This window comes from Ceratotherium simum, chromosome 26 (assembly GCF_057802395.1).
Source record: "Ceratotherium simum simum isolate JZ-2026a chromosome 26, ASM5780239v1, whole genome shotgun sequence".
NCBI lineage: Eukaryota > Metazoa > Chordata > Mammalia > Perissodactyla > Rhinocerotidae > Ceratotherium > Ceratotherium simum.
The window spans coordinates 43,742,809-43,986,601 of NC_141925.1; the positions used below are offsets into that span (position 1 = coordinate 43,742,809).

Sequence of the window (243,793 nt, forward strand, 5' to 3'; positions counted from 1 at the left end):
CAATGTCATCTTTGGGCTGCCCCTCTGCCTGCCACACGCTTATCCTTCAAGACACATCTGGGCTGTCACCTCCTCCAGGAAGCTGCCCTTGGCCCCAAACATTAAGTATTAGATGTGGGCCGGCCCGGTGGTGTAGCGGTTGGGTTCATGCACTCCGCTTGGGGGGCCCAGGGTTCACAGGTTTGGATCCCGGGTGCGCACCGACGCACTGCTTGTCAAGCCATGCTGAGGCAGCGTCCCATATAAAGTGGAGGAAGATGGGCACGGATGTTGGCCCAGGGCCAGTCTTCCTCAGCAAAAAGAGGAGGATTGGCATGGATGTTAGCTCAGGGCTGATCTTCCTCAAAAAAAATAAATAAATAAAAAAGAATTAGATGTGGCTGGCCCAAAGCACCCTGCCCATAACTTCATCAGAGCTCTTAACTGCTTTATACTGTGTATATCTGTGTATGTGTCTTTTCAAAGAAATTTTGTAGCCACACACTGGACAGAAAAGAGACTAAAGGACTTAAAAGAGGTAAAAGGGGGCCGGCCCCGTGGCTTGGCGGTTGAGCGTGCGCGCTCCGCTACTGGCGGCCCGGGTTCGGATCCTGGGCGCGCACCGATGCACCGCTTGTCCGGCCATGCTGAGGCCACGTCCCACATACAGCAACTAGCAAGATGTGCAACTATGACATACAACTATCTACTGGGGCTTTGGGGGAAAAAAAAAGGAGGAGGATTGGCAATAGATGTTAGCTCAGAGCTGGTCTTCCTCAGCAAAAGAAGAGGAGGATTAGCATGGATGTTAGCTCAGGGCTGATCTGCATCACAAAGAAAAAAAAAAGTGGTAAAGGGGTTTTGTTGCTGGGACACCAGTAGTTTGAATATGAGCTCCAACTTTTGTATATTAAACACACATGGACCACATCTGTGGGATGAAGGGGCAGTTTATGAACCATGAAGCCACAGGGGTAAGCCACAGAGAAAGGAGGCTACTGTTTTTAAGAGAGCTGGTAGCTTTCCTAATGGCACTTTGTCTGGGTACATACTTTGTACAAAGTATGTACCATAAATGGTACATACTTTTTATGATACTTTACCTCTCCCGCTGAAGAGCAATGGGCATTGGACAAATGACCTCCTAGCTTCTCCCCAAACTTCTGGCTCACAGATGCTGGGGGCATAATGACATCCGAGGCTTAGGAGCCCCAGAAGGCAGGGGGTGGAGGATGGAATGGTTGGCCCGGTCCAAGACCGGGCAGTGTGATTCTGTCAGGAAACCAAGGTGGCTGAGAGCACCAGGAGGGGGTGGACCAGGAAAGTCACTGCCCTGGGCCTCGAGGCCGGAGTGAGTGTCCCTAGGACACTGGTTCCGAAACCCTCCAGGAACAGCTACCAACTTTGAGCAAGTGTTCCTCCAAAGTGGTGAACAAAACAAGAATTTTCCAGAAAGCCAGATTTACTTAATTTAAAGGGCTATCCTTTATTCCAAAATGACGTTCTTATCTTTATCGAGCGCTAAAATGTCCTTTCTTGTAGGAAATGATGGCAGTAACAGTTACTATTTCCAGTGTCTTTTCCTGGTAAAATCACAACCTGATAACATTTTGTCAGTCTCTAGTTTCGTGGTGGGGGTGACTGGTGATTGGTGGGACTTCTCAGAAGGACCCAAAAGACCCCAAAGAGATGTCCCCTGAGACCAGGGCTGTAGAGACAGTGCAGCTTGCAAGGGGCAGGCAGCCCTGGAGGGAGCAGGGCCAGGGCAGTGTCCTGGAGAGAAAGGCGCTGGCGACTCCCCAGGCCAAAGGCTCTCAGAGACACAGAGTGAGCACACGTCCGGGGTGTGTCACCACCTCAGCCAAGTGACACAGATGTGCAAACTTGGGGACATGGAGAGAGGAGGGATAAATGAGGAACAGCAGCTGTGAAGGAAGGCTGGAGGTTGGAAACCAAGGGACTGCAAAGGAGCCCTGCGGCCAGCACCTTCTAGAGACTTCCCTTGGCAAGAGGAGGCCAGGCACCTGCGGCCCAGCTTGGGACCCAAGGAGGAAGTTCCCCCGGGGTAGTGGAGGCCAGAGGCACCTAAGGCCTCTTCCCTGAGGGACAGATTTCCACCCCAGCAGGAAAATCCTGTAACACACGTCCACCTGACTCTCAGTGAGTGTGGGTGTGGTCCACTCATAGAGGGGTGGCCTCTTCCCTCTGCACCCCCCATTTCCAGGGCCCATTCAGGAGATGTCCAATGAGAAGCAACTGCCTTATCCTCAGCTGAGGATTTATGTCACCTGTGAAGCTGGGCACCTGAGGGTTACTGTAAATATTCAATAAGAACACAATTACCCTTCGAGCTTGTTCCCAACACAGACACAGATGAAAAGAAGTTAATCTTGTTAATTTTCTGTTTTCTTGTTTAACCTGAGGGGTGACTCAAAGGGTCACAAGGATTTATGAGCTTGTTTTGCAGAAGACAAGAATGCCCTTAAAGAAGTTACAACCACCAGATAACCACCCCCCAGCTGCTGCTGACGCCCAGAAGTCGGGTTCCCCAAGGGCTTATCTGGAGTGAAAGAAACACGGATTTCCCCTTTGTTTCTTCAAAACTCCTCCTCCCAAGCCACTTAGCTCTATAGAGGCCCCCTGCTTTCTTCTTTCCTTAAGGGGGCTTTGAGAGAACCTGTCCTCCCGCCTTCTCATCTTGGCCAATTTGAATAAACCTTTCTCCATCTCCAAGCACCCATGTCTCAGTGTTTGGCTTACTGCGCATCAGGCACACGAACTTGAGATTAAGAGGTTCAATATCACCTGGACTGTCACAGGTGCCCCTGCTGCCCGTTCATCAGAGAGGCAGGACGTGTAGGGATTAAAACACCAGCTCTGTCCCTGGGAGGCCTGGATTCCACGTGGCGCTGCTCCCTACCCTCTGAGTGAACCTGGATGAGTTTCAGACCCTCATCTGTGGATGTGGCAGGTAGCAGACACTGTTCACGGGGGTCCTGAGGATGACATGAGTTTATAGAACCTCAGGTGCTTAGAAAGGTGCCTGGCAATCAATGTAGCACACAGGAGGCATTCAACACGTGTGTGTGGAACTGGCACTTCACACAAAGGGTCGCCTCTTGGTGGCTCTCAGTCGCCTATGGAGGAGTGGATCTCCCTTGTTACCTGCCCAGGGTTATAAAGCGGCGAGTGGCAGAGCTCGGATTGGAGTTCAAGATGGCATCTCCCTGCTCTCTCCTTGCAGGCAGGAGAGAACCCAGCTCTGAAGCCTGGAGGCCTGGCTAACCTTGCCCTCACGAGCTGTGCAACTTTGGGCATGTCCCTTAACCTCTCTGTGACTCGATTTCCTCCCCTCTAAAATGACACAAGAATCACACCAGCTTTTGTTGTTGTTTTGTTTTTTTTTTTTTAAAGATTTTATTTATTCAGTTTTTCCCCCCAAAGCCCCAGTAGATAGTTGTACGTCATAGGTTCACATCCTTCTAGTTGCTGTACGTGGGACTCGGCCTCGCGTTGGACGGAGAAGTGGTGCCTCGGGGCACTCCCGGGATCCGAACCCGGGCCGCCAGCATCAGAGCACGCACTTAACCGCTAAGCCACAGGGAGCTAAGCCGGCTCTCACACCAGCTTTTGTGATAAGTGGTTGATGAGGATCACATGAGTTAATCCTGAGAGATTAGATATACAAACAGACTATGGCCAGACCATAGATAGGAAAGAACTGACCCACAATCTGCAGCCTCCAGTCCAGGAAGGCAAACGCTAACCCGGGAGCAACAGGCCTGGATGGCCAGGACTCCGTCAGTAACTGCCAGCTTCCCGAACTTGTTCCTCCACTTCCAACTTAGGGCCAACTGGAACAGGGCGAATGTGCTCCCCTTAGATCACAGAGACCATATCCATCCCGCCTCCAGCTGCCTGTGGCAACACCTCATCTGTCCTTGTGTCCACTCAGGAGCTCTCTCCTCCCAGCCTGCCTGGGAGTCTGCCAAATGCAGAGCCGGTGGCTGCCTCTCGGGCTACGGCAGGGTCTGAATAAACGGCCTTTGATTGTTCTCAGCTGGGTGGTCTCCGTGTATTTCCACGATCCATACAAAGTTCTTAGCCTGAAACCTCCCCTGTAATAACGTCACTGCACAAAACTGGGGGTCTCCTACCTGATGCGTATAAAAAAAGTCAATTAATTACGGCATCAGCTTTTTGGCAAACAAACCCAGCTTTATTTTGCGAGATCTATCTGCAAGGAGACAGGGGCATATGCTCTCAGATCTGTGTCCCAGATCCAGGGCAGAACCCCAGTTTTGTGCAGTAACAATAAATACTCAGAAATGCCAGCTTTTGTTCATTCTGCAAGCCCTTGGGACATCAGGGAGGCCGCATGGAAAAAGCCCCAGGACCTTGGAAACCACCAATAGGGAGAAGCACCCCGGTCACCCAGGAGCAGAGACCCTCCCTCACGGGGCTCACTCACCGTGGGCTCCATCAGCCCCAGGGAGGTGCCACCACTGGGCTCTGGCAAAGTCCACGTGTTCCAAAGTCAGGGTGTGGTCTCTAGAGTGATGGCCTGGGCTGATATCTCCATGGCGACATCACACCCAGCTCAAGGCCACGACAACACCAAACAATCCTATTTTGTGTTTTTAACAGAAAAACAACATCCCAATAATCCACGCATTTGGGTTTAAGTTTCTTTTGTTCTAAAAGTCACACAGGTTGCTTGCAGGAGAATGCAGAAAAGGGGAGAGAAAAATCCCATGGCTGCCCCTCCCAAGCCCACCACGGTTACCAGTTTCTCCCTCTACAGTTACAAGGTTGAGATTCTGTGTGTACAATTTTATGATGTGCATTTTTCAATTGATATAAATACAGGAGTGTTTCCCATGTTATTACAAATTCCTTGTAACCAGCAATTTAGAGGCTATCAAATAGTCCATCATGTGGATGTCCTGTTGGTCCCCCCAAAATAAAATAAAACAATTGGGGCCGGCCCGGTGGCATAGCAGATCTGCTGGGTTCAGATCCCGAGCATGCACCAACGCACTCCTTGTCAAGCCACGCTGTGGCGGCGTCCCAGATAAAGTAGAGGAAGATGGGCACGGATGTTAGCCCAGGGCCAGTCTTCCTCAGCAAAAAGAGGAGGATTGGCATTGGATGTTAGCTCAGGGCTAATCTTCCCCCCACACACAAAAATAAATAAATAAAACAATAAAAAGCATATCAGAAAGGGATCAACCTGCAGGGCAGCCAGGCCTCCCCTGTGGGTGCCCCACCCCTGGTGGGCCTCCGGGAGCTCTGCCCTGGCCCACAGTTATTCACACTCTTTCTATGAAAAACCCCCTCCTCAGGGCTGCCCTCATGGCCAGTGTCAGCAAGGAGATGGCCGAGTGAGCACTCTCTGTGGAGACAAAAGGCCCGGGTGAGAGGTCGGCTGGGAGAGCCCCCATCCCGCCCCGACCCCCTCCTTCCCTGTCCTGATGCCCCAGGCACGGTGTCCAGCTCCACTCTCCTCATCTACAGTATTCATTTGGATGCAGGAAGCAGAAAACCCAAATCCAAGGCTCAACAAGACAGAAGCGCATCTTCCCTCACCTGGAACAAGCCTGGCAGCTGCAAGGGCAGAGGGGCTCCTCTCAGGTGAGTCATCCCTTTGTGGCTCCACCCACTGAGTGCAGGTGAGGGGGAGCTGGCACCCTGCATGCACTGCTGCTCCGAATAATGCTGGGGGCTGTCAGGGAGGGAGGGGGCCGGTGGGGGGTCAGGGGTGGGCCGAGGGCAGGAGGGGCTGGCACAGGTGAGCTCAGGTGCATGACCTGTGGGACCTGGGTAAATCCCTGCCTCTCGTTAGACCTCAGTTTCCCGATCTGTGCAAGGAGGGGCCGGGACTAAATGATGGCTTAGTTTCCAACAAGGAACTTTCTTAGTCCACCCCCGATGGGCTGATGTCCTGGGAACTTTGGCCATTTTCCTAGTTCCAGAAGCCTCGGGTGTCAAAGACAGGAGAGGCGCCCCCCAAGGCCCAGGTGCCATTTAGTTTGGGCCAGAAACTCCCTCCTTTGGGCAAATCACATCCTCTGCTACACCCTACCTATGCCCACCTTTTCTGAGCTCTCTCCCCTGCCCTAGAATCTGGGTGTACAGACCAGGAGGAGCTTCAAGGGGTCTGTGAACTGCGTGAAACTGTCTGCAAAATTCTCTGTCCGTGCACACGTGTGTGTGGGTAGGCATCATGCATGTTTCTGGGGAGAGGCTCCATGGATTTCAGAGTCTCAAACAGGTGTGCACCCCTAAAAGCTTAAGAACCTCTGGTCTGGACTGGCCCCTCCATTTGTTTCCCCCGCTGCTCCCCCTCCCCCACAGTGTCCCAGCACCCCCAGCTCCAGCCTGGGCCCCTGCAGCAGGCTGCCCCCATGATGCCAGGAGAACGCTGAATTGCTTCTGATTGCGTCCCACCTGCTCTCCATCATCAGGACCCCCGTGGCCTTCGAGGCCATCCCAGGCTCCCTTCCTACCACACGCTAATTCCTAGGGAGAGAGGAGTGTGGCAGAGTCTGAGGAGGAGAGCAACCTGAAAAAGCCGTGCCCTTCGCTCCTTGTGCTTCCTGCTGTCCACTGTGAGAGAAGGCCCTGTTAGAAATCCCCCCTCATAGGAGAAAACCCAACTCCTCATATCACTCGAGTCCTTCTATGACTTTGTTCTTTGAAAAAAAGTTCATATTTCTTGAATGCTAACTGCATCCTAGGCACTGTTTGTTCTAAGCACTTCACAGATTAACATATCTGACCTTGACAACCTTAGGAGGTAGTTTATCACTAGCTCCATTTTATAGATGGGAAACTGAGGCCCAGAGGGTATTGCCCATTAGCTGGTAGGTGATGGAGCTGGATTCTTACCACTGCACTATGCCTTGGGTCTTATCACTTAACAACCAGACAGTCCATCCCAGCCAAGTGGAACAATTGTCTCCCTATTTCCTGAACACAGCTCTCTCCACCTCGAATTCCCTCCCTTCCCATCAGGTTGACACGTCCTCCAGAAGCCTGCTCTCCTCTGGGCTCACTCTGCACCCTCCACTCCCCTTGGTCTCCAGGTCTGGCAGTCCCCACCAGCTGGGGACCTCCTCAGGGCTGGCCAGTGCCCAGCCTCCATCATTATACCATTTCAGGTTTGCTGAACTGAAGTGAACACTATCCACAATTTACAGGTGGGGAACTGAGTTCCAGAGGTTATCTCATTTCTCAAAGATGATGGATACCAGGGTAGTGGAGGGATGATCGATGGCAACTCAGCAAATTCATTCATTCAACAAATGTGATTCACTGTCCACCTTGGCCCGGCACAAGATGGCCTGGTGCCTGCTCTCTGAGGGAGTCTCACTGGGCAGACCACACCTCCCCCAACACACCCACATTCCCATCCACACTCAAGGGAAATGGAGGTGACTTTGAGCTGGGCTTTGAAAGGGAAGGATGATTTGTCAAACAGAGCAAGGGGGAAGGCACTAGTGGAAGAAGAACCAGCAAGGGCAAAGGCTCTGAGACCAGTTTATCAAGAGGAGAAAGGCAGAAACAAAGGCACAGAGGTCAACCACAGCCCCGGCATCCACGGGGGTTGGGATTCGGTTACTTCTCCTCCCTGGGCCGCCACTTAGCCTTGCCTCCCCATCCATGGGAGCCCGGGCAGCTGTGTGATATCGCAGGAGACAGATCCTGCCCTGGGGAGGAGGGTGCAGGGTTCATTGTATCTTGGGTACCACTTTTTCCAAAGACGTGCTGGGAGCAAATCACCAAGAGGCTCGTTTCGTTTATCCGTACCTGCTTTGGTCTCAGGACAGCTCAGTAAGACCTGGAGTTCGCCCCTGTCCTACACTGTCCTGTCCACTCCAACGTCACCTCCTCCGTGAAGCCTTCCCGGAAACTCCAGGAACCTCCCCACCCCTGCTCGCAGCTTCCTGAGCTTCCATCCCTCCCAGTGGTCTGCGACATCCTTGTGAGCAGGCAAGGCTGAAGGATGCTCTTTCACCAAACACGACTGAAGCGCCAATAGGTGCCCAGCGCTGAAGTGGGTGTGGGCGCACCCCGGACGCCCCACAACTGACGGCTGACGGTGGGGGGGCGGGGGACGAGGTTCCGCCGCGTTTTCCGCCCGCCCGCCCACTTGCGGGGCGCCGCGGCCCGAGAAACGCGAGGCCGCCCGAGCGCGCGCCCGCCCGCCCCCGGCGCCAGGCCCGCCCCCGCGCCCGCCCGAGCGCCGGCCCCTTTTGTTCCCTCCCGGAGCCGGGCCGCTCGCTCCGTCCCCTCGCTCCCGCCCGGCCGCGGCCCGCCCCGGTCAGCGCCTCCCGCCCTGCCGCCGGCCCGCCGCTGCCGGCCCAGAGGCGGCGCAGGCCCCGGCCCGGAGCGCGAGCGCGGAGCCCCTGGCGCCAGGAGGGGCTGCCTGGTGGGCAGCGGCGCGGCAGCATCCTCTGCCGCGCGCCCGGGCGGGGAGGAGGAGGCCGGGCCGGGCCGCCCGCCGCCCGCCGGATGCCGGACGGGCGAAGGTAGGAACGGCCAGAGGGACCCCGAGGGAGGGGGCTCCCTGGGCAACAAAGGACGAGGGATGCGGGAGGCGGGCAGGAGCGGGCGGCCGGCCCCGAGGCATTGTCGGGGCGCGGGAGAGGCCGGAGGGTCGGAGGCCGGCGGGTGGGCGTGAGCGGGAGCTGGCCCTGGGGTGCGCCCCCGACTGCCCCGCCGCCCGCAGGCGAGGAGGGGCGCTGCGCGCGTGGAGGACGCATCCTGGGCTGCGAGTCCCCTTGGTGAAGGCGTTGGCAGCCCCGTCGGTGCCCTCACCCAGAGGCGGGGTTCAGCACATCTGCTGGGGGCCGCCGGTCCCACCTCCCAAGGGCGGGCAGCGCGGCGCGGCTGGACGCGCCGCCGGGCTCTGGGCGCCCAGGCCCGGGGTCACAGCCTGGTGAGCGCGGCCACACATCCCCCTTTTCCAGACCCGGGGTCTGGGAGAACGCGGAGCCCCCGCCGCCTGGCCAGTGCCCTTTGCAAAACTTGGTTGAAGTGCATGGTAGAGGGGGCTAGAGGGAGACTGGGGCGGGGCGTTTTCCCGCAGGGGTGCCCCCCAAGCTGGCGCCGGTGGCTGGTGAGGCAGCAGATTTTTTGCCCTCCCCACAGGGAGGGGCCGCGGCCTCCGAAGATGCTTCGCCGGGCCTCCGGGGCCCGCCCTTTGGGTCCTTTGGGCGGGGCTCGGGCGGGGCGGGTGCCCACTGGGCACCCGCCACGCAGGCCCCAGCGCCACCCTGGGAAGGGTGGACAGAGGGAGCACCTTGCTGGGGTGTCGCACAGCCAGCGGTGCATTGCATCCCCCGGTCTCTGAGACCCCGCGTCTCCCTTGTGGGGGAGAAGTGGGAGTCCAGTGGCGGGGGGGGGGGGGGGGGCGCTCATGTTATAAGATGCCTAAAGGAGGCTGGTGGGGGTGGGGCTGGCCTAGGGCTGCGGAGGAGGAGGAGGGTGCAGGGAGCACCACGTGGGCCGCCTCACCTCGTGTGTGCGCCTGACTCCCCACCGGTGTAATGTAAACAATGCACCCTTCCAAACAATGCACCCTTCCTTCATCCAGCTGCCGTTACCTGGCCCAGCGCTGCCAGGGCCTGGCAGGTACACGGAGCAGGGACCTCACTACCCCAAGGAGCACAGCCCAACAGCGTTTGGTGAATGCAGTGGTGGGGGAGCTGAGAGGACGGAGAAGGGACATTTGGAGGATGGGGTGCAGAAGTTTGCTATCAGGATACCAAAGGGGGCTTAAGGTGGGGAAATCATGTGGGCGGGGCTCGGAGTCAGAAGGGGAGGCTGTTGGGTTAGAGGAGCAGCAGAGAATGTGGGTGACTGGGGCCTGGGTGAGGAGGGGCAGTTCTGTTGAAAGAAGGGATTGTTCTATTCCTCCTCCTTCCCCAGGGGGGCCCTCTGGTGTCCTCCTACGTGAGCCCAGGGTGCATCAGCATCTGCAGCGCCAGGCCCAGGAGCGATGCTGGGGTGCAGGCTCTGGGACAGCTGGAGGGGTAGAGATGGAGAGGGGTTTCAAAGGCAGAAGAGCCTGGCAGAGGGGACCTGAGGGAAGCCTCAGTGCACAAGAGAGTGCACCTGCAAGCCCCCACGGGCACCCAGCAGGGTGGGAAGGTGGTGCCTGGAATTCTGCACCCAGAGCTGGAAATCCCAAGTAGGGGCACCAGTCTTTCCAGCATCTGCAGTCCACTTTGGTGGTTAAGAGTTTGGGTGCTGGAGGGTCGGCCCCGTGGCGTAGCGGTTAAGTGCGTGCGCTCTGCTACTGGCGGCCCAGGTTTGGACCCGGGTGCTCACTGGCGCACCGCTTGTCCGGCCAGTCTGAGGTGGTGTCCCACATACAGCAACTAGAAGGATGTGCAACTATGACATACAACTATCTACTGGGGCTTTGGGGAGAAAAAGGGAAAAAAAGGAGGAGGATTGGCAATAGATGTTAGCTCAGGGCCGGTCTTCCTCAGCAAAAAGAGGAGGATTGGCATGGATGTTAGCGCAGGGCTGATCTTCCTCACCAAAAAAAAAAAAAAAAAAAGAGTTTGGGTGCTGGAGCCTTAGAGCCTGGGTTGAAATCCCAGCTCTGCCACGTACTAGTTGTGGTCTCAGCTAAGTCACTACACCTCTCTCTGCCTCAGTTTCCCCATCTATAAAATGAGGATACTTATGGTATCTACCTGTTACGGTTGCTCAGAGAATGGAAGGGGGTGTGTGTGTGAAGTGTGTGCGCTGTGACCAGGTGGAAACCCAGCGTTCACTGTTGCCGCTGCACCTGTGCCCCTCAGCCTCCGTCCGCGCACACCAGTGGCTCAGCCCCTGCTCAGCTGTTTGTCCACCGTCAGACAGTCCTGCCTGTGAGCCCCGCCCAGGCCTGCTGTTCTCTGCCTCACTGCAGCCTCCTTCCTGGGCTGCTCCGTCCGCTCTGGACTGTGATGTGCGAGATAGTTCCCTCCTGGGCTCCCTTCCCTGGCCCTGCCACCCTCATGATTGATCCTGCCCTCTTGATGCCATCTACCCTCCCTGTGCTTCCGTGTGCAGAGGAGGGGAGCTGCATTCTCGACCCTCCTGGTTTCCTGTAGTCTTAGTCTGGGCTGCCGTAACAAAATACTACAGACCGGGGGACTTACAAACAACGGACATGTGTTTTTCATGGCTCTGGAGGCTGGAAGTCCAAGATCAGGATGCCAGTGTGTTTGGATGAGGGCCCTCTTCTGGGTGGCAGACTTCTTGTGTCCTCACGTGGCGGAAGGGGCGAGGGAGCTCTCTGGGGTCTCTTTCACAAGGACACTAATCCCATTCAGGTGGCCTCCACCCTCATGACCTAATCACCTCCCAAAGGCCCCACCTCCTAACACCGTCACATTGGGGGTTCAGTTTCAACATAGGGATTTGGGGCGAAACAGACATTCAGACCATAGCTCTTGCCCGGTGGTTCTTGGGGAGAACATCAGCCTTTGTGTAGGTTTCAAAAAACAACGCACATTGAGTGCTTACTCTATGCCAGGGACTGTTTTGAGTTTTTTCAGTGCGTAGACTGTGGATATGTTAAGAACATTGCCTCCATTTTGCAGATGAAATCAAGGCATGGAGAGGCTTCCCTGTTGCCATTCGTGCATTTATTAAGCACCTGCTCTGTGCCTGGGACACAGGCCCCCTCCACCGCTCCCTTTGGCCTGCCTCAAGTACAAGGTCCACACACTCTCTGGTTCTCCAGGGCCCCCTGCCCCACGACTGGCCTTGCCGTGACCTTCCGGACCTGCCTGACCTTTTATAAACAGGAGTGGGCATGGCTTGTCAAGCAGGCCTGCCCTTGAGCGGAAGCGGGGGAGGGCTCTGAACCATGTCTTGGGGATTATTTTGCTGCAGGGAACAGGAACCTCCTCCAATTAGGTTAAGTGAAAAGGGAGTTAAGAGGCGGGAAGGGAGCTTCTGCAGCAAACAGTTGCTGGCGGCTCCCCCAGGACCCGGGAAGCTGGCAGGCAGCCCCTCCTCCACTTTCCCCTCTGGACTGGCTTTCATTTTCTTCGCCTCTCTCGGTGCATCTGACCCTTTGCCTCCCTGTAGCCTGGCTTTCTCTGGGTTGTTGGCGTGGCTGCCCTGAATGGTGGCTTCAGCTTGAGGCTAAGGGACCTCCTGTGGGTGCTCCCCTCGGTCTCGGGGTGCCATAGAGACCACTTGGCCTGGCCTGGGTGAGGGTGCCCACCCTGTCCGCTCAGCTGGTTGGGGGCTGGCCACATGGTCACTGCGATGGGAGACGGTGCTGGGCACAGCTGGCACAGTGTGGGCTGCGTTTATGGTGTGTGCTGAGGGCAGGTGGGTGAATGGGGCATTGCCATCCTTGGGAGCTCATGGTCTGATGGGAGAGGCAGACCCAGGGCCAGTTAACTGTGGTGCCCAGGGTACGGGCGTGGGTCTCTGCCTCTCGGCAGTGTGATTTGTTGGGAGAACCTGGAGGGCCCTGATCTGGCCTGTGTGGGGAGGATAGGGGATGGCGGGGACGGCGCACCCTGGAGCTCCGCCAGCCCTGGCCCCCCAGCTCTGGCTCTGGGAGCAGAGGAGCCTCTCTCCCTTCAGCACCTGGACACAGGGGGTCCAGTTGCCCGTATGGGACCTGAGCATCCCTGCCACCGCCCCACCACTCCCTTGTTTGGGCAGTGTTGCCGGGGTTGGTGCACAGAAACAGTAACACGAAACTCATGTTTTTAGAGGAAATGCTTAAAAACAGTAATGAAATGTTTCCCTTCTGAGTGGAAAGCAGAGCGTGTCAGGTGGTTTTTATTAACAAGGCATAAATACGGGGCCTTGTCCACTTAGCAGCTTCTGTTGGTCTTCACTAAGCAGCTCTTGCCCGGGCCCTGGAGTCACCTCTGTCTCCAGCTTTGGCCTGGAAAGACAGCCACTCGTTGGTCGCGGCCTGCTCTGCCCTTGTGGCCTCTTTGTCATGAGAGGGTGGCATTTCAGGCTCCCAAGGAGTCCCGGGTTTTCCAGCCTCCTCTGCCTGAGAGGCAGTCCTGTGGGGGTCCAGGGCCGATCTGCCCCTGCTTGCCCCCAGCCTGGTCCAGCTCCTCCCTGGGGGGCCCCTGCCCTGCCAGCGTGCAGCCTTGAGGGTGGCAGTGGGTGATGGCTGGGTGGGGGGAGCACGGTGCACTTCAGGCTCAGAGCCTGCCTTCGAGAAGCTTGTACTGCATTAGAGAGACGTCAGCTGCCTTCCTGAAAGTGTAAACAACATGGGCGCTTTTCAGAAACATTTTAAGGCCAGAGTAGAAGAGATGCCTTGATGCCTAGTGGGGTCATTGCCTGGACAAGGGGGAACGCCCTTCCAAGGGTTACTCAGGGAGGCAGAACACAGGGTGGGTGGGGTGGCCTGGGGGCTTCTGAGGGAATGGGACCGGGCTGCGTCTTGAAGGATGGGTGGCCTTAGGGCAGTTAAGGAGCGCCTTCCTGAGGGACACAAAGGGAGACAAGTGAAGAAGTTTGGGCACTGGGAGAAGAGTGCCATGCTGGGAGCTCAGCATGGAGCCCAGCATTCTTCCAAGTCAGATGTGAAGTCCAGCATCTGGTTGTCAGACCCTCAACTGACATGATGAGGATGATGAGGGAGGGAGTGACATTTGGTGTCTTGGGATTTTTTGCTACCTTATACCCTGATTCTGCTCAGCCTGTTCCCTTTTCTCATGTAGACTGTTCCCTGCATAAATTCCTTTGTTCGTTCCCTCAGCTCACTCAGTTCATTCTTTCGGACCAGGGGCTGTGCTGGGCAGAGGGGACATGAAACAGGAGGGAAGACACCCGAAAGGGTCTTGTGTGCTCTTTGGTTCCAGAAAGGACTTGAGGTGGTGCGCAAAGGTAAACGCAATATTACGAGATGAAAAAGAAATGGGAAAGTTGGGGCCAGAGGAAACCCGGGGCGGCAAGAATCAGATGAAGCTGGAGGGGGCGACTCCTGCACCTTCTGTCCGAAGTAGTTTGACTCTGAGCTTTCTAGCGGCCAGATCCAAGGGGAGGCAGACGTTTGGAGTGGCTTGGTATTGTCACGTGGTCTCGTGTAAGCCCATGCTCTATATACCACTAAAGCCTGAGGGATCCTGGGTATGGCACCTGGCGGGTGGGCATCCAGAATGCAGACGGAGGGGCGGAAGATGGCAGCCGCCTTCTGATCCTTCTCATCCGCCTCGGGGAGGGTCGTTGCCGGTGGCTGCGGGGAGCGAGAGCTGGGCTGCTGCTCAGGGCCAGCCCTCTCCAAGAGGGTCTAACTCGCTCCTGAGGGCTAGGGGTGTGAGGCCCCGTGGGCCAGGAGCCAGACTGGTCCCTGCCCTGAGAATCCCCATCTCACAAGGTATGGGGCGCTGTGATACAGGGATGTGCAGAAAGCTCTGGGCACACCCACTTGGCCCCAGGGGTTGGCTATGGGATGGAAGAGGGTGAAGGCATTCCCAACAGGGTGGGGTGTCTTCAGGAGCAATGACAAGTTCAGGGAGGCTGGAATGCAGGCTGCTGGGGGCGGGGCCAGGAAACAGGCCGGAGGCAGATGAGGGCCGGTCAGCTGGCGGAGGGGCTGCAGACTGTGGCCTCAGCCCCCCAGCCTGTGGGGTGCCTTCCTGACTTCTTGCCTGAATCTCTGCCCTTGTCCGCCCAGCCTAGGCGCCTGGAGGAGAGTTGGTCTTGGTTCTGAGGAAGTAGAGAAGTGGTTAAGAGCACAGACTCCAAGGCCAGAGGGCCTGAGTTTGAATCCTGCCTCTGCCGTTGATCAGTTGTGTCACCCTGGACAAGCAACTTGACCACTGTGGGCCTCACTTTCCCCATCAGTAAAGTGGAGCTCATAGTAGTATCTTCTTCATAGGGCTGTTGGGAAGATTAAATGAGTTAATATTTATAAAGCACTTAAACTGGTGCCTGGAGCAGAATATATGTTACAGGTCTGTGGTTCCTTAGGCTGGAGCAGCTCAAGGAGGATGGGGTCTTGTCCCACCCTGAACCCCTGACACCAGGTACACCTCCAGGTTCAGAGTGAAGCACAGTGAAGAAGCAAACTGTCTCCTATGACAGAGTGGGCGTGGGCTCCCGCTTTGCCGTGTGTTGGGCTAGCCCTGGAGGCTGGGGGTGCTCGGCAGGTCTCGTCAGTGGTGTTGTTGACAGTGATGGTAGCCGCATGCTGGAGAGCCTCGAGGGCGGCTGTGCCAGCTGGAGCAGGGCCTCGCTCTGAGAGCAGGTCTCAGCCTCTGCTGGGTCCCCTCCAGTGATGCGGGGCTCACTGCCTGATTCTTTGCCCATTGGACCCACACCTGGTGAGCACCCTCTGTGGTGGGTGTGTCCCGTGCTGGGTTTCCAGCAGGATGCTGTTCAGTAGGAATGTTGAGTTGCTCCTTTGTCCTTCCTGGAGGTGGCTCCAAGCTGGCCGGTGAGTGCGGTGGTGTGAATGAGGCGCTCTGGGCCTCCCGCTCAACACGGGGAGGACGAGGGTAGCAGAGGAGGGCATTTAAATTAATTCACGTGTTCATTAAACGGATGTTTTGAGCTGCTGGGTGTGCTAAGCGCTGTCCTAGGTACCGAGTGCCCAGCCATGAACAAGGAATGCAAAGAATCTGCCTCTTTAAGCTGCTCAGTGAGAGGAGAGGGAGTGTGCCAGCAGGTGAGAGGAAGGGCATTTAGGCAGAGGGAACAGCATCTGCAAAGGCCTGGAGATGTGACAGAGTGTGGGTGGGTGTCTGTGGCATTCAGCCAGAATTTGGTGGCTGGGGTCGGAGGGAGGTTGCCTTTCTGGAAGCAATAAAAGAAAACACTGACTTTGAGGGCTTGTTAGTGACAGACCTCACTAACTAACCCTGGGGCCACCATGTTCTGCCCCTCTTCCACTCTTCCTCCCCCTGCCCCCTGCAGCCCTGGGTTGCCCTTGGGAGGTGTAGACGGTGCCCGTGGCCCCCTAGCTGGTTCGCCCCTTCTCCAGGCTGCCACCCTGGCCCTTCCTCGTGGGTTCTGGTTTGCATCCCCTCGCCCCTGGCTGGGCCTGTCGTGCGGCTCGGGCCAGGCCTGGACCTGGGTAGGCTCCGCCCTGCAGGGGAGGGCTTGGGGCTGAGAGGGTGCTGGGGTGCCGTCTCGCGCGCCTTCTTTAGGAAGGAAGGCTGGTGCCCTGGAAGGTCGTTCAGTGCGCACAGCCCTGCTGCGCATCAGCCCTGGGGGCGTGGGCTCCCTGGGGCGTGAGCCTGCCGGCGGGGAGCCCACAGAACTCTGGGGCACTGGCAGTCTGCTGGGTCCACTTGGTTAGGCGCCACTGGCTGGGGCAGCCTGATGGGTGGGAAGGCCCCAGAACAGCAGGGACCACCCTGCTTCCTCCACTCGTGCTGCTGCCCACCCCCAGCCCAGGTAATTTGAAAAAGCTTCTTACTGAAGTACACCATCCATCCAGAAAAGTGCGCATGCCCTCAGTGTGCTGCTGGTTGACTTTTCTCAAACTGAAATGCCTGAGTCACGGCACCCAAATCCAGAATTAGAACCTGGCGGGGCCGGCCCCATGGCTTAGCGGTTAAGTGCGCGCGCTCTGCTGCTGGTGGCCCGGGTTCAGATCCAGGTGTGCACCGACGCACCGCTTCTCTGGCCATGCTGAGGCCGCGTCCCACATACAGCAACTAGAAGGATGTGCAACTATGACATACAACTGTCTGCTGGGGCTTTGGGGGAAAAAATAAATAAAAATTATTAAAAAAGATAAATAAATAGAAGAACCTGGCGGCTCCCTAGAGCCCCTCTTGTTTCTCCTTCCAGTCCACCCCTGACCCAGGGTGACCCCTCCCACATGTCTAACTCATCAACAGATGTTGCCTGCCTCGCACTTCCTTTTGTTTCTTTTAATTTTTATTTATTTATTTCCTTTTTTGTGAGGAAGATCGGCCCTGAGCTAACATCTATTGCCAATCCTCCTCTTTTTGCTGAGGAAGACTGGCCCTGGGCTAACATCCGTGCCCATCTCCCTCCACTTTATATGGAACGCCACCACAGTGTGGCTTGATGAGTGGTGTGTAGGTCCGCGCCTGAGATCCGAACCTGTGAACCCCGGCTGCTGAAGGGGGGCATGTGCTCTTAACCACTGCGCCGCCAGGCCGGCCCGTCCCCACTTCCTTTTAAATGGAAGTGTTCAGTCCTACTCCGGGCATTCTTGTGTCTGGACAGCTGCTTCTTTCACTCGGGATTATAGTGGCAAGGTTCGTACACGTTGTTGCAGGCGGTCGTTGTCTGTTTATTTTCATTGCTGTGTCTAATTCCAACGTGTGAATAAACCATAGCTGATTTACCCCACACTAATGGTGTGGGGATTTGGTTATGTTCAGTCTGGGAGTGAGAGGAGAAGGGCTTGTCTTTGGTGCCTGATGTGCACATTTCTGTTGGGGGCACACCCAGCAGTGGAATTGTGGGGTCACATTCAGCTTTACGTGTAATGCCAGACTGTTTTCCAAATTGGTTCTACCCGTCTCCCTCCTAGGAGCAGCGCGTGAGCCTTCTGGAAAGTCCACATCCTCCCAACGAGTGGCATGGTCAGCGTTCGTCTTAGGTGCTCTGGTGGCTGCACCGTGTTATCATGCTATCATGATGACTAATAAAGGGCAATATCTTTTCATATGTTTATTGGTCTTTTCAATACCTTCTTTTTGTGATGTGCTTGTTCAAGTCTTTGCTGATTTTTCTAACTCCATTTGAGTTCTTTTTATATTTTGCATATGAATCCTCTGTAGAATACAGAAATTGCAAATGTCTTCTCCCCCTCTGTGGCTGGCGCTTCTCTCTCTCTCTCTTTTTCTCTTTCTCTCTCTCAGTGGTGTCATTTGATGCACAGAAGCTCTTAATCTTAATATTGTTCAATTTACCCATCTTTCCCCTTATTTTTAGCATTTCCTGTGTTTAAGAAATCTTTGCCGGCTCATGTTATGAAGATCTTCCATGCCTTCTTCTGAAACCTGTGTTGTTGTAACTTTCACGTTACAGCTGCTGTCCGTCTGGAATTGAAGTTTGTGCGTGATGTGAAGTACACGCATTAGGGTCCTGTGGCTGCTGTAACCAAGGACCACAAACGGAGTGGCTTGAAACAACACAAATGTGTTATCTTGCAGTTCTGGAGGTTAGAAGTCTGAGAGGGCTCTCCCCAGGCTACAGTCAGGATATCAGCAGGGCCACCTTCCTTCTAAAGGCTCTAGGAATAATGTGTCTTGGCCTTTTCCAGCTTCTAGAAACCGCCCACATTCTTCGGCTGGTGGCCCCTTCCTTCATGCCAGGAATGTCAGCCTGAGTCCTTTGCCTGCTGCCGTCTCTGATTTTCTCACTGCTGCCTCCCTCTTCTGCCTATAAGGACCCTTGCGATTACGTTGGGCTCGCCTGGATAATGCAGAATAATCTTCCCATCTCAAGGTCAAGGGATTAGCAACCTTAATTCCCCTTGGCCACGTAAACTAACACGTTCACACATCCCAGGGGTGGGGACATGGACATTGTTGGGGGCCGTCATTCCGCCAACCACAGGAGGGATCATGACTTTTCCCCACATGGCTGTCCAGTTGAGTCAGCACCGCTTATTGTGAAGACGATCCTTTGCTCAGGGGTAATTCTTGGTTGCTTGTGCAAATTCTGACCTTAGGGAGGAGGCCCGGCGGGCTGGGTCAGCGAGCAGAACCCAGGAGATGGGGCGGCTTTCCTGTAGCTGCCCCAACCTAGGTGTGTTGGGTGGGGCTGCCACGGAAATGAGAAGAGAATGAGGCAATAGTGACACACGATTGGGTCAGGGTCCTGGTCTGGGAGGCAGGACACCGGAGCCCATTCCTTCCTGTCTGGGTGACCTCAGCAGGCCACTGCCCTCCCTGGGCCCCTGACTCTGTCTGGTTTCAGGGACCTTCTTGCCCAGCACAAGTTTTCTTCATTTGGACAGTTGACTTTCACTGTCCTCTTCACTTGCTCTTGACCTTGGGTGAATCACTTCTCTGCCCTGGGCCTCAGTTTCCCATTCTGTGAAACGGGAGTAAAAGTGGGTCACAGAGCAACTTGAGCCTTGTGGTTCCCAAGCCTTCCTCCCTGGGCCTAGTGGGGGCCCCATCCAGCAGAGCCAGGCTGATACCTGCCCAGTTTCCTGGGCCAGCGGCAGGAGGGCCCCAGCTGTCCAGTCACTGCAGCTGTGGGTAGTCACGCGGCCGGGAGCGGGCCCTGGCGCCACGACTGTGCCCTGGTTCTGAGCACGCTAACTCTGTGTGTGCGCGCACGCATGTGTGTGCGCGCGCGTGCATGTGTGTGCGTAAGGTGAGGAAGTATATTGGCCTTCCTTTCCCTCCCTAGACCCGACACAGCCCTGACCCCCTTTGCTCTTTGCTGGGAGACAGGCTCTGAACCACCTCCAAGCCTGAGGGAAGACCGCCAAGCCTCAGCCCAGGCTGGCCGCTCCCAGGGCTGTGCAGTCACCCCAGGTTGTGGGCAGGACAGGGAAGGTCCCAACTTCACAGCTCGGAAACTGCAGCCCGGCACTCGGAGGCTGTGAGGATGGGGAGCATGTGGGACGGGAACCCAGACGTCTGGGCTCAGCCGCTGCTCGTCTGCCGGCCACAGGAGGCAGAGGAGTGGGGTGTCGACGGGGGCTCTAGGGTGGTCTGTCCTTGCCTGCCCAGTCCTGTGGGTGCCCCTGCGCTCTGTGCCCACACTCCTGGCACGGCCCGCCCTGCCCTCGCACCTCCCCAGCTTCATCCTCCCTCTAACCTGCTGGAAGCCACTTGGGCGGGTCTCCTGGAGCCTGGGTTCCGGCCCCAGCTCTGCTGGGGGGCTTGGGTGGGCCCCTTCACCTCACTGGTTCTGGACGGCTGCCAGTGCGACGCGGGACCCTGAGCAGGGCCCATCAGCACCCCATTCTTCGTGGCCCCCCACCGCCACTTCTGGCCGCAGCTGTGCCGACAGCTGTGTGAATGGTGGGCATGCACAGCCTGGGTAGCTCCAGCTTCCCGCAGGGCCTCGCTGACTGAGTGAGAGAGAGGGTGGGTGTGGGGACAGGGGCACGGACACACAGGCACCATCTCCCCCACTCTCCCAGGCCTGAGGGACGTCTGGCATGAGGGTCTGAGCTCTGGTTTCCGCCTCCAGCTGGCCGGACTCGCAGGGAGGGGCCCGTTCCAGCCCTGCCCTGCCCTCTGTTTGTGCTTGGGGGTTCCAGCTCACCGCTGGTGAGGTTCCCTGAACCTCGTCAGATGCAGACGGAGGACGCGGTGGGTGCTGGCTGGGGCACGCTTCTGGGGATGCTGGCCACCCCCTGCTGGATGTGGGGGCTGGGGTAGCCCGGGGTCTCTAGTACAGGTGTGAGTGTTGGGGTGTCCGGTGGGGCAGGGCTGGAGGAGCCCATGCTGCGCCCACATAAGGGCTCACCTTCGGGGAGCTTTCGCCTGGCGGTCAGCACCTGTGGGGTCTATTCTTCCTGTGCCCCCACTCCGTGCCTCTTGGTGGGTGTGCGCAGGCAACGAAGGCGTCTCCTCTCCCCTTCCCTTGTGTCTATCTTTAATTTTTTTAGTTTAAAAAATGATTTTTTTAGGGCCGGCCCCGTGGCTTAGCGGTTAAGTGCGCGAGCTCCGCTGCTGGCGGCCCGGGTTCAGGATCCCGGGCGCGCACCGACACACCGCTTCTCCGGCCATGCTGAGGCCGCGTCCCACATGCAGCAACTAGAAGGATGTGCAACTATGACATGCAACTATCTGCTGGGGCTTTGGGGGAAATAAATAAATAAATAAAATTATTAAAAAATGATTTTTTTAGACAAAATATTTTGGACGCTCAAAAAAAGGAATAGACTGGATACAGTATACACCCATGTACATCCTGTAGGACTTAAGAAACACGTCTTACACATAGAAATGCAGCTCCTGGTTCCCGCCCCAGCCCTGTTCCCACATGTGTTCCTGAACCACATCTCCGGCCGTTGCCCGGACTGCTGCGGGGAGCGCCTGGAGGGCCTCCTGGAGGAGGGCGAGGCTCCGGTGCCCACCTGCCCACCAGCCCGTCCTCTGCTGCCTCCAGCACTTGCTGTTGCTGGCTTTTTGACTTTTCGCCCATCCGATCTGGTGGGAGACGGGATTGGCCGTGGCTCAGGTTTGCGTTTCCCTGCTGGCTGGGAGGCATCCTCTCCTCCTCCTCGAAAGCCTCCCAGACGTGCCCTTGGGGTGCTCTCCAATCGGTGCCCTGTGGTCCTATCTTCTGCCCTGCAGCCCCTCACGTTACATGCCGAGTGGGTGCCCCAGGTGTCCCCTCACACCTGGCGTGTGTGGCATGCTGAGCCCTCAGCTGGTCAGTGGAGGTGCCCACTCGGCGTGTAACGTGAGGAGGGGCTGCAGGGCAGCCACGTGCCTCGTGGTTTCCCCCCTGCCTGGACCCCAGCTCCCTGCCCTGTGCTTGCCGTTGCAGGACACCCCCCCCAGGACACCCCGCCCCCGTCACAGTGCTGTTGTGGTCCTGAGCCTTGGGGCGGAGGCCAGCGGGCAGGGGCTGTACTGAGCTCATCTCTGGCTGCCACGTGGCCTGGCACTCGGGTCGAAGGCTCAGGAGAGGAGGGGTGCGTGGGCCCCCTGGGTCCTAGGACCCGTGAGTCGGGGAGGAGAGAAGCAGCCCCCAGGAGAGCTGCTGCTGTTGGTTGGGGGTGGGGGGTTGTGTGAGTGTGAGCCTCTGTGAAGGCTGGGCCACGCCGGCCTCAGCCAGCAGCAGTGTCCTGCTGTCCCAGCAGGAGGGCCCAGGGTGTGAGTGATGGCCGAGGTCTCCGGGCTGAGGGCTGGCCCTGGGAGCCTGCCCCTTGGTGCCCGCCTCCCTCTCCTTTCAGGCGATGCTGGCACGCCCGAGCTGGGCTTTCCACTGCCCGCCTTCTGTTGGGGCTGCAGCCTGGGCTGCCGATTGGCAGAAAGTTCTTGGGCCTCATCCCCGCTGAAACCACGGCCCGCCACCCCCGGGGCAGCTGGAATGGAAACCCTGAAATGCAGCCCGGGTTTGTGTTTGGTGGATAGCATTTGAGGGTGGCACAAAGGGGGCCTGTTGGGCCGAATGCCACCCGCCCTTGCCCGCTGCTCCCGCGCCGCCGCGTCCAGGCCCACATCCCTGGGGGAGGTGGCACGGCCACCCTGGGTCCCAGAGGTCTTAACAGAGACTGGATAGTGGCGACAGCTGCCGTTTCCCAGCAGCTCCTGCGTGCCGGCTCCGAGGATGCTCGTCCACCCTCCCCGCGGGCAGCGATGCTCTCACCCCATTTTACAGGTGACAAAACAGACGCTCGCACCGGGCCGCTCGTGGGGAGTCTGGGGTTCGGGCCTGTACAAGGCGTAAATGCCGTCCCTCCCAGGCCTCCCCGAGTGGCCGCAGTGTGGCCAAGGGCCAATTTATCACCGTGTCCCGGCTTTTTCCAGGAAAGCCCTTCTCTTGCTCTGCCCCTCGGGCAGGGCTGAGTTGTAAGGGGCGGTTGGACCCCCCCCTCTTCCCGTTCACCATGCTTCTCCCCTTCCACCCCCCTTTCCTGTGTGCCCTAGCTTTGAAGGCCCTCCAGAGCTGGGGGTGACGGCTCGCCTCTCCTCCTCTGGCCCTCCCCATGCCCCCAGCAGTGGTGGCCGGGGCTGAGTGGCTGCCACGTGGTCCTCTCCCGCCAGCTCCCCTGGTCTCCTTTGTCAGCGGGGCACATGGACACTCTCCCCGGAGGCCAGGGGTCTCACAGGCCTTGTTCCAGGCCTGGGCCGGGCAGTACTGGTGGGCAGCCAAGGGCCAGACCTGGGTCTGGTTCCAGCCGCAGAGCCGTGTGTGACTTTGGGTGAGTCCTCGGACTTTGCTGAGTTTCAGATGCTGCACCGGAGGCTGGCTACTGCCTCACCAGGGGTTGTGAGGACTAACGAGGGTGGAACACAATAGTTTCTTCATCCTGGAGGCTGCTGGGGTCACTGGGGTCCAGGAGGGCCACTGTGGGAGCCTCCAGGAGCCTCCCCTGGGTGGAGTGTCCCTGAGGCCTTTGTCCTCTGAGCAACAGCAGGCGTGCTTTCCTCGAGGTTTCTGGATCCCGGGCTCTGTGCCCGGCACCAGGCTGCCTCTGGGTTCTCAGAGGAGAAACTGTGGCCCCACCTGCGGTTGCCTGTGGGCTCCCAGGAGGCAAGATGAGGATGAACGAGAACACTGTCCTTTCTCTCTGCTCAGCTTGTGATCCTGAGCTCTCTGTGGGCCCAAAGTCCTGGGAGACTTCCTGGAGGAGGAGGTGTCGGGCCAGGTGTTCCATAGGTGGTTGGAGGAGGTGAAGTGAAGCAGGTGGGATGAAAGGCACAAGCAGAGTCTGGGAGGTGGGCAGGTGTCGGGCGAGTGGTGAGGAAGTGCAGGGTCATCAGTGGCAGGGCTGGTTGGGGAGCCTGCAGTGCAGGGACACAGTTACAACACCTGGTCCCTGCCTCAGAGGGGCACGCTGGCTGGTGGGGAGGTCAGGCCGTCCGTGCGAGGAGCCGTGGCATCAGACGGCCAGCTAGGCTGATGGCCACAAGTCACCAGTCCTGAGTGCTGGGCCCTGAGGAGGGGAGGGGGGCCTCCTGGGCCTTTCAGCTCCACGGGCCGGCATCGTTCATTCATTCATTCATTCAGCAGTGATTTATTGAGCACCTGTAGGCTCCAGGCCCCTTGTCAGGACTAAGGATACCACAGTAAACAAAACAGACCTGGGCCCCTGCACACATGCTGAAGAGAAACAGCAAAGCAGCAGGGGCGCTGGGGAGGGGCTGTGGTCTCAGAGGGGAGGCTGCAGCAGGTCCTTGAAGATGAGCAACCAACCAACCCGGCCGGCCCCGCATTTTATTTTTTATATAATTTTTTTAAGTTGAAGTTTAATTTATGTAACATAAAATTCACCCATTTTAAATGTACGTTTGATTACTTTTAGTATAAACAGTTTTAGAACATTTCTACCACCCAGAAAGTTCTCTTGTGCCTGTTTGCGGTCAAGCCCTGCTCCCACCCCCAGGGAACCACTGATCTGCTTTCTGTGTTGATAGTTTTGAAATCTCATGTAGGGGCCGGCCTGGTGGTGCAAGTGGTTAAGTGCGTGCACTCCGCTGCAGTGGCCTGGGGTTAGCAGGTTCGGATCCCGGGCGTGCACCGACACACCGTTTGTCAAGCCATGCTGTGGCGGCGTCCCACATAAAGTGGAGGAAGATGGGCACGGATGTTGGCCCAGGGCCACTTTTCCTCAGCAAAAAAAAAGAGGAGGATTGGCAGATGTTAGCTCAGGCCTGATCTCCTCACAAAAAAAAGAAATCTCCTGTAAATGAAATCACACGTACGTGGTCTTTTGCCTCTGGTCTCTTTCAGTTCGCACAGTGTTGTTGAGGTGCAGCCATGTGCGTTGTCAGCAGTCCCTCGTGAAGCTGAGTTGTACACTGCTGTGTAAATACACTGTTTCAGGGGCCGGCCCCGTGGCTTAGCGGTTAAGTGCGCGCGCTCTGCTACTGGCAGCCCGTGTTCGGATCCTGGGCGCGCACCAACGCCACTTCTCCGGCCGTGCTGAGGCCGCGTCCCACATACAGCAACTAGAAGGATGTGCAACTACGACATACAACTATCTACTGGGGCTTTGGGGGGGTGGGGGCAGGAGGAGGATTGGCAACAGATGTTAGCTCAGAGCTGGTCTTCCTCAGCAAACAGAGGAGGATCGGCATGGATGTTAGCTCAGGGCTGATCTTCCTCACAAAATAAATAAATAAATAGATACACTGTTTCAGCTGGATCCAGGCCCTGCAAATCCAGGGACTCAGCTCTGCTTCTCTGTCTCGGCGTCGTTCCCTGGCAGGCTGTCCCTGCGGTAACTGGGATGGCCCTGCAGCTCCTGGCTTCCACACCACACCCAGGCAGCCCCAGAGCAACGAGAGTGTCTCTTCCTACAGGTTCCAGCCGGGGCCCAGGTGCTGCTGCTCCTTGGGTCACGTGATCATCCTCAGCTGCCCACGGGGGCTCTGGCCAGGCCTGGGTCACGTGTCCACTCCAGGTGTGGGAGCTGGGGGTCAAGCTGCAGAAAGCATAGGGATCAAGAATGGAGAACAGGGTTTTCTAAGAGGGACTCACGTTCCGTGACCGAGGGTGTGGCATCCCTTCCTACCTCAAGTTGAGCTCCTGGAGTGCATTAACGTCCTCTGTTCCCAGGGTGCTGCAGGGGATGCTTTTCTCCAGAATCCTCTGTCCATCCCGTGGTGCTCTGCAGTCCCTCTCCCCACGGGACGGTGTGCTGCCCTGCAGCTCTGGGGCAGGACAGGGCCTGGCCCGTGGTGCGCCTTCCATAGACATTTGGGGCAAGAGAGGGTGTGCGTACAGGATAGGGGTGGGGGAGGCCAGTGGATGGTGGGCCTGTCCTTTCTGCCTTTCCCCCAGTCCCCCTGCAGCCGGTCCCATCTTGCTGTCACCGGTGTCCTGAACTGATCACCATGGGGACTGGGGGCTCCCCTCTCAGGGGTCCCCTTTGTCAAATGCCAGCGCCCCTGGGTGCCGTACGCGGCGCACCCTTCCCCAGTTGGTCACAGAGGCAGGGAGCTGTAATGGGTGAAGGGAAGCAGAGGGCACAGCGGTCCATCCCGGCGCGGGATCGGGGCAGGTGTGAGCCTCTCGATCTGTCTCTCCCCACGCCTGCGGGGGAGTGGGCAGGGGCTGGGCGGTGAGCCCGGAGATGGAGTGCGGCCCGTGTGACCAGACGGAACAGTGAGCTGGTGGGGTGAACTAGGTGTTGCTTTGTCTGGCCCTCATCAGGTGGGCTGTGCGCTGTTGGCTGGTCCCAGAGGGTCTGGGGGCCATTGGAAAGTGGCCCCCCAGGCTCCGTGCCTCTGCTCTGTGGTGAGCCGCACCCCGCGCTTGGTGGCTGTGCTGACCTGTGTGGCCCTGTTACGGGGCTGCTGGGACTCACACTACTGCCGTCGCTGCAGACCCCGGGTCGTGTGCTCCTGATTCTCGCCTCCTGGCCCAGGGGGTGGGCAGAGAGAGCGTGCCCAACGTCGGAGTCCAGCAGACCAGGACACATGTCTTGGCAGCACCACCACCACCCTGGACCCACACTTGCTGCCATGGCTCTGTGCCTCAGTTTCCCAATCTAGAAAAAGGGGGTGATGGTGGTCCCTGCCTCACAGGGTCAGGAGCTGGAATCCCGCTGAGTCAGCATCGGCGTGCTCTGACATCAGGTGAGGTGGTGATGTGGTCGCTCTTGTTCTCTGCCCGCAGGTGAGTGACGATGGCAGGGAGGACGTGACCCGCACGGACCCTCGTCCATCCAGGGAGTGGCACCACCATGCAGAAGCCCAGTGGCCTGAAGCCCCCTGGCCGTGGGGGGAAACACTCGAGCCCTGTGGGCCGGACGTCCACTGGGTCCACCTCGGCCTCTGCCACAGCGGTGGCCACCGGCTCCAAGGAAGGTGCGCGGGGCCGAGGGCGGTGGGGTGAGGGGCCGGTGGGGGAGTGGTTCTTCTGGAAAAGCCCCGGGAATACGGGCTGCTTTGTGACCAGCTGGAGGCCAGTGGTACCCAGAAATTCTCCTTTACACCTGACCGTGATCCCTCTAAGCGGTAACTGGCGACAGGCACTGGCGCACGCTCAGTGTGCATCCTTCCTCCCTGTGCTCCCCTGGCTCTGGGAGGCGGGTGCCACTGTGGGCTCCATTTGGGATGAGGAGATGGAGGGCCACAGAGGCACGGCACCCTGCCCAAGGCCACTCAGCCAGTAAAACATAGCCAGGATGCAAACGCCATCCTCGGCCCCTCCCTGTCCCCTTTCATTCCCCTCTGGGCTCCGAAGTGGCCCTGGTGGAGCAGCCCCATCTCCCCACCAGCCTTCTGGTCTGCCACCCAGAGCCGTGCCCCTTAGCCTTTCCTTACGTGACCTCTGGTCTTCCTGCTGGTGGGCGGAGGGTGCCTGCAGGGCAGGGGTCAGGCCAGATGCCCTGGTGGAGGCACCAGCCCTGAAGGCCAGGGGGTCGAGAACAGCTGTTAGTTATTTGCTTTTTCTGATGATAAAGTCAGATAGCCCACTGTGGAATCTTTGGAAATTGTGCTGCAGGGGTAAAGTGGCCTCTAATCCCACCCTCGAGGCAACTGCTATTATTTTGATTTATATCCTTCCACGTTTTTCCTTCCCTGTTTGTGGTCACACTGCACATACAACTTGAAAATCTGTTTTTTTCCTTTTAATAAGATCACGTGGATTTTTCACGTCATTAAAAACGTCACGTGTCCCTCATTTGTAATGGCTGTAAAATATTATGTTCATTCAGCGAATGTAAATCAGAGCCCTAACCGCTGGAGCTCTCATTCTGAGCAAAACCGGGTGTGAAACTGGCCCTCAGGGGGCTGCCAGTCTGGTGGGGGGCCTGGGTGTCATGAGATCCTGTAACTGGGGCCTGACCAGGTCCTGGAGGTCTGCAAAGCCTTCCCTGAGGAAGGGGTGGTGAGCTGAGGTCGGGAGGGTGGTGGTTCACTAGATGAAGAGGGAGGGTATTCCAGGCAGCGGGCACAGCATGTGCAAAGGCCCAGTGGCAGGAGGGAGCATGGTGGGTATGAGGGAGGGAGAGAAGGTGTGTGGCTGAAACACGACCAGTGAGAAGCATGCTCGTGAGATGGGGTGCACGAGGTGGGGCAGGGGCAGCTTGGGGTTGAGCAGGGAGTTTCGCTTCCATCTTAAGAACAGTGGGAAGGGGGCCGGCCCCATGGCTTAGCGGTTAAGTGCTCGTGCTCTGCTACTGGTGGCCCGGGTTCAGATCCCGGACGCGCACCTACACACCGCTTGTCTGGCCACGCTGAGGCGGCGTCCCACATACAGCAACTTAGAAGGATGTGCAACTATGACATACAACTATCTACTGGGGCTTTGGGGGAAAAAGGGGAAAAAAAAAAAGAATAGTGGGAAGCCACTGGGGGTTTTCAATCAAAAGGAATATGATAGAAGGAACTGGAAAAATTTTCTGAACCTATTCTCTGCAGTTGAAAGATGTGATTGTTTCTTATTTTCCTCTTTGATAAACAACGCTGTGATGAACCTCTTTGGGCAGAAATCCCTGCTTTGATGACAGTCCAGCCAGCAGGGTACGACGCTGTCTGTCTCATCTGGTGGGCACAGGACTCGGAGAGACGGAAAACAGCCGGAGGCCAGGCTAAGCCATCTGGGCCCTGGGTGGGGTCCAGGAAAGTCTAAGGCCGGGGCAGTTGGCAGAACCGGGCCCCTGGCAAAGCCAAACAACCATCGTGGAAAGGTGAGGAAGCTGTGCAGTGCACCCGTGGGCAGACCTACACGACCCTGCCCAGTACAGCTTCCTTTGAGGGCCCAGACTCCTCCTCCAAGGAGGCAAACCCGCCTTTATTCATGGGAGGTATTCCTGAGCAATGAGAAGAAGCCAGACAGAGAAAACAGTGGGAAAGGATGTTCCAGCTGGAGGGAACAGTGATGCAAAGGCCCTGAGGCAGGAATGAATTTGGTTTGTTAGGAAAAAGAAGGAAGACAAGTCTGGGTAGAGAGGAGTGTGAAATGAGGTTGGGGAGGTGGCAGTGGCGGATAATGAAGGACAGGGGGGTTTGGGTTTGTTTTAAGTGTGATGGGAGCTGTCAGAGGATGTTAGCAGAAGAGTGGCTGGGTGTTCACACCCTTCAGGCCACCATGTGGAGGGTGGGTTGTAGGGGTAAGAGAGGGGGTGGGGAGACCAGTGAGGAGGCATGTGGTCACCCAGGCGAGGTTGTCTGCACTCACTGCCAGGGCTGTGGGAGGTCAAGGGGCTGACCACCATGAGTGGGCCATCAGGGAATACTTCCTGGAGGAGGCGTGAATGAGCGCAGCCTTGAGGATGGGGGGAGTGTAAGTGTGGAGAAGAGGAGGACCTGTGGGTGGTAGAGGAAGGGCATGGACAAGGGCACCAAGTGGGCTGAGCTTGGTTCGGTGGGGGTGGAGGGTGGGGGTTGTGTAGCCCACTGGCTGGCGAAGGGCACCTGCCAGGCCTGACCTTGCACCTCTTCTCCCCTGGAGAGAGCCCTGTAGCACCTTCTGGGCTCTTCCCTGCTCAGGAGGGGCCTGGCTTCTGGCTCTGACCCAGCTCCGCTGCCCCTGCGGGCTCTGCCCGCGCTGTGTGACCTGGAAGAGTTACACAATCTCTCTGAGCCGCAAGTGGGATAGCAACATTTTCCTGCTGGGATCCAGGGAGTTAGTGAGTGTGAAGTGCCTGCAGGTACAAAACTCATTGAAGGGTAATTTCTTTTCCTTTTACCCATCCGTAATCTCATTACGGGAAAATCGGAAAGAAACACCCATCACACTTCCACTTCACCTAATCACAGGCACCCCTCAGTGTGCTTCCTTCCAGCCTTTTTCCTTTTGCACATATTGTTTTGAGCGGCTGGGCCGTGGTAGGCCCCGGATTTGCCGTCTCGGGAAGGCCTCCCCGGGCCGCCGCAGCGTCTCCTCTGCTGTCCTTGTGAACAGCGGCGCATTAGCCCCCGAAGGGGGTGGGAATGGACCCCAGCGGGGCTGCTGGTGGCTCCCAGTTGCCCTGCAGGGTGGTCCGACCCTTCCTGGGCCCCCACCCCGTAGGGCTGTTCCAGAGAGAGGGAAGAGGACGTGATGCCCATGAACGCCCCATTGATCAGAGCGCCACACCCGTGCCTGACGCTGGGCGTGCTGGCAGACAGGCTGCAGCTGGCCTTGGTGGGCCCCGCACCGCTGCTGCCTTTGGGGGTCAGAGCAGAACCCAGGCTGGGGAGGAGCAGAGAGCCAGCAGCAGTAAGCCCTGCGAGAGGGCAAGGAGAGTTCTGGACCCAGAGCTGCTTTTGTCCTGCTCCGGCTCTCGCAGCAAGGGTCTCGAGAGGAGGGCCGTGTGAACAGGAAGATGTGGCCCCCACGCCTGCTGGCCCCCCGGCTCCCTCCCCTACCTGTTGCTGGAGGTGCCACCCCCATCAGAGGCTGGCACCCTGCGTGAGGGGCACTGGGACACCAAGAGATGGGTCTGGCGGAGGCCGGAGCCTGGCAGGGGCTTGGGGAGGCAGTAATAAGCTGGAGCCTGCTCTGGGAGTCGGGGCAGTGGCTGCCTCCCAAAACATGAGCTCAGCCTCCGGACGGAGGGTCTGGCCAAGGGCTGGGCCTGGACTGATGCCCTGCCCCCAGCCCCGTGGAGAGGGGCGGGCCTGTGTTGGTCCCCAGAGCTGTGACACGCGGGGAGCAGCAGCGCCAAGCGGGCTGTTGAAGCAGGTCTTATACCAGGTCTATGGCCCGGAGGCGGTCAGAGCGGGTGCGCAAGAGGGCGATCTGGGATCTGCCAGTGGGCAAAGGTCAGGGGCAGCCCAGCCAGAGAGGGTGGAGCACCCCTGGAACTGCTTCAGGTCAGGCGGTCAGGGAGGGGCTTGCTCAGGAGGTGACACGGGTACAAAGATCTGAGTGATGAGCAGGAACCAACCCAGCCGAGGTTAGGGGAACAGCATCCAGCCAGAGGGAGCAGGGGCTGTGGACCCTGAGGCTCGAGGTGTCTGAGGACCGGAGGGCAGCCTGAGTGGGCAAAGGGTGCATTGCGGATGGGCCAGGCCAGGAGCCAGGGCCCCTGGGGGGTGCTGGGGGTTTGGAATCTATCCTGGGCCTGAGGGAGGAGCAGGGGGTTCAGGCCTCTAGGCTGGTGGCCCAAGATTGCTCCTGGGGTCCGGCCCTGCTTTGGGTCAAGGGCAGCCTGCAGTGGTCGGGCAGGGTCCACCCTGCCCTGCAGTCTTGAGAGAGAAGGGCCCCGCAGCAGGCTGTGAGCAGGAGCCCGTAGCCCTTCTCTGGGGTCTGCTTCTGAGCCTCAGGTGGGGGCCGGCCAGGCCAGCTGTGGGTGTCCCTCTTGGCCCCAACCAGAAGGGCTGGCTGCAGTGCCCTGGGGAGGACTCGGGACTGCAGAGTGAAGGGACAGACCACAGGCTGCTGTCCGGCTCCCTCCGCCCTGGCCCCTCTGCCGGGCCAGGCCGATCCTTGAAGAGCCTCTCCCATCCCTTGCACTGCGGTCCAGCCCCAGAGATGTCCCATCCAGGAGGGGTGGCATTGACACTTGCCCTCTCACCAGCAGGCTCCGCAGCAGGCGTCTTGTCACATTTCTTCCTCATAAACAACCTGGTCGGATAACTGCTCCTCTCTCCATTGTAAAGATGAGAAGACTGAGGCTTGGAGCTCTCCACTGAGCTGCCTGGAGTTCCTGGGCCAGAGCGCGGCAGGGCCGGTGCTGCAACTCCTGCTGGGTTGGGTCTAAAGCTGGCTCAGGCCGCTGGCACCTGCTGCCCCACTTCGGGGCTGGGACCCCAAGTCCTGTCTCAGCTCCACACTGGGCTCACGCCCTGGGCAGGCGGGCAGGCGGGCGGGCTAGGAGGAGTGATGTCTTCCCATTAGGTTGGTCACAGCTGTCCCCCAGTGTGCCTGTGGCCTCTCCTCATGCTGGGGACCCAGGACACAGGAGGTCAAGGATGAGCATGCTCCCCTTAGCCGGGGAGCGGGCCACTTAGGCAGGTCCACCTGCTGTATCTCGATCTCCCCAAAGGGCCCACAGTGCGCCGGTCCCAGAGCTTTTCAGTTCTGGCTTACTGAGCTAGGGCCCTGATGCGCCCACACCCTGGGGGTGCTCCAGACGCAGGAGCCAGCGTGACAGCCTGAGGGGGGGCCCCAGAGCTTGGCAGCTGGCCTCTTAGTCTACGACACTGACCCCACCGCACTCCACCCCCGGAGGATTATGTCTTCCGCCTCGGTACCTGGGAGGGCAGGTGGCATCATCCACACATCAAGTGGCTTGTCCCAGATGCTGCACAAACCTGGGCAGAGCGGGAGCCCACTTCCAGCCCTCGCTCCCGCAGAGCCAGCGCTGGCCCCGGGCGGTACACGCTCACTCCCTCAAGGTCAGCTCCTCTGCTCTCCTCTCCTAACCACATCCTAAACTTTTAATGGCGTCAGGATGGGGAAAGCCAAGCTGAGCTTTTCTGGGGCTGGGCTGCAGGGTGGACAGGGGCAGGGCGGCCTCCCAATGCTCCTGACGTCGCCCAGTATCAACCCGGGGGCGGGGGCCAGGCTGCCAGCGCCTGCCGGCCGTGGGTGGCCAAAGCAGGGCTTCTCCATGGGGAGCTGGCTCTGTTCTTTCCAGGGTAAGCGTCCCATGTCCCTCTCCCCCTGGGTCCCCTGCTGAGTCTGCTGGGTCAGGGCTCTGTCCCTCCTGGTTTGGAAGTAGGAGGAACGGAAAGGGACTTCTGAGTTCCGTTTGGCTCGGGAAGGACGCTGGGCAATCCTTGGGACTGGGGCCCGCCCCAGACTGGGCTGGAAGAGGGTCCCTTCTCCAGGCATGGGTGGCTGGAGGCAGTGTAGTGGGGGGGATGCTGGGCCTGTGGCGGTCAGGGAGGGCTGGAAGGGGTGGACTCCGCCCTCCTGGGAGGCTGTATCTGTGGGCACTGTCAGAGGGACTGACCAGAGGTTGGACCTGGCTGGGGGCTGATGGTAGGAAAGCTGGCCCCTGAGGAATGTGGTGGAGAGTCTCCCATCTCTGCCTTCCTCACACCTCTGCCTTGAGCACCTGCTGGGGAGAGGGGGCTTAGAGCAGCAAATGCTCCTGGGTGTGTGGGGCGTTTATGTATGTTGCTTTGGGGCCACCAGGGGAGGGGAGGCCAGGTCATGGGCAGTCTGCCTTGCAGTCTGGTCCTGGGGCTCTGAGGATGAGAGGGGAGTCAGCGTGGGCCCCACCTCCCAGGGCTTGTGTTCTGGGTGGGGTGTAGACGTGTCCCCTGGCGGTGTGGGAGGCAGGCTGTGCAAACCAAGGAGGCCTGGACCCCGTGGGGTGGCTGTGCCAGTGGGAGTGTTGGAGCTGGTCTGACGGACAGGCAGGGTTTCCTTAGGTGACTCAGAGAGGAAAATGCTGTATTTGAAGGCCTGGGTGACCGTGTTCTGCCTGGGACAGCCGAGTTTGTGCCTGTGGTCTTGGCATGATGCTGTATTAATCGCATATTCTTTCTCTCCACGGTGTCTGGTTTTGGACGATGAATCATGTGGTCACCTTATTTATAGCCCCTCCTAAGTGGTCACAGAGCTCATTAGCACATTAAAGGTTCTGAAGAGTCCTGCAGCAAAGTAACCTTAACTGTATTTAAGCCGATGTTTCTCAAGCTTGTTTGAATTTGGGGATTATTTTTTTTCCCATAATACCTACTAACACCTTGTGGAACTGTGTTCTCTGGAACATTTGGAGCACTGACTGCCTCCTCGGAGGACCAGGTCCTGGCCCAGGTACACTTTTCTCCTCTGGCCTTCAGGGGCGGAGCGTGGACCTCATCCCGTTCCTCAGTTCAGGGCACATTGTCACTGTGGGTCCCTACAAGGCCCCTCTTGTGCTGTTTTCAAATTTTTACCCTGTTCCCCCACCCCGGGCATTCATGCCCCTGTGCCGTGTTGGGACACTCTTGAACTCTGCTTCCCATCAAGGGTCACATCTGAAACACTTTCCCATGTAACTTGGAAGAATTATTATTATTATTATTTTGGAACTTTTTTATCGTGGCAAAATACATATAACATGAAATTTGCCCTCTTAACCATTTCTGAGTGTAGAATTCAGTGGCGTAAATTACATTCACAATGTTGTGCACCACCATCTAGTTGCAAAATTTGTCATCGCCCCAGACAGAAGCTGCACCATTGAAGCGGTAGGTCTCCGCTGGTCGCTTCTTGTCTACTCTCTGTCTGCGGGAACCTGCCTCTCCCAGGTATTTCATGTCAGAGGAGTCACGCAGCATTTGTCCGTTTGTGTCTGACTTCTGGAAGAGTTATTTTTAAAGGTTGCTTGGTAATCTGAAAGACTTGACCATAATTTTTATATAACTGCTCCTATTTTTGGTCGCTTAGATTCAGGTTTTTTTGTTAGTATGTTTATTTTGTAAATGACAAGACAGTGAGTCAGTGTTTTCTTTCTAAATTATGTCCTAGGGAAATGGGCCAAAGATTATGTTTCCTATTTTATTTTTTCTTTTAAAAAAATATTATTTCTGTTAAATTTTTCTTTTTCTTTGCCGAGGAAGATTGGCCCTGGGCTAACATCCGTGCCCATCTTCCTCTACCTTGTATGGGACGCTGCCACAGCATGGCTTGATGAGGGATGTGTCAGTGCACGTCGGGTATCCGAATGCGTGAACCCCCGGGCCCCGGAAGTGGAGGGAGCGAACTTAACTGCTACACCACCAAGCCAGCTTGTATTTCTGTGACATTTTATTAGAAGAGTAATGCGGGCTCATTGTAAAAGTCAAAGATTAATGTAAAAAGGGGTCCTACCTAAAGAGTTCAGATGAATCAGGGAGAGGCAGAGTGGGGTGGCGTCTCAGAGGGCTCGCCGCTCTGAGCCTCTGGAGGAGGGCCTGAGGCAGGGCTGGTGATGGGAGGCTGGGAGACACTTCTGGAGGCTGCTGTCCCGGCCAGATGTGAAATCTCAAGGGCCTCATCTTGGGAGGGGCCTCTGAGACCTGAGAGGCAGGTACGGATTTGGGAGTTATTTCTTCTGTGGCATTGCTGGATCTTGATGAATAACTGGATTAGGGCAGGGGTGAGGGGAAAGGAGCAATGAGGGTTTATGCCTAAGTAGATATGGGGGACACTCCGGAGATGGGGAGGACAGGGGAGGAGCTCTTGGGGGGGTCACTTTGGTTCGGGATGTCGTGTGTAAGATCCTGGGGGACATCCCGGAGGAGGCAGCTGCTGGAGGGGCAGGTCTGGTGGCCAGGGAAGGGATCTGGACTGGAGAGAACAATTGGAGTCCAATTTCATTCTGTCTTCCTGTGTCGTTTGGATCTTTTACGAGGAGAATTTATTAGTGTCTTTTAAAAAGCAGAAATGTGGCAGCACATAAGCAGTAGCTAAAGCTTCGGGAGAGGGTTAGATTACAGGGGACACAGTGAAGGTCGGGGTTCCCCAGGCACTGACCAGAGAAGAAGGACATTTTTCCTGCCTCCTGCTCCCTCCCCGCCCGCTCCCTGTGTTGGAGACAGGTCGAGACTTGGTGCTTCTCTGTCTCCGCTTCCTGTCTCCTCCGCGGCGTCTGTAGGGAACTTAAGTGGGTGTCAGTGGGCCACAGTCCAGGGTGTGGGCTGGGATAGGACCCGTGGTGTGCTGGCACCGGCCCACACAGGCTCACAAGAACCAAGTGTGAACTTGTCAGGAATTTTGCAAGCCAGATGTTAAACAGCCATTATTTAAAAAATCAGATTGTATGAACTTAAAATTAAATAAATTCTATTAAAGACATAGGTGATAAATATTCAAAACTCATGACTTCTAGAAATCCTTCTAGTGTTTATACCACTAATACTTCTACTATTTTACTACTGATAAAATCCCACTATTGACTGCTAGTAAGATTTTATAGTAACTGCGTTTTGAGGTTATTTACTCTATGGTGGAAATACTACAGGTAGTCTTCCCAGCTCCCTGTTCAGCGGATCATGGTGGTAGCTTGAAATTGATGGCCGGAGAAATTACACCATGGAAATTGGCAAATGCTACAAATCAGGGCCATTTTTTTCTCCTAGAGAGCTAGTTGTTAAGCCTTTACCAGCTCACCACCGGCCAGAACGCGCGGGTGGAGAGTGGAGTGGACGGAGACGGCCCCCCTGGGGAGGACAAGCAGGGTGGAGGAGGCAGAGAGGCCCCGTCCTGTCACCGGAGCCTCGAGAGGAGGGTGGACAGCATGGCCAGGCCCCACAAGGCCGGGAGGGGCCACTGCAGTGCCTCGAGGAGGCCAGGGCACAGCAGCAGAGGTCAGGAGCCGAGGGCCAGAGAGGGCCCGGAAGTCAGCACGTGGAGCCACTTCCTTCTAGACGCTGCTGGGTGGAGAGGTGTCCACCGTGAGAGGTGCAGAGGACCAAGTAACATCTGAATACGGCCCCGCTTGTGTTTTTGATTCTTAAGTACATGGTTTATATATGCATGTATGTGCGCAGGGTAGAGCCTGCAGAAACATACACTGAGATGTTAACTGTGAGTATGTTTATATGATGGAACTGTAGGTGCTTCAATTTTTTAAAAAATCAGTAACTCTGCTTTCTAATTTTTCTGCAGTGGACATGAATGATCTGTGTAATAAACATTTAAATGGAGGGAGGAAAACTGGCTTGCTGGGAAGGACAGGGTGACAGTGGGAGGGGTGCGGGGCAGTGGGGAAGCTGCTGTTTTGTGGGCGGCGGTGTTCCCGCCACACGTGGGCTCTGTCCAACAGCCAGTGCCAGTGCGGGGAGAGGGGAGAGGTGGTGGGGAGGCGGGTCCCAGAGGAGAAGAAAGGGGACTGGAGGTTTGTTCTAAAAGAAGAGGGTTCCTAGCTTTCCTCTAAGATGTGGGACTAACCGGAGGGCTCTGGAGGTGCGAAGGTGGAAGGGAGACCAGGGGAACCAAGAGCAGCCTGGAGGGAGCTGCAGTTTCCTTGACTGAAGGCGTGGGAACCAGTCCCTGTGGTGAGGATGCCCTGCACCAGCACAGAGGCTCCAACTTCTGGGAGTGGGACCCGGCTCTGAGTGAGCCGCGCAGCTCAGCTTGCGCTGACGGCCTGCTGCCTGGCGCCGGACTTGGCACTAGAGAGGAAGCCAAATCCCTCCTGAGCCTCTGTTCAAGTCCGGGAGACAGACATACGGAGGTGAAGATAGGACCTGAATCTCTGGAAGAATAGAGGAGGTGGGGGCCGTGTGGTGGGCTGGCTTTTAGATGAAGCAGTCAGGGAGGGCTTCTCTGAGGAGGCGAGGGATCGAGCAGGTGACTGCCTGGGGCAGAGGTTCTGGGAGGTGCTCCTACCCCCGTCCACAGGGAGCCTTCAGTCCCCAAGCCAGGCCCCCACAGTCCTTCTTCAGTCAGGCAGGTGGCCAGCCGAGTTGTGGTTGTAGTCCTGTTGTCCTCCCTTTGCTGGACCCTCATTTGGCCACGCCCATTGTCCCCAGCATCTGACACTGGGTGCTCCGTGATGGGGTCCCTGGTGGCTGAGATTCGGCAGGTGTGATAAAGGCTGTCCCCGCTTCCCCAGGCGGGGCGGACGAGACCGAAGTCCTGGCAGAAAGAGGAGAGCATGCGTTCTCATCGGGGCACCCCGTGGAGTCCCCCACTGTGGGACCAGGCTGCCGGGTCTGCCGCTCCACACCGCGTCCTCTAGCCCTGTCGTCACAGTTCTGCTTGGAACTTGAAACTGGCAGTCACTTCCCTCGTGCCTGGTGTCTGGGGAAAGGACCAGCTGCTTGCGTGGGGTTTGAGTCTGTTGCTGCCCGTTGCTTTCTTAGGGCTTTACTAAGCCACTGCTGCCCATGTGGGAACTGGTGGGCGGGGAGGCCAGGCCCTGCCTTCAGGGAGCTTCCAGAGTGCGAGGCGTGGTGCAGCCCTGGCTGCAGTGCCAGCACCTCTGGGAGAAGAGGGGGCTCCGGGAACATCAGTGTGACCTCGCCCTTTGTTGTCTTATGGGGAAACTGATGCCCAGATACGGGAAGGGGCTTGGCCAGGCCTAGCCGTGTGTTGCTAAGGCTCCGTGGAGGGAAGGGGGCTCTGTTGGGGTTTTCCCTGCCTTTCCAGGCTCTGGCGGGAAAGCTTCCAGGGTGCATGGGGAATTTGATGAGGGTTTGTGCCTGTGGGGCAGCCGGGGGCCAAAGGGGAGAATGAAGCGAAACACCCGCGTGTGGTTGCCACAGGCTTATGACCTGGATTTTAGCAGCTGTTGAAACAACTGGTCCCTGGGCCTGTGATCCCTGGAAGGGGCGGGGTGGGGAGAAGGGAGATCACCTGAGGGTCTGCCTGGGCCGGGACAGCTGGGGATGGGGACAGCTGAGTGGGCAGCTTCTTGCCAAGAATAGCCACCCTGGGTCCCCTCGACCTGGGACCCTGCTCTGCGCTCTGAGCAGAGAGGACAGGTAAGCGCAGGAGCGTGTTCTAGAAACACGCTTGGGAAGGGGTCCCCTACGTGAGTGCCTTGTGGGGGTGCTGGCAAGAGGGAGGGTGGCGCCCGACTCCTGTCTGGGTGACTTCGGGCAAGTTTCGTCACCTCTGTTTCCTAATCTCAAAATGAGAATATGACGTATAGGAAGTTCCCAGTCCACTGGGGACGCGCAGTCGGCGCTTCAGAAATGGTAGCTGCTGTTTTCTTTTTTTGTGTGTGAGGAGATCAGCCCTGAGCTGACATCTGCCAATCCTCCTCTTTTTGCTGAGGAAGACTGGCCCTGGGCTAACGTCCGTGCCCATCTTCCTCCCCTTTATGTGGGATGCCGCCACAGCATGGCCTGACAAGCAATGCATCGGTGCGCGCCCGGGATCCGAACTGGCGAATCCTGGGCCGCCGCAGCAGAGCGCGCGCACTTAACCGCTTGCGCCACCGGGCCGGCCCCGGTAGCTGCTATTTTCATAGTGGTAACCTCGACACCTGTTGTTGGCTGGACCCGCAGCCTCCTTGGGCGGGGTGACGTGCTTCAAGGGGGCGGAGGCTGGGGCACCGTCTCATTTGTGGCTTCCTCCCCCTATAGCTGCTTCTCCGAGCAGCTTTCTCTAAGGAAGGGGCCCGCCTGGCCCAATGAGCGGGAGAGCGCAGTGGGGGAGTCTGTGGGGTCCCCAGATCCCAGCAGAAGCTCCTTGTAATGCGGGATTGTCCTGGGTCAGGCCTGAGGGTCCCAGGAGCTCACCCGGGTGCAGGGAACTAGCAGGATGGGGTCTTTGTGAGCCAGCCGACACTCGGTGATTTATATCAACCGTAGCCCCCCCAGCCCTCCCCTGGTTCACTCGGGTAAAGCCACTTGCCCAGGGGCCGGCCCGATGGTGCAGTGGTTAACTGCGTGCTCCGCTTCAGTGGCCCGGGGTTCACAGGTTAGGATCCCAGGCGCGCACCAGTGCACCGCTTGTCAGGCCATGCTGTGGCAGCGTCCCATATAAAGTAGAGGAAGATGGGCACGGATGTTAGCCCAGGGCCAGTCTTCCTCAGCTAAAAAAACACAGGAGGACTGGGATCGCATGTTAGCTCACGGCTGATCTTCCTCACACAAAAAAAAAAAAGCCACTTGCCCAAGGTCACCAGCATCTGCCTGGAAGCCCTTCTTCGGCCTCCTGGGCCTTTTGTTTTTTAATTATTTCTAATCCCTTAGTGTGAGTATAGATCGTTCTCATCAAAGTAGCCATAGTCCCCACTCACCTTGCTCTTGTGTGGGCAGGCACTGGCCTGTCGTCACACACAGCCCCGGGACAGAGCTGCCCATGAGGAGACCCAGGCGGGGCTGGGAGTGCTTGTCTGGGGGGCTTCAGGGCCTCCTCTCAGCCACTATGGCCTCCGCCTCATGGGACCTCGGTGGTGGAAGAGAACTTTGGGGGCCGCCCAGCCGGGATCCCACACAGGGTTCTTCTCTAAACAGGAAAAGGAAGGGGACGTCCCTATGCAGGAAGGAGTAAAAGATGAGATTGTTCCCTGCTTCTAGGGGGCTATAGGGTTTGGCCAGATTCTGGGTAACAGGTCTATTCACGGGAGTCTAAGATTTGGGGTGTTGTAGTTTGGGGTTTGGCCTGGCAGGGACTTGATACACATTTGTTGGGTGAGTGCGAGTGTCGGCATCAAGGGCTGGAGGCCTTTGGCTGGAGCTCGGCCCTGCTACCTGGGAGCTAGATAAAGCCCCTGATGTCTCCGAGCCCCGGTTTCCTCCTCTGTGAAGTGGGGAGAACAAAACCCACGCCACAGGATGAACTGCGGGTGGGCCGAGACGCGCTGCAGAGCACCGGTGAATGGGGCTGATGGCTATGGTGGTAATCAGGTCCAGCAGCTGAGTTCCGTGATCGCCCGGGGAGCCTGGCTCTCAGGGCAGAGGAGCTCCTTCCCCCTGCTCAGGAGCCCGTCGCTGCCCAGGGCCTGGGTGGCCACGTGCTCTCCCACCACAGCTGCCGCGCGCCTGGTCCTGTGTGGTGGGCCTTTGGCTCGTGTTTCTTCCCTGTCCCTAAGAGCCGGCTTCCAGCCCTGAGACAGCACCCAGCCAAGCCTGGGGCCCAGGGTTTCTCGGCCTGGGGTGAAAGGAGGGTGCTGGTGGGAGTTGCTGCCGTGTGGCCCCTCCACTGGCTGCCCGTGGAAAGGCCCAGAAACAGGCACCTCTGACGGGGGTGTGGCGGCGTCTGCTTGCTTCCTGGCCCATCCGGGTTTCACAGGCCGGCAGCCTCTGGAGGAGAGGGGCCGGACCCGACTTTCGCTGCGCCGTGCCTGCTCTGGCAGGAAGCAGGGGCAGCCTTCAGACCTTGAGGTGCAAACGGTGGGCTTCCTGAGCACCCACCTGCACAGGAGGTCCCGTGTGGGCCCAGGAGCTGGACGCACACAGAGCGTGGTGGGTCCGAGCCCTGCTTTGTCACGCTGTGAGTGGCTGGAGCAGGTTGCTTCCCTTCCCTTCCTTTTCTGGGACTGGAGTGTATCGGAGCCCAGGCCGGGGAGGCAGGCCCCTCCCAGAGTCTGAGTGTCATTTCTGCCGTGTGGCCTTGAGCAAGTCCCTTGCCTCTATGAGCCTCGGGGTCATTCTTCCTATAAGGAGGGGCTGAGTCAGGGGACCCAGTTGAGGCCAGAGCTACAGGAGTTCAGTCCCGGGAATGAGGCTCCATGCTTTCTTCCTCTTCCCTCCCACTTTTCCTGGTCTGTGTAGCCTTGAGGCTTCTGCTGCAACTGGGAGAGGGGAAGGGGGGAAGGGGAGGCTCAGGAGTGGAGTAAGAGGGTTTTTCCTGTCTCCTTCCTTGCCCCACGACGTTGGGCTGTGGCCAGCTGTCAAGGAATAGGTTAGGAGCCTTCTGTGGGGCCCAGAGCTGTCTGGGGAAGAGGGTCGGGGCACAGAGACCCCTCTGACAAGATCTGAGTCCCACAGAGGGGCTGTGGGTGGTCTCAGGTTAACAGCTGGGGGCTGAGACCGCTGGGGTGAGAAGGTGGCAGCTCATAACCCTGTTGCTGTCTCTTGATTTGAGTGACCCTGAGCAGTGGAAAGCTGTTGCATCTGAGGAAGCACTTTCCTGAGCTTTTAATCCTTAGAATCTTCCAGAGAGGTTGGAAGAGTATCGAGAGACCTAGGGATGCCCAAGGCCCAAGAGGCATGAGAGTTGCCCAGGCTGCACGCCTGCCTCAGTTTCCCTGTCAGTTAGCCGGCATGGGCCTCCGAGGGTCCAACTCCTGCTCGAACCCTAATTGCTGCCTCTCTCCTCACCCCACAGGCTCCCCCCTGCACAAGCAGGCCTCGGGCCCCTCCTCTGCAGCCGCCACCCCCGAGAAGCCCGGCACGAAGGCGGCTGAGGTGGGCGACGACTTCCTGGGGGACTTCGTGGTGGGCGAGCGGGTGTGGGTGAACGGCGTGAAGCCGGGCGTGGTGCGCTTCCTGGGTGAGACGCAGTTCGCGCCGGGCCAGTGGGCGGGCGTGGTGCTGGACGAGCCGGTGGGCAAGAACGACGGCGCCGTGGGCGGCCTGCGCTACTTCGAGTGCCCGGCCCTGCAGGGCATCTTCACGCGGCCCTCCAAGCTGACCCGGCAGCCCACGGCCGAGGGCTCGGGCAGCGACGCCCACTCGGCAGAGTCGCTGACCGCCCAGAACCTGTCGCTGCACTCAGGCACAGCCACGCCGCCGCTCGGCAGCCGCGTGGTTCCCCTGCGGGAGAGCATCCTCAACAGCTCCGTCAAGACAGGCAACGAGTCGGGCTCCAACCTCTCCGACAGTGGCTCTGTGAAGCGGGGTGACAAGGACCTGCGCCTGGGAGACCGCGTGCTGGTGAGTTCTTCCCCTGACCGCTCCACCCCTTGTGGGCAAGCTGGACCGGGGGCTGGGCAGGGAGGGGACTCAAGGGGCTTGGGCTGGGTCCAGGCTGGAGCACCACTTCTCAGCAGCACCACACAGAGTGGCCAGGGAGTCAAGTAAAGGACTCTGGAGACTGAGGCTGTGTGATCCTAGGCGAGTGTCTTAACCTTTCTGGGCCTCAGTGTTCCCATCTATGAAATGGGAATTTTGGGTGCTGGCCCAGTGGCGTAGTGGATGCTCCGCTGCGGTGGCCTGGGGTTCGCAGGTTCGGATCCTGGGCGTGGACCGACGCACCGCTTGTCAGGCCATGCTGTGGCGGCGTCCCATATAAAGTAGAGGAAGATGGGCATGGATGTTAGCCCAGGGGCAATCTTCCTTGGCAAAAAGAGGAGGATTGGCATCAGATGTTAGCTCAGGGCTGATCTCTCTCACCAAAAAAAGGAGGAATTTTAATAGTACATACATCGTAGGTTGAAATGCGTGAATGCATGTAATGCTGTTGGACAGAGCCTGAGACTTAGTAAGCGTCCCATAAATGTTAGCTGTTATTGATGTTATCCATTGATCAGCCACCAGTGTGAATGCACCAGGCCTATACTGGAAAAGACCAGGGACCAGAGTGCTCAAGGCCCCTGGCCCAGGGTTGGGTGATTCAGACATCCTATCAGCTGTAGCGCAGAGTGATCGCTGTTGCTGTGGAGGAGAGAATTGTGTCACTGGAGTCACAGGGACCTTCAGCTGAATCTTCCTGCCAGGGACCCTCTTCTCTAGTGGTCCCAGCTCTTGGGGCCAAGTTGGAAGTGGGCAGTGGCCCCCAAGTCCTTCAGCGTCTGCATTCCTCCTTCTGTGGTCTGAACGCAGTAGCCTTTTCCCGGCACCGACTGTGGGCCAGACCTGGGCTGGGGGTGGCAGGTTAGGGTGGGGTCATATCCTGCTGTGCAGCCCGGGTGGCCCGGTTGGGACACCACAGTGTTGGGAAGGGGAAACACAACACAGGGGCAATGCCTGCGACTGGTGGGCCTGGGGTGCAGGAGCCACAGGAGGTGGTCAGTTGGTGGGGTGGTCCTTGTGTTCAGGTCAGGAGGCTTCCCTGGGAGAGGGGGAATTCCCACTGCAAGGTGGGGAGCACATGCCTGGAGCTTCGAGGCTGAGTGGGGAAGGGTTAGGGGGCTCTGGGGGTCCCAGCATGGGGCCAGGAGGGTATCGCTGCCTGGGGTCCTCTGTCCCTGCTTGCAGGGCCAGCGTTTCTCCTGGAGGCTTCTGGGAAGAGTATTTCAGGTGGGGAGAGAGGAGATGTTGACAGCCATTGCCCCACTGAATCCCCAAAACCACACTGTGAGGTAATTTTATCATCTCCACTTTATGGATGGGGAAACTGAGGCTCAGAGAAGCTTAATAACTTGTCTGAGGTGACAGAAGAGGACCAAGATTCAAACCAGCCCTGAAGCCTCCCTGTCACGAAACCACGTGCCTCTCCTGCCCTGGTGGTCTCTCTAGGGCTCTGCCCACCCAGGGGCCAGTTTCCCAGCCTGGTTGCCCATGGACGGAACTTCCTCAGGGTGGTCTGGTGGTGGGCGTGGCCAGACTTGGTCCCTGCCCCCCATCAGCTACAGTCTAGAGGGGAGAGACTGTGATCCATGCAGTGGCGGACGTCGGTGTTTCCTTATAAACTCTGGTAAGTGCTGTGGAGAAACAACACATGGTGCTTCGAGAGCCTGTAGCAGAGGCTTGACCCGGTGGGAGGGTGTCCCTAGGGAACAGTGTTGGGGCTGAGACTGGGAGTTGGCCTGACCAGGTGACGTGGGGCGGGAGAGTCGCACAGACAGAGGCCGTGGCTGGAGAGACTAGAGAGAGAAGAGCAGGTAGCAGGGAGCCGGGGCAGGACTGCAGCTGAGAGGCTGGCGGGGGCCGACCCCACGGGTGGGCCCGGGGTGGAGGGGGCTTTGCTCTCACTGCAGAGGGAGCTGCGGATATCTTGCTTGCTGCTTGGTGGGGCAGAATGGGAGGGGGCAGGAGTGGAGCAGGGGGTGTGGGGGCTGCTGTGGCAGCACCGGGGAGGGAGGCTGGACTGGTGGGACCCCTGCGTCTTCCTGTGCAGGAAGCCGTTGCTCTGCTCTTCCTGCCGTGGTCCCCTGGGAAGTCCCCCCTGCTCGCAGGACCCGGCGAGCTGGCTTGCAGTCTTGCTCAGCTGTCCTGGGGGTTGCCCGGGGTCCGAGGGCACCCGCTGGCCATGGCCACTGCAAGAAAATCAGGCCCAGGCTTGTGCCATTTCTGCTACTTCCTAGCTCTGTGATGCTGGGCGAGTCGTTTAACTGGGCCTCATCCTCATCCCCATTCATTCATTCATTTGTCATCTGTCCGTTCAGCAAAACGGGCACAGGTGGCACCCTGGTGATGCTTTGCTGGGAGCACTGAGGAAGCTGGGGGACGTGAAAATGCTTCATAGTTACGAAGGGCTTTGCTGGGCGAGGCCTGGGTAGCGTGAGGTGAGTGTCCTGGGTGGGGACTGCGCCCACTTAGGGACGGGAAGTGGAGGCTCTCAGGGTTACTGACCAGCCGCGGCTGGGGGAACAGGGGGTGTAAGACAGTTGCTCCTGCCTGGAGCTCCCCTCGCACCTCTCCCCCTTCGGGCGTGGGAGTAAAACGTGCAGAGCAGGGGCTCTCACGCGGGCATGGGTGAGCACTGCTCTGGAGGTCTCCGCCAGGCCCCAGCCCTGCAGCAGGGCTGGCAGCGGCCAGAGCAGATGGCCCCCTGATTTCCCAGCCCACGAGGGTTCCACCCTTCACTCTGAAACACCGTTCTCTTGGGGGTGTACCCCGCCCTGGACACTGTGCCCAGCACCTTCTGCGTCTTATCTCCTTGGGTCCTCCCACTTACAAGGTGGGGGTTATTCCCGCATTTTACAGATGAGGAAACTGGGCTCAGCCCTGGAGAACAGCCTGCCCAGGGTCACACAGCCAGTAGGTGGTGGGCCATTCATGCCTTTACTTATCAACGGAGACCGCCCTGGAAACGGGACATCCTCTGATCATGGGTGGGGGAGAGGAGTTTGAACGAGAAGTTTGCTTCTACCATGAGGATCGAGCCCCACATGCCCCCCCACCCCCTAGTCGGCAGCTCCCTTGGGTTAGTCCTCCAGCCTGGTCCGCTGCACCCTACCAGGATCCGCTGGCTCGGCCGAGCCCGGTGCTTGCTGCTTCCCCCGTGCCTGCTGCAAACAGCTGCCACATCACATCCTCTCCCACCCCGCTATAAAATATTATATCCTGGATGTGGGTGACTGTCGAGGCCTGAACTTCTGCAGTTTGAGGATGGGGAACTCGAGGAAAAACAATACGAGAAAATATCGTTTTTGCAAATTTTACAAATCATGTGATCGATCTCATGAATGCATTGTCAGGGCCTCGGAAGAGGCTGGTGCCACTGAAGGACCCTGAGGCCTGAGCTTCACCAGCCACAAGCGCAATTCTGACCTGGGCCAGAGGCGCCAGCAGTGTTTCTGTTCATTACGTTACACTGCTCTTCAAAGTTACCTCTGGATCTGGGTTCATCTGGGCTTCGACACCACCCCATGAGGTCCGTGTACTAGCTGAATGATCATGGGCAAGTTATTGATCCTCTCTGTGCCTCAGTTTCTCCACCTGTAAAATGGGGATAACAGGTCACCTGCCTCGTGTGTAGAGCGTATAGAAAGGGCATGGCTCCAAGAAAGCTCTGTGAAGTGTGGGCATTAAAGTCCGTGAGGGGTGGGCCTTCTCCTTCACCATGGAGGTCCCAGGCAGGTGAGGGCTCAGGGCGCCTCCCTGAGATTGCACAGCGGCTCTCGAGGGCCTGCATGTCCTTGGCTTCCAGTAGTCGAGCACTTGCTGTGAACAGAGCCCTGTGCCAAGAGCTCTACACACAGAATCCGTTCCGCTTCAGCCCCTAGGGTCCCTGGGGGGGGTGAGAGGGAGACCTGGCAACCGCAGGAAAAAGCCTGCCTCACCTTCTGGAATAGTGTTATTTAAATCAGGGGAGTTTGTCACGCGCCTGCCGGAGCCAGGCTGGCAGGATTCTCAGGGGTGGGCGGCCCTCCTCACTCTCACAGCCGCCCTCAAAGCAGAGGGGCGTTATTGCACTCTACAGAGTGAGGCCTGAGACTTGGAGACCGGATCCTCCCGCAGCCCCCAGCCTGGAAGCGACTGAACTGGGCCCACAGTCGCCACACCTTTGTCCTTTCCCGCCTCCGCCCCTCTCCGCCCCAGTACACACTCGTAACCTTTCTGGCTCGTGCCTGAGATGCAGCAGTGAAGAGCGGCAAGAGCCGCTCTTTTCCGCCTTGATTTCCTTTTCTAAACTCTCCCCCCGCACCCAGCTCTCAAAGCCAGGTGGGTTTGGGGGATGAGCATTCAAGGATCCTGGGTGTCTGGGGTGGGGGCGGGAGCAGAGAGGTGAAGTGACTTGTCCAAGGTCACACAGCCGTTTTAGAACATTCCTCACAGGGCTGAGACAGACCCAGGCCTGGTGGCCCAGGTTGGTGGGACCCTGGCACCCCAGGCCACTTCTCCATTTTCTTTTGCCTGGGGAAGCCCACCGCCCCCTTTGGTCCTGGGTGCCTCCCAGGCCTGGGGAGCAGGTGGAGGGCACTTGGCTGCCACACTGGCCTGAGATGTGGAGAGCTGCTGTGTGTGTCCCCCTGGGGCCTGCAGGAGCCCCGAGGTGGGGTCCTGAAAGTCCGTCCCAGGAGGCGGGTCTGTCTGCATGGGTTTTAGGGAAGTTGGCTTCAGAGGCAGTGGGGCCTGGTGTAGCAGACTCAGGAGCCAGCCAGGAAGCCACCGGTTTAGGATTTGGGTCATGAAAGAGGAAAGACCTGCCAGGTTGGAATTACAGAGCAGCAGGAACCGAGACTGACCATGTAGAGAGGGCAGGTAGAGACCTAGTGACAGAGGGGAGGGGCCGGGAAGGCAACCCTACCTGAGGGCCATCGACCAGTGAGAGCTGATCCAGACTCCCAGACAGGCCTGCTATGTCAGAGACCACCCACCGGGCCCTAACTGTTCATTGTGCAGGTGAGACCAGTGAGGCTCAGAGAGGGTGAGCACTTGCCCAGGGTCACACAGCAGGTCACGGGCAAGACTGGGGCTCTGGGCTTCTACCTACCAGCCCTGGAGTGTCCCCTGAATCCCCCACCCCAGTGTGCCCAGCAGTCCACGTAGGGGACTGGAAACGTCTTGGTCCGCTACAGTTGACAGGATAGGGTATGATTATTGAGGAATAGCGAAGGCTGTCTCAGAAAGGAAGAGGCCGGGCTGGTTGCTTATGGCTCCTGGAGGCGCCTCAGGCCCAAAGCCCTAAGGAGATGGATGTCAACGCAGGGTGATAAGAGAGCTCTCTGACCCCCAAAGACGTCAGATGGTGAATAGGTTGCCGTGGCATGTTCTCCAGAAGTAGTTGCCGAGGTGGGGTTTGGGGTGCAGGTGTTTATTAGAGATTTTATCATCTGTGAATGATTGGGCAGAGGGAGAAGTCAGACTGCAACTAGGGCTAGACAGAGCCTCAGTCAGCCTGCGGGAGCTCTGAAGGAAGATTGCCCAGCACTGGGTCCCGTGTTGAGCCCTAGTGTCCGGGCCTTTCTGCCCCTGCCTCGCTCAGTCACCGGGTGTGGCTGCCTCAGGAACCAGGAAGGGCGTCATCTCAGGCCGGGGGCTCTCTGCAGCAGAGACAGACCTGAGGGGGCTCCCGAAGCACCCAGCAGGCCTTCCTTGAAGCAGGCTCTGCGTGGAGCACCTCTGCCTGGGTGATGTCTCTGTCCTTCATGTCTGCACGTACTGGCCACAGAAGCATTCCGAGGAGGGTGGACCAAGAGACCCTTCCAGAGAATTGCCTGTACTGCTGGCACCCTCTCCCGGTGCATCTGGAAGCTCGCGGCGGAGGCCAGTCTAGCCTTGCAGATAACCCAGGGCAACCAGCCCACAAGGCAGTCGGACCAGCCGGCCCTTCCCCGCTGGGCTGGCAGGTTCTCTGCAGGGCTGTGTCCTGCCGGCTGCCCCCTTGGCAGCTGGCCTGGTCAGGTGTGGGAACAACCTCCTGATCTGAGAGACAGATGGCTTCTGAGAGCCAAGGATGGAGTTCTCTTTCTGCTGGTCTCTCCCCATCTGCACCGTCCCCAGGTCAGCCTACCCCACTCGGCTGAGCACAGACGCGCAGGGCCATGCGCGGTGCAGAGGCAGCAGGGTGGTGGGCGGCGGGCTCAGCTTCACCCCTGACAGCCCTGTGACCCCGGGCAGGGCGCTGAGCCTCAGATTCCTCACCTCTCAAACGCCCTGATATTCCCACTCGGCAGGACTTGTAAAAATCTCTTGAGGGGCCAGCCTGGTGGCATAGCAGGTAAGTGCGCGTGCTGTGCTTTGGCGGCCCGGGTTCGGATCCCGGATGCACACCAACGCACCGCTTGTCAGGCCATGCTGTGGCGGCGTCCCACATAAAGTGGAGGAGGATGGGCACCGATGTTAGCCCAGGGCCGGTCTTCCTCGCCAGAAACAAAAACAACAACAAAGCCTCCCCGGCCCACGTCTTCCTCCAGCCGTAGCCCCTGTCTCTGTCCTCCCTTCAGCTGCACCCAGTGAGAGGCCTGCCTGTGGTCGTGGTCTCCCATCACCCTCTGCCCCGGGAAAACACTCTCCACAAGGCTGCCGGGGACGTTTCTATTGCAAACGCAGTGGTCAGTCCTCAGTCCTTGTCTTGTTTCTCTTCTCAGCAGAGTTGGCCGCCATCAGTCTCCCTGCCTCCTTCCAGAAGCACTTTCTGCTCTCCACTCCTAGGATTCCACGCACTCCCCTAGCCGCCTCCTCCCTCCCCAGCCTCACTGCCTCCCCTTCCTCTTCCACATCAGGTCAGAACTCCGGCCTCGTCTTGTCCCTCCCCGTGCTCTCTCCCTTGACAGAACCATCCAGGCACATGACTTAGAGCATTCCGGGCACCTGTGAGTATCACATTGCCCACTGTTGGGTCTCCAGTCCTTGCCTCTCTCCTGAGCTCCTGTCTCCCTTGTCAGGCTCTTATCCAACATCTCCACGTAACGCGTGTTAGTGTCCTGAGGCTGCTGTAACAGGAACCACAAACCAGTGGCTTAAAACAACAGAAATTTGTTCTGTCGCGGTTCTGGAGGTTAGAAGTCTGAACTCAGCGGTGTCGGCAGGCCGTGCTCTCGGAAGGTTCAAGGGAAGAATCTGTTCCATGCCTTCCTCTTGGGGCTTGGTGTTTGCTAGCAATCCCTGGCCCTCCAGGGCTCGTGGCTGCACCACACAGTCCCTGCCGCCTCTTCACGTGGCCTCCTTCCCTCTGTGCGCGTCTCTTCTCACGAGGACGGCAGTCACCTTGGATTAGGCCCACCCTAACGACCTCATCTTAACTGGATCACATCTAAAAGACCCTCTTTTTAAATAAGATCACATTTACGAGTACTAGGGGGGTCAAGACTTTAGAATATCTTTTTGGGGGACACAATTCAACCCATACTCATGTCCAAAACAGAAATCAATTGATGTCACCCGCTCCATCCCCGCCCTGCACCCCCGTCATGCTGTCTTAGTAAACGGCACTCCTGTGTCTCCAGCTGACCAGGCCAGGGCCATGGGAGTTGGCCTTGAGCGCTGCTGTTCTCTCCGCGACCGCGGCTCATCAGCAGATCTCTGGCCTTCTCCAAACTGCACCCAAATCTGGCCCTCCCACCACCTCCACTGGCGGCTCCTCTCCCGGACCGCTGCCTCCTCGGTCTCCCTGCCCCCACTCAGGTCCCAGCACTCCAGAGGCTCCCGCCTCCTCACGGCCCCCAGACCCTTGCGATCTGCTGGCCCACCCCAGATGATCCGAGTTCCCTCCTTCCACCCTGGCTGCACCCCGGCCTCATGGCCTTCTTTCCCTTCCTCCCGCCCACCAGGCCTCTGCTGTGCCACATCCTGCCGATTCCTCTGCCTGGGACACTGTCCCTCAGGGCTTCCCACAGCTCACTGTCCCACTTCCGTTAGGCCTCTGTGCCATTGTTTCTCCTCCGAGAGGGAGGCCTCCGATATTGTCCCCGTAGCCCTTGTCCTCTACCCGGAGTCACAGCATTTCTTCACGTACTCCTTTACTGCCTGCTTCCTGCCCTGACCGGGAGCTGCCTGAGAAGGGGTCTTGTCCATTTTGTTCACACGGCTGTGCCCACAGAGCCTGGGGAAAGGGGGTGCTCAAACCCGCCTGCTGAGTGAGTGCCTCACGGCCCTGCCAGGTGGTCCTGAGCGCGAGGTGCCATGTGCGCGTCGGTGCCCCCAGGCTGCTAGAGCCCAGGCCCTCGCTGGCTGTGCAGCTCAGCAGCTGAGGACATTGTCAAGGAGTGCCAGCGAGGGGCTGCCGGCCTCTGTCCCCGCATCTCCCTGAAGATGGCCCCAGGCCGCTGCCACGTGCCCATCTCCTGGCCGGCCTCCCTCCTGCCAGCCCCCACTCCCCCCAGCGCCCCCGCAGGTGCTGCTCAGGCCTCAGACAGGAGCCCCTCGGTGGACCCTCACAGCAGCCCTACGACGGCTGCACAGCTCCCAGGCCCTGTCCTCTCGCTGTGGGGGCAGGACCCTGAGCTAATAGACACGTGCATTTGTTTTGAGTGAGTCACCAGTGTTGACTTCCTCCCAGGAAAGTCCCTGAGACAGGAACTCAGCCTGTCCCCCACCATTGCTCTGTGGGGCCTGGCGTCTGGCTGGTGTTTGCCAGGCCAAGAGGGACTCCAGGCCCACAGGTCACCCCCATGTGGTGGAAAGGGAGTGAGGGCTCAACCCTGGGGAGACTGGGGCCTGGCACACAGCGGGGGGACATGAGGGGACAAACCCCTAGTGGAGCAACAGGAACTCTCAGGCGTTGCTGGTGGGGACACAAAATGGTGCAGCCACCAGGGAAGACAGTCTGGCAGTTTCTTACAAAACTAAGCATACCCTTACCGTACAATTGGGCAATGGCGCTACTTGGTTTTTACCCGAAGGAGGTGAAAAACTTATGTCCAGACAAACACCTGCACGTGATGTTTGGAGCAACTTTATTCATAACTGCCAAAACTTGGCGCGACCAAGATGTCCTTCAGTAGGTGAATGGATAGATAAACTGTGGTCCACCCAGACAATGGAATATTATTCAGCGTGAGAAGAAATGAGCTATCAAAACATGAAAAGACATGGAGGAACCTTAAATGCACATTACTAAGTGACAGAAACCGATCTGAAGAGGCTGCATACTGTATGATTCCAACTGTTGACATTCTGGAGAAGGCAGAACCTTAGGGACAGTCAACAGATCAGGGGCTGCCAGGGCTTAGGGGGAGGCAGGGATGACCAGGCAGAGCACAGAGGGTTTAGGGCAGTGCAGCGGCTCTGTATGTTACTGTGATGGTGGACACCTGTCCTTGTGCATCTCCCAAAACCCACAGAACGTACACTGCCAAGAGGGAGCCCTGGTGTAAACTGGGCTTTAGTTAATAATGCATCAGTCCTGGCTCGTCATTGTAACTAATGTTCCGTGCTAAGGAGGGGTGTTGATAAGGGGCAGCTGGAGGGGAGGGGAGGGGATATGTGGGAACTCTGTATTTTTCACTCAAATTTTCTGTAAACCTAGAACTGCTCTAAAACATAAAGTCCATGAATTTTTTTTAAGTAAAAAAAGATTAAAATATAATAAAAATAGAGAAGGGGCAGTTTTCCTCACTCTGGGGGGCAGCGCACGTGGGGGTTCCTGGTGGGGGGGGTCACTGGAATCTCTGAAGCCTGGGGGAGGTGAGTGTCCCGAGGTTGTGCGGACCTGGGCAGGGGTCAGGCGCCAGACCCATCCTCTGGAAACCTTCCTGTAGTTTCTGCTTTGCTCCCGTCTCTGAGGGTCCGTGCGTGGCTCTCGAGCTGAAGGAGGGGGAGGGGCGGGAGGCTCCAGAGGCTCTGAGGCCTGGGGTGAGGCGGCACCCCCTGGGCTGGTGAGCGGGGCCTTGGCAGTTGAGCCCAGCGGGGCCTGAGGAGGCAGCAGAGTGAGGCCCGCGGGGCTCTTTCACTTGTTGACCACGCTGAACCCCCGTCTCCTTATCCAGAACAGGCAACGCTGCCCTCCTCCGAGTGGCGAGGTGTAGAATCCGTGTCTTCAGCCTGCCTGGCACATAGGCCGTCCTTGAGAGGCAGTGGGAGTGGAGTGAGTTTTCCTTAGGGAGCTGATCCCTCTCAGGCACACCTGAGGCATACTCTGAGGTGTCAGAGAAGGGCACATTTAGGAAGTCCTGTTGAGGTTCAGATAAACATATTTATCTTCATTCTCTCCTGAACCTGCCCTAGAACAACAGTGAAGGGGTTTTTTTTTAAAAAAAGGTATTAAACCCTCGAGGACAATGAGAGCAGGGAGGAGACGGCAGCACTGACACTGGACCAGCGCAGCCAGGTCCACAGGCAGCAGGGGAGCAGAGGAGCGTTCCACGTTCCCTCAGCAACCCCAGAGGCTCGGGGCTCAGCCGCGTGGTGGCCTCTGGAAACGGGGTCAACGTCCGCGCCAAAGACAGAATTGATTGAAACATCTTCAGAGTCCCCACCCCACCCCTGCTCCCCTCTGCCTGTCCGTCCAACAGACCTCTGGGACGGACGCTTAGTCTCCTGAGGTCAGAGACAGCCTTTGGATGAGGGAATCTCAGGCAGGTTGGGCTGAAAAGGGATTAAATGAACATTTCTCTCCTGAAGGCCGAGCCCCTCTCCCCACTGGCTTCTCCCCCACTCGGCTTCCGGGACACTGGCTGCTGAGCCTGTGCCCTCCATAGTGGAGGGCTCGAGAAGCTTCTCTGGGGAAATGGCCAGTCCCCTGAGAAGTAAGAGAAGGCAATACAGGCATTGAGAAGGAACAGAACACCATGGGATCTGTGAATATGATTTACGGATATAAGAAACGCCACAGAATTATTAGAAGGTAAATTGAAGGAAATACGGGAGAGAAAAGTAAGACTGTCAGAGAAACTGTGTAGTAGGGTCTGACTTCCAAATGACACTGGTTGCAGAAAGAGAACGGAGGACAGGAAGCAGTAAGTCATAAAAATAAGTCGTTCAAGAACATTTCCCAGGATTGACGAGGGCTTCTTGGTTGAAAGAGCCCTTGGAGCCAAGGAGAAGGGTCGGGAAGAGGCCGCACCAGCGTGCCGCATCGTGAACCTGCGCAAGCGTGGGACGAGGAGGACGCCCTCGGGTGTCCAGGGTGGAAGACAGGCTCACGTAAAGGATCGGGACTCAGGATGGCTTTGACCTTTTCAACAGCAACGCTGGACACTTAGGACACACACAGGGAGCCTCCGAAATCCTGAAGGAAGAGACTCAGCCAAAGTCTCCAGAGTGAGAATAGTAAGACTGGAAAGTAGGTGTTCACGCGACTTGTACGTGAATGTTCATAGCAACATCATTCGTAATGACTGAAAAGCGGAAACAACCCAGGTGTCCACCAGGGTATGAGGAGATAAATAAAACGTGGGATGAGCCATACAATGGAGTATTATTCGGCCATGAGAAGGAAGGAAGTCCTCACACTGATAAACATGGATGAACCTTGAAAACATGACACTGAGTGAAAGAAGCCAGACACAAAAGGCCACAGAGTGTATGACTCCATTTATAGCAAGTGTCCAGAACAGGCAAATCTGTAGAGACAGAAAGTAGACCAGTGATTGCCAGGAGCTGGGGAGAGGGGAGAATGTGAGTGACTGCTATTGGGTATGGGGGCTTTTTTAGGGTAGTGAGAATGTTCTGGAATTAGATAGTGGTGATGGTTGTCAGTGTACCAAAAGCCACTGAATTGTACACTTTAAAATGGTGAATTTTATGTTATGTGTGTTTTACCTCAATTTAAAAAAAAGTGAGGATAGAATAAAAAATATTTTCACACCTGCAAAGGCTAAAATATTTTATTTTTTCATGCACTTTTTCTTAGAAAGCTATGGGAGGATGTGCCCTACTGAAATAAATGAGTAAACCAAGAAAAAAGGAAGACGTAGGCTCCTGGAAATAGGACCTAGCCGAGGAGAGAGGTGAAGGGACTCTTCAGGGTGCTGGTGGCGGGGGCCGCAGGGGCCCGGCAGCCAGGCCAGCCTGGGGTGGGTCGTATAGCGCCAGGAGGGTCTTCTCCAGAAAGAACCTGATGGAATTCCCAATGCCTCAGAACATCCTGACAGGAGATGGAGACTATGGAAGTAAGAGTTTGGAGTTGAATTAGCATTGAATAAAAAACTAGGCAAACCAACAATCCTAAAAGACAGTTATTATCTGTAGGGAAAAATTTGTGCCGGAAACGAAAAGTAACTGCCATCTCCCTGCTCATCTCGGAGTGGTGTTGCTTAGTCATAGTCTGTGAACTGGAGTCTGAGCAAGGCGAAGACGTGGCCGCGTGGAGCGGGCGGGAGGCGGGGAGTGTGCACGCGGCAGTGGTGACAGGCAGCTCGCTGCTCCCCATCCTCGCTCGGAGTGTGACGGATGTTACCCAAAACCGAAACAGCAAGAAGTGGCCAAATAAGCATGTCATTTAGAAATATGGGGGTAAAGACCAAAAAACTTAGCTTAAAGAGTTGAAGAGTTTGCTTCTGGGGAGAGGAGGAGAAATTTCTAGGCCTTGCTAAGACTTTGGAATTGTTTGTGTCTTTGATTTATGTGTGTGTATATGTATAACTAATTTTAAACATTCTACACTATTTTCACAGTTAATTAACACTTATTGGCCTGTTCTGCGAGGTTTTCTTTAGTGTAGTAAAATACACGTAACATAAAATTTACCATCTTAACTATTTTTAAGTGTCCAGTTCAGTGGTGTGTTAAGTACTTTCACGTTGTGCAGCAGGTCTACAGATCTTTTTTATCCCCATTAAACAACAGCTCCCCATTTCCCCCTCCCACCGCCAGCCCCTGGCAAGCACCATTCAAACCATATTTAAGGATAACATTTGTTGAGGCTCAAGTATGTGCCAGACACTGCACATACAGTGCTTAATCCTCACAAAAACTCTTCTTAGAGTTGAAGATACTGAAGCTCAGAGAGGTTAGGTCACTTGCCTAAGCTCACACAGCTTGTAAGTGGCAGAGTTTGAGTGAGGGTCTGTCTGTCTCCAAAGCTCTTGCGTGGGACAGCCCTGGATGCACTGGCTATACCCGTATCCCTCCAGCTGTCCCTTGGCCTCTCCTCCTCCTGACCTTTGGCTCCCCTCCCCCCTGCATACTGGAAGGGAGGGATGGGGTGAGCCTGGGCACCTGGGTGCTCGTACCATCTCTGCCTGTGCCCACTGCATCCTTTGGACCTGAGTCTCTCTATGTGCCAACAGGTTGGCGGGACGAAGACTGGCGTGGTGCGGTATGTGGGGGAGACAGATTTTGCCAAGGGCGAGTGGTGTGGCGTGGAGCTGGACGAGCCCCTTGGGAAGAACGATGGGGCAGTGGCAGGCACCAGGTATGGTGGGCTTCCCCTGGGAGTGTGGGAGGGGGCTCCTCTTCGTCTGGGATGGGTGCAGGGGCCGGGGATAGGGCATCTGAGGAAGCTGGTGTTGAGCATCCGGGTGGCTGTGCCAGATGCTGCAGTATAGATGCTGCCTCCTCCATCTGTCACAGCAGGAGTGGGAGTACCATCCCCATTTTACAGACGAGAGAACGGAGGCGAGAGGTCACTGCTCAAGGTCACACAGAGAGTCCCAGGTTCCCTTCCTCACGCCAGCATGGCTACAGGGGCTGGGAGGACTAGGAAAGGAGAGGCCGTGGTCCCTGGCTCCGGGGGTCCCCGAGTGATGCAGGAAATGATCAGATAGTGCCCGGTGTCCTACAGCCAAGGGCGGGGGCACGATTGGGCTCAAGGTTTCACGCCGTCTCTGATGAAAGGGACTTGACTGCCAGCAGTGCTGGTTGAGGGGTCTCAGGCTGTGTCAGGGCTCGTTGGAGCAGGGGGTGGTGTGATGGGTGAGCAGTGTTGGGTGGGGCTGAGGCGAGGTGGCCCGTGTGCCTGTGCCGGCTGGCCCTGGGCTAGTTTTGTGGCCCAGATGAGGCTGTGACAGCTCCAAGAAGGAGTGGTCACTTTGGTGCCAGCCGAGCCACTAGGGAAAGAGCCAGACTTGAACCAGGCCTTGAGGAGTGTAGGGTCTGCTTTTAGAAGCGGCTCGAGGAAGGTCCGCCAGGCAGGGGGACAGTCCGAGCAAAGACCTAAATGCAGGGAAAGCGGGATGGGGCAGCAGTTGAATGTGAGTCAGAGACTGGGCAGGAGACAGGACCAGCTGCCCGGTCCCTTGTGGACCCTTGACCAGAGGGTTTGGAGAGCCGAGATTCAGGGCTGCCATGTCAGCACGTTGCCTTCCTGTTTTCAAGATGGATGTTTCCCTCAACTCACTCTGCCTTCAGAATTCAGGGGTAGGCTGGGCAGCAGCCCCCACCCCACCCCCAAGGTGTCACCTTCAGGCTTTTGCTTGTTATGCGGGGAGCTCCATAGGCAGAGAGCCAACGGGATTCCCTGGGTCTGGGGGTGGTCTGGGGGCATCAATGAGAGTGGGGCTGCAGATATGGCCAGGGGCTTCTGTATGGTGTGTAGGAGCTGAGCACAGAGGGCTTTGGAGCCCAGCAGACTTGGGGGGTCCAGTCCCAGCTTTGCCACTTAACCAGCTGTGTGACTGCGGGCAGGTTACTTAACCTCTCTGAGCCTAAATCTCCTCATCTGTGAAATGTAGATAACAGTAGAGTGGTTAGGGGAATGAAACAAGCCCTTGTGTAAGGGGACTGGCAAAGACGGGGTGCTCCGTAATTGTTAAACCCCCCCAAAATGAGCCCCATGGCTGTTGACGCCTACAGAGACTCTCAGGCCTACTCACTTCTATTTCCTTCCCGGGAGTCCCATCTTTCGGTCTTGGGGTGAGGGTGCTGGGGCCCCGGGGACGAGCCTCTCCTTGTGCTGGCTCTGCAGAAGTGGAGGAGGTGGGGGGCTCTGGGCGGTGGGGCCGTGACGGCAGTGTGGGTCACTCCTGTCTCCCAGGTACTTCCAGTGCCCACCCAAGTTTGGTCTCTTCGCACCCATCCACAAGGTGATCCGCATTGGCTTCCCGTCCACCAGCCCGGCCAAGGCCAAGAAGAGCAAGCGCATGGCCATGGGCGTCTCGGCCCTGACCCATAGCCCCAGCAGTTCCTCCATCAGCTCTGTCAGCTCCGTGGCCTCTTCCGTGGGGGGCCGGCCCAGCCGCAGCGGCCTGGTGAGGGTGGGGCTGGGGAGGGGCACCCTGGTACGTGTGGCGGGTGGGGAGGGGGAATCCAGGTGTCCCAGTCTGCCCTGACTTGCCCTGGCTCCAGGCCGCCCTCAGTCGGGGGGTTTCTGAGCAAAGATGGAGCACATATCTTTTAATAGGGAAAACTGATCCATCTACATTAATTGTTATTTTTATATTACTGATTTGTTAGCAGTCGAAGCCCTTCCCTGGGAATTAAGGAGAGTCATACGGGTGCAGGGCAGGGGTTTTAGGAAGGCTGCCACAGCCACCTGGATGAGGAGAGAAGGGGAGGCTGCCCTTCTGGGCAGGGGGCCCTCCGTGCCGGCTCAGTCTAGAATGGGAGGTTTCCCCTGGTCCAGGAGAAGGTGGCCCAGGTGAGGACGCCCCGCACGGGGCAGAGCCCGGGTGCTGTGACCCTCCTGGGAGAGGGGAGTTCCCTGAGTCTCGAACATCACCATCCCCCGCCGTGTAAGCGGGCGGTGTTGGGCTCTGGCAAGGGAGGGCGGGACTTGGGAGTGGAGGTCCTGCTGGGCGGCTATGGCTTATCAGGATGGCGCTCCAGCTCCCTGAGTCCCGCCTGCCCCCGTGCCTTCCCGCAGCTCACGGAGACCTCTTCGCGCTACGCCCGCAAGATCTCGGGCACCACAGCCTTGCAGGAGGCTCTGAAGGAGAAGCAGCAGCACATTGAGCAGCTGCTGGCTGAGCGGGACCTGGAGCGGGCCGAGGTGGCCAAGGCCACGAGCCACATCTGCGAGGTGGAGAAGGAGCTCGCCCTGCTCAAGGCGCAGCACGAGCAGGTGCGGGGCGGGCCGGGCGGTGGGGCGCCAGGGGCCTCAGGTCACTCACGCGCAGAGCAGAGCGCTTGGGGTGTCAGGGCAATAGGGAGATGTGCATGTTCCAGATGTGCATGTAACCCTCGGCCTGGCGCGTTGCCTTCAGACGGGTAGGTGCACACACCTTCAGGACCTGGATGTACGCTGTGTAGCCCACGTTTCCTCACCTCCTGTTCTGCGAGCCTTTTCTAGGTCCTGGAAAATTCTTCCCCGTTTGAACGGCTACATTGCCGTCCGTCACGGCCATGTCCTTCCTGACGTGGCCAGTCCTGTGCTGCTGTTTAGGTTGTTTCCAGTTTCTCCCTTTTTCTAAATAGTACTCGTGTCAACATTTTTGTAGATAACTGTCCACATTTCCGATGGTGCTTTCGAGCAGTTCCGTGGGTTGGGTTTTGGGGAAGTGGCCCTTGCCCCTCGTCTGGAGGTGGCTGCTGTCACATGTCTGTTCTCCCTGATGCTGGAATTAATACGGCCAAGGTCACGTGTGTGCCGTGACAGGGGCCTTCACAAGACCACGGGCCTCAGGCCCTTAGAGGTTGAGGGAGGTGGCAGATACTGGGGTGCTAGGTACTGGGGGCAGGTGGACCTGAGGTTCCCACTGGGTGAGGCCGGACTCTGCCATTCCTGGCGCTCAGCTGGGCCCTCCCCCTTCACATCGAGGCCCACGGTCCTTGCCCAGCCAGGGCTGGCAGGGCGGTAGGGTGGCTGGAGTTCCAGGCCCAGCTCCTTGCACCACCTCTGCCTCTCCCTGCCAACCCTGGTCCCCAAGAGGAGGCTGACCCTGTCCTGGCCCTTGCTCGGGGCCCAGTATGTTGCAGAAGCAGAGGAGAAGCTGCAGCGGGCCCGGCTGCTCGTGGAGAGCGTGCGGAAGGAGAAGGTGGACCTGGCCAACCAGCTGGAGGAGGAGAGGAGGTACGCAGCGTCCTGCCCTGCTCCGGGGAGGACCTTTTCTTGAGCCTCGTTCAGGGTGACCCGGAATCGCACAGGCTGGCCCAGCAGGCCCGGTCCAAATCCCGCCTCCACCGCGTGCTGGCTGTCACCTAGATGAGTGACGTGAGCTCTGCGGGCCTCAGCCTTCTCTTCTGTAACGTGGAGTGATGGTCCCCATCTCTGCAGGCTGTTGGGAGGAGTAAAGCCCCGCCGCGCGCTGAGCACGTGGGAGATACCACGTTCGTTTGCTGTTTTCGTTCCTGACTGGGTGGGCTTCTCTGCTCTGGCCCCGCCCAGCTCCTACAGCGGATCACGAGGGGAACGCACACCTGGGACGGGAGCCCTTTCACACAGGTGTCCCTGGGGAGCCAGGCACGGTGTCTCCCACTCGTGGACCAGTTCACATGCACAGAGCACCCCCTGTGCCAGGTCCCAGCCTGGAGCTCACAATTCGTATCCTGAAGCTCCATTCCCATTTCACGTGTCAGGAAACCGAGGCTCAGAGAGGCAGCTGGAAACGCCTGGCCTCTGGGTGTCAGCCCCGTGCTGAGTGGTTCACCTGCATTGTCTCTCTGTCTTATACTCGGCCCGAGAGGCAGGGATTGTCCCCATGTCACGAATGAGAGCATTGAGGCTCAGAGCAAGGAAGGGACTTGCCTGAGGCCACCAGCCTGTAGTGGTACCGCTGGTTCTTTCTGCCCTGCCACAGTGGCAGGTGGGGGCTGTGTCCCTCTGTGTGGGGACTTGGGCCTGACATGGTCCTGGGTCTAAGTGAGACACAGCTGACAGCGGATGGGGTTCCCTTGGCCCAGGAGCCCCTGTCTCCCAGCTGATACACAGATTTCTGGCGCTCTCTCCCGCCCCCAGCAGGAGGCAGCCCCCATCCTCAGCCCTCCCAACCCCACCTGTGGTCTGTTTTGGGCTCTCAGCCGAGGCACGTGCTCTGCAGGCTGTTGTCACCATCTGACTGTGGGGAGAAGGCGTATTTATATCTGTCTGAGACAGTCATCGGGACCCACACATCTGGTTCCCTATGCCGACAAACAAAAACGTCACTTTAAGACGTGGTGGGAGTTGTGTTCAGGAAGGGCCTGGGGGCAGGACCCAGCATTGCCCTGGACTTCCTGGGTGACCTTGGGCAGGTCACTTGCCCTTTCTGGGTCTTAGTTTCCTTGTCGCCCTCCTGCAGCCCTTGGGGGCTCTACGTATCAGGGAGAAGCCCAAGCAGTTGACCCTGGGACTCTGACCCAATTTTGAGCCCTGTGGATGAGAGCAGGGTCAGCAGGGGAAGAAGCCCAGTCTGCCCCCTTCCACCCCTCCCCACAGACTGTCCATGTGGCAGTGCCTGTCTCCTGCCGTGATGAACACAGAGCTGTCACTGGCGTCACTGTGCTTCCGTTTACAATCCCTCCTGTCCTTATTCCCATGACCGTCTAGGGAGGACTGATGTTGCATTAAAGAGTCCCATTTTAGAGAATTCAGTGGTCTCTGTGGAGCACAGGTTGGGAAGTTGGGAGGCCTGGAGGTTTCCAGGAGGTTCAGCTAGGGGACTCGGGGACAGTGCCTGTGCTGGCCTGAGCGTGGGCTCGGGGCCGTCTGTGGCCTCACCTCTCTCTGCCATCTTGGACTTGGTGAAGCCCTGGCTCTGGGTAGAGCCGCTCAGCCCGCTCTCCCCCTGCAGGAAGGTGGAGGACCTGCAGTTCCGAGTGGAGGAGGAGTCCATCACCAAGGGAGACCTGGAGGTAACCGTCAAAGGCCCTGTCCCCGGGCTCGCTGGCACCCGGGCTTAGCCCTTGATGTGGCAAATGGCAGTGAGGTCCACGCAGTAACTCTGGGCCCCCTGGGAGGGGGCTGGGGGGATTGTGACGGAGAAACGGGGAAGGGTCAGAGCTCATACCCTGGGAGAGTAGAGAGGGAGGGAGCAGGTCGCGATGACCCCCGTGACAGAGATGGGAATGGCTTGGCTCCAGGAGTGCCAGAGGGGCTGTGCTTCCTGTCAGCACCTGGGTGGGATGGACCCAGCTTGTCCGTAGGGCTGGGCCTGAGGACGCAGTGGCTGGACTCCCCTGGCCCTTCTTTGTTGGGCAGTCGCCCTAAAGGAGTTCCTTGGGCCCTTAGTTCATCTTGGATTCCAGGTCAAATTTTGGCTGGAAGTAGCTTGTTATTGAGTCACAGAACTTGTAGATGGGAAAACAGGCTCAGAAAGGTAAAGAGACTCACCCAGTCATGGAGCAAGGCAGCAGCCATGGGACCAGGACCCAGGACTCCTGGCCCCTGAGCTCAGCCCACAAGGATGGCTGGTTTTAGTACTTCCTCAGTGACAACACCTGGGCAAGCAGTCTGCGCACAGGTGGACCTCTCAGTCTCCCATCCAACCCCGCCCCCGTCTGAGCTGAGGGATAGAGGATGCTAGGATCAATAAGGAAAGACCTAAGGACCCCCCCTCCGCAGCCCTCCTCCCCAAACCATGCAGAGACCACGGTTCCTGAGGCCACAGTTGGCTGGGCAGGAACACCTCCCTGCTACCTGGGAGCTGTCAGATGGGCCAGGGGAGGGTGAGTTCAGACCCTCTCCACACTCTGGTCCTGGCCTCGCCTGGCCGTGGGCAGCCTCTTCCCTTCCTGCTGTAAAATGAGGAGGTTGAACTAGATCAGTGATTCTCACACTTGAGAATTCATTACCTAGAGGGCTTGTTCAGAGACAGGTGCTGGGCCCGGCCACCCCGGAGGCCTGGGCGGGAGCTGAGTGTCTGCATCTCTGACAGTTCCCGGTGGTGCTGGTCCAGGGACCACACTTTGGGACTCACTGCACCGGATCATTTCTGAGCTCAAATGGGAAATTTCCGTTTCCGATTTTGTGAAAGAGCCACGTTAAGAGCCCTGTGACTTCTTTTTTTTTTTTTTTTTTAACATTTTATTTATTTATTTTTTACCCCCAAAGCCCCAGTAGATAGTTGTATGTCATAGCTGCACATCCTTCTAGTTGCTATAGGTGGGACTCGGCCTCAGGATGGCCGGAGAAGTGATGCCTCGGTGCGCGCCCTGGATCTGAACCTGGCCACCAGCAGCGGAGCGCACGCACTTAACCGCCAAGCCATGGGGCCGGCCTCCCTGTGACTTCTAATGCCCAGCAAAAGTGTGTGTATGGTTGTCCTGTGCCCGGACGACCCTGGCTGGGGGAGGGACATGTGTGATCACATGGGGTCACTGCCAGCTGCCACTCTTGGAGCAGGTTTTGCTGCCTGAGTTTAAAGAATGAATGTCAGGGCACAACCAAGTGTAGGAGCCCCAGCCCAGCGTCAGGGTGTTCTGCTGTGTGTTTCCCTCTGAGCCCAGGGACAGGTCATGTGGCTAGTTTGGCTGGCTTTCCTGCTGGGTGGCTGCCCTCTGGCAGGGTTTGGAGTGGGCTTCTGGGAAAGGCATCTGTGGTTGCAGGAACAGATACCCCTCCTGCCAACCCCAGTCAACAAGGGGTTGACTGAAGGTGCAGGGAAATCTCACAGGAGTTCAGGGCACCAGAGCTAAGCCTGTTCTCTCCCCGCTCAGGGGCCTGCCTCTTCTCATGACTCGTGGGCAGGCTGCAAGTCTGTCTGGCTGTCTGTCTCTCTCCCACTGTGTCTCCAGGTCTCTTGGCACATCTGCTCCCACCCACCCTCCTGGCCCAGCCCAGGCTGCAGCACCTACCATCTACCAGCTGTCCTCTCGAGAGAATCCGATTGGTCCCAGCTAGCCAGTGGGCTGGCTGGCATTGGATCAGGTGTCCACCCACATGCAATCAGCCCTGGCTGGGAGAGGCTGCGGGAGGGACAGACAGTGACAGACAGCTAGTTCAGCCGAAGGACAGTAGAGTCCTGTTCCTGTTTGTATTGTGACCATATTCATGACAACCAGAAGGAAAATTGACCTGAAGTCCCACTCATCCCCACCCGTCTAAACAGTCAGAACTAAAACCCAGAGCACCTCCTTGAGTCCCTGGTCCCTCCAGCTGTGTCCCCTGTCTCTCTCCTTGTCCTCCTCACTGCCTCTCCCCACCCCACGAGGGCCCTGTCCCACCCCACAGCCTCCTCTCCTGATCTCTGCATGCTGGCCCGTCCAAGGGCTCAGTCCGGGCCCATTTGCCTCTCGATCTGCACTCTCCCTGAGAGCTTCATAGCCCACGATTCCCGGTCACCCCCCGAGGACCCCACTGGCGTGGCTCCTGGAGTGTCCCCAGGATGAGGAGCTGCCAGGCGCCTGGAACAGTGTCCTGGGGCTACAGTGACAAGTTACCACAACTCGGGGGCTTGAAACAACACAGATTTACTCTCTCCCAGTTCTGGAGGCCAGAAGTCTGGAATCAAGGTTTGGGCAGGGTCAGTTTTGCAGGCTCTGGGTCAGGATCTGTTCAAGGCCTCTCGCCCAGCTCTGGCAAGATCGCTGGCAACCCTGGGCATTCCTTGGCTTGTAGCTGCATCACTGCCTGCGTGGTCGCGTGGCTTCTTCCCTCTGTGTTCCTGTGTCTCTTCACATGGCCTTCTTACAAGGACACCAGTCACTGGATCTCAGGCCCACCTTAATCTAGCACAACGTCATCTTCACCAACAACATGTGAAGATCCTGTTCCACGCAAGGTCACATTCTGAGGTTCCAGGTGGATGTGAAATTTGTTTCCCCCCCGCCCCCAAAGCCCCAGCAGATAGTTGTATGGCATAGTTGCACATCCTTCTAGTTGCTGCATGTGGGACGCGGCCTCAGCGTGGCTGGAGAAGCGGTGCGTCGGTGCGCGCCCGGGATCCAAACCTGGGCCACCAGCAGCCGAGCACATGCACCCAACCGCTAAGCCACGGGGCCAGCCCCAGGATGTGAAATTTGGGGAGACACTATTCAACCCAGTAGAGTCCCACATGGAACATGTCCTAAAGAGATCTCTCCATTTGTTCCTGCCTCCTGCTCACACCCCTCGCCCCTGTATCTTTCCCATCTCTGTAATTGGGCCTGCAGTCCACACAGTTGCTCAGGCCATACAACTAAAATTCATCTTGAGTCTTCTCTTTCCCTCATCCCTCCCTCAGAAACCCTCTTGACCTTGCCTCCCTGACTCTCTTCATCCCACGGCGCCCGCTCTGGGCCGGGCCGTAGCACCCTGCCCTGGACAACTGCATAGCTGCTTCCTGGCCCCTCTGCTTCCTCTCTGGTTCCTCCACGATCCATTCTCCACACTGAAGCCAGATAGCCTTTAAAAACAATCCTGTTAACTTTTAACGTTGGAAAGATCTGAACCTACACATAAGTAGAGAGGATGGTCTGACGAACTCCCATTTACCCGTCTCCCAGCTTCAAGGATTATCAACTCCAGGCCACTCTTGTTTCAGCTGTACCCCACCCACAGCCCCCTCGCACGTTATTTTGAAGTAAACTGCAAACGTATCACCAGATGTCTTAAAAACGTAGATCACATCCTGCTCCTTCCATGCTCACATGTCTTGTGCCACCGCCCTAGAGAAAGCCAGGCTCTGTAGAGCGGCCCCAGGGGTCCATGCCTGCTGCGCACCTCTGCCCGGGCACGTGGGGCTCCTCTCTGTTCCTGGAACGCCCCAGGCTCCATCTGCCTCTGAGCTGCTGCTCTTGCTGGTTCCTCTGCCTGAAACGCTCGCCCCTTCTCCACCTCCTGCCTTGGTCAGCTGGTTGCAGCTTCTGTTTCATGTCTCCCCTTCAGCGGGATTTCTCACAGAGGCCTTCGCTGCCTGCTCAGTTTTGCCTCCTGCCACTTGCCTCTCCCCGGTGCTCTGTCCTTGCCCGAGTCACAATCTGAAATGATCTTGACTTGTCATTTATTGTTTGTGTCCTGCCCCAGAATGTGAGCCCCTTGGGCTGGGGACCCTGTCTGTCTGTCCACCTTTATGTCCCCCATGCCAGAGTGAGGCAGGAGCGTGTGAGGTGCTTCTCCAGGAGTGGGCCCCGGGTCACAGGCTGGGACACACCTGTGGTTCTTGCGTGGGTGTTGCCATGTTGCATCATGAAAACGTGTGCCGTCCTCTGCTGCCACCCAGTTGGGGACATCGGTAGCCACCAACTCAGCATCAGCTGTTTGTTGAGAACTGGCCTGAAGGGAGAGCGAGAGGGGTGACAGGTGCCTCTGACCTTCAGGAGCCCCTAGTGCCGTTGGGGAAACGCCTCCCCCAATTAATTAATGACACCAGCCCTGAGTTACCCAAGCCGTGTCCCAAGGCGGTGGCTCTGTGCCTTGGAGTGGGGTAGACACAGTGTGTGAGAGGAGACTGCGGGTCAGGGGCTCCAACAAGGCTGGACTGAGCCCCAGGACTTGAGTGGAGGCAGGGAAACAGGGACCCCCCCACCCCCCCAGAGCCTCCTTCCCTGCTCCGTGTTGCTACGGGGAATCTGTGCCCTGCCGCTGCGCCGCCCCCCCCCCCCCCCCCCCCCCGCGGAGTCGGGCTGCTTTGGAGGAAAGGCGCAAGTTCTGGAATCCAGAGGTCTGAGCTCTAGCCCTCGTGCTGCCCCATGTTGCTGTGTGACTCCGAGCCTGGGGATTTGTTCTCCCTGCAGTGGCCTCTCTCTCCCTGAGACGAGGAGACAGCCAAGACACCCCTTATGTGGGGGTGGGGGTCTCCAGTTAGTGCATGAGACAGAATTACATCCACCTTTATGCTGCCCCGAGAGCCTTGACCGTGGTTTTATGAACATTAACTCCAGGGGACCCGAGAGTGACAGACAGGGCTGTGGTGGCCCCCATTCCTCCCACGCTGGGCAGTGTCCCTAGAGCAGAACGAAAGGCAAAATCGTCCACCCCACCTAAAATCTAGCCTTAAAGGACCCCCCCCAAACTCCTATGGTGAATTTCTCTTGATTAAGCAAGCACCTGAAGCAACTCCACTGGGTCCCCCTGTGCCCCCCACGGAGACCCCAGCCCACGGGCCGGGAGGTAGAAGTTCTGAAAGTGATGGGGAGGGGTGCTTTCAGGGGGCACCAAATGAAGTTGCCCTTGAAATTGTGAAGCTGGAGGCTTTTTCTTGCCCGTGGGGCCATCCATACAATATTTGTGATCATGCTCCGTCTAGTGTGGGTCCCGGGCAGGGCTACTGTGCCCACCATCAGGGGGTAGATGGGTGGGGACATGGCCCCTGCGAGGCTGGGACTGCGGTGTCGTCATCAGCCTGTAATTTTCTTTTTTTTTTTTTAAAGATTTTATTTATTTTATTTTTTCCCCCCAAAGCCCCAGTAGATAGTTGTATGTCATAGCTGCACATCCTTTTAGTTGCTGTATGTGGGACTCGGCCTCAGGATGGACGGAGAAGTGGTGCCTCGATGCGCACCCGGGATCCGAACCCGGGCCACCAGCATTGCAGCGCGCGCACTTAACCACCAAGCCACAGGGCCGGCCCTCCTGTAATTTTCTGAAGAGACTGAGCGAGGCTGCTTGTTAGCACTGCAGCATGCTCCTCTCTTAGAGAGAGAGAGAAGCTTTTTAGTTCTTCCTTTAGGAAAATTCACAGAAATAAGATATAGGCCGAAGGCCGTAAACATCCCTAGGTCTCCATGAGTGCAAGAGTGCATTTCTGGGCCGGTGGTAACAGTGCGCTGGCACCGTGGCCCTCGCTGGTGCTGGGTGCGCTCCTGCCTTTACACGTGTATGCTGTGTTGCTCGGCCTGGCTGGCCTCTTCAGAACGGCCACACTGGTGTGCTCTAACCTGCTTCTCCTGGGTGGTGATGGGACAAGCAGGAGGATGAGGAGGACCCTCTGGCTTCTCCCTACCGTCTGCCTGGTGTCCAGGCTGCTCCGGGCGCCCTGGGGCCTGAGCCCTCAGCCCCTGCTGCCCGCGCAGATCTGTTCTGGGAGGTCCACACGCCAGCCTGGATGCCCTGAGAATGAGGGGCTTTGTTAGCCTGTGAAGTGGGTGTTGTGAAGCCAGGACAAAAGTGCCCTTGTGCTTCTGGGAGACCAGGCGTTCTCCATGGGGCACGGGGGTGGGCACCTACGGGGCTGGGCTCTGGGCAGGGCGGCGGGAGGCCAGGCTGGGAGAATCGTGAGGCTGTGGGTATGTTTCTAAAAACCTTCCATTTGCTTGGTTCATCCACCTTTAGCACAGGCCTGGGGCCAGGAATCCTGGGGTCGTTCACTCGTTCATCCATCCTGGGGGGGCTCCTGTGTGCAGGATCCTATCCTAACGTGAGAAACAGCCTGCAGGCTCCCCGATGGGGAGCAGGAGTAGGCTGGGGCCCTGCCCTAGGAGCTGCAAGGGGGAGGGCCGCCTGGGGGTGACATAAGTGACCAGGCTGTCCATTTCAAACCGCCCCAGGGGCTGGCCTGGGCAGGGCTGCTGCAGCCCCTCTGCCCTCAAGCAGACCCAGCCAGGACGCAGTGAGGGGCAGGCGGCCCTCGCAGACCTCCTCCCTCTCCCAGCACCTCCTCTCCTTGACCTGCTCTCCTGTCTTGTTCACGAAGATGACGCCGCCTCTCTCTCTCTCTCTCTCTCTCTCTGGCTGCCTCTTCCTGTGCCCCTCTCCCCTGTGCCCCCGCCCGCTCCCTGGGTGGACCAGACCCAGACGCAGCTGGAGCACGCACGCATTGGGGAGCTGGAGCAGAGCCTGCTACTGGAGAAGGCGCAGGCCGAGCGGCTGCTCCGAGAATTAGCCGACAACAGGGTAACATGCCCACCAGCGCCCTGCCTGCTGCCATCCCCCACACCCCAGCCCCAGCGTCTCTGTTTGTAATCTTCCCTGTCTTTGGCTGCTGTCCTCGTCGTGTTCTTCCTCTTGTGCCCCTTCTAGGAGGGAAGTAGAGGTTGTGGGATGTCCTTATGCTCCAGAGCCACGTCATGCTTGTTGGGGAGGAGGGGGTCTTGGCTCTCTGGAACTTTGCTCCCTAGCTCATGGTCCCATTGGCTGGGGGTGTCCTGTGAGACCCTCCCCTTCCTCCCTCCCCATGCATTGCCATGACAAGGCTTTGTCATGTTCAGAAGGCGGGGGCCTCTTGGGAACATTCTGCCCCTTATGTGGGCAGTCACGGAGACAACCTATCCGCACCTCCCTCTCCCAGGCTGGGGAAGGCAGGAGGCGGGGGACTGCAGGTCCAGGTTCCTCTAGACTAGGGGGTCTTAAATGCGGTGGCAGGAGGGGGCAGGCTGAGGGACCTGGGGCTAGGGGAGGGGTGGAACTTTTGGGGAGTGGGGGTGTCCTCAGGGCAGGGGACTGTGTCCGCCTCAGGGTCTGGCCGTTGAGATAGGATGGATCGGGAGCGATTCCTAGGCCAGGGAAGGCTCTGTCTGGGGGTGAGGTGTCCCTGAGTCCCAGGGCATGGTTCTGAGTCCAGGTTCCAGGCCCAGCTGGCCCCTCTACGCCCACCATGCATGCCCCAGGGCCGGCTCCTGTGCAGGCACACACATCCAAACAGCTGGCCAGCACAGCCCAGAGGACAGCCCAGCTGCAGTTCTCTTGGCGACGGAGCTAGACAGCCAGCGAGCAGTGATTGGGGAAACAGCGTGTGGGTGTGGGTGTGGGTGTGGGTGTGGGGTGAGCCGTGGCCGGTTTCTGCAAGTCGGCCTCAGCACGGAGTGAGCGCGTGCGCCTTTGGGTATCGGCAGACACACAGGGGTCCATTTGCACACACTGCCCAGTGACCATGTGTGCTCATGCCGTACACACGCGTGTGCACAAAGGCTGTTTGAAGAAACCGACCCAGTCAACGGTTGACAGGCTGGAGCCCTCCACACCGAGGCATCTTGATTGGGTTTGACCTAATTAAAAAAACAAAAACGGGTTTATTGAACCAAAAGTCACCTTCATAAACAACATTTTTAAGTTTGTAAAAGATTTAAAGCTTTTAAATACATTGTTTCCAAACCTGTGACCGGTGACGTGATTGAGGAGGGTGGAGGATGGAGCCTCTGGTCTCGAGAGTTTTCTATCAGAAGGGGGTCTGGGAACATTAATTTTTTTCTGCTTTAGGCGTTAAACCGGACCCTTCTTTGGCTGCCCCTCCAGACAGCCCCTTTGTGAACCAGCTGGACGCCTTTCTAGAGCAGGATAGTGCAACGTTCCCTCTGTCGTCTCTGACCTTTAAAAATAACATGAACTTGAAGAAAGCCATAACCTCAAATGGTGGTTTCTTTTAACCATCGATTTGTTCCAAGCCGCCTAGGGCTACAGGGACAGTTGACTCCCTGAGTCGCTAGGCACAGGTTAGGAGAGTCCTGGCAGCCGTGGTGGGAAGCTGGCCCTCGGGCAGGGGGCACCCTCCCTTCCCATGACCTTCCCCCGGGCAGGGGGCTCCCTCAAATGGTGAGACGCTCCCTCACCCCCATCGTGTCCCCCTCACGCTCCAGCCGTCTGCTGACCCCTATCTCCGTCTCTGCCCTGTAGCTGACCACGGTGGCCGAGCAGTCGCGTGTGCTGCAGCTGGAGGAGGAGCTGAGCCTGCGGCGGGGCGAGATCGAGGAGCTGCAGCAGCGTCTGCTGCACTCAGGCCCACTGCCCCCCGACCACCCCGAGGCTGCCGAGACCCTGCGGCTGCGCGAGCGGCTGCTGTCGGCCAGCAAGGAGCAGCAGAGGGAGAGCGGCGTGCTGCGGGACAAGTACGAGAAGGCCCTGAGGGCCTACCAGGCCGAGGTGGAGAAGCTCCAGGCGGCCAACGAGAGGTACGCGCAGGAGGTGCTGGACCTCAGGGCCAAGGTCCAGCAGGCCACCAGCGAGAACATGGGGCTCATGGACAACTGGAAGTCCAAACTGGACTCGCTGGCCTCGGACCACCAGAAGTCCCTGGAGGACCTCAAGGCCACCCTGAACTCGGGCCCGGGCGCCCAGCAGAAGGAGATCGGGGAGCTGAAGGCCGTGATGGAGGGCATCAAGATGGAGCACCAGCTGGAGCTGGGCAACCTGCGGGCCAAGCACGACATTGAGACCGCCATGCACGTGAAGGAGAAGGAGGGCCTGCGGCGGGAGCTGCGCGAGGCCCAGGACCAGCGCCGCGATGCCGAGCTGCGGGTGCACGAGCTGGAGAAGCTGGACGTGGAGTACCGGGGCCAGGCGCAGGCCATCGAGTTCCTCAAGGAGCAGATCTCCCTGGCCGAGAAGAAGATGCTGGACTACGAGACGCTGCAGCGGTCGGAAGCCCAGAGCAAGCAGGAGGCCCAGAGGCTGCGGGAGAAGCTTCTGGTTGTTGAAAGCAGACTCCAGGCTGCCGAGTCCCTGTGCTCGGCCCAGCACACCAACGTAGGCGGCCGCCCTCCAGCCGGGCGGTGGCAGGGCGCATAGGCAGCAGCTTCTGGGCGCAAGGGTCCAGCTGGAGAGGGCCCGGGTGTTTACTGACCACGCTCTTCCAGCCCAGGAGGCATTCCTCTTGCCCCCAGGAGCATGCCCGTGCGAGATCAGAGGGCATCTGGCTCAGAGGAGGAGACCCTCGTCCCTGCATCAGAAGGGCAGCTGGCCTGGGTGACCATGGGGACCCAAGGCGGTCTGAGCTGACCTGCCCAGGTCCCCCCAGACCAGGCCTGGAGAGATGTGTACCTCAGCTCAGAAAACAGGCTTCCTCCCAGTCCCCAAGTCCCCGATTCGCCCAGACATGCCTACTGTGCAGACTCCTCGGCCTGGCACTGCTGTGGGGTGGTGCGGATGTAGGGGGCAAGCCCTGCCCATCCCTGGGGCTCCTATCTCCAACTCCGCCCAAGGGCGGCCCCCTTTCTGCCAGTCCTGATGAGACTGAGCAACTGAGACTGAGCCCCCAGTATCAGTTTTGCTCCAAACCTAGAACTCCCAGCTGAGCCTGCTGGGAGGCGACCCCCGGGTAGCGTGGGCTGTGTCGGCTCCTGTGGGGCCAGGAAAGGCCTTTGGAGGGACTCGGGGCCCACATCTTGTCCAGGCCCGTCCCACCTTAACTCCCGTGAGGTGGATGTTGGCTGCGTTTTGCAGATGAGCAAACCAAGACTCCAAGACGGGGTGGCTTTCCCAGAGTTTCTCGCCCTCCAGGGGCAGAGATCATGTCCAATCCCACTGCCTGAGGGCTGACCGAGGGTGCCCAGGATGACAAAAGTCAAATCCTAGATGAAGGGACAGGCGGCAGCACAAGCATTGCCGTTACAGGAGCCCCAGGCACTCTCGAGCCTCCATCCGCTCCTGCGTTTAAATTCGTAGCCGAGTGGTCGGTTTTCAGGAGCTCCCAGTACCGGGGGCCTTTTTGTAAAGGGAGGTCTGCCTGCACTGTGCCTTAAGGTCCTGCTGCAGCGGCCTCCCCGCCCCCTTCTCCCAGGAGGGCCCATTTTTAGCAAGTGCTCTCCCGGGATCCGAGGCAGAGGACCAGGCAGAGCCCCAGGTTAGCTTGTGTGCACGTGGCCTGATTGGCTGGCTGCTCAGGGCACGGGCATCCGGCCTGGGACCCCGGGACCTGGACTCCCTTAGTGGGGGAGGTTCGGGCTGAGGAGTGGGTGGTGACCTCAGGAAGACCCATCTCTTGAGTTCCACACACATGGGGCCTGTTGGTCTGGACCCACATGCCTCCCAGATTCAGATTCAGAGGTTTAAGTCCAGGGACAACTAGATTTTTGGTCTCGTGAATTAAGTATGGAGGTTTAAAAAAGTATTTTTTAGTGTGTGCGGTATTTTCTCTGCAGTATGTGTAAATAAAGACCGAGGGGGCTCAATTAATCACAACTGTCTGAGACCAAAATGGGGCTTGTGATGTATGAGCAGGAGTTTGAGGGGCAGGTTGATGGAGGTGACTCTCTGCTTAGCTCTATGCTGCCCTGATCCGCAGTGTTAGGCTCCAGCAAACTGCAGGCTCAGAGGACAGCCAGCTTGGGCAGGAGGCTGGAAACTTCTGCCAAGAAGCAGTGAGGAGCCCATTGATGTTTGCCATGCAGATTTTTTTTCTTAATTGATCTTGCCTTCTTTGGCTTCTGGGTTTATAATTTTAAAAAAGCGTTGGAGAGAAAGGAAGTAGCCTTTATCGATGTCCCTCTGGGAGCCGGTCCTGGCTGTGCTTTGCACATGCTGCCCCATGGCAGTCGATACTCGTTTGATGGATGGGAAACCAGGTCTTGCCTCTGGGTGATGATGGAAACATTCCCAGGACCAGTCTCTGCAGGTGTCCCAGAGAAGGAGACGTCCGTTCTCAACAGAGGAGGGGTGTCCACAGGGAAGCTGCACAAGCAGCCTCTGGGCCCCTGGGAGCAGAGCGGGCTCTCTGTTGTCAGAGGGCCAGACCAAGGACACCCATGCTCCCTGCCCCCCAGTCCCTGAAGGTCGCGTTGTATGGGGGTGCGGCACGCTTGCTGGGCTGGCGGGGCTGGGGCTGGAGGTGGGAGGCGAGCCTCCCCCTGACAGGCCTCTTCTTGCAGATGACTGCGTCAAACGACCTTTCTGGGGAGAAGATTGGGATGAAGGAGACCGGGGAAGGTGAGTGGCCGCCGGGCAGGGCGGGACATGGGGCTCTGGGGAGAGGCCGGTGGGTCTGCCTTTGAGCTGGGTCCCCTTTGTCTGCATCATCAGCCATCTGGGGAGAGCCCCGTGCCATGTGCGTGAGCCACGGGGCGGCCCAGCTTATGAGTGCCATGCAGAGTGCAAAGTACCTTGTTTGTTTGATTGTAACTGTATTTTATTTTATTTCTTTTTATAATTTTATTTATTTTTTTCCTCCAAAGCCCCAGTAGATAGGTGTATGTCATAGTTGCACATCCTTCTAGTTGCTGTATGTGGGACGCGGCCTCAGCATGGCCGGAGAAGCGGTGCGTCGGTGCGCGCCAGGGATCCAAACCCGGGCTGCCAGCAGCGGAGCGTGCGCACTTAACCGCTAAGCCACTGGCCGGCCCTGATTTTAACTGTATTTTAAAAATAGGTATAAACTTCAAATGGTTTAAAGGCCACACGGCCAAGGGTCCTCCATTGCCTGGTTCCCTCCCCACGGGCACAATGTTGGCCGACTACGTCTCCTTTCTGGAGATGGTTGTGCACACACAAGCACACAGGTACCACTGTGGGGGTACCACGCCCCCCCACTGTGAGGCCTCTTACTTTTCTCCATTTAATAATGTATCTTGGAGACTGTTCCTTATCTCTCACATGGTGCAGAATATTCCACTGTGTGGAGCTACCCTCCTCTGTTTCGCCAGTGTCCTGCGGATGGACGTCGGCCCTTTCAGCAGTACAACTGCTGCAGGAAAGCCCTTGCCCTCCGTTGGGCTCACCCAACTCTAACTCCCACCAGCTGTGGTTGCAAGTGTTTCCCCACGAACCTCACCAACATGCTTCATCAAACTTTGTGGTTTCTGTCAGTCTGCACAGTGAAAGATATGGCTTGATGTGACTTTAGCTCGGCTCTCTTACTGTAGATGAAATGCCATTCCTATTTCTACTTGGATCCAGTGCCCATTTTTTGTGATTAGAAAAATTGGAATTTGTTGATTTCTAGAAACTCTTTATATATGACATTGTGGTTTGTCTTTTGATTTTTCTTGTGATATTTGCCATTCAGATTTTTAAAAATCAATCTTTTGGGCCGGCTCCGTGGCTTAGCGGTTGAGTGCGCACACTCTGCTGCTGGCGGCCTGGGTTCGGATCCTGGGTGTGCACCGATGCACCGCTTCTCCGGCCATGCTGGGGCCGCGTCCCACATGCAGCGGCTGGAGGGATGTGCAGCTGTGACATACGACTATCTACTGGAGCTGTGGGGGAAAAATAAATAAATAAATAAAATTATAATAAAAAAACTCAATCTTTTGTTTTTTGGCATCTGGGTTTATTATTTTCAAAATGCATCCCATGGTTTTTTGTGGTACTTTTTAAGTTTCATTTTCTATGTTTAAATCTTGGATCCATCTAGAAGTCATCCTTCTGTAAGGTGTAAGGTAAAGATCCATGTTTATTTCCTTCCCAAAGAGCACCCACTTGTCCCAACATCATTTTTGAAAAACTCCTTTCCCCCTACCGATTTGAATGACCACCCTCACCATGTTTAAATTCTCTTCTGTAACTGACTCTGTTTCTGCACTTTCGCACCCATTCCAATAACCTGTGTGCTCACAGGCCAGTTCTGTAATGTTTAATTATTCACGCTTTCTTTGTGTTCTGACTCCTGGCAGGGCTAGTCTTTTCTGCTCTGCTTTTTCAAAATTCTCTTGGCTATTTTTTTTTTAATTCAGGCAAAATTAACATAAAATTAACTATTTTAAAGTGAACGATGCAGTGGCATTAAGAACGTTCACAATGTTGTGCGACCACCACCTCTATTTAGTTCCAGAACATTTTCATTCCCGCAGAAGGAAACCCCGGACTCGCTATCAGTCACTCTCCACCCTCCCCTCCCCGGCCACTGACAGCCGCTCCTCTGCTTTCTGTCTCTGTGGATGTGCCTCTTCTGGGTATTTCATATAAACGGCATCACACAATACGTGGCCTCTCACGTCTGGCTTCTTTCACTGAGCATAACACATTCAAGGTTCATACGTGTTGTGGCGTGTGTCGATGCTTCGTTCCTGTTGATGGCTGAGTAATAGTCCATCATGGCACGTGTCGTGTTTTGTTCATCCATCCACCTGAAGGTGGACACCTGGGCTGTTTCCTCCTGGCTGTTATGAGTAGTGCTGCTGTGAACGTGTGTGCTTGGTGAGAGCCTGTTCCCAGTTCTTTTGGGTATATACAGCCAGGAGCAGAATTGCTGGGTCATATGGTAAGTCTGTGTTGAACTCTTTGAAGAAGTTTTTGCCAAACTCTTTTGGCTATTCTTGCTAATTTTTCCAAGTGATTTTAGAATAGGCTTATCTAGTTACACAAAAACCAAAATTTTGTTGGTATATTTATTAGTATTATTTAAATTTATAAATCAACTTACAGAAAGCTATATGTTTCTAGCACTTTCTATGCATTATCTCTTCTATGACTGTTCTGAGACTATCCAATATTGAATCCACATGACCAGGTGATATGGGCCCCCTTATTATTATCCCCATTTTTCAGTCAAGGAAACTGAGACTCTAAGAGTTAAGTTGCTCAAGACCACACAGTGTTGGAGTGTTGTCTTCAGGGTGGGTTACCCAGGGAGATGCCTGGCGTGAGCCGTCTGGACCCTGGAGGCCAAGCAGGGCCCCGTTTTAGGGTTTCTGTGGGAGGGTCACCCCCTCGCCCACTGGACCACAGTGTTGGCCCTGGAGTGTTGATGGCCCCTCGTCTCTCCCTTCTCTCCTAGGACTGCAGGACAAGCTAAACAAGAGGGACAAAGAGGTGACAGCCTTGATGTCCCAGACCGAGATGCTCAGGGCCCAAGTAAGTGGTAAGTCTCCCTCCCGCAGGGCAGATTCGGGGGCTTTCCCGGGGGCCACGTGCCAGTAGAGCGTGGAGTGGATTGGCGCCTGGGTCCGTGTGCTCTCCCCCGCTGCCTTAAAGAGGAGGCAGCCTGGGCCAGGTCACCGCACTGGACTTGTATCTGGCAGCAGTGAGGGAGAATCGTAGCCCAGACACTGTCCATAATGTGACCAGGGGCCCCGTCCTTTCTCTCCCCGGAGCCGGCTCTGTTCTGAAATTCTGTCACAGGTGTGCTCTGGTCTTGAAGACTTTTTGGTTCCTCATAGGTCACTTTGATACCGTGTGTCTGCCCCCAGCCCCTAGAAGAACAGCCAAGATTTCGGAATCGGGGGTCGGGGGGCGGCGGACGCCAGCTGCAGCAGACAGCAAGGCACAGGGGAATGAAAACAGAGGGGAAGCCTGGGGAGGGGCCAGGGGTCTGGAATGTGATTTGGTGACAAACTGTCCCCGCTTCTTGTCTGCCAGAATGCCAGTGGTGGTGGCCATGAGACGGCCCCTCCTGGGAAAGGTTCCCACCCCCACTTCTCTCCCCTTCCCATCATGGTCACCGGGCATAATTGGCCCTGACAAAGGTCAGGTGACCACAAACTCTGAGGCTGAGGGGAAGATTTGGCTGGTCCTCATCCAGGCCACGGTGTGCATGCCCGGTTCCCGTCTCAGGAAGGGACTGCTTCCCCGACACCACACAGCCTGGGCTGCTGTGCTTGAAGGGTTTGGTCAGCTTTGTGTGGCTCCTCTCGGCCCCCTGCTGCCTGGCTTTGCAGGACGAGGGACCCCCACTCCGTGGAGTGTGTCCCTGTGATCCCCCGGGAAAACCGGCTCCCTGCCCGGGCCTGGCCCTCAGGTGGGACAGGTTCCCACCAGGACCCTGACCCTCCCCTCCTCTCCCTGCCACCTGACCCTCAGCACTGGAGAGCAAATGCAGGTCCGGAGAGAAGAAGGTGGACGCCTTGCAGAAGGAGACACAGCGCCTGGAGGCCGAGCTGGGGGCCGTGTCCCGGAAGACCCACGATGCCTCGGGCCAGCTGGTCCTGGTCAGCCAGGAGCTGCTCAGGAAGGAGCGGTGAGTCAGCCCTGGGCCGTGTGCTCAGGCCTGCCTGGTTCTGTCACCCAGCCGTGTCCTCCCTCTGGCCCTGACCCTCATTCCACCCAACATTAGCCAGTCTTCTCCAGGGGCTGTGCAGCAGTGGCACGGGTGGGACAGGTGGCTGGCATCACCAGCGATCACCATACTCTCCTCTGCTAAGCTCACATGAAGCCTCAGAATCCTTCTCAACACAGTTCCCCAAGCAGAGCTCATAGGAAAGATTAGTGGTTCCCAAACTTCTTGGTCTCAGGGACCCCTTTTTGTTTTTGGTGAGGAAGGTCAGCCCTGAGCTAACATCCATGCCAATCCTCCTCTCTTTGCTGAGGAAGACTGGCCCTGAGCTAACATCCGTGCCCATCTTCCTCCACTTTATATGGGACGCCGCCACAGCATGGCCTGACAAGCGGTGCGTTGGTGCGCGCCCGGGATCCGAACCCGGGCCACCAGCAGCAGAGCGCACACTAAGCCACGGGGCCGGCCCCTCAGGGACCCCTTTAAACTTAAAAATTATTGAGGATTCCCACAGAGCCCTCATTTATTTTTTCCATATTTACCATATTAGAAATTAAAGTGGAAAAATTTTTAAATATGTGTTAATCCATTTAAAAATAATAATAAACCAATTGCATGTAACATAAATAACATGCTTTTGATAAAAAGTAACTTTTCCAAAACAAAAAATATTTAGTGAGAAGAGTAGCATTGTTTTGCATTTTTGCAAATTTCTTGAATGTTGGGCTTAATAGAAGACAGCTGGATTCTCATATCTTCTGCAGTCAGTCTTTGCAATTTATTGTTTTGGTTGAAGTATATTATGAAAATCTGGCGTTAGATATCTGGTTGGAAAAGAAAGGAATATTTTAATATCCTTTTCAGATAATTATTAATATGCCACGTGGCCCCAGAAAAATTGTATGCTCATGAGAAATGACAATGAAAATAGTTTTATTATTATTATGAAAATAGTTTTGACCCATAGGCCCCCCTGAAAAGGTCTGGGGGACCCTTGAGGGTTCCCTAGACCACACTTTGAGAATTACTGGATTATTGTGCATAGACGTGGTTTATGTGACCCATATGAGGTTTTAAAAAAAAACCTAGACTAGCATTTAAGAATCAGAAGATTTCACATAAAATCTGGATTTCTCCAGTCCAGATTCTCTTAAAAAAATTAGGTCTGACAACATTAGGCTGACTTGCAGCATTCCTGGGGAGCACCTGCCCCCTTTCAATGGCGTGGGCCCGGTGGGTCTCCTCAGTCCCCACCCCCTTCATTATTTTTCTTACACCCACTTCCTGGACATGATTCGCCAGCCCCTGTAAGCATTTGAGATTCAACTCGAGTTAAAGCCCACCTCTTCCTTGAAGCCTTTCTTGATTGATGTAGGCCACCATGAGCTCCTCCATGCTCCTGGGGTGCTTAGGCTGGGAGTGGGGGATCAGCCAGGAATGCACTGGCAGATTAAGCTAGTAGAGATTTATTTTCCTCACATGACAAGAAATTGGGAGGTAGCTGTGGCTGGCAGTTGGTTCAGTGGCAAAACATATCAGTGCCAACACCTTTGTAGTTCTTTTGGACTCTCCCTTGTGGTTGCAAGGTGGCTGCTAAAGCTCCAGCCATCACATTCACAGCAGGAAAGAGAAGGAAAGGGAAAGGAGCAGTGCCATCTGACTTCCACTTTGTTCTCAACTACCCATGGCCACCTAGTGAGGGAGTTTTCCCCTCCTTTACAGTAAATGCAGGCAAGGGAAAAGGCTGAGAAAGGGGTGTGTCCTTCAATCGGTGCCCATGGCAGACATTGCTAATTGAGGACTGCATTCTTTTTTGCAGAGCCCGCATGTGGCCTCAGAATCATTCTCATCACAGTACTCCAGGCAGCTACTGCCAGTTGATTAAGAGCTGGCATGGGAAGTAAAACCCATGTGACATCAGGCATTTAAAAAGTCTTGCCACATGAGCTCTCTTGGATGAATGTTTTGTTTTAATTAAACAAATATTATATTCTCTTTTTTTAAAACTTTAAGAACATTCTAGGAAAGGCCAAGTCCTGTTGACCACCGCTTGTCTGAATTCTGACCCCTCTTGGTCAAATGGTTTCCTGTTTCCACTCTGGCCCCTCCTGGCACAGATGCCATCTTAATAGACAGTGTCCTCCTCAGGGTTGCCAGTCTCTAGGCACCTGTCAAATCCCCAGAGTATGGGAGTGGAGGGGCCAGGGCTGACCACCACTGCTCTGTGCCCCCGCCCCCCCCCCCCAACACCAGGAGCCTGAACGAACTGCGAGTGTTGCTGCTGGAGGCTGGTCGCCACTCCCCAGGCCCCGAGAGGGACCTGAGCCGTGAGGTCCACAAGGCTGAGTGGCGGATCCAGGAGCAGAAACTCAAGGACGACATCCGGGGCCTGCGTGAGAAGCTGAGCGGGCTGGTGCGTTGGGGACCGGGGGTCAGGCCAGGGCTGTGCTGCCCTGCTGTCAGGCCATGGACATGGTGACCTCCTGGAGCTACCACCAGCTCACAGTGAGGGTTCACGTCCCCTAGAACCACAGCAGGGTCTGGGTTGTAGCTGGTGGGGGGGCCACGGGTGGCCTCTTGGCAGACATTGTGGCTGGCTGTGTGGCTGTCTGGGTGATATAATGCAAAAGAAGAGTTCCTAAGAGTCTGGCCTGCCCAGGGATAGGATGGGCTACTGCAGGGTGCGGAGTGTCCCATCCAGGGAAGTAAGCAGCCAGAAACCAGCTCTTGTTCAGGGGCCTGTGGTGGGGACTCACACATCGGTCTCAGGAAGGAGATGGGAACTGGAAAGCCTCCCATAACCCTGAGATTCTGGGGGCTGAGACTCCTTCAGGAGCACGAACCTGACTGAGCTGAGTCTCCAGAGGTGAGGGCGGGGCCAGGAGGGTGATGCTAGGAGCACAGGACAGAACCATCCTCACCCCATCCCCCGTGGTCAGCCTTCAGGACCAGCCTGTGGCCAGTTCCTGGGCCTGGTCATCTCCAGGGTGTGGACACGACGGGGTCTGGGAGGACAGGCCTGCTGTCATGGGAAGCCAGTCACTCTCTGCCCTCCCACCCGGCCACACGGGCTCAGCTACACTGGAGGAGATGGAAGGGGAAGGGGGCCTCACAGGCAGGAGGGAGAGCCAAGACCCACCTACAGCCGTGGGAGCAGGCCCTGGGCCTGCAGCGTTAAGGGATTGCCCAGCCGCCCTGCGGCCTTGCAGTCCTGGCACACCTGGCCAGCAGGGCCCTCTGTGGTCCTCGTGACTCTGTGAGCCTGGGCCCGGCAGGGACCTGGGGTTTGATTCCCCAGCGCTTTCCAAGAGCCACGGGGAGGGGCCAGTGCCACGCTGACTCGTCTCCATCGGGCACAGGCTGGTCCAGTGTCTGTGGGAACTGGCCGCCCTTTTCTCCGGGGCACCCTCCCCCTGCACTGTCCCCAGAGCTGTGGGAGAACTAGGGAAGGGCTTGGTGGGTGGAAACCTCCTCTAGTGAGGAAGGGTTGAGAGGGAGATTTGCATAGAGAGGCGGAGACACGCAGAGGGACCTGGAAGCACCCGGCCCCCGGGGCGTTGGTGGGCGGTTTGTGTGGGAGCCAGGGGGCACCATGGTGGGTGGGGCTGCTGGGGAGGGCTTGGAAGCGGAAGGTAAACGAATGTCCTGCTGGGGAGGGGGCATGGGATGCTGTGGGAGGGTTCTGAGCGCGGTTCAGGTGGGCTATAGGGTAGGCGATGAGGAAGCTGGGGGTCTGGGGGTGCAGAGCAGGGACTCACATGAGACTGTAGAGGGAGTCGGGGGACACAAGAAGGAAGGAGGGAGGGGTCCTGGACTTGGGGACTTGGAGAGAGTGAAGCGTCTGCGGGCTGGGGATTCCGGCCGGGGACAGGGCAGGTGCTGCAGCGGGACGCTCGGGGGAGGGAGGGAGGCCGGGGCGTCCTGGCGATGCTCAGGCCTGACCCAGAGACGAGGTGGGCCGGCAGAGATTCCTGCCTAGAGCGAGAGGCCCTCGCACCCAGGCGCACACACCCCGATGGCCGTCCCTCTCCTGCCGCCCCAGGACAAGGAGAGGGCCCTGTCGGAGCAGAGGCGCTGTTCGCTCAGCGACCCGTCCTCGGCGCCCGAGCTCCTACGGCTGCAGCGCCAGCTGATGGGCACGGAGGACGCGCTGCGCGCCGCGCTGGACCAGGCTCAGCAGGTGGAGAAGCTCGTGGAGGCCATGAGGAGCTGCCCCGACAAGGCCCAGGTGAGCCACGGGCCAGCGCTGGCTGACCGGGGGCCCGCGTGGGGCGGCGTCCTCAGGGAAGGCGGCCCGGCCCTGGGGACCCTGGTCTGAGGGACAGACGGCCGTGTCCTCTGGGAGGCCCAGCCCAAGGGGTACGCGCTGTACCGCAGGGAGCTCGGGCCAAGGGGGACATGCGGCCTTGGTCTCGGGGGCCTGGGAGCCCCCGTCTGGAGCGCCCTGGCCCGAGGCTGGAGCCTGAGAGGGTCGCGTGGGGAAGGCCTGGCCATCTGCGGGGCGGCCGGGGGGCCCGCTCAGCGACCGCCCTGCCTCTTCCAGGCCCTCGCCAGCTCCGGCTCTGCCAACGGCGTCCACCAGCAAGACCAGGCCCAGGAACAGGAGGTGAGGGGCGCTGGGCCTCCCGTCGGGCCGACGTCTCTGGAGACGGAGCCCCGAAAAGCCACCCAAACGACGAAGCCGCCTTGTGAGGAGGCTTTCAGCAGGGTCCCTCTCGGAGCGGGCGGTGCCGGCAAGCGGCGTCGGGTCCCAGGCTGCTCCTCTCACCTGCTTTCTCTTTAAAAACCGTGTATTGTAAAGTAATCCAGGCCTATTGGGAAACGTGTGGAGAAAACCCAAAAATACATAAAGAAGAAAACACCCAGCGGCAGCTCTCTTCCCCAGAGGGGCCCCTGGCTAGCACATTTCAGTGACGTCCTTCCTGAACGCCGAGGCGCGTGCGCGTGCGCAGCCAGGCCTCCTCGTTCGCTGACTCCGTGTGGGCACACGCGCGCGCTCAGTCAGCTTTGGGCGGCGCCCAGGCCCCGTCGCGGTCCCTCGAGGACGCGCAGGGGGAGGCGCGGTCCCGCCGAGGGGAACAGGCGGCGCTCTGCCTTCTGGGTTAGCTCGCACTTGACTGGAAACAGGTGTCCTCCGCGCGGCCTGCGTAGTGCCCCGGTTTTCACATTTTCATGCTTGTGCTTGTTGAGTTCCGCTGTTGAAAGCGCCCCCAGGCAGGGCGCTGCGGAGTCGCGGGTGTGCGGGGCCGTCCGCGGAGCGCCCGGGGCGGGAGCGCGCTGAGCGGCGCTGACGGGGCGTCGGCAGGCGGGGGCGCGCGCGCACGACTGCGTGCGCTCAGCAGGCGGGAGCGCGTGTCTGCGTGGGAGTGCCCGGCGCGGGTGCCGACGTGGCGGAGCGTGGCCGCCGCACCCAGTGTTGACTGAAAATAATTTCAAACTTTCACAGAAGTTGCAAGAATAAAAATAGCACCTAGAGGGGCCGGCCGGTGGCGCAGCGGTTAAGTGCGCCTGCTCCGCTGCGGCGGTTCGCGCTTCGGGTTCCGGGCGCGCACTGACGCAGCGCTTGTCAGGCCATGCTGTGGCGGCGTCCCACATAAAGTGGAGGAAGATGGGCACAGATGTTAGCTCAAAGCCGGTCTTTCTCAGCAAAAAGAGGAGGATTCGCAGATGTTAGCTCAGGGCTGATCTCACACAAAAAAACAGTACCTAGAACATGGCCATGCTGTCCGCCATGAATATGGGCAACCTCTGCCCCCGTTTGCGGTCGTCGGCACTCTGTGTGGGCGTGTGTGACGTGGCGGGCGGGCTTGGCCGAGCGTTGGCAGGCGAGTGCCCCGTCGCGGGCCTGGATCGTCGGTCCGCGCTCCCTGAGGACAGGGCGGGGTTTTCCGACGCGGCCGCTCTCAGGCCCAGACGCCGCGCCGCTGCCTCCTGCCCGCGGGAGCCGCAGGGCCGCCAGCCGGCCGCCCTCGGTGGTCGGGCCTCCTCGGCCCCCTGGCCCCGGGCGGCTCCTCCGCGTCCCGATTCCTGCGGCGATGACGTGCTGGAAAAGAGCCCCGCCGTGTGGGAAGGCGCAGTCCGGGGCCGAGCCGGCTCGCGCGTTCCCGTTCCGCGCGGAGCTGTGACGAGCAGCCTGTGGAGGGCGGCTCAGGCCCCGAGGGCGGCGGCCCGGGCGCCGTTTCCGCAGGGCGGGCAGCTCGCTCTGCGCTCAGCGCCGCCCCTGTTTTCATGGGCGTCTTCAACATGAGCGTTTTCTCTCCCAAGCAGTTTCCGTAAGCTCCGGGTTCTATAAACCTGGGCGTGAACCGCTTTCGCAGCGCTTCGCGGGCCCCAGGGCCCCCGGGACCGCTGGCCTGGGTCTTCGCGTTCCCGTGTGAGCTCTGGGGTGCCCGCGGCCCCGCCGCACAGCTCACGGGCGCCCCCCTGGCCCCGGGGCCGGCCGGCCGGGGGGCGGGAGCCCAGCGCCAGCTCCGCCCCGGCCCGCCGTGTGGCGTGGGCGGGTGAGGCTGGAGCGCGGCTGGGCCCTCGTCCTGCCCGCTCGGGCGGTGGGGCCCCTGGCTCACCCGACGCAGGAGAGCCTGGGCACGGACCCTGCCGGGGGCCGGCCTGTGGGTGAGGACAGAGAGAGACGGGCGGGGGCCTGCACCGGCCGCAGTAGGAAGTGGCGTGGTCGTGTCGGCAGAGCAGCCGCCTGGGCCCGGCACCCTGGGAGTTGACGTCCGTACCTGTGTGGCTTTGTACCCCCAGCAGCCCTGCGGGGCACGTGGGGTCACCCCGGCTTGCAGATGTGCGAGCTGAGCCTTGGAGTCGCAGCCCGTTTCCGTTTCCTCGGCTTCGCCTCCCTACAGGCGCTTGGTGCTCTCTAGACCGCCTGCTCTCCCCTCTTCCCTCAGCTTCCCCTAAACAGCTCCTCTTCCTCCTGTCTCACCATGCCCCAGACCCACAGCAGAGACATCTGCCCCAGGGCCTTTGTATGTGCTGCTCCCGCTCCCTGGCACAGGTGGGCTCTCCTCTCCCAGCCCACAACCACCCCTTTTCCTACCTGCTCGGCCCCCCCCACCCGCCCCCCGCACTCAAGGCTCTTGGAGACATTTGCTGATCAAGACCTTGCTCTTTCCAGGACAAGCACTGACCCTGAGGGACACCGTGGAGCGACCCAGTCCACACCACACCTCTCCGGCCTGCCCCAGCAGTGCCCCTTCCAGGCAGGGGCCAGGGCTGTCACTTTGGAGACAAGAACAGTGTTTGTAACAATAACGTCCCCACCGCCGAGGACAGTCCCCCGCCCCCGACGCCCCTGCCGGATCAGGAGGCTTCCTCAAACACGGCCTTCCATGGAGAGCAGGATGGCCCCGGCCTGGCCCCCCGGGACCTTCTGCCTGGGCACCCAAGATGCCCCGACAGTTTCTGGAGTTTGTTTGGGGAGGCCAGGGCAATCCGGCCAGGCCCCTCTCCCCAGAAAGAGCTGCCCTGAGGACTCTCTTGGCCCTGAGCACGGCCCTGCCCTCCCCTTCCCTCCTTCTCCCGGGTCCCCCTGAGACCCCAGAGAGCCATTGTCCCGGGAAGGGGTCGGAGGAGGCCAGCTTCTCCTTGCAGGTGCCGAGGAGGGAAGGCCAGGCCTGAGGAGCCGGAGGCGCGCCTGTTCCTGCTGCCGCTTCCAGGCCAAGGCAGTGCGCAGAGTTTCTTGTCCCCACACACCGAGCTTCCTTCAAGGGTGGGACAAGTTCCTCTCAGCCATCTGCCCAGCAAGGCACCAGGTTCAAGGTGTTGGGGGGCGTGGTCTTCCCCCCAACCCCAACACACACACAGCTCCAAGCTGCTGGCCAGAGAGTGGTCCCCAAGGCCCGAGCCACAGTGTTAGGAAAGTTTGGAAGCCCCTCTCCCCGCCACCACCACTGACCTGCTGGGAGCCAGGGCAGGGCAGCCGCAGGGAGCCCCGAGCCAGGGCTGCAGGCGTGTTTTGACTGCTCAGGAATATAGTGTCCCGTGGGTCGACCAAATGTTCCAAAACTGGGCCTCCCACCTGCAGATGCACCCGGGCCGGCTCTGGTGTACGCACCGCCGACCCTTGGTGCACGCACACCCAGAGGTCGCCGTGCACGTGTGGCTGTGTGTGTGGGGCCTCTGCAGTCACCCGTGCTCAGGCTGCAGGCACTCAGTTCCAGGGCTGAGCCCCAGGCCTGGCAGGGCTGTGCCCAGACACACCGAAAACGTTCTTGTGACCCAGCTGTGCACATACACAGCCGGGTGCACGTGGGTGAGCGTTCAGGGATGTGTCTGCCAGGCACATGCACCTGGACGCACACGTACTAACAGCCCCTTCCACTCTCACCAGGGGCCTGCCCAGAGCTTATTACGCCCCATCTCCTGAAGCCAGGAAAACAGCCCACAGGATGTTGGTGGCAAGAAAAATGTAACTGCCTCTCTTCCTTCCTTTCAAGGCTGCTGAGTTGCTGCAGGCCTCGGCGTGGGGGGGAGCCAGCGCCCAACAGCCCCTACCTCCCCCAGCGCAGGGAGTCCTCACATGGGGCCCTCCCCCCGAGCCAGAGGGGGCATCTGATGCCCCATCGTGGCGTTCCCAAGTGTGCCGGGACAGGCGTGCGGCTCCTGTCCTGGAAGCAGCCGGGCAGCCCGCGGCAGTCCCGTACAGGCGGCTGGTGGTCACGTCCTTGCCCAAGTGCAGCCTATTCGGGGACAGCCGCTTAGTGCCCCAGGCCCCTCCTCTCCCCCCTGGCTTTCGGCAGCTCTCGCATGCAGTGTATTAACAACAGTCCAGAAGCAGTGCTGTAGTAGCTTAACCCAGAGGCAAGTACTACTCTTTCCAGCAAAATCAGGCAGCTTGCCCCGCCCACAGGAGGCACCGACTAGTCTACTAACAGCGCAGGCCCACACCAGGAGGGCTTGCAGGTGGCAGGTGGCAGAGACGCGAGTTCCCTGTGAGCCTCTCTGCCTGCCCAGTGTGGGCCCAGCCATGCCCCCCCAAGTCCCCCCCACACCCTTCCCCTTCCCAAAGTGGAATTGTTGAAGTGTGGCGAGTCTGTGCTCGAGACAATAAAGCTTGTGACTGAGGTCCCAGACCTCTGCAGTTGCCTGCTTCTCTCTTTGGGTGCCTTGGGCTCCCCCCGCCTCTTCCAGCTCGTGGGCACCCTGGTGCCAGGAGTTGGTCTCCATCCGTTCCTGGTGGGCTGCCAGGTAATTCTTAGTCAGATGTGAATAGCTGATGAGGGCTTCAGAGGACCTGGCATTGAAATCCTAGGCCGAGCTGCCTTGTCCGAGGAGAGGGAGCTGAGCAGGAATAGGCAGAGAACCAGAGGTGAGGGCAGTGAGGGCAGGCCGGGCAAGACTCACAGAGAGGGGTGGGGGGTTGCATTTGAATCTGCTGAACGTATAAGTGGGCCTGCAAGTAAAAAACGAAAACTCTTCCCAATGTGCAAAGCAGTGACAGATCAGCTAACACAAATTGGATGAGTGCGGTGAGGATGCTTACAGCCTCAGGGGGCTGATGCTGTCTCCGGCGGCAGCGGGCTTTCCTTGGAGCGGACGACCAGTCAGCGTTTTGCAAGCTTTGTGGTCATTTTACAGCCTTGCAGTTGAGGGTCCCCTCACGGAGACTGAATGAGGCTCTCCAAGTGAACAGCTGACTGCACCCGGAAGCTTCGTGCCCTTTCTCAGGCGCTGTATCAGCAGAACCCTGTGGGAAGCAGTGGGATCATCCAAGGGTGAACGAGACTTGAGGAAGCAGCCGTGTGCGCAGGTGTGGACAGGGCTAAGGCCACTCACAAGGGACTCTGGGGAGCCATTGCACCCCAAAAGGATGAAGCAAAGGGAGTTAGCAAAAGCTGCGTCTGTGGAGATGACCCGGTGGTCTGTGTGGCCCAGTAGGGAAGGAGCCGGGGGGTAAACACCCTGACCTCTCTCCTCCCACACCCTCCTCTTACTGACCCTTCCAGTGGCTGACCCCAACCTGACGCCAAGGCCAGGGAGCCTGTGGGAAGGCATCAAGGCCAGCTTCCAGGCACAGCCAGGATGGGGGTGCAGAGTGGGTCTGGGGGGGCAATAGAGAGCAGTCAACACAGTACTCATCCAGAGAGTATCCTGGGTAGACTGAAACAAGCACCCTGTCCTTAGGCTCCTGCTGCCTCAACATGAATGGTCTCTGTCCTTCCAGACCTTATCTCACCAGCCCAGCGTTTTGAAATTCAGAGAGCTTCTGCCAGCGAGGTTCCTTCCTCTCGGGACTTACCACCCACCGCTGTCACTGGTGTCTTTTTCTCTGAGCCATGGCACCGGCAGAGCCCAGTCACCCGCCTGATGGAGCAGGGCCCGAGGGCTCGCAGTGCGTCCCCCTCCCTGGGGAAAGTGCTTCCTCGACCATTTTAGCCTTCAATGAGGACTCCACGCCAGGGGCGCAGTCAGAGGAGAGCAGGACCCCACCCACTCGCAGCTGCTGGCCCGCAGCTGGCCTCACCCCGTGTCAGCCACTTTGAAGAGGATGCTGGGGGGGGGGAGGAAGGAAGTGGGTGCAGGCAGGGACAGTCACAGGGAGAATGGGGGCCTGGGACCAGGCTGGGGTGCAAGGCTGACCCAATGTCACCAGGGCTGAGGCCGCATTCGACTTCAGGCCAGATGGCCACGGGCTTGAATCTCACGAGAGGAGCCTCCTGAGGTGCAGGATGGAAGGACGGCACCTGAGAGGATGAGGGGCCTCCACGGGGGCGCGAGGGGGCAATGATAGGGCACCGCACAGACCCTGCCCTCGGGCTCACAGCCGCCAGGGCAGGAAGCCCCAGGGATGCTGCGGGGGGGTGGGGGGGCTTCCCGGAGGCGTGTGCAAAGCCAAAGGCCTGTGGGCAGCCTTGACCCTTCAGAGGAGCAGCCCTGGTGGGGGGTCTCTGACAGCGCCACCCTGGAGAGAGCTCAGGCCCTGGACACCCTCTGGCTGTGTGGGCCAGGCCCATGGCCCCTCTTCCCTGAGCCTCAGTGTCCTCCTCTGTGAAATGAAAAAATAAACTGATCTGTGCACTGTGGGGTCTAAATGAGCCCACTGAAGCCCACCCAGTTGTTCCCGCCACTCTCCCAGCCCCGCGGGAAGTTGCCCTCTCCGTCTGGGGGAGAGCAGCAGCAGGTCCCCGGCTCGCCCAGCTCGCTGGGCCCTCGACAGGCCGGTGTGGAGCTCAGCGGTGGCCCGCCAGCGCGGGAGGAGCCCGAGAGCTCAGCGCAGCCCCCGGCCCTGCCGCAGGCACCCCCGAGTGGCGCTCCAGGAGCCAGCAGGAGCGAGCAGCTGGCCCCCAGCCGCAGGTCTGGGGTGCAGCGGGAGGGGCTGGGAGCCAGCCACTCTGGACAGAGGGCGTCCCCACACCGTCCCTGCACTGACTTTTCCTTTTTAATCTTAATTTTGAGATAATTTCACACTGACAGAAGAATTGCAAAGAGAGTCCCCATACGCCCTTCAGCAGCCTCCCTCATGCTCACCTCTTGCACAGCCACAGCACAAGGGTCCAAACCAGAAAACGGACGCTGGTGGGATGCTAGTGGCTAAAACGTGGACTTTGCTTGGACTTCCCCAGTTTTCCCTCTAACTCGTCCCTTTTCTGTTCCAGATCCCATGAGGATCCCACGTGGCATTTCTTCATTGTGTCTCCTTAATCTCCTCCACTCTAATGTTTTCTCAGACTGGCCTCATCTTTTGTAGCCTCGACACATTTCAAGGGCACTGAACAGTCTCTTGTCCAGGTCCCTCAGTCTGGGTTTGTCCGGTGTCTTCTCGTGATTAGATGGAGCGCAGAGGGGACCTGCCCTCTCAGTGCACCATGTCGGGAGCCTGATTTCCGTGTGTCTGTTACCAGCGGTGTGACCTTTCTCACTTGATTAAGGCGATGTGTGCCAAGATACTCCACCATCAAATCACTCTTTTTCCCTTTGTAGCTCGTAACTGTTTTGATGGAGATACTTTGAGATTGTGCAAATGTCTGGTTTCTCCTTAAACTTCCACCACTGACTTTTGCATCTGTCCATGGAGCTTGCCTGCTGTAATTACCCCTGTGATCGTATTCCAAGAATGATTTTCCCATTCGCTTGTCCTGTCTCCATTTACTAATTGGGATTCTTCTGTAAGCAAGAGTTGTCTCTTCTCCCCCATTTATTGTTTACCAGTTGTTTGTTTCTATCGCTGTGGACTCGTGGATGTCTATCCGACGTTTGGGTTATTATCCAGTACCATCGCTGGTTACTGTGTTGTTTAAGTTGTTCCAGCCTTGGCCATCAGGAGAGCTGTCAGTGGCTCCCGTGTCTCTGACATGCCCCATCCTTTTGTTGTTTAAGCGTTTCCTTACTTTCTACAATGTGCTCCAAACTCATCTTGTATTTCTCCTGCCACAGCAACAGAGATATGAACCAAAAGCACAGGCAACCAAAGGGAAAAAGTAGGTTAATTGGACTTTATCACAATTTAAAACTTCTTGTGTCCAAGGAGACCCGCCAAATGTGAGAAGATGTTTGCAAATCACACATCTGATAAGGGTCTAGTATCCAGAATATAGAAGGAATTCTTTCAACTCAATAAAAAGACAAATAACCTAATTAAAAAATAGGCAAAGGATGTGAATAGACATTTCTTCAAAGATGTTCAAATGGCCGGTGAGCACGTGAGAAGGTACCCAGCGTCCGTGGTCGGCAGGGAAGTGCAGAGGCAGACCTCTGTGAGGTGCCACTGCCCGCCCACCAGGGCAGCGCAAGCGAAAAGACGCGAACTGGAATTCTCAGACATTGCCAGTGGAGACATAAATGGTCCGGCCACTTTGGAAAACAGTTCAGTAGTTCCTCAAAATGTTAAACGTCAAGTTACCATATGACCCAGCAGTTTTACTCCTAGGTATATAACCAAGATAAATGAAACCGTGTCCACACGAAAACTGGTGCACAGATGTTCTTAGCAGTGTTATTCACGATAGCTGAAGAGTGGAAATAGCATAAATACTGGTCAGCAGATGAATGGGGAAGTAAAGTTCCGTATATCCAGACAACAGGATACTGTTTGGCCATAGAAAGGAGTGAAGTAGTGATCCACGCTACAGGGTGGATGGACCTCCAGAAAGTTACGCTCAGTGAAAGAAGTCAGACACCAAAGGGCACATAACGTATGATTCCATGTATATGGAATGTCCGGGATAGGCAAATCCACAGTGACAGAAGCCAGATAGCTGGCTGCCGGGGACTGAGGGGAAGGGGAAATGGGGAGAAACAGCTTAATGGACAGAGAGTTTTACTCCAGAGTGATGGAAATGTTCTGGAACCAGATAGAGGTGCTGGCGGCACAAGACCGGGAAGATGCGGAATCCCGCTGAGTGCCTCTTTAAAATGGTTAATTTTATGTCATGTGATTTTCCCCTCAGTAAGTTATTTTTAAAAAAAGAAAAGAAATTTTACATTATGATAATGGCCATGTTACCAGTAAGATTGTGGGAGGGGTGTGATTGGTTAGTATTAACACCAAACTGTGTTAGGAATCTTCGTTAAATAATGATGTGTGAATATTTTCATTTGTTTGGATAATTGCAGAAAAAAAAATAAATTGGTGCAATTTATCATGTTAACAGAAAAAAGGAAGGAAGAATACCAAGAACCATTTCAGCAACTGCCCTAGATTTGAGGTGAGGGGAGAGCTGGGCAGGGCATAGATGAATATATTTTTTAAAATTCTTAATTGTGGTAAAAATCACATGACATAAAATCTAATGTCTTAACCATTTTTAAGTGTACAGTTCGGTAGTATTAACTATATTCACATTGTTTTGCAACAGATCTCTAGAACTTTTTCATCTTGCAAAACTGAAACTCTGTCCCCATTGAGCACTAACTTCCCTCCCCCTCCCCCAGCCCCTGGCACCCTCCATCCTACTCTCTGTCTCTATGAATTTGACCACTCTAGGGACCTCATGTTTGTGGAATCATACAGTATTTGTCCTTTTGTGACTGGGCTATTTCACTCAGCATAATGTCCTCAAGGTTCACCCATGTTGTAGCAGGTGTCAGAATGTTCTTTTTGAGGCTGAATAATATTCCATTGTATGTATATATGTATCACGTTTTCTTTTTTTTTTTTCATTTGCCACTACCCGTCATTTTATTTTCTTTCCCAGCCTTATTGAGGTATAATTGACAAAATAATAATTACATATATTGGAGGTGCACAATGTGATGCTTTGATATGCGTATGCTTGTGAAATGATGCCACAATCAAGCTCATTAACATGTCATCCTTACCATTTTCTGGTGTGGTGAGAATAGTTAAGATCTACTCTCAGCAAATTTCAAGCATACAATACAATATTATTAACTATAGTCACCATGTTGTATGTTCGACTCTTCCAAATGAATCTGTTTTGATGTCACTTGATTTAAAAGTTATAAGGGATGGTAATCATTTCACAGTGTATACATATATCACGTTGTATACCCAGACTTATATAATACTATGCGTCAATTATATCTCAATAAATTGGGAAAAAAATAAAGGTACAGTGTTCCTTTTGGGAAATTTTTTTTTTTTCTTGCGGAGGAAGATCGTCCCTGAGCTAATGTCTGTGCCAATCTTCCTCTATTTTGTACTTGGGATACCGCCACACCGTGGCTTGATGAGTTGTGTGTAGGTCCATGCCGGGGATCTGAACCCGAGAACCCCAGGCCACCAAAGTGGAGTGTGAGAACTTAACCGCTAAGCCACGAGGCCGGCCTTTCACTTTTCCCTGGCATCTTTTTTTTTTCTTTTATTGTGAAATTTTTGTTGTACCTTATTGTTTATCAGTCACCATATAAGTGCATCCCTCCAACCGTTGTGCCCACCCCCCACCCCCTAGCCCCTGATAACCGCCAAACAGTTCTCTCTGTCCATGTGTTGGTTTATCTTCCACATATGAGTGAAAACACGCACTGTTTGTCTTTCTCTTTCTAGCTTATTTCACTTATACCCTCCAGGTCCATCCATGTTGTTGCAAATGGGATGATATTGTCTTTTTTTATGGCTGAGTACTGTTCCATGGTATATATATACCACATCTTCTTTATCCAGTCATCAGTGGAGGGACACTTGGGTTGCTTCCATGTCTCGGCTATGGTGAATAAGGCTGCGATGAACATAGGGGTGCACAAGCCTCTTTGGATTGTTGATTTTAGGTTTGTTGGGTAGATACCCAGTAGTGGGATAGCTGGATCATAAGGTATTTCTGTTTTTAATTTTTTGAGGAATCTCCATACTGTTTTCCATAGAGGCTGCACCAGTTTGCATTCCCACCAGCAGTGGATTAGGGTTCCCATTTCTCCACAGCCTCTCCAGCATTTGTTGCTTTTTGTCTTGGTGATTATAGTCATTCTAACGGGTGTAAGGTGATATCTTAGTGTGGTTTTGATTTGCATTTCCCTGATGATTAATGAGGTTGAGCATCTTTTCATGTGCCTATTGGCCATCTGTATATCTTCTTTGGAGGAGTGTCTGTTCATTTCCTCTGCCCATTTTTTGATTGGATTATTTGTTTTTTCATTATTCAGTTGTCTTTCTTTATATATTATGGCAATTAATCCCTTGTCAGATATATGGTTTGCAAATATTTTTTCCCATCTGGTGGGTTCCCTATTCATTTTTTTTTCTTTTTTTTCTTTTTTTGTGAGGATGATCAGCCCTGAGCTAACATCCATGCTAATCCTCCTCTTTTTGCTGAGGAAGACTGGCTCTGAGCTAACATCTATTGCCAATCCTCCTCCTTTTTTTGCCCCAAAGCCCCAGTAGATAGTTGTATGTCATAGTGGCACATCCTCCTAGTTGCTGTGTGTGGGACGCGGCCTCAGCATGGCTGGAGAAGCGGTGCGTCAGTGTGCACCCAGGATCCGAACCCGGGCCGCCAGCAGCAGAGTGCGCACACTTAACCGCTAAGCCACGGGGCTGGCCCTCCCTATTGATTTTGATCCTGGTTTCATTTGCCTTGGAGAAGCTCTTTAATCTGATGAAGTCCCACGTGTTTATTTTTTCTTTTGTTTCCCTTGCCTGAGTAGACATGGAATTCAAGAAGATTCCTTTATGGCTGATGGCAAGTAGTGTACTACCTATACTTTCCTCCAGGAGTTTTATAGTTTCAGGTCTCACCTTCAGGTCTTTGATCCATTTGAGTTAATTTTTGTGAATGGCGATAGCAGATGGTCCACTTTCATTCTTTTGCATGTGGCTGTCCAGTTTTCCCAGCACCATTTGTTGAAGAGACTTTCCTTTCTCCACTGTATGTCCTTAGCTCCTTTAACAAAATTTTTGAAAAAGTTATAAAGGAGTCAAATGCAGAACTTGGGAGCAGGCGGGGGCGGGTGCAGGGCTGGTGCTCAGCAAACTTGGTCTGGCTTTGTGCCCAAGACCATGGTCCCTCTGCGGTGTCCAGGCCATCCACAGGCAGCGGCGAGGGCCACCATGCCAGAATCTGGCAAAAGGCAGCGCAGTGAGCAGAGGTGGTGGGGTCCCCCGCCCCTCCGTCCAGGCCCCCTCTGGTTCTCCCGGAGCACCACCGCCGGCTGGAAGGATGTGAGGGGACAAGTGAAGAGGTCTTGACAGTGTTGTTATCTGGAATTACCAGGACATCCCCCAGCCTCACCGTCACTCTGACATCTGAGGCTGGAGAAAACGACAAAGCTGTCCAGACCAGGCTCACGTTCACATACAGTGAAAAATACCCAGATGAAGCCCCCTTCATGCCATACTCTCCCAGGAAAACATCTAGAAGACAAAATGTCTCCAACATCTTAAAATTGATTGGCACTACAAGCGGAAGAAATCCTTGGCGTAGTGGCGCTCTTGACTTTAGTATCAGCTGTGCAAGAAAAGTTAAATGAAATGGCAGCTCAGATAAAACCAGAAGAGAGGATGGCAGACAAGGCACAAGACAGAAGGACAGCAGGAACCGACGAGCGGCATTTCACGGTGCTCCCGTTACAAGTGAGAACTCTTAAGTTGCAAGGCCAGGTTTGATACCAGACGCCTAGAAATTAAAAGGAAATGAACGGAAGAAGAGCAGGAAGCAGGAAAAAGTTGATTACGTGGGAAACAGTGGTCTGACACAGACCGTGACCTCGAGGCATCTGACGTGCACATGGATGAGGCTCTGTGCTGGGGCTCGGTGACCTGGGGCCAGAGCATGCAGAGGGCCCAGGCTACAATCCTGCTGACCAGAGAGTGACCGATGGCCTTCCCCATTTGTAGTGGGCTTGCCCACCACAGCACCTGAGGCTATGCTGAACAGGTTGTGGTTTTCTGTTCATTTTTCCTAAGAAAAAATAATTTTAGGGGCCAGCCCAGTGGCCTACGGGTGAAGTTCATGCACGGCCTGGGGTTCACAGGTTCAGATCCCGGGTGTGGACCTACACACCGCTCGTCAAGCCATGCTGTGGCAGCGTCCCACATAAAAAATAGAGGAAGACTGGCACAGGTGTAGGCTCAGGGACAATCTTCCTCAGCAATAAATAAATAAAATAATTTTCAGGAGAATATTCTTCTGATCATTTTCATCATTTAACTTAAAAAACTGACCCTAAAGTTTCAAATAGAAGAAGTAATAAGGCCTTCCGGGTTCGGGTGGAGAGCCACGGTGCAGCCTCTGCCAACTGTCCACTGTAAAGACCATGAGAGCGATTTCAGGTTGGAGGGCCCTGGGACGGGAGGAGTGGGAGAAGAACCGTCTACACCTAGGACCTCAATGGGTATTGTTGAATTGGTGTAATTTTGAAAGTGTTCTGTAAAGGGATGATCCTTTATAATTTTTGGATGTTCAGAATATTTCATAATAAGTTTTTGTTTTTCTTTTTTATTGAGGATTAATTTACATGCAGTAAAGCACAAAAATCTTAGGTGTCCAGATTGATGATTTTCACATACATACACCCCAGTGTGACCACCACTCAGGTCAAACTAGAGAACACGTCCCACTCCACGCAGGCCCCTGCACCCCCCCAGCCCACACTCGACCCCGCCTCGCAGGAGATCACCAGCCGTTGTCCCTCCGTCGTCACAGATGAGTCTGCTTGTGTACAAGTAGGCGTCTGATTTCTTTCAGCTCACATGACCTGTGAGATCGTCCCTTTCTTGTGGGTAGCAATAATGCATTCTTTTCTTATTGCTATGTAGTGTTCCATTGTATGAACATATCACAATTTATTCACCCATTCTCCTCTCTTTTTTGTATTATTTACTATTTTTTAATTGAGATGTAACTGACATAGAACATTATATTAGTTTCAGATGTACAACATAATGATTCAATATATGTATATTCTACAAAATGACGACCACAGTCAGTCTGGCTAACATCACCACACATAGTTACAATTTTTTTTCCTGTGATGAGAACTTTTAAGGGCTGCTCTCTTAGCAACTTCCAAAATACAGTACACTATTGTTGATTATAGTCACCATGCTGTACATCACATTCTCAGGACTTATTTATTTTAAAAGTGGAAGTGTGTACCTTTTGACCACCTTCACCCATTTGGCCCACTCTCCACCCCCTGCCTCTGGCAATCATCAGTCTGCTCTCTGTATCTGTGAGTTTGGTTTTGTCCTTTTTTTTAGATTCCACATGAAAGTGAGATTATATGTGTTGGTCTTTATCCGTTCCCCTCGATGCACACCTGCATTGAGAGATATTGTACACTATACCCATGAAGACATAGGAAAAGATAGAGGTTTATAACAACATTATATGATGAGATGGATAGACACCCTGACACCAGGATCTGGGAGCTGTGACAACATTAATCACACCTCTGTGTCCCCTGACCCAACCTCAGGGAACTGCACGTGTGCTGGGGAACCGGCCAAGACAATGGCAGCTGCACAGGTGGTGCTGAGATGAGAGGCCGAGCAGAGGCACACACTGAGTATCAGACTGAGGACTGGGCTGCCGCCCACCCTCCGCCTGGGCATCCAGAAGACTGGACCAAAGGAGGGGGCCAGGAGGAGCCCTGCTTCTGTCTGCGCTCGCTGAGCTCTTCCCAGATCGGAGAGGCGGGAAAGAGAGGGAGGAAAACCTCAGCCATGCAGGATGCACGAAAACTGTGCAAAACCAAGGAGGGAAGAGCATGTGGGGTCTCTGAGCGGAAGAACAAACCTCTGAAAACAATCCACCACGGAATCCAGAAGAATTACAAATGTTTGCCTGAAGACACGGTGAGATTTCTGTTTCTGGTAATATAGCAGGCTAAATTCATTTAAAAAATTCCTCTTACAGAAAGCCTATTCAAGGAAATAATAGCTGAGAATTTCCCAAATCTGGGGAAGGAGTAGGAAATACCAGTAAGCAAAGCCAACAGGTCACCTAAATATATTAACAGATGAAGGCCCTCTCCATGACACCTAGTGGTAAGGCTAGGCAGAATCAATGACAAAGAAACAATATTAAGGGCAGCTAGAGAAAAACAAAAAATAACGTACAAAGGAACTCCCATCAGGCTCTCAGCGGATTTCTCAACAGAAACTTTACAGTCTAGGAGAGACTGGAATGATATATTCAAAATACTGAAAGACAGAAACTTTCAGCCAAGAATACTCTATCCAGCAAAAATATCCTTCAAATATGATGGAGAAATAGTAACTCTCCCAGATAAACAAAAGCTAAGGGAGTTCATGGCCACGAGACCCCCACTACAAGAAATACTCAAGAAGGCCCTCAGGCCTGAAAAAAAGAAGAGAAAGGGAATACAAAGCTTGGAGCAAGGAGAAAAATAGGTAGATAAACTCAGAAAAATAGTAGATCTTTACCGGAACAGGTTAGCAACCACTTAAATTCTAAAATCAAAGATCACGGGCCGGCCCCATGGCTTAGCGGTTGAGTGCGCACGCTCCACTGCTGGCGGCCCAGGTTCGGATCCCGGGCGTGTGCCGATGCACTGCTTGTCCGGCCATGCTGGGGCAGCATCCCACATACAGCAACTGGAAGGATGTGCAACTATGACACAACTATCTACTGGGGTTTTGGGGAGAAAAAGGAGGAGGATTGGCAATAGATGTTAGCTCAGAGCCGATCTTCCTCAGCAAAAAGAGGAGGATTAGCATGGATGTTAGCTCGGGGCTGATCTTCCTCACAAAAAAATAAATAAATGAAAATAAAAATAAAATCAAAGATCAAAGGAAGGAATTCACCAAAAATAAATTTAACCTCATCACTATAAACACACAGCCACAACACAAGATAGAATAAGGTATAACAAGAATGACTTAGAAGGGGAAGAGGAAAGTGATTGAATTGACTTAGTATAAGGAAATAGGAGGCCATCAGATAAATAGGAGGCCATCAGATAATGGACTATCTCATACACAAGATTTCTTACACAAACCTCAAGGTAACCACTAAACAAATAATCAAAACAAAACCACATGTGATAAACAAAGAGAAAACTAGAAGAGTCATAAGACAGAACAACCAAACTGAATTGGCAGTCCGAAACAAATGGGACAAGAAACAAAGGAAACACAAAAGAACCAGAAAATAAGTGACAAAACAGCAACATTAAGCCCTCATATATCAATAATTACCCTAAATGTAAATGGATTGAACTCTCCATTCAAAAGATACAGAGTGGCAGGATGGATTAAAAAGCAAGACCCAACAATATGCTGCCTCCAGGAAACACATCTCAGCACTAAAGACAAGCACAGGCTCAGAGTGAAAGGATGGAAGACAATACTCCAAGCTAATGGCAAACAAAAGAAAGCAGGTGTTGCTGTACTCATATCAGACAAAGTAGACATCAAGATAAAACAGGTTAAGAAAGACAAAGAAGGGAAATATATAATGACAAAAGGGACACTCCACCAAGAAGACATACCACTTATAAATATATATGCACCCAACATAGGAGCACCAATGTACATAAAACAACTATTAACAAACCTAAAAGGAGACATTAACAACAACACAATAGTAATAGGGGATCTTAATACCCCACTTACATCAATGGATAGATCATCCAGACAAAAAGTCAATAAAGAAACAGTGGACTTAAATGAAAAACTGGACGAGATGGACCTAGTAGACATATACAGAGCACTCCATCCAAAAACACCTGACTACACATTCTTCTCAAGCACACATGGAACATTCTCAAGGATAGACCATATGTTGGGAAATAAAGCAAGCCTCAATAAATTTAAGAAGATTGAAATCATAACAAGCATCTTTTCAGACCATAATGCTATGAAACTGGAAATGAACCATGAAAAAAGACTGGGAAAGTGACAAAAATGTGGAGATTAAACAACATGCTGCTGAACAACGAATGGATCATTGATGAAATTAAAGGAGAAATCAAAAACCATCTGGAAACAAACAAAAATGAAAATATGCCATATCAAACCATATGGGATGCAGCAAAAGCGGTCCTGAGAGGGAAACTCACAGTGATACAAGCCCACCTTAACAAACAAGAAAAAGCCCTAATAAACAACCTTAAATTACACCTAACAGAACTCGTAAAAGAAGAACAAACAAAGCCCAAAGTCAGCAGAAGTAGAGAAATAATAAAAATCAGAGCAGAAATAAATGAAATTGAGACCAAAAAAAACAGTAGAAAGGATTAATGAAACAAAGAGTTGGTTCTTTGAGAAGATAAACAAAATTGACAAACCCTTAGCCAGACTTACTAAGAAAAAAAGAGAAAAGGCTCAAGTAAATAAAATTAGAAATGAAAGAGGAGATCTATGGTTGAGACTTGGTGTCTGTGAACCTGGCTATCTTTCTTAGTATTTTTTACTTTCCCAGCATCTGTGCCCTCCTTAGCTTTTCCCCATTGGTTCTTCTTTACCTTCTGCCCCCATTTAACGTCTTCATGTCTCACTCTCTGCCTCCTCTCCCTTTTCTTTTATACTGCCAATTTCCTTTCCTATTTCTTTTCCTCACTTTACTAGACATGCAACAGTGAATATTTTTTATTAAGTGATTTTGATATCTATTGTATTTATAGTTCCGAGGTTACTTTACTATATTTTGTTATTAAAATGAATAAGTAGAATATTTTCTTAAGAGACAATTAAATTTCTTTTTGCCTCTCAAAAAAAAAAAAAAAAAAAAAAAAAAAAAAAAGAAATGAAAGAGGAGAAATTACAACAGGTACCATGGAAATACAGAGGATTATAAGAGAATACTGTGAGAAATTATATGCCAACAAATTGGACAATCTAGAAGAAATGGATAAATTCTTAGACTTATACAACCTCCCAAAACTGAACCAAGAAGAAATGGAGAGTCTGAATAGACCAATCACAAGTAAAGAGATTGAAATAGTAATCAAAAACCTCCCCAAAAATAAAAGTCCAGGACCAGATGGCTTCTCCAGTGAATTTTATCAAACATTCAAAGAAGATTTAATACCCATCCTTCTCAAACTCTTCCAAAAAATAGAGGAAGATGGAACACTTCCTAACTCATTCTATGAGGCCAACATCACCCTGATACCAAAGCCAGACAAAGACAATACAAAGAAAGAAAATTACAGGCCAATATCGCTGATGAACATAGATGCAAAAATCCTCAACAAAATATTGGCAAACCGAATACAATAATACATTAAAAAGATCATACACCATGATCAAGTGGGATTTATACCAGGGACGCAGGGATAGTTCAACATCCGTAAATCATTCAATGTGATATATCACATCAACAAAACAAAGAATAAAAACCACATGGTCATCTCAATAGATGCAGAGAAGGCATTTGACAAGATACAACATCCATTTATGATAAAAACTCTCAACAAAATGGGAATAGAAGGAAAGTACCTCAACATAATAAAAGCTATTTATGACAAACCCATAGCCAACATCATACTCAACGGGGAAAGACTGAAAGCCATTCCTCTGAGAACAGGAACGAGGCAGGGCTGCCCACTCTCACCACTCCTGTTCAACATAGTACTGGAGGTTTTGGCCAGAGCAATTAGGCAAGAAAAAGAAATAAAAGGAATCTAAATAAGTAACGAAGAAGTGAAACTCTCACTATTTGCAGATGACATGATTTTATATATAGAAAATCCTAAAGAATCTGTTGGAAAACTATTAGAAATAATCAACAACTACAGCAAAGTTGCAGGGTACAAAATCAGTCTACAAAAATCAGTTGCATTTCTGTATGCTAATAATGACCTAACAGAAAGAGAGCTCAAAAAGATAATACCGTTTACAATTGCATCAAAAAGAATAAAATACCTAGGAATAAGTCTTACCAAGAAGGTGAAGGACCTATACAATGAGAACTACAAGACATTATTGAAAGAAATCAATGATGACATATAGAAATGGAAAGACATCCCATGCACGTGGATTGGAAGAATAAACATAGTTAAAATGTCTATATTACCTAAAGCAATCCACAGATTCAATGCAATCCCAATCAGAATCCCAATGACATTCTTCACAGAAATAGAAAAAAGAATACTAACATTCATATGGGGGAACAAAAGGCCCCGAATCGCTAAAGCAATCCTAAGAAAAAAGAACAAAGCAGGAGGCATCACAATCCCTGACTTCAAAACATACTACAAAGCAATAGTAATCAAAACAGCATGGTACTGGTACAAAAACAGACACACAGATCAATGGAACAGAATTGAAAGCCCAGATATAAAACCCCACATATACGGACAGCTAATTTTCGACAAAGGTGCTAAGAACATACAATGGAGAAAGGAAAGTCTCTTCAATAAATGGTGTTGGGAAAACTGGACAGCCACATGCAAAAGAATGAAAGTGGACCATCTGCTATCGCCATTCACAAAAATTAACTCAAAATGGATCAAAGACCTGAAGGTGAGACCTGAAACTATAAAACTCATAGAAGAAAATATAGGCAACACACTATTTGACACTGGTCATAAAGGAAACTTTTTGGATGACATGCCTACCCAGACTAGGGAAACTAAAGAAAAAATAAACAAGTGGGACTTTATCAGATTAAAGAGCTTCTATAAGACAAACGAAACCAGAATCAAGATGAACAGACAACCCACCAGCTGGGAGAGAATATTTGCAAAACATACATCTGACAAGGGGTTGATCTCCCTAATAAATAAAGAGCTCACACAACTGAACAACAAAAAAACAAACAACCCGATCAAAAAATGGGCAGAGGAAATGAACAGACACTTCTCCAAAGAAGATATACAGATGGCCAATAGGCACACGAAAAGATGTTCAATATCACTAATCATCAGGGAAATGCAAATCAAAACAACACTAAGATATCACCTCACGCCCGTTAGAAGGGCTATAATCACCAAGACAAAAAACAACAAGTGTTGGAGAGGATGTGGAGAAACAGGAACCCTCATACACAGCTGGTGGGAATGCAAACTGGTGCAGCCTCTATGGAAAACGTTATGGAGATTCCTCAAAGACTTAAAAATAGAGATGCCCTATGACCCAGCCATCCCACTACCGGGAATCTATCCAACGAACCTGAAATCAACAATCCAAAGAGGCTTATGCACCCCTATGTTCACTGCAGCATTATTCACCATAGCCAAGAAGTGGAAGCAACCTAAGTGTCCCTCGACTGACGATTGGATTAAGAAAATGTGGTATATATACACAATGGAATACTACTCAGCCATAAAAAAAGACAAAATCGTCCCATTTGCAACAACATGGATGGGCCTGGGCGTATTATGTTAAGTGAAATAAGCCAGAAAGAGAAAGACTGTATGATCTCACTCATATGTGGAATATAAATCAACACTTGGACAGAGTAAACTGTACTGTGGTTACCAGGAGCAGTGGGGGTGGGGGGTGGGTACAAGGGGTGAAGGGAGTCATATATATGGTGATGGACAAACAAAAATGCACAACCCAAAATTTCACAATGTTAAAAACCATTAAAACATCAATAAAAAAAATTCCTCTTGACGTAATTTCTTCCGATACAATTTGCCAGATAAAACATAACATCCATGTTTTTAAACATATCGCAGAGCTTGCAGGAAAGTAGGGAAATCCCCAAGGGCGGAAAACAAAGAAGAGCTGGAGGCCAGAGTGGTCAGCTGATGTGTAAACTGCAGCTGCCCGGGGCGCTGCCAGCCTCAGGAACCCAGAGGCTTGGGATGTCACGGCCACAAGGCACCCAGAGGACAAGGCTTTGCAAGTTGGAAAATTGGAACCAAGAGACCTGCCAAAAGTCAAAAACGGCGGAGCTACAACTTTCCTAGCAGTCTGGACTAGAAAATCTTTGCCCTGATGGAGGGAGGTGACAAGGAAACTTGAGTGTCTTGGCCTAGACTCTGGGTGGGAAAAATGTCACAGGAGACATCCTAAAAACCAAAGCCTTGAGAGAGATGGGAGTTTGAATTTATGCCGTTGTGGGGGTTCAGGAAGTACTAAGCTAACGGATGACTTTAAAGTGGTCCTGGTACAGAGTACCCGGCCGAAGCAAGAGCAATTCCTCGCCAAGGGAACGTGCTGTCATCCCAGGGCTTGCAGGAATCCCACAGGCTCACAACCCAAAATTTCACAATACACAAAGCAACAGTCAGGAGGGGGACTGGCCCCAGGGCCTAGTGGTTAAGTTGGGTGCGCTCCGCTTCGGCGGCCCAGGTTTGGTTCCTGGGCGCAGACCTACACCACTCGTCTGTCGGCGACCATGCTGTGGCGGCGGCTCACATAAAAAATAGAGGAAGAATGATGCAGACGTTAGCTCAGGGTGAATCTTCCTCAGCAAAAATAAAAAATTAAAATAAATAAAATAATTTTTTGTGTGTGTTTGAGGAAGATTAGCCATGAGCTAACATCTGTTCCCAATTCTCCTCTTTTTGTTGAGGAAGACTGGCCCCGGGCTAACATCTGTCCCCATCTTCCTCTACTTTATATGGGACCCCGCCACAGCATGGCTTGCCAAGCAGTGCGTTGGTGCACGCCCAGGATCCGAACCGGCGAACCCTGGGCCACCACAGCAGAGCATGCGCACTTAACTACTTGTGCCACCAGGCCGGCCCCAAAAATAAATTTTTAAAAGTCAGGAGAAAAAGAACCTCAGATACTGGGATTATTGGACACAAAATATGAAATGCATCTCTTTAAGTTTTAAGGGATGAAGATTGAATTAAAAACAGGAGTGGGGCCGGCCCCGTGGCATAGCGGTTAAGTGCGCGCGCTCCGCTACTGGTGGCCCGGGTTCGGATCCTGGGCGCGCACCGACCCACCTCTTGTCTGGCCATGCTGAGGCCGCGTCCCACATACAGCAACCAGAAGGATGTGCAACTATGACATACAACTATCTACTGGGGCTTTGGGGATAAAAAGGGAAAAAAAGGAGGAGGATTGGCAATAGATGTTAGCTCAGGGCCGGCCTTCCTCAGCAAAAAGAGGAGGATTAGCATGGATGTTAGCGCAGGGATGATCTTCCTCACAAAAAAAAAAAAAAGAGCAAGGAACATGATACTATCAAGAAAAAGACAAGGCTGGTTTGAAAAGATCTAATCAGAACTTCTAGAAATGAAAAATCTCATCACTGAAATGAAAATTCAATAGATATTTAAAACAAAAAAGATTAAACAAAGCTGACAGGGAGTTGGAGAACTAGAAAATAGATCTGAAGAGATTAGCCAGAGACGGAAAATGTGCAAGATTGGTGAAGATCCACCAGGGGCTTTCGTAGGCCAAATGCCTAGGCTCGTGCCTGCATAGAGCTCAGTAAATATTTGCTGAATAATTCAGAGACAAAGAGACTAAAAGGAAAGGTTAATATGTACCTAATTGGGTTCCAAAAGAAAACAGAGAAAACTGAAGAGAGGCATTATCACTAGAGAAAACAGCTGAGAAATTTCCAGAATTGACAAAAGATATAAATGTAAACTACAGAGAATTGCAAGCGTTATGAATTTAAAAAAGCCACACCTAGGCACGGTATATTAAATTTGCCGAATGCCAAAGACCAAGATCAAGCCGGACTCACAGGGTGTGATAATCCTAACAGCCACTTTATTTTCGCCTCCCGATCTGTCATTAAACCTGCTCACGTGTGGGGTGCTCCCACCTTGTCCCTGCCTGAAAGTCTGGCAGCCCCCCACCCCACCCGGCTCTCACAGGTAAGACAGTCCTGAGGTCATCTGGATTGAAATGTACTCTCAATTCAGGACTTAAAATGTTGGGCCTTGTCCGCTGTGTCCCCCGGCTTTGAGGAAGGCATCACAAGCTCTCCACGGGGTCGTCCTAAAGCCCTTCTTCCGAGGCTTCGCTGAGGAGATGGCAGCCCTGCCTGCACCCGGAAGGCAGGGCTCACCACAAGCTCTCCGCAAGCCAGGAGGTCTCAGCCAAGGGGTCTCCCCCTTGGGGACACATGGCAATGTCTTGAGACACTTTTGGTGGTCACAACTGGGGGTAGAGGCCAGGGGTGCTGCACAATACCAGGCCCCAGAACAAAGAATTGCCCAGCCCCCAGCGTCAGTGGTGCGAGGTGAAGAAACGCTGCTCTAAAGCTCCCACTCTGGGTCTTTCTAATCACCCAAAAAGGGGCCCTGCTGTATTCCAGTGGGGTGACCCGCCTGACGGCGCCTGTGGCTCCTGTTCCTCACCCTGAGACAGTGGCTGAGACACAGGGTCCACTCTGACTTGGGCACTGACTGCCTGTGGCCCTGGGCAAGGCCCTTCCCTCCCCAGCCTCAGTTTCCTCATCCGTACGATGGGGAGCATAGTCCCAGGCGTGGGAAGCAAGAGGGAATGCTGGGAATCGCGAGTTGGGCAGGGGTGGGGTAGCACCCTTCTCCAGGCCTCTCCTCCTGGATGGGGTCAGGGCCCTGGGCCCTGCTCTGGGAATATTAAGGAGATCTTGGAGCAGCAGTGTTTGGGGTGCAGGACTGAGCCCCGGTGGACTGCAGTGAGGCTCGGGCTGTCCTCGTGACCCCGCCACCCCGTGCGTACAGCACTGGCCCTGGGAGAATGGCTCCTTGGGGCGTGAACGGAGCCTGAGCCCGCTTAAGAAGGAGACAGTCCGGGGCCGGCCCTGTGGCTTGGTGGTTAAGTGTGCGCGCTGCGATGCTGGTGGCCCGGGTTCGGATCCCGGGTGCGCATCGAGGCACCACTTCTCCGTTCATCCTGAGGCCGAGTCCCACATACAGCAACTAGAAGGATGTGCAGCTACGACACACAACTATCCACTGGGGCTTTGGGGGGAAAAATAAAATAAATAAAATCTTTAAAAAAAAAAGGAGACAGTCTGGGTTTGAATTCCAGCTCAGCCACGTACCTGGTTTATGACCCTCGCCAGACCCCTAACCCTCCCCAAGGCCCGTTTTCCCATCTCCAGTATGATCGGGACAAGGAAATACATTGCACGGGGTTGTCGTGACAATCAAATGTGACACTCCCTCCCCCAGCACAGAGCCTGTCAGACGGGGAGGTGGTCTCGGGAACCGGGACTTTTCTTGTCCCACCTCCCCTCGTCACTCTGCCTGCCCCAGGAGACATCAGTCGGACCCCCTAGGTAAATTGGGAGGCCTCGGCCTTCTCCTCCCGAGGGAACTGGGGGTGACGCTGGAGGGTGGGTGACTGACGCACCCCTGGCTCCTTGGCGACCCCTCAGCCAAGCCTCGCCTGTGATGCTTCCACTCACCAGCAGGTGTCACCCCCGGCCCTCTCGCCTCTGCATATCAAGCTGCCCTGGGTGGATGGGGAGGGGAGACTGAGGCCCAGAGCACAGGAGGCGCATGCACGTTCACAAGCCGGGACCAGATGGGGACACAGACAGCCCAGCTGTGGGCCTAGAGCTCTCTGCCCCGTAGCCTCCCAGACTTGTTCAGTCTCTACATGAGCACCCATCTGGGACAGAGGCCAGCTGGGGGTGGACATTCATTCCACCCCAGGACCCCAGACCAGGACTCGGCCCGTCCTTTCCTCCACACAGTGGCCTCCTCACCCTCCTGACTCCAGGCTCTGCCCCGCTCCACGACACTGCCTCCTGCGCCTGGAATCTCTGTCCTGAACTCCATCAGTTCCCTCTGGCCAACCCCAAGTCTGCGCACTCGCTCTGGTCCCTCTCCTAGACCCCAAGGGTGGCTGAAAAATGTCTTAAGATGGAAATTTGGGGTCTAGTGTAAATTCAGGAGGTAACAGTGTTAGGGCAAATAACCAGGAGACAGTTCTAGACTCTTCTTTGGAACCATAGGCAAAGATTTCTGCCGTTTCTCTCAAGCGTACCAGCAGAGGGAAGGGCCCCAACACCCACCTAGACACCCCTTACAACCTCCCTCCCCCAGCTGCAGCGGCTACCCACCACTCTGACCCACACAGACCTCTTTGCCTCCAATTTCCCAGAAGCCTCGAGCCTGGAATTTACCAGGAGCATCTTCACTTGCCCCCTCGCTAGGTGCCCATCCATGGACTTCATTATGTTCACCATTTCTGTCCTTCGTCCTCCCTCCTGCCCGGGCCTCCCTTGGGTACCCCATCCCCCTTCTCTTGGCTCAGCCTCAGGTCCTGGTTCAACCCCACACCCTTGGAGAAGCCATTCCAAGTGACCACACACACATACACACACAGACACACACACCCGTTCTGGTCCCCGCTGCACTCTCTCCACCCCTCGTGGAGAGCACCACAGTCCGAAGAGACATTCGCAGGGGGAATTTTTATAACACCTGTCTCTCTCCAGGGCCAGACACCACGTTTGGCTTACCCGTATCCCTAACTTCTAGCCCAGTGCTTGCCAGATGCCCCATTAGCAGTGGTCGGAGGGACCAATCGCCCCACAGACCCGAATCCTCCGTCTCGCCCTCCTCTTCACCGTCTGCCCAGAGCTCTGAACATGCCCAGTCTGGCCCTCCTCTCCAGACGTTCCCCCTCCTGGAGCCCCTTACAAGTCGCCCAAATGTCCTCTTTCCTTTTTTTGGTAATCTGAGTTTATTTGACCATCTATATCTGTAATCCTCAAGCTTTTTGCTATTGTTTCCTTTAAAATGGGTTTTCTTAGTCCTCTTCCCTTTAAAGTTGACTTCTTGTTGAGAAGACGAACATTCCTGTCTTCCTTCTCAGTGTCAGCCCTTCAGCCGCGTCCTGTCCTCTCCAGCGTCTCTCCTCGTCTCCGGGTGGTCATCTGCATCTCTTTGAACATTTACATCGTTAACTTTGACGTATTTAATCTTTTAATCTCAGACTTCAGGCTTTGACCTTCCATTTTAAATCACATTCATTTGTCACTTTATTATTTTAAATCTCTTAACTTTTATCTCTTGTTGAGGGTAACTTTTAAGCCCAATTCCCTGGTTTTTCATTTTAATTTTGTATTTGCTGATTTTGACTTTGTATCATAAATACACTTTTATATTTTAAACTTGCCATCTCATTGGTCCTAGTCTTTTATTTCTGTCTTACATTTTTTTCATTATTTAAAAACATTCTTGATTTTAAGTTGTTGCTGGCTTTTAGCTCCTCAGTTTAAAGTCCTTGTTTTTCTCAGGCATTACGTCTTAATCTTCCGGGCATTCAACCCTCACACAGGCAACTGGTGCTGTGTGATTGTCATCAACCCTGTTTTAAAGGCGAGCAGATGAGACCCAAGGAGGACACACGCTTGCTGGAGGTCACACGGCCAGTGCGTGGTGGGCGGGACGGCCACCTCCACCTCCCGGTCTCCTGGCTCCTGCCTCCGCTTCACGCCAGAGCGCACAGGGCCCTCCAGGAAGGTCGGTGCCTCCTTGCCCTGGCTGTCCCTGCAGGTCCCCTCAGGCTGCCCCGGGCATCTCCCTGCATTTTCACAACTTCTTTTCCCAAAAACCTCACTGCAGGAGACTCGAGAGGCTCACTCGCCCCTCTGTGCCCGCGTCACCCTTGATTCACTGAAGCGCGTGGCAGCCTGGAATCTCGCGCCGCCCAGCCTGTCTCCAAGGACCTGCGTGTCCCAGGACCTGTGCTCGCTGACCCCACGGCCGTCACAGTCAGGGCCAGCTACGCCAGCAGGGGAGCTGGGCGGGGGCCCATCCAGGCCGCCGCCCCCTGGTGGGACCTGCTGCTGGAGTCCTGAGAGCTGGCGTGAGGCAGGCCGGGAGGGTCCGCGCCAGCCCCTGGCCCAGCTCTATGCCAGGCTGCCCTGACGCACGGAATTCCTGGATGGTCTGGTCCTGTTCTCCAAAAGGCTGTGTGACAGCTGGGCCGCCATGTTGCACAACTCCAAGGGGTGCCATCCACGTAGCGCCATGCAGAGGTACCATGAGAGAATCCTCCTAATGGGCCGAGGGTCAAGGAGCAGCTGGCCCTTGCAGAGTTTTTCCCAAGCAAGGATCATCTTTGGGGTCACTTATGATCGGTTCACACGTGGGCTCATGACTCAGGCCAGCCAGTTAGATACCAACCTCCAGCATCTTCCTGCAGGACCAACACCGGTCACCAGGATTCCCTAGAATGTCCATGCTTCAGGCTTATTTCATCTCTTGCCTCTACCCCTCACCCCCAGCGATAACAAACAGAAAAGTAGTAGACAGTTTAAAAAAAGGAATAGGTCTGTTAAAACATAAGATGGCAGAGCACACAGTGCACACTGTAGGAGTCCACGTGCACACGGAACAATCAGGCCGCCGTCTTCTCTCTCGGGAGCTGGGAGTTTCCCTCCAGGGTAATGACTAGCACGAGGTCTGGGGCCTGCTGGGGCCTGGCATAGTCTATTTCCTGACCTAGGTGCTGCGTGCAGGGAAGCATTCTGTTCATGAGATCCAGCATGCTGTACACTCGTGATCTGTGTACTTTTCTGTATGTAATGTCACAATAAAAATTTCTTTAAAACAACAAAAAAGGAAGCGTTCTCCTGCAGGCAGAGGATATGGCTCTCCAGGGCCTGGATGAGGTCTGGCCTGCCCGCTAATTATCTCCCCAAGAGGGCTACATCCACCACCCCAAGTCACGACTCTGGGGAAGGCCCCCGGCTTTTCCGGACTTTTAGGTAACAACCCACTCCAGCGTCACCCTGCTGAGTTCCCCAGGCCTGCTGTAGAGCCAGTTTATCCTAGAGGGCTTGCCAGCAAGCCCCAGGCTCACACCCACACATCCACGGTGCCCGCTGTGTGTTCTTTTCTGTTCCTTTTTTATTTTTCACAGCTTCCTTGAGACATAATTCACACACCACACAATTCACCCATTTAAAGTGTGCAATTCGATGGTTTTTTGTGTATTCACAGAGTTGTGCAACCATTATCACAATTGTAGAACATTTTCATCACCCCACACAGAAACCCTGTGCCCCTTAGCCATCACCCCCCAGTCCCTCCACCCATTCCAGAAACAGCTGTGTTTACCTGGTAATGGTGGGCTTTATCTTTTAGATAAAAATGCATCATGTTTTGCGTGTCATTTGCCAAAAAGCTCAAAGAGATGTGTAGCCCACCTCTGACAACTCCATGAGCCTTCACCTCTGGCTTTATCTCATTTTCCCAACTTGTTTTTGTTTTATTTTATCTTTGCATATATAACTTGACAACTCCCACCAGGATTTGATTGGGTGGCATTGAATTTATAGATTAATTCAGGAGAGAATTATCTTCCCATCCGTGAGCATGGTATATCTTTCCATTTGTCTAAGTGTTTTTAAGATTTACGTCCCTACGTTAATTTTGCAATGTTATCTATGAAGGTATCAAGCAACTTTTACTAAATTTATTCCAAAATATCTTATATTTTGTTTTGGACTATTTAATAAATGATGCTAGGACAATTAGCGGTCCATATGGAAAAAGAATAAAATTAGATTCCCACCTCCCACATAAGCAAAAATCAACTCCAGATGAAGTAAAGAACTACGTGTGAAAAGTAAAGTTGTGAAACTTTTAAAAGAAAACATAGGCTAGGGAAATGTATTAGATTAGAAAAACACAAAGCAATAGTGGCTTAAGTAAGCTTTCGTATTTAATATCATTTCTATCTCATATACAATCACTCTAGGGTAGGCAAAAAAACAAAACAAAACTGGAGAAACTGTTATGACTGATTCACAATGAATTAGCCTTCTAACTTTTTGCCCTGCAATACTCAGCATGTTGCTTCCATACTGAGGTCACCTCAAAGTCCAAGATGACTGCTGGAGCTCCAGCCATCACATCTACATTGTAATTGGCAGAATGAGGAAGGCAAGAAAGGGAAATGTCCCGGAAGTCCCACAAAACACTTTCATTCACATTTCATGGTCAGTCTAATGGCCACGCCCAGCTGGAAAGGAGACTGGGAAATATAGCCTTTTAGCTGGGATATATTTAGTGGCAATATACCTAGCTAAAAACTGGAATTCTGTTACTAAGGAAGGAGAGCAGAGTGGGTGTTGGAGGCCACCAGCAGAACTGACCAAGGAAAGTTTTTCTGAAAAAAGAGGCAAAAATCACAAATGCTAAAGGAAAATATTGACAAAGTTGACTAAATTAAAATCTAAAACTTCTAATAAATAAAATATTTAGGGGCTGGCCTGGTGGCGTAGCCGTTAAGTTCGCGCGTTCTGCTGCAGCGGCCCGGAGTTAGCTGGTTGGGATCCTGGGAGCAGACCCACTCACCGCTCATCAAGCCATGCTGAGGCAGCGTCCCATATAGAAGAGGTACAACTCTACAACCATGATACACTATGTACTGGGGCTTTGGGGAGAAAAAAGATAAAAGAGAAAGATTGGCAACAGATGTTAGTGCAGGGCCAGTCTTCCTCAAAAAAAAATTTTTTTAATTATTTTAATAAATAAATATTGAAAACAAAATGAAAGATAAATCTTGGTTTGGGAAAAGGTTTGCAGTGCATATAACCAACAAAGGATTGGGATCTATTATATATAAAGAATTCCTACAAATCAATAAGAAAAAGATAAAACCCAGTACGTGAAACTAACTCTCATGCACCCAGCAGAGACTAGAGAGGATGGCTTCGGTCTGTGCAGGGGTTCCAGACAACCCAGCAATGGTAACACTGAGCCCCAGAGTACACGATGGGAGGCTGAACTGAAGCCGTGACCTTAAGGATCAAGCCCCTACAATGGGACAATGTCACATCACAAGGCACGGGGTGACCCCAACTGACATGAGTGTTATACATGTGTGGTTACAAGTGGCTTTAAATCCTCTCTGAAACGGGGCGCAGTCCAGACGACTGAATGAAAGAAAGGGCAAAGCTGCCGCTGTCTCCCCAGCCTCTTCCCACGGGGGCGTCTCCACCCTCCAGTGGCAGACAGCCTCCTCCCCGCGCCTGCTGCAGCCCCACCCTCTTGGGCTGTTTCTCCCGCCTCCTCCCCTTCCCCATGGAGTCTATCCCAGAGAGAGAGGAACTTCCGTCTGTCTTCACTTGGATTCCCCAAGAATTTGGGTGCAAGTGACTGGGAGGTGACCCCAGGATGCCTGTGGGGTGGGGCGGGAGGACAGCCAGTGAAGAGCGCCTTAGTGAGCAGGTGACCTCTGGGCTTGGTCTCGCTAGGGACCCTCTGAGAGCTGGGGACAACACGCCTCAGGATCGTCCACCCTGGGGAGGCAGCTGGGTGTTTCATCACCAGCTCCCGCCCCTCAATGGTTGAGGGTCCCCTGGGGCATTCAGGCAGTCACGCGGGGGCCAGACATTGCCCTCAGGCAGAGTCACAGGAAGCTGTTGGCAGGTGGCTCCAGGTGGGCCAAGGGCATGGGGGAAGGACAACAAGGGCCTCGGCCACCTGGGGAAAAGTGCCGCAGACAGCACCACGTCCCCTCCAGCGTTATGACTGACAGTCTTCCTAATGGATCGGCTGCTGCCCTCTCCTGCCTTCTCTCCCACATTTGGGTCAAGCTGGACAGCTCGTTCCTGACACTTCCTGCGCCGTCCCCCGTCTCCTGTCCCGTGCTCAGCCTCCTCCCCTTCCGGTCTGCCCTGGCTCCTCTCCCGTCATTGAGGTCCAGCTCAGACACCAGCCTCTCTCTCTGTCTCTCTCTCTCCTCTCCCTGTCTTCCTCTCTCTAATTCCCTGGTGTTTATTCCTAGGTGTGTCTGTCTCCCCAATTAGACTTGGACTCCGAGTGGACGGGACAGTCAGGTCTGCTCCCTCTGTGGGTCCATCACGGAGCCCGGCCTGCAGCAGATGCCCCATCAAACGCTCGTGGATCCCCATTCTGCAGACGAGGAGACATGGACCTGAGAAGCAAAGTGACTTCAGTCCCCATATGCTTTATTGAGTGCCAGTGGAGGACTCAGCCCTGCACCAGGAAACCCTGGGGTAGGAGTTGTCGGTTCAAAAGAGGAGACACTTGGTCCCTGCCCTCCGGGAGCACCCAGTCCGGCGGAGGAAGCGTGACCTGTGTCAGTGCCCAGTGACTGGCACTCACTTGTGTGTCCAGTGCACATGGAGTGTCCTGCCATGTGCTGAAAATGCAGGCGTTCGGGGACGCTAGTCCCCTGTGCTCAGGTCTGTGCCCAGCCACACGTGGGACAGGAGGCAGGAAGGCGGGGAACGAAGGGAGTTCCATTCCTGCCCTTAGGGAAGCCACCAGGGTCCAGTGAGGAGACCAGAGCATCCTGGGAGAAAAGGACCGCCTAAGGGGATCAGGGGTCAGCAAGCAACGTGGACAGCAAGGGTAGACGCAGTTCAGGGAAGTGAAATCTGGGAAGACTTTGTGGACGAGGCAAGTTGGGGCAGAGACCTAGAGAACAAAAAGGAAGGGTCTCCTGGCTGCCCCAGCCCTCAAGGACAGTGGCCCCAGTTGCCTCACCTCCTCTTGTTGTTTCCCCTGAGGGTCTGGTCTCCCCAGACACCCTGGGAGCCCAGAGAGCTCAGGAGACCCTGTGGGGTGAGACGGAAGAACTGGGTCTAATTCCACCTCTGGAGCCCTGAGCGACCTCGGGCAAATGCCCCTTCTTCTCTGGGTCTCAGTTTCCTCATCTGTTAAGTGGGCTCGTCATCCTTACTCCCTCACGAGACTGAGGGAGAAAAGCAGATGTGTGGTTTCTGAGCTGGGAGTGGGCAGGCCCTCCTTTCACAAATGGAGAAACTGAGACCCCGAGAGGCCAAGGGTCCCCCCAGGCACACTCAGTCAGGCTCTACCGGTCCCTGCCTCGTCCTGAGCCTTCAGGACGAGGAGTGTGTGTCTCTCCCACAGAGCAAGGGGCCCCTGCTTGCAGGGGAGGGTACCATCTTCTCTGGCACCTTGGAAATTTTAATTGAGGGAAATTATGCAAAGGAGCCCAGATTGGAGCTGCTCGTTTGAATCTCAATGAGGCAGCTACATTACAAATAGCAGGAGGGAGGAGGTGGTTTGGGACTGGCGGGAGGCTGCCAGGCCCTATCCTGAGAAGGTCCAGGATCCTGGGCCCCTGGGGGGCGATCAGGCCTTAGAGCCTGAGCGTGGACCTGGCTCTAACAGCCCGGGACGCCCACTGCAGTGCTGCTCCCACTGGTCCCTTTCACTCGCGGGACACCCGGGTGATGATTCTAAAAATCAGACCTGACCACGTCACCCCTCTGTATATTACCTGCTGAGGCTCCCCATTGCCCTCGGGATAAAGCCAGCCTCTTAGGCGCGTCCTGCCTGGTCCCTCAGCCTCCTCTCCCACTGTGTCCCCACCGAGACCCCGGCGCTCCCCAGTGCTCCGGCCGAGGGAACAGCCACTCTGATTGCCCTGGCCTTGCCCTGACTCCGGGCCTTTGCACAGCCCGCTCCTGCCCCCTGGCACGGCTGCCTCTCCTCTTTTCCACCAAGAGAGCTGCATCATCTCTCAAGCATCAGCACAAAGGCACCTTCTGGGCGCCTTCAGGGCAAGCTGGTTGTTTCTGGCTCTGCTCTTCCAAAGGCTTCTCCTGTCGCACCTGCTCTTGGAATGGATGTGTCTTGCACCCAGCTGCCCTGGGCCACATGCTCCCTGAGGTCGGGGACATGCCTGGGGCATCCCTGGGCTTGGCCCTGCCCAGAGCCGGCCCTTCCGTCCTGCACAGAGAATGGGGTGTGTGTGGGGGATGACCACAGCGCTGTCTCCCTGGGTCCCACCACGCACCCCGCCCTCCCGAGCGGGCTGGACAGGCTTGGGGGACTCTGGGCCCCCCCACCCCGGCCTGTCCTCAAGGACAGCAGGGGGAGGGGAGTGAGGAGGGAGGCTGGTTATTAATTAAAAAGCCAGTCACGTGCAGGTCCTGCTTCAGTCCAATAAAAGCCATCAGGGTATTAATTACCAGATCTGGCGATACACGCAGGTTAGGTTTCCTTGGTTGGGTAAGGACCCTGGTGTTCAGAATGTCAATGAGCGCCTGGCCTCGGAGGCTCAGGGCGGGGCTGAGGAGGGGCCAGGGAGTGAGGGCACCTTGAGGAGAACCTCTGGTAACGGAAGTGACGTACCACCGCCACCAATTACCTCCTGCCGCCCAGTTACCAAGTACCAGGCAGGGGCCACGTGACTGCTTTACATGCCTTATGTCCTCTCTCTCCCAACAGCCTCATGAGATTGGTCCTATTTTTAATCCCCATTTTGCAAATGAGGACATTCGGGCACAGAGAGGTTCTGTAACTTGACAGGGTCACACAGCTAGCAAGTGGCGGCACCAGGACACCAGCCCGGGCTCTTAACCACAGGGACACAAGGACCCAGATGTGCTGGCTAGCATCACTGAAGCAGCCCATCATCGCACGGGGGTGGGGGGGGGGGAACAGAGGCAGGAGACAATGTCACCTGCCAAAAATCACACGCACACTGTACAATGTAAACCCTGTCCTCAGATGCTCAGCCCAGGACTCTCTCCCTCTCTCACCTGCTGAGTGTGTGCCGGGGGCCCCAGGAGAAGGGAAGGGGCTCCCAATGGGCCAGGGTTTGGGGGCCGAGGCCACCTGCCCCTTCCTGCCCCACTCCTCACCTCTACCCTCCTCCCTCTGCCCTCTCTGTCCTTCTCTGTCCCGGCCAGGAAGGTGGTCTCAGCCCAGCACAGTCCCAGAGGAACTGAAATAGGCCTGCCCTAAAGACTAGCACAATGCAGTGCTGAAAACACGGCTGTGGCAGCGGGAACTCCAACTGCGGAGGAAACGACGACTTTGGGATCAAGCCCACCCCAGGAAGGGGGCCAGGCCGCCCCAGCACAGGGCCCTGAGATCTGCATGACGCAAACACCGGCACTTCCCTCAAGTCTCAAGTGTCCCCACGTGTGGCAGAGAGGTGGCGGAGAGAGAAGGACAACAGTTTCCCAGGCCTGGCTGATGGCGAGCTGTGCCGGCAGCCCACGGCATCGCCGCTGGTTGAGGCACAGAGAGGCGAGGTGCCCACCCAAGGGCACACAGCAGCGCTGGGGAGGCAGGTCCCTGCTCTCTGGGCAGAAGGAGGAGCCCTGCGGGCGGCGGTGGGGGAGGGGACAGGGCGGGGCGGCGCGCCGCAAACGGGCCCCTGGAGCAGAAGCGTGGGCCCCAGGAGAGGCCACGCTGGGGGCAACAGCTCTGAGGCCTTGGGGTGGGGGCCCCCGGGCCCCTAGGGTTCCGGCAGACTCCGTTAGGTCAGCAAAACGGACGAGCCCTGCAGGCGGGCGCCCCCGACGTGCACACAGGCGGCACAGCAGCGGCGCCCCGTGGGGCGGCTGCTCCGCGGGAGGGCTCCGCGCTCTGCGAAGCGCGCTGCTGCCGGGACAGTCTGCATGACTTGGGCTCTGGACGTGTTTCCTGAGTGAAGTCCAGCGGCGCAGGGGCGTGAGCGGGGCGCGGGGCTCGGAACGCGCGGGTCGTGTTCGCGTCCGCACACAGCGTGGCGGCCCGAGCGCCGGGGCCACGAGGGCGAGGCGAGTCCGGGCGAGCAGGCCGCGGACGCGGGAGAGGCCCTTCTGTTCACACCGGGGCTTGCTCCGAGCGCAGGAGGAAGGCAGCCGCGCGCTGAGAGTCGCAGAGGACCACCGTCGTGTCCCTCTCACCAGCCACTTCCCTGTGTTCGCCAGAACGACGACAGAGAAGGCACAGGACAGACGGGGCAGCTGTTTCTCTCCGGCTCAGCCGCTCCCTACACAGCGTGAGCCACGGCGGGAGGGCGCTGGGGGAGCGCGTGAACCCCAAAGTGGCGTGAAGACCCTCGAGGTCGCTTTGTGCAGTGTTCCCACCGCTGGAGTGAACAGGAAATACACGTGTGCGCACGGGCACGACATAAACCGGTAGATTCCGTGATTCCACACGCGAGTTAAATGCTCGTAAAGAGTAAAATGGCAAACAACACTCACACAGAGACAGATTGGATTGGTGGTCACCAGAGGGGAAGGCGGAGGGACGAGGGTGAAAGGGAGGATTAGGCACGTGTGTGTGGTGAAGGACTGTAATTAGTATTTGGGTGGTGAACATGATGTAATCTACACAGAAATTGAAATATAATGGTGTACACCTCAAATTTATACAATGTTATAAACCAATGTTACTGCAATTAAAAAAAGGAATAAAATGGCAAAAGCTAATAATTTGAAATTTTAATTTTTCTTTACTTAGAATGACATTTAACAGCAAACAGCAAATAAGAAAACACAATGATACGTCAAACGAGAGACAGCGGAAGCAAAGAAAAAGTTTTATATTTTTGTACCTTTAAGGACACATTTCTCCTGCTTTTTGAACATGCCCCCATTTTCATTCTACAGTTATATAGCTGGCTCCAGCCCCGTGTCGGAACCATTCAGGGTCCAGGCAGGGAGAGAAGCGTGTCCGTCGTGGTCTTTTCTTCTTTATCCAGTTCTCTGCAAACTAGATTGAGCAGGGGCAGGGTGCCATGGGCCTGCGGGGGCCCAGACAGGCAGCTGACCAGCCTGAAATCAGGGACTCCTTCTTGGAGGCGGTGACATGAGAGCTGGGCCTGGAGAAGTGAACAGAATGTTGGTAGGAGGACAAGGGGGCTTTGAGGACACCCACTGGCCACCCACTGAGGAGCCTCAGGGTTCTCTGAGTGCCTGGCTGGCCCTGGCACATGTGTCCCCTAGAGCAGCAGCTCCAGGAGGCCCCAGAAAACTCATCACTAGGGGAGGGTGGAAGATGGTGCCACCCTGGTGTTCCAGGTCCAGGCCCTAGATAGGCCCACCCACCCCTCACTCAGTGAACACACATCCACTGAGCTGCCTCGGGCAGCGTCCTGGGTGCAGGCCAGAGCAGAGAAGGCAGATCGGAGCCCTGGCCTCATGCAGACAGCAGCTGGAACGGACCAAGAGCTCAGGGAGAGACAGTCCCGGCCGTCAGCAGTGACAGGCAGCTCCAGGTCCAGTGGATGTCTAGAAGTGTTGAGGGGCCCCCAGCAGGCAGGGGGCCAGTGGCTCAAGTGTGATGAGCTGACCGTGGAGATGCCACTGAGCCCTGGCGGCCTGTGTGGCCTGGACTCCAGCCCCAGCTCACTCGCCCACAGCCTGTCCAGCCACTGAAGCCCGGCAGGACAGGCCTAGATGTCCAGTGTGTCTGCACTCTCAGGTGCCTGGCCTGCCTCCCCTGTCAGGCCCCTTGGGCTGCAGGGGGCTGGGGCTGGGTAGTGGGGGCATTCAGCTAATGCCACAGAGCCTGATACATGCCAGGCGCAGTTCTGACCGTTTGGCCTCAGTAGCTCATTTAATTCCCATGCCACCTCTTTGAGGTGGGCAAGCTCTTCATCCCCATTTGATTAGTGAGGTCACTAATGCACAGAGAGGTGAGGTTATTTGCCCAAAGACACACAGCTAGCAAGGGGCAGAGCTGGGATTCGCTCTCTTAACCACTAGACTGACTGACCTTTCTCTTTATCTCTGGGTTCCCTTGGTTCTGGCTTAGGTGGCCCCTTTTAGACCCTTTAGGATGAAGCCTGGGGACTCCATCAGAATGTCAGATAACTCCTCTCATTTTACAGATGAAAAAACTGAGGCTCAGAGAGGGTAAGGGACTTGCCTGCAGTTGCACAGCCACTCCTGACTCCCTGCTCCAGTAGAGCGAACAGTCCTGTTCTGTCACCCAAGGGACACTTCCCTGCTGAGATCTCAAAGGGTCCCAGCCTGCAGCCTAGGGGACCGGGTGGGCAAGGCCTCGGTGATTGGGCGGTTTGTGCCCAGGGGGCTGAAGTCGGCACAGTCCAGCTCACTGGTGCAGGGTGGGGTCCTGGGAGGACCTGGGGTGACTGGGGTGTGGGAAGGCACTCCGAGGCTCCCGCCGTGTAGCCCCTGTTGCCTGTGGAACACATCTGGCCCTGCCCCTGCCCTCCTGGGGCCTCTGCTGACGGGTTAGTCCAGAGCATTCTTCCCAGTTTCCTGCCTGGATCGCCCTCCCCTCTCCTCCTGCGGGCGCACCTCCACACAGCCCGACCACTTGACACACCTCCTGAATGTCCAGTGGGTGTCCTGTTTGCCCTCCTGCTCCTGAAACCAAAGCCGTTTGTTGTGACTTTGGTCGGGAGTACTGACTTCCTTTTTTTTTTTTTTAATTTTATTGAGGTTTATATCGTTATAACATTGTGGAATTTCAGTTGTACGGTATTTGTCAGTCACCATACATATGTGCCCCTTTAACCCTTATGCCCTGCCCCCAACCCCTTCCCCTCTGGTGACCCCTAATCTGTTCTCTTTATCTATGTGTTTATCTTCCACATGTGCAACCTCCTTTTTTTAACCAGCATTGACATCTCTATCTTTTTTTTTTTTTTGGTGAGGAAGATCAGCCCTGTGCTAACATCTGCCAATCCTCCTTTTTTTGTTGAGGAAGACCGGCCCTGGGCTAACACCCGGGCCCATCTTCCTCCACTTTATATGGGACGCCGCCACAGCATGGCTTGATAAGCGGTGCGTCGGTGCGCGCCCGGGATCTGAACCGGCGAACCCTGGGCCGCCGCAGCGGAGCGTGCGCACTTAACCACTTGCCACCTGGCCGGCCCCAGACATCTCCATCTTTGATGCACCCTCTGGGAAGGGCCCCAGGGGGTTCATGACCATGGGAGCGCTCCTGAGACCCCTCCACAGAAAGGCTTTCCTTTACCCTTTCCTGTGAGTCCCGCCCACCCCGGAGTTCTGGGCCAAGGGGTGGTGCGGAACATGCTCCTCCTCGAGGGGATGGTGGAGAAGCCTGGAGGCAGCTCGGGGAGAGGGGAGGCTGCAAGGGCATCTTCCAGGTGATGGAGACAGGAGCGTTGTGCCTCTTTTATTTTTTTAGGCCACAAAACCACCAGTAAAGTGTGTGTCCAGCCTGATCCTGTCGAGGAGCCAAGGGGGTTCCTCTGGGCCCGACCAGCTTCCTAGTCCCCAGAGGGTCCCAGGTTGTGCCGATGGGACCCAACAAGTCGCAAGGGCCAGGGTCCCCTGGGAAGCTGGGGCTGGGCTGTCCCTGGGCCAGGGCAGGAAAAGTGGGCAGAGAGGGGCATTGGCCTCAGGCTCTGCTCTGGGACCGGTCCAGCTTGCTAAGCTCGTGGGTCCTGGGGACCCGGGTGAGGGGACAGAAGTAGGCCATCTGTGAGCTTTCCCAGGGCTGAGGAGAGTGGGCCCACTGCCTCCAAGTGCATGGGCCCTTTCTGCTCATTTCTTTATTTTCAGAGCAGGAAAGTGGATTTGAAACGCTCCTTCTGAATGTTTACCCCTGGGGGAATGTCGGGCCTATGAATAATGCAGCACACCGGGGCAGGGGGCCGCGGGCTCCCTCCCTTCTGGGAGGCCTCCAAGGGGCCCCATCCCGGCCCTGGCAAATCCTGCCTGCCACTTGCTGCTCTGGGAGTGTGGGAGTCTCTCTGAGCCTCAGAGCCCCCAGCTATAAACGGGGGGGGTGCCGGCCTCTCCTCGCCACCCAGGGAGCGGCCCCTGGGGTGAGGGGCCTTTCCCGGCCAACGCCTCGGCCCTCTCCTTGGCCGTGGCTGCTCTGGCTCATGGCCTCACTCTGACTCGCAGAGCGCACCAGCCCTTTCTACACACGTACTTAGCATCAGAGACTGACGGTGACTCCAGGCTGCAGGGGGCGCAGGCTGAGCGAGGACATGGTCCCACTCAGATCCCGCCGGCTCAGCTGGGAGTGGGCCATGGGGTGGCTGCAGGGGGCACATCTCATCCCCGTCCTTGGATTATCTGGGTGGGCTCTCTTAAAGGGGCTGTTTTTATGTCTGAGGTAGGTTGCAGTCCTTGTTCCTACCCTGGGCCTCCAGCCTCACCTGTCCTGGGCAGTAAGGGGGGCCTCTGGATGCCAGAAATGTCCCCTGTCCCCCAGGAACTATGCCTGGGGCAGTGGCTCTGTCCTTCCCCTTGTCCCCTTGCCAAGAGCCCTACCTTGGACCACCTCTGAATTCTTGTGGGATTGAGTCGCCAAACTCAACTTGAATGTGGAAGGACCGTAGTTTCTGGCCCGCCTCACCTCCCACGTGAAAGTCACCCCACAGCTCTGGAGCACCCTCTGTCAGTGGGGCGATATCCCGCAGGCTTCTCAATGGTTACTTCTGAGCCCAAAGCAGGAGTGATTTAAGTTAAACACGAGGAGGACCATTAGGTGTTAAACTCGATGAGCAAACGGCCAAGCAGCGAGTTCCCCAGAGGACGGGTGGGTTTGCCTGGGGCTGGGGAGGGACCATGCAACCCCACGTGGCACTCCCAGTCCCCACCCCCCTCAAGCTCTGGGAGGCATTGACCTCATGCTACTCGCTATCATAATATTTACCAACAGCACCACAACTGAGCCAGACGGCGCAGCAATTATAATCATGTTATCATTATCGCTGATAATGCCAATCATAAGCATAAATTATAAACAGGAGTGGGGCACAGCGGGGGGAGCAGGGAGGCAGGGACACCCCTGGGAGGGCAAGTTGGGGGTGAGACTGGCCTCCCTCCCCACTCACTTGCTCCCACCTCCTCCTGTTTCTAGCCAAGGCAAGTGTCCCCTCCAGAGCCTGGCCCTAGATACTGGTGGTGCTGGGTGGCCTTTTCCTGCCAGGGTCCCGGGGCCGTCCTGGCCCCCTCACATCGATCCCCAATCTGCCTCACAGAAACTATTAAGGTGCAATTATTACAGAGACGGTTGCTCCAAATTGATTTTTCAGTTACTCCACAGCTGCAACCATAGAGACGGCCCCAGCTCAATTACATGCCTCTCTCTGGTCTTGGAAGATTCCAGCGGAGGAGAATCTGAGGAGGAGGCAGACAGCAGAGACGGAGACAGCAAGGGAGATGAAGACCCTCGGAGACAGAGAGAGGCAGAGACACAGAAACATGACAGACCTGGTATAGCTGGGAGAGATAAAGACTCAGAGAGAGAAATGACAGAGAGCATCACGTGAAAGACAGCTGGTTGAGACAGAGAAGCGAAGAGAGGCAGCTGGGATCAGACACGGAGAGGAAACAGGAGGAAAGACAGAGGCCACAGGCCATGGCAGACACAGGACATAGAAACAGACCCATGCACATATTTTCCTGGAGAGAACTCCCTTTAAAAAGACAGCAACAGGGCCGGCCCCGTGGCTTAGCAGTTAAGTGCGCGCGCTCCGCTGCTGGCGGCCCGGGTTCGGATCCCAGGCGCGCACTGACGCACCGCTTCTCCGGCCATGCTGAGGCCATGTCCCACATACAGCAACTAGAAGGATGTGCAGCTGTGACATACAACTATCTACTGGGGCTTTGGGGGGGGGGAAAAAAAAGACAGCAACAAACAGGTGGAGAGAGAGAGAGAGAGAAAATAGAGACCAGCAAGTCACTTGACAGCGGACAGAGAAGGTCCATTTTCATTCATTCATTCAGCAAACATTTGTAGATCCCTACTGTGCGCCAGGCTGGGCACTGGGGACACCCAGGTGCACAAGGAACCCCCCCCCCCATCCTCATGTGAGCCGAGTTTAACGGGTGAGTCAGACAGGGATCACATAATCACTGGCCCATGTAAAATTTCGACCTGGCTGAGTGCTCAGGGCTCCTAAGGGGCTGGTGGGGGTGGCCAGTCAGTGCTTGGTGCTTGGTGGGGCGACCCACAGGACGAGGAGCAGAGCTGGCGGGGGCAGGCAGGCCACTGGGTTTAGAAGGACTCTGTGTGCAAAGACGCTTTCACTCGCTGATGCAAAAGCAAAAACTTGGTTCCAAGGCCTGGACCAGCCCCCCTTGGGGTGTGGGGCGTATGGGAGTCTGGTGGGGGAGGAAGGGAGACCCTGCGTGACGTCTCCTTCTGGGGGTCAGGGGGCTGTAGCAGGGCTCCCAGAAAATCCTGCGGCGGTAGACAACTATTTTAGCTTGTCCTGAGGCCCTGGACTAACGGGCCTTTGGCATGCAGGCTGGAGGGGCTGTCCAGTGGTTCACCATCCCCCATGGCCTCGGCAACCCCTACTCCCTCTTCAGGCTGAGTCGGGTGCCACCTCTGGCTCCAGTGCCCAGGGCCCCTTCACTGCTACACACACCACAGCTGCTGGCCCAGAGCTCCCAGGGAAGGGACTGGGTCTACATGATGCCCGGTACAGAAAGGGCACTTTGGGGTGGAACTGGGGCCTCCCGTCTCAGGGCAGGATGGCCCAGCCAGATGCCAGGCCTGGCTGCTGGACTGGACATTGGCAGCCTATGACAGAGGAGCCAGCGTTGAGTGCCCTGTGGCACAAGGGATGTGGCTGTGGGCTGGTACTGCGTGGCTGAGTGTTGTGAATCCACAGATGCCAGAGCTTGAACGGCTCTCCAAGAACATGAAGGCCCATGCTCCCCAAACTGGAATGTGTATCACAAAGAGCTGGGGGATGTGTTCTCCTGTGCAAAGCTCTAGTCCTCTCCCCCACCCCTCCAGTGTCTGAGCCAGCACATCTCCAGGAAGGGTCTGGGCCCGCGCTTTCAGCAAGCACACGAGGTGAGAGAGCGGGGCCAGGTCCCCGCCAGGAGCTGAGCCGAGGTGGAGGCTGCTCCCACACGACCCCCAGCTCCAGCTCCCGCGCCGGCAACATCTGGTCCCTGCCTCGCGCCAGGCGCGGGCTGGGCGGGCTTGCACAGGCCTCGGGCTCTGCAGAGAAACAGGCTCAGGGAGAGGAGACCCCCCAAACGCCCCAGCTGGGTTTCAGCTTCTGCTGCGCTGGGCTTCTAGCAGGGAGGGGTGCCCGGCTGCTCGCGGCCCCTCTCCCCTGACCCTCCACCGAGACACACGGAGTGGAAGTCCCCCCAAAGCTTTCTGACCGACCTTGGTTTTTCCAGTGGTGTCTGGCGAAGTTGCTTTGAAGTGCTTTCCCCTCATGTTTCCTCTTCTGGCTCTAAAGCTCTATATCTTTGCTAATTTATAACTAAGTTCGATTAGCAGAGCAGCTGCCTGGACTTGCTGCAAAACCAAGCCCTTTGGTTCTCGCTGGGGTTGGGGGCTGCGGGGGCTGCTGGGCTGGGTGAGAGGCTGGAACGCCAGGGTCTGGGAAGCAAGGGCCCCTCGTGGGGGAAGATGTGAGGGGCAATGACTGTGCTCCCCACTTACCCCAGCTCCTCCTAGCTTGGGGTCCCTGACAGCCTCAGCAGCAGCTGGGGTCCATCCACTCCTGGGTAGGATGGTGGACACGTGACGTTGGCTGTGGAACCTCGGGCACCTCTCTGAGACTGTTCCTTCCATAGAATGGGCATGACATAAGATGCTTAGCACCATGCCTGGCTTAGAGTAACCATTCAATAAATGTTAGTTTTTGTTATTATTAGCATTTTCAACGGTTGCTTTGAGGAGCAGTTCTCAGAAGAACTAGCAGACGAAGGGACTCAAGAGGGGGTTGTAGGACCCGCACTCCTGTTCCCATCCAGAGCAGTGCATGCTTCTCTCTCGTGTGGACTGACTTACTTTTTTTTTAGACTGAGTTTCTATGCGAGTTTATTGGAAAAAAGGCTTTGTGACTTAAAAAGGCTTGGAAAATTACCCCCCAGACCTGCACTGTCCAATACGTAGCCACTTGTCACATATTAAAGTCTATCTTGTCCAAATTTAGATGTATTGTAAGTATAACACAGATACTGGATTTCAAAGACAGTACAAGGAAAAGATTGTAAAATATCTCAAGTTTTAAAAATAATATTTCATGTTGAAATGAACACATTTCAGATATGTTGGATTAAATAAAATATATTGTTAAAATTAATTTCACCATTTTTTTTTTTTTTTTACTTAATACAGGTACAAGGAAATCTAAAACTTCCTGTGGTGGGCACTTGTGGCTCACACCCTACTTCTGCTGGCCAGCACCGCCCTAGACCACTCACCAGGGCCAAACCCTGGGGCCTGGGAGGCTGGAGCTGCAGATCTGCCCGTTTTCTAACAGAACACTGCCTGCCTCCAAGATGTCCCCAACCCCGTGTGCCAGGATGCCTGAAATCCCAGCTCTAGGGCTTTATTTTTGGGGGCCTGGAAGGTTTGGAGGACTCTAGGAGGTTGCTCTGCTGGTCAAATGCCCTAATGACAGAAATGATATCTGTCTTTAGCCCCCTGGATGACCCATGGAGACAAAGGTCCAGGAGGATGGGCCCAGGCAGGGATGAAGGAGACGCCCTGGAGGCCTGGGGGACGGCCCTTCCAAGCAGTGGGGGGTGGGGTTGGAGACTTGGGTCCCAGACGCAGGGGGCCCCCTAGCAAGTCCATCACCTACCCTTCACCCCTTCTGCAGCCCGCACACCGTCTGGACACCCTGGCTGGCAGAGATAACACTTAACATCTAGATTCTGTGCCCAGCTTGTCTGGCCTTGTCTCATGGGTCCTGCACGCTGCCTTGAAAGCACCTTTCCACATGTCACATCCTATCTTCCCTGTGGTCTCCATGATGGAACAGGAGGCACATTGCTCAGAAGGGAAACAGGAGCAGCTGGTTCCAGAAGCTAGTCAAGTCTCTTTTTTAAAGGATAAATAGTAATTATCAGACAAAACCATCTCACTGAAAATCAAAGGAAAGCCACGGAGACGGCAGAAAGGAGCAGCAGGTGGAGTCGGGAGCCTGTGGGCCCCGCCACTGACCCCTGGGCTGCTCTGGTCAGCGCTTCTCCTCTTGGTACCACAGGCTGCTGGCCTGGGAGACGACGGCGTTGGGTTCACTGTCCTCACTTCTGGTCCCTGGTGGGCACACCCGGGTCACATCCCTCTGCGCTTGCCCCAGTGTTCAGAGAAGGGTTACCTTGATGGAGACGGCTGGGCTGTCCTAGCATCCCTGCCCCCCGGGGAGTCTTACCTCCAAGAAATAAGGAGCCTGGAGAAGTGGCCCAGCAGTGTGGAACAGGACACTATGCACGCAGGTGAGGGACCCAGGCCTGGGCCCGACCCCAGGGGAGCAGGGGGCAGTTCTGGTGGCCAGTCTGCTGCTCAGGGACCTGGAGCACGTGCACGGGGCCAGGAGGAGGAGACCAGCTCCAGCCCGGGAGCTCCTGGCTGATGGGGAAACAGCGTACACTCACTTCCGCAAGCAACCTGCGTCTCCATCCCTCTGTGACGGGGCTGTCAGGCCCACCGGGAGCAGCGAACGAGGGCACGGAATGGCTCTGTGAGGAGACGTCCAGGGCCTCGAGGGAGTTAAGAGGAGGGCAGCGAGGGAGCCTCCATTTCTGCGTCTGGGTGTAAGGGCCCCAGGCCTGGGGAGGATGCGGCAGGGCTAGCGGCAGTGCGCCTCCTGAAGCGGGGGGCTGCCACTGGCAAGGACTGCTCAACTAAACCCCTCAGGTGAAGGAGCCGCAGCTGCCCTTCTCAGGAGCTGAACTTGACCAGGTGTGAAGGCCCGTGACCTTGTCCTCCTCACGAACAGCAGTTCAAGCAGAGACTCCAAGTCTGACTTTGCCCCTAGAGGAAGCCAACAAATAAAACAATCGAGAACTATCCTTTACTGAGCACCCACTATGCGCCAACACTCTAACATTTTTCCTGTATCATGTGTCATTTAATCCTCACAGCAATGTCATGAGGAAAGGACTGTCTTGGTTCCATTTCACAGATGAGGAAGCTGAGGCCCAGAGAGGCCCGTCCACTTGGCCCAGGACACACAGCCAGTGAATGTGAAGCCAGCTGTCAAACCCCAGTCACATGCGGCTGAGAGGGGCCTGGACATGCCAGGCCAGAACCTTCTGGTGCACCACCCTGCCCCCAGTCTCTGCCCCAGTGAGGCTGGGGTGAGGCTGGCTGTTCCTGGGGGAAGAGCAGCCCAGAGGCAGGAGGGGGGCATCCACTCCCAGCGCTCCGCTTGTCTTACTGCTGCTCAGGATTCTGCCTGCAGAGGGCAGTCCTGAGCACACAGCAGGGCTCAGCTCCTCTAGGCCCTGGTGCCCAGAGGCCTCTGGCACTCTGCCCCAGGACTTGGAATCCCAGAAACCTTCTGCCCAGAAACCAACAGCCCAGCCAGCCAGCCCCTCCTGGGATCAGCTTCCCCCAGCTGGGCCCACTGAGGCCATGCCTAACCCCCAATACCTTATGGGCCAGTACAGATGTAACAGAGGCCAGTGGGCAGAACGAGGGCTATGGGGCCATCCCAGCGGCGTCTCTTACATGCTGTATGTCCCTAAGCAAGTCACTTCACCTCACTGTAGAACGAGGCCAGTAGGATCCCCCCTGCAGGCTCAGTGTAAGGAACGGGGATCTCACATGCATCATGCCCAGTGCCCATCACCACTGTCACCCACCGCAGGGCCAAGCTGCGGTTGACCGAGAGGCTGTGGGAAGGGGGAAATGCAGACTCAGGGAGGCGAAGTGCCTTGCCCAAGGTCACACAGTGGTGAGAGGACGAGCCAAGATGTGAATCCACATATTCAGGCTCCAGACCCTGGCCCTTCCCCTTGGCCATGTTGCCAACGCCAGGGCCAGCGGACAGCAGGTGGGGATGTGCATCTGAGGGGGACCACACAAGAGGGTGCCTCGAGGTGTCCACAGGCCTCCTGGCGACAAGGGGGATGAGGAGGTACCCCCAAGAGGGCACGGGGCAGCACAGGATGGAGGGAGCGTCTGTGGCCTCATTCCAATCCCCACTGCTCTGGCCCAACACCCTCTGTGGGCCAGGCATTCAGTGGCTGGCAGCCCCTCTGGGACACAGGGACGTGGCCTGCCTGGAAGGAGTTCTCAGTCTGATGGGCTCGTGGGCCTGCCAGGGGAAGACCTCGCCAGCCACGGTTAGCCTTTACCAAGTGCTCACTGTGTGCTCAGCAGGGCCCCAGGAGGCTGGGGGAAGACCTTGTGGGCCGTGCTAGGACCTAGCAGATCCTCAGTGGACATTCGGCTCTCTCCATCCAAGCCAGGACTCCCTGGAGTTGGGGCCTGCCTGGTCTGTGTCCCTCCCTGCAGCACCCAGCATAGCGAGGGCCTAGCGCAGGGCTCCGGCCTGGCTTGTGCTGAATTGAGACGCATGGCTTTGGAGAGGATGGGAGGTGCCCTCCTTGATTCCAGCACGGTGGCTAGTATGATGGGGGAAGTGGGTGGCAAAAGCCTGGCTCGGGGTTCAGAAGGAGGGCTGCCCAGGCAAGATGGGACCTGGCGTGTCTAAGTGGGTCTGCTGCGACCCTGGACATGTCACTGCCTTTCTTCACATCCCAGAGGACAAAGGCTGAAAGAGGTACCTGGGCCAAGCCACCGCGAGATAACCTGGGCCAGGCGGGAGTGACCAGCGGCGCCGACTTCAGCTCCCCAGCCGACGCGCCGGGCCTCGGGTCGCTCCGGGCCTCCTGGATCCTCCCCGCGCCCGCTGAGTGACCTTGACCCTCCGGCCCGGTCCCTGCGCCCGGGTCTCCCGGGTCGTGCCGCGGCTTCCTAATCCGCCCCGGCCAGCGCTGGGGAGGCGGAGGGGCGTCGCCGGGCAGCCAGCGGGCGCCGAGGCCGCGGGGCCCCTCCCGCAGGCTCCCCGGGGCGGCGGGCGCGGGCGCGGGGAGGCGCGGGGCGGGGCGGGCGCGCGGGCTCCCCCCGCGGTGCCCAGGCCGGGGCGCGGGGCGGGCCGTGCGGGCTAATCCCGTATGTAAATGGCAGCCAATGGAGGGTGGTGTTGCGCGGGGCTGGGATTAGGGCCGGGGCGAATGGCTGGCAATCTTACTGGGATTACAGAACAAAGAGCCTCCCTGCGCTCCCGCTCTCGCTGCGCGCCCCGCGCCGCGCCCCGCCCTCCGCCGCAGCCCGCCGGGGGTGGGGGCCGCCGAGCGCCACCCCGCCGGCCGAGCCCGCCGCGGCCCCCTCCCCGCGCCCCCCGCCCCGCGGCGCGCTCCCGGCCTCTCCTCCCCGTCCTCCCGGATTAATTAAGGAGGCAGCGGCGGGAGGCTGAGTCCTGGCCGCGGGCCGGGGCCGGGGCGCCGCTGGCAGGAGCGCTTGGGGATCCTCCAAGGTAGGAGAAACTTTTGCGGGAGGCGGGCGCCCCGGCCCCTCTCCCCTCCTCCTCCCACCCCCGGGGCCTCCGCCCCTCCCCCTCAAGGTGTTACCAAAGCTGATCCGGCTTTCGGGTGCATTGGGCGGCACGTGACTGGGATTATAATTCGGGCCCGGGGAGGGGAGGGACGGCCGCCCCCACCTGCCGCGGGGGTGGGAGCCGGGAGCTGTCACCCCCGGCCCCTGCGGAGGTGGGGAGCGCCCCGCGCGGGCAGCGGGCGCCCGCAGGCTGCTGCGGCTGGCGAATGAGGTCAGTTTTGCTGCCCGCGGCGACGGGCGCCAGGGTGGGAGCGGAGGGGGCTGGGAAGGCCGCGGCCCCCGCCCCCCACTTCCCCCTCCCCCTGCCTTCCTCCGGCTGGGCCGTTCCCTGGCCCGTGCCCCCCACTCAGGCTGAGTCCGACGCAGCGAGAACTGCCCTAGCTCGGTGGTTCCTGTTGGGGTCCCGTGGGAGGGGGCTGGCCTGAGCGGTGGCAGCTGGACCCGTGGCGGGGGAGGAGACTCAGAGGATGGCAGTGGGGGGCACAAAGGGTTCAGAGGAGCAAGTTGGGGGTGCCCCGTCTGGGTGGTCTCCGAGTTCGTGCAGATGGGTGGGGAGGCCCGTGGAGGGGCCACGGTGCTGGATGCCCACCCCCATCCGGAGTCCCTGGGAATGACGGACTTGACGACTGTCCTCCTGGGCTCCCCAGCCCCAGCCTGCAGCCAGGGAGAGGGACAGTGCCTTGGCCTGGACCCAGGGCAGAGGGGGACTGTGCGGCTGAGCGTTCTGCCCTTCTGGCGGTGCTGGAGGAGGCTCAAGCTCTGGACATCTGGCCCTGTTACCCACCTCCTAGGACCAGACCTGGGGTGGCAGGCTCTTGTGTCCCCATCGTAGCTCAAGTGAAGGAACTCAGCATGTAGGGGTCTCCTTGCTGAGCACGTGGGGAAAGCTCTACCCTTGAATGGGGTATGGGTCCCGTGATGTGGGGTATGGTGCATGGGGCTGCTCTGGGATTGCCCTGGGCCTGGTAGCAGGGGTAGAGGAGCAGGCCTGGACAGCTTCTGGAGGAGTGGGCATTGCAGGGGCTTCTCTAACTGCTCACAGCAAAAGAGGTGGCCCGAAGCTGCCCTGATCGCCTCTGGCCGTCATCTCTCTCTATGTTGGTTGCCCTGTGGCTAGGACTGTAGGCACCTGGGCACTGGCCTGGGGTCCTCCAGGTTTGGGAGGTGCCTCGGGGCAGCCCATTTATTTCAGCAGCGTCATTCCCAAAGGGGAAGGGCAGCGGCATCGATTATTTGTTTGGAGCAAGAGGCGAGTAGCTGGGAGGCTGGTGGTTGCTGATGGGGAAGGGCTGGGCAGAAGGGCAGCAAGGAGGGGCGGTCAGGGCTGTAGTGAGCCGCCCAGTGCAGGGCCCAGGAGGGTGTGAGGTAGACTCTGCCCTCTTCTGAGCAGGGACTTGCGGACCAAGGGACAGGCCTGGCCCCAAGGTGGCAGGATATTGGAATCCCAACCTGCTTTTGGGATGTGGGAGGCTTAAGACCACACCCCATTCTGTAGCTTGTTCTGAGGGTGACCTAGAAAGTCCAGGTTCTAACTCAGAGGGTCCCAGAGGACCCCAGCGGAGGAAATGAGGAAGGGTTGGCGCTCTGTGGCTCCTCCTTCAAAACGTGGGAGAACTTGGGGCCGAAGGTTGCAAACTGGGTCTTGAAGACAGCATTGTAGGACTTGGTTCACCTACTTAGGAGGACTGTTCTCTAGGTGCAGGAGGAAGCAGTGTCCTGTCACAGACACTTCTCATCTGCTTGTGTAAGGCAGTCCCCAGAGCTGGGCCAGCTTCCTGACACGATGGCGGTTAGTGCAGGATGCCTGGAAATGGTCAGAAAGGCAGGCGGTACGATAGGGGTCTTGGAGCAGCTGTTCTCGCAGCCTGCCTGTCTCCGGCAACCAGGGCATCCACGCCTTGGTAGTGGCCCGGTTGTCAGAGACCTGGTGAGGATCTCAGGGTGACATGCTGTGTGATGGCTTGGGGCATTCATGTCCTAAGTGTGACCTTGGAACCACAGACCATCAGGGGTCTATCCTCATTCTGGGTTCTGGTTTGTCTCCTGCTCTCATCTCCTACCTACTGCTCCTCTTCCCTGGAAGGTGCTTCTCACCCTTCCCCTGAGGGCTTCCTTTAACGGCCCTGCCTGGCTAGGGTGGGGGTAGGGGTTGTAGAATTTGCCTCTTTCCTCTCCTCCGTCAGGACTTAGCTGGCGGTCATGTCCAAGGGCTGGAAGCCTTCCTCGCCCCCTGGGTTGGCCACGGTGCTACCTCTGTGTCCCCATGACATCCTGTCCTTCCTCTGCCCCAACATTGATCTCACTCAAAAGTTAGACGTCTGTCTCCTCATGTGCCTGAGAGATGGAAGCTTGCTTTTGGTTCCTGGTGCCCCAGGGCTGCCCCTCAGATAGTTGTCGAATGGCCCCTTGAGTGAAGCAGTGAATGAAATCCTGCTCCAGAGCCTCGGCCCTCATTGCTGAGCAGACTATCTCCTGTTGTTCCTAAATTCCCATTTCTGGGGCAGGTTCCTACGTGGTAGGAATCCCAGGGTCTTTCTCTGAGCTTCCTGCTCCCCATCCTCCGGGGCTCCCCTCTCCCCATCACCCCAGCCTGTCTCTCCCCAAGCCTGAGCCCAGGGCTTTGCTGCCTGGGTGTCGTCCATCCTGCTTCTCTCAGCCCTCTGACCCTTGGCTGTTTGTGGGCCTCTCTGTCTTTGATGCAGGCAGCCAGGGACACAGCCGGGTTCCTTGGGGCAAGCCAGGAGTGTGTGTGCCCAGCTCCGAGGGGCCTGTGGAGGCCTCAGGGGGCGCCTGGGCACAGGACCTGCAGGGTTAGTTCGTGAACACCGGCAAGCAGAGCAAGGCCAAGGCCTTGGGACCTTCAGGAGGCTGTGGGACCCAAGAGACGGGCCCCTTGGAAGGGAATTTCGGGCAGGAATTCATAAGCGGGGGTGGAATGGTGGGAAGGATTGTTTTATGTGGGAGAAGGAAGCGGCGAATCTGGTCGGAAGACTGAGGTGTCTCCCCTGGGCGAGTGTGTGTAGGTGTCGGGGTGTCTAGGTGGGGCCCAAGGGGAGCCAGCCCCTCACTGGGTGCCCGGGCTCCTCGTTTGCAGGCATGCCTGGCTGGGACTGCATGTGATCCACTGGTGTAGACACTTTGTCATTTCAGACTCGGTGCTGTGGGTTATGGCTGGTGACAGCAAAGGGGCTCAGAGCCATGGGGGAGGGTAGTGCCAGGGGCTGTGCCCTTGTTCTCTTTGGAGTGAGTTAGAGTTGCCAGATGAGCTGGGGACGGCTGTACTTTGTCCATACACGGGCTTGGGTTGATGGTGGTCTGTCTTGGGCCGTGAGCAGAGCTCTTGTCCAAACCGCCTTCCTCTGGGTCCCAGGCTGGGCCTGGCTGACCCAGAGCTAGTTGCGTGCCCACCTGTCTCCTTCCCTCAGGACCACCTGCTTCGGGTTGCCAGATTTAGCGAATAAAAATATGGACTCTCATTTAAATTTGGATTTCAGATAAGCATGGGATGATGCTGTATGGGGCCATAACTTATTCTAAAAACTTACTCGTGTATCTGAAGTTCACACTGGACTGGTGGTCTTGTATTTTACCTGGCAGCCCTACAGCTGCGGCCTCTGGGCAATGAGACTGTGGGAGGCTGGGGAGGGGCTCAGGGCGTGGCTGGGGCCTGGATTCGGGGTCAGGGCTCAACCTGAGGCTCTGGGGATGGTCTGGAGCGAGTTTGAAACAGGCGACACTGGTTCTCATTTTCTGAGTCGGGCTCTCTCCAGTCTGTGGTCCAAGGGTCCAGATCTCCTGTTGGGCCTGGGCGGGGTCGGGGGGCTCAGGGGTCCCCCGTCTGGTGTTCAGAGTCTTCTCTGCCACTGTGGTCCATAGGGCGTCGTATTCAGAGACACTGGGTGGAGGGCAGAAGGTGCCAGGGAGCACCCTGTCAGACACCAGATTAGGATTTGCAGAGCCAGGCTGAGCACTGGGAGGCTGTTTCTGTGATGCCCCCACTTCGATGCTTAAAAATTCTGCCTCTGGGGCCCCTCGTAGGGGAGGGTCCTTGCCAGGCTAGTCACGGGTTTGAGGGGCTGTCCCCTTGGAAGGACGCCAGATGAATACAGCACTGAGGTTGCTGGGAATTACCACCCCCCGTCATGCCGCCATGCAAGGCAGGACCCCCCCAACGCTTCTGCTGCACTGAGGCCCCTGGAATGTGAGGGGGCCCACGGCCATGAAGTAAGGGGCAGAGTCTTGTGGTCCATGTCCCCTCCCCACCAGTCTGGGCCATGTGCTCACAGTTAACGTGACCCCTGGTCCTGCCCGAGCCCCAGGGTGGCACTGTGGTCTGGGGGCTCGGTGCTCCACGGTGGCTCCCCAGCAGGGTGTGCGGGTCATTAGGTGCAGGTGTGCAGTGGAGACGGGGTGGGAAGCTGGAGGGGAGAGGTCTGGGCCTGAGGACTTGGGGTCCTGGGCTGCCTGCAGGCGCTCTGCCAGGCTGTGTTCTTGGGGAGGGAGGGCCAGCTGTGAGCTGGGGTGGCTGGGGCATTGTCCCTCCTGGGACCTGTAGCTGGAGGAGACCCTGCAGGCTGCTCCTCTCCTGGAGGGTTGGATGGGACCAGGCCTGCTTGCTGGTTGGGTCTAGTGGGGTTTCAAGGTACATCTTTTGGGTGCTGGCAGAACCACCACAGAGGGGGTCTATGTCTGTCTGTCCATTCTTCTGTCTGTCGCTCCACCAGCCAGTGAGACGCTTGTAGAGGCACCAGGTCTGCGGGGTCTCAGTTGGGTCCTGGCATCCAGCCCCAGGCTGGCACGGAGGAGAGGCTCACCCCACATGTCCTTGTACGCGTTGTCGAGGTGTGAGGGCTCTCCAGGGACAGCCCAGGTCGTAAATGTGCTGTTTAATGGGCTTGACCAATGCGCACACACACGTAGTCCAACCACTGTCAAGACAGAACATTCCATCGCCCCCAAAGTTTCCTTCAAGCCCATTTGCAACCAGCACCCCCCCCCACCCCACCCCCCGGCCGCCCCAGCCCCTGGCAACCACTGGTCTTCCAGAGTGTCACATAAATGCAGTCACCCGATTTGATGTTGGCATGCCGGGAGTTGGTTCCTTTTGGTTGCTGAGTAGTGTTCCACTATGTGGATATACCACACAGCTCCACCCACTCTCCTGGCACTGGAGATCCAGCGCGCCTAGCAAGCCCTGCGCTGGCTCGGGACCACCCAGAGGAGGGGGTACCTTTTTCTCGTTTTCACAAAGGCACTGCCTGCACCCCATCTGCACCCCTCTGGAGAGCTGACCCTGAGCTAGGAGAGCTGCACCCCTCTGTCCGCAGAGCTGGAATTTCATCCTCTGTTTCTGGTGACTCACGCGTACGGCGAGCCCCCGATGAAATTACAGCTGCCTGTGACTGCCCTCATGGCTGCGGTCCTCCGCGGTGCAGGTGGGCTGCTGGAACAGTTGATCCTCGGGGGCAGGGGTGGGCCTGGAGGGAGGGAGCTGTCTGTGCCCTGTGAGGTCCTGCCCATCTGTCTGTGCCCCACTCTCCCGAGAGCCTGGGGGTCCCTGGCAGTGTGTCCCTGGTCTCCACTCCTGTAGCTTTTCAGCTTGGGGTAGAAATCCTGTGTTTTCCTGGAACAAGGGCAGGCCTTCTTTTAGGGGTAGGGAAGAAGGCCGGTGAGGCCGGCATTGCAGTCAGCAGTGTGATTTAGGGTCACACAGAACGGTATTCATCTGTTGTCCTTCCAAGGGGACAGCCCCTCAGACCCGTGTGTGACCTCGGGCGAGTGGCTTCACGTCTCTGCTTTGGTGTGCTCATTTGTAAACAGGAGAATGGAGCGTCTACTTTGCAGGGCCAGCGTGAGGCTCAGCTGGGGTGACATGAGCCGGTGGGCTGCCACAGAGCCCTGGAGGGCCGGGGGGCCGCAGAAGGGGAGGGGTGGGGACACGTGGGCCTCCAGCTCTCTGTACCCCCTTTGGGCCAGAGTAGGGCCACTTTTATTCGAGTTATCTGTTAGGGCTCTAAATAAAATGTTGGTGGACAAAACGTTTGCGATCCGCCACTGCCCGTGGTTGGCCCTGCGTGAACAGTGGCCGTCGTCCTGCATGTTCGTGTGGCAGTGCCGAGATGTCGGTGGGTCACGGAAGCTTCTAGTCGGCCGATTCCAGCTCTGCCGCCTGCCCGCTGCGTGGCGCTTGCGAGGCTGCCCCGTCGGCTCAATTTGGCCGTCTAGAAAAGAGAGGCAGCGGTTCCCTGCAGGGCTGTGGGTGGGCGTCGTGAGTGGCGTCTCCCGCGTGCAGGGGGCCGACAAGAGCCTGTTGGTCGCCGGGGGTCGTGGCTTTCTGGGGAGAGGAGCTCCCTTGTGATGACGTGGCTGCCTGCGTGTTTTGGGAGATGTGGGGTGCTCACTTTGTTGTTTGTGAGGCAGCCATTGCTTTTTCCTGGTGAGCCGGGCTGCCCCCGCGCCTCCCCGCCCGCTGTTGCCGCCCACCCTCTCCCGTCCCCACAGGCTGGCCCTCCATGCGCCCGTGGGCTGTGCTCGGTGGAAAGTGGGGAGGCGCTGTGGCAGGAAGCCCTGTGCGGAGGGCGCTCGGGTGCTCCTGGGTGGCTCCCAGGAGCAGGGAGGACCCAGACCCGCCCACCCCCCCAGCGCTAGGGTGGTCCTGGCGGCTCCAAGGGGGTCTTGTGACTGGGCCCGTCTGGTGTGTCTCTCGTGTTTATCCGGGAGCTGGTTTTCCAGGTGTGGTGGCTTTCAGCAGAGAGGCCCCGGGGGGAGAGGGGGCCCGTGGGAAGGAGGTGGTTGCCCCCGTTCTGCCTGTGCACCCTGGCTCCCAGCTGGGGCCGCACCCTCTGGGCAAGTGGGCTAGCCACATCTTCCCTCGGATCCTGGTACATCACTCGCCTGCGCGGGCGAGCCGCCCCCTGAGACATTCTGTTCTCAGCCCGTACAAGGGAGAGATGCCCTGGGGTGGAGGCCAGTGCCCTCCTTGGGGGCTCCTTTGGCTGCCTCAGGGCTCCCCCACTTCGTAGCAGGGTGCCCTGGAACCCTGAGAGCCTTTGAAGCCAGACAGATGGCGGTTCAAGTCCAGTTCTACCACTGCCCTGCTGTGTGGCGTCAGGCAAGTGCCTTCACCTCTGTGAGCCTCATCTGAACAAAGGAGGATGGTTATCCCTACGTTGCGGGGTTCTTGGGAGGATCACTGCCTTCAGTCTGGGGAAGCTGGTTGCCATCCCAGTTCAGAGCGTTTCCTCACCTTGTCACATGATGACCCCGGAGGCTGGCCCTTGAGGAGCCCCAGTCCTGCCCCGAGAGGACCTGGACACCCTCATTCCCTGCTCTGCTCTTAGCTCCTGCCTCTCCGGGACACACAGCCTCTGCCCAGGGAGCATGGGGTATGCTGTGCCTTAATTTTTGCTGCTGCCAGCTGGGAAAACCCCATGGGTAGAACTAGTCCGTCCCCTGGGGCCGGGGCTCTCACATGTGCGTGAGGGCAGCCTGTAGGAGGTGACCTACCTCACTGGGCCCTGGAGGATGGGTGGGATTTGGACCCCAGAGTAGGCAGGGGTGGGCATTCTTGGGGGATGACAGTGTAAGTCCAGAGACAGGAAGTGACAGCGTGCGTGTGGCCAAGAGAGCATTTTACTCCAGAAGGGGCAGGGCACCCCGTGGGTCCAGCATGGGCCGTGGTGTTGGGTGCAGGTGAGGACTTTCATCTGATGGCCTCCCGTCCAGGCTGGGCATGGTCAGGCCCTTCCTGCTTCTGTGGTCAGCCAGCCATGTTTTGGTGCCACCCATGTTGAGCGTCCCTTGGTTTCTAGAACATTCCGTGCTCCGTCTTCCCAATATGCTGTTGCTTCTCCCTTGAACATGTTTAATGCTCCCTGTCCATTTCATTGGGCTAATTCTTACTTGCAGGCCTCAGCTTAGGTGTCGCTTCTCTCTGGAAGCCCTCCCTGACGGCCCCTCCCAAGTCTGTGTTAGGTGCCCCTCTGCCCTGCAGCCCCTGAACTTGCCCAGCGTAGCCCTCATCACACCCAGTGTTCCCGCTGCCCTCGTGCTTGTCTGTCCCCCTCTGGTGGGTCAGGGCCATGCTGCCGTGTCCCTCTGCATCCCTGCCCCCAGCACCCTGCCTGGCACAGTGAGTGTTCAGGACAAACTGGTTAGGAAATTAGAAGCAAGTTAGGTGTCAGGGTCTTCAGGGTGGGGGCCATGGAAGGTCGGGGGGCTTTCCCTACCCTTCAATACAGCTCTTGCTGGCACGCCCCTTCCTCCCCAGGAGCTGCCTCTGCTGGCCTGGCTGTGGCTCTCAGGGTCGTCCAGAGAGGGCGGGTGTGTGTAGGGGGTGCTGTGTCTCCCTGGGCCGGGTGCAGCCTGGTTTTGGGGGTTTCCCTGTTTGTGAAGGGCAGCTGGTTTGTGTGGAGAGAGCGCAAGTGTGGAGCCTCAGGACAGTTAATCCCCTGGGCTGTTGAGACACACGTGCTTTTGTGTGTGCACGTGTGTGTGTGCACGTACGTGTGGCATTCCAGAGGCCGCCGCTGGTAACTGTGCCGGATAACCTGACGTGTAGCTGAATCCTGACCGCCAGCTGGGGCCGAGTGCAGAGCCCTCTGGTCTGGGGCAGAGGGGCTGGGCTTGTCAGGTAGGAGTGCGTTTGGCTCCAGGTCGTGGAAGACCTGAGCCCAGTGGCTTATGCTAAGAGGGGCTTGTTCACTCCTCACGAGGAGAAGCCCGCGGGTAGGCAGTCGGAGGCTGGATCGGAACTCAGCGATGCCCTTAGGGACTTGGTTCTTTTCCTCCCTGGCATGTTGGATATTTTTTAGTTTAATTTAAAATTTTCTTTAAAGTGTACACTGCAGTGCGTTTTCACGTATTCACAGAGTTGTGCAGTATTCACTGCAATCTAATTTCAGAGCATTTTCATCACCGCAAGAAGAAATGCTGACCCATCAAGTAGTCACCCCCTGTGCCCTCCTCCCCCCATCCGCTGGCAATCTCTAATCTTTCTGTCCCTGTAGGTTTGCCTATTCTGGACATTTCCTATAAATGGAATCACACAATATGTGGCCTTTTGTGTCTGGCTTCTTTCTCTGGCATATTCTTTTCAAAGTGCATCTATATTGTAGCATACGTCATAATTTCATTCCTTTTTATGGCTGAATAATATTCCATTCAATGGATAGACCATATTTTGCTTGTCTCTTCCTTATTTGGTAGACATTTGGGTTGTTTCCACTTTTTGGCTATTGTGATAATGCTGCTGTGAACACTTGTGTACAAGTGTTTGTGTCAACTATGTTGTCACTTCTCTTGGCTGAATACCTAGGAGTGGAATTGCTGGGTCATAATCGCAATTCTGTGTTTAACATTTTGAGGAACTGCGGGACTACGTTCCACGGTGGCTGCACCATTTACATTCCCACCAGCAGTGTAATGAGGATTTCAGCTTCCACATCCTTGCCAACACTTGGTATCGTCCATCTCTTCGAGTATAGCCATCTGAGGAGGTGTGAAGTGCTATCTCATGTGATTTTGGTTTACCACATTGGATTTTGTCTTCATGCTTACGCCTCATGGTCACAAGATAACTACATCCCTTCCAGCCCTCACACCCATAGTCCAGATGGAGAGAAGGAGTGAGAGAAGAATCCTACTCTCAAAGCTTTGCCTTCTTGCATGCTTTCCTCAGGGACTTGTCCAGTATTGCACAGGTCAGACCTAGATCAGATGGTGCCGCCTCACTGCAAGGGAGCTGGAAGACAGGTGCCAGCTTCCTGGCCTATTGGGGAGGAAGGGGGTTGGGAGTGCTAGTGGTTGAGCATTGCCTCTCTTTGCCCCTCATGGCCCAGACCAGTGTGAACGTCTTCATTTCTCCGGGAGCAAGAATAGGGATGTGGAGCCCCCAACAGGTAGGGTGGACACGTGGATCATGGTCACCTGGCTCTGTTGCAGCCCAGTCACCACTGCCCATCACATGCCCCCTGCCCTGGGCCCCAAGGGACCTCACCTTGTGGAGGGCAGTGTCAGTTACCTCCACGCACCCTGACTTCCCGCCTCCTCCCGTGACCTCCTTTCTGCTCAGCCCCTGAGGCTGTAGCCCAGGGCACGCTCACTCCTGCCTCAGGGCCTTTGTGCCTCCATGCAACTCGGAATGAGCTGCGGGTCGTCTCACCTTTCACACTGGCCTGGGCTGGAACTCCTGTACAGCTGGGGGAGTGGGGAGTGGCACAGCCGTTTTTGGAAAAGTTTAGCATTCATTCATTCATTCATTTATTTTTGTTGACGTATAATCACACCATAAAATTCACCATTTTAAAGTATTGTATTCAGTAGTTTTTAGTATAGTCACAAGGTTGTACAACCATCACTACTATCTAATTCCAGAAAATTTTTATCACCTGAAAAGAAACCTCATACCCATTAGCAGTCAATCCTCGTCCCCCACCCCCTGGTGACCACCAGTGGTATGTGGATTTGGGGCAGCTGTTGATAAAGTCAAACCTGCGCTCACCATGTGACCCAGCACTCCCACTCCTAGGCCTTTACTGTGAGAAAGGAAAGCTTAGATTCCCATACAAACCGGAGGAGGAGAAATATCTGTAATGGCTGTACGCATAACTGCGCAAACTGGGAACAGTCTACATGTCCGGCCGGTGCGCGGTGAACCCTGGCACGTCCATGCCATGGAGTACTAGTCGGCGGTGGAGACGAACAAGCTCTTGACACAGACAACATGGGTGAATTGTGGGAGCACTGATGGCGTGAATGGCGGCGGATGGCGGGGGGACCGTGTCCTCACAGTTGTGTTCATATGATATTTTGGGAAGCAGAAAGGTATAGGGACAGAGAGCAGATCAGGGGCTGCCTGGTGTGGGGTGGGGTGGGTGACTTGGGCATGTTGATGGCACCATTGTGTCTTCTTGTGGGAATCTTGAGGGAATCTTACTGTGTGTATGCTACACCTTGGTTTAAAAAACCCGCCTGAACTTGGAACCAGCCTTTCCAGACTAACCCCGCGTAGGGTTCACTGCTCCCTGTGTTCTGCTGGTGGCACTGTCCCTTTCACAGGTGACTTGGGTTTGGGTCTGGCTTTCAGGATGGCTCGTGTGACTTAGGCCGAGGGCTCCTTGGGGCCGCCTCCTGCCCCGTCCTCAGGCTCCCTTCTCCCGGCCTGTTCCCAAGCCTCCTGCTGGGGATGTGTGTGCTTCTCCAACATGAGCTCTTAGAGCTGGAAGACACCTTGGAATAGTTGACCTCTTTTCCTTTCCAGATGGGGAAACTGAGGCCCAGGGCTGGGAAGACCCTTGACTAGGGTTCCAGAGTTACAAGAATCAAGATCCAAAACCACGTCGTGACTGTGGGCCCAGGGCTCATGTGCTCCTGCAGGTGCCTCTGGGCCTCCCTGTCTGCCTGTTCCAGGAGGCTGGTGGGCGCATCGAGGCAGAACAGCTGGTGGGAGGTTTTGGAGCAGACCGTGGTGGCCGGGGTGGGGGCTGGGAGCGGGTAGGGTATCGAGGTGGTCAGGGCCTCAGAAGCACGCCAGATGAGGAGAGGAGAGCCCACAAGGAGACAGGGTGGCTGCAGATTCTGCCAGAGGCAGGAGGGGCACGTGGCTGAGGGGGTGGAGGGTGAGAATGGCTGACGGGCCCCAGGGACAGGCAGGAGAGAGGGTCACTGGTTTCTGCCCCTGAGAGCAAGCCCGTGGTGTCCCCTCAGATCACCCTCAAGCCTCATTATGTGTCTAGCTAAATCCCAGCAGACGCGGTCCTTGGGGTCTGTGGGGTGGGGCTGATGACCTGGAAGACCCTCCTAAGGAGAGCCCCCAGGAGCCCCCAGGGGTGGGCAGGTGGTGACGCTCCTAGGAGGGCCGGGCCGTCGCACTGATGCAGGCCCTGGGTTTCTGCTGGTGTTGATGTTGAGTCACTGCCCGTGGGGCGGTGTCCACCTTTGGGACACTGCTGAGAGCTCTGGAGAGTTCCAGGAGTGTGGGGGAGAGGCAGGCTTTGCACTGGCTCAGTCTGTGGGCACGGACCTGGAGCTGGCTCACGTCCCAGCGCCCACTGCCACCTCGGGGAGCCAGTTCGGAGCTCTGTCAGCCCCGCGAGGAGGGTTCTCACTCCACAGGCCTTGGAGAGCCAGAACCTCGGAGCACAGTGGCTGAGGGCACGAGGATGCCGGGGGCAGGGCCTGCAACCCCTCCCTGCGACCTGCACCTCTGTGGGGGCAGGACTTTGGAAGAGGGTGACTTTCTCATCCCGGGCTTCAGGTGGGGTTCCTTTGTGGGTGTGAAACCAGCAACTCTTTGTGCCGGTTCCTTGGCGTGGCGTCCGCTGCCGCAGACGAGGGGGCAGAGTGGGCGACCCGGAGCCTGGGGTCTGCGTGGAGGGCTGGCCACTCTGGGATTCTCTGCTGTCTCCGTACCTGCCCAGCATCCTAGAAGGGCCACGTTCTTGGCAGCACAGGACCCCTTCCTGGGCCCTTGGCCCTGTTCTTGGCTCTGAAAATGACATCTCCATACCGGTGGGGTCCTTTATGGTTGTCCAGGCCCACGACACCTCCAGCAAGCCCGCCTTGGGCCTCACTGCAACCCCAGAGAGAAGGCCTGGCCCCTATCCTGTAGCCCCTCGCCCTCCAGCGGGGAGGCAGAAAAGACAAGTTTAGAATAATGAGCCCGTGGGAGAGTCGCCCTTCTGCAGATATCTGCGTGCGAGTCACTGGGCAGCGAGCCGAGCCCAGGAGGGCTGCTCAGTGGTGTTATGGGGGGACTGGTGCGTGTTTGCTCCTTCTGGCAGACTTTGCTTTGAAGCTGACCCCTGCCTCTTTGGGCTGTGTGACCTTGCGCAAGTTACTCAGCCTTTCTGAGCATCCGTGTCCTCATCTGTCAGTTGGGGAGAGGGCCATTGTACTTGTAGGGTTGCCATGGGTAGTGGGGGAAAGAAGGCTGCTAACAGCACAGCTCTCGCGAGTCACATGGCTGTGATGACAACGATGGCTGTAATGTGGCCGAGGCTTCAGGGGAAAGTGGGGTTCAGCTAGGCCTGAGGCCAAGACGGGGTTTAGGTAGACTCCACTGGGGCCTGGTTCTCACCTCCCACCACTGCTCTGTGAGGGAGGAAGGAGCAGGGTGCCAAGGATGTCTTTATCTTTATTGGAGGAGGAGACTGAGGCCCAGAGAGGGGAAGCAAGTGGCCCAGCATCACACAGCCACTGGGGCAGCAGAGCCTCCACTAGACCCTGATTGCCTGAGGGTCCGTACACGCTCCTGAGACCACGGGCTGTGGTGAGGGCTGCCCTGTCATCAGTTGGGTTCTAGGGAGGCGACGATGTGGCCTGAGCTGGGCTCCTCCAGGCTCTCCCCGTCCCTGGGGTTGGGAGAGAAGGGCAGGCAGGGGTCACCTTGGAGAGTCACACCACCTGGTCTGGCTAGAGCTTTGGGCGAGCCCCGGGTCGTCGTGTGGAGCGAGGTGGCCAGGCTCCCCTCGCCCAAGTGCGGGCGGAGGTGGGAGTGAGGAGCGTGGAGAGGCAGGGTGGTGAGTGTGTGCACAAGCTGCAGAGGCTCGAGAGGGAGCAGTCGGTGGAGCAGAGAGTGCACGTGGCATGGGGTCCTGGCTCCCAGGAGGTCCTGCTGGAGTCATGGGCCGGTCCCTTACGCGCCAGGCCTCAGTTGTCCAGCGTGCCTGTGCTGCCTCCCTCCCAGGGTGCTGGGGCGTCAGACATGATAGTGGGGGAGCTGTGACGAAGGGAGGGGGTGACTGTGCATCTGTGAGCATCCAGCCCAAAATAATTCGTGTCATCCCCCGGGCACTGGGTCGTTTATGGGCACCAACTGCCTGATCCAGCAGGGGCAGAGACTTCCCCACAACACCCCAGGGTGGACTGTGTGCCCCTGTCTTCCCCATCTGGTGGCGTTCCTTGCCTAGAGTGCATAGTGAGCCTGCAGCCCATACTTAAGTACAGTGGTCCCCACTTCTCTGTGGGGGATACCTTCCAAAGCCCCCAGTGGATGCCTGAAACTGCAGAGAGTACCGAACCCTATATATATCATGTTTTTTCCTATACATAGATACCAAAATAGGCTTAATTTATAAGTTAGGCACAGGAAGAGATTCACAACAGTAACTTCTCTTTAGCGTATCCAAATTACCAGCATCACTACTCTTGTGCTTTGGGGCTGTTATTAGTAAAATAAGGGTGACTTAACACCAGCACTGTGATACCTTGACCGTGGATCTGACAACTGAGATGGCTACTAAGTGACTGGGGGTGGGGAGCGTCTGCAGCATGGATCTGCTGGACAGAGGGGTGAGTCACGTCCAGGGTGGGATGGGGAAGGAGCGGGACGGCTCGAGATTTCATCACGCTACTCAGAATGGTGAGCAGTTTAAAACTTAGGAATGCCTTTGTTTCTGGAATTTTACATATAATACTTTTGGACCGTGGTTAACCATGGGTAACTGAAACCGTGAAAAGCGAAACCACAGGTAAGAGGGCTAGTGTATTTGTGGGAGAGAGGAATGGGGCTTCAGGCGCTGTCAAGCGTTAGCCGTGATGTGTGCGTGCATGCAGGAGCACCAGAGGAGGGCAAGGCCTTGAGAGGCGGCAGGTGTCGGTGACAAATACCTGATGAACGGATGGCTGAACAGAGATGGCCTTCTCTTTAACGTGTGGGTCCCCATTTATCACCTTCAGCTTCTCTTTCCCCACCTGGGCGCTCCAGGGCAGGGACTGGGCCTGCTTCACATCTCCATCACCTGGAAGATGCCCCTGCAGTCAGTCGGTGTCCCACGGTGTCTGGCAGGTGGGTGCGAGGCCCAGGGAGGTGGCGTGGAGAGTGCAGGAGGAAAGGGTCCTGCAGGGTGTGGCGTTGGGATTTAAAGGAGCAAGAACAGGGGTGAGGGGGCTGGAGGGCGTTCGGGTAGGGGGCAGTGCCTGTGGACAGGCCAGAAATCAGGAAGGGACGTGCAGGGCAGGGTGACTGGTGAGTGCTCTGGAGTGGTCAGGGCGGGGGTGGGGCCTGATAGCGGGGGTGTCGTGGTGGAGGTGAGAAGGCCCTTGGAGAACTTCTAGCCCGAGTTCTGGCTTTACAGGGAGACTGATGCCCAGAGAGGGCAGTGCCCAGGCTCCACTGTGTGGGGTGGCCTCTGGAGTTAGAGGCCAGGTCCCCTGAACCCCAGCCCCCCACAGGGCATGGCCTTCCCTGGGACCCTTGCCCCCCGCCCCGGCTGGGGGTCCGGGCGCTGGGTGAGTAGATGCCAGCAGGACGAGGGAGAGAGTGGGCCGGCTCAGGAGGCGGGCCCGGGGTGCAGGCTGGGTGGGGCCCAAGAACCAGCACCCACCGGGAGGAGCTCTTTGCTGCCCAGCCTCTTCCCGACGCTCCTTGTGCGCGTTGCTCCTCCCTCTGAGAAGGCCTATTTACGTCTGGCGAGGGGGCTCTTGGGAGACGGAATCACCCCGGGGGGGCTGGCAGCACCCCACTGCTGGCTTCTTCCCACTGTCTCCTGACCCCCAGCCCCCAGGCAGATGCTCAGAACCAGTCCTTACTTACACGTGTTTACATAGCGATGAGCTGCCGAGGGTCAGCCAGAACCGGGGGTGGGGTGCCAGGGTCACCCGATGCCCAGCTGAGCGCCGGGCCTGCATGTCCCACCCAGGGCTCCCGAGTGGGGAGCAGAAATGTCATCGTGCTGCCCGTCGGGAGACCTGCTGCGCCAGCCCAGAGGCGAGAGACGCCGCGATGGCGGGGAGGACGGCGGCTCTGTACGTGGTGTCAGCTGAGGCACTCCTCACCAGATCGCTGCCATTCCTTAGCGAGCGCCCGTGAGCTCGGCCCGAGCCAGACGCTCCTCACACCGTGGCCGTGCGGTCCTCACGCTGCTGAGAGCCGCGGAATTGGTGGCGCTGTCTTCTCATGAGAAAGTGAGGCGTGGTGGTGAGTGCCTCGATGGAAGGCACCGGCTGGTCATAGCCGGGCAGGGACGTGAGCCCAGCTTTGGTGGACCCCAGAGCCCGGGCCTTCCCCTCCGAGTGAGGAGGGGCAGCCGGGTGTGGACAGGGCGGCAGACTGGGCGTGGTGGGCTGGAAGTGCTGGGAGGACCTCGGGCGCCAGGATGGTGGAGTTTGGCTAAGCTTCATGTTGCATCTGCCTCCCTCCCAGTATGTCTGGAGAGCCTGCTGTGGTTCTGGGGACAGGTGAACCGAACAAAAGCCGGCCTCTACGTGTGCACATTGTCTAGGGGAGAGTTGGCCTGTGGTCCCCTCTGCTCTCACACACTCATGTCCCCGTCGATGGAATGAACTGGCCGTGGGATGGGGACCCTGCCTTGTCCTGGATTGTCCAGAGAGCAGAGGGCCTGGGCGTAGGGGCTCTTGGGCCTGTGTCCTGAACTCAGAGGCTTTTGGGATCCGTCCGGAGGGACCTGGGTGGCCTGGCCCCGGCTGAGATGCTGTGTGTCTGTCTCCATCCAGCCGCAGTGGTTCTGGTTTCCTCATCCTGAAGAATGAAGCCCTTTGAGCCCTATTCCTCTCTCTTCTCTACCCACTTTCTGGCGCAGACTTCACGGCCTCCACCTCTCTCTCCTTCTCAGCCCTGGCTTCCTCAACCAGCCTCCTGACTCTGACCCCCACCCCGGCCCCATCCTTTCCCCTCCCCTGACTCTCTGATCTCCGTGGTCCTCAGTTTCCCTCTGATTTCTCCCACTACAGGAGTTCTCCCCAGGCAGTCTAATCCTCGCGGGGGCCTTTGCTGCCCCTCTGTCTCTCAGATCTTGTCTGTTCAGCCCAGAGCCCCCCACAAGCCCCCAGCCCCTGATCACCCACAGGCAGCCCTCCTGACCCCAGACTTGGCCTCTCAGCCTCTTCTCTTCTGGCCTCCCCTCTGCTGTTCCCTGCTGATCTCGGGGCACCAGCATCCACTCTCTCGGAGCCAGAAACCTGGGCGTCACTCCAGACGCCGCCTTCTCAGGACTCCCCATCCACTCGGTCATAAAGCTGTGCTCTTCTCTGTGGTCAAGTCCACCCTCTCCTCCATCCTTCTGCTACCATCTACCTCAGACCCGGCTGTCTCTGGCCTGGACTGTTGCAGACGCTTGGTAGCCACCAGTTCCCTGGCTCCAGTGCTGCCCCTATAGTTCACCTGCCGTATCCTGCCAGAATCCCCTAAACTGACCACGTCCTGCCCCCACTCCAAACCGTCTGGTGGTTCTGGTCCCCTAAATGATGGCCTTCTGAGGTCCTTGACCTCTTTGCTCACTGCTTCCTTCCCTGACCTGGATGTTCCAGCCGTGCAGAGCCAGGCCCAGTGCCCCCACATCACCCACCGCCCTGCTCAGGCCCGGCTGGTGGTTGTGTTTCCTGGGCAGCCAGTAGTTCGGCACTCCTTCAGACAGGTCTTACTGCATTTGCTCAGCGGCTATTTCCAGGGAGGTGGGTGTGGCGGAGGCAGGGCGGTCGACCCCCTTGTGGATGAGCCTGCGCACAGCTCCCTTGGCTCTGCTCCTCCCTGCAGACTCCTGCTCCCTGTGACATGATGTTCCTCTCAGCTCAGGTGTCACCTCCTCCGAGGAGCCTGCTGTGACTTCCCCACCCACCATCCTGTGCTGCTTGCACGTCGCTTCTTTTTGTCTTTAACTGAAGTATAATTTACTTACAGTAAAACACATAAATCTTAAGTGTCCAGCATGACGAGTTTTCACCTGGTATACAGCCATGTAACCGCCACTCAAATCAAGGTGGATCATACTGTGTTTTAATTGTTTCTTTAATAGTCTGTTTTATCGCGATTATCCTCTCTTTCCACCCTGGGACTCTCTCAAGGGCAGGAGCGCCTGCTGTCTGTCCAGCGCCATGTAGAACAAAGTGTGATGGTGTTGGTGTGTGTGCCCACGAGTTGGGGGCGTGTGTGGTGGGGCTGTGGCCATGGGAACGTGTGTGGTGAGCCTGGCCAGGGCCACCTCTGCAAGGCCGGGTGCCCCGTCCTCAGTTGGGAGAGGGTGGGTCCACTCCCCAGTCCCGGGCCTCTGCAGGGAGAGCGCCCGCCCGGGGAGCCCCGAGGCCGGCAGCCGGGAGATTAGTCTCCAAGGCCACGACGCCCGTTGCCATAGGCACGCGGCCCCGAGTCAGGATTGCGATTGCTCATCCTGGTCACGCAGGCGGAGGGAGCCAGGAGCCAGGTGCCGGGTTTTAAATATCGGGGTGGAAACTTGACCCTGGAGAGCTGTCTGTCCCCAGAGCCTGGCCTCACCTCCTGGCGGGGCAGACACGGGGCAACCCCGACACCCCGTCCTGCTAACAGCACCCCTCCCATCTCCTCTGGGCGGCGGAGAAATGGCGGATCCTGAGTTTGAGGGTTTCCGTCATTGTGTTAGTTCCCCGGAGCCCGGGCATGGTCCCGGCCTGGTTCTGGGGAGCCGGGTTTGAGAGGGCCTCGGACCAAGAGGAGATAGGGCTTCTCCCGCCAGACCACAGGTCTGCCCCTGCCCCAGCTCCTCCTCCTCCGAGGCACAGGAGGCTCCCTGTTTGCCCCAGGAAGCGGCCTGAGGCGTGTGCTGCTCTGGCTCTGCCCTCTGCCCGGACAGGCCCGTTTTCCTGTCCTGGGGGCGGGCAGCTGTGCCTGTTGGTTGGTTATTTTTAAATTCTTTTTTGTAAGAATGAGGTTTCTGTTGTTTCTTTCCAGATTGCAGAAGTGAAGCCTACTTCTGTAAGATGATTTACAAAATGCAGAGAAGTGGAGGGAAGAAGAGTCACTCGTGGGTCCAGCCCCCGAGAGGGCCGGTGTGGAGTGTGCGTCCCAGGCGTCCCGCGTGTACCGAGGCTGGTGGGCTGTGCGGGGTCGGTGTCAGCCCTGGGGGCACTGGGGCTGTCCACTGGTCCTCTTTGTGTGTGGTGTGTGTGTTCACATATGCCTGACATGCTTTGGTGAAATGCCTTTGCACATAAATCTTTGTGTTTTGGTTAATTTTCTCAGGGTAAATTGATAGAAGTAGAAGTAGCAGATCAAAGGGCTGCCTCGGGCCGGCCCCGTGGCTTACCAGTTAAGTGCGCACACTCCACTACTGGCGGCCCGGGTTTGGATCCCGGGCTCGCACCGACCCACCTCTTGTCTGGCCATGCTGAGGCCGCGTCCCACATACAGCAACTAGAAGGATGTGCAACTATGACATACAACTATCTACTGGGGCTTTGGGGGGAAAAAAAAGGAGGAGAATTGGCAATAGATGTTAGCTCAGGGCCAGTCTTCCTCAGCAAAAACAGGAGGATTAGCATGGATGTTAGCTCAGGGCTGATCTTTCTCTCACACACACACACACACACACACACACAAAACAACAACAAAGGGCTGCCTCACCGGAGATCCCAATACCTGATGCCTTTCTAAAACTTTTTTCTTTTCTTTTTTTTGCTGAGGAAGATTCGCCCTGAGCTAACATCTGTGCCAGTCTTCCGCTATTTTGTATGTGGGATGCTGCCACAGCATGGCTGCCGTCCAGTGGTGTAGGTCCACGCCTGGGAACCAAACCTGCGCTGCCAAAGTGGAGCATGCCGAACTTAACCACTAGGCCACAGGGCCGGCCCCTCTCAAGCTTTTTATTGAGGAAAAAAGACTATTTATTATAAGTCAACAGCTTGACACGTTTTTAGAAACCAAATCACCCAGGTAACCAGTGCCCAGATCATGAAACAAAATACTCCCAGCCCCCCAGAAGCCCCTTTCATGCCCCGTTCCAGCCATAACCCCCCCAGATGCCCGCCATCCTGACTTCTAACCTTAAAGTCCAGCCTGTGTTTGAGCCTTCCGTAAACGGACTACTGCAGCGTGACCTTTCACACATGGGTTCTTTCAGCGTATGTGAGGGTCAGCTGTGGCCTGGTGTGTGTGGTGGTTTGTTCGTGTCTGATGTCTGTCGACAGGCTGGGCGCCAGGGAGAGTGCAGTGGGGACAGACATGCGGGCACTACGCTGAGCAACGTACCGTCTGAGTGATTGTCCGTTTTCAAAGAAATAGAGTTGATTTCCCTGCAGGCCTGCCCTGGTGTCTAGGGAAGATTTGCAAGAGCCAGCACGGCAGTGAAGCGCAGAGGAGCCCTGGCTGTGTTGTGTGAACCTGCACCAGGGTGCAGGGTCGGGGTGCAGCCCGCCCTGTGGGCCCTGGTTTCCACAGATGCACGTGGAGGTGTGGAGGAGGGCCCGTCCTGCTCTGAGCGCCGGAGGCTGTGTATACTTAGAAGCGCTGAGAGTTTGTTTCCTCAAGTGCGTGAGGTCTGCTCCTGCGATCCTGTTGTCCGACCTGCTCTCTTTGTGCGTAACGCAGGTGAGACCTGTCCTTGACCTCTGCCCGCCTAACCCCAGGCCAGGTGACTCGGGGAAGGGTCCTTGCAGGTGGTGCCGTCTCTCCTTGAAACAGGTGCACGCGCCCTCTTTAAAAGGTCTTGGTAAGTGGGTGACTGTGCTTGAGAACCCCAAGGAGGGGACTCCAGGGCCTGCGCGGCAGCCTGCTCTTCATGTGGGGCAGCCCTCCCGGGTGGGAAGTGTTTCTCTGTGTTGAGCCAAAGCCTGTATCCCTTTGACTTCCCCCAGTGTGACGTGAACGGACCTGTGCTTGCTGCGGGCCTGAGGAGCCGGCCGTGGACTCGGCCCGGGGAGACGTGGGCATCCCCAGGGCTGGCGTGGTGGATGCTGCCTGACAGCGCTCCGTAAATTGTGGCAGCCGCTGTGGTTATTGTATTTCTTGATTGTGGTGAAGTACACATCACACAAAATTCACCATCTTTCAGTGTACGGTTTGGTAGTTAGGTACCTTCACATTGTTGTGCAGCTGATCTGCAGAGCTTTCTCATCTTCCCAAACTGAAACTGTCTCCCTTAACCAGTAACTCTCCTTCCTCCTCCCCAGCCCCTGACACCCATCGTTCTACTTTCTGTCTCCATGAATTGGACAGCTCTAGGGAACTCATATAAGTGGAATCATACTGTATTTGTCTTTTTGTGACTGGCTCATTTCACTCAGTGTAACGTCCTCAAGGTTCATCCACGTTGTAGCATGTGTCAGAATGTCCTTCCTTTTTCAGGCTGAATAACATGCCATTTTATGTGTAGACCACATTTTCTTTATCCATCCATCCATCAGTGGACACTTGGGTAGCTTCCACCTTTTGGCTGTTGCAAATAATGCTGCTGTGAACATGGGTGTACAGATATCTCTTTGAGACTATTATTATTTTATTATTATTATTATCAGCATTGCTATAATGTAGGATCTCAAACCTGGAATGGACCTGGGAAGCCACCTCTTTCAGTCCTGTGTCCAGTCTGTCCATCCAGCATCCCACAGAGCTGTCTTGGGTTTGTGCCAGGAGGGGATAGGAGCGCTCTGACTGTGAGGGCCAGGAGCTGGGGTGGCTTAGGGTGGAGGAAGGAAGCTTCCTGAGGGGGATCATGGCAGAGGGAAGGACAACCAGGCATCCCCTGTGTCTCCAGATGCCCCACTAAGACAGAAGCAGGTGGGGGCAGCGGTGGGAGAAACTCGAATTTGAAGCTTGGACAGATGTTCGTTGATGGCAAGGATTGAGGGACAGTGGAATTGATTAGGAGAGTCTTGGAGACTGAGGCCTTTAAGAATAGATTGCAATTCAGCTAGCATGATTTAGTCCTCCTGACAGTGCAGTGAGGTGGGTCTGCTTTGCCCCATTTCACGCGTGAGGTAAGCGCCGTGCGGGGAGGTAGAGAACTTGCTCGTCAGACCAGCTCCCTGAAAGGTGGGGCTTTTCTCTCCTTGAACAGGGCCCAGTGCCAGGGCTTTTAAAAGGTTACTGGATTGTTTTATTTTATTTATTTGTATTCTCCCTTGTTTCAGAAGTGATTTGAAAGACTTAGAAGGAAACATAAACTATAGAAAGATGGTTTAAAGACACGGTATACAAAGGTTGTGGCCTGAAGTGGAGCCAGAGTGGATCCAATGTGAGCGTGCGTGCCGTGGGGTCTGCTTCAGCTGAGAGTCTGCAACCCAAGTGCCCTGACGAGCAGATGTTTTGGAAGTGAGGGGTTTATTTTCTCCTCTAACGAGAAGTCTGGAGATGGGTGGTCCAGCCCTGGGGCAGCAGCTCGGGGACATCGCAGAGGCTAGCACTTCTGTGCTCTGGCCTGCCATCCTCCATGGTGGCTCTCGTCGCCCTGGCCTGAAGGGGCTGCCGGCCGCCAGGCAGTGGGTGGAGGAGACTGGGCAGCCAGCGCTGCCGTGTGGGCAGGGAGAGCAGGGTCCAGTGGGGCTTGAGAGGGCCGGCTGCAGTGTCTGCCGCGGAATCCTTGACTCGTGCTGTGGGTAGACCACCACGCGGAACGGACATTCTCTCGCTGCCAGGTGGAAAGGGAATCGTGGTCTGTTATAAAATAGACCAGGAGACAGAAACAGCTAGGTGACCTTACAACTGGTAACGGCTGACTTAACCAGGGTGCTTTTTTATCTTTCAAAAAGTGTGACGTCAAGCGTGATAAGTTTTTCTCTGTGTACACGGCTGCAAGGAAAAGAAACCTCCACTGAAAGTGGCTCAAGAACTATGGACGTTTATTATCCAAGCCAAAGCCCGGAGGGGGCCGCTCCGGGGTCGTAAAGGGCCAGGTTCCTCCACGAGTCCCCTCTGATGTCCTCCACGGGAAGGCTTCACCTCCTGGGCTAGCCCCTCTCGTGGTCCCCAGATGGCTGTCATGGCTGGGGGAGTCACATGCAGGAGGAGGACACCCCTGGCTTCAGTGCGTTTCCGAGAGCAAGGAGAACTTCCCTAGGAGCCCCTTGTGTCTCTGAGGCCAGAACTGAGTTGCATGCTTCTCCTTAAGCCAGTCCCAGGTAAGGGAATGGGGTTACCTTGATCTAAGCCGTAGAGAATCACCGAGATTTGCTGCCCCAAGCGCCTGTCTTTAGATGCCAGGACACAGTGGGGCTCTGTTAGCAGGGAGCGGGCAAGGGATCTGGGGTCAGAGCCAGGAGTGGGACTCGGTGTCTTGACCACAGTCTGGACTGTCTTCCATTGCACTGTGCCGGCATAAGACCCCCGCCCGCAGCCTGCCTGCTGCAGCAGTGAGTGGACTGTGGGGAGGGGCGAGAACTGAGGGCCCTGGGCAGTTCCGTCCCCACTGGGGAGCCCCTGGGATGGGAGATGGAGTTTCCAGTGGGGGGTGTTGTGGCTGCTGGGGGAGAGGGCTGCCCCTCCCCTAGGAGGAGAGAAACGTCTTTTTGTTTATTCTCTCACGCATCTTTCAAGAAACACGAGCATATGGCCGTGAAGGCACGGGGGTGTGTTTGGGCGATGGATGCCCCTGTCTTTGCCCTTTCCGTGGTGGTTGAGTGAATTTTTTTTTGCCGGCTCCAGTGACCAGCTGGGACACAGGGCAGTGAGACTCGAGTCAGAGGTGCTCCCCTGGCATGCAGAAGAATCCAGCTCTTTCCATTGGTGGTTCCTGGGGCTTCCAATGGGGAAGGGATTGTAGAACTTTCTGGCAAACCCAAGCCTGAGCTTCGCAGAGGTCTGAGCTAAGGACTGTGTGTCCAGGGGGTTGAGGACGTGGACCAGGACTTGGGGGGGGTGTGGGGAGGGAAGGGGTTCTGCGTTCATTCCTGTGGCTGCTGTGACAAATGACCATAGACCTGGTGCCTTAAAACAACCGAAATTTATTCTCTCAGAAGCAAAGTCAGTACTGCTGGGCCCAAATCGAGGTGTCAGCAGGGCCGTGCCCCTCTAGAGGCTCTACAGGGATCCGTTCCCGGCCTTTTGCAGCCCCCGGTGGCTGTGGGCATATCTGGGCTTGTGCCGCAGCACTCGGTCTCCAGGGCCGGTGTCTTCAGGTGTCTGCGCCTGTCTTCGTGAGGCCTTCTCTTCTGTATGTGTCGTAGCTCCCTCTGCCTCCTCATAAGGGCACACGTGATGGCGTTTGGGGCCCGTCCGGATGATCCAGGAGGATCTCTCCATTTCAAGGCCATTGAGGTAATCCTATCTGCAAAAGCGGTTTTTCCGTATGAAGTGACATTTCAGGTTCTAAGGATTAGACGTGAATGTCTTTGGTGCCATTTTTGAGCCTTCCATGAGTCCCAAAGGACCAATTTGAGACCATTCTTGTGGACGGCCTCCTGTGATATGTACCGGCTGGGAAAAGGAGAGCAAGTGGAGCTCCCCACCCCTTCTCTTCCCGCCTCAGCTCTGCCCCACACGGGGGCCTCGCGCACATGCCTTTGGGTGCCCCAAACACATATCCAAGCTCTCACCACTCCCAAACAGTGGCCCCTTGTACCTGCGTGGTCTGCCCTTGGTGTGTTGGTTATCTATCGCTGGGTAACAAGTAGCCCCAGCTTAGCGGGGTCATAGCACGCTGGTTTCTCGTCTGAACTCCTTGAACCTGGGGCTGGACTGGGCTCGGCTAGGGGGTTCTTCCTCAAGGCCTCTCCTCCAGGTGCCGTCCACAGATGGCTGGTGGGGCGTTGAAGACTTCCTCACTGGTGCGGTGCTGGCCTGGGGAGGCGGTCTCCTCGGGCGTCTCTGGACTCACGTGCTCCTCCAGCACGGTGGCTTCAGGATAGCCAGACTTCTTATACGCGACTCAGAGCTCCAGGGGTGAGCATCTCGGGGAGTGAAGCTGGGAAGCAGCCTGGCGCCTCTGGGGCTTGGCCTTCGAGGTCACGTGGTGGCACCCCAGGGCGCTCTTGGGTGGAAGTGAGTTATTAAGGCCTGCACTCAAGAGGGGGATTGAGTGTCTCCACTTAATGGGAGAGTGTCAGAGAATTTGCTGTCGTATTTAAAGCCACCACAGGAAGACAGCAGAGAAGAGGCCCCTGGGGGCCCAGAGTGGGGATTTGCTTACCCCGTGGATTCCGGGGCCCTGAGTACCCAGAAGATGTCTGGGGTGGATGCGGGCTCTGGGTGGGCGTGTCTGTGTAGCTTTGCAGGCTGGTGGCCCCTGGGAGGAGGGCTGGAGCAGGACCCTCTGAAGTGCAGGCCCAGGCTCTGGGGCCACGGGTGGGACAGAGCACGGGGTGTTTCCTACTGGACAGGCCCAAATCTGACCGCGGCCTGTGTTGAAAGTGCTTCATTGATCTGCACCAGCTCCCCTCCCAGCCTCACTGAGGACCCCGCGCCACGTCATGCCCGCGTACGCCTCAGTGCTTTTGCCCAGCTGCCTCCTATCCAGAGCACCCTCCTCCTCCCCACCCACCTGCTTCATGCTTCATGTCTCCTGATTCTTCCAAGCCGGTGTAAACAGCCGCTCCCCTCGGATGCCTTTCCAGGCCCAGTTCTGTGTGCCAGGCTGCTACTGGGCAGGCCCAGGGGCCACACAGGAGCTGGTGGTCTCGTGGGGGCCCCCACCTCTGCATCCTGGCAGAGGGAGAGTTGCAGGGGAGGAGGGAACAAGGAGCTGTGGGTGCCCAGCCAAGAGCAGCAGCCCAGCCTGGAGGGTCAGGACAGGAGGCACCAACGTGCCTAACAGCTGAGAGTGGGCCAGGCTGAGGGGAGAGGTGTCTCTTACAAAGGGCACAGAGCTGCTGAGGCCTAGAAGCCAGAGGATTGGCGTGTCCAGGGGCCTGCGGGCTGGTGTGGGGCACTGAGGGAGGACAGTGAGGCCGAGAGCAGGGACAGGGTACCTCATGGTGTGGCAGTGACTCTGGACAGGACGGTGACCCCTGAGGGCAAGGCTTGTGTCCTGTTCTTCTGTGTGCCCAGCACTGCTGGGACCGGGTTATCCTGCCTTCTCTGTGAGTGTCTCTTTGCAGTCAGATGGACCGTGCTGGGATTGGCCCCAGGAGGACTTGTGTTAACACACGTGTGCAGCTGTACGTGTGTATGTGTGTGTGTGTGTTTGAGTTGCCAGGGCTCACGCTCCTCTGAGTCAGAGATATGCTTGTCAGGTACACCCTCCCTCACTTTCTTTCCCCATCACCCCATTCCAGCAAGGGCCAGAGCATCCACTGTAATCTTAAGTTTGACCCTGTAGAGTGGACACTCAGTAAGTACAACCAAACGCCTCTCTTTACTCATGGAGTGGAGGTTGTGAATCTCCAAGCTAAGTTTCTTCCCTGTGCCTCTTTCTGCAGAAATGACAATATTGTCCTACTCGAGCTCCCAGAGAACTCCTATTCACCCTTCAAAACCCATCTCAACAGTCATCAACTCAGCGACACCCTGCTCCTCCAAAGCCAAATAAACAGAAAATGTTTAAATAAAATGGGGTAGCCCCTTTTCCCCGTGTTAGGCTCTGCCTGGGCCAGCTTCTCACTTCTCCGCATTTCATGATCCTGTACTTCCTTGTGGACGCATGCACGGATGAGCTCTAGGAGGGCAGGTGGGGCTGTCTGATTAGTTTCTGAGACTGCCTAGCCTGGGGCAGGCTCCCAGGAGGTGCTGAGTGAATGGGTCAGGTGAAGGAGGCCAGGGCAGCATACCCCCCACCTGGGGGCCTCCCCACAGGTAGCCAGGCCTCCAGCTGAGCTGTTGCAGGCTGGTCCTCCCCTCCTGAGAGCGCACTGCCTCGGGACTACGGCCCAACGGAAGGCCAGGTGGCGATATGCTCTCTGTTCTGTCCCAGCACGGCCTAGCTGGAAGGCTGATGAGCATCTGCTGTAGCTTCGGGGTTCAACAAGTGTGTGTGGAAGGGAGGGAGGGGCGCCTGACACGTGGGCGCCTGGGCGTGCTGGCACGTGGGGGAGGGCTCGGGCCCGGGCAGACCTGGCTTGCGGGTGGCCCCTCGCTCATCGCCCGCTAGACGTGTGGGTTGTGAGAGAGCAGGCGGCGCTTGTTTCTTGGCTCCACCCTAAGCTGAGGGGGACAGGTGACCTGGTGGGGCCCGGCCTCCTGCTCTCACTCGGGCTCCTTTCTTTCCGTCCCTGCGCTCTCTCTCAGACACACACACCATCACGTCTGCACACTCACGGAAACTCACCCGCACTCCTTCTATCAGCTTGCACTTTCCAAGCGCCAGGGAGGCTGGAGGGACCGGGTCTGAATTCCCAGCTGGGCCACTGGCTAGGGTAGGAAGGCCTCTGCCAGAGGTGGCCCTGGGCTCCAAGGACAGGCCTGGGAAGGAGAAACAGACTTCCCGGGTCTCCTCGCCCACGCCGGCCCTGGGGCCCCTCGGGCAGGGCAGCAGAGCACGGGCGTGGGCTCCCCTCTCACTGCTGGCAGGCCTGAGCCCTGCTCTGTGGGCGGTCCCGCGGGAAGTGGGTTGCAGGCTGTGTCGTGGGGTGGGAGGAGCCCAGGTTTAGCTGGGGTAATGGGGGCTCAGGTCTTGGCTGTGCCGCCTCCTGGCTCTGGGGCCTTTGGTCAGGGTGCTTGAGCCTCAGAGTCCTTCTCTGTAACACGAGGGTGCTGTGAGGATCAGCCATAGATCGGGGCCTCACCAGTCCTGGGCACCTGGACTCCCTCCCTCCCCTCTCCCCAGCCCCCATCCGCAAGGGTGGTGGCGGGGCCCTGGGGCAGATGGCTGCCCAGCCACCCAACTCCTGCCCCTCCACCCCCCGGCTTCCCGGACACTTGCTCTTTGCGCTCTGGGTCCCTGTGGCTGCTGTCTGTGTGGCTCTGAGTCCCTGGGCTTGTGGTGTGGAGCACGGGCACCTGGCTCACGCCATCAAATGCACAAGGCCTGCCTCGGCTCCCCTCTGCTTGCCTCCAGCCGGGAGCGTGGCCAGCCCCCCTGGTCTCAGCAACCGCCCACCTGGCCCGTCACTGCGCCTGTGGTTCCACCATTAGCCCAGTTCCTCTGAATTAAGAGTCCAGCCCTGAGAAGGAGCAAAAAGGGAATGGACCGTGCGTCTCAGGTGCCCCGATCTCGTTCTGGCTTTGTCACTCACTTTAAGCAAGAATGTCCTGCCTCTCGGTCCCTCACCCTTTTTTTTTGTGAGGAAGATCAGCCCTGAGCTAACATCTGCCAATCCTCCTCCTCTTTTTGCTGAGGAATACTGGCCGTGGGCTAACATCTGTGCCCATCTTCCTCTACTTTATATGGGACGCCGCCACAGCATGGCCTGACAAGCAGTGCGTCGGTGCGCGCCCGGGATCCGAACCTGTGAACCCTGGGCCTCCGCAGCAGAGCGCACGCACTTGACCACTTGCGCCATTGGGCCGGCCCCTCCCTCACCCTTAAAATGGGCACAGTCCCCTCCATTCTGCCGCGCTCCCTGGGCGGAGGGCACAGATGTCAGAGTGCTCGTAAGTGGATGGCAGCCTCTGAGGGGAGGTTGAGGCCCCGCTCAGGGGGGCCCTGGTGGGCAGGCGTGGCCTGTGGCCCTGAGGGTGGCTCCTCAGCCTGGGAGAGGAAGAGGGAGCTGGCCTTGGAACCAGGGCAAGGAGGGGAGTCGGGGTGTTGAGCCCTTGGACAAAGGGAGTATCCAGGATGGTGGGTGGAGAAAGGGAGTTTTCAAATTGGCCGAGCCAGGAGGTTTGTTTGCCTGGGCACCCTTCCCCCATCTCCCACCCCATCAGCCCCGATCATTTGTCCACGCAGTGCTGGGGGAGATCAGGAACCTGCCAGAGAGAGCACCTGTCTCCTGGGCGTCCAGGCCATGGGCAGCAGAAGGGACAGGCGCAAGGACACCCCCTTTAGCCTCCCAGCTGGCCCTGTGCAGGACTCTGGGGTTGGAAGCCCCAGCTGAAGTGCTGTCTGCTCGCCCCGGCCTGGACCCGGCTGGAGTGGGCCCGACGCCTTTGGGTGCCCCTCAGAGGAGGGTCTGCCTCAGGTCGGGGCAGCACTGACGCAGATGTGGACACAAGTGCTCAGCTCATCTTTGGCTCGGGGACCAGGCTGACCTCCAGCTCTCACTGGCCCATAAAGCTGTCACCATCTGAGCAAGGAATCCCCAGCAAGGGAGGGAGGCGGGCGGCGGGCAGGAAAAGCTGAGCTGCTCGGAAACGAGTCGCGATGTTGGAGCTAGAAACTTCCCCAGGGATCATCCATGCTCTGCCTGGCTGCACGTCAGAATCCCCTGGGAACTTAAAAATGCAGTGTCCCGGCCCTGCCGCGGGCCTGTCACCTCAGGGCTCTGGGAGTGGGGCCCAGGACGCTGGGAGATGGACGGGCAGGTGTGGGCAGCACCTGTGCGAGCTGCCTGCCTCGCTCACAGATGGGCAGGTGAGGCCGGAAAGCTGAGTGGTGGGGCAGGCGTCATATGGCTGTGTTCCCGCAGCCCAGGACCCGGGATCTTCCCTCCACCTGCCCAGCCCTGCCTTTTGGGGCTTCATGCAGTAAGACTGCCCTTCTGGCCCACACCTGACCTTCAGACGCATCAAGCAAGTGGCTTCCTCCCCTCCTTGAGATCTCCCTGGATAAAGTGGCCCCCTCCTCCTTTGGGAAGCCCCCCCTTTGTCACCTCCCCCAAGGAGCCCCAGGTCTGCCTCAGTTGATTAGGTGAAGCTGGTTTCTTTGGACCTGAAGGCGGGACCTGGTGTCGTCACCTCGTCTTCCTTGCGCGAACCTCTCGTCCTCAGCAGCTCAGGGGGCATTTGGGCTCCTGGTCCTGTTGGCCCCTGTGTTGTGGGGTGACCGACTGTCCCGGCTTGCCTGGACTGAGGGGTCTCTCTGCACAGAGGACTTTCTATGCTAAACCCAGAAACGTCCCAGGCAGACGGGGCTGGTTGGTCACCGGGCTGTGTGTCGGCTGTGATTCCATCAGCTGGTTTTTGTGTTTCCCACGTCCCGGCAGGAGAGGCCCAGGCCTGGGGACGGACAGACAGACGACAGACTCATCCCCTTTGCCTACTGGCTGAGGGCCTTGGGCAGGTCCCCTCCTCGTCTCCACGGTGGAGTGTGATGTAGCGCGGAAGGCGGTGCACGCACACGGACGTGTGTCCGGGCGGTGCTGATGCTGCGGGTCCCGGGACCGCGGGGACGAGCGCCTGCCCGGGACCCCTGTCCGACCCAGCGGCTCCGTCACTGTCAGTTCCTGGACTGTTCCTCCGTCGCGATGCACGTGCATCCAGAGATGCAGTCTTCCTCATCACCTTTTTCTCTTTGAGAGCCAGGCAAGCCAGCAGTTGTCAGACTCCACTTACAGCCTGCGGACATCCCGGCTCCCACCTGAAGTGGCGGCGGTCACACCTGTTAGTTCCCCAAGTATTTGCTGAGTCCCCTGGACACCCAGCGGGCGTTGGGGGCAGTGGGAATACCATGGACCTGAGGCACGGCCTCTGGCCTCCAAAGCTCACGTTCTAGTCGGGGACTCAAGCGAGAAGCACGGGAACAATTCACTACCTGTTGCAACAGATTCTATGAAGAAAGTAAGAGAGATGGGGAGCGAGTGCAAGGGGGGCTGTGCTGTGGCTGCTGGTGGCTGGGTGGTCAAGGAAGGCGCACCGAGGAGCTGGGGATGGGGCCATGGCCTGAGGGGGCGAAGGAGGCAGCGGGAGATGCAGACCTGGACAAGCTTTCTGCGCAGGAGGGCCCATGAGTACCAGGTCCCAGCAGGGAGCACGCGGTGTGTTTGAGGGACAGAGAGAGGGAGAGGGCAGGTGGGTCAGAGATGGCAGGGGGCCCAGGTCACACGGGGCCTGCAGCACAGGGAGGGGTTGCTTTCTGCTCTGCGTCCAGTGGGAAACCTGGTAGCCTCTAAGCAGGAGAGCGATGTGAGATTTACGTGGCTGCTGTGTGCAGAAGGGACCGTAGGGCAGGAGAGAGGCAGGGAGGCCAGCAGGGATGGTGGCCTGGATGGGGAGCCGGCCCTGGCGGTGGGGAGGAGTGGACAGATTTGGGTGCACTCTGGAGCCAAGCAAGCAGGGCTCTGCCCAGCTTGTTTGAGAAGAGAGGGAGCCAGGAGTCGGGGCGAGGCCGTGTTTCAGCCCGAGCACCTGAGCTGGTGACCGGAGAGGAGCAGATTTGAGTGAAAAGCGGGCCGTGTTCTGTTTGCAATGCTTGTTGGACCCTGAAGAGAAGTGGAGGTGGCATCTCAGGAGAGGGAGTGGGAGAGAGAAATCAAGAGGCACCAGCAGGTGTCTCAGAGCCAATTGGAAGCCAAGAGATTGCCTGCAGCGAGGGGGGGAGCTAGACAAGGAAGAGGAGAGGGCCCGTGACCACGCCCCTGGTCCTCCAGCATTTGGTGCTCAGTGCCAGGACAGAGAGTGGCCAGGAGGGGGAGGAAAACCAGGTGTGTGAGGAGGGAGAGTGTCACAGCCCCCCACCTGCCTCTCAGCCCTGCAGGCCTTGCCCACCCAGGACCCAGGGGCAGCTGAAAGTCCCTTGTCACTCAGCACTTCCTGGCCACTTGTGCCCCAGTCAGGAGCCAGCCGCCCGTCACCGGTGGTGTTACTTCTGCCGTGCTCTCCCAGGTGCTGCAAAGCAGCGCTTGGGCCCCCATCCTCCATGGACCATGTGATGGCTCCGGCAGTGGCCTCCGTTCTAACTGTCCTCTCCCCTCAGGGACCTGTCTCCTGTTTATTCTTGGGCACTTGTCTCCTGGTGCCTGCCATACGTCGTGTACTCTGTTGTATGTAGTTTGTTGGTTTCGTTGGGTGATTTTCTCCCCTTGCTCGTTTTCAGTTTGGGACTAGCGCCACTTTACAAGTGAGGAAACTCGGGGTTTAGGTAGTTGGCCCAGCGTGGTCCTGGCAGACCTGGGCCTCAGTCTCACTTGTGCATGGCTGCTGGCTCCTCACCCAGTGCCCTTGCCCTCTGTCCACCGCAGCAGCTCCAGCCACGAGGAACCCACGCATCTCTCAGTGCCCGGGCATTTGTGGGAGGGTCTCCCTCCCCCGCCTCCCCAAGTGCACCCACCTGCTCAGGTCTGGGCCTCCCTGGGCTCTGGCTCAGGACAGAGGGTCCTGGGAGCCCAGATGGCGGGACAAGGAGTCAGGGGATGGCCCACAGCCCGGTCCCCCTTCTCCTCCTCCCTCCCTGAGTCCCTGGTTCCTTCCTAAATGGATTAGGACCTTTGCCGGAAAGAGCCGGCAGCCGTCTGGAGCGTCCTGGAGGCCAGGCCGGAACACTGTCTGGAGCCTCCTGCTTTGCCCTGATTCGATTTGAGCCTCAGCAGCTGGGAGGCTGGCAGCCCGAGGCCTTTCTGGGAATGTCTCGAGGGACTGGTGGGCAGGGGGTGGCTGGGCGGGGTGGGGGGCACTCCTTCAAGAGCCCCAGGCAGGCAAACCTCTCTGCTGGTCACACAGCAGACCCCCGGGTGGCTTCCTGCCACAGAAGGCCCCTGGCTACCTCTTGGTCCACTAGCACATCCCCTCCGTGGCCTGTCACCCTCAGTGTCCCTCAATAATGTGGGTTTCAAAATTGTATAAAGCTGCACGCTGGGAGAAGAAATACGTTTTAGAAACATTTAGAAGTGGACCCAATACACGTTTTGGCCAACTGCTGACTGGCCAGCTGTTAAAATCAGTATTTATCCACAGCCAAGCAGCAGACTGGGGCCAGAACTGAGGCCTGAGCCAAGCCTGGGTGCCTCCCAGTTCCTCTGAGTGTTTCCGTGACCGAAGTCGGACTCCTCACTGGTTCTGCGACGTACTCTGACCACGCTGCCTTGGCCTGTCACGTGCCTCAGGCCCTGAGCTCGGCCCTGGGGCTGCAGCAGTGACAGGCAGGCCAGTTCCTGCCCTCACAGACCTTGTGGTCCAAGGGGCAGCTGGGGTGGCAGAAGACCAGGACCAGCTGTCACCTGCCCAGTGCCCCCAGTTGTGTGCACAGACTCCTTCCCCCGCCCGTCTGCAGGAGGCAGAGAGGGCAGCATTCACAGGCTCCCCTCCCGTCCGCGGGAGGCAGAGAGGGCAGCATTCACAGGCTCCCCGCCCGTCCGCGGGAGGCAGAGAGGGCAGCATTCACAGGCTCCCCGCTGCCACCTGCAACCCTCTTGCCCTCCTGCACTGGCCGCCAGCACCAGGTCCCCGTGCACAGAGCACCAGAGGGGCTGAGCCCAGAGAGGGAAACCGAGGGTCCCGGCCTCTGCCCTCTGCCCTCTCCTTTGCTTGGATTGGTGAGGGAGCAGCTGCCTCAAAGGAAGGCGCTGGCACTGGGGCAGGCTGTGGGTGGGTCCCCTGGACCTAATTCCTGGGGTCAGGAAAGGGAGGGGCAGGGTGGGACAGGAACCGAGGGGGGCTGCCCTTGTGTCTAGTGGGCGCCCGGGCCGGGCTGGGTGGTGCAGGGGCAGCAGGCCTGTTCCCTGCCCGGGGAGCCCCAGCGACAGGGAGGATGCAGCTGTGTTCTCCAGTGGCCTCATGGCGTGGGGACAGAGTCCTGCCTGGGGGAACCCCGGTCTGAGAGGTAGCAGTCTCTGCCCCGCAGTCTCCTTCCTCACCTCTGAGACCGAGTCCTGACAGTGGAGAAGTAGACAGGTCAGAGGCGTGGGCAGTGGCCTTGCCCGGGGGAGCATGAGGCTTAACACAGAGCTGTGACGGAGGGGCTCGGCGATGTGGGGGAGGCCACAGGGAGCATGAGGGGGCAGGAGGGGACAGTCAGAGGGCCTTCCCAGCAGAGGCGACAATTAAAAGTTGAGTGAGCAGTCAGTAGAGGATGAAGGGGCCTGGAAGGCTACTCAGGTCAGGGAGAATGGAACCTGTGATGCCTGGGGAGCCATGAAGGACGTTGGTACGTTTGGGGATGGTGATGCATAGAGTCCCTGGAGCATGGGGGGTGTGGGGGGGAGCTGGGACAAGGGCCAGGAGTCCAGACCAGGAACCTTGAATACAAGCTGAGGAGTAAAGAGCTAATGTGGGCAGTAGGGAGCCATGGAGGGTATGTGAGCAAGGGAGAGCCGTGGCCAGAGCTGCGTGCAGGGGGAGTTGGCGGTTGGGGCCTGCCAGGCAGATGGGTTGCGGTACTGGGCTCGGCTCTGCAGGTGAGGACTTAGGGGGACATGCCGTGGGGCACACCCCTCAGTTATCCTGCTGTGGGTACCCGTGTGCGAGCTGCTGCATGTCCCGGCCTGTCATAGCTCTGATTCCGTCATACATGGGAGACCCTTGGGCAGAGGGGAGACCAACTCTGGTTTCATCCCACCTGGGAAGCAGAGGCGGCCCCGGTGGTCTGGGGGGCCAAGCGGGTGGGCCTGGGCAGCCACCATGTGTGCCATGCTCTGTAGAGCTCGCGCACCTCCCCTCCCTCCCTCCCTCCAGGTGATCATGGCCTTGCTGGGGAAGCGCTGCGAGGTGCCCGCCAGCAGCTGCGGGCCTGACCGCCGGAGCTCCGCCTTCGCCCGCAAAGACGAGATCATCACCAGCCTCGTGTCCGCCTTGGACTCCATGGTGAGTGCCCTGCGGCCGGGAGGAGGGGGCTCCCGCTGTCGTAACCAGACGTCAGGGCCCAGTTCCCGCCTCACCCACGTGAGCCTCAGCGTCCCCATCCAGGGCGGGAGGCGGAAGAGATCACATAGATGAAGAGCCAGCCTCGTCCCCTGTTCCCTCGTCCCCTCTGTCCCCATTTCATCACCTCTTGCCGTTCACATCCGGCCCCTGGATGGTCACAAGCCTCCTCCCAGCGGGTCACCTGGAGGACGACGTGGGCAGTGATCCCTGAGAAAGCCGGAATCCCCAATGTTTGAGCAGGAGCTGTAACTGCGTCTCGGGGCCGAGAGAGAGAAACGGGGCCTCGTAAATCTCTCCTCTGGCACTGCTGCCTCCATACCTAACCCTGTAGCAGTTGATCCCAAGTGAGGACATAATGATGTCATTTTCCTCTAGCGTTTTCCTGGGGGAGAGTTCTGTGATGGAGGGTAGGCAGTTGTTAAGAAAAAATTCTGTCTGCTGCCCACTGCACCCCTGCATTTTAGGACGGTGAAGTTGAAGTTCAGAGAGGGCAGTACTTTGCCTGAAGTCACACAGCATGACTAGTTTTTAAAGTGGATTCCTAAGTGCAGAGTGTACAGTCCCCAAGGACAAAGGGCCTCCTTCCAGGCTGTTGCTGCTGTAGGTGGTTCAAGGGCTGTTTAGGTGCTGTTTGGGCCAGAGGTGGGATGCGCGCCTGGGGAAGCTGGCTGGGTGTGACCCCTCCCCCGTGTGGGGCAGCCTTCATGAGGAGGGAGCCCTGCCCTGTGTCCTGCAGCCATGTCAGCTTGCTGGTGCTGGAGGTACGCCCGGAACGGGTAGTGGCGGCCGGCACCACAGCTATGAGCCACGTGTGGCGACCAACATTTACCTTGTAATTAGTTGGACCGGCCCGGTGGCGCAGTGGTTAAGTGCGCATGCTCCGCTGCAGCGGCCTGGGGTTCGCAGGTTCGGATCCCGGGCGTGCACTGACGCACCGCTTGTCAGGCCACGCTGTGGCAGTGTCCCACATAAAGTGGAGGAAGATGGGCACGGATGTTAGCCCAGGGCCAGTCTTCCTCAGCAAAAAGAGGAGGATTGGCAGATGTTAGCACAGGGCTGGTCTTCCTCACAAAAAAACAAACAAACAAAAAACCCATAAATTATAATTAGTTAAAATTGAATAAAATGAGCAGTTCAGGTGCTCAGTGGCCACATGTGGCTGCAGTGTGGGACAGCACAGAAACAGAATGTGCCGTCATTGCAGAAAGTTCTGTTGGACAGCGCTGGTCTGGAGGGCGTTTCGGGGCTCCTCCAAGGAGCCGCCCCGGCCCTGTAACTCTCCTGGTGGCGTGAACAAGACGGGTCCCCCTAGCCGGGGGCCCTTGGCGGGTTTCCTGAGGGACCCTCATGGGTGACAGTGGCACTTGCTTGGTGGTGATTTACCTCCAGGCTCGGGGCCAGGATCCTCAGGGGTTCTGCTGGGGCTGTGGGGTGCTGTGCATGCGTCCCCCCAGTCTCAGACCCTCCTCCAGGCGTTTCCTTGTGGCCCCCGTTCTCTGAGCCCTCCCTGCCGCCGCCTCGGCTTCTTCAGCTGAGCAGTGACTGCCTGGTGGGGGTGTCCTCCAGCCCTGAGGGCCACTCCTTTGTCGCAGACAGCTGAGCCTGTGTGTCTCATTTCTTCACGTTCACAGTGTTGCCTCAGGGAAAGGGAGCCACAGGTTTTAGTTTTAATCTTAGAGAGTGGGAAATGAACATCCTCCCCCTGTAGGAGATCCCAGGGGACAGACCTGCTGGCCCTGTGACGTCCCAGCTTCCCCACCAGAGTGACTCTGGGCTGGAGCTGACACCAGAGAGGCATCATTACGGCCCAGAGAGGTTGAGGAACCTGCCCTAGGTCACACAGCAGCAGAACCATGATTAGAACCAGACTTCCCGACTGTCAGCAGAGTGCTACATAACTCAGATAAAAACCAAATTTTGGGGGCTCCGACTGCATGCTGTGAGCTTTGCAGGCAGAGTTTTCCTGGTGAGGTAGGTCAGGGGCCTGAGATCCTGGTGGTCTTGGTTGCAAGGCCCCCTGTGTTAGAGCTTCCTGTGCAGTGGGCCTGCCAACCTCAACTCTGGGGCTGCAGAAATCCCCTCTTTGGCTGTGTGCCCTTATGGGATGTCCCAGGTTAGAGATTTTTTCCTGCCAACCAGGCCTCATTGAACCCCCACAACCAAGCCCGTGAAACCCTGGGAGCTGGGCTGCTTGTCCCCATTCTACAAATGTGGAAACTGAGGCCCCGAGGGGGGTGTGACTTGCCCCAGTCCTGAGCAGGAAGTGGCTGATGTGGGATTGAAGCCTGGATCTGTCTGAGCTGTGGTTCCTCTGGGGCAGAGCAGGGAGGAGTTGGGAGCAGGGTGCAGGGGCCGTGTGCCCTTGTTCCCCTCCAGGCCTCATCAGCATATCTTCTCCCCGTGACCTTGGCCGAGCTCTGGGGGTCCTTTCACTCCAACTGCAAGTTCTAAGACCGAGAACGTTGGCGGGTGACCTCTCCCAGGAGCTGCTGGGATCTCGGGCAGCTGGGGGCTCACGTCCCACGCCCAAAGCCGGCCCTGGAGGTCCCCGGAGTGGGGACCTCCCCGGCTCACATGCCCTGCTCCCCTGCAGTGCTCGGCGCTCTCCAAGCTGAACGCAGAGGTGGCCTGTGTCGCCGTGCACGATGAGAGCGCCTTCGTGGTGGGCACCGAGAAGGGGAGAATGTTCCTGAATGCGCGGAAGGAGCTGCAGTCAGACTTCCTCAGGTTCTGCCGTGAGTACCCTGGGGCTCCAGAGGGCTGGGGCCTGCAGTCCCTGAGGGCAGGCGCTCTGGCCCATCTCGGGGTCCCCGGAACCACACCGGTGTAGCCCTGTGTCAGGGTGCACGGGACAGGTGGAGGCTGTGCAAGCTTCCCGACATGGCATCTTCAGGGCGGCCACAGCTTTTGTTGGACTCGTCCAGCAGCCCCTCGGTCGATAGAGACTGGCCGCCTGAACCCCAGGGCGGGCCCAACCCAGCCCCCCACCTGCTCGTTGACAGAAGGGGACACTGAGGCCCAGTGTTGTTGCCCAGCTCCTGTGCGTCCCTGACACAGTGACCAAGTGCACTTGTTCAGCTAATACTTTTTGAGCGCCTGCTGTATGCGACACCCTTCACAACGCTAACCCGTTTATCCTGACGGTAGGCACTGTCGTTGTCCTAGTGACATAATCTTGGAGCCCCCTCCTGGTGGCTCCCGGGGACTAAGTGGCTGAGGACACGCGCAGCATGTAGGAAGAGCTCGATGGTCGCCAGCAGTGTTGTGGTGAATCGTGCTGCGGGCCAGCCACGTGCTGCTGTTCTGTACACTTTTCCCAGCGGGCTCAGGAAACAGCTACCACCGGTTTACAAGTGAGAAACCGAGGCACTTCCCCAGGGACACACAGCCAACACATGATGGAGGCGGGTTCCAGGCCAGGTCTCTGGTGCTGAAACCCATTCTCTTTCTGCTGCACCCTGTCAGACTCTGGGAGATGCAGCACGGCCACCCACAGAGCCCTGCCAGGGAGTCCTGCGTGCTCTCCAAGAGCTGGGAGCCCTGAGGCAGAGGGTGGTTCTGAAGCCCAACTCTTCACTGCCGCCAGGGCCTTCAGGGCCCTTCATCACCAGCCCCTGCCTCCACTGCCTCCTCCCGGCGTCCCTTACCCTCACCCCAGGCTGTGCTGTGCTGAAGGGCTAGTGCTGGCTGTCCTTTCTCCCTTCGCCTTTGCCCTGCTGTTCCCCCACCCTCCCTCCTCTCCTCTGCCTGGCAGACACTTCCCCAACCTCCCCCTTCACATTCCTCCTGCCCCAGGGCCCCTCTGTGCCCCTCCACGCTGGGCACCTGTCCTGTGGTTGCTCCCCCCGCCGCACCAGCGTCCCGTGCCATAAATTTCCATCCGCGCGTCTGGTGCCCCAGCTTGCCAGTAAGCTCCGGAGGGACTCAGCTTGGCCTGTATGGCGGATTGGGTCCTGTGGGGTTAGGGCCTGGCCCCGGCACTGAAGGCCAGCACCCAGGTCGGCATTCGAGCTCACGATTTGGGACTCAGAACTCTTGGGGTTAAGAACAGGCCCTGGTCACACGCCTGGGGCCACATCCTGGCTCTGCCACCTGCTACCTACTGGGTCTCAACCTCATCTGAGAAAGGGGAGGACAGTGCTTCCTTCCTCGAGGGTCGATCTGAGGATTAAACGAATTAATACATTAGACACTTAGAACAAGGCCTGGCGCTCAGTTCACACTCAGTAAACGCCTGTCGTCCTTCACCTATTAGCATTTGCATTACACCTGTGTCTGGACCCTCGGACCAGCCATTTCAGGGAAGACGGTCCTCTGGCGCTGGGCGTGTCATTACTGAGGTCCAGCCGCTTCCCTGGCCAGCCCTCCTCCCACTCAGCCCTCAGAGCCTGTACGCACTCCACAATTGGGCACAGGGCTGGGCCGGGGCAGGGTGGGCAGTGGCAGGGTCCCCTGGCCCCCAGTTGGCCAAGCTGGGAGCTAGGCTGGGGCCTGGGGAAGGTGCACCTGGCTTCCCGGAGCCAGGCGGAGCCGCTATTTATAGCACCGGGAACTCGGCTGGTGTATTTCAAGCTTCACAGATACCGGGAGGAGGCAGGCTACAAGCTGGGAGGGGGCCTCTGGGCCCTCGTCTTGTCCCCTTTCCAACGCAGTTTCTAGCATCTTCCCCACTCAAGGATCCACTGACACTCCCAAGCCCCCACCCTGGTGTGAACCTGCCTCCTTGCAGCCCCTTGGCCTCCTGGTGGGATCCCCTTTGTCTCCCCATTTGGCAGAGCCTTGGGGCCTTGATTGGTTAAGACAGTGTGTTAGTGTCAGAGCACAGAAAGGGGTGGATGGAACGGGCATTCGAACCCCAGTTCTGCTCTCCTGTGAGAGCTCACAGACAGGCCCAGAGAGGGAAGGGACTTGCCCAGGGTTACACAGCAAGTTAGAGATGACCCGAAATGAGACCCAAGTCCTATGCTAGGCACTGGGAACTTGGAGGTGACCATCCCTGGCCCTGGGCAGGGTGGTTGGGGCAGGGCTTGCTCACTCGTTAATTCCTCTTTCATTCATTCATTTGCACTCCGTGTTGGGTGCCCGGCTGCAAGGCTCCGTATGGGGCAGGGACACCCCAGCTCACTGAGCATGGGTGCTCACATGGCCCTGCATGCTCTGTGTCCCACAGGAGAGCCCCTGTGGAAGGAGCCGGAGGCAGAGCACCCCAAGAAGGTGCCACGGGGCGAGGGTGGCGGCCGGAACATCCCACGGTCCTCCCTGGAGCATGGCTCGGACGTGTACCTTCTGCGGAAGATGGTAGAGGAGGTGTTTGATGTTCTTTATAGTAAGATCCTTCCTCATTCCATTTGGGGCCCCCAGGCGGGTGGGAGCCCTAGTCCCCACCCAGCTGAGGAGGGCCCCTTCTGCCCCACTGTGGGCCTCAGGCAAAACCTCAAGGTATGGGGGCAGTGCCCCCACAGCCCTCCCTCATCCTACATCCCCGGGCGTGGATCCTCTGCCCCGTTTCCTGAACCACCATGCCACTGCCCCTGCCCGCCCTGGCACTGGTCACTGCCACCTTTCACCTGGAGGTGGCCCTGGGCTTGCCCTGGTCTCCCCGCCTCCAGGACGGCTCCCCGCTGTCCCCCTGCCCTGTGACCAAGGGCGTCTTCCTAAAGCACAAGTCTGACCAGAAGCACTTCCTTACCCTGCTTTCAGGGGCTCCCCATTGCCCTCAGCATGGTGTAAGCGCCGACTGCGGCCTGGCCCCGCCCACCATGGTCTGGCCCCGCCCACCCCTCCAGCTGTGCTGACCCGCCTTGTGGAACCACTACCTGTGGTTCTGCTCCCTCTGGCTTCATTTCGCACCTCCTCGCCTCTGCACCTCTGTGCCTTTTGGGACTGCCTTCCCATGCTCTGACTGGTGGACCCCGCAGTACTCTAAGGGTCAGCTCTGGGAAGCTCCCCGCGCTGGATTAGGGCTCCTCTGGGCACCCACTGTGCCCTGTCCCCTCCCTAGCCCCGTTGCTCTCCAGGGTCAGGGGCTGTGCCTGCCCTTTCTGCTGTCCCCAGCTGGCACTTCAAGAACCAGCAGCAGGTGCTCAGAGGGTGATTGTTGAATGACTGAGTGAAGGCTTGCTGGTCAGCCAAGTCCTTCCTGTGGGGGTGGGGAGGGGCGGGCTTGGCCTTCCATGGGAAGTGTCAGGTTGCCTTCACACTCCCTAGATGACCTGGGGTGGGTCCCACCTCATGATCGCTGGCTTGCTTGATTCCTTTCCCTGCTGCATCCTTTGGTTCTGTGGAGTGAAGGTCTGCGAGGAAGCTCCTGCTGTTGTCTGGGCAGAGGGGCACGCTGGCCATCCTGGGATGGGCAGACTTGTCACGTGGGTGGCTCTGCTACTGCAGACACTTTTGTCAGCCATAGCGTTCATGCCTGGAGCCCCCGCATCCCTGCCCACTTTGCTCTGGCCCCCTTCCCCACCTTGGGCAGAATCAGAGGTGGCTGTGAGGTGAGGAGCCTCCTTCTGACTCTGGTGGGGGTGACGGCAATGTTCCTGAGCCCAGGCCCCTCAGCTGTCCCATCGCTCAGTCCCTAGCCACTCTTCTCGCCTCACCACCTTTTCTGACTGCCTCCTCTCTTTTCCCCAATCCCTCTTTTTGCTTTCTCTGCACTTCCTCCCTCTCTCCCTCCATGCCTGCCTGCCTCCCTCCCTCCCTCCCTCCCTCCCTCCTTCCCTCCCTTCCTTCCTTCTTTCCATGGCTTTTGCTTGCGGTCTCTCTCCTGCCCTCTTCTCTTTCTCTCCTCCTCCCCTCCTGCCTGCAGCCCTGGGCCCTGCTTTCTCCTCCACCTGGATGCGTGGAGTGGAGAAGAGCATGGCGAGGGAAGCAGGGAGCCCCCTTGACGGGGGAGCCCCGGCCCTCAGGTGCAGACAGTGGAGCCTTGTCCGCAGCCCCCACCCACCCCACTCACAGCCTGCAGGGGGTTATTCTGTGTCAAGTTTGCAGTTAAGGGGCTTGTGGAGGGGCCGGCCTGGCGGCGTAGCAGTTAAGTTTGTGCACTCCACTTCTGTGGCCTGGGGTTCGCCAGTTCGGATCCTGGGCGCAGACCTGCACACCACTTATCAAGCCATGCTGAGGTGGCCTCCCGCATACAGCAACTAGAAGGCTGTACAACTGTGACATGCAGCTATCTACTGGGGCTTTGGGGAAAAAGAGGGAAAAAAAGGAGGAAGATTGGCAATAGATGTTAGCTCAGGGCCAGTCTTCCAAAAAAAAAATGGGGCCTGTGGGGTCCAATTTCCTGGGAACCTGGCACCACAGGAAGTCACTCAGCGTGGCCCCCTCCCCAGCCTGGCTGCCCTCTCATACTAGGCCCTCTCCTCCACCCTCTCCCCACAGGCGAGGCCCTGGGAAGGGCCAGTGTGGTGCCGCTGCCCTACGAGAGGCTGCTCAGGGAGCCAGGGCTTCTGGCTGTGCAGGGGCTGCCCGAGGGCCTGGCCTTCCGGAGGCCGGCTGACTATGACCCCAAGGCCCTCATGGCCATCCTGGAGCACAGCCACCGGATCCGCTTCAAGCTCAAGAGGTGAGTGAGGCAGCCAGCCTGGAGGGGGCCAGGGCCTGGCAGCTGGTCCGGGAGGGCTGGGCCCAAGGACAGGCCAGGAGGGTGACCTGCTTCCAGGCTGGCTCATCCACCCGGGGCCGCTTACCCAGCCAGAGGGGAGAGGGCTTCAGACACTCACAGGGGACCCCGGTTATAACAGCTCCCAGCCTGATGGTGGAGGGGAGGCGAAAACGTAGCCGTGGAGCGTGACCTGAGCCAGGCGTTGAGTCACGGAAGTGCTGCCAGGGCACTCCTGTGTTGCAGAGAGGCTGGAAGAGACTGGGCTGGGAAGGAGTAGCACCAGCAGCACTCTGGGTGTCAGGAACGGCCTGTGCAACAGTGGGGGGCGGGGAGCCACCTCGTGTGTGCTTGCTTGGGCTGTGCCTGAGGGTGACATTAGGGACCGGTGGGAGATGAGCTCGTGGAGGCTGGGCCACGCGGGAACCCATCGCTGGGGCAGCCAGGAAGCCAGCCCCAGGGCTTCACGTTGCCTGTCAGTGCGCAGGCCCTGAAGAAAAGGGATGTGATAGGAGATGGGAGAAGATCAACGGCAGCTGAAAGGACACGACTGGGGGGCTGGGGGCACAGAGGCCGAGGGGCAGGGCCCGGGTCCTCTGGTGGCCCAGCTGTGTGGCCCTGGACATGTCACATCCCTGCCCCAGGCCTGCACCCCCACCGGTAGAACGGGGACCAGCTCCTGTCCTGTATAACCTCAGGCTGTCACGTTCTGCAGAGGGAGGGCTGGGGACCGTAGAGAAAGAGAGACAACCAGCAGGGCGTGGTGTGAAGCCATCCTGTGTCCTTCTCTCCTTCCCCCAGGCCACTTGAGGATGGCGGGCGGGACTCGAAGGCCCTGGTGGAGCTGAACGGTGTCTCCCTGATAGCCAGGGGTTCTCGGGACTGCAGCCTGCACGGCCAGGCCCCCAAGGGGCCACCTCAGGACCTGCCCCCTGCCGCCACCTCTTCCTCCGTGGCCAGCTTCCTGTACAGCACCACACTCCCCAACCACGCCGTGAGAGAGCTCAAGCAAGAGGCGCCCGCCTGCCCGCTTGCCTCCAGTGACCGGGGCCTTGGCCGAGCCGGGCCTGAGCCCAAGGCCCCTGCGGCCCAAGACTTCCACGACTGCTGTGGTAAGCTGCCGCTGGGACCCCAAGTCTGGGGGTGGGACCGAGGGCGCCTGCCCTCCCAGGGCAGGTCGGGGTGCTCAGGCCCTCCTTGGACTGAAGGAGGCACGTCAAGACGAGGGGCGGGGACGGGACAGATGGCATCCTAGCTTAGACCCAGTCAGACCCGGGCCTCTGCTTGGCCCTCTCTGAAGAGCGTCTTTCGCCTGGGACCAAGAAACACCGAGGGGACTCCCAGAGGAGTCTCTGGAGGGAATAAATCTGCTAATCAGTCACATGCATTTAATGAGCACCTACTGCATACCCTGCCTGGATGAGGGGTACTGGAAGCACAAGAGAAGGAACAGGTAGGTATGAGAAAGACCTGTGTTCATCTCCTGGCTCCTCTTTTGAGGGCTGTGTTCCATGGCAAATCTCTACCTCTCTGAGCCTCAGTTTCCTCATCTGTAGAATGCAGATGCCAGTGGTACCTGGCTTGCAGGGTTGTTACTGTTAAATGGCAGAGTGTGTTAGACATGCACGTTCTCAAGCCCCGCCGCAGTCCTGCTGAATCTGCAGCTTTGAGGGCAGGGCCAGCCATCCACCAAGGGGTTCCAATGTGCGCCCGAGTTTGAGAACTGCTCTATTAAAGCACCAAGTCCAATGCTGGCACATAGCAGGTGTTTATAAGTTATACATGCTGTTATTGTTCTTATGAGAAGGAGAAGAAAGGATACCCCACCACAAATGTATGGGCTGAGCAGGGGATGGGACTCACACGCCAGAAACTAGTGTCTCCACCTGTGCAAGGTGCCTGCGGACATCCTGCCCTCCCTGACCTGCTGTCTGGATGGCAGACTCTAGTGAAGAACGTCTCAGGCCTCTGGTGGGGGGACTTGCCTGAGTTCATGATCATGGGGCTCAGTTCTGGGGTCTCCCTGGTGGGCAAGACTGTTACCCCAGAACCATAGCCTGTGCACTCAGGCCAGATCTGGGGAGCACCCCTTTGGGGCCCACCTAGAGCCTGTACCTTTCCTCTCCCTTGTCCAGGGCAGAAGCCCACCGGGCCTGGTGGTCCTCTCATTCAGAATGTCCACGCCTCGAAGCGCATTCTCTTTTCCATCGTCCATGACAAGTCAGGTAGGACAGTGCCCGTGGTGGCACCCTGAGCAGAGTGGGGATCTGGAGTTGGGCTGGTGCTTACTGAAATGGCGATGTGTCCACTGGGTCTTAGTGAGAGAAAGGAACGGCTCTGCACAGGGGCTTGTGAGGAAAACCTGAGAGCCGTCCAGCCGTGCGCCGCATGGCTGTGTTTCTGTCAACGGCGGACTGCATGTGTGGCGGGGTCCCGTGAGACCAGTACCATAGAGCCTAGGTGTGTAGAGGTTACACCATCTGGGTTTGTGTAAGGACACCATGATGTTGGCACAACGGCAACATGGCCTCCTGATGCATTTCTGAGAACATATCCCCATTGAGAAGCGACGCATGGCTGTGGTTATGTACTGCTGCATAACAAATTGTCCCAGAACTTAGCTTAAAACAGCAAGCATTGGGCTGGCCCCGTGGCTTAGCGGTTAAGTGCGTGCGCTCCTCTACTGGCGGCCCGGGTTCGGATCCTGGGCGTGCACCGACACACCGCTTCTCTGGCCATCCTGAGGCTACGTCCCACACACAGCAACTAGAAGGATATGCAACTATGACATACAACTATCTGCTGGGGCTTTGGGGGAAAAAAAAAGGAGGAGGATTGGCAATAGATGTCAGAGCTGGTCTTCCTCAGCAAAAAGAGGAGGATCAGCATGGATGTTAGCTCAGGGTGGATCTTCCTCACACACACACAAAAAAACAAACAGCAAGCATTTATACCTTACAGTTTCTGGCGGTCAGGAGTTCAGGAGCAGCTTAACTGGGTGGTTCTTGCTCAAGATCTCTCATGAGGTTGTAATCCAGGTGTCGGCTGGGCTGTGATCATCTGAAGGCTTGACTGGTGCTGGAGGATCCACTTGCAGGCTTCCTCCTGTGGCCATTGACAGGAGGCCTGTTCCTCACTATGGGGCCTCTCTGGGGCTGCTTGAGTGTCTTGGCAATATGGCGGCTGGTTTCCTGAAGTTAGTGATCCGAGAGAGTCAGGAAGAAACCACGTGTCTTGGATGATCTCGCCTCAGGGATCACTGTCCCTTCTGTCATATTCTCCCCATTAGAAGCCAGAAACTTGATCCAGTCCACACGCAAAGGGAGAGAGGAGGATGAAGCTCTGCCTTTTAGAAGACTGAGTATCAAAATAAATGTGAGGGCCGGCCCTGTGGCTTAGTGGTTGGGTGCGCACGCTCTGCTGCTGGCAGCCCGGGTTCGGATCCCGGGCGCGCACCAACGCACCCCTTCTCCGGCCATGCTGAGGCCGCGTCCACATACAGCAACTGGAAGGGTGTGCAGCTATGACATACAACTATCGACTGGGGCTTTGGGGGAAAAAAAAGTAAATAAATAAAATTATAAAAAAAAAAGCAAAATATGTGGACAGATTTTAAAAGTATCACATAGAATACTGAGGTAGGGCCGGCCCCGTGGCTTAGTGGTTAAGTGCACGCGCTCCGCTGCTGGCAGCCCGGGTTCGGATCCCAGGTGCACACCCCTTCTCCGGCCATGCTGGGGCCGCGTCCCACATACAGCAACTGGAAGGATGTGCAGCTATGACATACAACTATCTACTGGGGCTTTGGGGGGAAAAAATAAATAAATAAAATCTTTAAAAAAAAAAAAGAATACTGAGGTAAATTTGGGATTCATTTAAACCAAAAAGGGATGAAGTAGGACTTTCCAACAATTTTGCCCTGTGGAGGTCTCAGCCTCACCTTCAGTGAGAGGCTCTTTAAGGAGACCCGGTCCCCTGCGATCAGAATAGAGAGCCCCACTGCCCCAAACAAGGTCCATCCTGGCAGGGAGGGGACCTGGAGATCCAGATGGAACAGCATCACAATCGTGGGAGGTCATGGTGAGCGAGGGGTACAAGCCGAGACAGAACCTCACTGGGTGCTAGCTGAGTGACCTCAGGCAAGATACTCAGTGTCTCTGAGCCTCAGTTTTCCCATCTGAAAAATCGGACTCATATCTATGTTTAAAAGTGGTCATGAGGGGCCGGCCCTGTGGCTTGGTGGTTAAGTGCGCGCGCTGCAATGCTGGTGGCCCGGGTTCGGATCCCGGATGCGCATCGAGGTACCACTTCTCCGTCCATCCTGAGGCCGAGTCCCACATACAGCAACTAGAAGGATGTGCAGCTATGACATACAACTATCTACTGGGGCTTTGGGGGGAAAAAATAAAATAAATAAAATCTTTAAAAAAATAAAAATAAAAAAATAAAAGTGGTCATGAGGGATTAGATAGGAAATTGTATGTATAAGGTACTTAGCACAGATAAACACTTAATAAATTAAAGATGTTATTTTTATAATTATAATGAACCAAGTGATCACGTTGGTGTTAATAGTAAATTGAGGCCGCGGCTTTGGTTTTCTGGGAGGGGGCAAGGGTTTGGGGGAAGCCGACAGGGCCAAGGCTGGGTGTCACCCCAGATGGACGAGGCACGAGGGTTGGGTCTTCAAGGTCGATACTCGGCCTGTCCTTAACTCGGAGGAGCGCGCTCTCCCTACTTCCTCCCTGTCTGGGGCAGGAGGGGTCCATGGGGCGGCAGGAGCTGGGGGCTCGTCACGAGGCAGTGGGCCGTGGGGTCCTGCTCTGACTGGCCCTCACTGGTGCCTCCTGTGTGTTGATAGAGAAGTGGGACGCCTTCATAAAGGAGACAGAGGACATCAACACGCTCCGGGAGTGCGTGCAGATCCTGTTCAACAGCAGATACGGTGAGTGGGCGGTACGGCCCCCGGGTGGCCCCACGGCGTGTGGAGCATCTTCTTATGTGGCAGGCACTGTGTTCCCCAACACGACAGCGGGAGCCATATGCTGGCACCCGCGCGCCGTCAGCGCTGATGTCAGCTCCTGTCTGGGTCGGGGGTGGTTGTGTCAATGTTTCCCTTCCAGATCCTCCGGGTGGCGGGACTGACGGCAGAGCCCCAGACCTGGACTCGCCTGGGGGAGGTGGGCAGGTTGAGGACAGACTGCCCGTCTGGGGGACCACCCAGAGCGGCCAGGCGGACGGCTGACGGCCTCCTGTGCTTGCAGGTGCCCCCCAGCGCCATGCTGGTTCCTGCCGCCTTGTCTTGGCCTGTGCTGCGCCCTCTGCCTAGCATGCCCTTTGCACCTTTTGGGGGCAAACTCCCAATTGTTCGAGACTTAGCCTGGGCCAGGTGGTCCCCAAGGCCCTGATGATTCCCTCTCTGTTACACGTCGCACACCTGACGCTCCTTGTCTGTGTCTGTCTCCGTGAGGGCCAGGACTGTGTCCCTGGCACCCGGGACAGAGCTGGGATCAGAGCACATGTCAGCCCCCCACACTCTGGGCAGCAAACAGAGGTGGTAACTGGGGCAGATGTGTCCTCCACGTGGCCGAGCTTCATGCCGAGTGGACAGTGCAGCCACTGGTTGGCTAGAGGGCAGGGGCTGGACCAGATGGGCTCTAAGACCTTCCCATTTTGGGTCCACCTGGCCCCCCATGCCTGTTGTGCCCCCTCGGGGTCCGCCTCCCTCTCTCTCTCGCTCCACCTTTATCAGCTCTGTCTGTGAGCCCCACTGGGGGTGGCATGCGGTATGGCCCTTGCCTGGCTGGGGTCACTGGGGGATGACACAAGTACCCCCAGGTCACTCGGGGAGCACGTGAGTGTGATGTCATTCAGCCCACTGTGGGGAAGTCCCTCTGCTCCGTGGGGCCGGGGACACCCCACAGAGCTGTGGGGATGGAAAGGAGGGTCTGGGCCCCAGAGCCTCCTGCATGTGAGATGGGGAGAGCACTGTGCTGGGAGTCCACAGCCGCTTGCTCGGTGGCCTGAGTTGGCCAGTCTCCCTTTCTAACTGTGGCCTCACCATGACTGAGCTGACAGGGTGGGGCCTCACCGCCCTCCCTGCGCTCTTCTCTCCCTTCTCCTTCCCTCTCTCTCATCCCTTGTTTCTTCCTCTTCCTCCCCCACTCCTGTCTCGCTAAAGGAAAACTCTTTCTCTGCTCACAACACTGACACTGGCAGTGTGGGTTTCAACACCAGCCTGTTCTCCAGTTCTCTCTGGACCCCAGCTGGGTGTCCTACAACTCGATTCCTTTCTGACACTGACAACCTGGAGTGACGCAGACCCCCCAGTTAAGGGCTCAGGCCCGCAAGACTTAAGATGCCTGTCACAAGTGGGGGTCCCAGGGTGCCCACACTTCTGTCCGACTTGGCTGCGTATCCGGGGTTCCCATGACCCCTCCTCAGGTTCGACAGTTTGCTGTTACGGCTCACAGAACTCAGGAAAACACTTCACTTACACTTACTGGTTTGTTGTAAAGGATACAGATGAACAGCGAGGTGAAGAGGTACACAGAGTGAGGTCCAGAAGGGTCTTGAGCACAGAAGTTTCTGTCCCCGTGGAGTTTGGGGTGCACCACCCTCCTGGCATATGGAGTCACCAATCTGGAAGTTCTCTGAACCCCTTTGTTTCGCGTTTTTACGGAGCTTCCCTTTAGCAGGCACCATTGATGTAATCACCGGCCATTGGTGATTGATAACAGGAGGTGGTGGGGTGAAGGTTCCCACCCTCTAATCTCACGGTCACTCCCCTGGCGACCACCCCCGTCCTGGAGCACCTAGGGGCCCCTCAAGACTCACCTCATTAGCATGAACTCAGGTAGGTTGAAAGGAGCTAGTTATGAAAAACAAGAGACGCCCTTCTCCGCCATGGAGAAGTGACACTGGTTTCAGGAGCTCTTGTGCTGGGAGCAGAGCCGAAGACCACGTGTGTGCGGCTTCTCCTGTTGCACGTCACACTTGCCTTCCTCACTTCTTTCTTCTCACATGGTTACTGGTCCGCTCACTTATCAGTCATGCATTTTGAGCCCCCCACCTTGTGCCAAGCACTCAGGCCCACTCTGGTCCCAGGGTCCCTCAGCAGGTGTCTGAAAGGTGTCTGTAGTGCCCGAAGTCGTGTACTGTGGTACAGGCTAGTGTGTGGTAGCACGCAGGCTGGGGGCCTGCAGAAAGAGCACAGCGCAGAGGAAGGTGAGGCCTTGACAGGCTTGGGGAGTCAGGGGTGGCGTCACGGAGGAGGTGCGCTTTGGTCCACACTGGGGCAGGTTCTGGGCTTGTGGGCTTGTCGGGCTGGGCCTTCTGGGTTGGGGTGGGGCTGAGCAAGGCCCTCCAGGCTTAGTGAGAAGTCTGGGATAGCCTGGGCGCCTTTGATGTGGCTACCCTGGCCCACCCACTCCTCCCCTCTGCCCAGTACTGCCCAAGGCTGTCTGCACCTGAGTTTCTCCCCGCCCCAGGCAGGTGTGAGCTGGGTGGGCAGTAGGGGAAAGGGAGCTGGGGAGGGCTGGCTGCTCTGTCTGCCTTGGGAGGGTTCTGCCCCAGGTGAGCTGCCGCAGCAGCTGCCAGTCTTCCAGCCCCTTGTGTGCTCTGCATGTTTGCAGAATGCTGAGCCTTTTCCAGATGTCAGCCCTTGGGCCCCTCCACGGCCAAGTCCAGGGAGGAGTATTGGGCCTGGAGTGGTTGAGGCCTGGCCCCTCCTCAGGCCCGAGTTCCCTCTGAGCTTTCCCTCGGCTGCCCTGGGGAGAAGGAAGTTCCCCGTGAGTATTGGGGGATCCATGGGTGGGGTCACTGTTTGGCAGCCTGAGACATCTCACAGACCCTGGGCGAGTGGATCCTGCTCCTGGTTCTGCCCTTTCGGCCACCAACTCTGGGTGACGTGGGCCAGCAGTGGGGCCGGGGGTGCAGAGGGAAAAAAACCAGAAAAGAAATGGAGGACCCTAGCCTTCAGGAAGCTTCAAGGAGTTGTCACTGGGAAGGAGGTTGAGACTAGACGAAGGACCAAGGGCTGTGCCTGGTGGCTCCATTCCCTTCCTAGCGGGCAGCTGCTGGAGGCTGAGTGGGGTTGTGTTTCTGCCCGATGGGGCTCCTTGCCACTGAAAAGACAGGCCCAGCAGATCAGATGAACCCAAGAGGAGATGAGTTCACGAAGACTCGCACGACCCACTGCTCGAGTGCCGGGGCCGAAGGGTGGGTGGAGGAACAAGTGGTTTGACAGCTGTTGAAATTTCAAGGGTTTAATTTGACAGCGAGCTAAGTGTGATTTCACAGTGGGATCTGGCTGCCCAAGCCGCCAGCACAGACCTGGGCTGCCATCAACAGAGAAGCGGTCTTGATGGTGCCCTGGGGAGGACCCCAGACAGCTCTGCCCCGCCCCGGTCAGGGCGTGGCTGGGAGAGGGTCCCTGCTCTGGACTGCACTTGTCAGGACACAAAGCATGATGTGGCCATAGGAGCAAGGCCAGGATGGGGAGGGGCCTGAGGAATAGCAAGGAGCTGTGGGACCCTGGGAGAGGTTGGAGTGACCAGACAAGATGGAAGTGGGCATCAGCCAGCTCGTCTCCTGAGACCTCCCAGGCCTTGGGGAGAACAGGGACCCGTGAATGTACCATCAAGCACATAGTCAGTACTCAAGAAGTGTTTGGTGAGTGAAGGGACAGAAACTCTGAGCTGTGGTGTGCATGGATGGTGAATGTCACAGGACCAAACCCGATGGTCCGGAAGAAAAGAGTGAGTCATCACTTCACGAGCCCGGATTCTGTCTACACTGCTGTTGGCAAAGCTGTCAGCTTCCGGCCAGGTCTCATTCATGTCACTGATGAGTGAGGGGTGCCCAGCCCCTCCCTGGAGGAAAGGGCGCACCTGTAGGACCGGGGGTGTCCTCCGAGAGCCGACCTCGAGCCTGGGAGCTTCCTTCAGCCATTCGTTCACTCTGAACATGCAGGGAGCAGGTACTTGTGTCGCACCTCGCCTAGATCCCAGACACGGAGCAGCGAGCCATCGCCTGCTCCCGGGAGCGCGGGAGGCAGTGAGCCAGCGCATAGAGAAAGATGTTTGTAACGGCGGGTTGTCATAAATGTGGGATGAAATACAAAGCAGAGGGGCCAGGGAGGGATGGAGAGAGCTGTTTGAGGCTGATGAGGTGACATGGGAGCAGGCGCCTGAATGGAGATAGGGAAGTGTGTGGTTGTCTGCGGAAGAGTCTGATTAAACAGGAACAGGTACAAAGGCCCAGGGTGGGTGTGGACCTGGCATGTTGGGGAAGCTATAGGAGGCCGGAGAGCGGGATGAGCAAGCGGAGGGTGGAAGGAGGGAGATGAGATCAGCAGTGATGGGCTCATGGTCACATGGGGCCTCGTAGGCCCAGTTAGGACTCTGGCCGTCGCTGAGTGAGGTGGGATCCTGCGGGCGTTCTGTAAGAGAGCAGTGCCGTGGTTCGACAGTTCTGCGGGATCCCTCCGGGCACTGTGTGGCCGGAGTGGGGCCAAGGAGATGGGAGGCGATGCTGACCGCAGCCCTGGGGCCCTGAGAGTCCTGCAGCCTCCGTCTCGAGCTCAGCCTTGTCCTTGCCCTTCTAGCGGAAGCCCTGGGCCTGGACCACATGGTCCCCGTCCCCTACAGGAAGATTGCCTGCGACCCGGAGGCTGTGGAAATCGTGGGCATCCCGGACAAGATCCCTTTTAAACGCCCCTGCACCTACGGGGTCCCCAAGCTGAAGCGGATCCTGGAGGAGCGGCACAGCATCCACTTTGTCATTAAGAGGTACAGGGCTGGTGGCAGGGCCTGGTCTTCCCTCCGGGCTGGGCCTGGGCTCTGGGTATTGGGGTGTAAGGGCTAGGCAAGGGGCAACAGCAGGCTGATGATGGGGCAGAGGTGGAATGAAGGGGTTCTGTGACTTAACAGAGAAATCAGGCGCGCCTGGGAGGGCATTCAGGCTCCTTAACTTAAGAGCTGTGTGGCCTCCTCCTCCAGGGAGGGGTGTTCACCCGCACAGCTGCCTAGACTCGCCACCAGGGGAGCATCAGTGTCTCCAGGCAATGCCCAGGCTTCCGGATGCTTCCTCGTAAAGGGTTAGAGATTGCGAGTGGCTGGAGGCCGTGCTGTCCAGCCACCTGCCTCTAGGCATTGCCACACCGGCCACGTCCCAGGTGTCTGTTCCGGGAGCTCTCGGGGGCGCGCGCCTGCCTGCCTCCTTGGTCCGCTAGACTGTCAGCAGGGCCTGAGGGCAGAGCCTGCCTTCAGTCGTTGCTGAATCCCCAGGGCCTAGAACAGTCCCTGGTCTGTAGTAGCTGCCCAGTACGTGTCTGTGGAATGAATGGATGAATAAAGGGGCAAATGCTTGTCCAGATGTGGGTTCCTGCCCTCTGACTTCTTAGAGTTTAGGAAATAAGGTAATAGGAGAGAGAAAAATGGTGGGGCGCCTATTTAGAGTAGTCAGGGGGCCTCTGAGAGAAGGTCCTGATTGTTTAGCCAGAGCTGGGAGGTTGAGAGGGGGGCGGCCCGTACCAAGCTGGGCAGCATCTGGGCAGAAGGGTGGCCTCAGCGAGCAGCCCAGATGGCCAGGGTGTGAGCAGAGGTTGGGGATGGACCCTGAGAGCTCGTAGTTGTTCTAGAGCAGTGGGAAGACCTCTGCGGGTTGCTTGAGGCCGAGGCCCTCTGGCTGCTGGGGGAGAGCGGACTAGGGAGACGAGAGCAGAGTGGGGAGACTCGCCAGGAGACTGTGGCGGTGGGGCCAGGCCAGCGTGGCGGGCGGAGGGGGAGAAGCAGCTGGATTGGGGGTAGATTCTGAGCTGTGATGGGGTTTGCTAGTGGATGGAACGTGGGAGTGGGGAGGCAAGGGCCCGTCCTTGTTTTTTTTTTTTTTTTTTTGTGAGGAAGTTCACCCCTGAGCTAACATCCATGCCAATCCTCCTCTTTTTGCTGAGGAAGATTGGCCCTGGGCTAACGTTCGTGCCCATCTTCCTGTACTTTATATGGGACGCCGCCACAGCATGGCTTGACACGTGGTGCGTCGGTGCGCGCCCGGGATCCGAACCCAGGCCGCCAAAGCGGAGCATGCAAATTTAACCGCTACGCCGCCGGGCCGGTCCCTCCCGCCATGTTGTGAGTATCTGATTGAGGGAGGCAGGTCTGGGGCAGGATGGTGAGTTCATCTTGGCTACGTTAGCTCGGAGATGCTCGGATGGAATTCTCGGAGGCCAGGCTGAGATGTCAGGAGCTTGGGAGAGAGGTCCGGGTTGGAGATAAACTGAGAGTTGTCACTGTGGGCCAGGAAGGGGTCACGGGGTGGGGAGAGAAATAGAGGCGAGAGGGGAACCCCACATTAGAGGCCTTAGGGGCCTGGTAAGGGCAAGGGGGAGCCGCCAGCAGAGGAGGCTGAGGGGAGTGGCTGGAGAGCTGGGTGGGCGTCTTGGTGCAGCCGGGAGGTGACTCTGAGTCAGCCTGACCATGAGGGTCTCCGCTCGAAGCCTCCTGCTCTGGGCTAGAGCCGCGCCCTCTGACCTGTCGGCAGCCGCCGTGCCAGCCTTCGCACCCCTTCCCAGGCCGGGAACACCTGTTGCCTCGCCTGCCTCCGGGCCTTTGCCGGGCTCCTGCTGCCCGGACCAGCTCCCTGCCGACCTTCCCCCTGTCTTCCGAGGCTCATTTTCTCTGCATCTAAAAGTCCTCCCCTGTCCTCATCTGGCTAGAATGTCGTGCTCCAGGGGTGGGCGGCCTCTGCCCCCATTGGCGCTCCTCGCCGGCTCCCTCTCGGCAATGGGCCCACCTCTGAGCCGTCTCTTGTGCCTTCACGGCTTCTACTCTGAGGTCCCACTTGATAAGTGATTCTGGAGGTGGACTGAGATCAATCACTCTTCTGTCAGGCACTGCCTGCTGTCGTCTAGCTTAATTCTCTCTTGCTGCTGCCTAAGTCCTTTTGCCTCCGTTGACTCTTGCTAAGGGGGTAGGGGCTAGGCGAGAAGAAAGCAGCCGGGGTGCCCCTGTGTCCCCTTGTGTGCCTGACCGTGGTGTCTGGGTCCTCACTGTGGCTGACCTTGAGCCCCTCCATTTAAACTGGAACTCATTTAACCCTTCCCTGGTGTTTGCCGAACACCTCCCGCAGGCCCAGCCCTTCGCTGGGGTCTACTGAGGACTTCACGAAACAGCGGACACGGTCCCCCCCTGCCCCCAGAGGCCATGCCAGTCATAGGAGGTGGTCACTCTTGTGATGATTCCAGGGCGTGTCAAAACATCATGTTTCCAGGTGTAGACTCGGGTTTCTGAGCAGCAAGCCTGGGGGGACTTTCTGGAGGAGGTGGCTTTGGCATTGGGCAGACTGGGCTTGAAGTCACTCACAGCATGATAACCTTGAATAGCACTTCTCTTCTGAGTTTCAGTTTCCTCATTTGTGAAAATAGGGACAACAATGGCCCCCCTAGGCTTTTTTCCAACAGAAATTGAGGAGGTGGACATACCATGCCTGACTTCTAGCAGATGCTCAGTAAACAGGAGTCCTTTTCCTCGGCCTCATCTCCCTTGTGTGTAAAGGAGCAGTGATGCGCTCTTGGCACTGACAGCCTGGGTTTGAATCCTTGCCATACCATTTCCCAGCTGTGTGTCCTGGGGCAAGTTACTTCACTGCTCTGTGCCTCACTTTCCTCTTCTGTAAAATGGGTCGTGATTGTCTGTGCCTCATAGTGCCAGTTGGAGACCTCATGACTGGATGTGAGTAAAGTGCTTAGGACGGTGGCTACTCGGCTCTGTGCCCTCAGCATGTGCTCTGCTGTCACCTCCTGGCCCCAGCAGTGGAGCGTTTGAGGTCCTCCTGGCAGAAGCGAGTCGGGAGAAAAGGGGGCTGAGGAAGCAGCCGGAGGTGGCATCCCTGCCCCAGCCCAGGTGCCATGAGGTAGAGGAGGTCAGGGTGCTCTCCTACCAAAGGGAGAGGGCCCTCGACAAGGCCCACAGGTCGCATTATTGGTGCAGGGGCTCCCTGGCCCCTGGACCCCGACTTGTACCGAGCTCTGGCCTGCAAATCCCCTCTTCCCACCAGGACACGAGCCCGAGTGAGAGGAGCTGGGTTCGCACCTGAGGAGCACACGTCGCTTCCAGCTGAGGCAGAACTTAAGAGGGAGAAGTGTCTGGAGGGGATCCGAGGACTCTGGAGTGTGCTGTGCAAGAGTGACAGCGACCTTGTCCACGCCCATCAAGCGGGCCTTCCAGGCCAGGCAGCTGTGAGGGCGTCTGTCACAGCCTTGGAGCCACTTCAGACCTTCTTGGTGCCAGCTGCCCTGCAGCTCCTCCCCGGCCCCGTGCGAGCCATGGTGCTGCGCCTCCGCCCCCTGCCATGCGCCCTGATAGAGAAATAAAACCGTGCGTGGTAAACCGCAGTCTGCCGGTGGCCTCCCTGTCGCTGGGGGCCGAGGCAGCAGGCCTCAGAAAGGCAGCGGTTTTCCCCAGAATGACTCGCCGTGCTGCCTGTCGGCCGCGTGGGCCCCGGGGAGCGTGGGCCTCAGACTGAGGGCGGGATGTCGTGCTCGCTGTCTCGCCGCCCCGGTGACCCGGGCTCTGCCTCCCGCCGTGACTTTGTTGCCTGTTTGAACGTCCCGCTGGGTCCCCCTTGGGCGTTGTCAGGCCCCTTGTGTTCCGACTCGGACACCCCTTCATTTGTCCCGTGTTGTCTCTGCGGTGAGTTTAGTGACCAGGTCCTGTCCCTTGTCCAGGGGCTCCGCGGCACGAGGCTCTGCTGCAGGCCCCCCAGACCAGCCGCCCGAGGCTCCCCAGCCCACTGGGTGCCGCCCTGGTAGGGGCCGGGGTAGAGCGGGGCGGGCGGGCGGGCCGGCCCAGCGCCCTCGCCGACCTCGGCTCCGTGCTTGTTTTCTTGGTCTGCGCTTCCACGTGTCTTATCAGCATGACTCGGGTCCCTGAGTGGGCCCCGGGCCCCTGGCCATCCCCCTCCAGTCCGATCTGACGGTCTGGTGGTGCCACGCCCCTCGGGGGCTGCCCGTTGACCACAGGGTAGAGACCACGCGCTTGAGCACAGCCCTGAAGTCTGGTCACCTCATACAGGACACCTCCACCAGCAGGGGGAGCCCCCAGCCCCCCCACAACCGCATTTACCTGGGGAACCTCTCGGCCATCCCGCCTGAGCTCGCCACCCCCCCTCCCTGAAGTCTTCCCCGACCCACTCCCTGCTTGGGCCCCCTTGGCTTCTGAGACACGTGAGGGGTCCCACATGTCACCCTGTGTGGCTGTGGTCTGGTGACAGGCATGGCTTGTGCAGTGGATGGAGAGCTTCTTGGGAGCAAGGCCTATCCTGTGCCTGTCATTGAGACACGGGGTCCTGGTGGCTGTGGCCAAGGAGAGTGCGGGGCTGGAGGAGGCCCCTGGGGCGTCGTGATGAACAGGTTGGACCCTCTAGGACCACCCCGGAGCTGGCCCATGCCTTCTCTGGCTGTGGAGAAATGGTTTGGGGTATCTGGCTGTTCTGGACTGTGCCTTCTCTGGCCCCCATGCGTGGCCAGCCCAGAGCCTAGGTCTGCAGCTGTAGCTGTGCTTATGGGACTCGAGGGACCGTCACTGAGGGGACCTGGGGCGAGCCCTCAGGCCTGCCCTGCTCTCACGCCTTCTCTCCTCTCTCCCCAGGATGTTTGACGAGCGCATCTTCACAGGTACGTGTGGGCACCGTCTAGGCCATCCTGAAGGCACCAAGCTGATGCCCCGAGAGTACTTGAGCCGCCATCACACTGGGCCCTGGGGTGGAGAGGGGGCCTGGGTGTGGCTTCTGCATCCTGGGGCAGACGTGAACCCCCGGCTCCCAGGTGCAGACAGCCCTTCGAGACTCGGGACGCCTTGGACAGGGAAGAGCCGAATACTGACGTGGGGGACTTGTCTAAGCTGTTAGCATATTTAACTTTAACTTAATTTAGTTCTCAACAGTCCTATGAAGTGGGTTCTCTTTTCCCTGAAGCCCAGCTAGCAAGCAGTGGGGCCTGGCTGCAAACCCAGGTGTGTGGCCCCAGAGCCGGGGCTGTAACCAGTAGGTGGTCCCCCTCTCGGTAGCACGGATCTTGGTGTGTGACGTACTCAGGTCCCGGTTCCTGCCCTACCTCCTACCAGCTTTGTGACCTTGGGAAGGGTCCTCTGGCCCTCAGTTTCCACATCTGTGAAATGGGGTGTTAAGAGTGCCTTCCTCTGGGTTCCTGGGATAATTCAATGAGAGAAGGGTCCCGTGGTATGGCCCTGGGGGAGGCTTGGCCCCTTTCTGAGGGCTCCCTCAGCCCCAGTAGCGTATGCGAGGTCAGGTCAGTGGTTTCTGGCTGGCGTCTCCCCTTCCTCCTGCCCAGTCTCCCAGATCCTGGGCTCCTCAGGCACTGGGGCCCTTGGTCCTTCTCCCCGGGGAGGCATCTCTCCTTAGGACCCATTCCTGGCTGCTGGCTGGACATGGAGCCCACAAGAAGGAGAAGTAGAGGCCAGCCCACCCCCGAGGGGTCCGCCCAAGAGCCTCACACAGAGGTCTCTGCCCAGGTGCCCGCAGGCAGGCAGAGACCAGAGAGCCTTTGCCCCGGCCTCCTGCCCACCCCAACTCTCCTCTCAGGGAGCAAGTTTACCAAAGACCCCACGAAGCTGGAGCCAGCCAGCCCGCCGGAGGACGCCTCTGCAGAGGCCTCCCAAGCCGCCATCCTCCACCTGGCCGGGGCTGCTCGGTAAGGGCCCACCCCAGCCCCCAGCCCACGGCCACCCCTCTGGGCTGAGGCGCTGTTACCTGCAGGGAGGAGCAAGGCCTAGAACTGGCCAGAGGACGCTGGGCCCAGCGCCTCCTGACACCTCGACACCCCGCACAGGCACCCCATAGCCGTGTGCCCTCACCCCACTGTGGGCCAGGGAGAATCTAAAGGAACAGAGAAGGCCAGACCACTGATTTTTTTTCCCACCTGGAGAACTCTTGTCCCCCTCAGGATCTAGCCGTATGTTGCTTGTCTTGGAAGCCTTCCCTGGGGCCCAGACGAAGTTAGGTGTCTGCCTTGCCAGTCCATGAGGCCCTGTATATCCATGGGCGCCGACGCAGCTCACAGCCCGCTCACTGTCCACCTCTGCCCCCATCCAGGCTCTGGGCTCCTGGGGCCAGGGATGGGCTGTCGATCCCAGAATCCCCGCATCCAGCCCAGGACTGCCCTGGGTGCTCCGTGAACTAACTGAGTCCTTCCTCCTGGGGGCCCTGCCCAGCTTCCCTCCCCAGCCCCCTTCCCAGACTTCCAGTGGTGGTCCCTACAGCACTCAATCCCCCCATCAAGCACTGATCAAACCCCCACCATGCTGAGCTGGGTGGCTCCCAAACTGGCCTGACCCAGGCCTCCCAACTGGTGTGTAAGGTGAGCACCCAGACTGTTCACCCCAGGACAGTGAGCAGGATCCCAGCTGGGCAGCCGGGAGACTGTTGTCCCTAGAGACGGAGCACTGGGAATCTCGCTCCGGGGGAGGGCCAACCTGTGGGGATGGGAGTGAACGTGGTCAGGGCTGCATTCTCAGTTGGCAGCCTCCGTGGGCCCCTGGCTGCCTGGAGGGACCTGAGGCTGATGCCGTGGTCCTCTCTCGGCTTCCTTCCCACAGATCCGACAAGAGTGGTCTCTCCGAAGATTGTGGAGCAGGTGAGGGGGAGCAGGACCCCGCTGTGTGTGTCCAGGGGCGGGAGGGCGTCCACCAGCCCCACCCAGCAGCCTTGGGGAGGAGACAGCTCAGACTGTGAGCCTGGAGTCCTAGTGAATTTCCTCTGCCCACCCCCAGGCCTTAGAGCATGCTGGGAGCTCACTGGGGGCTGGGAGGGGCAGATGGGATGAGGGTGGCATTGTGGGGGAGTTAGGAGACCCAGGTTCTGGTGTCACCACGGCCTCCTTCTGTGTCCATGGCAGGCAGCTTCTGTCCTGCAGGTCTCAGATGCCAGGTCTGTAAATTGAAGACCTCAGGACTGGCCTGAGGGCCTGTCTGACCCTCCAGTCCTGGTCTGGGCAGGAGCGTGGGGGCTGACATGACTTTTCTTGCACACTACTAACAAGTCACAGACACAAGAATGTTCTGGAATGGCTTGCCCTGCCTGGCCAAGCTCGTGCTCACACCTAACTAGATGCATTGTTTCCTCCACAGGAACCTCCGGGGAGCTGGGTGGGCTGAGGCCCATCAAAATTGAGCCGGAGGATCTGGATATCATTCAGGTCACCATCCCGGGTAAGGGACAAAGATCTGAAGGGCTGCCCCCGCAGGGCTCCTCCTGGACCTGCTGGACCCACCGTGCCCCTCCCAGGCTGTGCTCCTCTGTCTCCTGAGGGCCTCCCCGCCAAGAAGGGGTCTCCAGGATGCTGTTTCTCTCGTTTGGGTCCGAGAGAAGTGGGCTGTTGCATGTGCCTTCTGCAGCCACGTCTGCCCTCTGCAGGGAGTCAGGTCTCAGCTCTGACCTTCTTAAAGGCCCCAGCCGCCACCTCTCTGGCCTGGCTTCCCTGGGATCTGTGAGGCAGGAGGGAGGAGAAGAAAAGGCACTGCAGTAAGAGGATTTGAGTCTGACTCCAGACTTGGGGCCCCCGTTCCTCAGTTTCCATATCTGTGAAGAGGGGGATGTATTTGGCTTCTGGAGGCTCAGCATGGGGTACCACTGGAAACCCACAGCACTCCAGGCCCCTTGGGCCCCTGTCTGGCCCCTGGCACAGCTGGTCATTAAGGCTGCCCTCCCAGAGTCTCAGGGCGTGGCTCCCTTAAGGGCCTTCTGTGGGTGTGCTGGGCTGGGGTCGCTGAGGGACCATGATGGGGTGGGACAGGCAGAAGATATGCTTGTCATTGCGGAGTTTTGTCTCCAGACCCTTCACCAACCCTTGAGGAAGTGACTGACTCGATGCCTGGGCATCTGCTCTCGGAAGATTCTGGTTATGGGATGGAGATGCTGACTGGTAAGAAATGGGCTGGGGACCCACCTCCCTGGGGAGTAACAGGGTGAGGAGTGGGCCAGGAAGCCCCCTGGCTTTTCCTGGTATTGACTGCCCCTTAGAGGAATCCCACTGTCTTGCCTGATCCCCCCACCCAGGCTGGGTTCCTTTCTGAAAACTTGAAGTAAGCCTTGCTTTATAGGAAGCCTGGTTACTACGTCTTTCCCAGGAGCCCCCATTTGGATTAATTTGTTTGTTTATTCAACAACTATTTATTCAGCACCTACTGTGTACCAGGTCTTGTGCAAGGTGCTAGGGACAGCGCACTGACCCAAACAGACGGCAGTCCCTGCCCTCATGGGGCTCACATCCCAGTGCAGGGAGACAGAGAGTAAGCAAATCAATAAGTAAAATAGAAAGTCAGGGGGTGGTAAGTGCTGTGGGGGACAGAAAGCCCGGAGGGGAAGTGTTGGAGGCAGGAGGGGGCGGTTACTACAGGATTTGGGTGGTCCGAGAGGACCTCACTGAGAAAGTGACGTTGGAGCAAAGACCTGAAGGCGGTGCGGGTGGGGGCCACGTGGATATCAGCAAAGAGCTTTCCAGGCAGAAGGAACAGCAAGTGCAAAGGCCCTGAGGTGGGCTCTGCCCAGCATATCCAAGAAAAGCAAGGAGGCCCGGGTGGCTGGAGCAGAGTAAGGTGGAGAGGGTGAGGTCAGGGAGGTGATGGGGTGGGTTATGTGGGGTCATGTACGTCAAAAGAAGGAGTGGGGCCTGACTCTGAGGAGACAGGACCCGCTGGGGGGTTGGAGCTAACGAGGGACATTTTTACAGTATTTACTCTGATCAGAGGGTTGAGAATAGACTGCAGAGGAGGGGGACAAAGACAGAACCAGACCATTGCAGTAATCTAGGCCAGAGGAGTGGTTGGGCAGGTAGATAATAGTGGGGAGGGGGTGGGGTGTTGTATGTTTTGTTTTTTTAACATTATTTTTGAAATGTTCAAAAACACACAAAATTGAAAAGAATAGTTTAATGAACCTCATGTACTAACTCCCAGCTCCAACTGTGATCAAGAAATATTATAGATAATAAAAATAAGAATTATCATAGGTAAAGTTTTTTAAAAGTGACCCATTATAAAGACAGGTAGCATGTGACTATAGTACAGAAGGTTTGTGGATATGGCAGCAAATGATACTGGTGCTCAAGTGACTTGACTTTGGAAAGTTCTGTGATAAGGGGCATGGGCTGGGCCAGGAAACTTGAAGAAGAAGGCTGGCATTTGTTTCTTTCCCTCGGTGTGATGTTGGGTGTGGGCTGGAGGGGCGAGGCTGGGGGGTGGGTATCGCTTAAGAGCACTATGCGAGAGCATGGTGGGCAGCATGTCAATGACCAGTGCAGAGAGGTCCCCAAAATGTAACATTCTGTGCAAAAAGCACGTGCAGAAGGATATGGACGATATAGCATTTATCTAAATTTGGAAACATAATGTTTTATTAAAAAATCAGGTGCAGGGGCCGGCCCCGTGGCTTAGCAGTTAAGTGCGCGCGCTCCACTGCTGGCGGCCTAGGTTCGGATCCTGAGCGCGCACTGACGCACCGCTTGTCTAGCCATGTTGAGACCGCGTCCCACATACAGCAACTAGAAGGATGTGCAACTATGACATAGAATTATCTACTGGGGCTTTGGGGAGAAAAAGAGAAAAAAGGGAGGAGGATCGGCGATAGATGTTAGCTCAGGGCTGGTCTTCCTCACACACACAAAAAAAATCAGGTGCAAATATGACAGAAGGCTAACATATGTATTCATTCCAGCTGGTGGGTACACGGTTACAATATTCTGTATGTTTTTCTGTACTTTTTATTTAACTTTTCCCCTACCAAAAATAAACAAATCACTGGAAAATTAAGTAAGAAGGTTTCTTGCAGGCCCAGGCGGGTGGTGCCACATTAATTGGTCACAGAATAAAGGGAGAATGTCCCTGCTCCTCGTCTGCTTCTGTCTTCTGAGTCAGGAAGAATGGTCTGGAAACGGGAGAGCGTGAGCAGGACCTGGGAGTCTAGTTCAGTAAGGAGAGACGAAGGGTCTGCGGAGCTGCTGGGGAGGAGTATGATCTCCAGCTTCCAGTGAGGCAGTCCCCAGCAGGAGATGCACAGATCCGCCATCCGTCGCATTTGAGAAGTCATGGTGGACGGAGAGTGAGCTGACGACAGAAAACAGACTGCGAGGGGAGGGTTCACCCACATTGCAGACAGGTAGACTGTGCGCCATTAGAAGGGACCCAGAGTGGGGTCATTCATTAGGAGTGAGTTGGCTCATAGGACATCAGAATCTTGGCTGACCCTGGGCCATCTGGGGAAGCAGGGGCTGCAGGGGGACCCCAGCTGTCAGTCACCTGGGCAAGGTTCCCCGTGGTTGTCCTGGAGGACTCACTCCTTCCTCAAATATTTCTCAGTTCGTTGGATGAAGGGACTTCAGGCAGCAGGATTATATAATTTGCAGATGCCTTGTGAAGGAACAGGCAGTCCACCCAAGAATGACGTTCCTCGTGGCCTTGACAGACCAGAACATTGGGCTGAAATCCACAAGAAAAATTCACAGCCCAAGGACATTGTCATGGGTTGCATTCCCTGGGGAACAGGCTCTGAGATGGAGTTTAACGTGTGGGGTGTTTGTTTGGGGCTGCCCTATGTAAGGGAGGGGACGGAAGCACCAGGGGGCAGAGGGAGGGGTCAGGCTACGATGCAGCCCCAGCGATAGCCTCCGCCGGCCCCACAGGGTGCTCTGGTGCCGCAGCGGCCCCTTAGAGTTATTCCGAGTTGAAACGGGACGTCCTGGCCTTTGTGCCTCCACGTCAGTCGGTCACAGGACGTGGGCCGCCCCCGGAGGACAGCCCTTGAAGGAGTGACCACCTCCGGCTGCCTGATGACCACACTCCCGGCTGCTGGAGCAACAAGCTGTGGGTCTGGGTGGCTACCCCAGTGTCCACTGCAGCGTGGGTTGGTGGTTGCACAAGCGAAGACGGCGAGTAAGCAAACACGTGCGTCCTCAGAGAGTGTGGGCTTGAGCAGGGCGTCTCTTGGGCACCTAATTGGACAGAACTTCTGTTGAGCATATTGGGAATTGGGTACTTAGACGGTGCTGGTAAGAATGCAAATTGGCGAATTCCTTTTTAAAGAAATTTGTCAGGTTGAAGAGCCTTGAAAATGAGCCCCTCCTGGTAGTTCTAGGAATCCAGTCCTAGGAAATTTTCTGAAATATGGACACTGTTTTCTGCACAGACATGTTCATGGCAGTGTTAATAAGGACAATGACAAATCGGAAAGAGCCTGTCCAGCTGTCGGGGAGCCGCTAACGATGTCCTCCTCGTGGACTATTTTGCAGCCACTAAATATAGGCATCAGTGCGAGGGAGAATATGGAAGATGCAAAGCTGCTTGTGCTCTGTTTACAGCTGTGTTGAAAACATAATCACTGGTTTAAAAAAGAAGAAGAAATATTGGAACAGGAGCTACTTTGGGTTAAGTGCTTTATTTATTTTTTTCATTTCCTCCATCAGTTATGTGCTTTTAAAACCTTGGTCATGAAGAGAGAATATTCTTGTCCAGGCTTGGGCTGGGCGTGACCAGACTTGACAGCAGCCTCTCACAGTGGTGAGACTGTGTGGGGAGTCGAGGTGACCAGAGGCTCCTGATGAGCTGACCGTGTGGCCTGGCTGCTAGGAGGTCGCGTGGCACCTGCCTGCGTTCACAGTGGTGTTAGAGAACACCATGGGGGTCTCAGTCCAGAGACCCGGGGGCTGGGGGGGCATGGACCAGCATGGCGCCATTTCTACTGGAAAGGCTTCTCACTCCTGGTTTGACGGTGGGAAACTGAGGCCAGGCAAGGCCAGTCCACCTCCTCAAGGTCACACAGCTTTGGGCGGGAACCCAGGTTTGCCAACTCCCCGTCCAGGGCTCGTTTCAAGGCACCCCACTCACCACTGATGAAGGATGGAGATGCTGGGGTTTTAGGACCACCATGGATTAGAGGGTTGTGTACGCATGTATGTATCTGTCCATGCGTGTGCTTTTTCTGTTACAACACGTGCATTGGAAAATAAATGCTAGAGAACTATGTAACACGGAAAGGAAGAGCTCCCACGGCCCCTCCTCAGGCACCTGCTAGTTTGTATCCATCCTTCCTGTGTTTTCTCCTCACATTAGTGCTAACATATGTTGTTACTGTGTTGCACAAATTGTCCCTCGTTCCCTCCCCTGGGGCGTTGGGTCCTTGGGTGTCTCTGCAGCTACATGGATGGGATTTGTCTGCGTGGTGTTTGTCCTGTCGGTGTGTGTGTCATTTATCATTTATTGAGCTTGTTTCCAGCTACTCCCTGTTGAAACCAGGAGGCAGTGAGCACGTGGACGGGCTGTCCAGGGTGGACAGCCCAGCCTTCCACGGCTGGGTGGAGAATCAGGCAAGTTCCCCACGTTTGGAATTTGGGCCCCCAAAGTACTCAGGTCATCTCCCACTGCCTTTGAAAGCGCCCCACCCCGCCTCCGGCAGAGAACCCAGCCCAGCTTCCTTCTGTTTCGGGAGCCCAACAAAAAGGCTGGCAGAAACCCCTCCCGAGAGGGAGCCGCACACGTCCGAGTGGGGCCCCTGTGGATGGCTCGTCTCCTACCTGGCTCTGGATTGTTGCTGCCCCCCGAGGGGTGGAACTGCACACATGGACAGCTCACAGCGGGGACAGACCCCATGGCCAGGTCTCCCCTCCTGTCCCTCACAGGCCACCTCATGCACGTAATCAGTGCTCCAGGTGTGAGATCTGGGCAGCTTCCTTCACCACAGGATGGAGACGGCTCCCTGACTCGTCACAGGCCCCTGCCCAGGGAAACCCTCCCTGGTGGCCCTGCTCGTCCCTGTGGCCCCAGCAGACTCATCTCTTCCTGTTTTCCCTTTTCTCCATTGTCAACTTAAAAAGCAAATTTGCCTGTTATTTTATCCTCAGAATGAGTTTATTCGGGAATAGCCAAAAGGCTATTCAGCATGTGCATGCTATGGCAAACCATAGGGAAATCCAGAAAACAGGAATGGAGCTGCCTTTATGGAGAAAAAAGGGGAGGGGGAGGGGCTGTTGTAAATGAAAGTCCGCTGGGGAAAGGAACCATTCAGGGTAGTAACGGCTTCTCACTGGCTGAGCTGTTGCCGGGCAGGAGAGAAACCTTCCTTCAGTGGTAAAGTAGTTGTCCTTCCCGTGGGAGATGCAGACCCCCTGTCTCGTCGTGGGTGGTGTCCTTGACGCGTGCGATAGGGTGTGGGAGCACCTCCTGCAGGCCTTCCAACTCCAGTTTAGTTAAGGTTTCTTTTATTAATTTCTACCTCTAGAAATGGCAAAAATGCAGTTTATTGCTTTGGGATGCCCAGAAGCTGACCTTGACGCAAGTGCATTGGTTCGTTTGGGAGGAGGTCCAGTACTGAGCGCACAGCAGTTTTACGAGGCCCGGTGCCACTGGGGGTAGCTGGGCAGAGGGCCCGTGCGAGTCTCGTAAAGCCTGCACCTGAGTTAGGGCAGCAGAGTGAGCCGGGGCTGGGCTGGTGATCCGCCGGGTGGCCCTCCATCCTTGGTTGAGAGCTGTTTCTGGGGCATTAACCACAGCACTTGACAGCTTGCGGGTTCTGCTCCCACAGCCAGAGTGAAGCCTTCAGGCAGGGTCAGATGGGCCACCATCTGCTGCCCGCAGTGTGCCCATTTCCCTGAGGAAAGTTGAGCCTAAAGCTCAAGGCCAGCCCTTCACCTTTCTGAGTTGGCTGAGCATAGGGGAAACCCTCCAGAACCTTCCAGCGCCTTCCAGGCTGAGTCACAAGGCTTAGGCTTGTCTGGTGATCCCAGATGTGGGCGCACCTCTGCACCATGAGCGAGCCTTGACCGTGGACCACTTTCCTAGGGTCAGCCCCTTTCCTTCCAGCTCACGAGCCCACCTGGGACAGCGTTCCGTGTCCGTCACCCCTGGGCACTCTCTCTGAGCTGGCGGGAGAGCAGCCGGGCCTTGGCTGGGAGTCTGCAGACCTGGGGTCCAGCCGCTCCACCGTTCAGCAGCTCAGCTGCCCGTCGTGAGCTGGAAGGGGCCGTATAGGGGTTAGTCCTGCGTGTGGAACCCCTGGCAACACAGCACCGGCAAACTTCCTAGATCACAGCTCCCCTCCGATTGTTTCAAGAGTTGCAAGTCCCTCGGTGCGGTCCTCCTACGCTGGCAAGACAGGGCTGCTGCCGAGGGAGTCCCTGCAGCCTGCTACAGTTCGTCCCCCACCCCATTCATCCCCCTCCCACCGTCCGCACTTGTACTTCAGCCTCCAGCCAAAACCTGTCGTGTCTTGAGTTTGCCACCCGCCGACCACTGCTCCCCCCTCCCTGCCCACGTTCTCTCACCCTACTCTGTTTCCTGGACGCTCAGATCCAGCCCAGGTGTTCCCCTCCTGCAGGAGGCCCCCTGTCCTCAGCCGCCCCCAGGCCAGCAGAGGCCCCCCACCCCATCCCCATACAGCCTCCGCACTTACCTCCTGTGCCCTCGCTCCCTGTGGACGAGCGTCTAGGGACAAGGTTGGGGCCGTTGCTGCAAGCCCAGGCCAGGGCCAGTGCCCCCTGGACCACCTGACCTGGGACAGCTCCATGTCCCCCACCCACCTCTCCCTCTGTCCCCTTATCCAACTCTTTCTTGGTGGTGTCACCACCATCTGGCGTTATATGTCACGCCTGTCATCACCGCGGGATGACATGGCTCTGCCTCACGCCCGTGTGTCCTTGGTGTAGAACAGCCGGCACACAGGAGGCTGGCGGGCTGGCTCGGGTTGGGTTCCCAGGGGGTGTGTACCAGATGTGATGGGGCGCTGGGTCTGAACCCGCCCTCCGTGCGTGAAGGCGAGGGCAGGGTGCCCGTACAGAGTCAGGGTCCCTGATCCTGGCTGGGCTCGCCAATCGTGCTCCTGAGCCTGGGCCTGGCAGCCTGCCGGCCCTCGCCTGCCGCCTGACTTGCGGCGCAGCGTCCGGGCGGTGATGAACGTGGCTTCCTGACACCTTCTGTTTTCTTGCAGACAAAGGCCCCAGCAAGGACCCTCAGCCTGAGGCAAGGCCCTTGGAGGGTGAGGCGCTGTCTACCTCCCACCTTTCACCCCTCACCCCATCTTTCCCCTCCCTGCCCCTTGTCTCCCTCTTGTCTCTGGTTCTGTCCAGCCCCTGGTCTGGGGTGGGAATCCTGTGGGCTGCCTGAGGCGGGGAGGTTTGCAGACCTGCCTTCCAGAACCAGGAGGTGCCTGGTCGGGTACAAGCACCTCTTTCTGGAAGGGACAGCACCAAGCCTTGTGTTTATACGCACCTTCCTTCTTCCCACGAAGGTTTTAAGGTTGGGGTCTGAGCCTAGTCTTCCTGAACAAATAGAATTGAGGCACAAAATTGGCATTGTGTCCAACAGACATGCTCATTCTCAGGGACACTGCTCATTCCCTTCCTGCTGAGAGTGGGAGCAGGACAGGAAGGGAGATCAAGGTGAGGAAGGGTCTGTTTCCTCTCGGGTGTGTCTGCCCCTGAGATGGAATGAGTGGGTGTCAGGAGAGAAGTGTTACTTCCCCAAACCCAGCTTGCCAGGGGCTAACCATGAAGTTGGCAAAGTCCACTACCGCCTGGTGGCAGCATACTCAATTTGCAGGTTTAGTATTCACCCACTAGCTAAGTCACTTACTGAGCTGGTCTAGAGTGACACTCGACCAGAAAGCCCCATGGTCGTTCTTAGGCCACAAAACCTTCCAAATCTCCATTCAGGCCTGGAGATGCCCTAGACCTGATTTCACAAGCAGATACTTGAGCCCGGGAATCGTGCATCTATTTGGGGTGCCGTTTCTGAGGAAGTCGGTTGCCTGCAGCACCCCCGGCCTTCCCCAACACCGACTGGGCAGTTCTTGGTGCCGGCAGAGGTGGGATGTGAGCTGAGGAGCAGGGTGCTGCTGCCGCTGGGGTGGCCCCACAAGCTGCCTTTTGCCTTCCAGATGGCCACGGTGACGTGATCCGGCCCCTGCGGAGGCAGGTGGAGCTGCTCTTCAACACTCGATACGGTGAGCGGGGGGCGCCCGCGGTCGGGCCCCTTGACCCCTCTGGCTGCCCTGTTTCAGACGGACTTCAGCCCGGCCCCTAGTCCAGCTGCTCCCTGCACAGGGACGGGGAGGGAGGGGTGACACCCAGCCCCGCCCTCAGCTCCAGGCGTCCCACCTGGCGAGGCTGAGTCCCACCTGGGGAGGCTGAGTCGCTGCCAGCAAACTCCAGCCTCTGAGACACTGCCCAGGCCGCCTCGGCCAGCAGGCTCACCCTCACTCACCGTCTGCCTCCGCCTCAGCTCAAGGGGCTGTTCTGCCGCCGCGATAGCCGGCCCTCGTCCTCACGGACAGCTGCGTGCGTGCAGCTGTAGCGAGCACTCTCCTGCTAGAGGAACCAGGAGAGGGGAGGCAGGGGGAGGCTGCTCTTTGTTAAGCGCAGGGGTCTGCCAGGCGCTGGCTCCGCTTCACACTCCCCGTCGCCCAGAACCTCTGTGTCCTAATCCCCGTTTTACAGATGAGGGCAAAGGAAGCCTGGGGAAGCAATGTGTCTTGTCCGAGGCCCCGCAGCTAGTGAGTGGCAGAGCCTGGCCTACGCCTCAAATCTGTCCAGTTCCTGAGGTGTGCTGGGCCACACAGGAATTTGGGGTTATTGACGGTGGCAGGGAGACCCTCTGGAGGGCCTTTCTGGCAGCATGAGGACACGTGCACTTGGGTAGAGCTGACACCAGGTGTCCCCAGCCATCACTGGGTTTTCCCACGCTGCCGGGGCATTAGGGCACAGACTAGAGGTGAGCTGTGGGGTCCACACACCCCCGCTTCAGGGGCTCTAGGGCCTGAGATGAGTCACGTCCCTTCTGAGTCCAGGTCTCGTACCTGCAGACTGGGGGTCACGGTACTCACCTCTCAGCAGGGTTGGGAGGTGACTCTCAAGGGCTCTGCACCCACGGCCCCCCAGGCGGCCGTGGGAGGTGGGAGTGGAGGCTCCTGGCCCCATGGCTGCGTGTGGCCGTACAGCAGCTGTGTCTCTGCAGCCAAGGCCATTGGCATCTCGGAGCCCGTCAAGGTGCCCTACTCCAAGTTCCTGATGTACCCGGAGGAGCTGTTCGTGGTGGGGCTGCCCGAGGGCATCTCCCTCCGCAGGCCCAACTGCTTCGGCATTGCCAAGCTCCGCAAGATCCTGGAGGCCAGCAACAGCATCCAGTTTGTCATCAAGAGGTGAGGCCGGGTTCCCGGGCCTCCGGGCCGGAGCGGTGCCCAACTGCCATCTTCCTCTTCAGACTGGGGCAACCTTTCTGTTTGTTTAGTTTTAAATAGTGGGGTGGCCACGCTGGCAGGCGTGAGGTGGCCCAGGCCTGCCGGACTGACACCCTCTCGATGTCCAGTTGGCCCTCCTGTGGATGGGAGTACCCCGCCCTTGCTCTCCAGGCTGGGGTATCGGGGCGCCGCTGTGGGTGACACCCCGTCGCCCCAAGATGGGAAGGGCCGGCGGGGCGGGTCTTGTCTGTGTCCTTGGACGTCCCTCGTGTTTGCCCATGTGCCCAGCTCAGATACGAAGTCCCTCTGGAGGAGCTGGAGGCCGCTATTGACTACAAAAAGAGGGAGGGCCCCGGGGCCCTGTTCTGTGTTTGTTGCGTCTGTGTCTTAACTGTAGTGTCTTATGGATTTCGCCTTGGTTTGGTTGAAAGGGGCAAGAAAGAGAAGACTCGTACGAGTTTGTTCCCCCTGAGGGGGAAGTAGATGGCCCGAAAATTAGGAGACTCATGAGGTCCTTCACACCCAGAGTGGCAGGCGGGTGACAGGGTGTGGGGCAGGGGCCCTCCCACAGGGCCTGGTTTGCGCCCGGGGCAGGGAGGGTGGTGCTCTGAGAGATGCAAATAGTGGGTACGCGGTTCCTTCCTCTAGCAGATACACCCTGAGCGCCCACCGTGTGCCGGGCGAATGCCACTGAGTCCTGCCCTTGAGTTGGTTGATCTTGCTGCATAAAGTCGCAGTTTAAGGTCAGGTGGAGAGAAATGCAGGTGACACAGGGTGAGGGGCAGGAGGAGCCTGTCTGCGCAGGTGACAGTGAGCAGAGAAGTAATGAAGCAAGCCTCGCAAATAGTGGGTGGAAGAGTATCTAGGCAGAGGGAGCAGCAGGTGCAAAGGCCCTGAGGCAGAGACGTGCTTGCATGTTTAAAGACGAGCAAGGTGCCGATGTGCCTGGTGCAGAGTGAGCGAGGGAAGGTGGTGAGTGGTGAGGCCCAAGAGGTAGCAGGGCTGGATAGTACAGGTCTTGGGTCGACTTAAAGAGTTTGGATTTTACTTCAAACTTAATAAGAACTCGCTGGAAGGTTTTGAGGAGGGAGGATGTGACATGATCTGGTCTTTTTACTTTTTTTTAATTTCTCTAGCTGTGAGGCAGAGGGGGATCTGGGGGTTTGGGCAGGGGCAGAAGCAGGCACCAGCAAAGAGACTTGACTCTGGCCCAGGGGACAGGATGGCAGCTTGGACTCAGTAAAGGTGGGGTGGTGAAAAGTCAGAGTCAGGCACTATTTTGACGGGGGCAGCATTTGCTGACATTGGATGTGGGGTGTGAGAGGAAGAGGGGCCTGAATGACTTGCGTCGGGGGCTGAGCAGCTGGGGAGATGGCGATGCGTTTTCTGGGAGGGAGATACGGCGGGTGTGGCCGCAGTCGAGCTGGGTCTGATGTGTTACATGTGCAGTGCGTGGGGCCTTCTGGGGAGGGATGCGGGTGGATGACGGGACCTGAGACCCAGTGCTCAGGGCAGAGGTCAGGCAGAGGACAGAACATTGGAGCTGTCACCATTTAGGAGGGATGACACACACAGGGGCTGCTGGCCCCGTCTGTCCCCTCCAGCCCAGAGCTGGAAGCTCTTGGGCGCTGGAAGGTGGGAGCCGAATCAGCAGCAGCCCCTCGTGAGCCGACCCTGCTCACTGGTGACCTGCAGGGACGGCCTCCCCCGCGCCCACGACCATTGTTAATGTCACTTTATATTTGGAAGGGGAGGCTGATTGGCCCGGTGGTCCCATGGCAGACTTGAGAGGTGGTGTCCTGGGTCTGAGTCCAGCTCCTCCTGTAACCCCCGTGACCTTGGGCAGGTTGCTCGGGATGTTGAGTGGGGGACACAGGGTGGCAGTGCGGTCAAGGGTTTTGCAAAGAGCTGGCACGCTGTAATCAGGATGGGTTTTTTTGAATGTCAGGTTTATTGAAGTTTACTTCACATTCAGTAAAATTTGCCCTTTTAAAAAATTCACAGTTCTTCAAACTGTGACAAACTCATACTGTCATACAACCACCACCACAATCGAGATATAAAACGGTTCCTTCACCCCAGAAACCTCCCTTGCACCCCTCTGTTGCCACCCCAGCCCCCGGGCAACCGCTGATGGATTTTCTGTCATCATTTTGCCTTTTCCAGAATGCCATCTACATGGGCTCGTATGGTGGGCAGGCTTCTGTGTCTGGATTCTTTCCTTAGCATAATGCTTTTGAGATTCACCTGTGTGGTTGCCTATCATGAGTTCATTTCTTAAAAAATATATCAATTTTTTTTTTTTTAAAGATTTTATTTATTTATTTTTCCCCCAAAGCCCCAGTACATAGTTGTCTGTCATAGCTGCACATCCTTCCAGTTGCTGCATGTGGGACGCGGCCCCAGCATGGCCGGAGGAGTGGTGCCTCGGCGCGCACCCGGGATCCGAACCCGGGCCGCCGGCAGCGGAGAGCACGCACTTAACCGCCAAGCCACGGGGCCGGCCCAAAAAATATATCAATTTTAAAAAGGGAATTTAACGGATTCCAGCTTCCCAAAAGGCACATGCAGAGAGTGGTTCATGCAGGAGAGAGCAGTTCACCGTCGAGTCCAGCACTGGGGCCTAAAGACTCGGCGGGGTGATTTTAAGAGAAAAGAAAGGAGCGAGGTGGAGCACTTGAATGTATTTATTTTGTTATTCCTCATTTTAAAAATTAGCAGAAAATACTGCTACACATATTAAGTGAAAAATAACCCATTTCTCGTTAATCTTACTTTAAAAAAGGGTACGTTTTTGGAGTGATGTGAATGTCCTGGAATTGGATAGAAGTGTGGCTGCATAAACAACTTTGTGAATGGACTAAAACCCGTGTTGGCTATATTTTAAAAGACGGCATTTTGTGGTGTGTGAGTTAATCTCAATAAAGCACGTGTGTGTATATATGTCTTAGAGATGTGCGCTTGTGTGTACGTAGACGTGTGTATTACTCTGCTCGGGTTGCCGTAACAAAGCACTACAGGCCGGGCAGCTTAAACAACAGACATTTATGTCTCGAAGTCCTGGAGGTTGGAAACTCAAGATCAAGGTGTCAGCAGGGTTGGTTTCTCCTGAGGCCTCTCTCCTTGGCTTGCAGACGGCTGCCTTCCCCGCTGTGTCCTCAGATGGTCTTTTCCCTGTGTGCACACATCCTGGTGTCTCTGTATTGATCTGATCTCCTGTTCTTATAAGAACATCAGTCAGCTCCACATTTTCACTTCCTCACCTCTTTAAAGACCCTATCTTCAGATAGTCACGCTCTGAGGTATTTGGGGTTGGCATTCAACGTATGAAATTTGGGGGACACAATTCGGCCCATAAAACATGCATATATGTCTATGAGATCACCACCTGCGGCAGAGAGTGTGATTGTGTGACACTTTCCACCTGAGCCTGACCTCCACGTCCTTCTGGACGGTACTCCAGGCAGTCACTTCCTGTCAGTTAGAGTTGGCACAAAATCAAATTAAACTTTCTAAATTTTGGTCAAAAGACATGCTTAACCCAGATCCTTGAACTTGTGTGCAAATTTTTCATATTCTTTTGTGCATTCTTCTGGGGAGAGGGTTCCTTGCTTTTGTCAAATTCTCCAAAGTTAAAAACCCCTTCAAAAACGGAGGAGCAGGGGTGGGTGCGCGCGGGCGAGAGACGGAGGTGCAGGGAGGTGGTGAGGGGAAGCTCCGCGTGGTTGTGGTGCTGCAGTGCGGTTCACACACTGACCACCCCGAGTTAGACCCCACAGGTCCAGGCACAGTCCCCAGCTAGGCCGCCCCCACTTCAGACACCAGCCGTGACTTCGGGGCCCCCAGGCCACCTACACTTCTGAGCAGCTGGCCCCAGGTTCCAAATGTGGGGCTTCCCACAGCTCCCCCAGGCTCAGTAATCAGCTAGAAGAACTCATGGAACTCAGGAAAGCGCTATTTTACGATGGCAGTTTGATATAAAGAATACGAATCAGGACCAGCCAAATGAAGGGCGAGGTCTGGGGGGCGCCGCACTCGGGGCTTCCACGCCCTCTCCCCGGAAATCTGGGTGTGGCACCCTCCCCGCACATCGGTGTGCTCACCAGCTAGGCGGCTGCACCGAGCTTCGGGTCCACAGTGTTTTGGGATCCGTTGTGTAGACGTGCTGACGGAGTTGTTGCCATGTTATTGGACTCCATCTGCAGCCCCCTCCTCTCTCTAGAAGTCAGTAGTTCGGGCTGTTATCAGCTGGCTCACAGCCCCGGGAGTCCTCTAGTTGGCATACATTTCGGTGTGATCCAAGAGGCCCACTGTGAATGACGGATACTCCTGCCACTGGAGAAATTCCAGAGACTTAGAGGTTCTCCCAGGAACGGCGGACAGACCAGACACACCTCCTCATGTGGCACTGATCCTGCACGCCCCGTTTTCCGCGTGGCCCTTACCCAGCTGGAGCACTCTGTCCGAGTGGTGGCCGTCTGGGGTCTGTGGCCGCTGAGGGCCCTGGGGAGGTCAGGCTGGCCAGAGGAGGGCTGATGGGCCTGGTGGGTGGACAGGTAGCAGCACCCTTCCTGCACACCCCTGAAGGGAAGGACGCAGCCGGGTGCAGCACGAGGGTAGGTCTGTGGCGAGCTGCCTGGAGCGCTCTGGGCCTCAGCCCCGCCTGGACCACAACCTCAGGAGCTGGGAAAGGCCTCGGACTGCACTGAGAGCCCCGTCTCCACTCTCCCCTTCTCATTGGGAAACTGAGGCCCAGGAGTAGAGTGCGTCCCACAGTCCCCTGTGAGAGTTGAGCTGAGCAGGACTGCTGGTTCCCACTCTCGGGGCTTCCCCAGTCCTGTGTTGCTTCCGCAGACCAGGAATGGTCAGGCCTGCTCCCATCTGTTTGAGCCAGGGAAGGGTTATTATCCCATTTCAGATGAGAAAACAGGCCCGGGGAGGGGGTCCTTCAGCTGGAGAGGCTGAGGGTGGGGGAGAGGGGTGCCCAGGTGTCACTCTGCGTCTTCTGGCTGTGCGGTCTTGGGCACGTTCCTCACCTTCTTGAAGCCTCGGTCTCTTCATCCTGCGAATGGGATGATGGGAACAGCGCCACCTCAGGGCCGGCGAGTGAGTTGCTAATGTCTGGGAAGGGCTGTGTGGGGTCTGGAGACAGACGTCCGTGCAGAGCTGGGCCTTGCCTACCCCTCCCAGATCTCGCCACATGTCAGCCGCGACTGCTTCTACACTTCCAGCCAGCTCTGCAGGATGCCCCCAGACCATGCACCCTGACCCTGGGCAGTGGCAGTCACACAGTGTCCTGGAACCAAGAGCGAGGGTGTCAGCCCCGCCGGGCCGGGACTGGGCTGGTCTTGCTCCCGGCCGAATCCTCAGAGCCCAGCACAGCCCCCCAGACCTCACATGTGGGTCAGCAGGACAGCTGCCCGGGGGAGGGGGCAGGGTAGGCAGGGACCCCAGACCTAGACTGTCCAGAGCCAGGAGAACCCATTGCACAGATGTCTAGACTGAGGCCCAGAGAGGAGAGCTGGGCAGTACCAGGGGGCCTGGAGGGACCTTGGTGATAGCCCTGCTTGTGTTTTCCAGGCCCGAGCTGCTCACCGAAGGAGTCAAAGAGCCCGTCACGGACAGCCAAGGTACCCTGTGCAGGGCCACGGGCCGGGTGTGGGGGCGCCCAGCCTGGCCACCTCCCCTTCTCCTGCTTCCTCTGACTTGGTCCCACCCTCCCCCGGCGTTCCCCCACTGCCCTCCTGTCGGGTCTGCCCCCACCAGATGCCACCTCTGTCCCCGGGTCCCAGGAGCTGCCTGCTCACCCTGGCTTCTTTCCCCGCCCCCAGAGAGGGACTCCGGGGACCCTCTGGTGGACGAGAGCCTGAAGAGACAGGGCTTTCAAGGTAAGGTGGCAGCTCAGGATGGGGTCAGCTGTCCCAGCACCAGGACCTTGACCTGGCTTGGGTTTGGAGGGCCAGGCTGGGAGTGGGAGGGGCTGGCCCCCAACCTCAGGACCTGGGCCTGCCAGCTCTGGGGGAGACGCTCCGCGGAGGCCCTGGGGGTGGGGGGACAGCAGGGTACAGGGTGTAGGAGCCGGCCCGCTGTCCATCTGGGGAGGCAGCTGACCTGCCCACTGCATGTGAGACTATCAGCCAGGCCCTTAGTGCTTGGGGATCAGAGGAGGGAGCGGTTGCCGAGGGGCACTGCCGCTGGGCCAGGAAGGGAGTGGAATGAGTGTGGGGAGAGGCGCGGGAGAGGGGGAGCCTGAGTGAAAGCCCGGAGGGCGACCGTGTGTGAGAGACAGGAGCAGGCAGGGGCCAGGGTCTAAGGGGAGGCTCCGTCCCTCCCGTCAGTGGTGGGACAGTATCACTCCTCGACCTTTCGGCCAAGATCAGGTGTCGCATCCGTGGGGGCTGTGGCTGAGAACAACCCTCCGCGTGCCTGTTGGGGCAGCTCTCGGGTGTGGCTGTGAGTGATCTTGAGGGTAGGTGTCCCAGGTGGGCCCTGTGTGGTCACTGTGGCTCTGAGGAAAAAGTGGGGTCAGTGAGACCAGCGGCAGGAAGGGCCAGCGCCTGGGAGTAGGAGAGGCCAGAGAGAGAGGACACAGATCCCAGAGGGGCAGCTACTCGCTGTCCAGTCTCTCTCACCCCTTTCCAGAACTTTCTGTGATGAGGGGCATTCACGTCTCCCCTCACCCCATGGCTTCTCATACCAAGCCCTCTTAGGAGACCGGGGTCCTCACCCCCCCTCCATCCAAACACCCAGAGATCCACTCCCATCCGCCCTCCCCCCTCTTCCCATGAGGCAGTGCCAGGCTATAATCTCACCGAGGTCAGGGGCCCATGGGGGCCCTGTGGCGTGTGCCAGCACGTGGGCTCCTTCACAAACACCCTGGGTGAGGCATTGGCCCTGGGGAGCTGTCAGGCCAGCTTCTGTCTCCATGGGGCCACCCAGTCGGCTGAGCTGCGCCCTCCTCTGCCCCCATCTCCCCACCGACTGTAACGGAGCCCCTGCTCTGAGCCACCTGGCACAGGAACCTGCCCTTCCTCATGGCGTCTCTCACCTCCAGGGCTTATTTATTGGTTTGGTGGTTTTCAAATGTCAACAAATAATTTCTGACTCATTGCTCTTGTCGCAAGAGTATGCATCCTTCTGGAAAAACACATCTCTGTCGAGATGTTAGTTCTGAAGGACTCTGAGGGGCCCCCTCCAAGGAGCTGATAATTGCCAGAGAAGAAGTTCCCCATAATTAGGAAATCATATTCCTTAAAAGTCACCAAATGCCTTTTAATTTACCAGCCCAAATCTATAATTGTTTTTCACTTTGCAGAAAATTATGACACCAGACTTTCACGGATCGACATCGCCAACACACTGAGGGAGCAGGTCCAGGATCTGTTCAATAAGAAATACGGTGAGCCCACGGTGCCGGCGGGAGGGAAGCCAGCTGGGGTTGGGAGAGAGGCAGGGGCTTCCCAGGTCTAGCCGTGGTCACCTCTGGGAAAACCATTCACCCACTTAAAAATATTTCCTGAACACTAATTATGTGCTAGGCACTGGGGAGACAGCAGTGAATAAAACAGACTCAGACCCTGCCCTCATGGGCCCTGTAAACCAGTGAGGTGAGACAGACATTCAGCAGCTATACACAGGATTCAGTAACAGTGAGGAATTGTCCCACACTCATGCAGGAAAATATCAGGCTGCTCAAGAGAGAATAACTTGGGTACTTACCTTAGATTGGGAGCCAGGGAAGGCCTCTGAAGAAAGAACTGGAGGATGGGTAAGGAGTTAACTCAAGCAGAGTGTAAAGGAAAGGCATTCTAGCTGAGGTAATAGCACGTGCAAAGGCCCTGAGGCTTGTCCTAAGAAGAAGCAGAAAGCTGAAGCATGGGGCTGGGCGTGGGGGAGAAGAGGGCCCCCATGGAGCCAGCCAGGAGGTGGACCCGGTCGTCTGGGGCCTTGGAGGGAACCATGGTGTTGGCTTGTATTTTGTTGGGGGCTCAAGTGCCCGGAGCCACTCTGTACTTGTCCAGTGTCTTCCTGGCTGCTGTGGAGGCGGTGGAAGGCTGCCAGGAGGGCGGCATGGGCGCCGGGATCCCAGCTCCTAGGCTGGAGCTGTTGTCTGGGCGCGAGTGGTGGTGGCCTGGGCAGGCCGCTGCAGGAAGGCGGCTGGAGTCAGATGGGCATCAGTGGGAGCCTCCGGTGCTGAAGTGGCAGGGCCAGGGAGGAAAGGGCCTGAGGAAAACAAGCTCGTGTCCATCAAGATGCTTTCTGGTCTCAAGTGACAAAAACAAAATCAAACTGGCTTCATCAATAAAGGGGGTTCATTGGCTCATGATTTCGTTACTGCGGCTGCAGAGCAGATCACCCCAAAACACAGGGGCCTGAAATGGCAGTGACCGTTTACTGTCTGGCGTGGTGTCAGTGAGTCAGGACGTTGGGGCAGCTCGGCCGGGGGCTGTAGCTCAGGGTGTCTCCCCAGGCTGCAGTCAGAAGCTGACTGAGGCTGGGGTCATCTCGACAGCTTCCTCACTCACATATTCGACCCCGGCGGGAAACAGCTGGTGCTGGAACAGCTGGGCCCCTTGGGCATCTCTCCCGATTTCTCTCCATGTCTGCTCTCCAGCGTAGTGACGCCACAGTAGCTGGATTTCCTGGCCGGGTGGAAGCTGTTGCCTTTTATGACCCAGCCACAGAGGTCATGCAGCATCACCTTTGCCATCCCTTATTGGTCGAGGCAGTTACAAAGTCCCACCCAGGCTCAAGGGGAGGGCACACAGGCCCCAGTTCTCTATGGAGGAGTGTTGATGTTACGCTGTGAGAGGAGCTTGTGGGATGAGAGAAATATTGGTGTGGCTGTCTTTAGACGGGATAATCAGCCATAGCTCATAGTGTGGGAAGTCCAGCAGTAGGGCAGCCTTCAGGATCAGCTGGATCCAGCAGCTCAGAGATGTCCTTGATGTCTTTCCACGGTGTCAGCATCACCTCAGGCCAGCTTCCTACTTGCTGGCAGAATGGCCACAGCAGTCTCGACATCCCACCTGCACCTTCCAGAAGGAGGGAGAAGGCTGTCTCTTCTACAGGCTTCCTCCAGAGAGCCAGGTCTTTTCTTTCCCAGAATTCCTTGAGCCCTCCCCTTGTTTCTCATTGGCCCCCGTTGCACCACATGTCCATTCCTTACCCAGTCCCTGTGGCAGGGAACCGCCACGTGCTCCTTGGTGCTAGACCCACCACTGTGACTAGGCGGGTGGAGCACATGCACCACCCAGGACGGGGACACCCAGACTGCCAGTCAGGGAGAAGGTGCAGTGCCTTCCCCAAGGGGGCTGTTTGACAGGGGAGATGGTGGGTCCATTTTGGGGGCATCGAGTTTGAGGGGTGAGTGGAGATGACTCACAGGCAAGCAGAGCTCCGAGTCTGCAGTTTAGAAGGGGCATCTGGGTTGGGTGTGAGAATCAGGCCGTGAGAGGAGAGGAGACAGTCCCAGGGGTGCACAGGGGGCAGGAGAGAGGACCCAGACCGCAGGCCAAGGAGCCCAGTGGTGGAGGTCAGGTGGAGGATGGGGCAGTGGCTAGGAAGGGGGACCAGGAGAATGTGGCGTCCTGGGCGCCAGGGAGGGTGGTGACTGTCCTGCCGCATTCGCCAACAGAACCACAAGTGTGTCCTGGGTGTGGCCACGTGGTGGCCGGTGGTCGTTGTACAAGAGCCATTTTGGAGGCTAGAAGTGAAGAGGCAGAGAGGACAGTGTTCCCATTCATGGATTGTGGGGATCACATTTCCTTTCTGTCTGATTGTTTTTTCGTTTCAAAAAGGATCTCTTTGCACCAGTGTGTAACCTGGTCTGCAGCAGGGTCAGGTGAGGAGTTGGAGAGGGCGGGAATCCACAGAGACAGGAGGTAGAGGAGTGGTTGCCCAGCAGGGGGACTGCTAAGCGTGCCGGGTTTCTTTGTGGAGTGATGAAAGTGTTGTGGAATTAGATCGTGGTGGTAATTTCACAACCTCATGAGTGTACTAAAAACCTTTGGATTGTACACTTTAAGATGGTAAATTTAATCGTATTTGAATTATATCTCAATTAAATAAAAAATAAATGGGCAGGAGCAATGACACAAGCAGGGGTAACATGAAGACACAGGAATTGGGTACTTGCTAGATGCGGGGCACAGATCAGGCTCTGAGTTCCTGGGAGCCAGAGCAAAAAGGGAAATGAGATCAGTTATACCATTCCCAGTGTCCATGAGATAAAGATTAGTTTATTGCGCCGGCCGGGTGGCATAGTGGTTAAGTTCGTATGCTTCACTTTGGCGGCCTGGGGTTCGTGGGTCCCCATCCCAGGCGCGGACCTACGCACCACTCATCAAGCCATGCTGTGGCAGCGACCCATATACAAAATAGAGGAAGATGGGCACAGATGTTAGCTCAGAAACTCTCTTCCTCACCAAAGAAAAAAAAAAATCATTTGGGCCGGCCCCGTGGCTTAGCGGTTAAGTGCGCGCACTCTGCTACTGGCGGCCCGGGTTCGGATCCCAGGCACGCACCGACGCACCGCTTCTCCGGCCATGCTGAGGCCGCGTCCCACATACAGCAACTAGAAGGATGTGCAGCTATGACATACAACTATCTACTGGGGCTTTGGGGGAAAAAATAAATAAATAAAATTTAAAGAAAAAAAATCAGTTTATTGCACAGAAACAGTCCAGCTGTTCCTCCTAGCGCTGAGACACGTGGAGATTTCTGCAACATGTCTCCCTAAGGAAGCATCGTGCGACACTGGGGATGGTGCTGTCAACAAGCCCCTCGGGGTGGGGGGAGGGGTTGTCGTGAGTGCCATCCCTCTGTCCAGGAGGGGGCTCCGGTGGTGGGCCCCGTGTGAGTCTGAGAGAGCCGTGAACGTATCCGGGCCTGCAGAGCCTGCGCTGTGTCCTTGCCCCTCTGGGCAGGAACCGTGGGGACACCAGCCAGGCAGAGCCTCAGGGATGGCCCCTGACAGCAGGCAGCAGTGGCCCCCTCCCCGGGCCTGCCCGCAGCCGGCTGGGATGGGCATGCGCAGACCTTCACAGAGGGTGGTGCCAGGAATGAGGCCAGCGTCCAGATGTGGGAGGAGGCCCTGGGGTCTGAGCTGCCCCCTGGCTCCCAGGTGCAGTCTGCCCTCAGGCCAGCCGGTCCTGAGCCAGGGTGAGGCAGAGCCACGGCGCTGCCGGAGGGTCGGGCGTGGCAGGGAAGGGCCAGCCGTGCCCGCGAGGTGCCGTGCTCAGGACGGGCTCTCCGCTCCTCAGGCTGTGAGGCTGAGCAGCACCAGCTGCTGCCCTCTCCCTGGCAGCCGTAGCCGCACGTCCCCTGGCTACTCCTCAGCCCGGCCCCCCGGAGCCCCCCTGCACAACACACTCCGTGACTCCCGGTCCCCCACGGGTTATGCCCTTCCATGGTGCCACATGGCAGCCCCACACACCCCCGCGTCCACACACCAGCACTGCCTCTGGCTCCTGAAGACAGCCGTCTGTCCTTCTCGTCCGCAGGGGAGGCCTTGGGCATCAAGTACCCGGTCCAGGTCCCCTACAAGCGGATCAAGAGCAACCCTGGCTCGGTGATCATCGAGGGGCTGCCCCCGGGTATCCCGTTCCGAAAGCCCTGCACCTTTGGCTCCCAGAACCTGGAGAGGATCCTCGCGGTGGCTGACAAGATCAAGTTCACGGTCACCAGGTACCTGGGGGAAGGGGGAGGAGGCACCACCAGTGTGGGTGGGTGGGGGTGGGGGCTTGCACCTGACGACCCTTGGCTGTTCCCCTGGTCTGGTCCTGCCCTCCCTGTGGACAAGGTGGCTCTCCCGGTGCCATCCTGGCGGGCTGAGGGGGCACTGCAGGCCAGCCAGGGTGTGGGGAGCCCCACAGAGGTGAGGCCCGCCCGCCGCCTCAACCACCACAGCAGGGCGGCCTCATGGCCCCTTCTGCCTGCCCGCAGCCCCCGCCCACCGCGCTCAGCCCCTGGGAGAGGCGTTAGGCCCGCTTCAGAGGGAGGAAACTGAGACAGGTGGTTTCCCCAAGGTCCCAGAGCCAGCAGGAGACCCTGTCACCCTCCTGCGCAGCAGCAGTGCTGTGGCGCCACCACCACCTCCTGCCCGTGCACACGCATTGCCGGGCATCTTGTTAAAATGCTGATTCTGAGGCAGTGGGTCTTGATGGGCCCAGACATTTCTCATGTGCTCCCAGGTCCTCCCAACACTCCCATCTGTTTCTCTTCCAGGCCTTTCCAAGGACTCATCCCAAAGCCTGGTAAGAGGCACCAGCTGTGGGGGTGGCGTTTGGCACGGAGGGCAGCCCCGGTGCTCGGGGCCAGAGGCCGGAGCCAAGCTGCCTGTGGGACACAGGCTCCAGGGCCCCGGAGCAGGAGCCAGCCCCTGCCCCTGTGTTCTCCACCTCACCTAGGCACCGGCCCTGGGTGGGAGGAGGCAGGCCACGCAGGAGCCTGGGCAGAGAAGGAGGGGTGGGATGGCACTGGCGACGTCTCAGCTCCACCCGGTCAGGGCGTGGGAGGGGCCGGCCCCCACTCTTCCTGAGCAGGGCCTTGTTGACCTTGCTGAGTGGAGGAGGTTGATGGCAGGTGTGTTCCTGGCCTCAGGGGGAGGGCTGTCTGCGTGGGGACCCATGAACTTGGTAGTCAGATGTGGGTAAGTGCTTGCCTATTGTAGATGGTAAAACACCCTCCTGACCCATGTTTGAGGCATCTGTCCCCCTCTGTCTCCTCCATGGCTGTGTCCTGGCCCTCCCAACCCTGAATGAGCAGAGCTGTCCCTGTGGGGGCAACATAGCCACCTGGTGAGCCTTGCAGGCTGTCCAGGGCCTCCGAGGAGGAGGCTGCATACACTGAACTGTTGACCCAGAGCCGGTGTATGGAGAGACGGGGGCCCCCACCACCTCGCCTTGCCCCGCCGCGCCCCAGGAGACGCGGGCATGAAGACTGGCCAGCCTGTGCCCTTGGGAAGGCCGTGCCCGTGTGCTGGGAGTGGGTGAGCGGCAGGGCCCTGCGCCGAACAGAGGGGCCTCAGGGCAAGAATCCGCATTCAGTCGCAGGGACCACGCCCTCACCCGCCTCTGCCCACGGACCCCGCTCCCTGGAGCTGTTCACTCCCTGTGCCAGGCCTGGCTGGCTGGGCCTCTGGGGAGGGGGCGAGAGGCCATCAGACTGGAGACTGCCTGCGGGGCGTGGTGATGTGGCTGCTGCTGTCGGGCTGCAGGGACCCCCAGGAGGGGGAGCGACGGTGATGGGGGTAGTTGGGGAGGGTTTCCTGGAGAGGAAGGTTCTGGTTGGGCCTCAGGGGGGCCTTGGAGAGCAGGAGAGGGACATGTTTGCTGAGTAAGCAGCAGGGGTCCCAGGCCCACCGCAAAGATGGTTTTCCAGAACTCTCTCAGAGGTGGAGGAAGTGGAAAAAGCAGCCAAACTCAGCAAGGGTGGCCCCAGCGGGAAGCTGGCCGAGAAGTGACCGGGGGTCAGACCGTGCGCTGGTCCTCCTGGTTCAGGTGGTGGTCTAGGCACTGTTACAGCAGTGAACACACAGGAGGTATCTCGTTGACTCTGCCGACCTGTGAGGTAGGCTCGACCTGTGAGGTAGGCTCGAGAGCCTGACCTCCAGGGGGCAGACCTCCAGGGGGAACGGAGGCTCAGCATTTCAGCAGTGGGCCCACGTCCCACGGCAGGTGGTCTCACCAACCTCAAGGCCCGTGCTACAGAGCTGCTCGCCACGTGGCTCTGGGAGCCCTCTCCCACAGTGGGACACACACGTCGGAAGTGAGTTCTTCCCCAGGAAGCAGGCTGGGGACAGCAGGGCAGGGCCGAGACACGAATGCCCGAACGCTCATGAGAACATCCCAGGCCTGTGGACAGCACAGTTCCCTTCTCATCAGCCACAAGAACTGGGACACACACACGGGCTCCTGGCCCGTGCCAGCTCTGTGGCAGACTGCTCGGCCCTCTGTGGACCAGCCTTGCTGCAGGCCCGTGGTGGGCGGCCTGTGGTCTGCTCACCTGCCCCGTGGCAGGGGCCCCCTGACCCCATCTGTGGTTTCAGGCCCTGCAGCTTTGGTCTCCAGGCTGATAGACATCAGCGCTGAGTGCCACCGAGTCAGCTTCCAGCCACTGCCTGCCCCGCTGTGTGGGGCACCCATCCGACGAGTGGCAGCAGGAAGAGGGGCCTGGTCTCCCTCTGCTGACGGAGAGGAGAAACGCAGGGAGGCAGTCCTCGGCCCCGCTCTGCACCCTCTGTGCTCCCCAGCCCCTCCTTTCTGGAAGGAAGGGTCCCCACAGAGGCCTGAGAATACAGTGCTTGAGGGGCATGCACGTTTTTAATGAGTTTGGAAAGCGAGAAAGGAAAGTCATTTATGATGTGAGCCAGGCTGTAAGTTCAGTGCTTTGCACTGTCACCTTTTTCTCTCCCCTTTTTACGGACAAAGAAACTGAGGCCAAGGGAGCTCAGTGACTTCCCTGGGAACCCCCCGCGGTCGCAAAGGAGCTTTTGGCTCCGAAGCCTGGCTCCCTGCATTCCATCAGGGAGGTCCTGATTCCGGGCGGGCGGCACACGGTGCAGAGCTCCCATCAAATAGTGCAGTGTCAGGCTTCAGGGAGAAACGCTGGGGGCAGGGGGCAGGGGGCAGCCAGCAGCCTTCACGGAGAGCACAGAGCTCCTGGGCCCTTCTGGGGGGACCTCTTCCACTGGCTGTGGCTCGATCTCCAGCTAGGGGAGCTTGGCAGCCCATCTTGCTATTTGAGCAGCTTCTTGAATCTCAGCCATCGCCCCTCTGGGGCTGCCTGCCCCCGAGTCCCTGAGCTGGTCTCCCTGTGCCTGCCAATTGACCTCCCTTTGGCTTCTCCATGTGCAGAGAGAGCCCTTGGAAACGCTTTCTCTGCCCACGTGCTGTGGAAGAGGGTGACAGGCTGCCTGGAGGAGGAGATGGGAAGGTGGCCCTCAGGGATGGGACTGCTAGCACCTTTCCGGGCATTGGCACCCCCGGCCGGGTGCCAGCCTGGAGGGGCTGGGCAGATGGGCTGGCAGGCCACTGCCACACTTACTCTTGCCACTTGTCACACTGGGCTGGTAAGGTGTCCATGTTCACGGGCCTCCGAGGTTTCGCCAGAGGTCATGGAGGCTGTTCCTGCCCAAACCCTCCGTCAGGCTGTCACCGAAGCCTGAGGTAGCCTGGCTCCCGGGGTGACACTGGAGCGGGAGCTCAGGTCTGCAGGAGGCAGAACATTAGCGGGTGCCGTGGTCTGGAGGAAGGTGGGCTGTACCAGAGGCGGGTGCCATGGGCATGTGGCGGAGTGGCAGAAATCTGCTTTGGGATCGTAGTCCGAGGTAGTGTGTGGGTCGTGGGAAAGCACAGGCCCACGGTTCAAATGGGCCTGTGCCCAGACAGACCCGGGTTCAAATCCCTGCTCCCTCTTACTAGCCATGTGACTAGGCTCATTATTTCATGTCCTGAGCCTCCACTTGCTCATCTGTAAGCTGGAGAGAGGCATACCTGTCTCCCCAGGTGGTCTGAGTTAGATGCATGGTGGGCAGTGGAGGATGTTTTCCCCTTGCTGCCCTGGGGGGCTTTGTCCTGATGCTTGAGTGAGGTGTTTGTAAAGTCCTCAACCCCCGACCAGATATGGGAAGTGCCCAGCCAATGGGGGTGACCATTGTTATTGTTATTCCTGGGGCTCAGGAAGGCTTCCTAGAGGAGGTGACATTGAGCTGGGCCTTGGAGGTGAGCAGAACTGTGTGTGGCGTTGACACAGGGCACAGCCTAAGCAAAGGCACGGAGGAGGTGTCTTGGGGACATGGCTGGGGTGCCGGTGGGGATAATGGGGCTGGTGCATCCAGGAGGTGCCAGGCTTGGAGGGCATGATCCTGGGCACAGTGGAAACTTCCAGAGCCTTTTCCTTTTTCTCTCATCTTATTCTGAAAATGTGGAATGGACCTTAGTCTGCAAACTCAGCAGTGTAAGACATGAGAACTTTCTTTTTTATTCTTCTGAAATTGAACTAGATTCCTCTCAAAAGCCTCTGTTATGTAGTGGCAGAACCTTAATCTGAGTCCATTTAGGATCCCCCTTTTTCTTGGGCTTGTGTCCAACTTCCGGAAGGATTCATAGTGCCAAGAAGTTAGAGAGGGGGCCCATCAAGTCTTGAACGTTTTGTGACCACATTGGTACCCACGAGACATACGTGGACAACTGTCCTCTCAGGCGGTTGGAGAGATGACCCTTGTTCCTACTGATTGAGGCCGCCCCGGCCCAGAACCTTCTATGAAGCCCACCTGTGCAGCCACTTCCACCTTGCAGAGGGTTTGAGCAGGAGCAGACCTCTGCTTGGGGGAGGCCGGGTCAGTGGGAGGGCGGAAACAAGGTGGTAGGGTCGGGGTGCTCGGTGGGTGAGGCTTGGGAAGCAGGGGGCCTTCCCTGGGGAGGGGAGGGACCTTGTTAAGGGTGGCTCTGAGGTTTCCTAGGCCATTTATTGAAGGCTCCCATATGTAGAAGCCTTTCTTGACAGAACCATCCGAGAAGGTGAATTCTAAAGAAGGAAATTATGCTTTGGAGATGAACCGGTTGTTAAATCTGGGGCTTTCATGATGCTTCCTGGAACTGTGGGCTGGGCCAGAGTGGGGTGAGGGTTCCTGGGCCAGTTTTGTTCTGGTCAAATGAGATGATCTCAGATGGCCCCTGGTGGTGTCCCAACTGGGTACAACGTCCGCCCTCGGGGCCTGTTTCTCCTGGTGTCCAGTAGTGCTTCCGGTTCGTGCTGAGTGGCAGGCAGGTCCCTGGCTCCAGAGGAAGACGGACTGGGACCAAGTCTTGGAGGATGGAGGGGAGCTGTGGGCCAGGGGTTCACAGGATCCCCGAGGGATGGACGTACTGGCTGGAGGGGGTCTGGTGGGGGACCGGGGCTGCCGAGGGTTGCTGAGGGCCAGGCCCCTCACTGTGCTAGAGTGGCGAGGTAACCCAGGCCTGACCCCAGGGCCCAAGCGAGTGAGGCCTGGGAGAGGTGCGCCCCCTCACAGTTCCGTGTGCCCTAGCCAGCTGCTCCCGCCTTGCCCGCCTGCCTGCGCAGCGCTGACTTAGACCAGGAGATGGGTCCAGGGGCAGAGAGGCGGGTGGCTGGGGACACCTCCGGGGAGTCTCTGCCCTCAGCCCCAGGCATCCAGCTCTTGAGAACAGATGCCACCAGGGGTCACAGGGCATTGGGCACGCAGCAGGCCAGTCCCAGAGCACAGCAGGAATGTGTGCTGTGGAAGGGGCCTTGGTGATCCTGGCGTCGCTCTCTGCTTGCTGCGGCACTGAGCAGAGGCGTTCTCTCTGCAAACCTGGAGGGACCGTTGAGGATGTATCGGGGAGAAGCAGTGGTTACCAAGGAAGGAGAGGCCCTCTGCCCAGGAGGCTGGTGTGGTAACAGCTGCAGAACATTCTGGTAGGTCATAGAAACCTAAAGGGAAATGCAGATCCATGCCCATGGTGGAAATTTGGAAAATACAGACATCTCACTGCCCAGATGGCTGTTCATTTTTATGACGATACGTTTCTTCCAGATTTTTCCCCAGGCTTATTAATTTTACATCTCACTGTTGTTTTTTTGTCTAAATTTACATACACACTTAAAACAAAAGCGTTTTCCCACGTCTTTGAAAGCACTTTATAGTGTTCCCTCATCAGGCCGCATCGTAATTATGTAACTGCCCTGTCCCCCAGTGTGGACATCTGGGGAAGTCGCATACCCTGGACACCTAACATCTCCATCTTGCTTACAATTTGCCAGTTACAGAGCCTTCCCATAGGAGCACATGTGGTCTCCCCCAGGAGCCAGTCTTAGAGTAGGAAACTGAGGCTCAGGGAGAGGAAGGAACTTGCTCCAGGTCACATGGCATGTGCCCGTTCTCTCCCCCTGCATCTTTCATCCACACTGGGTGGCTCTTTGCTGCCGCCTTCTGGCTACCAGCGTCTATAACATTGATCCTGTCTGTAACCCTTTAGGCTCACAATTCATCCTTTGGGTTCATTTATTTGTACAACAAAAATCTATTGAGTGCCTGCTCTGTGCCAAGGAAGATCTGAAAATACAAAATAGACAAAAATCTCTACCCTCGTGCTTATATTCCAGTCCAGGGAGACAGATAAATAAGAAGAACAAATAGTATATTTGATGGTGACGAGTGCCATGGAGACAAACACAACAGGGACAGGACAGTCAGCCAGGGACAGCTGTGGGTGGACCACACCGAGAGTTAAGGCGTGAAAGAGGTGAGGGTGTGAGCCATGTGGAAATGCCAATAAAAGCCTCGGGGGAGGAGCCAGTGCATGCAAAGGCCCCGAGGCCCTGGATTGCTGATATAGGGGACGTGGGGTGTGAGAGAAAGATTTTGCCTGGAGCAGCTGGAGGCAGAAGGGGCGGAGTGAGTGGTGTGCCAGTGTGATGCCCAAGTGGACAGGCAGGACAGGTGGTTAGATCTACAGTTCAGGGAGGGTCCTGCTGGAGACGTGCAGTCAGGAGCGATTCTGCGTTTAGTCGTGAAGCTGGGTCACAGCTCTTATGAGCGTGGACAGGCAGCCGGGTCAGAGGATGCGCCCTGGGGCCCTCTGGTGTTTGGGTGCTGGAGAGATGGGAGAGGAGCAGAACATCGGAGGTTGTGCTGTCTCAGAAGCCTAGTGAGAAACCTGAAGGAGGAACGTGATTCCCGGGCCAGACGCTGCCGCGGGGTCCAGTACACAGACCTGAGACGGACCCGTGCGAGTGTGCGGCCCAGCGGTCCGGGGCAGTGTGCTCAAGACCATTGTTGGGAGGGGTGGGGGCCTGAGTGGAGTGGTGGGCTCAGGAGAAAAGGAGAAGGGATGTGGGCCTCACAGGGACAGGTGACCCTTTAGGAGCAGGAGAGACGTGGTGGGAGCTGCTGGGTGAAATGGGATCAGGAGAGGGTCTTAGAGGTGTGCGTCATGACGGCACGATTTTAGAGAAATGAGGGATGCTGCAGAGCAGGTGGGGAAAGTGGCGAGAGGAGGGGTGGGAGAAGGGGTGCCGAGAGCTTGTGCGAGAGCACCTCTGCCCACTTCTCAGAGAGGGACTGGCAGGGGTCCCGGGGTGGGGGACTGTATGTCCCAATGGGGATGAAGGATTGTTGGAGTCAGGGTCGTGGAGGGAGAGCTAGAAAGACGGAAGGGACAGTCCGAGTGTTGTGGGGCCGCTGAGTCGCAAGTTGAAAAAGAATTTTCAAACGTGAGCCACTCATTTGCTCGTGCACCTTTATTTTGTGTTCAGCATGGGGACAGGACCCATGGGCCGTAGAGAGCTGCTGCCTGGAAGTGTCTGTCTGGGGCCGTTATGTACAATTTTTAGCTATTTTACTATTCCATAGAAGTGTCACAAGAGAAAGTATTAGGTGGTCTGGTTAGCCTCAAAGACTAGGGCATGGGGGCGGATGAATGAGATGTGTCCTTGCATTCCAAGGTACGGTATGCCTCAAGGAACACGCAGGCAGGAGAGTAAAGTCATTGATCACCTCCTGAGGTAAACTCCTTCGCTTCCAGCCAGAGGCCACTGAGTAAGTAGGGGCATGTGAGACTGAGTGGCGACCACGTCAAGGGAAGGATGCATGATGTGGACACCATGGAGGGGCCACTGCTGTTAATGACCGAGAGGTTTAGATGTGGCCGGAGAGAGGAGAGGAGGGCGAGCACGGAGGGCCAGGGGCGTGGAAGGCGTGTTGCTTGCAGGTCAAACACCAGGAAATACAGCGGAGCGGTGTTGGTTTCCTGAGCCCCAGCCGCCATGCGAGTTCAGTGCCCCTGCAGGAAAGGCCAGCCCCTCTTCTCCCCCTGGGGAACCAGCTCTGGGCAGGCAGGCCACCGGCACCTGGGGGTCAGGGAGAGCTCCCCAGGGAGCTGACATTCCCCAGGTGGAGAAGGGAGCAGGGGAATTCCAGGCTGTGGGGGCAAAGGTAGGAGCCGAGAAACGACCGTGTCCAAGCTTTGCCCACAGTTCACAGGCCGTGTCTCCCAGCGGGCCTCGTGGAGCCCCCACGACAAGCCTGTGAGGTAGATGCTGTCATCACAGAGGCTGAGAGAGGCAGGGTCACATGGCACTGGGCCAAAGTCAGACCCAGGTCTGTGCTCTTCTGGAGCCTGAGGGGGGGAGTGGCAGGGGATGTTGGGTGGTGGGGGAGGAGGGTAGCAAAAGAATGAGGCCTGAATTATAAAAGGCCTTGACCCGAACACTGGTGACTCAAGCTTTAGCTTGTAGCATTGGAGGTGTTTTCAGTCAAGGAAATGATAAGTTGGGATTTGCATTGTCTTACGATTACCATGGTAACCAGGCTTCTGCCCACCAAGGGTGGATTGGAGGAGGCAAAACTAGGGCAGCGAAGCCCGGCAGTGGGCTGCAGGAACTGGATGTGTGGAGTTAGGATCTAGAGGTGGCAGAGGGGTGTGAGGAGGGAGAGAGTGTGGAAGGTTCCGGAAGGGTGATGGTGGTACCCATCCCCAAGGCTAGGTGTGCGGGCCTGTGAGACCTCCAGGGGCACATATGCAGTTGGCAGGACCCTAGTGGTGCTTAGCGCCAGCAGGATGGCTATGTTGGTGTGAAGGTGGCAGCTGCCGCCACCACTCAGGCAAGTATGGAGCTAGCAGAGGGCCAGGGCAGAGCCTGGGAACATACCGTCCTCCAGGGGACCTTGAAGGAACAGAGGGAGGCGGAGCCTGCAGAAAGGAGGTGGAGGAATTTGTGGGTAAGAAGAGCGGAATCAGGCAGCTGTTTGTAAGTCTCAGAAAAGAGCAGAGTCCTCTGGGCAACACCGGAGGGATCAAGGAAGTAAAGAACATTCTAGAACTGTTCTCAAATAGCAGTGGTTTAAAAAAAAAAAAAAGCTTTGGAAGGTAGTGAATTTCCTGTCACTGGAGGCATTTGAGCAGAGGCTCTGAGAGGCCACTTCGCTTGGGGCAGGCTGCAGGAGAGGACGGGGGGACTGTCTCAGCTGGAGCGACCTTTGGCTTGTGTGTGGCTGAGCCTCTCTGCCCCGAGGCTGGCCCTTTAAGACGAGGGAGGGTGCAGAGGGAGGCCCTCCCCACCCACCAAGCGTCCCCACTGCTCCTCTGTTGTTTGGGAACCTAGTGCTAACCCGAGTTACAGGGCTGGCCCCCTGCCCCGGCCCTCCTGGGCAGACACGGGTTTTCTTGGGACCCGGGCCGTGAGGCTGGTCCCTCCACCGCAGAGACAAAGCAGAGCTGCCCCTAGCTGTCCAACTCCAGCAAGTCAGCTGGCCTGCCTGGGCCTCAGTTTCCCTCCCTGTAAAATGGGAAGAGTCCCACACCAGGGCGGTCCTGGGGCACACAGCCAAGGCGAGGACGGGAGGAATGAATGGCTTGTCCCGTGCGGGAGGTGAGGCAGAGAGGCCAGCCTGGCCGGAGCGTGGAGGGCGTGGGAGGTCTGGCTTTACAGCGTGGACCAGACCCTGCAGACCCGGCCTTGGCAAGCTCTTCCGCTGACGTCCCCTCGGCCAGAGTCAGGGCCCAAGTTCTTGGTGGGCCCCAGCTTTATCTAGGAAGTCCCCCCATAGTCTACTCCGTAGACTGTCCACTTCAGTTTCGACTTATGGAACCGTGTTCAATTACATTCTGCTGAGGAAAATAGGTCATTCTGCGGTTCGCCTCGCATGCCGCCAGCGCGTCTGAGGCCCAGTTTGAGACTCGGCGGAGAGCGAAGGGCCTGCCGAGCGGAGAGCTCGGATCCTGTTTGCGGGGAGGGTACGAGTGGGGAAAGGCCCCAGCCCCGAATGGGATGGCAGCTGTCGTCGTCTCCCCTGGGGCCCTGCTAGGTCTCTCTCCTGTGTGGGGTCTCCTGTCGTTCGTGGGTGCTGAGTGCAGTGGGCTCCCTGGAGAGGGGGCCCTGAGCCAGCCCTGGATGCCAGCGTGGGGTGACCTCAGCAGAGGGTGTCTTGGGGGCAGGTCCCCTTCTGCCCCCCCAGGAACCGATTCTGGCGTCTGAGCTGTGCGATCTTGATAGGTTAGCTTAGTGTCTGTGATCTTAGGTAAGTTGACTGACTGCCTGTGTCTGGGCCTCGAGGTCACGTGGAGCAGAGCCGCCCTCCCTGGTCTCCTGCTTGCCTGCTTTCCACCGCCTGGGACCTGAGGGTCATTTCCTCGTTCCCAGTCACACACAGGCTCACCCCTCGGCCCCTGCCTCCCTTTCTCGGCCTCCCCACCCCCTCTCCACCCTCCCAACTCTGTCAGGCTCTTGAGAGCTCAAAATAAAACCATCCTTTCTCACATTTCTAAAGATATCACAATTCCAGCGCCAGCCACATGTTTCTCCACTTAATTATCTCTGCTTCTCTTTGTTAATTAGGTGCCAGTAATGATCTCCCTTCTGCCTTCCTGGGAAGAGCTGGCATCTGCTGGGCGGGGCTCGGAGGCCTTTGTGGGCAGACGCCCTGCTGCCAGGCCCAGAGTTGGCCTGCTGCCTCCTTTCTTCCAGGCGTGCGGCGCAGCGGGCGATGGCTCCGTGTGGTGTTGGGAAGCCTCGCCCTTTTCCTGGCCTGGGGGGCTCAGCGGGTTCATGGCAGCCCCTCCTGCCCCTGGGTTGGTCGCTAGTCCCGAGCCCTGCCAAGCGGGGGAGGGGGACCTCAAGTTTCCCAGTGATTGTTAGATAGGGGGCTCCAGGGGCCCCAGAAGGGAGCAGTGGGGGACCTCATACTCTTCTACAGCATTCCAGAAAGCTCCACTGCAACGGTTTCCCCAGCTGGGACCACCCAAGCTGACAGGAACAACCAGCGCCTTTCTTTGGGCTGGAATGAGATCAGCTCCGGGGGTGACCAGAAGCCCTCGCTGGCTGAGCAGTGTGTTTTAGAGCCACACAGTGGGGGTGTGGGGCCAGGGCCCGAGGGTGGCTGAGCACAGTGGGTGACTGGTGGACTCCATCTCTCCCACCTCCTGGGGAGGGGTCTGGCGACAGAGAGGCCCCATGGTGGGAGATGGGGATGGGGCCATGCAGCCCTAGCCCTCTGGAGCCCCCAGGCATGGGGACCAGGACAGCACAGCCTGCAGAGGGCCCTTCAGGGCTTCGGGAGCTCAGGTGGGTCCTTGCCCGGTGAACAGCCCCAGGGTGTCTGGGGCCAGGCACCAGGCGGGCTGCAGGGCTTGTGATCACCACCCATGAAAGAAACCCCTACCTCGCAGAGCTCATGTCTGATGTGAACGCAGGGAATCACTGCTGTGCGAAATGTAGAGCGTATTTGATGTGGGGGCTGAGGAGAAGCAGGGAGGCAGATGGGAGAGGCTGTGTTCATTTTTAGGGGTTGCAATTTTAGGTGGGTGGTGGCCAGGGCAGGCCTTTGAGTAAAGGCCTGAAGGGGGCAGTAGTGAGCCAGGAAGATAAAGAAGAGCCTTGCAGGCAGAGAGAGCAGCAACTGCAAAGGCCCTGGGGTCACCTGCCTGGTTGTTAGAGGAAGGAAGGAGGGAAGTGGTAGGAGATGAGGTGGAAATAGGGAGGGAAGGCAGACTGTGTGGGCCCAGATAAGAATGTTGAATTTTGCTCTGAGTGAGCTGGGAGCCAGTGCAGGCTTCTGAGCAGAGGAGAGCCGGAATCTAATTTGCGATTTAACAGAATGCCTCTGGTTGCTGGGTGAGGACAGACTGGATGGAAGCAGGGAGAGCTGTAAGGAGGTGGTAGTGACAGTACAGGCGAGGCCTGGTGGTGGCGGTGGGGGTGGGGAGTCATTGGCTCCAGGTGTACTTTGTAGCTGAAGCCACCAGGAGCTGCTGATGTGGGCTGAGAGAGAGAGAGGGGTCCAGTTTGACCTCGGGTTTTGGCTGAGCATCTGGAAAGACAGTGGTGGCAGTAGCTGAGACAGAGAAGGTTCAGGAGGAGCCAGCTGGGGAGGGGTGGCGTGTTAAGTCTGGGGTGTCATCTAGTACGGTTCCATGCACAAGTCAGGGGCTCAGGGGAGCCGTCCAGGCTTGAGGTATAATTTTGGGGATCAGGGGCATATCACTGGTATTTAAAGCCCTAAAGCAGACTGAGATCATCAGGAGTTTGCGAGAGTCAGGGGTGGAGCCCTGGTCCGGGTCAGGAGGGCAAGGAGCTGGTGAGGCAGGAGGGGCCCGGGACTGGGTGGTGTCCTGGAGCTGGGTGGAAAAACCTCTTCTCCCTGGGGAGAGCGCTTCTCCTTGTGGCCATGAAGATCCCACATCCAGAGACTTGGCTGAGCATCTCACAGGGACATTGGGGTCAGGCCCTGAGCAGTGACGGCTTCTCAGCAGGACCCAGGCCTGGGCATGAAGGGGAGCACGGCCCGTGATAGGTGTAACCCCCTCCTGCAGAATTGTAGATAACACACAAGGTGGAGCAGGAAAGGAGGTTGCCCTCCATGCTCCGTGGGGTGGAGGAGCCCCGAGTTTCCATTATCTGTTGCGTGAACCTGAGCAGGTTTCCTGTGGCCTCTTGGGAGGGGACCTGGGGAGTAGCAGAGCAGCGTGAGAGCACATTAGCTGGGTGAAAAATGAGAAGAATCTTACCAGCAGAAGGTCTTGTCTGCCAGGGGAAGAAGAATGGATTTGCCTCCCGAACAGCCGAGAGCCCTGGCAGGTTTTAAGCAAGAGAGTGACGTGGTCAGATAGGCTGTATAGACAAGTCAGTGTGGCTTGCAGAACAGAGAATGGATTTGGGAGGCCAGGTGAGTTCTTGCCGCAGTGAGATGAGAGGTGACAAGGCCTAACGGGGCCGTGGGCTGGACCTGTAGGGTGTTTCTGGGATGCGGAAGAGGCCCAGTGTGGTGACTGATGCCTGGATTTGTGGATGGAGGCGAGAGGGTGCAGGGAGTTTGTATTAGTTTCCTGTGGCTGCTGTAACCGATTACCCAAATTTAGTGGCTTAAAACAACACAGATTTATTACCTTGCAGTTTAGAGGTAAGAAGTCTGAAATGAGTCTTACAGGGTGTCAGCAGGGCGGGTTCCTTCCGGAGGCTGTAAGGGGGAATCCATTTCCTTGTCTTTTCCAGCTTCTAGAGGGGGCCCGCATTCCTTGGCTCGCGGCCCCTCTTCCATCTTCAAAGCGTACCCCTCCATCCTCTGCTTCTGTTGTCCTATCTCCCTCTGCTTTCGACCTTCCTACTTCCTTCTAAGGGTGCTGAGATTATATGTAGGGCGTACTTGAATAATCCAGGATAATCTCCCCATCTCAAGATCTGTAAGTTAATCACACCAGCAAAGTCCCTTCTGCCGTGTAAAGGAACACAGTCACAGGCTCCGGGGATGAGGACGTGGACAGCTTTGGGGGCCGCTCCTCAGCCTGCAGCAGCGTTGGAGGTACCTGAGGTTCTGTCCTGAGCGACCATGTGGGGAGTGGGGCCGGGGACCCCGAGAAGCCCAGGGAGGACGGTCGGGTGTGGAGGAGGCGTGGCAGGGCATTCGCAGGGTGCAGAGTCAAAGGCGCTTGAGGAGGCACTTGGAAGCGTGGGTTTGGGGGTCTCCGGTGCAGAGAGCAGGGGGAGGATGGAGTAGGAGGAAGATCCGCTTGGCCCTCCCCCACCGTGGAGACAAGGTCAATCAGCAAGATGATAAGCCTGGACAGAGAGCGGCTGTGCCAGGAGCTGGTTAGAAGTCTGGGGTGCGCCCTGGCTTCCCCACTTACTCCCTGTGTAACCTGGGGCAGGGCGCTTCCTCTCTGTGCCTCAGTTTCCTCATCTGTAACATGGAGACACTCGTAGGACCAGCCGCCTAGGGTTGTTGGAAGGATTAGATAAACGAATCCCTGCAAAGATCTGGGAACAGCGCCTGGCCCGTGAGAACCTGCTTCCTCTAACGGTCATTGTCAGCACCGCCATGTGCCGGCATTGCCGTAGGTGGCAGGGCTGTCACTGGGAACAGACCGACGACAGTAGACAGTAGTCTCAGCCCACGGTGGCGTCTGTTCTGTGCAGCTGGCTGGGTGCTGCTGTTGTGCACCGTGAGGGTCGTGTCCTGGAAGGCAGCCCCTGCCCCCAGGTGGTGCGGCAGAGCGTGCGTGCTTGTGCCCTGCGTGTGCAGTCAGCGCCCGTCTGCCCACCTTCCCCAGACAGGCGCTCGTGGGCTTGGAGCACGGCATTCTGTGCCTGGCCAGTCGTGGCCACAGTTCAGCCTACAGCTGGGCCAGCCTTGGTCAGTGCCATCCCTGGCCAGGTCAACTGTGGAGCTAGGACCACGCAGGAAGGAGGAGGAGAGGAGGGAAGGAGGTGGTTGGGCAGGGCCATGTCTGTCTGTCCAGGATGGACGCTCACGGGGAAACCTGGGCCTTGCTCTGCCCAGCCTGGGGCGCAGGTTTGAGCCGTAGGGCTACAGGAGTGTTCGTGAGGCAGCCCTCTGAGAAGGTGCTGGGCTGTCCTCAGACAGGAAAGCAGTACCTGGGGTCCCAGAGACCTGGGTTTGAGTTTTAGGGCCACCAATTGCAGACCGTATGGCCTTGGCAGCTTTGGGCAGGCGCCTGGACCCCTCTGAGCCTTGGTTTCCTCATCTGTAAAGTGGGATCATAACACCTAGAGGTCAGGCTGCCATGAGGAGTAGAGGACCTCTCTGTGTGAACTGCCACACACAGCCTCCAGTGGGTGTGGATCAGCCCATGGATTTGCGTCCCAGTCTGGCAGCCAGACAGGCAGAGAAAGGGCCTGGTAGCCCCAGCAGGGGAGGCCCCAGCCACAGACCCCCCGTCGGCCGTTGTTCCAGCCCCTCGTGTGCAGTGGGTCAGCTGGAATCAGACAGCTGGGCTCCAGGGAGGAGCGCGGAGCACCTGTCCAGGCGGGTTGTGGCCCAGCCCCGCATCACCCGTCACCCACCCAAAAGGGAGGTGCATAGATGGTGGCACTGAGCGGACTCTGGGGGAGAAGGTTTGCTTTCTTCCCTCCCCTCTGCCCCTTGCCAGTGGACCTCATGCACCGTCAGATCAGTCATGATCCCTGGCTCACAACCCACTCTGCCATCCATCCCTGCCTGTAACGATCGATCAGTTGATTGATTGATAAAACTTTTCATTTTGAAATAATTTTTAACTCCTAAAGATAGAATAAAATTCCCAAACATACCCTCTGACCCACACGGGGTCAACATAACCCATACATTTGTCAAAACTAAGAAATTAACGTTAGGGCCGGCCTGGTGGCAAAGTGGTTAAGTTCACACACTGCTTCGGTGGCCCAAGGTTCGCCAGTTCAGATCCCGGGCCCGGACCTACGCAGCACTCATCAAGCCATGCAGTGGCGGCGTCCCACATACAAAGTAGGGGAAGATGGGCACAGATGTTAGCCCAGGGCCAATCTTCCTCACCAAAAAAAAAAAAAAAAAAAATTAACATTAATGGGTGCCATGCAGTTCACTACAGGCTTCACATTACGATTTCATCAGTTGTCCATAATGTCCTTCTTATATTCCAGAATCCAGTCCACATTGCATTTAGTGGTCATTTATTTTTCTTCTTTCGTTTGTGTTGCCTCATTTGTTTACTGGTTCATAAACACTACAGTGAGCACCCACGCACCCACTACCCCTCTAAGAATTAGAACAGTCCCAACAACGTGCGCCCACCATGCGCACTCCCTCACCCTGCCCTTCTCTCCCCAGAACACATATCCTGAATTTTATGTGTCCTTCTCTCAGTTTTTTCCTCTAAAATTTCAAAACTGCAGGAAAAAATGAAAGAATAGGATAATGACCGCCTGTATATCCTGTCTTTGCGTTTGTTAATTCTTAACATTTGCTGTGTTTCCGTTCCTCCTGCCGTCTCTCTGCCTCCCACACACACCCTGCCTGGTTATTTCTCTTTGTCTCCTCCACTTGAAGTGTGGTGACTCTTCACGCCTCAGTGTTTCCACACACGTCTCCCACATCTCCTCGGAACTGCTGTTCTTTTACAGAGCCACAACACTGTTGCAACACTGAGGAACTTAATGACTCCCTCTCATCTAATATACAGTCTCTATTCAAATTCCCCAAAATGTCTTTGATGGCTGTTTTCCCCTGTGATATAATCACTGTTCACAGGTTGATTTTTAAATTGGCTTTATTGCGTATAATGTTTGCCTAAACCCAAATTGTTTCATTTTGCTTTTTAACTTTTATAAGCAAGGTATCCTGGTGTATCAAGTGTGGGACTTGATTTTGTCACTTAACTTTGTGTGACATAATGTTGGCATGTGTTGCTCATGTGTTTTCACTGCTCCATAATATTCCTTTGAGTGGAATATTAATATTCCCCTGAGTGACTATGGCTGTCATTCCATTGAATGACTGAGTGATTCATCCGTTCTGTGCTAGGCCGTTGGGGTTGCTTCCGTGGTCTTGCTATTACTAAGAGTGCTATTAACACCCTTCTTTTTTTTGCTGAAGAAGATTGGCCCTGGGCTAACATCCATGCTCCTCTTCCTCTGCTTTATATGGGACGCCGCCACAGCACGGCCTGATGAGCAGTACGTAGGTCCGTGCCCGGGATCCAAACCTGCGAACCCTGGGCCACTGAGACGGAGCGCGTACACTTAACCGCTGCGCCACCGTGCTGCCCCTAATACTCTTGAACGTGCTTCCTTTGGCACATCTACCAAAGTTCCTCTTGGGTACAAGAGATCACAGCTTGGGTGAGGGCCTCCACTCTGTCTGAACCTCAGTTTCTCTACCTGTGAACAGAGATGCAGTTCCTGCTGCAGCTGTGTGCAGGCCCCAGAACAGGTTAACAGGTGAACCTGAGTGAATGTGCCTTCTTATCCTGGAGAGGGTCTGGTGCCAGGAACGAAGGTGTGCAAGGTGCTGGGCCTGAAGCAGGGACGTGGTTAGCCCATCCCGTAAGTGGCCCCTCTGCTCCCTGCACGAGGCAGCTCTTCTGCCAAGGTGGGGACGCTCATGGATACCCACCCTCTGTTCTCTTGAGGGTCTGCTTTATGCCTGGATCACCCAACCCAACCCAGGCCTGGCAGAGAAGAGGGGCTCCGTGGAAGCACTTCGAGAGGGGAGAAGAGGAATATTGATTCCACCCTTCCTGGCAGATCTTGCTCTCTCCCCTCTGAGCAGCCATCCCTCGCTGCTGGCTGCCTCTCTGCCGGTTTATGATCAGGATTATCAGCACACCGGCGTCAGTCTGAGCTGCAACCTCAAACTCCATGGAAACAGGCCAGGGCTGTTCAGGGTGCCTGTCTTTTGCCCCAGGAGAGGGCTGTGGCGCTGGCCCAGGCATCGCCCCGCGCCAGCTGGTGGGAATAGTGTACACAGCCTGGCTGTGGCTTCGTAAGCTTGGTCTGTGTCTTTCCCCGGGCGAAACTCAGTTAATCCTCGGGCTAACAGACAGCTGCTTAGAAAGGATGCCATGAGAGCTCCTGGGGCAGACAACAGTGAGAGAGGAGACCAGCAAACTGGACCGAGCAGGAAGAGGGAAGAGATGTCCGTGAAGGGTGTTGCGGGGGCAATGGGGCAGCAGGTCCCTGCCTTGGGGGCGGGTTCAGCAGTACTTTCTGGATGGCACTGGAGGGCAGACTGTGAGGGTGACATCCCCCACCCCCACTGTGTGCTTAATAAGAAAGGGGTACTTGAATGCATTTTAGAAAATGTCCTACCCAGAATGGGTAAAATAAACCCAGAGGATTAAGAGAATAATTTTCCATTATCTGGAAGAGTCTCGTATGTAAAATCTAATTTCCTGAGACTACAGGGTAATTGAGTCATTGATCGAGTTACTAACATCGACAACTTGACTTTGATGGTGTGAGACCTCAACTTTTTTATATGTGATATCATTGGATCCTCCCAACAGGCCAGGATTTGAGGGATGTGGAAACTGGAGCCCAGAGAGGTTGAATAACTTTCCAAACAGTGCACAGCATCAGGGCTACGATCAAGATTGCCTTGCTGTCTACTGGGCCAGGGACCTTCCTGTCACCAGCCCTGGGGACCCTCTTCCTCCACACCGTATACAGGCATTCAGGCAGGTCCATTGAGGACGCACACACACTCTCACCCCGCGCTGAGCCCTAACTGTGGCATGTCCAAGTGGAGAATGTTCTGAAATGTTTGCAATTGTTGGTGTCCCTTACAGCCAGCCTACGTTCTGGAGTGCTCAGGCAGGTCCCCCCCAGAATAGATTGGCTGACGCAGGGTTCAGAACAGTAATAACCGGCCCTCCGACTGTGCCCGTGGCTGGCATAGCGCCTCATGTCACACTCACAGCAGTTCCGTGTGGTCTTTCCCATTGTCATTGCCACTTTCCAGACAGGAAAGCCAGTGGTCGCCCAAGGTCAGGAGCTAATAGCAGAGCCGGGATTTGAACCCAGACAGTCAGACTTCAGAGGGTGTGTTCTTAACTCCCAGCTGCACACCTGTGCTTAGATGTGGGAAGACCACTGGGTTTATGGGCGAGGCCTGGGGCCCCCCAGGGATTCTGCACCCCCATGTTCTCCTTGTTTTGCCCACAAGCAGACCAGACTCAGGTGCCGGTGCTGGGCTGCCCCAGCCGAGGCTAGGACGGCTGCTGCCCACAGCAGGCCTTGGGGAGCTCGCTAGTGACCAGCAGGCCTGACCGTCCCCTCTCCATTTGGTGGGCATGTGATGGTGCTGGCAGGAGCCTGGCTCTGCCAGGCAGGGGTCTCGTGACCCGCCCACAGCCTGCCACGAAGGCCACTTGCCTGGGCCATCCACATTAGCAGGGAGCTGGCTTTCCCCACCGAGGCTAACCAGGACAGGGGGACAAGCTGCCGCGGCCACGGGTAGGAGCCACAGTTCACGTCAGCGGAGGCCAGCTCTGTCCCAGGCACCCGCGAGCCCCGGCGCGGTGTCTGCACATGGCGCATCCCCCCTCCCCTGCACGGGGCTGGGCGAGCCGTGGCTGGAGCAGGGACACAGGTGGGGCCTCTTCACCTGTGGTTCAGTTTCCCTCCCAGAAAGTGGGTCAGTCCTTTGCCCACATAGCCCGAGGAGCTGCCTCCCGTTTCCTCTGAGTACCCAGACGGGCAGGGGCCCTCTCCCCTCAAGCCCCTACCAGAGCCTCGCTGGGCCCATTTCATTCCAAAACTGGTCCTTAAGGAAAAACAGAACTCCCTTTCTCCAAGTTAAATAAAAACAGAAGGTAGGGAGAAGCCAAAAGCAGGTACAGCGAGTCACAGGCATCTTTTCTGAGCCTGCTGCTGAGCCCGGAGGAGGCAGGGATAAGGTGGGTTGCGGGCCCGGCCTGGTCTGCATGGAGGATGCGCTGCGCACGCGGCGGCCGCTGTGATTATTCTTAGTGTTACCGACAAAGGCCTGGCCCCCCACCACACTCCACGGGTCTTCAGGACACCTCCCAGTGTCACCAGCGTCCCTCAGGCAGCCCCAGTCCCACTTTCCTGACATTTAACTGCTCCCACCGATTCCTGTTTACTACCTAAGACCCGAGTGCACTGCCTGTTGGCTGCCCCATGGTGTCACTCCCCCTTGTCGACAGCAGCCTGGTTTGGGGGTGCTCTCCGCCCCAGCCAGGCAGGACTTGGAAGGGGCAGAGGAAGTTTCCACATCTGCTAACATGTTGAGAGCCCACGGGATGCCTGGAGCCCCAACACGCAGATGAGGCCACATGGCTGTCACCTCCTCTGCGAAGCCCTCCCTGATCCCCGCCGGTTGGATCCCCCCACGGCCCTCCGAGGACAGTCATCAAGCCCAGTGGGTCACCGAGCTCCTCGCTGTCTCCTTCCTCAGACTAGGGCTGTTGTTTGTATTCTGCTGTGCCTGCAGACAACCCCGCGTCCACGTGGGACCATGATTGTGAGATATGTGTCCAGGGACAAGTGAGGCAGTGAGCAGAGATGCAGAGAGGTGACGTCACGTGACCCACAAGCCTGGGTTTCTGACTGCAAGTTCTGGGCCCTTCTGGGCCTGGCATTTGCTCTCCCAGGGAGAGGGTGGTGTGAAACTCAGGCTGTCCCGTCTTTGTCTCTCTCCACCCACATGGCCACAGGAGCCGCGAGGGGGAGGCGGGGTGGGTGCGGGAGACGTGGGCACGGGGGCCGCAGCTTGCTGGGCTCGTCTTTAAGGGGCCTGTCCACTTTGTTGCAGTCAGCGGGCTCTGTTGAGTACAGCTGTTTCGGCCCTGCCCTGGGCTCCAGAGGAGACAGATGTGGAGCCGTGGCTCACAGAGCAGGAGATTTGGAGGAAACACCTTGAAGATCAGCCCTTCTTTCTCCAAATGGGAAGACAGACTTCTGGAAACCTAGGGCTCGTGGTGGAGTGAAAGACCAGGGCTTTGGAGTCAGACAGGCGGAGTATTCCTGGCACTTAGTGGCTGTGTGACCGTGGGCAAGTTATTTAACCTCTCTGCAGCTCTGTGTCCGCAGCTGTGGTGAGGGACACGCATTGGGGTGAATCTAGCCCCCTTACCCTGTCCTGTGTGGTGCTGCTGTGCTGCGCAGAATCCCGGCCACCAGATGAATCCCTGGTGGAAGGGGAAAGATAGAAAGCGCCCACCACCTCCCTGCAGGCTCTAGGTGGCCCTTGGTCCCAGGACTCGGTCATAGGTGTCTGCTTGGAACCTGGAGAAGGGTCAAGTTGCTTCTTACCATGTCTAGGATCCTGAAGACTGTGGAAGGGCTGTGTTGGGGCACGTGGGAAGAAGGGGGAATCCAGGGGGGCTGAGTTTGGGGTCTGGATGTGGTTGAGTAGGGCCATCACTCCCCAAGGTGGGACACCAGAAGAGGACGTTAACTGGGAGGTCTCGCATTGTGGTGTCTGTGGGGCACCCGGGTGGGTGGTTGGCCGTGGGTGAAGAGGGAAAGGTGCAGGAACTCTGAGATATGGTGGATCTAGATTCCAGAGTCGGGCATGTGGGCATGAAGGGGACCAGACAGGGGACAGCCAGGAACTGAGAGGCCCAGGACGGTGGTTGAGAGGGCACTGGGAGGAGGGGGTGTCGGGCAGTGCAGGAAGCTCTCTGCCTTCCGGGGCGGCCCCAGACTGGGAACTGGGACTCCTCCCGGGCGATGGGCACACAGGGAGGGCATGGCCTGGAAGACAGGGATCCCAAGTTGGCCTCTTGCATGGCACTGAGCTCTGTGATATCGTCCAGATAAAAACCGGCATTGTCTTTCTCCACAAACCCGTTTTGTCTGTTCTGCCCTCATCTCCCAGGCCCTGGCTCCCTGCCTGCTTCCGCCCTACCCCACCCCAGAGGCCCGGCCAGTATGGGTACCCTGTGCGATGGTGCAGAGTGCCCCTCCTGCAACTCCAGCTCCCCTCCCCAGCCCAGGGCATGGGCCCACAGGCTGGTCTGCCCTCCATCCCGTCTACCCTGCCCTCTCCCACTCCCTACTTCTCCCCACCCCAGCCCAGGCCCTGTCTCCTGGCCTCGCCCGACCACAGCTGCACCTCTAGGCCAAGGAGACAGGTGAGGAAGCACAGGCTCCGGGGACAGGTGCCCACGAAGGGCTGCCCTGGGTGCTGGGCAGGGAGAAGCCTGTGTGCAGCCCCACGTGCTCAGAGCACTCTCTCTGGTCACAGGCCTTAGGCCCTCAGTCTGCGAGGCAGCCAGGCTGAGTTCCTGAGGGCCTAGCTCACTCACACCAGCCTGTTCCAGACCTTGCCAGCACCCCCTGGGCCCATCACAGCCGCCTCCTCTGGCACCACTATGTGCTTTAGCCGCATCCAGCGTGACCTTTCTCCTTTTGTGCTGTGCATGGGCCCGTCCTTCCACCAGGGTGTCTTTTCCCACCCACACCTCCTCCATCACTAATCCCCACCTGCCTTCCGAGAGACCACTTAAACATCCAGCTCTCCCCGGGGGCCTCCTCTGACCTGCACAGGCTGGGGTGAGCGCCCGGATTCAGGCCCCATGTCTTCTTGTAGGTGTGTCTTGTTGCACTTCTGGGTGGACACTGTGACTGTGCCACTCCCTCTAGGCTATGCGTCCCTCAGGGGAGGGTCCCTGCCCCTCTCCTCAGGGTGCGCCATGCCTGACGTGGGGCGTGTGCTGGGGAGCTGTTCAGAGAATGTGGGATGGACAGACGGCTGGGTGGGGGGCGAGTGGGTATGCAAACAGACAACTGAGGCCAGAAACAGGCTGCAAGGGAGTGTGCGGGGCCAGAGAGGCTGCTCTGGCGGGTGAGGGGCAGGGACGCCACATGGGAGAAGGAGCAGGTCCAGTGGCCGAGCCCATGCCAACCCTCACGCCCCCTTATCTTCCTCTCGTAGATGAAGATGATGCTAACAGACTAGGGGAGAAGGTGATCCTCCGGGAGCAGGTGAAGGAGCTCTTCAATGAGAAATACGGTCAGTGCCCAGGGGACGGGCCTGAGGGGTGGGCGCTGTGAGGCCAGCCCTCCTGGGTGGCCCCTCCTCACTCTGCGCCTGCCTGCTCCCTGGGGACATAGTTGCCCTGCCCGTGACCGATGGGAGCTGATCCCTCATTCCCCTGTCCATCCGAGGAGGAGGAAAAGAAGCCCAGTCTGTGGTGCACAGCAGTGACAGCGGTCAGCATTTCTGCTCCCTTGGGCCTGGGCTGTGCACCGAGGCCACGGCCCACGGCCAAGTGTTTGCTCGTGCAGACACCCGTCTGCCCAACACATGCTTAGCTCCAGGGACTCCAGAGGAAGGGGTCTGCGGAATCTACAGCGGGAGGTAGACACGGAATAGATGAGAGCCAGGAGACGTCAGGCCCTGTGCTGAAGGCGTCCAGGGCGCTAGGGCAGAACCTGAGACGGGACAGTTAATCACGCTGTTACGACTGGTTGAGCTCTTTCTAGATCATTGAGAGCCAGGCTACATTAGGTGCCCTACATACGTTACATGTTATTTGTGATGAATTTATTCAGTAATAAAAAAATGTTTTTATAAATTTATAAATAAAATTTATAAATAAAAAACAGTAATAAAAAAAATTTTTTTGAAGAAGAATTTCAGAGCGTGGTAAAGGAAAAGAAGTTGCAGCAGTGAGTGTGACTGAGCATATTCTCGGGGGGTGGGGCGCCAAGGCCTCTCCTCTCCGGGACGGTAAGCAGGAAAGCCCCTCGGAGGATGGGACGCTTTGGCTGAGACTTCAGTGTCAGCAGGGAACAGATGTTAGAGGGAGAGTTTGCCAGGCGGAGGGAGGACCAGCGAGAAGGCCAGAGAGCAGGAGGGTGAGCAGTAGGTCCAGGAGGCTCCCGGTGAGGGGAGGGAGAGGTGGGCAGGCCTGTGAAGGGCTTAGGGTTTCATTTTGAGAGTAACGGGAAGGAACTCTGCTGGTGGTTTGTGGTGGTGTCTTCTTTCATTTTTTATTTTGGAATTGATTTTCAAACACACACAGAAGCAGAGGGAGTGGCATAATGGCCCAATGTGTAACCCACACCCAGCTTCTGTGATTATCAACATTTCGCCCATCTTATTTCATCTATTTCCACATACACACTTTGATATTTTTAATCCTTTAAAATAAATCCAAGATATATCATATTTCATGTATAAATAAAGAAGGACTTTTTGTTTTTTGTAACATAATAGCGGTGGGTGGTAAGCAGACATCCAGTCCTCATTTGTCGCTTCTGGGTGTGCGCACTGAACAAATCCTGGCTCCAGGCACGTGTGAATGTACCTGTTTCATTGTTGGAGTTGGGCGTTAGATTTTTAGTTTTGCTAATTGGATTAAAAAAATTGTGTGTGTGTGTGTGTGTGTGTGTGTGTGTTGATTTCTTAACTCAGTGATATGGTGGCTGCTAAGCTGGGCCGTGCCGGGTTCCAGCCCTTTCCGCAACAGGCTTGGCTTTCTCAAGGGCTGTCTTCCCCTTGCCCTGACCCCCTGTGTCCTCTAGGTGAGGCCCTGGGCCTGAACCGACCTGTGCTGGTCCCTTACAAGCTGATCCGGGACAGCCCCGACGCCGTTGAGGTCACGGGCCTGCCCGATGACATCCCTTTCAGGAACCCCAACACGTACGACATCCACCGGCTGGAGAAGATCCTGCAGGCCCGGGAGCACGTCCGCATGGTCGTCATCAACCGGCTGCAGTGAGTGCCCCAGCCCCAGGGGGGCGGCTTGGATCTGGGCAGGGAGTCCCCAGAGTGGGCCAGCCAGGCCTGATGACAGAGAGAGGGACCTTCACCTGCACAGAGCCCAGGAGACAGGCCAGCTTCACACTCTCCTCTTCAAGATGAGGAAACTGATACCCAGAGCGAGGAAAGGGACCGTGTAAGTCAGGGTGTGTATCTCACTCTGTTCAGGCTGCTCTCACAGAGACCGGAGACCAGGTGGAACAGCAGACATTGATTTCTCACGGTCCGGAGGCTGGGAGTCTAAGATCCAGGTGCTGGCAGATTCTGTGTCTCTGAGGCCCGTCCTGGTTCACAGAGCACTGTCTTCTCACTGTGTCCTCGCGTGCTGGGAGGGGAGAGGGAGCTCTCCGGGGCCTCTTCCGTGAGGACGCTAGTCCCACCCGTGCGGGCTCCACCTCGTGACCTAATCACCCCCGAAGGCCCTGCCTCCTAACACCATCACACGGGCTGGGTTTCCACATAGGGATTCGGGGCACAGACGTTCAGTCTATAGCACCAGGTGTCCTGATTCCAACCCCTTTCTACTGAGACACACAGCCCCAACATTCATAGTGTTTGTTTATTTTTTAATTTTTAATTAAATTTGACCTTTTCTGACTATACCAGTAATTTTTACCCATTTTTTTAAAATGTATTTAGAAAATAAGGGTAATTCAATACTCCTGTCATCCAGAGAAAAGCACTCTCCACATTTTACTGTATATCCTTACAGTCTTTTTTTAAAAAGTACAATAGTTTGATTATTTTCAGATTTAAAAACAACACAGGGGCTAGCCCAGTGGTGTAGTGGTTGGGTTCATGTGTTCCACTTTGGCGGCCTGGGGTTCGCTGGTTCGGATCCTGGGTGCAGACCTGCGCACCACTCATCAAGCCATGTTGAGGGGGCGTCCCCCATTGAAGAGCAAGAGAGACCTACAACTAGGATAGTCAACTATGCACTGTGGCTTTGGGGGGAAAAAAATCTAAAAAAAATGAAAACAGTACACATGGTAACTATAGTGAGTAATATGGTACTGCATATTTGAAAATTGCTAAGAGAGTAGATCTTAAAAGTTCTCATCACAAGAAAAAAAAGTTTGTAACTATGTATGATGACAGATGTTAACTAGACTTAGTGTGGTGATCATTTCACAATATATGCAAATATCGAATCATCACATTGTACGCCTGAAACTAATGAAGTGTTGTATGTCAGTTACATCTCAATTTAAAAAGTACACACAGGGGGCCGGCCCAGTGGCCTAGTGGTTAAGTTCAGCACACTCAGCTTTGGCAGCCCGGGTTCATGGGTTCGGATCCTGGGCATGGACCTACATACCGCTCATCAAGCCATGCTGTGGTGACATCCCATCTAAAGTAGAGAAAGATGGGCACAAATGTTAGCCCGGGGCCAATCTTCCTCAGCAAAAAAAAAGTAAAAAATACACACAGCAAACTTGGGAAATACAAAAAGGTAGAAGAGGGGCTGGCCTGATGGTCTAGTGGTTAAGTTCAGCATGCTCTGCTTTGGCAGCTCAGGTTCGGTTCCCGGGCGCAGACCTACACCACTCATCAGTGGCCATGCTGTGGCGACGACCCACGTACAAAAAATAGAGGAGGATTGGCACAGATGCTACCTAGCTCAGGGTGAATCTTCCTCAGCAAAAAGGTAGAAGAAAAGAACCCGTAACTGTAACTCTCCTCTTTAGAATTAACACCGTAATGCATTTCTTTTGCACTTTTTCCCCTACACATATTTTCTTTTCAATTTTATACTAGATGTTTTAAAATTAAAATACTATTTGCATGTGTCCAAAAAAATCAAATTATTCATAAGGGTCTCAAAAGTGGAGGTTTCCCTCCTCTCCTACTTACAGTCTGCCTCCTGAAATAACTACTGGAAAATGCAGAAAACCCGAGGAGAAAATGCCCACCCCCTATAGGTGTACCAGAAGGAACTGTGGAACACATTCTGGAACTTTCCTTCCATGTCTCCACTTTTCTTTTAATGCCTATTAAACACGCTTTTTTGGAAAATGAAACTGAGATCATACGGTATTTATCTGTGGGCAGTAAATAAAATTGATGTTTCCTGTCTGGCTGTCTTGTACGCACTTGAGCATCATCGTTATCCGTGATAATTCCCTTTAATGACTGTGTAGGTGGACCATGATGTCCTCCACTGATGGACATTTACGTTGCATCTAATTTTTTTTTTTTTGGTTCATACAAAAATGCCGCAAGTAAGATAATCAATAAAATAAAAATTGAAAGATATATAAAAAAAATAATACTGTGACGAATATCCATTTCCATAAATCTAGGCACATGTTTCTGATCATGTGGTGCGACAGCACCCTCCCTTTTAGACGAGGAAACCAAGGGAGGGGGTGATTTCCCTGGCAGGGGCTGACCGCCAGGCCGGCCATCATCTGCCTGCTCTGGGACGATGCTCACCATTTTCGTCCAGGTGACTGACGCTCCGGGGACAATAGCAGCATCTCAGCTCCCAAGAGATATCACCCATGTCCGTGGAGCAGGTGAGAGGGAGGAGAGGAGCCCCGTTTTCTAACTGCCACCTCATTTCTTTCTTTTTCAGACCTTTTGCAGAAATCTGCAATGACACCAACGTGTCAGGTAAGTCCAAGGCTGTAGAGGCCACCCTTCTCCCTCTTGGGGACCAGTCTGTGGACAGATCTGGTCCAGGTAGCATGCGATGGGTGGCTGACCACCTAGGGAAAAGTATAGTCCCCCTGCCCAGTACCTCCCCAGGGAGCCTGAGACTTCCATCTGCAGGACCAGTATCCCCAGAAGGCTCCAGAAGCCTGCAGGTGCCCCTCAGAGGGGGGCCCTGCCACAGTATGGCTGAGCATGTCAGATCAGGTAGAGAGGAGGAGGGGCAGGCTGGAGCCAGGAGGAGGGAAAATCAGCAGGATCATGGCAGCCACCTGTGGAAGAGAAGGGTGACGTGTGATCGGCAGGGGCGAGGCAGGCGAGTGCTGCCCGAGATTGGCTGGACCACCCCAATTCTGCCTGTATTTGCAGGACACATGCCTGCACCAGGCCCTGGTCTTTCAGAGCCTTTCAGTTCCCAGGAACAGGGGAGACCGTCTGGTACGATGGCTGTGTGAGAAGGTGTATGGTAGGACTCAGGAGAACGTGCCCCTAGGTGATGTGGAGGAGCGCCTCTGACTACGAAACACTGAGCTAGTCCCACCCCTCCCTGTACAGCTGGGAGACTGAGGCCCAGAGAGGGGAAGGGACTTGCCAAGGCCACATAGTGAGTTGGTGGCTGCCTAGAGCCTGGTGTCGGGACCATCCTTCTGAGCTGCAGGCCGCCATGGATTGCAGGCCCCAGCGTGGCTGCTCAGTGGGGATAGTGACGGATTCAGCAGGGCCACCCCACTCCAGTCTGAGACCTGAGATCTGAGGCCCCAACTCTGGATGAGTCCAGGTTCACCTCCCTCCACAGCCTAGGGTGGCACAGCCCAACCAGAAGCCACCTCTTCTATCACATGCTGACCCCAAGGGCCAGGCATGGCCCTAGATACTTGGGTAAGGAGGCAGCTAGGTTGGGGAGCTGCTCTCAGGTCAAAGGCAGAGACACAGAAGGCCCCATGGAGGCCTCAGGGAGAAGAGATTGGGACAAATGCTCAGAGGGTGGATGCCGTCACTTCCATCCACTACTCCCCCACTGTGGCCATGTTTATGGTCTTATGGTGACCCCCTGGGTGGCCACAGCCCTGGGCCAGTGCCTCTGACTTCTTTTTCATGTAGAGCCTCCCACAAAAATCCCTCCTCTGGCTCATTCCTGGGGCTCCGTCTGCCTCCAGAGTCGTCTTTTTCCCAGAGTCTCTCTTTACACCACGTCACGGATCCCAGGCCCTGGTTTTTCTTCACGAGCTGGACCAACAGTTGCCTCATGGCCCCAGCCTGCCCTCATGCTGTGTCCGTACGACCCCTCTGGTGGGCTGTGTTTGGTTTCCACACAGTAACCTGTCGACTCAGTCAAGCCCCAAACCCTACTTATATAGTACACAGTTGCAAATCTTCTTTATGTCTCATATATTCATAGCAATTTTATGCAGCAGCAGGAAAACCCCTGCTGCGTCCTGCTGTGTGCTGGGCTTGATGCTGGGTCTTTCATACACATAATCTCCTTTGAGTCTCACATGACACTGTTTTCCCCATTTGGCTCAGAGAGGTTAATCAGTTTGCCCAGGGTGGCACAGCTAGCTAGTAAGTGGCAGCAGTGGAATTTGACCTCAGGACTTCTGACTCTAAACCAGAGTTTCTTTCCACGCACACCAGTGAACCGTCACCTGCCACAGCATTGTGAGGTCAGGGTCATCACATGTCGGCAGGGACAGTAGCAGCAGTGTCCTACCAGTTCTCAGTTTCTGGGGCCAGGACGTTGTCTCACAGGCCAGCGCAGCAGCCCTGCGGGATCTTCTTCACGTTTTACTCGTGAGGAAATGAAGACGCAGGGCTGTTAAGTGCGTGTCCCCCAGGCCCAGGTCTGCGGCTCCAAAGGCTGCACTCTTCACCCCAGGACACGGCCCAGGGCTCCAGGAGTTCTGGGGAGGATGGGCCCCCGCAGGCTGGATGGTTTGGGGAGGCTAGACTGAGGGCCTGGGCCTCAACCTGCTGGGGAGGCCTGCCAGTGGCAGAGGGCCCAGTGCTGGCAGAGGCAGGAGGGTGGGCAGAGGGCTGCGGGGCCTGGTCAGGGAAGGAGGCTGAAGAGAGGGGCCTCGGCTGCTGGTGAGTCTGGAGCCTTGAATGCTGAGAAGGGGACTTGAAACCTGAAAACAAAGGCCTTCTCCAGAGGGGTCGGGAAGCCGAGACACGGGGGCCCTGGCATCCAGTGTCAGCAGCCTTTTCTCCCACCAGCCAAAGACAGCAGTGTTCCCAAGCGCAAGAGAAAGCGAGTCTCTGAAGGGAACTCCGTCTCCTCTTCCTCCTCGTCTTCCTCGTCCTCGTCCTCCAACCTGGAGTCCGTGGCATCTGCCAGCCAGCTCTCCCTCGTGGTAAAGTACACAGATCTGGCCCTGACCACTCTGCTCCTGGGCCCTCACCCCGCACGCGGGCTGGGCCGTCTACTCTGGGGCGGGGTGTGGGGTGCTGGGCCGCACTGGGCTCTGAGTGGGATCTGCAAACACAGCTCCCTGTCCTACCAGGAGACAGTGTGCTCCTCGGATCAGGTGCTCACAGGAGCCCAGCCAGGAAGTCACATGCCCACAGGGCAGGTGCACAAGCCGAGGCCGGAGCGGGAAGGGACCTGCCCACGCCCCTGGGCAGTCCCAGAGCAGGACCCCGAGCAGACTCCTGGGTTCCCAGGGAGGCCAGGTGCCTGGCTGATCTCTGTACTCACATCGCATGCTCCAAGCCTCCCCACGGCCCTGTGAGGGGTGAGTGTCACCCGCACTGTGTGGACGAGGGAAGCGAGGGTCAGGTGGATGAGAACCCACCCAGAGCTTCGCCTGTCCTGCCATGTGTCTGGGCCTGGCTGTGCCCCACGCAAGAGGAAGACCTCTCTGGGAGCACAGACTTGAGGGTTCTTTCTGATTTCAATATATTAGCTTTGCAATCCTGACTCCAAAGGGGGAAAATATTGGAACACATTTGAAAATTATTTTAGAATTTCTTTTTTCTTTAATTGAGGTATAATTGACATACATTATATTAGTTTCAGGTGTACAACGTAATGATTCAATATTTGTATATGTTGCAAAATGATGATCACAGTAAGTCTCGTTAACATCTGTCACCATACTTAGTTACAGAATTTTTTTTTCTTCTTGTGGATTTTAGGATTTCTTCATCCTTTGACTTATTTCCCTTCAGCCCCTTCCTGGAAAACCCCTAAGTTCAGGCTGTGCCTTTATCCTGCCTGGGTTTCTGAGTGCTCACAGAGGCTCTCTAGCTCCTCCCACTCCCTCCACCCCCCCCCCAGGAGAGACATGACAGCTTCTTTGGAGCATGAGGCCTGGTGGGGGCAGAGTTTATGGGGGTGACCACCTGTTCTGTCCAGTTAGTCTGGCCCACATGCTTAGCCCTGCAACACAGGTGGGAACAGGTCAGAAGGCTCCAACCCAGGCTCCATGGCCACTGGTGAGCTACACGACCTTGAACAGGTCACATCCCCTCTCTGGGCCTTCAGCAGCCTCTAAACAGCATCTGAGGAAGCCCCTCAGCAAGCAGAGCTAAGTGTGCTGGGGTTCTTTCTGAGTCACCTGGAGTCCTGACCCAGACCATCTGTCCCCCTCTCTCTAGCAGTGGCCAATGTACATGGTGGACTATGCCGGCCTGAACGTGCAGCTCCCGGGACCTCTGAATTACTAGACCTCAGTGCTGAATCAGGACCTCATTCAGAAAGACTAAAGGAAATGTAATTTATGTACAAAATGTATATTCGGATATGTATCGATGCCTTTTAGTTTTTCCAATGATTTTTACACTATATTCCTGCCACCAAGGCCTTTTTAAATAAGTAAAAAAAAAAAAAAAAAAGAGCGTCGCCTTTGCTCTTAACTGTTGCGTCTTCTCTTTTGAAATTGAGGCTAAAGCCATCCCTGGGACAAGGTCAGGAAACCCGGCCCCAGGGGCCTGCTAGGCCCTCCTGACTTGTCCAAGCAGAGGCAGTGTCCCTGACTGCTGGGCCCTGGTGTCTGGGCACAGACTTCATTCATTTCTCTGCTGCTGGGGCCAGGTGACCTCGGGATGAGGCACCACGGAAAGCAAAGTGCCAGGCCGACCCCCTGGCCTTGGGGGGTGCATGGTGTGGTAGGGGCTGTCTTGGCCCCAGTAACTCAGGTGAAGTCAGAGTGTTGGTCTGATCAAGCGTGGACTCTCCATGGCTGGAGTGAAGGCATCTTGGAGAAGGGGCTTTGCGTCAGGCCTGGAGGGGTAGGTGGATTTTTGATAGAGCTCAGGGCATCTGAGCAGCAGAGAGATGGGTCACAGCTGTGTCTCACAAAGACCGCTTTGGCGGCACATGGAAAGGGGAAGGGAGGGATAAGACTGCAGGCAGAAAGATAAAAGGGCCTGGCCCACTCCTGGTGGGCAAGACAGGCATGCGGGCTGAGGGTCCTGACAGGGAAAGGCAAGGTGCCCTGGGAACACAAGGCAGGGCGACTTTACCTCGTGCAGAATCAGGAAACAGTCTTGGCAGCTGAGACTTGAAAAGCACCTTAGTAGTTGGCAGGACAAAGTGGGGAGGGGTGGGGCGGGATGGTGTTCTAGGAGAGCCGCACGCGCAGGACAAGGAGGCGGCACTGAGCACTTGGCAGTTCCAGGAACGAGGAGTCGCTGGAGCAGAGGACCCGAGGCGAGTGGCTGGAGGTGAGAGCAGGGGTGGGTGGGGGCAGTCAGTAGCTTGTCCCTGCACATGGTGCTCAGCTGAAGAGGCAAGTGGGGGCAGGAATGCAGCCCAGGTTCTGCTGGCTGAGCCGTGCCCTCTGTGGCCGGGGTGCGTCTTTGTTCTCAATGGCCCCCGGGGAAGGCACTGTGGGCCAGGCAAAGGAGATTTCTAGGGGTGGGGGCAGATGAGAGCCAGGACCAGATCTGCATTTTGCAAGGGTCCGCCTTCCTGCAGAGGAAACAGGCGGGAGAAGCTGGAAGACCACGTGGGAGGCTCTTGTGGTTGTTCCAGCAAGAGCTGGTGGTGTTTTGGGCCAGGTGGAAAATAACAAGGAGGCCAGGCAACAGGCCTTGGAGGTCAGTTGGACGGGAATGCCCGGCGTGGAGGGGTCAGGGTGACCACAGGATCCAGCCAAGGTCCAGAACCAGGCATACGACGTAGAGGAACTGAGTCCTGAGTCAGCTCAGTACATGATCCAAACACCCCAGGAGCTTCTGCCAGCCCTCTGGGTCAGCCGGCACCCAGAGCTGGGAGGGAAGGCCCTGTCCCAGCCCTCCGGACTCTGCTTCCTCCTGGAAAGATGCAAGAAGCCAGAAACCACAAGCTTGGCACGCTGCGCCCAGCTGTTCCTCTGCTGGTGCCACCACCTCCCTCCCGCATCCCACTGGCCCCAGAACCTGCCAGTGCCCTCCCTCAATTGACCACGGCACCCAGGCAGAACCTGCCTATGAAGTTAAAGATAGCCTGGCAGCTGCCACCTGGCCTTCATCCCGTCTCCTAGTACCCATCTTCTCCCCCATCTAATCCTGTCTCTCCCTGGATTAAAAACCTCCACCGCTTTTCCTTCCCCACAAGCACTGAGTTCTAGGCTACCCCGGGCCTGGCCCGTCCCCTGCCTCATCCCACCGACCCGTCCCCTTTCTTCTCCACGGCACCACCGAGCAGCCCGGGCACCGGGCCCCCCTGGCGCCGCGACAGCCCGCGGCTGGCGCCTCTCGGTGGGTCGTCTAGACCGGCCGGGCCGCCCCGCCCCGCGCTCAGATCTGCGGCCAGCGCCGGAAGCGGCTCCTGCCCGGGCCGGCGGGCGGCTGCGCGGGGGCGGGGGGGGCGCGGGGCGGGAACCCCGATACCCCGGCGCCGCGGCCCGCAGAGCCTCCATGGTTGTCTCCCTTCACTCTCACCGCGCGGACGCGTGCGATTCAGTGGGTTGGTGCAGCAAACCGTCGCGCCTCGGTGCCCGACCTCCTTCCGTAACAGCGGAAGGGGGACCCCCGCAGTCAAGCCTTTGAGCCAGGAGGTGGCCTGCGTCCGCTTGCCCTCCTGTCCCGGGAGCTCTGGGCTTTGGGAGGTGTCTGAGCCGGGGCCCCGTGCGTCCTCGCGGCCAGGCCCCGCTGTCCGCGGAAGGGCCCGGGCGCTGCTTGTGCGCGCCTCCGGAACCGCGGCCTTCTGCGCTCCTGCAGCGAGTGCGCTCAAAGCCCTCATTCCATGAAACTGCATTTAGCTGCCATCTGTCTGGGTTCAAAATGGCTCCGTGTTTTGCAACTCTAAATGAGAATTGTTATTGGATTTGTAAACACATCCACCCAAAAAATAATCACAGAACACTTTCAAAAGTAATAAATGAGAGATGTGCGGAAGGAGCGTGAGGAGCCGCAGCGTAAACGTCCTAATTGCTGGGGAATGTATGCTGGTGGGTACATAATCATTTTATATACAAATCTTGTACAAAAATCTGGTATCAATGAAAGGACCAAGATTATGGAAAATGCTGGAATTATATCTGACTGAAAACAGTAATAAAACAATAATCAGCGCAGAGACAGGCTAGGGCGAGGCGAGGGGGGCCGCCGCTCCCCCCGCACCTGCTCCGCGGCGGCCCCCGTCACCGCCAGGTGCCTCCCTTCTGCCACAGAGAGAAGGGAGCTCCAGGAAGGGGCTTCCCAACCACCCTCCTATCTTTCTTTAAGGAGTCAAAGCTTTATTAATGGTAGTCTCCTGACCCCCAGGTGCCCGGTCTCCTCCCCACCACCCGCCCCGGCAGAGAAGAGGAAAGACGGAGAAGGATGGTAGCCTCGCTTTTAAGCCTCATGTAGTGGCTCAGTGAAAGGTGAACGCTCTTGGGGAAAATGATATTCATGATTTTTCGGTGGGGAAACTGAGGCTGAAGTCAGTGGCGGAGCAGGGCTGGGGGCTGTGGGTCTCAGGACGGCGCCTCTCAGGAGGCCGCGCTCCCGCTGGCGACGTCCTGGGCGCGGGGCTTTGAGGGGCGGCCGGGCCCGGAGCGGAAGTGGAGGGGCGGCCGGAAGCAGAGCCCAGGACCTGTTCGCGCGGCCGGGCCTCTGCGCGTGCTGCTCCGCCCCCACCTCCAGGGCGGCTCCAGCGCCGCCTTCCCGGCAGTCGCCAGGGGCTGGGGGAGCCTTCTTTCATTTTCTCAAGACGGCCGCCCCTCCGTCCTAACTCAGCCCGCGTAGCAGCTCCTTCCTGTTTACCTGTCCCTGAAGTGTCTCCTCCTCAAAGAAGCCTTTCCAGAACACCCAGTCTAAAGCAGATACCACCCAATTCATAATTTTACAATTTCATTTCCTTTTTTAAAAATCATGTTACTACCACGTGTCATACGTGATTTTCTGGCGGTCTCCCCTGCTTCAGCTCTATGATGGCAGGGGCAGTGTCACTCCGTAGCACCTGCCACAGACACGGCCGTGAGAGCGCCTCACTAAATGAGCCAGACGGACACAGGAATCCGCTGCCCCTGTCTCCGCAAGGAGCAGAAGATGAGCGACCCCTGACCTCTGAATGCTCCTTCCACACGACTCCAGTACCCTGCCCCCCACCCCGGGATCCATGTACCCGGAACCATGATGGTGCCTCTGCCTGTCCTTCCGCCCTTAGAGGCCGCTTGCTTTGTTTCTGGTCAAGTGTGTGGACTCCAGAAGCCCTATATTTCAACATCAACGTCCCTGAAACAGCCCACTTAAGATGCCGGAAATGGGACCCGGAATAAACACTAGGCACCAAAGAGGCAGAGGAGGCTGCCACAAGCGGCACCAAAAACACACTGCCTTGCTACATTTTTGCAGATAATAGTAAAAACAAGTGCTATAGGGCCCAGCCCCGTGGCGCAAAGCGGTTAAGTGCGCGCGCTCCACTGGCTGCCCGGGGTTCCCAGGTTCGGATCCCGGGCGCGCACCCACGCGCTGCTTGTCAGGCCATGCTGTGGCGGCGTCCCACATAAAGTGGAGGAAGATGGGCACGGATGTTAGCCCAGGGCCAGTCTTCCTCAGCAAAAAGAGGAGGATTGGCGGATGTTAGCACAGGGCTGGTCTTCCTCACATACACACACACACACACACACACACACACACACAAATACTATATACCAAAAGCCCACAATGTCATGACCATTAGGCAAGACCTTTTGTGTGCACTGTTAATTCTCACAGCCCTGGAAAGTAAGTATGCTATCTCCTTTCGCAGATGAAGAATCTGACGTTCACAAAGATCAGGAGCTATATCTGGGGTGACACAACCAGGGAAAATTAATACCAAGCCGGGACTCAAAGACTCAGGCCACCAAGCCCTGCCCCAGGGTGGATCTTGCCTGAAGCCGCCCCTCCTGGCCCGAGGCATGGCAAAGGATGGAAAAGCAGGGGCAACTTCTGGCTGGGGTGGGGGTGGAGGGGGTTCTTTCCTGGTTACCCCCTTGTTTGAAGACGAATAGAAGTACGTTTGAAAAGAAAAACAGAAATGGGTCCCAGCTAGCTCAGGTTCGCTCGGACCAGACACTACCCTCAGTCCACAGGAAGGGACATTAACAGGAGGCCACAACTGGAAGGACCAGAGGAACACACACACACGTATGCACACATATGCATGCTCACACATACACACACGCACACATACACATACTTACACACATTTTAAAAACTGTTGATTAGAGGTGTTGTCACAATCCCCAATTATAGCACAGGTCTTGGCTCACAGATCTTAAGAAA

General features: G+C 57.0%; 2 protein-coding genes and 1 long non-coding RNA gene across 11 annotated transcripts; 2 read left to right on the plus strand and 1 right to left on the minus strand.

Moving 5' to 3' along the window:
- Positions 1–8,288: 8,288 nt before the first annotated feature.
- CLIP2 (CAP-Gly domain containing linker protein 2) lies at positions 8,289–85,221 on the plus strand. 3 transcript variants are annotated; one of them, XM_087417766.1, is made up of 17 exons: positions 8,289–8,513; positions 26,227–26,417; positions 41,191–41,738; positions 55,085–55,209; positions 56,770–56,983; positions 57,598–57,795; positions 58,640–58,743; positions 60,443–60,503; positions 67,297–67,401; positions 69,118–69,966; positions 72,087–72,144; positions 74,930–75,013; positions 75,952–76,108; positions 78,398–78,557; positions 80,187–80,372; positions 80,688–80,750; positions 83,265–85,221. In XM_087417766.1, exons 2-17 carry the CDS (start codon positions 26,294–26,296, stop codon positions 83,274–83,276), a joined length of 3,048 nt encoding a protein of 1,015 aa, XP_087273892.1. In that variant the 5' UTR covers positions 8,289–8,513; positions 26,227–26,293; the 3' UTR covers positions 83,277–85,221. The 3 variants fall into 3 exon arrangements, with proteins under 3 accessions (XP_087273892.1, XP_087273894.1, XP_087273895.1); XM_087417768.1 differs by lacking the exon at positions 80,688–80,750 and having other exon boundaries at positions 8,290–8,513; XM_087417769.1 differs by lacking the exon at positions 67,297–67,401 and having other exon boundaries at positions 8,291–8,513.
- A 30,312-nt stretch (positions 85,222–115,533) lies between these two features.
- On the minus strand, positions 115,534–126,915 carry LOC147913689 (uncharacterized). Its single transcript, XR_015548637.1, has 3 exons — positions 126,553–126,915; positions 124,191–124,792; positions 115,534–115,922 (listed from the first exon to the last, which is right to left on the minus strand). It is a non-coding gene; the product is annotated as an uncharacterized LOC147913689 (long non-coding RNA).
- Positions 126,916–127,114: 199 nt separating this feature from the next.
- GTF2IRD1 (GTF2I repeat domain containing 1) lies at positions 127,115–238,946 on the plus strand. Of its 7 annotated transcripts, XM_087417770.1 has the most exons (28): positions 127,117–127,304; positions 161,445–161,573; positions 164,227–164,368; positions 166,804–166,959; positions 169,014–169,197; positions 170,035–170,345; positions 171,369–171,458; positions 174,095–174,178; positions 178,841–179,024; positions 183,882–183,907; positions 184,834–184,942; positions 185,847–185,884; positions 186,378–186,458; positions 187,082–187,171; positions 194,221–194,268; positions 195,169–195,234; positions 196,245–196,428; positions 202,048–202,097; positions 202,299–202,355; positions 203,783–203,866; positions 207,972–208,155; positions 208,696–208,724; positions 230,627–230,704; positions 232,222–232,414; positions 233,973–234,107; positions 235,038–235,075; positions 237,329–237,465; positions 238,712–238,946. In XM_087417770.1, the coding sequence occupies exons 2-28, from the start codon at positions 161,451–161,453 to the stop codon at positions 238,778–238,780; spliced, it is 2,970 nt and encodes a 989-aa protein (XP_087273896.1). In that variant the 5' UTR covers positions 127,117–127,304; positions 161,445–161,450; the 3' UTR covers positions 238,781–238,946. The 7 variants fall into 7 exon arrangements, with proteins under 7 accessions (XP_087273898.1, XP_087273899.1, XP_087273900.1 ...); XM_087417772.1 differs by lacking the exon at positions 230,627–230,704 and having other exon boundaries at positions 127,115–127,304; XM_087417773.1 differs by lacking the exon at positions 171,369–171,458 and having other exon boundaries at positions 127,116–127,304.
- Positions 238,947–243,793: the final 4,847 nt, after the last annotated feature.

What these genes read in the sequence shown, in the direction of transcription:
- CLIP2 (XM_087417766.1), top strand. Translation starts at nt 26,294, where the DNA reads ATGCAGAAGCCCAGTGGCCTGAAGCCCCCTGGCCGTGGGGGGAAACAC. An exon ending in GGGGCAGTGGCAGGCACCAG is followed by an intron (nt 55,210 to 56,769) that starts GTATGGTGGGCT and finishes CCTGTCTCCCAG; the next exon opens with GTACTTCCAGTGCCCACCCA. An exon ending in GAGCTGCTCAGGAAGGAGCG is followed by an intron (nt 76,109 to 78,397) that starts GTGAGTCAGCCC and finishes CCCCAACACCAG; the next exon opens with GAGCCTGAACGAACTGCGAG.
- GTF2IRD1 (XM_087417770.1), top strand. Translation starts at nt 161,451, where the DNA reads ATGGCCTTGCTGGGGAAGCGCTGCGAGGTGCCCGCCAGCAGCTGCGGG. An exon ending in AGACTTCCTCAGGTTCTGCC is followed by an intron (nt 164,369 to 166,803) that starts GTGAGTACCCTG and finishes TGTGTCCCACAG; the next exon opens with GAGAGCCCCTGTGGAAGGAG. An exon ending in CACCTGGCCGGGGCTGCTCG is followed by an intron (nt 184,943 to 185,846) that starts GTAAGGGCCCAC and finishes TCCTTCCCACAG; the next exon opens with ATCCGACAAGAGTGGTCTCT.